The sequence below is a fragment of the Ahaetulla prasina genome, chromosome 8 (assembly GCF_028640845.1).
Source record: "Ahaetulla prasina isolate Xishuangbanna chromosome 8, ASM2864084v1, whole genome shotgun sequence".
In the NCBI taxonomy this organism is placed as follows: Eukaryota; Metazoa; Chordata; class Lepidosauria; order Squamata; family Colubridae; genus Ahaetulla; species Ahaetulla prasina.
The window spans coordinates 69,740,650-70,029,007 of record NC_080546.1 but is presented as its reverse complement, the minus strand read 5'-3'; the positions used below and the strand labels follow the sequence as shown (position 1 = coordinate 70,029,007).

At 37.4% G+C, this 288,358-nt stretch overlaps 2 protein-coding genes across 14 annotated transcripts in view; one reads left to right on the top strand and one right to left on the bottom strand.

The window, feature by feature from the left end:
• The window catches only part of GLRB (glycine receptor beta), a 44,101-nt gene extending 3,997 nt beyond the window's left edge, over positions 1 to 40,104 (bottom strand). The window contains exons 1-10 of one of the 11 annotated variants that reach the window (XR_009156389.1): positions 38,938 to 39,238; positions 37,487 to 37,641; positions 22,059 to 22,165; positions 21,439 to 21,506; positions 13,759 to 13,988; positions 13,161 to 13,243; positions 10,684 to 10,824; positions 6,255 to 6,407; positions 5,999 to 6,105; positions 4,160 to 4,921 (exon numbers count right to left, since the gene is read on the bottom strand). Coding sequence is in view for 7 of the 11 variants with exons in the window: in XM_058193659.1 (XP_058049642.1) it covers positions 4,010 to 4,302; positions 6,255 to 6,407; positions 10,684 to 10,824; positions 13,161 to 13,243; positions 13,759 to 13,988; positions 21,439 to 21,506; positions 22,059 to 22,165; positions 37,487 to 37,641; positions 38,938 to 39,060 (1,353 nt within the window). In the remaining 4 variants the exon portion in view is untranslated. Of the gene's footprint in view, positions 1 to 4,009; positions 4,922 to 5,998; positions 6,408 to 10,683; positions 10,825 to 13,160; positions 13,244 to 13,758; positions 13,989 to 21,438; positions 21,507 to 22,053; positions 22,166 to 37,486; positions 37,642 to 38,937; positions 39,252 to 39,483; positions 39,674 to 39,708; positions 39,871 to 39,891 lie in introns of those variants that run through there. The other 10 variants (XR_009156388.1, XM_058193661.1, XM_058193663.1 and 7 more) reach the window with 10 other exon arrangements.
• A 58,193-nt stretch (positions 40,105 to 98,297) lies between these two features.
• Positions 98,298 to 247,926, top strand: PDGFC (platelet derived growth factor C). Of its 3 annotated transcripts, XM_058192474.1 has the most exons (7): positions 124,842 to 125,133; positions 126,455 to 126,712; positions 194,984 to 195,179; positions 214,584 to 214,764; positions 239,613 to 239,820; positions 244,571 to 244,788; positions 245,750 to 247,926. In XM_058192474.1, exons 2-7 carry the CDS (start codon positions 126,670 to 126,672, stop codon positions 245,864 to 245,866), a joined length of 963 nt encoding a protein of 320 aa, XP_058048457.1. In that variant the 5' UTR covers positions 124,842 to 125,133; positions 126,455 to 126,669; the 3' UTR covers positions 245,867 to 247,926. The 3 variants fall into 3 exon arrangements, with proteins under 3 accessions (XP_058048456.1, XP_058048457.1, XP_058048458.1); XM_058192473.1 differs by lacking the exons at positions 124,842 to 125,133; positions 126,455 to 126,712 and adding an exon at positions 98,298 to 100,333; XM_058192475.1 differs by lacking the exon at positions 124,842 to 125,133 and having other exon boundaries at positions 126,353 to 126,712.
• Positions 247,927 to 288,358: the final 40,432 nt, after the last annotated feature.

Below are 288,358 nucleotides of genomic sequence, written 5' to 3'. Positions count from 1 at the left end.
TATTCTATCCCCCTATCCCTTTTTATCCTCCATTATCTCATTCTGTCTTTTATTTATCGTTTCCAAATCCATCTCCAACATCTAATTTCATAGAAAAAAAAAAATCTAAATTAGAATTTAGTATAGGGGGATAGTATTCCTGATATGTAGTTTATTTATATTATCTCATTTAAATAAATAGAAAAAGCATTATTAGCAATAGCTACTCTGAAAGTAAATCTTGAATTCATGATTAGGAACTCAGTAAAAATGGAAACTCAGTACTTTTTTAAAAAAAAAAGAATTAAAGAGGGAATATTAGATACTGTGCTTATATTGGGAATAGTCTAGCCTCATGATGGTGAATCTATGGCACACATGTCACAGGTGGCACACGGAGCCATATCAGTGGGCATGCAAGCTCAGCTCCGGCGTACATGCGTGGGCTGGCCAGCTGATTTTCAGGCCTTCTAAGCCCACTAGAAGTAGTGAAACAGGCTGTTTCTTGCCTCCAGAGGGCCTGGGGAGTGTGGAAAAGGCCCGTTTTTCTCTCTCACCTGGCTCCAGAGCCTCTCTATGAGTCCGGGGAGGGCAAAAATGGCCCTCTGGAGGCCCTCTGGAGGCCAGAAACTGCCCATTTGCCAACTTCCGGTTGGACAGGAAGTGACGTTTTTTGCTGTCCCCAGCTTCCAGAGACTCTTAGAGAGGCTACTGGGTCATCGTGTGCCAGGAGCATGGACGGGGGGGGGGGTCGCACGCATGTGTGGGGTGCATAGAATTATGGATGTGGGCACATGCACGTGCGACCCACCCCAAGAAACTATTTATTTATTTATAATTTATCTATCTATTTATTTATTTTTTGTATTTCTTAATCTTTCATTTCCCTCTGAGGCCAATATAATTATTAAATAATGACTATAAATTGTTGATAATGATTGTAGCTGACAGAATGAACATAATTTTGCAAGAGTTATTCATAAGGATCAGTGTGGGCTTTTACCTAAAAGTAGTTAAAAGACAATGTTAGAAATATCCTTTAAATGTTAGACATTTTGAAATACAGTATATGAAATACCAACCACATTGATTTTCATAGATATAAAGAACACCTTTGACTGGGCTTTCCTGTTCAAGATTTTGAAAGATCTGAATTATAGAGAGAAATGTTATAAAATAGGCAAGATCAATTTGCATTTCACAGAAAATACAAATAATTGATAATGAAGATCTAGCAAAACTGTGAGATACAAAAATGAAACAAGAAAGGAATGCTGACTGACTCCTCTTTTGTTTATTTTGGCTCTTGAAATACTGAAGAGACATAAGACAAGATGAAAAAAAATGTGGGAAAAGAATTTGGTGCATTAACAGGTTTCAAGATTAGAAAAAAAAACAAAGAAGTTAGCAAAAATATGAAAATAAAAGATCAAACAAAATTGATAAATAAAACAATGTTTAAGATTGAGAAGACTGTAAAATATCTGGGTATCACTATAATAAAAATAAGAATTGTAACCTATTTCAAAATAACTGCTAAGACTGGAATGAAGTTAAAAAGATATGTTAAAATGGGATAAATTGTAACTTCATTGTTACAAAGGAATGTGTTAAAAAGGAATGTCTTGTCTAGATGTTTTTGTTTCAGACAATGAACAACCACAATTGAGCCCAAAATTTATGTTGCTAAGTGAGAAATTTGTTAAGTGAGATTTGCCCCATTTTCTTATCATATTTGTTAAGTGAATCACTGCAGTTGTTAAGTTAGTAACATGGTTGGTAAGTGAGTCTAGCTTCCTCATTGATTTTGCTTGTCAGAAGGTTGCAAAAGGTGATCACATGATTCTGGGACACTGCAACTGTCATAAATACATTCTACTTGCTAAGCATCTGAATTTTAATCATGTGACCATGGGGATGTTGCAATGGTTGTAAATGTAAAAAACGGTCATAAGTCAGTTTTTTCAGAGTTGTTATAACTTCAAATAGTCACTACAATTGTAAACCAAGGACTACCTATACCTGTTGTGACAATTGATATACTATTTAAATGGTGGCAGTAATTTACTACAACCCCTACCAGGCCTTCTAGTCATACTAAGAGAGGCTGATATAAACTGGAATATAAAAAAACTGGAGGCCCCACTCTGAAAAAGACTGCTCCAGAAGATGCTTATAAAAATTAGTGACAAAGCTCTTAAACAAATTCCTGGAGGAGAGGTATTTAAAGTTTAAGTAATAACATAATTGAACTCAAGCTAGAAAGATCTTCCAGGCTGAAGGGCAGTGTATCTTTATGAATCAACATTTGCCAGTATTAAAGAATTATAACCTTCTTGCAGAAGGGACTAGACTTGAACTTATTTGCAAGCAGATTGCTCTTTTGATACTTTCCTTAAAAGTTCCTTGAAAGGTAGTTCTAATAGTTAGCTATAAGAGGGATATCAAGAGAGGCATTAATAACAAAGATCTTACAGAGAACATAATTATATAATGCAGAGTCAGCCAGAAAAATGCTGGCTGAAAGATTCAACTCTGTTCAGACCTTGTTGACAGACAAGAAAAAAATAACTTTGCTATCTGATAAACATAAATTTCTTATCGAATAAGGTGAGAATGGAAACACAGATTCAGTTGACCTGAGAAATGGGAATAATTTCAAGCTTCAGTTTCAAATGATATATTTTATGAAAGGGAAATAACTTGATCACATGGACACTTACAGTACATGCAGAAACCTCATGCTTTTTATACGTTAGGAAAACTCTACTTGAACTACAAAAACCCAGACAATGGAAAAATGTTAACAAAGATAAGTTTCTGTATTTCAGAAATAAAATATATTTATATTTTTAAATTAAAATGCACCATTAAATAATGGATCTATCAGTTCAATTCAGAAAAGCATGTTACACATATATTTTGTAGGAGAAATATTATACATTATGATGCTGATGATCCCATAAAGCATCACTAGAGGGTGTTAGATAATTAATTTTTTCTAGCTAAGCATGGAATAGGTTATTTTCTTAAAAATTCAAATGATATCTAAACTACATATTTTCCTGATTATCAGCCAAAACTAAGCAATTGTAATTTTTGTATCTAAATATTTTCTTAATATTGCATCTAATTTTACATAGTTTTCCTAATAATTAGCAATAGTGTATAATTTAATTTACTAATAGAATGCCAGTTGGATGACTTTGGAGCAGTCTCTCTCAGCCCAACACACCTCACAGTGTTGTTGTTGTAGGATAAATTTGTTGTATATATTCACCCTCTTGGGATGTTTGCAAAAATAATAAACACAGGATAAAAATAGAATAAAATAAAAAGTACATTCACTTAATGAAGGTACATAATTTCCATTTCCATTTCTGAAATACACCATTATTCTGAATATCCTATCCTTCCCATCAGTGGTGAAATCCAATTTTTTTTACTACCAGTTCTGTGGGCATGGCGGGCGTGGCAGGGGAAGGATACTGCAAAATCTCCATTTCCTCCCCACTCCAGGGTGAAGGATGCTGCAAAATCTCCATTCCCACCCCACTCCAGGGGAAGGATATTTCAAAATCTCCATTCCCACCTCACTCTGGGGCCAGCCAGAGGTGGTATTTGCCGGTTCTCTGAACTGCTCAAAATTTCTGCTACTGGTTCTCCAGAACCTGTCAGAACCTGCTGGATTTCACCCCTGCTTCCCATCCTTCAATTAATGGTAAATTTAAAAAGACACATGACCATGTGTCATGTGTTGACCACCATTATAGGGGCTCATAAAATCTGGTTTTATTTCAAAGTAATTTTATTTAGCCAAGGGCCTCCACTTATATACTGGACTAAATTCCATCACCCTCAGCTAGCAGATCCGCTAGTAGATCTTTAGAAAATAAGAGTTATAGCTGATCCCTAAGGGTAGGAATGCTGCTTATATAAAATCTTCAGTCTACCATATATTTGATATCAACCATTACACTGAAAAAGATCAGAACTGAAGTTGGAATATTTAACAACATACCACACTTACCTGTAAAGTACTGATGTGCACTGGAGTGCCTGTGCCATTCACAGTATTCTTTTTAGCTGCATTTCCACCTTTCCCTTCTGCTTGTTCTGCCTTAGCAATTTTTGCTTTTTCAGCTTCAATTCGCTTTGGATTATTCAGCATGACTTGGACCACTGCATACTCAACCAATGAAGCAAATCCAAAAAGAAGGCATGCAATCAGCCACACATCTAAGGCCTTCACATAAGACACTTTGGGGAGTTCAGCAGCAAGGGTAGTACATTCTGATGCCAAGTTGAGCACTGAAAAAATGCCTAAGAGAAATAAAAATCCAACAATATACTATGTAATTGCAATGTTGTTGTACTGCTAACCATTTTCCACTTTGCTAACCTTAAAATGTTTTTGCTGCACTTTCTAAATGATGATATTTCCTCAAAGGAAATAGAAGTTGTTGATGTACCACATGTGTTGTAGAGATGAATATGAATGTATAGGGTGAATTATGGAACTGATTAAATAACTTGATACATAATCATTTTAAGTACATATATAACACTAACAGCTGGAAATGGTTTGTCTTGGTTACTAGCAACTCTATTTATCATGACATATGTTGTTTGGCGGATATTTTTTCTTAACATAAATTTGCAAACTGTCAATCAAATGGAATTCTAGGATATCATAAAATATGGAATAACTTGGCAACTGAGTGTCAGACAGCCTTCCCTGTTCTAGTAGCATCATTTCTTGGGACATACTAGCTCAGGGGTCTCCAACCGTGGCAACTTTAAGCCAGGCGGATATGAACTCCCAGAATTCCAGCTCTGCTGGCTGGGGAATTCTGGGAGTTGAAGTCCACCAGGCTTAAAGTTGCCAAGGCTGGAGACGCCTGTACTAGTTAGCATTTCTGCAAACAGCAGTCCAACATATCTGAAGAACATAAGAATGCAGCTGGTTTCCATTTATCTTCAATTGAGAGTGAAAAATTCAATCTCACAATGATGGAAAGAATCAGATCACATATTTCAAATCAGGTCTAACTTTTGACTTACCATCTATCTATTATCTGTCTGTCTGTCTACCTAATCTCCTAAATAGTTGAAGCACTAGCAGCTTTCCTTTGAAATCAAAGTATAGTAATATCAGAAAAAGCCAAAATATGCTATGATTAAACTGGATTTTATTTTCTTTCTGAAAGAAGAATTAGCTAAATTGAAAATAGCTGACTGCAAAGATGGCCAATGTAAAAATAGTATTAGCTCTGGTTCTCATATATGAAAACTAAATGCACTAAGATTTATTTCTTTGGAATACTGTTCCAAGACTTTACAAACCGATCAAGAAATGTTAAAATCTGTTTTCAGCAGAAGATCCATTGTCTAATTTTTTTTCTTTTGAAGGGTCATTTATCTTACATTGCTATAGGAAGCTGCCATGAGGAACTAAAGTAATTGTAGATGTTCTACTATCTACATTTTATATTAAGTACCATTGCCAGCCCTATTATCAGGTATCTGGCAGTGATTTATAGTCATAACATAATCCATTAAGGTTACTTGCCTTGCATAATTTTGCTCACTATCATGAAATAAAATAATAAAATAATGCGAGTTGAGAATGAGATGGTCAATATTTTCACGTGCTCCTGCATTTTGCCTTCTTTCCCAGTGAGTCAGCAGTGCTATTATTTACCTAGAGCTATTTGATAAGTGGAACTATGTTGTTTGGAAGAACTCAAAAGGCAACTTGCTTTTTTCAAGATCACCTTTAGCTAGGGTTAGATCTGTTTTCTAACACATAATTAGAGAAAATAAAAATGAGGAAAAGTTCTCTGTAAGTCTCATGAAACATTCTATTTGTATATCGTTCTATTCAATAATTTTGAAAGCCCATAATTATATAGAATCATATCTTGTAGAAACAACTATTTTTCTGGTTCTTTGGGTATCAATAATCCATTATTCCACTCCCAGACAAAACTTATATCCCTTTCAGTTTTCTACTCACTGTTGCACTCAAATACGTCCCTGGTGATATAATGAGTAGATACAGGAACAATTTGCTTAAAGGCTAGAGTTCTTGTCTTTTAAAAAGTGGAGGCAACAAATATGGAACTGAAAAAGAGAAGATTGGAATGACAGTGAAGAACATGCTATGAGAACACAGTTGCTTTCAGTATCCATGATATGTCTTGCTACTGAGGCAACTGCAAATGGATATGTGACATTAAGTAGTGCTGACAGTATCAGAAACATATTATTACCCAATGGTACTCTTGCAGCACTTGCATCAGGATTGATCCAGAATGATAGCCATGAAAGCACAACAATTAGCAGTGTAGGAGCATAGACACCCATCATGTAAAAGCCAACTTGTCTTCTCAGAGTGAAGATCACTTCTACACATGTGTAATAGCCTTTGGAGAAAACAACAACACAAAGCTCTAAATGCTTTAGCAAGTTAAATCACTTGGTTTTACTGATGCATGTCACTTTAACTGATTTTGTATTTTAATTTACCTGAAGCTTTAACCGATTCTGATCCTATTCTAATTAAGCTTAGTTTTTGAAAAAGAAGTCCTGGCAGCCCAAACTCCAGCTAACTAGCATTTAACTGAAAGTGTGAATAAAAGTGTGACCTCAGTTATCAGGCTCCATTTTGGGACTACAATGCAAGTAAGAGCAACAGAAAGTCATTCAACTTTTGATATGCCAGTTGATGCTTTGGTTCTAAGGTAAAAGGTTGAGGCCTAATTGGCCAGACATACTTTGACAGAAATGAGTGCACCGCAAATATAATGTTTTGCATTGTGCACAGCAACCAAAGGCTTGCCAGCTAGTAAATTTTCCAGGGAGAAAGAAAGAACACTTATACTACTATAAGAGTAAAATTAAAAAAGGAGAAAGGCTGATGGTAGCAAGGCATGAGTGAGTGAAACATTTTGACTCTCCAACAACAATAAAAAACAAACAGAAGGAATGAAATACAGCAGTGCCATAGTTGAGCCAATATTTCTTAAAATATGTTTTCTGAAAAAAATTGCCAATACAAAATATATAATTAGTTTTTTTCTCAACTCACTACAACTAATTGCAGTAGATGATCCTTATGCAGTAGATGTTTATGTATTGTACATGTGTGTGTCTTCCCATTGTTCACTCCAACAATTGTCTGAAATAAAAATGGTATCTAGTTGTGGAAGACAAAGATATGGTAAGGTATCAGCTCTGTCTTGGCTTGGCTTGGAGTCTCATAGGCATCCTGCCATCAAAAGAAGAAAGGGGGATGGATGAAAAGGGAAAAGAGGGGGGGGGGAAGGATGAAAGGGCAACAAAGCTTTGCGTGTATGTGATAGGAAATAGGGAGGGGAGGATAACAGGTGGTAAGGACCAGGGCAGCCAGATCCTAGCAGATTACCACCCCCACCCCCACCCCGAACATCTCAGACATCCCAAAATCCTTGGTGATCTTAGGTTGGCTGCTAACAGTCACGATGGGAAGGGATGGGCTGGAAACAAACCTACATCTATTTTTGCATCTAGCAAGTGCAGTATATTTCAGAGTTGGCTTAGCTTTAGTGGAACCAACATCCTTAATAAAAGAATCCTTTGCTTTAACCAAATGGAGTTGAAGGCTTTTCTTTCCTAAAGGATTGGATTGGTTCGCCATCACGGGTCTAAAGGATCAGCTCTGCATTTGTGGTCAACCCAAAGAGGAAACTGCTTCTACTGCGGGGACTGTGCAAACAATGTCGGCTCAAGAGAGCAACAGGAAGAAATCAAGGCCTGGGGGGAAGCATCCTTGAAATGTCCTCCTGGAGGGATACATCTATCCGGATGGCTGGGAGAGGATGACCCACCAAGACCCTGATGGTCCCTTGGAGTTGGGAAACAACTCAACAGTTGGCAACAGCCCTGGGAGTAAAGTTCAACAGAGACCCAAGTAATTGGGATTCTTCCTGGCACATTTGGGCATACATGCAAAAATATGGTCCAGAGATAGCCATTGAATAGCTAAGGTGTGGTGCATGACCATGGCATTAGAGAGGGCCGCAGCTGAATGGATGCCTCCACAACGATTATGCCCCGGAACTGAACGATTATGCCCCGGAACTGAAAAACTTTGACTACTTCATGGTTGCACTTTAGAAGTGCTTTGAAGACCCTCTAGACCCCTGATAGCGAACCAATGGCATGTGTGCCACAGGTGGGCACATGAGCATTGCCCTAGGTCAGCTCCAGCACACATGCACGCGCCAGCCAGCTGATTTTCGGGCCTTCCGGGCCAACCAGAAGCCAGGAAATGTACCGTTTCCAGCCTCCGGAGGGCTCTGAGAAGGTGGGGGAGGCCGTTTTCACCGTTCCCAGGCTCCAAGAAAGCCTCTGGAGCCTGGGGAGGGTGAAAAACAGGCCTTCTGGGCCCACTGGAAATCGGGAAATGGGTCATTTCCAGCCTACGGGGGAGTGGGGGAGGGAGAAAATGGCCAACCAGAAGTCGGGAAACATACTGTTTCCAGCCTCCAGAGGACTTCCAGGGGAGGCCGTTTTCGCCATCCCCAAGCTCCAAGAAAGCGTTTGGAGCCTGGGGAGAGTGAAAAACAGGCCTTCTGGGCCCACTGGAAGTTAGGTAATGGGCAATTTCCAGCCTCCGGAGGGCCTCCGGGAGGGGAGGCCATTTTCGCCCTCCCCAGGCCTCCAAGAAATCCTCTTGAGCCTGGGGACGGTGAAAAACGGGCCTTCTGGGCCCACCGGTAACCTTTTGGCTATCACGTGCCAAAAACAGGGGGCACATGGGGTGGTCGCTCCTGATCCAAACACCAGCCGAGCTGTGGATGATGAAGATGCTCCCCTGAAAAGAAAGAGACTCCAAAACTGGTGTCACGTGAGCACAGCCCACCCTGACGATCCGCTGGCTGCTTCAGATGTGGGAAGGAGGGACACAGAACTGTTGACTGCCAAGCTGCCCTCCCCTCTCTTTTTCCTTTTGTAGGACTAACATCTCTGTCAAGAAGGGAAGAATGTTAGCTCTGCCTGGCTAGCTTCGGGGCTCAAAGGCATCCTGCCATCAAAAGAAGAAGGGGGGGCAAGATGAAAGGGGGAAGAAGGGGGCAAGTATGAAAGGGGGAAGGATGAAAGGTCAATAAAGCTTTGTGTGTATGTGATAGGAAATAGGGAGGGGGAGATGAGAGGTGATAAGGACCAGAGCAACCAGATACTTCCAGCATCCCATGGCCAGGCACCCTGAGAAATATGCAGTTTACCCACACACATCTTAGAGTTCCCAAAACATCTTGGCAATCTCTGGTTGGCTGGAAGTGGATTGGTCACGGGAGCAGGGATGGTCTGGAGGCAAACCTACATCTATTTTTGCATCTAGGAACTGGCTTGACTTTATTACAACCAACATCTTTAGTAAAAGAATACTTTGCTTTAACCAAATGGAGTCAAAGTCTTTTCTTTCATAAAGGATCAGGCTGGAGCAGGTCTGACATAAGGAAAAAATAAGGACACTACACTATTGTTACGATGAATTCAATTGCTGAAAAAATTAACTCCTATTTCACATGAAGTTGTTGAGTATCTTCTTGTACTAAATTACTGAGGCTGTAAGGTACAAGTCTAAAGATTCCAGACCTTCTTTCCCAGGAGTGCTGTAAGTCTTCCTACTCTGGTCCTGCTTCCTCCTTCAGGAGGTTCAGTAGTTATAGATGCCACTGTCCTAGTTTTAATTTGTCTAACCGTAACACTTAATAAAATTATTATTAAAAAATGCACTGTTACCAATAAAACTAAATGGACATATCCATTCTATTACCGGGAATTAAATTAGACTCAAATATATTTTATATTTTGTACATTTTAAATTATCAGTGTATGCTCTGCATCTCTGGCTTTGCAACATTAAATTTGCTTTATGCTAAATTATATATAGTAGTTGTTAAACATACAATTAAACAAAGTGAACTGACTTAGCTAAAAGATCTTAACAAACAATAATTTTATACATCCATATGCTATCTACCTTTAAAAAAAAAATAAGATAAATAAAGCATCTATCTTTTATGTTTAAAAATAATTGATTTTACTTTCATTATGTGCTCTTATAAATCTTTACAGCCAAAATATTTTCCCATTAAATATTAACCATTTCTTCATTTTGTTTCTCTGCCCTAGAGCAGGGCTGTCTAACTCACATTGCCATGGCGGTGTCACGTGATGTATTGGGACTTTTTTCCCCTTCGCTAAACTGGGTAGGGTACAGTCAGCACGTGACGCATCTGGCCCGCAGGCCAGGAGTTTGACATCCAGCTCCTAGAGGCTGACGCCATTAACTGAATTATTATGATTAATGAATTGATGAGATATTGTTGTGACTGTGAATCAACACATTTCTCTTACAAACATACAATATCTCTTCATATTGACTAGGATGGTAATTTGTATGTCTCATAAAACTAGAATGGTATTAATTATCAAGACCTATTAGTACAGAACACAAAAAAGCATTATCTATAATTTTTTATTTAAAACAGATATTATAAATCAGATTTCCTGAATCAAGTTTTCCTGCAAAAGCAACATTAGACAAAATCAGTTCATTTACTTAATAACCTCTTCCTTTCATGTTAGGATAAATGAATAAATCATCACTTAATATAATGATTGGAAAAATAAACTGATTAAAATATATACCAGTCCCTTTGTAGTATTTGGTACAGTTGCCATATTCAATATCTTCTTTTTTAATATCAAACTGGGGCAAAGCAATTTTCTCCAGTTGAACAGGATCACCAGATTGCCAGATAAATCGTAAATCATCAGTAGTGTAACCAACTGCATGTTTTGGATAGGAAAAGAAGATGATGATGTTAATGTGGTTAAAAAGTAATAAATGCAATAATTACAAACAAACATGCTTTTCTTTTACCATGTCTAAGAATCTGACAGATTAATTATTACAAAGTGTTTATTATACTGATCATATCTCATTAGTACAGAAGTGCATTTTACAAATTTTCATTGTTTCCATAAACACTTCTAGAAAGTTCTGAGTGATAACTTAAAGAACCTGAAAGTAGATTGTCTGAAGCAGTATAAGTCTCCGGTCCATATGCCAAAGTAATAAATTTCTAATTTTAAAGGTGTTTCTGAACCTTCCTTTAGATATTATTTCTTTATTGGACAGATTTTCTCCACTATGGCATACTACTTTTGAAAGTTTCTATCACAACTTGGACTGGAATTCATGTGGGTTGGTGTGGTGTCACAAATAGATTTTTTTTCTTACATGTTTTCCTGCCAGCAGCATGTCAATCAGATCCCATGCTCATTAAAACATAACTGCATTTGTGTCTTGGATAAACTAGAATTATGGTTGCCCATCCACTCTTCCCAAGTTAAGATTAGTAGATTTTCTATTGATTTCTACTGATATTAAACACTTTGACTGAGGTAAATTCAAGAAATAAAGAAGAAAAAGAAGTGATGACTGAAAACCAGAAGTAGCAAATGACTCTTTAGTTATGGCTTTGATAAACTTGAGTCTGGGACAAATGACTGAGGAATATGTGAAGTTGGCAGGCTCAGATACCTCCCTTAAGGAAATATATAATTATGACAGCCTTTGATACTGAATTTGTATCTTCCTCAAGTTATTCATTAAATATTATTGTTGATTATAAACATTTTATTTAGTATGTTTTAAAATGTTGTTCTAATTATTGACATCTGCATTTTCTTATTATTTAGCTATTTCCAGGCAATTGTTTTATTTAAGTGTATTCAATGTTTCAGTGTTTAAAAGGAAAATGTATATTCCAAGGAAATAATAGCATCTATGAAAAATTCAAGATTTTCAAGATTCAACAAAAAATTGTTAAAATATATGATGTGATGGACATCTGGGCACAGGGGAAGGGACTTTGACTTTTTTTGGGGTGGAGAAAACCCGGAAGCTTTCAGATTCTGGTTTTCCCAGATGTGCCAATATGACATCTCTAATAAAGTGGAACTTTGAGGAACTTCTAGTCTCAGAGTCTTCTTTCATTGGGAGTGTTACTTGGAACCCTGACACTATCATTTGTTCAACCCCACTGTAACTTCAGTCTCTGAACAAATGTAGGTCAAAAATTGCCTGTACATAAATATGGAAAGCAACAGAAGAATCAGTAAAGGCTCTAACCAAATATGGAGAATGTCATAGCAGACAGCATAATGGTAAAGGTTAATCTACTGTACATACTAATACCAAAGAACATATTGTGCAAATTATTGCACAATATTCTTAATTTAACACACTGACAAATAATGCTTATGATCATGCTACATGTTCAAGCTTAGAAAAGGCCAAAGAATGTGAAACATTACTGCTAATACAGTACACATATATAGTATGACATACGAAGAATACCAAAAGGAAGTGAGTATTTTATCATTGATTATAGAAAGGCATTTGATTATGTTGATCATGTCAAGCTTTGGAATGTGCTTAGAAAAAATGGAAATGTCATTGTGCTGTAAATATTGAAGTAAATTAAGGAATATGCCACAAACTAGTATTTGATATAGTAGCCATGAAAGCCTTCAAATACCATGACGTGCCTGTATCTAAGACAGAATTGTACAGGTAATAGTTTCCCTGTGATACATTTTGAAAGTGAAGGTTGAGCTTTAAAGAAGCAGGATAGAAACAGCATTTGATACTTCTGTGTATTCCTGAGAATATATGGCTAGCCAAAGAAACAAAGGTATGATCAAATGAATCAACCCAGAATTCTCCTTCAAGGCATAAGTTATCATATTTCAGACCTATTGCACAAATATTTACTCTAGAGAATTCTATAATCCTGGGAAAGATGGAAGGAAAGCGAAAAGGCACCAAGGCGGAGTCAAGTGAATTACAGGAGTGATGAGTGCACTATTGGAAGATCTGAAGATCTATCGTTGTACTGAACATGCATATTCAAATATTACGCATAAGAGTTAGATGATAGATAGATAGATAGATAGATAGATAGATAGATAGATAGATAGATAGATAGATAGATAGATAGACAGACAGATGATAGATAGATAGATAGATAGATAGATAGATAGATAGATAGATAGATAGATAGATAGATAGATAAATGATGGGTGGATGTAAAATATGTAAAATGTAATTTACATACAGCTCTCCAACTGCATTTTGCAACGCTGTGTATCCATAGGAAATAAAGTTAAATCCAATGGGCATGACAGAGTAACAGATAATCTGGAAATATAAAGTGAAATTTGAAAGCAATTCAAATGTGCTACAAGTTAGAAAGACAAAATTTAAAATTTAAATACATACAGTATACTGTATATAAGCACAAGAAGTTATATTTAATATCCACACTTGCACTCCTTTTCTTATTTGCATTTTTTAAATAATTCTTTGATCTGTTTTATTAAATACATAAACAAATAACAGAAAAATACTTCTCTAGGAATAAGAAGCAGTTACACTATGTACATACATTATATGTACATGTGCTTAAACTAGCAATTATATTGCATTTCATTTTGATTTTGTGGCTTGCAAGAGGCATGATGATTATTCAGCTTTTTGAATAATCACTTTATTTTTAACTAATCACTTTCTGAACTAGCACTCTAACTTGAGTTCCAATAAAGCAATCCAACTGTATAGCACCTTGTTTACTTATGATAACATTATTTAAAACAAAAATTCTAGTTATGGAGTTTCCTTACAACTATTCATAAGCAGTAGAATATATAAAGTACCTCATGCTGACTAGGACATCTCCATCACGGAATATAAATAGGAGAATATTTTCTTGAGTGACATCATGGAAGTTAGCATTCTTTTCATTTGCAAAGAACAGATCAGGCTTCCACAGACATTTAAACATGGTAGGATCCACTGTTAGTGAGTCAGATCCTTTCCAGTCAGTAGGCAATTTAAGCCGAGGATCATTCCATTTCTGTCTTAAGAAGATGTTCACTCTGTAATCCTGTTTGAAATATATTAAGCATATTAACTTTTACATTTATTGAATTAATATCTTAACATCTAAAGCAGATAATCAATATATTCAGTTGACAGAAATGTTAGCAAAACTTGCAAAGCTTAAATCAAGAAACTATTTTCATAATCTATATATGGATTCACTTCATGGTGAGATAGATAGCAAGCAAATTTAAGAAATAATAATAATCAATAGCATATGTCTATTGCATTCATTCATACAGTCATTCAAAAGATTTGTATAAATTTTATGCCGCATCACTCTTTTAGATTCAGCCTCACACTGCCCAAGTGCTTGCAAGATAATGTATTTCTAAAGCCATGCATTTCTAAAGCCCTGTTTGAATTTTAAGCATAGTTTGAAGGGAATCAGTTGGAAACCAAAAAATAAATGGGCAAGGTTAGGATAAAAGATGAATGTCATTTAACACATATAGAGTAAATATAGATTATACTGTTACTGTCCATATACTGCATCATTTAACACATAGAGTAGATAGCCATTATACTGTTCTTATATTGCAACATAATTCAAAACTTAGAAAAGAAGAGAATATAAGCCGAAGGAACTAAGATAGAATATAGAATATAGAATAGAATAGAATAGAATATTTTTATTTATAGACCGCCCTTCTCCCGAAGGACTCAGGGCGGTGTACAGCCAAGAATAAAATACAGGAAAAACAACAATACAAAACTAAGAACAACCCTTAAAAAAACCTATTTGATATGGCTACTTATAGATAAAATATTACCCTCTAAAATTTACAAAAAATTTAAAACCCATAAAATCAATTTGATAATTTAAAATTTAAGCGAGTCCAGCAAGACGAAATAAGTAGGTTTTAAGTTCGCGGCGGAAGGTCCTAAGGTCAGGTATTTGTCGGAGTCCAGGGGGAAGCTCGTTCCATAGGGTAGGAGCCCCCACAGAGAAGGCCCTCCCACTGGGGGCCGCCAGCCGACATTGCTTGGCTGACGGCACCTTGAGGAGCCCCTCTCTGTGAGAGCGCACCGGTCGTTGGGAGATAGACGTTGGCAGTAGACAGTCCCGTAGGTATCCCGGTCCTAAGCCATGAAGCGCTTTAAAGGTAGTAACTAACACCTTGAAGCGCACCCGGAAGACAACAGGCAGCCAATGCAGTCTGCGCAGGATAGGTGTTACATGGGAGCTCCGAACCGCTCCCTCAATAACCCGCGCAGCCGCATTCTGAACTAACTGGAGTCTCCGGGTGCTCTTCAAGGGGAGCCCCATGTAGAGAGCATTGCAATAGTCCAGGCGAGAGGTAACAAGAGCATGAGTGACCGTGCATAGGGCATCCCGGTCCAGGAAGATGTAAAATAAGACAATGTTAAAGGAAATATACTGGGATATTTGGACAGAGAAAATGATGGACTAACAAATCTTCATGTGAGAGGATGTTGGTGAAGCAAAGACTGGAAGCCAAGTGGAATTCTGAGCCACTGGAGCTTCAGACAAGAAATCATGAAATTACACAGGTGTGCTTCAGCAAGCAGAGCCTTGTGAAAAAATCAGCAGGAGGGATCCTGCAGGTGACTTGCAGGTAGAGTGCTGGGAGAAGAAATAATCAAGCTCATAGCCTCTAGTGGAGCCTGCTTAAAAGCCACTGGGTTTGGATAGTGCACTTTCTATTGCATATTGGAACCAAGATTTAAAGTTACAGAGCATATTAAGCCACGCGGTGAGTGAATTTTCAACCCATGGGCAAATTTAAAGTAAAAATTAAAGAAACAATTAAATTGATTTTTAAAAAAGTACAAGCAAAACCTTGTACAAAGGTTTGGACTAATAAAGTTTAAAATGACAGTTAAAATTGGAACATTGTTTATTTTAAAGTACTTATGGGTTAATTAATTAACATACCTCCACTGGAAAGATTATTTAAATTTGCTGTAGAAGGCAATAGGATGACTTTGCTAAATGAAGAATAAGGGAACATGGAAACTACAACAGACTGCGTGACTATAAAAATTATGATACACAATGAACCCTCTTTTACTTTTTATGTCCATTTCTTGGATTATAAAGTAAACAAAGAAAAATGGCCACTACCAGAAAAAAGAGCAAAATTGCAAAAGACAGAAGAGGATCATTTACAGGGAATTAACAGAAAAGGGTATTCTGCCACAGATTTTACGAAGGATGTCTGAACAATTGGGGAAGAATGTCATAGCATCAATAACTGCAGCAGTAACTGAGTCAATTAAAATAGAACTGCAACAGTTGATAACAAAGTATAATAAAGCTACATTTCTCGAGGGATTTATCGAAAAACCTATAGAATCCTCCTATGAAAATTATATTTCTTGGGAGATTAGACTGGAGTAATTTGCCCAGAAAAACACAGAACCTCTACAAAATGAATTAAATTAACCCAAAGGATACTGAAAATATTTTTGAAATGATGGATAAATTTGAATTTCTAGACACATGGAGACAGAAAATGATGTTGTCAAAGAATATATACTTTTTTGAAAGACATAGATCTTTTTCTAAAAATAATTTGCAAACAGAGTTATAAGCTTAAAAGGGTTGGGCGTGCTTTGCTGGGGGGAATAAACGAATATTGTTGAAATGTAAATATCAGCATTCAGTTAGGGGAGATAATATTTGTGTGTGTTTGTGTCTTTTAAAATGACTTTTTAAATGTTGTTTATTTGTTTATTTGTTTTTTTCCTTTTTGAGAAATATTTTTAAATAAAGATTAAAAAGTTGAGTCCAATTTCATGTTTATCTTTTACTTACATAAAAATATTTCATAAAATAAATATGAAATTGACATCAATGGCATACAAGGAAAACCAGATGAAAATGTTTCATAGATGGCATCTTCCACCAGCTAGAATAGCAAAGTTGTTCCCTAGTAACTCACCAAAATGCTGGAAATGTAAGAGTAACTATGGAACATACTACCATCTCTGGTGGACCTGCCCAGTGGCAAAGCAATTTTGGGCCAAAATTTAAAAGTGGTTGGAGGAGATAACATAGAAATCAATAAACGGAGAGCCAGAGCAATTTCTACAAGGGATTCCCACAGAAAACTACACAAAGGAAACACAATATCTAATATTACACATACTAAATGCAGCCCACATAGTCTATGCGCAAAATTGGAAGAAGGGGAACCCACCAACAGAAGAAGACTTAATTAAAAAAATTTTAGAATGCGCAGAAATGAATAAACTAACAAAAGAACTCAAGAAGAAAGATGATACAGAATATTACAAAACATGGTGTAGATGGTATGTTTGGTTGGAAAATAGGAAAAATGAGAAAGAGGAATAAAGGAGAAAGGAAGATCAAGGTAAAATGTAGACAAAATAAAGGAAGATAGATAGTAAAAGTAGATTAAGACAAAGTTAAAATATGTGTGAATAGTAAGAAAGGACCACTTCGAATGTGCTGAAAAAAAAGTGATATGTATATAAATGTTGTATGTTTGTGTCTTGTTTTAATGTGTTTAAAATATTTTTTTTTGCAAAAAATAATAAAAATCTTTCATAAAAATTATATTTCAAAAAAAGAAAAATGTATATTAAATCTAGTTTACACCAACACTGTTATTTACTTATTTAAATAATTTATATGGCTAACATCTCACAAGGCAACATCTCACAATAGAAGAATTAAAACAACAGCTAAAAATGCTGACTTATGATGCCTGAGGTAAACAATAAATCCCAATCAGAAAAACAACATCATGACCAGAGTTTGACAAATCTCCTAGCCCAAATGTGTGGAAAAATAACACACTTTGTGAAAAGCTATCAAGGTGAGGGTCATCTGGATCTCTCGGGTGCCATATATAAGGCTCCAATAAGAGATCATAATTTGATAGAAGGGTCTGGGAATATGCTGTCTCTATTTAAAGTGACAGGCCACACAAAAACAATGGGATGTAAGTGGTCCTGCAAATAGCCTGCTTCTTTGCACCAAGAACTCAGCCTACTTTATCTGGGATGACAGGTTTGAACTCTTACTAGATAACTGGGCCAGACCCTTCCGTAGGCAATACTAAAAGACCTCTATAGCTGAATTTGACCTCCAAATTTGATTAACTTTATCAGACAGTTGACTAGAATAGTTTTCAAGGTGGGCCTGGTATTTTTGCAACCCCTCCTTAGTCAGAAGAGACCATGTTATCCCAAAGAGGGCTAGGAAGCAAGGAAACTGGTTTACAAGCAACTGCCTCTTCTGATCCCTGCAGCCCAACTTCACAAACAAGACTTCACATCTGGCAATCTTCAAAGCAGTTTTGAAAACCATTAGAGTTTGCTAAAGATTAATTACAATTAGCAAAGCATTCTTCTAGGCCTGGGTCAATGGATAATGCCATATGCAAAGCTGTTTGGGCACATTTCCAAGAGAGAAACTGCCCTCCAGATTTTAGTAATAAAAACAAGGGAAACATCTCATCTACTATTATATCATGGATGCGAGTTTTATTATAGGCTGACTATATATAAATCAACAACAATAGAAGCCAGGGTCTCTGGAATCCTGGATACCAGGACTTGGGTTGAGTATACTTTTTCTTACATTTCTCTTCGCAAATCACACTTCAATATCTCAGTTACTTCACTCACTGCTGTTCCCCATGCCGTCTTCCACGCATCATACACCACCATTCTCCTGCTATGCCCTCCCATGCACTACCGCATGTCCACCTCCCCAAAAGCTCCGCACCAACACCGTTCACCTGTCATGCCTCCCATAGCCCCACAGCCCCTGTGATCGTCTATTGGCAATTGCATGCTGCCCCCGCAGCACCATGGCTTCTGCCTGCCACCTGATTGGCTAATGGCTATTTGTTCCATGGAGCGAAATGCCCGAGACAAATGGTGTCTTGGCGAATAGGCCAGGCCAAAGGGCAGAGGGCTGGAGGCCAAATGGCCAGGGAGAATGGCTGGGAGAGGGCCAGTGGAGGAGGAAAGCTGACTGTAAATGGGCTGAAGCGGGAGACTGGAGTCAAAGCAGGGTCAAGGGTGGGAGCCTGAAGATCCCAGACCCTCTCTGTATAGCTATAGATCAATCCATAAAGCTATGATAGCCTTAGGACAAAATTTTTAAAAAATTAAATAAACACTTAGAAAAAAAAATATCCTCTTATACAAATATAGTGAATATAGAGGATTCAAAGGTCATACCCTTCTTGGGACTGCTCTTTCCTTAACATTTTCTCCTGAGTAATGTTGATCCAAACTTTTAAAAATGCTGATAGTCATTTGACTCTAAACCAGGGGTGTCCAAACTACGGCCCGCGGGCCAACTGCGGCCCACGGGTCAGTTTTTATTGGCCCGCAGCAAATTTTTAAAGTATAACTGAATATGGCCCTTTTCGGCCGCCTCCCGGTGCTTGCCCGGTGGTTCGCTGCGAGGCTCGCGGCTCCTCCCCATGGGCGGGGAATAATGAAGGGAGGGGGCGGAGGAGGTGGCGAGCGGGAAAGAGGCTGCTGGCCGTGCCCGACCCCAGCAGTTCTACCCTCGCCTTCCTCGGGCCGCCTGGTGAGGCTCCTCGCGCCTCCCCATGTCGGACACGCATGGCGGCAGTGACAGCCATCGAGAAACAGGTGAGGAGGCGGCGAGCGGGAAAGAGGCTGCTGGCCGTGCCCGACCCCAGCAGTTCTACCCTCGCCTTCCTCGGGCCGCCTGGCGAGGCTCCTCGCGCCTCCACCCCTTGGGCAGGGAATAACGAAGGGAGAGGGCGGAGGAGGCGGCGGCGAGCGAGAAAGAGGCTGCTGGCCGTGCCCGACCCCAGCAGTTCTACCCTCGCCTTCCTCGGGCCGCCTGGCGAGGCTCCTCGCGCCTCCACCCCTTGGGCAGGGAATAACAAAGGGAGGGGGCGGAGGAGGCGGCGGCGAGCGAGAAAGAGGCTGCTGGCCGTGCCCGACCCCAGCAGTTCTACCCTCGCCTTCCTCAGGCCGCCTGGCGAGGCTCCTCGCGCCTCCACCCCTTGGGCAGGGAATAACGAAGGGAGTTTCAAGTTCATACCAAATACAAAAGCCAAGATCAGGGGTGTCCAAACTTGGTCTCTTTAAGACTTGTGGACTTCAATTCCCAGAGTTTTGCTGGCTGAGGGATTCTGGGAGTTGAAGTCCACAAGTCTTAAAGAGACCAAGTTTGGACACCCCTGGCCAAGATGAATGAATATGAAACATTTTCCCCCCTTAAATGAAGATGATATCCACATATTGTAAACTGCACACTTCCCTGCGCTGTCTGAAATCAAGTCTGCTTTTCCAAAGGCAGACCTTTCTGCTAAAAAGGAGAAATATGTTTCTGTAATTACATCTCTTGTGACAGAATTCAACCAGCGTTTTCAAGATTTTTCTGTCATTGAAAAACAAATCAAGCTGTTCTCGATCCCCTTCCTGGTGGATGCAGAAGAAGTGGAGGAGAGTCTGCAGTTAGAACTGATTGAAATGCAATGTGATGATTCTCTGAAGAGTCAACATCAGCTTCTCTCCTCCTGACTTCTATCAGAGTTTGGATCATGCCAAGTTTCCTCTGATGAGACGCCACGCAAAAAGAATGATGAGCCTGTTCGGCTCAACATACATATGTGAACAAACATTTTCTCTGTTAAATCAGAACAAAAGCAGACTGAGATCCAGAATGACTGATAGCCATCTCTGTGAAGTCCTTCGTGTCTCAACCACCAAACTTTCGTATACTTAAGCCTAAACTGTGCATAGGGACTACCCAGACAGCTGAAAAAAGTGATTTCTGACAGGTTCTCACACTTTTGACCAGTCCTCACACTTATGACCGGTCATCATTTATGCCTGTTGCAGCATTTTGTGCATAAGGACTACTCAGAGAGCTGAAAAACTTATTTTTGACCTGTCCTCACACTTTTGACTGGTCCTCACACCTACAACTATCTTTACATTTTGCACCCTATCTTGTAACCGTGGTGAAGAGAAGCAGTTGTGAAATGAGTGATATGGTTGTTAAAAATGCTGCAATGGGCATAAATGTGAGGATGGTCATAAGTGTGAGGACTGGTCAAAAATTACTTTTTTTAGCCCTCTGAGTAGTTTCTATGCCCATAGCCACATCCACTCAGTCACATGAGCAGTTAGCCACGCCCACCAGTCACATGGCCACCAAGCCACACCCCAAAATAAACCACGCCCACAGAACTGGTACGGAAAAAATTAGCCCCCCCCCCCTCCCCCGTTCAATGGTGTGGCCCGGGCCTTTGCTTATTTTTCTGTATTTGGCCCTCACCAAAAAAACTTTGGACACCCCTGCTCTAAACTTTCATCTGTCACACTATTTTGAGTGTTGACTATTTTAACTACATTAATTTTAATTATTTTGGTATTTTTTCTTCTAAAGTTGTTGCCCAGCAAATACTGTTATGTTTAATAAAGAAAACACTGGTTATTCAAATAAATAACTGCAATCTCACCATAGTTGTCTCTTGTATTGATCCAAAACTGTTAATGAAAATATTCACTGCTACATCCACTGGAATTCCTAAAACACATGCATAAGAATTTTTATTCTGTTTTCTCTCTTTTACCTTTCCTTTTATTTTTGTTATCTGACTCTCAAATAAAAGATTTATAAATGCAGAACAAGTAAAAAAGTAATCCTAATTTTCTATTTTTAATGAAAGTACACTCAGTTCTAGTTTATGAAGAAAATTTCAGGAAAAAGGCTGTAAAAATTATGAACAATTTATTAATTACATAGTATGACCAAATATTAGATGGACAGGTGAAAAAAATAATGATGACTAATAATGGTTAGCTCAGCTTACAATTCAGATAGATTTTTGTATATAATGGTATATTAATTTATAGTGATTGATGGCTATTTTAAGTTGTTTAAAGAAAATTCAATTTTCTAAATTATATTTAAAATACATAATCTGACATTTAGTTTATTTTCTGCTTATTGTATTTTGAAATCTAATCAATTCTTACCTACCACTGTCTAGCTAATTTACAGAAATAAATAATTAAAATGCAAATATTTAGAATAGCAAATCAATCAAATTAAAATAATTGTTATACATTACCCAACCTTTGAAATTTGGTCTTATCCTGGGATCATAACTAACCAGAAGTCTATTTAAGATGTTACTTGTAGAATTAGCAGGTACTCTTGCAAGGTCTTCAGCTGATTGCTGTCTGTTAAAAACAAAAAAAGCTTCACTTATTTTTTTATCTACACCCTTTACAGCAATAGCAATAGCACTTAGACTTATATACTATTTCATAATGCTTTACAGCACTCTCTAAGTGGTTTACAGAGTCAGCATATTGTCCCCAACAATCTGGGTCCTCATTTTACTGACCTTGGAAGGATGGAAGGCTGACAACCTTAAGCCACTCAGGATCAAACTCCTGGCAGTGGAGTCCAGAGTTAGCCTGCAATATTGCATTCTAACTACTGGGCCACCATGACTATAAGTAATTATCAATATTTTTCAATTAAGCAAAAGACTCAAAAAGATCTTTTTTTATATAGATGTCCTATCATGTATATGTAGTACATTTATATACTAGTAACTACATGAATCTGAAGTATGATACATAAAAGCATGTACAATAATAAATGAAACATGAAATTATAATGCATGAAGTAGGATACATGAAACAGTATACAATAATACAAAACAAACCTAAATTATTAAGGTTCTACATTACTTTTTGATTCTTTTAAATCTATGCATGAAGGAAGCATCAGAGTCCATAACATTAGTGCTAAGTGTCTTTACTATCCAAATATTGGCAATGTTAATATTCAAAAATTTAAAGTTAAATATCATATTTAAAAAATAATACCACAATTCTGTCACAGCTGAATAATTGTAAGAGGCAGCTCTCACAAAGTCAGAAGTAAAAAAGACTGAGACCACTTCAGTCCAGATTACCCATTACCACAGCAAGAAACAAGTAAAAGTCATTGTTTCTTGACCAGAAAAGAGAGGCTTCAGGCCTGTTAGTCCATGCAAATAGAACAAAAAATTTAACCCGCATTTTAATTAAATAAGCTTTGCATTTGATGCACCACTGCCCTAGAATTTTTAACAACCATTTCATTAGCTTTCGTACAAAAAATGTACTTATTAGAGCTTTAATATAGTTATTAACAGAAAAGCCTGATAACCTTTTACAAACACCAACTTCAGCTGAATACCATGCATTGCAGTTTGTAGACTAGAAAAAGTATGCCAAGATGGCCAGCATATACAACTGCAATTGCAATTTTAGTCTTTGACAAGTACCCAAATATAAAGCTGCATAGTCAAAAGTTCATAGATCAAAGTTACAAACATTTGCAATACTATGGAGTGATTACATACAATACAGTTGTAAGAAAATATGAACAGGGAATGTTGAAACTAGAAATAAATATATTAGTAACATTAAATATTCCTTTGAACCATTTTTCCATATCTTAGCTGATTAATCAATATATTTATGCATAAAAGAACTGAATATAACAATAGCACTTAGACTTATATATCACTTCACAGTGCTTTACAGCCCTCTCTAAGCAGTTTATAGAGTCAACATATTGTCTGGATCCTCATTTTATCGACCTTGGAAGAATGGAAGGCTGAGTCAACCTTGAGCTGGTGAGACTTGAACTGTCAAACTGCAACCAGCCGGCAGTCAGCAGAAGTAGCCTGTAGTACTGCATTCGAAGAATTGCGCCACCACACGGATTATATAACTATTTCATTTATGGCACAAATGACCAAATTTAAATTATTATAGTTTGGACATACTATAGAAGCAATTAGCACTTTTGATTTTGAAACATCGAAGCAAAATAAATAAAAAACAGAATGAAAAACAGTTTTAGCTAAAATTGTGCTGTAACAGGATGGGTATTGCAATTCTCTGCTATCATATCTCCCACAGTATTTATATTATTATAAACACTCAATGGTCATTTCAATTAGAACTAGAAAATGGCCTGTTCCTTTGTAGGAGACACTGTGGTCTCCCTGAATGGTTCTGAAATAAATTCAGCAACGTGCTCCATTGGAGCAATAGTCTACGAAGCAATTGTGAAAAGTGCAAAGGCTGTTCATTTGCAGGTGAGGAATAGGAAAATCATGAAAAATCTGCTAAATTTATAATTCACAATGCAGATTGAATTATATGTTATAATTTAGATTAACTGATCCATTCAGATTAAAATAATATTCTTGGATTCTCTTCTGTTCAGCTAATGTATATGAAGCTATAATGTTAAAGAACTGGTTTTGACAAAGGCTAACAGATCAGGATCACCACATTCCAGTTTCTTCTTTTCATAATCTAATAAAGCTCAGCCATTTATTGTAAGATTTCTAAGATCACCTGTACAAAATGAAATATAGCAAAAGGCCAATTCATATCTGTGACTAAATGGGAATAATAACATATCCTATCTTTCTCTCATACTACACTCAGGAAATTGAATAACATAGAATGATGTTTAGTATGATGAGAAATATTGCATAAGTATTTTATTAGAATTCTGTATGCCTTTGTTCTGGCGTAATCAAAACACTATTGATTTTATATCACTGGGAAGCAGAAAAATGTCTTAGATTCTTATATTCCAGATGAATTCCTTTTGAAGGAAAATTAAATATGTTATATGATTTCGTTTGTTGCTCCCTTGTCTTCAGGCAGTTAAACTTTATCTCCCATTTCCTAAATAAGCTAGCTTGTTTTTATCTATATGACCTTGGCTATAAAGAACAATTAAAAATATAAATCCTATAAAAACTCTGCCTGCTTTTTTACTTGCTCCCCTACTATGTGTTCTTCCTTTTCTCTCTCCTCTCCCTGTTTCTTTTATATTTCACTTTGTTGAATGTCAGTATATTTCAATAGGTTTAGTAAGAACTCTTTCCCCCCCCCCCCAACTGCTTCATGGAATATTAAGTATTGTTGCATTGTTCCTCCTCCTCAGTTTTTAATGTAAGAGGCATTGGTCTGTTCTGCACAATACATCAAGACTGACAAATTGGGAACATAGATTTTTTTTTCTTCTCTCTTATTTACTTTATTAATAATTTTTATCATTCGTTTATTTTGTCAATTACATATTAGATAATATATATAAGTATGAGCATGAATTGAATACATAAAATGTAAACAATTAAAGGGAACATTAGGACAGGGATGGTAGGCACGCTGGTGCTCTTATGGATGCCCCTAACAGACCTCTTAGGAATGGGTTGAGGTCAAAAGTAGACAATCTTAGGTTAAAGTTTTTGGGGTTTCGGCATGAAGCCACAGAGTCTGGTAGTGCATTCCAGGCATTAACAACTCTATTACTGAAGTCTTATTTTCTGTAATCAAATTTGGAGTGGTTCACTTTAACTTTGCATCTATTGTGTGCTTGTGTATTTTTGTGGCTAAAGCTGAAATAGTCATTGACAGGTAGGACATTGTAGCAGATGATTTTATGAGCTATGCTCAGATCATACCGAAGGCGGCGTAGCTCTAAATTTTCTAAACCCAGAATTTCAAGTCTGGTGGCAAGCAAAGTTTGTTGCAAGCAAAGGAGTGGAGGATTCTTCTTGTGAAATATTTCTGAACGTGCTCAATTGTATTGATGTCCGATATGCAGTGTAGGTTCCAGACAGATGAGCTGTATTTGAGAATTGGTCTAGCAAATATTTTGTATGCTCTGGTCAGTAGTGTAATATTGCCGGAGAAGAAGCTACGCAAGATTAGGTTTACAACTCTTAATGCCTTTTTGGCGATGTTGTTACAGTGGGCTTTGGCACTTAGATCATTTGATATGAGTACTCCAAGATCCTTGACAGAGTGAGGGTCATCTACAAGGTTATGTCCACTTAGCTTAGCTTGTATTTTGTGTTCTGATTCTTTTTGCCAATGCGTAAGACAGAGCATTTGTTGGTTGAGATTTGGAGTTGCCAATTTTTTTACCATTCCGACAAAAAGTCAAGGTCTTTTTGAAGGGTAGCAGCATTATTGGTAGTGTTAAATAGTTTAACATCATCGGTGAAGAGAACACAGTTACTTCTACAATTTTCTATATAATAGAAAGCAACCAGTATATATTGAGTTGTTGTTAATTGCGAAGTCGTGTTCGACCCATCCCCCATGGACAATGTTCCTCCAGGCCTTCCTGACCTCTACTATTCTCTGGAGTCCATTTAAGCTCATGCCTACTGCTTCAGTGACTTCATCTAGCCACCTCATTCTCTCTTGTCCCGTTCTTCTTTTTCCCTCAATCTTTCCCAGCATTAGGCTCTTCTCCAGTGAGTCCTTCCTTCTCATTAAGTGGCCAAAGTATTTCAGTTTCATCTTCAGGATCTGACCTTCTAAAGAGCAGTCAGGGTTGATCTCCTCTAGGACTGACTTGTTTGTATGCCTTGCAGTCCTTGCATTGTCAGTCAGCAAAGCAAATACTTTTGTTGTTGTTAGTTGACCCATCCCCCATGGACAATGTTCCTCCAGGCCTTCCTGTCCTCTACCATCCCCTGGAGTCCATTTAAGCTCAAGCCTACTGCTTCAGTGACTCCATCCAGCCACCTCATTCTCTGTCGTCCCGTTCTTCTTTTGCCCGCAATCTTTCCCAGCATTAGGCACTTCTCCAGCACTTCTCATTAGGTGCCCAAAGTATTCTACTTTCATCTTCAGGATCTGGCCTTTTAAAGAGCAGTCAGGGTTGATCTCCTCTAGGACTGACCGGTTAATTAATTAATTAATTAATTAATTATTTATTATTTATTTATTTATTTATTTATTTATTTATTTATTTATTTATTTATTTATTTATTTATTTATTTATTTATTTATTTATTTATTTATTTATTTATTTATTTATTTATTTGATTTTTATACCGCCCTTCTCCCGAAGGACTCAGGGCGGTGTACAGGCATAATAAAACCGACAATACAATATACAAGTTTAAAATACGATTTAAAAAACTTATTTAAATTAGCCCAGTGATTAAAATTTACTATGCTAAGACCCCGTTTAAAATTAATAAATTTAACATTAAAATCCCAATTTAAGCCAGCCCCGCGCGGATAAAAAGATGGGTCTTGAGTTCGCGATGAAATGTCCGAAGGTCAGGTATTTGGCGTAAACCCGGGGGAAGCTCGTTCCAGAGTGTGGGAGCCCCCACAGAGAAGGCCCTTCCCCTGGGGGCCGCCAGCCGACATTGTTTAGCGGACGGCACCCTGAGAAGTCCCTCTCTATGGGAGCGTACGGGTCTGTGGGAGGCGTGTGGTAACAGCAGGCAGTCCCGTAAGTACCCAGGTCCTAAGCCATGGAGCGCTTTAAAGGTCATAACCAACACCTTAAAGTGCACCCGGAAGGCCACAGGCAGCCAGTGCAGGCTGCGCAGGAGCGGTGTTACATGGGAGCTACGCGTAGCTCCCTCTATAACCCGCGCAGCTGCATTCTGGACTAACTGAAGCCTCCGAGGGCACTTCAAGGGGAGCCCCATGTAGAGAGCATTACAGTAATCCAAGCGAGAGGTAATGAGCGCATGAGTGACTGTGCATAAGGCATCCCGATCAAGGAAGGGGCGCAACTGCAGAACCAGGCGAACCTGGTGGAAGGTCCTCCTGGAGACGGCCGTCAAATGATCTTCAAACGACAGCCGATCGTCCAGGAGGACACCCAAGTTGCGCACCCTATCCTTTGGGGCCAGTAACTCGCCTCCAACAGCCAGCCGCGGCTGCAGCTGACTGAATCGGGGTGCCGGCATCCACAGCCACTCCGTCTTGGAGGGATTAAGCTTGAGCCTGTTTCTCCCCATCCAGACCCGTACAGCCTCCAAACACCGGGACAGCACTTCAACAACTTCATTGGGGTGGTCCGGGGTAGAAAAGTACAGCTGGGTGTCGTCAGCGTACTGCTGGTATCTCACCCCGAAACCACTGATGATCTCACCCAACGGCTTCATATAGATGTTGAACAGCAGGGGCGAGAGAATCGACCCCTGCGGGACCCCACACGTGAGGCCCCTCGCAGTCGACCTCTGCCCCCCTGTCAACACCGTCTGCGACCGGTCGGAGAGATAGGAGGAGAACCACCGATATACGGTGCCTCCCACTCCCAATCCCCCCAACCGGCGCAGCAGGATACCATGGTCGATGGTATCGAACGCCGCTGAGAGGTCTAATAGGACCAGGGCAGAGGAACATCCCCTGTCCCTGGCCCTCCAGAGATCATCCACCAATGCGACCAAAGCTGTCTCCGTGCTGTATCCGGGTCGGAAGCCGGACTGGAACGGGTCTAGATAGACATCTTCATCCAGGTGTTGGGGCAGCTGTCGCGCCACGGCACTCTCTACAACCTTCGCAACAAAACGAAGGTTGGAGACTGGACGATAATTACTCAAAATAGCTGGGTCCAAAGAGGGCTTCTTAAGGAGGGGTCTCACCACCGCCTCTTTCAAGGCGGCAGGGAAAACCCCGTCCAACAAGGAAGCGTTGATAATCCTCTGGAGCCAGCCTCGTGTCACCGCCTGAGTGGCCAGTACCAGCCAGGAAGGGCACGGGTCCAGTAAACATGTCGTGCCGTGAAGCCTCCCCAACAACCTGTCCACGTCCTCGGGAGCCACAGGGTCAAACTCATCCCAAATGTGCTCAACAAGACGTGCCTCCTCTCCCTCGCTTGGATCATCCCAAATTTGGTTTGATCAGCTTGCAGTCCAAGGGACTCTCAGGAGTCTTCTCCAGCACCAGAGTTCAAAGGCCTCAATTCTTTGGCGCTCAGCCTTTCTTATGGTTCAACTTTCACAGCCATACATTGCAACCGGGAAAACCATAGCCTTGACTATATGCACTTTTGTTTTCAGGGTGATGTCTCTGCTTAGTACTCTGTCTAGATTTACCATAGCTTTTCTCCCCAGGAGCAAGCGTCTTTTAATTTCTTGGCTGCAGTCCCCATCTGCAGTGATCTTGGAGCCCAGGAAAATAAAATCTGTCACTACCTCCATTTCTTCCCCATCTATCTGCCAGGAATTGTGAGGGCTGGATGCCATGATCTTAGTTTTCTTAATGTTGAGTTTCAAACCAACTTTTGCACTCTCCTTCTTCACCCACAGTTCCTCTTCGCTTTCTGCCATTAGAGTGGTATCATCTGCATATCTGAGATTGTTGATAGTTCTCCCGGCAATCTTAATTCCAATTTTTGATTCATCTAGCCCCGCCTTTCTCATGATGTGCTCTGCATATAAGTTAAATATGCAGGGTGATAATACACAGCTTTGCCGGACTCCTTTCCCAATTTTGAATCAATCAGTGGTTCTGTGTCCAGTTCTCACTGTTGCTTCTTAATCCACATACAGGTTTCTCAAGAGACAAATAAGATGGTCTGGTACTCTCATCTCTTTAAGAACTTGCCACAATTTGTTGTGATCCACACAAACAAAGGCTTTAGAATAGTCAATGAAGCAGAAGTAGATGTTTTTCTGGAACTCCCTAGCTCTCTCCATTATCCAACGTATGTTGGCAATTTGATTTCTAGTTCCTCTGCCTCTTCGAAATCTTGCCTGTACTTCTGGTAGTTCCCGATCCACATACTGCTGGAGCCTGGATTGTAGGATTTTAAACATAACCTTACTAGCATGTGAAATGAGTGCAATGGTGCGATAGTTTGAACATTCTTTGGCATTGTCTTTCTTTGGAATTGGAATGTAAATGACCTTTTTCAATCCTGTGGCCACTACTGAGTTTTCCAAATTTGCTGACAAATTGAGTGTAGCACTTTTACTGCATTGTCTTTTAAGATTTTGAATAGCTCAGCTGGAATACTGTCTCCTCCACTAGCTTTGTTGTTGCTCAGATTTCCTAAGGCCCATTTGACTTCACATTCTAGGATGTCTGGCTCAAGGTCAGTGACCACCCCATCATGGTTATCAGGGACGTTAAGCTTGTTTTTGTATAGTTCTTCTGTATAATTTTGCCACCTCTTCTTAATCTCTTCTGCCTCTGTTAGGTCCCTGCCATTTTGGTCCTTTATCATGCCCATCTTTGCATGAAATGTTCCCTTCATATCTCCAATTTTCTTGAAGAGATCTCTGTTCCTCCCTATTCTATTGTTTTCTTCTATTTCTGTGCACTGTTCATTTAAGAAGGCATTCTTATCTCTTCTAGCTATTCTCTGCAATTCTGCATTCAACTGTATCTTTCTCTTTCTCCATTGCCTTTCACTTCCCTTCTTTTCTCAGCTATTTGCAAAGCTTCCTCAGACAACCATTTTGCTTTTTTGCCTTTCTTTTTCTTTGGGATGGTTTTAGTTGCTGCCTCTTGTACAATGTTGTGAATCTCTGTCCATAGTTCTTCAGGCACTCTGTCTATCAGATCTAATTCCTTAAATATATTTGCCACCTCTACTGTATATTCATCTGGGATACGATTTAGTTCATACCTGAGTGGCCTAGTGTTTTTCCCTACTTTTTTCAATTTAAGCCTAAATTTTGCAACAAGAAGCTCATGATCTGTGCCACAGTCAGCTCCTGGTCTTGTTTTTATTGATTGTATAGCTTCTTCATCTTTGGCTGCAGAGCACATACTCAATTTGATTTCTGGGTTGACTGTCTGGTGATGTCCATGTGTAGAGTCGTCTCTTGGGTTGTTGGAAAAGAGTGTTTGATGACCATCGTATTATCTTAACAGAATTCTATCAGCCTGAATTTTGTACTCCAAGGCTAAACTTGCCTGTTATTCCAGTTATCTTTTGGCTTCCTACTTTAGCATTCCAATCCCCCATGATGATAAGAACATCATTTTTTGGTGTTAATTCTATAAGATGCTGTAGGGCTTCATAGAACCAGTCAATTTCATCCTCTTCAGCACCAGTGATTGGGGCACAGACTTGGACTACTATGATGTTGAATGGTTTGCTGTGGATTTGAAATGAAATCATTCTGTCATTTTGGGGATTGTATCCCAGTATTGCTTTTCTTACTCTTATTGACTATGAATTCAATAACTCCATTTCTTTTGAGAGATTCTTGCTCGCAGTAATATACCTCAAATCAAATCAAGTATAGTTATAAGAATATACAAATGAATAATAATAGGCAATAAGTAACAACCAAGTGCTCCAGGCTAAAACAAGTTTATACCTATTGACATCTAATTGCAATTGGAACAGAACAAAATTAAGCAACCTTCTTAGAAATTTCAGAGAAAAATCTGTTAATAAAAAGTGCTAAGAAGATTCTGTCAGATTCAGGCCAGCTCGTATGTTTGCAAAAAGAAAATATAACTGAACTAATTGCCAGTGCTAAGATAATGGGCAATGCAACAGTATATGAGCAATTATCGGTAATAAAGTGCCTATTGTAGCATCTGCAGTGGCAATCTGCAACGGCAATCTAAATAGAGCATATTATTAAATCACCTTCTACAAGCATAAATGGTATGGCATTGAATCTTAGGAATAGCAAAAGAGTTGAGGCAAAAATAATCCCCAAAATATAATTGGGAGGTGGGTCTCTGAATTTACAAATCAACACTAGAATACATTGCTTTGCCTCTAAAATGCCTGCTCCAAACCAATTACTATTAATGCTTTTTGGATAAACCATTCAGAGAAAAATAAAACTATTTATTAAACTAAATAAAACTATTTATTACTAAAACTATTCTCATGGAAGTGTTGAATTCCTCTATATGAAATACTGATGTTTTTTCAAAAGTTTAATTTTAACCAGTATCTCAAATGGCAAATTCACATGCAAATAGTGATAGACGGAAAATTTGCATACTCAGGAAAGCCTTAAGGATAATTCAGGGGCATGGAGAAAGATTCAATATAGAATAAATTACTTTTAGAATCATAATATGTTTATATTTCATAAAGGATAAATTGAATACCATAAAGCAAAAGCAAGAGCACTGTAGGTCTAAATAGTGTAACTGCCATTCAGATTGCTCCCTTTATGGCTAATGGATCTGTCATCAGATTGGAAAACCTCTATGCATGAGATGAAGCTTTGACAATTTGTTTTTTCCATATGGAAAATGAATGAAAGAGGATACAGTAGGTAATATTTAAGGACTTGATTTGTTCTATGTGAGTAATAAATGATTTATTTTGATAGTTGAAATGTCTTGCAGAAAACTGGACCACCTTAACTTTAAAATAAATATGTTCCACCCCAGTAGCAACTAATTATTGCTTGGAGGCTCTTCCAAGGACTATGACAGTGGTTCAGCTCTCTTTCTTAATAGTTGAGACAAATTAGGATCTTATATTGTTGCATAATACTGAAGAATGTATGTATAGTAATAAATCTGCTCTAATGTCCTTTTCTCCTATCTGCAGATTTAATATTAAAAAATGTTTGTTACCACAGGCATAATTACCAATTAACTTGTCCATTGTTATTGGTATACACTTCAGTCCTTTCTCCACAGTTTACCCCAGGACTAAAAGCAAATATAGATTAGGTATGACATGAGAACAACAGTTTTGCTCCACTCCAAATTCTAATGATGTTACACACAAGAAAACCCATAAAAATTCTTCTAGTATTTTCCACTGTCCTTTACTTTCTGCCTATTTTGCTTTGTGATATTGCAGTAAGGATTTTGTTTCACAAATTAGCAGGAGATAAATTAAAAGATAAGAAGAGAAAGCAGAGATCAGAAGAATTTCTGCTCTAGTCAAATTAATGGGAATGCTACATTCTTATTTCTGATTAATTACTTCATAATTTCAATTCATAATTGAAAAATTAGTCACCTAAAATACGAATTAATCTGTTAAATAGCTTCACATTATCTTCACTTTCAGAACTTGCATTTCAAGGGAAAAAATAGTATTGCAATTTTTCCTTATCCAATTTGATATTCTTTGTGGCTTTGTGGAGCTGTACCATCAGAGGTACAGCTCCAAAACATAAGAAGGTGGGAATTCTGTCATACGTCTAATTTAATTATATCTATAATATTAAGTTGAGGAAGGCCAAATTAAAATATTGGAATAAAATATTGAAATTTGACTCAGCCACATTTATCAAAAGCTGAATACCAACAGCATCTTTTGATGTTTCAGCATTAAGTCAAAACATTAGTTTATTATGAATCTGTCCCAATTTTTATATTAGATAAAAGCAATGTATAATGATGAAGATTTGTAACATCATTTGTAACATTATTTTTACTATAAAGAATACAAGATCACATATTTAATGAATTAGATAATGTTAAAATATCACTTTAAAAATAAAATCTAAACAACAAAAATGACTTTATTATTTAATAATAAATATAGGAATGTACGACTGAGAAACAAGTTAATTAAGATCTAAACAGACATTAAAAAGTTCAATCACTCAATAATTACATAATTAAAACTAAACTACATATATGGTAAGAATGCTCCTATTTTGGAAACAGAAAAGTATTTTAAATAAATATTTCAATATAACATAAACATTTAGACTACGCAGTTTCCAAAAATGCTTTAGCATGCACAGAACAGCACATGTAGTTCCTGCCTGTACATCTTAAAACAGTGACATATTTCTCCCCAAGATCATAGACCTGCCTTAAAAATGTAGCTTCTCTAGGTTGTTGCAAAAGAATTAGGTTTGGGTTACCACATGCTGCAAAGCCTATTTGGAGATCAAGTCCAAAGCACTATATAACTGATAATTATTCATGCAGCATCATATATTGCTTTACACAAATAGTAAGATATTTATTTAAACATTTAGTTCAAATTAGGAATTTGGAAATTATTCTCTTTCATTCAAAACATTTAAAAATTGGAAGAACAATTTCAAATATAAATGTCTTGTCAACACCTACAAGTAGCAAGCTAGTAAATATTGAATTCAGCATTCACATCGTGACACTTCTTTAATGTTGGCAGTGCTGCTATACAACCACTCACTCAAATAACTGGGTTCCTATGAAACCAACACAAAGACATCTGTTATATTCGGGTACTGATAAAAAAATCAGCTGATTTTTCCTACAGATCTAGATTGTGTTTGAAACTGGAAGATTTATTTATATTATATATGTATATTATAACTCTTAATTCTTAGAAATGGTTGGCTATATACATCACATATAAATATATGGTATTTTTCATACAGAAGAAATTAGATAGACAGTATGTGAAGTAAATCTGATTGGAAATCAAACACTTTAAATAAAACACTTCAAAATGCTTCTGATTTCAGTGCCATTGATGGCAGTAGTAGATTTTACTACCTCCACCTCTTTTTTGCAGTCTTTCTAGTGTGAGGAATCCTTGGTGCTCTCTGAGCTTGTTTGTCTGAGCTTCTTGAAGACATTTTATTACCAAACTAGGTCACATCATCAATGCTAGTAGGAAGTGGACTAGGAAGTGAATTTTATATACTAGTACCTTGCCTTAGTATATAAAATAGTCAGTGTTGGTGGGAATGGTCTTCATGGTTCCTTGATTGAGTTGTAGTTTAATGTTAGCCTGTTTGTCAGAGTTGGTAGTTTCCTGGTTACGATATTGTTTGCTTCTTTATTGTTGGTTTATCTCAGTGTTAATTTTGCTCATCTGGGTCTTATATAATTTCTCTATTCTCAAGAAATTGTAGTTTATTGAATGTTGACTAGGAGGAAATTTTTCCTTTCTATTGGACCGTAGGGACTTCTCACTATATATCTTTTCAATAACAAGAGAAGCTATAATCTAGATCAGGGGTGTCAAACTCACGTTGTATCGGAACTTTTTCCTCCTTCGCTAAACCGGGCATGGGCGTGGCCAGCACATGAGGCATCCGGACCACAGGTCAGGACTTTGACAGCCCTGATTTAGATAGTGACCTTGCCAAATTGTGCTACTAAATCTGATTTTTTGAGTTCATTCATTCAGTGCTATCATCACGATACTTATCTATGGTCTTCCTGGAGAGAACAAATGGCTGTAAACAACTTTTGCTTTTATCCACCTCTTTTTTCGTTTTGTCTCAAGAATCTTCCTCCTACAAACAGAATTTTCCAACTTCATAGCTGTTTTCATTGTCTATTCACTTAGCTATTCACTATCTTCTGTATACCTTCCTCTAAATCAGGTGTGCTTAACTTAAGGCAAGTTTATTATAAAGCTTTTTAACTATGCTGAAGGAAAAGTATATGCATGTAAATATTAATTATTAAGTATATAAATTATTTAAATTTAATTTAATTTTAATATAGTTCCTACCCTTTCATTACCACTTTACCAGACATTAAGGCAACTTAATGTAAATAAAATAGTAAATAAAAGTAGAAGTAAGACATTTCTAATTCCCCCTTAACATTTAAGTAAAATAACACTTCTAAAAAAATTCTGAGCAATTTGAAAAAAGCTCTACATAACTTTGAAAACTTCAATTCATAAAAGTCACAATTCATAAAAGTAGAAAATTGTTGTCTACAATCAATTCACATTTGCCTAAGTACTAATTTGTAACAAAACTCATTTCCAATATTGTGTTCATATGGATCAAGTCATTGCAGCTTGTCTAATGATTATCTGGAAGTAAAATTAAAGGACTTCTCACAGCATTCATGTTCTTTCTACGCCAACTCAGAAAGCTCAAAGTGCCCAAGGAGCTGCTGATACAGTTCTACAGAGGAATTATTGAGTCTGTCATCTATAACTGTCTGGTTTGGTTCTGAAACCCAACAAGACAGATACAGAGGATAATTAGAACTGTAGAAAAAACAATTACTACCAACCTGCCTTCTATTGAGGACCTGTATACTGCACGAGTCAAAAAGAGGGCTGTGAAAATATTTGCAGACCCCTCGCATCCAGGACATAAACTGTTTCAACTCCTACCCTCAAAACGACACTATAGAGCACTGCACACCAGAACAACTAGACACAAGAACAGTTTCTTCCTGAACACCATCACTCTGCTAAACAAATAATTCCCTCAACTCTGTCAAACTAGTTACTAAGCCTGCATTACTATTAATCTTCTCATCGTTCCTATCACCCATCTCCTCCCACCTATGACTGTATGACTGTAAACTTGTTGCTGGTATCCTTAAGAGTTATATTGACTGTTTCCCTATGACTATCATTAAGTGTTGTACCTTATGATTCTTGATGAATGTATCTTTTCTTTTATGTACACCGAGAGCGTATGCACCAAGACAAATCCCTTGTGTGTCCAATCACACTTGGCCAATAAAGAATTCTATTCTAAATTCAAACTCATGCATCTTTTTTCTATTATTTTTAAACTTTTCAAAATTTATCCTTGGAAAAACAAAAGAACCCTAACTGCACAAAATAAAATTGTATTGTCCAAACCTCAAAGCAGAATTCATATATTCTTTACTAATATCACATGGACCCTATCAAAATAATGAAAGTTAATTTAACTTTTTAGAATAGCAGGTCTTGTTCACTTAGAGGTCACTGAGTTCAATTATTAAAAAGTCATTGCATAATATGATAGTCCTTGACTTATGACCACAATTGAGCCCAAAAGTTATGTTACTAAATGAGACAGTTATGTGAATTTTACCCCATTTTACAACTTTTCTTGCCACAGTTATTAAGTGAATTTCTGCAGTTAGGTTGTTAAGTGAATCTGGCTTCCCCATTGATGTTGCTTGCCAGAAGTTCGCAAAAGGTGATCATATGACTCTGAGACACTGCAACCGTCATAAATATGAGTCAGTTACCAAGCATTTGAATTTTGATCATGTGACCATGGGGATGCTGCAGCAACCGTTAAAAGTGTGAAAAATGATCATAAGTCATTTTTTTTCAGTGACATTGTAACTTTGAACTGTCATCTAAATGAACTGTTGTAAGTCAAGGACTATCTATATATTTATGCATTAAGAAACAAAAAAACAGAGGAAATAATTTTGTACTACGCAAGCGCAAAATTACTGGTGAGACAATTGCACAGATGCTAGCTGTTAATTTCACTAAAACTAACAATTTATCTGTGACCATGGCATGCTAAGGTTGGTTATGCCTTCCATACCTTCAACTATATGAGTAAGAATTAATTTCTCTAATGTCAATTTGCCTAAAAAGTCACATTCTGGCTTTATGTACTCCTGGTCAACATAATAGAATAATTTCTCTGTTAATGCAAAATCAAGCTACTTGAGACAAGGACTTAAGAGGAATGTTATAGTATAATGATTAATACGCTTTTCAAAACTCACACATTTTAAAAATTGATTTAAGATTCTGATCATAATTTTGGGTCTGATTATCAACAATATGAAGTTGTAATCATAGCTTCATGGCAGTACACATGGTTTTAATTTACAAAGTTCCAGGTTCAAATTCTGCATTGAGAAAGTCTCTTGTCTAAATCCCTAAAAAGTTGTTTCAGGAAATGTCAATCATAATACTGAGTTACATGGATACAATTACAGTACTGCTTATGTGAATTATCTTGCTTCATGGAAAGCCTACATTTAATTATAGGCATTTCATAATATGCAACTATACAGTATTTCAGAAATTGTATAAAAATGTAATAAACATACGAAGGACAGAGATATTGCTTCTTTTTTCCTTTTCCTTTCTTTGAAGATTTCTCTTTGGAACAGACTTCCTCAACATATAAGGAGAAAAAAGCAACCACAACAATTGCCAAGAAAAACTTCATTGTGGGGACTTGAAGCCCAGGATTAAAGTTGACCTGTGTTAGATGAGAAAGAACAGAAATGCAATTTGATGAGGTTCAGTGAAGAACTAGGATATACTTCACACAGGAAGTAAACAGTATTAAACATCATACATATAAATAATTATTCTCCAATGATCACTTATTAGTGATCTTATTAATCTGGATGTTACATGATTTAAGGAAAGCTAAAATAGGCATATATGAGAACTGGTTTGGTATAGATGTTAAAGCATCTGATTAGGAACTGGCAGACTGAGAGTTATAGTCCTGCCTGAGCACAAAGTCATTTAGGTGACTTTGGATCAGTCACTCCCTCTCAGTCCTAGGAAGCAAGCAATTCCAAACCATCTCTAAAACATCTTACCATGAAAACTATGAGGATTAAGCCAGGGAGTTGCCAGGAATCAAAAACTGAATCAAAGGCACCTAACAAATAAATTAAAAACAGATATATATTTTAAAGCTCATTTAAGTTGTTTCAGTTTGGGGTATATATTTTAATTGTCACTATAAACTTTGCAACATACGGTCATCCTTTATTAATAAAACCTTACTATAGAAACCAATCTTCCAAAAGAAGCTATTGGCATGAACATTCACCTGCAGAATTTCCTAAATGGAAATACTGTAATCAGTCATGGAGTTTTTGATACGTATTTTCACATTATGCTACATGTAAGATACAATGAATTAGTTTTGGGCCCTGTTTAGAATTGTATTCTTCTGGTAGTTCAATTAATATTAACAAAACATTTTACTACTATATGTATACAGAATATACGGTATATTCATTCCCACTGGAATGTTCACCTTTTTATTACCATTAATATACTTGCATGAATTATCAATAATCTTCTATTTAACATTCTAATTTCAAATAGAAATAATGGCAGCTATTCATTGAAGCTGTTTTATTATTACATGCTCTTTGCATGGCACTTACTGAATATTCTGTATCAAGATAACTAAACAAGGAGTAGCATAATTGTTTACATTTAATACAAATACTGTTTGCTGCACTGACTGAAAAAAAACCCCTCTGCATTTATGATCTTCAACCAGCCTTAGCTCTCTAGAGAAAGTGACTGAGCATTATTATATGTGCTGCGTAGATTTCTTTCTCCATCCTTCTTTCGCCTTCTTACTCTGAATGCAAAGGTTGGATATTTATATCCCTTCAACATAATTCAACAGAATTTATCTCTCTAAGCTACAGAATTGTTGTCTTTCTTCCAACAGAAGAGGTATCTTCTTCTGGCCACAGCGATGGGGATTGCAGTCAGATTATGAGGCATGGGTTCTCTGTACCTCCCATAAGCACATCCAGGCTTTGACCAAGGACAGGCTCCAGTGCTGCAGCATTGCTAGAAATGGTGATTGTATCCCCTCACGTCTCCAGTGACAAGTTCTCCATAACATCTTCTCCTGCATTCAGTAGTGTGAAATTTTTGTGGCCTTTGCTGAAGTTATCGCATATTACTGAGGTAAACACACACACACACAGTGACACACACAGACTTTATAGGATCTTCACATAGAAGATCTGCAGAACACATTTCAAGGTGCAGAAATAGCACCTTTTGATTGGAGCACACATTTCTAAGAAAACACACACAACACACTTTAGTGATTGACTGTGTGACCTTAGCAACAGATGTCACTATTCCCCCCTTTCATCAAGCAACAATACCGAAGGCTTATCGCTTGTCCTCTCCAGCACCTGGTCGAGCCAGCAAGGCCTCTAAAACACCATTTGTCTCCCTTCCAAATGGGAACCGAGCAGTGGAGCCTGGCTTCTCAGACCCAGACCCTCGCACCTGCGCCCTACAGCTTTTCCTATATTTGGATAGCCACCTGCCTTCCTCCCCCGGATGAAAGTATCTCCCAGCCCGCAGTTTCCTCCCCTTCGCGTCTCGACCACCACAGCAGCGGCGGCGGCGGCGGCGCCCGGGGATTCCGCCGTCCCCAAATTCTTTCCCAACGTCGCTTCTCAGCTAGGGCGGGCGGCCATCCCGCCAGAACCTTTGCCGAGGTACTGAACGGAGGTACCGATGGAGCAGAGAGATGCCGGTCGCCCACCTCTGCAGAGCGGGACGCTGCATCAGCCCGGGACCTGCGGACGGGGAGGGCTCACCATCTGGGCACTTCCCAAGTCCCGCCTGCATGTGTGCCCGAAGCCTTCCCTTCTGACTTAAACGGAGGCGCAGGCACAAACTCCTGGCTGAGCGCTACGGCCCTTCGAGCCACGGGACAAGGACTTACCGCTAGCAGGAAGAGAGACGCCGGGATGGCTCAGCCTCCCCCGCCTCTCCCGGGATTATAGCCAGAGGTGACTGAACAGTCCGCAGCGGCCCATGGCCGAAGCGAAATTCACCAGCCCGTTTGGGAAGAGAAACGGAGCAATCCCCGGAGAGACGCCGCTGAATTATGAAAACGAGCCCCGCATCGAAAAGGCGTCCATGTTGCTACTGAGCATGTGCACACTCCACGAGAGGCTGTGAGGGAGCATGTGCGAGCCTGTTGCGCATGTGCCGTGGCGATGTGGCGTCTGCCCTTGCTCCTTTCTGCCCGCGTCCCTTTTCTGCCTTTTTAAGCCGTTTGCTTCAACGGATCTGCTAGCTCGGCTTTCTTCCCCTCTCTTCTGCGCGCGCCTCGCCTTTTTCGGTAGTTGGGGTTTCTGCCTTGAATTCATAAAAAAAACCAGTACAGAACTTCTACTACAACGATTTAGTCTTACAGTTGTTAACTGGCTGTTAATTTTCGCTAATGTGAAGTCTTCCAAGAAAATTAAGACGTTTGTCTCCATTTACTGCCCACTATTAAGGTGGCAGAGAAGATACAAGTAGTACTCAACTAATGACCACAGTTGAGCCCAAAATTTCTGTTGCTAAATGAGACATTAATTAAATGAACCTTTGCCTCATTTTACAACCTTCCTTGCCACAGTTGTAAAGTGAATCACTGCAGCTGTTAAGTTAGTGACAGTTTTTAAGTGAATCTGGCTTTCCCCTTTGCTTGACAGAAGGTTGCAAAAGGTGATCGCAACCCTGGGACACTGTAACAGTTATAAATACGACTCAGTTGCCAAGTGTCTGAATTTTGATCACCTGATCATTGGGATGCTGCAGCAACAGATGTAAGTGAAAAACAGTCATAAATCACTGTTTTCATTTGTAACTTTGAAAAGTCACTAAATGAACTTTTGTAAATCAAGTACTACCTGTACTTGGATTGGAATCGGCACCTATTTGCCTACTGGGATTCTTTCTCTGTTCTGATTGAAAGATGGATTTAGACTGAGTTCATTCAGTGCATTAAATGTAATGAGATTTCTTGAATTTGATTGGAAGTAAGAAGATGTTGGATCCATATAGGTCCTCATTCTTTTACATGGGATCAGACTCCACAGAATCATCTATACAATACAACCATCTATACAACCACCTGTTGTACACAACCCCCAACCTACCAACATCCAAAACTAGGTATGCACGCCCCTTACCTCTTCAACACCAATTACTACAGATCTCAAATGCAAATTGATAAATGCGAGAAGCATTGTTAACAAATTACCTGAATTTATCCTCTTGTTAAACAGTGGTACATTCGATATCATTTTTGTTTGTGAAACATGGCTGAACTCATCCCTTCCTGACTCAATTATCTCAAACAAAGAATATCAAGTTCATCGATCAGATCGTGAAATCCGAAGAGGTGGTGGAGTGGCTATCTTTTACAAAAAGTCACTGAATCTAAAAAATATTCAAGTTTCACACAAACTTTTTCTCCCTGAAACTATTGTATTTCGACCTTAACACTACTCTTCGATTCTTACTATGCTATAGAGCCCCTGACTATGTCATTATTTATTTATTTATTTATTTTATTAAATTTTTATACCGCCCTTCTCCCGAAGGACTCAGGGCGGTGTACAGCCAAAGTAAAAACAAAGATATATACAGTTTAAAACAACAATTAAAAAGAGCAAATTTTAAAGGCCGATTATTAAAATTTAAATTAAAAAGTTAAAAAATATTAAAACCCCAATTAAAATACATCACTAAATTATGCCAGTCCCGCTTTAATGAATAAATATGTTTTGAGCTCACGACGGAAGGTCCGAAGATCGGGCACTTGACGCAAACCGGGGGGAAGTTCATTCCAGAGCGTCACTGCCCCCACAGAGAAGGCCCTACTCCTGGGGGCCGCCAGCCGACACTGTTTGGCGGACGGCACCCTGAGGAGACCCTCTCTGTGCGAGCGTCTGGTCGGTGGGAGGCAAAAGGTAACAGCAGGCGGTCTCGTAAGTACCGGGTCCTAAGCCATGGAGCGCTTTAAAGATAGTTACCAAAATCTTGAAGCGCACCGAAGACCACAGGAAGCCAGTGCAAGCTACGAGCAGCGATGTCACTTGGGAGCCACGGCTCCGTTACTACTCGCGCAGCCGCATTCTGGACTAACTGCAGCCTCTGGGTGCACCTCAAGGGCAGCCCCATGTAGAGAGCATTGCAATAATCCAGCCTAGACGTAACCAGAGCGTGAGTGACCGTGCATAAGGCATCCCGATCAAGGAAGGGACGCAACTGGCGAACCAGGCGAACCTGGTAAAAGGCCCTCCTGGCGACGGCCGCCAGGTGTTCATCAAAAGACAGCCGTCCGTCCAGGAGGACACCCAAGTTGCGAACCGCCTCCTTTGGGGCCACTAACTCGCCCCCAACAGTCAGCTGCGGATGCAGCTGACTGTACCGGGATGCCGGCATCCACAGCCACTCCGTCTTGGAGGGATTGAGCTTGAGTCTGCATTACCCATGCAGATATGCTAATCTTACTGCTAACATGGGCTACCTCTTGCCCATACCCTCTCATCTTCCTGGGCGACCTAAATCTACCTCTCATTAACTGGATAACTAATGAATGTACAACTGATCCAATCCATACTACATTATACAATGCTGTTACAAACCTAGGTCTTGAACAACTTGTAACTAACAATACAAGACTCAACAACTGCCTTGATCTCATCTTCTGCAACAACTCAAACTCAATTTATGGACTACAAATTAAAGAACCTTTTTCCAACAGTGACCACTGCATGATTGATTTTCGTCTCAATATACGTCCATACTCAAATTGTCATAACAATAGTATCCCCATCTACAACTTCAAAAAAGCCAACTACGACCTTATAAACAATGGTCTTTCATTTATGGACTGGCAAAATCTGTTTGCAAACTGCAAAGCTGCTGAAGACCAGTATAGAGTTTTCCTACTTGAAATCAATAGAATCATTAAACTATATGTACCACAAATGACAACCATGATCAGGAAAAACAAACTACCCATATCAATAAAAAAGCTTCAATCAAAAAAAAATCCCTCTGGAAAAGAAACAAAAAAGGCTTTGTAGCAAATTTCAAAAACCGCTACAGAAATATATGCAACCAAATAAAAACTGAATGCACAAATTACCACACCAAACAAGAAGAGGACCTTCTGCACACAAATTCCAATCGTGCCTTTTATAATTTTGTTAACAATAAACTTAAAGACACAAGATCCATCCCACCACTAAAAGATTCTAACAACAAAGAATGCAATGACGAAACAGTTAAAGCCAACCTCTTCAACATATTCTTTGGCTCAGTTTTTGTTAACAGCGATGACACATATCCGACATTCCACAAACGTACCAGCAATGAACATGATGACTTAACTCATATAGACTTCACAGAAGAAAATGTTGGAAAAGCTCTTCATAACATAAAACCATCGCTATCTATTGGACCCGATGGACTATGTGCCTACTTCTTAAAAAAACTTTCCACTAATATAGCAGAACCCCTAAGCATAATCTTTGATAAAGCTTTCACTACCAGTTCCCTTCCCAAACTTTGGTCACTGGCCACAGTCATCCCTATCTTCAAAAAAGAAGACCCCAGCTTAGTCGAAAATTACAGACCAATCTCTCTATGCTGCGTCACCTGCAAAGTCATGGAATCAATCATCAACCAATCCATTACCTCACACTTAGAAGCAAACAACCTACTCTCCAATAAACAATTTGGTTTCAGGAAAAAATTATCATGCAACTTACAACTTCTCCACTGTAAAAACATATGGACTACAAATCTCGATCAAGGCAAAACAATAGATGCAATCTACATAGACTTCTGCAAAGCTTTTGACTCAGTAGTACACGATAAACTTCTCCTAAAACTAAAATCCTATGGCATTTCAGGACCCCTTCACAAATGGATATCTGCTTTTCTGTCTAACAGACAACAAGTGGTCAAAATTGGCAATGCTCTATCAAATCCTGTTCCTGTCAAGAGTGGCGTTCCTCAAGGCAGCGTCCTTGGACCAACACTCTTCATACTATACATTAATGATCTTTGTGACCATATCTCAAGTAATTGTGTTCTCTTTGCTGACGATGTCAAACTATTTAACACCACTGATAATACATCTATCATTCAAAAAGACCTTGATCATCTAACCGCTTGGTCTAAAACTTGGCAACTCAAATCTCAACCAGCAAATGCTCAGTCTTACATATAGGAAAAACAACCCAAACACTAAGTACATACTTGATGGACATTACCTTACAGATGACCCCCGTTAAAGACCTTGGACTTTTCATGTCAAATGATCTAAGTGCCAAAGCCCACCGCAAATACATAGCAAAAAAGGCTCTAAGAGTTATAAACCTAATCTTGCGTAGCTTCTTTTCCAAAACACTACACTACTAACCAGAGCATATAAAACATTTGCTAGACCAATTCTAGAATACAGCTCACCTGTTTGGAACCCTCACCATATCTCTGACATCAATACAATTGAACGTGTCCAGAAATATTTTACAAGAAGAGTTCTCCATTCCTCTGTAAACAACAAAATACCTTATCCCACTAGACTTGAAATCCTGGGCTTGGAAAACTTGGAACTCCGTCGCCTTCGACAAGACCTAAGTTTAACTCATAGAATCATCTATTGTAATGTCCTTCCTGTCAAAGACTACTTCAGCTTTAATTGCAATAATACAAGAGCAACCAATAGATTTAAACTTAATGTCAACCGCTTTAATCTAGATTGCAGAAAATATGACTTCTGTAACAGAATCATCAGTGCTTGGAACACTTTACCTGACTCTGTGGTCTCTTCTCATAATCCTAAAAGCTTTAACCAAAAACTTTCTACTATTGACCTCACCTCATTCCTAAGAGGACCATAAGGGGCGTGCATAAGCGCACAAATGTGCCTACCGTTCCTGTCCTATTGTTTTTCTTTTCTTCTTCCTATATATATATATATATATATGCTTATACCTTTATATACTATATAACCTTTCTGTATGATAGTTACATATATTGTTGTGACAAAATAAATAAATAAAAAATAAAATAAATAGAATCATACCCATCATCATAGTCATGGAACTGATGTTTTCATGATATCACCACTGTGTTAAAAAAAGAAAGCCAGTGTGATATAAGTTAAGATACGTAACTGTATCTTAGATACAAGACCCAGGATCTTTTTTTTATTATTATTTATTTTGTCACACAGTATATATAAGCATAAGCATGAAATAATTATACAGTATATAAGCATATATATAAGTATGTATGTAATAACTATATTAATTGGATATAACGAAAGGAAACAGGACAGGAACGGTAGGCACGCTTGTGCTCTTATGCACGCCCCTTACAGACCTCTTAAGAATGGGGTGAGGTCAATAGTAGACAGTTTTTGGTTGAAGCTTTTGGGATTTTGGGAAGAGACCACGGAGTCAGGTAGTTTATTCCAGGCATTAACAACTCTTACTGAAGTCATATTTTCTGCAATCAAGATTGGAGCAATTAACATTAAGCTTAAATCTGTTGTGTGCTCGTGTGTTGTTGCAATTGAAGCTGAAGTAGTCTTCAACAGGAAGGACATTGTAATAGATGATTCTATGAGTTAAACTCAGGTAATGTCGCAGGCGGTATAGTTCTAAATTTTCTAAGCCCAGGATTTCAAGTCTGGTGCATAAGGTATTTTGTTGTATTCAGAGGAGTGGAGAACTCTTCTTGTAAAATATTTCTGGACACGTTCAATTGTATTGATGTCAGAAATGTGGTAATCTTGTCCAACCTCAGCCACAGAAAGTGGGTGATATTAGTCCAATCCCCCCCCTAATACCAGATTTAGTCACAAGCTCATTGTAGGGGAAAAAAATAAATGGGTCAGTATGTAAACTCAATGAACTTCTGTACAAAAGATGGGAAATCTATAAATAAATAAAATGTGGATCCAAAGAAGATCCAATCTTCATGGATTTGCTGGATTTTTTTTTATCATATATCTGCCTGAAATCAGTATTACAATACATATTACATCAATTTGCACAAAAGAGACCATAGGAACCACAAATCTGACAATTTTAACTTGAGGCAAAAAAAAAGTATTAAAAAAGGGATCCAAAATATAAACTCTCACAAATTTTTATGTTTTAAGCTGAAACTGCCATTAAAATAAAGCAATATTTCTATCTTCACAGACCATTGATCATGAGTCAATTAACCAATACTGTACTTTCAAATAACTTCATCCAAAATATGAGTATCCATGCCTTGTACTATAATGATTCATGAAATGATCAAATTCATAATTGTTAGACCTTGATAACAAATATTTTCTATGATTAGTTTAGTTTTAGTTTTATTAAATTTTTATACCGCCCTTCTCCCAAGGGACTCAGGGCGGTGTACAGCCAAAAGATAAGAAATATAAAAATATACAATTAAAACAACAATTTAAAACCGAGCAAATTAGAAAAAATGGCCAGTATTAAAAATTTCAAATTTCAAATTTCAAACCCTAAAATGATAAAACCCCAATTAAAATTTAAAAATATTAGGCCAGTCCTGCTGATTAGATGATAGTTTCAGGTGAATTCACGTAAAAATAATGAGAACGTGTACTGGATTCACATTTTTGCACCACGAAATCACCAAAGCATAGTTTACAGTATGTTACGCAGTCAGATATGAGCTGATCTTCTTCAGCAATTCCAAGTAGATACTATGTAAAAATACAATCAATTTATAACTTCCTTGGATTAATGTTTCTGTATTGTATTTTGAATTAAAGTTTCTTAGTTGTGTTGAAAATTTTTGGATCCATGCTTGTAAAGATCCAATAAGGCAATAATCCAAGTATAAGTTGCTTAGACAGTGATTTACGACTTTTAATGAAAGTGATATACACTATAGCCCAAATCGTAGTAGTGACACATTTGAACCAAAAGTAATCTTATGTAATAATTATATTTCATCCTTAGATACTCAAACAGGATTTTCCTTTCAATGATAAAAGAGAAGCTAGAAGTATGGTATTTACTTGTGTTCCATTTTACGATTATTATCAAAATCGTAACAGCTTATTTTAGTGCTAACTTGCTTCTTTCCTCAGAAGTACAGGGAATTACAGAACAATGGAGCAACTTTAGACTTCAGCATCTGGATACTAGCTTTTGTTTATCAATGGATTCATCATAACTGAAAACATAGGAGGAAAGTCATGTTAATTTTTTTTAAAAGAGGTACACCAGTTTTTGACTAACAAATTGTGTTAAAAGTTATAGCTCATGCAGATACACAGAGTGGCTAGACTGAGCTACAAACCATAGCTACATCTATCCATCAGGGGGAAAAAATCTGAAATCTACTGGCAAGAGCCAAAATAATATCTAATTGTTTGTGTTTTCAAAATGAATATGAGCCAACACTTTTTTTTATTTTGAATCTTGGTGATATCTAACACTTGATTACACCTACAATTAACAAATGCATTCAGAGCTGATCCACACAGTTTGTCTCAGCATGACTAAGGGGCACTCAGGCAGGAATATAAAGCATCATACTCTAACCACTCCAGCCTTCCAAGAAAGCAACCTGCAAACAACTGTTTTGTGCTTTACATCAGTAATTCCTGAGTTGTGCCAGTGCAAATGGTGCTGTCCAATTTGTGTGCTGTACTTAATTTTATTGTAGGCAAACACTCTACCCTAGTTTGTTATTGTGCATTATGACAGAAATACTTTCTCCTATCCAGGGACTGGTCACTATTTTCACAATCATAATTTTTACAAGTTTACAAGTGAAATGTAGGAATTTTTTTCAAGTCTATTAGTGGAGACACCTGGATTACATCAACACATTTTCAAATTGCTCTAGTATATGTCCTTAAAAACATGCCCAATAGCAGTGCTAAGGAAGGCAGATTCAACAACAAACAAAAACAAAGATTGATTTAACTTGTTTCAAAAATGGACTTGGGCTGTTGTGTGATCTCTTACAAAAAGAACTGGTACTAAACCCATATGGTTTGTGCTGACTTACCAAATAATTTTTAACCATTGCTTTATCTTGTGGAACAATATTCAGTGTATGTTGGGATGATCCATGGAGTTTATCAGTTTGACCTTGATATGTGTGTGTTTACACACACACACACATATACGTGTGCAAAAACTAAAATATTGTAATATATATTGACTTCCAGTAACTTTCCAAAGAAAACTGATATTTTTTTTTGGCCAATACGTTCTGAACTTATTTGGCTCTTTTGGTATGCCTTTCTGAAATGTGAATTTTTAGCAGCCAAAATTAGCTTTTACAGATTATTTTCACCGAAAATGATCCTGATTTTGGCTTTTCTATTAATCCATTGTTAACAATAAACATCTGGTCTTCTTATTAGTCTATTCCTAGAGTTACATAGGAGGCAATGGAAATAAGAAAATAACAGGAAAGAACAATTCATTTTCTTCTGTTCTTTGTCCTGGCATAAGGATTTCAGTTCACACAGATAAAAAGAGTTTGAATTTCTGAATGTCACACATTTGTTCCTAAAGATTTTTAATGAATTTCAAGTTGAGTAACATAATCATATATGGGATATAAAATATTGTGGAATGAGAACATATTTCAATTTCATATCACTTTTATCTGGTTTCTAAAGAAAAAAAACATATATTTTGGTTCAGAAGCAGATGATTTTCATGATGAAATCTACCACATGAAATGAATTATTTATGGCACATGCTACTTTCAGAAGAAAAACTGTACAACCCTCACTGACTCATAAAGAAATTACAGAGCTATGTATGCTGGTAAGAAAAATGGCCTATGGAGTGGAAGCTGAACGTTTCCACTTGTTTCCACTTACTGACCACAAAGTATGTCTACTCTCTTATTAGAGTACTGATGTTTTTGAGCTTTCTCCTTGTGTCTTTGATTTATATACAAGCAACATAGTCTACAACCTGTTTTACAACAGTTGCCCAAAGTAAACATATGATTGTATTTAAATCACGGGATCCTTGGATTTCTTGCCTAGTGCCCTTGTTGTGTATTAACATTATAGTTTAATATCAATAATAGCCATCTGCCTTAATGTATTGTATAAAACAATAAAATGTGGCTATTCCAGGGGTGAAATGCTCCCCCCTCCCCCCGCCCATGCCCACCCACTTGCCTACTTGCTGCTTCTTTCGGGCTCGCTAAGCCTTGCTTTGGCTGCTACAATCAGTTGCATCAGCTAGCAACTCAATCTGCCTCCCTTCAGTCGAGTAAGTGGGGGGGGGGGAGCTTTAAAAAAATAGTTAATTGGGATTTTTTTTAAGGAGTTTTATTTTATTTTTTTTAGACAGCAATTTAAAGTTAAGGAAGTTTTAAATTTAGCTGCTTTTATCTAAAAATATAAATAAAATAAAATATTTGTGCAGCTTTCTGAGATTTGGTGTGTTTCTGTAGTGTTTCACTCTAACGACACAAACACACAAAATCTCACAAAGCTGTATGTGGCATTTTGTGTGTGTGTGTGTGTGAGAGTCAGTTGGGTTGTGTGTGTGAAGTGTGAAAGTTGGTTTTTGAGCTTTTTATGGCTGTGTGAGGTACCTGCTTGTTGCAGGGGCCATTTTGGGTGAGGTACAGCTGTTTTTACTTTGTGTGTGAGTCAGTTGTGTTATGTTGTGTGTGTGTAAAGTGTGAAAGTTGGTTTTTGGTATCTCTTATTGTTTCATGTACTTTTTTTATTATTTTTATTATTTATTGTTATTGGCCACGCCCACCCAGTCATCTGACCATGAAGCCACACCCACCAATTAAGCCATGCCCACAGAACCAGTAGGGAAAATTTTTAGATTTCACCCCTGGGCTATTCACAGAATTGTTCACAAAATATTTATTGGGTTTTCCAATAAATTATTTCCTATTGCACTTGAAATACTCTCTTCTCCTTTGGTGAAGGTTTACTTGCACGAAAAGATTTTCTTTCTTTCTCCCTTGGAAGCATATCAGTAGAACTTCTTGTATTTAATCTTTCTGAGATCATAATTTATGAGATAATAATTCCACAGTTCATCTTATGCTTCAGTTGCAGCTGTTTCTGGAATAGGAAGCCAGGCTCCTATTCACTTGCCTTATGACCTCCAGATTGGACTATTGCAATGTGCTCTACAGGTCATCTGGCACAGAATGCAGCACTGTGGCAGTTAATGGCACCAGTTACATGGTGCATGAGACACTACAGCTCCATTAATTGCACTGGCTTCCAGTGTGCTCCCGGATGCAATTTAAGGTGCAGGTTGTCACCTTTAAAGCCCTTCATGTCTTGGATCCAGGTTAATTATGGGACCATCTCTCACCAACAGTCCCTGCTCACCCTACCTGATGTCCAGATATTGTTAGCAAAGGTATGTTATTAGGGGGTGCCCAAAAGGAGAGCATTTTTTGCTGCGGCTCCTGCACTTTGGAACATCATATCTTCTTAGATTAGCTAGGCCTGAATCCTTGCATGCCTTCTGAAGGGCCTTGAAAACTTGGCTTTAGTCTCATTTCTGGAACTCGGTGTGTGTGTCAAAATCCATGTTCTGGCTGTGTTGATAATTGTTGGACTGATGTTCTAATGCTACTTGTTTTATTTTTTTACATATTTTATGTATTTTATTGTAAGCCACCTACAATCATACTATATATATAAGTGTCTACCAGGAAGACATTAGATCTGCATGATCTTTGGAGAGAGCACAATGAAAATTGGGTGGGAGGAACACTTTTCTTTGCTATGTCTTGCGTTTTGAACATGGATTTTTCCCAATTCCCAATTACACTTTGTCTGAATAAAATAATGCTGTGATTCACAACTTATAACCAAAATTAGTGAGCTTTATAAAATTCAATCAACCTTTTAGGTAAATAAACACTGAGAGACCATGAGTGATCACAAAAGAATAGTTATGTAATAAGAATTTGTCATTTGTGTTGTGAAATTGGAGGCTTTAATTACCAGATAGATCCTTAAATATAAATTACATTCCTATTTCAGATCCAAAACTTTAACATTTGCACAACAATTAAGTAATTCTCATTCATTGTTATTTTATCATACTTAGCCCAAAACCTTACAAAATTAAGTTAGTTAAATCAGATGAGACCTTCGATAGGCTTTGTTGTTGTTAGTTGCGAAGTCGTGCCCGACCCATCGCAACCCCATGGACAACATTCCTCCAGGCCTTCCTGTCCTCTACCATCCTCTGGAGTCCATTTAAACTCATGCCTACTGCTTCAGGGACTCCATCCAGCCATCTCGTTCTCTGTCGTCCCTTTCTTCTTTTGCCCTCAATCTTTCCCAGCATTAGGCTCTTCTCCAGTGAGTCCTTCTTTCTCATTAGGTGGCCAAAGTATTTCAGTTTCATCTTCAGGATCTGGCCTTCTAAAAAGCAGTCAGGGTTGATCTCCTCTAGAACTGACTTGTTTGTTCGCCTTGCACTCCAGGGGACTCGCAGGTGTCTTCTCCAGCACCATCTGTAGGCTTACATGGTTATTATTATGCATGCCACATTTAAAGATGACATCAAATGTCCCATATAATTTCTTAAAAAATGCTTCATTTTGAGAGGCCTGAATACTGTAGAAAAATCAGCTTTTGTTAAGTGCCTTTCCATTTTAAATTAAGTTAATTTTAACTTACAGAAAAGCAGAATTGATGAAATTCATATAGTACTTTTATAACTCTATCAAGAAGTAATAGGAAAAAGGGTTTAGCCACTAGATATGTTTGATTTACCAAAACCTCAAAATTAGTGCATTGTCTTTGATTGGACAAAGCAACCATCTCTACTCAGAGACTGGCTTTCTCATTCCCATATTCTATAGGAATGAGAATAAGTTTTCAGGGAAAAAAATGGTGAGAAGAAAAGAAATCAAGGAAAATAAAATATCCAATTGTGAGTTTCAAAAGTTCTCTGTAATCATTGTTCCTGCCATGAAACTACTGAAGACTAGATCTTGTTCAAAAAGACTAAGTAACCAATATTGCTAGGCTCCCTATACTGATTTTATTTGGAATTCTGTTTCAAATAAACAGAATATGTATATGTTCAGAACCAATGCTTTTCTTCCTTTTCTTTCTTTCATCGTAAACTCTTTTTTATATCTATAGATTTAGATTTAAGATGCTTCTCATTAAACCTATCCCAAGACTGTCTGCTTAGTCATTAGGCTATCCTTTGTGTTTCAACAATCATAAAATTTTTCTTAAATTCTGTATTTCTAGAGGTTGGACAGGAAGTTCCAAAGCATCTTTCTTTCTTTCCCTTCAGCTAAACTGAAGGGCTAAGAATGTGTTCGTTTTGTTTATAATTTTGCTTTAACAACCTTACAAATTTTGTAGACAGTGTATTGACTTGGTCAATGTATTTTTTATTCAGTGTTTACAGTAATAATACAATTAAATATACATAATACATAAGAGCCATGGTGGCACAGTGGTTAGAGTGCAGTACTGCAGGCTACTTCTGCTGATCACTGGTTGCCAGCAGATCGAATCTCAACAGGCTCAAGATTGACTCAGCTTTCCATCCTTCCAAGGTTGGTAAAATGAGGACCCAGATTGTTGGGGGCAATATGCTGACTCTGTAAACCGCTTAGAGAGGGCTTTAAAGCACTATGAAGTGGTATATAAGTCTAAGTGCTTTGCTATTGCTCTAATCATAGTCTTCCAACTTCTAATCTTGACATACATATTGTAATTCTATTATTTATCTTTATACAATGTATTTGTTGTCCCCTGTTGTGTCACCAGTAGTTCAATATCTTGGAAATTACTCCATATTCCACTATAATTTCAATATCCAAATTATCTCAAAGTGCCAATAGGGCCAATTATTAAAAAGGTTCGGTCAGTCCCGATGTTATATTTCCAAGTCCCCTAAATTCGTAGTCCTTAAACGGTATCAGCTTCAATATATTTTTACACACTGTTATTAATAATAATACAATCAAATATGTCTAATCATAGTCTTCCACCTTCCATCCTTAATATGCTTTGTTGAGGATCTTCTACGCACACATCTTTATCTTTAAACAGTGCCCATATCTCTTTAAACATCAATATCATTTCTTCATGCCTCTTTATTGTCTCCTGCTGAGTCATTTTGTGGTAGTTAAGTATATTAGGAATTACTCAATGTACCACTAAAATTCCAATATCCCAATATCTAAGAGCTCCAAAAGTGCCAATTATTAATAAAGTTTAATTGTTCCCAAAGTTATACATCCAAATCTCCTAAATTTATAGTCCTTAAAACTGTTGTTTGTTATTTTACAATCTTTATGATTTACCAGTTTACACCTTCCCAATTGTCCAAATTTTAAAGTCTTATTTAAATTTTCTTCTTTTTTATTTTCTTCTTTCACCTTTCTTCTTTCTTGAGTGATAGTATTTTAATTATTTGTAATCCAGTTCATAAAAATCTTCAAAATGCTCACAAAGTATTCCCAAACATCCAGATCACTTATTGTAATAAAGTCAGGTGGCCTTCCAGATGTTATTTACTTTCACTCCTATTCTTTATTTGTATTAAACAATTAGACACAGTTCCCACGCTGCAAATCATCTTTTCCCTCCAGTAGATGGCTCCTCTGCTCCAAATGGGGATTTTGCAGTAACCTTCCCCTGTAGTGGGGTGAAAATGGAGATTTTACAGTATCCTTCCCCTGCCACACCCACCAAGCCACACCTACCAAGCCATGTCACACCCACCAAGCCACACCCACAGAACCGGCAGTAAAAAATTTTGAAACCCACCACTGTGGTACTCGGCTACAAAACTGCTCCTAGTCTATTCCAAGCACTTTTTATATCCTTTTTCCTTAAGTCCATTACCATTTATTTGGATGGAAAATTAATTCAAATACTTTTCATACAATAGCTGTATTTCCTATTTCTGCAGTTATTCTGATTTTTCTCTATTTTTTTTTCATTTTTTAAAAATTTTATTTCATGTTCATTTTCTTCCATAAATTTATTTTTCCTTAACAAATAATAGATTGTACCATATTTGGAATTTCTCTTCCCATCATCAGGAGGTGGTTCGCAACCTGGGTGTCCTCCTGGATGGACAGCTGTCCTTTGATGAACATCTGGTGGCCGTCTCCAGGAGGGCTTTCTACCAAGTTTTATAATTTTAAATTTAAACTTTTAATTATCAGCCTTTTGCAATTTGCTAGGTTTTAATTGTTGGTTTTAATTATATATGTATTGTGTTTTACCTTTGGCTGTACACCGCCCTGAGTCCTTCAGGAGAAGGGCGATATAAAATTTTTAATAATAATAATAATAATAATAATAATAATAATAATAATAATAATAATAATAATAATAATAATATGAGATTTTTTATCACTGGTAATATTTTTGTACATGCATGTTACATTGACATCCTTTGCTCTGTTAGTCAAGAAATGTAAGTATGGAAAGAGCTATTGTTGTTAACATTAAACTAAAAATGGGTAAAACTTTTGTTTTTACTCTCAAATGATTTTTATTCTGTTTCTTCATAATCTAAATGCATGCATGAAAATGTTCACATTTTATGTCTAGTTGTAATATATGCACATTTGCAAGCAAATTATGTAAATTTGTATATTAGATACAGTGCTTAAGAAAAAAAAACAAAATAGTAAAAATCATTGATATAGGTTTGGAAAGTGAAAAATATTTGATTTTGGAAGGAAGGAAGGAAGGAAGGAAGGAAGGAAGGAAGGAAGGAAGGAAGGAAGGAAGGAAGGAAGGAAGGAAGGAAGGAAGGATTAATTGAAGTGGAATCATTAATAATGATCTATAAAATATTTAAAATAGCTATATACTGAATTGAATGTATATATGAATAATGTCTAGGCTATTTTCACTTTCCTATACTTAGTAACTAAAATAATGTGGTGGTGGTGGTGTTGCTACTGTCTAGAAACGGAATACTTCAGTTCTTTAGGACAAAGTATTTTTGTGTTTAGAGTTTTAAATAGGTAAACCCAGAAAATCTGTCATTCCTATACCTATGACTGGATTCAAAGCTAACATTTTTAAAAGTGCTGATTGCACAATCAGAAAGTCAAGGTTTTTATTAAAGTAGCACTTCAAAAGCAGTTGTTTTCTTTTCACTTAAAGGTGTCAACTCACTCTAAACTTTTATAATCTCTAGTAAATGTCTTCCTACCTGCCAGAAATAGCTGATTAGTCACATATTTGAAATATAATTGAAATTCCAGTCTTGAATAACTGACAACTTAAAGAAGAAGAAAACAAGCTATTGTTGAGGCTCAAAGTGTCTAAGCCAAGAATAACAAGAGATTCCTCTGGTGCAATTCCTTTCATCAACATTCTTAAGCTCTTTTATTGTATGCCACTGTTCAGGAACTGTATTATGGATTCAAGGGAATGCAGTAACATCAGAAATGTTATTGATGAGCCAACACAAACTTCCAAATGTCAGGCGAGGCTTTCCTCTAACTAGATGAAATGTGAACAAAGAGGATAAACTAAGACATTTTAGACAATTTTATTTTTTTTTAATTTATTGATCAAATTTATATACCGCCCTATCTCCCGAAGGACTCAGGGCGGTGTACAGGCATTTAAAAACACATAAATACAATATAAAGAATATAAAAACAATTAAAAAACTTATTCTAAAAGCCTGTTAATTTAAAATTAAAAATATAGAATAAAAGCCAATTTAAAAGCCAGTAATTTAAAATTTAGCTCAGCCCTGCACAATTAAATAAATATGTTTTAAGCCCGCGGCGGAAGGTCCGGAGGTCCGAAAGCTGACGAAGACCGGGGGGTAGTTCATTCCAGAGGGTGGGGGCCCCCACAGAGAAGGCCCTTCCCCTGGGCGTCGCCAGACGACATTGCCGCGCTGACGGCACCCTGAGGAGACCCTCTCTGTGAGAGCGCACGGGTCGGTGAGAGATATTCGATGGCAGTAGGCGGTCCCGTAAGTAACCCGGCCCGATGCCATGGAGCGCTTTAAAGGTGGTCACCAACACCTTGAAGCGCACCCGGAAAGCCACAGGTAGCCAGTGCAGCCTGCGCAGGATGGGTGTTATACGGGAGCCACGGGGCTCCTCTATCACCCGCGCAGCCGCATTCTGGACTAACTGCAGCCTCCGGATGCCCTTCAAGGGGAGCCCCATGTAGAGAGCATTGCAGTAATCCAGGCGAGACGTCACGAGTGCGTGAGTGACCGTGCATAGGGCATCCCGGTCCAGAAAGGGACGCAACTGGCGTACCAGGCGAACCTGGTAGAACGCTCTCCTGGAGACGGCCGTCAAATGATCTTCTAGAGACAGCCGTTCATCCAGGAGGACGCCTAAGTTGCGGACCCTTTCCATCGGGGCCAATGACTCGCCACCGATGGTCAGCCGCGGATTTAGCTGACTGTACCGGGATGCCGGCATCCACAGCCACTCTGTCTTGGAGGGATTGAGCTTGAGCCTATTTCTCCCCATCCAGACCCATACGGCCTCCAGGCACCGGGACAGCACTTCGAAAGCTTCGTTGGGGTGGTCCAGTGTAGAAAAGTACAGCTGGGTGTCATCCGCATACAGCTGGTACTTCACACCAAAACCACTGATGATCTCACCCAGCGGCTTCATGTAGATGTTAAACAGAAGGGGCGAGAGAATCGACCCCTGCGGCACCCCACAAGTGAGGCGCCTCGGGGCCGACCTCTGCCCCCCCGTCAACACCGACTGCGACCGGTCGGAGAGATAGGAGGAGAACCACCGATAAACGGTGCCTCCCACTCCCAATCCCTCCAACCGGCGCAGCAGGATACCATGGTCGATGGTATCGAAAGCCGCTGAGAGGTCTAATAGGACCAGGGCAGAGGAGCAACCCCTATCCCTGGCCCTCCAGAGATCATCCACCAACGCGACCAAAGCCGTCTCCGTGCTGTAACCGGGCCGAAAACCGGACTGGAACGGGTCTAGATAGACAGTTTCATCCAGGTGCAAGGGAAATTGATATGCCACCATATTCTCTACAACCTTCGCCGCAAGGGGAGGGTTGGAGACCGGACGATAATTACCTAAAACAGCCGGGTCCAGGGACGGCTTCTTAAGGAGGGGCCTCACCACCGCCTCTTTCAAGGCAGGCGGGAAGACACCCTCCACCAAAGAAGCGGTCGTAATCGCCTGGAGCCAGCCTCGTGTCACCTCTCGAGTGGCCAGCACCAGCCAAGAGGGGCACGGGTCCAGTAAACACGTGGTGGCATTCAACCTACCCAACAACCTGTCCATGTCCTCGGGAGCCACAGGGTCAAACTCATCCCAAACAATGTCACCAAGACCGCCCTCGAGCATCTCACCCGCATCACCGCAATCTTGGTCCAAACCATCCCGAAGCTGAACGATTTTATCGTATAGATAACCGTTAAACTCCTCAGCACGTCCCTGCATATCTGTATAATGATTTGGGGTGTAATTAGCAAAGCATTACATGTCTAACAATCTTAAGAAGTTTTTGCCTGTCAGTCTTTATAAAACATAAGATTTAATTTTAAATTTAATTTCATCTTAAGAATCAATTGAAAATGTTGGTCAAAGCCCCATTCTCAAAAAGATATTAAGTTTAGCAATGACCTTACAATACATAAAAAACCATAGGGTTTATGAAAGCTTATGAAAGATATATCCATATATCTTTAAGAAAGAAAAGAAGGTTTTTACATTAGTTATATTTTAAATTATGAACTAGAATTGGTTATTTTTTCCAGCTTCTCAAATATTAGTAGCAATTAAAGAAACCTACCAATAAATACATTATTGAAAAATACATAATCTGAATTTAGAAAGAAATAACTTAATATAACAAGTTAATCAGTCCCACTAAAAAAAATAACAAAGGACTACTGGGAGGAAAATTGAATTGATATAGATATCAAAACTTGTGTAGGAATTTAGCACCCACCCCCCTCCTAGAAGAATGAAATATTTTAGAAAATATTTAAAAAGGCAGAATATATTTCCCTGGATGAGAAATGGAGAAACATGTTTTAAAGACAAAGGAGCTTCCTGACTCCCCCCCCCACCTTTGTCAATGGGCCATTAAAGCCTCAGCTAAGCTCACTCATTCTCCCCACCTTTCTCAATGGGCCATCATCATCTGCAACATAATAGAACCCATCTAGAACAAAAACTCACCACATGGCACCTGGGAAGATTACATCAGCCAGCAAGGCTAGCTAAGACCCCCACCCCCTGGGAGTCTGACAACCAATCAGGATACTCTTCCTGTGCCCCAGAAAGTTCAAAGCTCAGAAAAAGCATAAAGCCAGGGCGTGCACAGCATCTCAGCCCTTTTCTTTTCAGGATCTCAAGCCATGTGATCCTGACCACCATTAAACCATCTTTCCAAGCAGCCTCCAGGTTTCCAGTGTCTTTGTCCCCACTTGGAACTGAACCCAGATGGATATTTCTTCCAACACTTGGAAAAAGGAAATTTGGAAAAGAAAAGTAAAAGAGGACATTCAAAACTTTAGCTCAGTGAGGAAAGAAGGAAGGGAGGGAGGGAGGGAGGGAGGGAGGGAGGGAGGGAGGGAGATTAGATCATGGAGTATAAAATAGTAGAGGTTTATTTTATATTCCTAGAAAGACCCCATTCAGAATCAGAAATAAACAGTGAACTTCAAAAAAGCTAATTGCAGCAGATCTGAGATTATGGAAACTGTTTGAAAATAGCATTGGCCAGTCAAGTATAGCATTAGTAATTCCTGTTAAATTTGGTAAAGCACAGAGTTCTATCATTATCTAGTGGGAGATGGTTATGTAAAAGAGCTCAGAAATATTATCACATGCCTTACTATACCTCATACTTGTTTGCTATTATGGACAGTCTTGTGATAAGGTGACATTATTTGGTATAGCTGGGGCCATTCAGTTCGCTAAAAGGAACTTCGTTAAGAAATCAGAATTTTGCATAGCATATCTAAATTTAAAACAAACATACATTAATGAACAGCTAATCAATTATCATGACAAACATTTTGAACTGATCAATCTAAGGCCAAAATGGAAGTTGACTTTGTATATAGTATACAAATGGATGAAGACTATTGCCTGACATAGTGTAAGCCACCCTGAGTCTTCAGAGAAGAGCGGGATATAAATGCAAATAAAAAAAAATAAAAATCATTAAGCATTAACATGTTTCTGACAACAGAATCCATGGTTATCAAATTAACAATTATCTTGTTTTGGGTAAACAATCCTTTATACTTATACTTGGAATAATTCCAATTTGGAATTATTTTTCCATTGATTAGGAATGATATTTTGTTTTTGCTCTGACCAATCATTGGAGTCAATCCTTTTAGACTTTTATCCTAATACTTCCAATTCTCTTTCAATATGGACAATAATTAGCTAGATTTACCATGCTTACGCCCTATATCCATTATCTTTCTCAAGTAACTCACAAAGTAAATTTGGATTACCGGTAATTGGATTACAAAATACATGTTGTGGTTTTACCAATCACAATTTATATTTTAAGAAGTCAAATAACTCCTGTTTCCGTCACCAAAACCTCACCATCTTGACCCATATTCTTGTCCTATAATTTAGAGAGCTTGTTTTATCTGTTTCGCCTTTAGAATGCTTTTACACTATTTTTCCTCCAAATTAATAGCCAAAAATACTGTAACTGAAATATTATCCAAATGCACATCCCACATCCTGATTTAAAGATCTTTTTAACCATTCATTTGGTTTTCATATATACACATAGTAATTTACAGGGATATGGACTGGAAAACATCGAACAACATGGTACCAATGTTTGTTAAGCTTGGTTATGTTATAATTTCCTTAGAGGCAAAATTCGATCTCTCAAGCCAAGACAACTGCTGTATTGGTATACACAGATTTGTATTCCTCCTTTGTTATTTTATGTTGCTCTTCCAGATCAGGAGAAGACTGTAACTCCCACATTTCCTATTTGACATCATTGCCCTGAGAATCTGTGGTTCTCAGTTTATCACACACCAATAAGCACATGTACACTGCCTATAGTAGCAGTTCTCAATCTGATATTTTGTATTGCACTATAATATACATAATCCCTAATCAGATGGAAATCAAATACTTCTGGAGCACATCAAGCTGGAGAAAGAGAGATTAACGCTTGGCAGAAAGAAAATAGTGTATGATAGGAAAGAAGCTAAAACTTCTGGCACTGAAAATAGGAAGCTGGCCTGGTGAGGACCAGTTCACGGAAGAAAGATTAAATTACAATCATTCAGTATCTCAAATATATAAATAACTATCAACATATTTACTTCCCATAAAGACCCCATCTACCCCCAATTAAAAAAAAAAACACATGGGTATCTTGTCTGCCTCTTTTGGTGGTGAAAAAAGTAACAGAAAGAAAATGATACTTTTAATAAAATTGGTATGGAAAACTACAAACATTTAGACTTGTTTTAATGTTCAGTTCAGCTTGTTTCTGTGTAGTTACTCATACTGCATTTGCTAACCATAACCGGTGGCTGAGAGGAGGGAGCCAGACAGATTGCATTTAAGAGATTCTTGGTTATAGGTTTTTGTTTTGTTTTTTGAAATTATATCCTGCCCTTCTCCGAAGACTCAGGGCGGCTTACATTGTGTAAGGCAATAGTCTCATCCATTTGTATATTATATACAAAGTCAACTTGTATTGCCCCCCCAACAATCTGGGTCCTCATTTTACCTACCTTATAAAGGATGGAAGGCTGAGTCAACCTTGGGCCTGGTCGGACTCGAACCTGCAGTAATTGTAATTGCAGGCAGCTGTGTTAATAACACAGTTAAAATTTCTGCAAATTCAATTATTTCAGTGACCCCTTTTTCCATCTTACTGTGCATTGGATTATACCGTTTACCACTCTTCTTAGTCACTCTGTCAGGTTTTCAGAAGTTGCAGTTATTTTTGTAAGGAAGCCAATTGCTCAATTGTTCTGCAACAATTTCCAGGATGTTTTCATTGTAGAGATAGTGGCAACTACTCAGAATCAGATAAGATCAAACCAGAACAGGCATACAGGAGCTTATTGCCATTTTTCTATTTTAAGAACTTGCAAAATGAAGCAAAGACACAATCCTCTTAGTACTTATGTTTAAATTAATAGAGTTCATTTCCAAGCACCACATACAAAGCATTTCCAAGTACCACATACTTAAGTCATTTTCCTATATCATTAAATTCTAGTAATTAAACACAATGAAATTTGCACGCAAGGGACTTTGTAAAAATGGCATAAGCATCTCTTGACACAAAAGAAATAGGAAATTTGGATGAGATAGCTGCATGGAAAGAAAAGACATCATGCATCGGCCAGAACATTAGCTTCAGGAGTCTAAAATATGATTATGCTTGGAAAGAAACATTGAAATATTGCAGGATTAAAATAATTGAACATTTTATAACATGTTACACTTCTAAATTAACAAATTGTTGGTGCTTTCAAACCACCAATGATGATTTGAAAATGTGTGCCCAGAATAATGTATGTATTTCATATGGATACTAAAAGAAAACATTCCAAATTTCTATGAACCGTAAACATTTAACAATATTAAAAGAGATTAAAAATGCTCAAAACATTTTGAGCCATAACTTGTGTCAAACAGATTATGGAAAATTATATTAGAAATTAAAGTACCATTGGGTATTTTAAAATATCCAATATATTTAATATTTGATTGTAGACAATTGATTAAGAAAAATGGTGTCTTAAATAATGTTACTGTCTTTTCTCTCTCTCTCTCTCTTTAAAAAAGTGTGAAGTGTGACTTTAAAGTGTTTTTTGAGTAGAGGACACTTAACTTATTATTCTGAAAACAATTTCTTTTGAAAAATTAATAATAAGATGTAGATACAAAAGGTGAAAGCCAGGAGAGGGCGCTATGCATGTGCTCCTGGACCTTTACAACATTATTACTGCATAATATTGGAGAAAAGAAGTTATGGAGCATAAACAGTGGCTGAGGCCTAAATACTACTTATAATGCTGTTTAAATTCTATTTATCACATTAAGTCCAATCTAAGAAAAATATAGTTGTTACCTATATTTCAAAAACTATATTTATACTGAAAATGTTAACAATTTAAACTTACATTGGACAATCTGCTGCTAGATTGTCCTGTTATCTATGTTCACAGAGAAAGGTAGTGACAATTGCAAGGCAGTCACAATAATTTTAGAAAGAGATGGGGGCAATCTACTGGACCAGTAGTTATTTAGTAGATCATGTATTAAATTATGCCTATTTCTAATCAGACAAGGTACCAGATATAGATTGGATTTTAAGACAAATATTTGTCTTAAAAGATTTCACTCAAAAGAGTCATCTCTGCAAATGCAGTGATCAAAGTAAAAAAATAATGTTCTGAGATGTGAAGACTTGCTGTCAGAGGATTATTAAGACATAGCCATGTTTATTCTGGAAGATTTAGCAATGAGAATTGCCCATTATATGCTTCTTCTTGGCTCCCTTTCTTGAATGATCAACTAAGAATAAAAACCAAAACCAAAACTAGTATGTCTGGACAGCATGTATCTGAAACACTGAAAAATTGTGCACAATCCCCTAAATTAAATCCATATGGACCTGACCTAACACAGAGAACATCTATCTTATTCTCATTTTTATTAATCCCACATGTTTGAAGTTAATGTTTTCTGCATTCCTTCACAGTGATGTTTCATTTTAGTCAAGTTGTTTTTACCTTTCCAGCTTCTGTTATACACTGTATGATCTGTTTTCTCCAACTAACAAAAATGCATCAATGTCACTTGAATTATCATTTTGGGTCTTCAATGTAAAGATACAACTGGAGCTTTGCATAAATTGCTGAATGATTTAATGTTTCTAATGCAACTTCCTGAAAGTATATCCACCTTTTCCAGCTCTGCTCTAGAAAGGAAACTATTCTAGCCTTGTGAGCTAAACCTCCACAAATATTTAGTGTTGGCAGGGCTTCTTTAACCCAGCAGTAAAAATTATCTGGAGTTTGGAGATGCAAATTCTACTATTACCAATAAAATAAAAGCTATTCATAGCCCAATGTGGTATTTAGGCAGGCAGATCTTGGCAATAAAAAAAAAAAACTCAGATAATTTTAGTTCTTTTATAAGTTCCTTTTCACCAGTTTTTATTAACGGGAAACTCTTTGTTAATGGTATGAGAAAAACATTTTAAAATATGAGAACAGCTACTAAATAATACACATTTTTGGTTATATTTTTTCAAATGGAATAAGGTATCTTCAGTGTGATAAAGGACATAAATATGGGACTTCTCTAGAATGAGATGGGAAAATCCTGCTTAGTTCTTTCATCATACTTATCATACTACTACAGTGTTAAAAAAATAAAACCTGGTGAATCTTACAACTGGAGAACATTCATTCACATTTCTATAAAAACTCAGAAATATCTCCACTGAAAAGCTTTTATAGAGCATATCTTAAGTTTTCCTTTTTGTTTCTCAACACAGTTGAGAAGGAGGTGAACTACACCATTTGTCTGAAAATGTATATGGTTTCTTGCCTTGAGCAGTGGGTTGAACTAATAAGAATCAGAATAGAGCTGGAAGGTGCCTTGAAGGTCTTCTAGTTCAGCCCCTGCTCAGGCTGGAGAGCCTATACCATTTCAGACAATGACTATTAAGTCTCTTCTTAAAAACCTCCAGTGATGAAGCACCCACAAAGTCTGAGGGCAAACTGGTTAATTGTCCTCATTGTTAAGAAGTTTTTCCTTAATTTCCACCCACTGTTTCTTGTACCGCGCCCTCTGGTGCTTTGGAAAATAAATTGACCTCCTCCTCGCCCCCCTCAAATACTGAAATACTGCTATCATGTTCCCCCAGTCCTTTTTTCCTTTAGACTAGCAAAACCCAAATCCTGCAACTGTTCTTCATATGTTTTAGTCTCCAGGACTTTAATCACCTTAGATGTTCTTCTTGCATTTTTCTCAAAGTCTCAACATCTTTTTTGTAATGTGGTGACCAAAATTGGCTGCAGTACTCCAGTTGTGATCTTACTAAAGCTTTATAAATCAGTACTAATACTAAGTCCCGCTCATAGTTACTGTTTTTGAGACAGGTTTCACCTAATTTGTACTCATACCTTTGGTTTTTCCTGCCTAAGTGTAAAATCTTGCTTTTCTCCACATTAAGTTTCATGTTGTTGGATACGGCCCATTGTTCAAGTCTGTCAAGATCTTTTTGGATCCTGAGCTTGTCTTCTGGGGTGTTGGCTATTTCTGCCGGCTTAGTGTCATCTGCAAATTTGATGAGTTCCTCTTCTATTCCCTATTCTAAGTAATTTATGAAGATATTGAAGAGTACTCGGCCTAAGACGTAACCTTGTGGTACCCGCTGCTTACTTCCCTCCATGTGGATATAGTACCATTAAGGACTACTCATTGAGTATGGTTTGTCAGCCAGTTACAAATCCATCTTATGCTGATGCTGTCTATCTCACATTTTTCTAGCTTACCAAAAAATAGGTTGTGGTCTACTTTGTCAAATGCCTTGCTGAAGTTTAAATATACTATGTCCACAGCATTTCGCTGGTCTACTAATTTAGTCACTTTGTCAAAGAATGAAATAAAATTTGTTTGGGACTTCCAGCAGTGACGTCAGCATGAATGGAGCGAGGGAATGAGGCTCCGTTCTTGAAGTCCGAATTTCCCAACTAGGAAGCTTAAAATAGGCACTATCAATCCTGGAGAGATTGATAGAAAAAAGGGGGATTTTCGACGACCTCGGGGGAAAAGGCAATTCCCCTGAAGATTCAGGAGAGACCTCTTGATTCTGGCCGGGAAGAAACCAGCCACTTTGGCTGGCCCAAAGTACTGACAGCCAAGGAGTAGGAAGTGAAGATCGAGAAAACAACATGACTGCAATCAGTAGGAGAGAAAACCCCAAAAAGGAGGTACAACTATATTGTCAAATGGTGTAGCTGAAATATTGAGATTCTAAAACTAGAGGCAGAAATACTTCCAAATAAATGTGGTGACTAGGAGGACAGAGAGGAGCAAAGGAAATAAACTGGCAAGCAGTGACAGCACAAAAAGGAGAAGTAACAGATGAAAAGAGGAAAGAAACTCCGGCTGGATACATCTTTGTGACTGAGTGAATTGGTGACTATAAACACTATACATCTAACTCTTTATTGTTAATAGTATTATGAAACTTATGGAAGTCTTTAAGGATTGAAAAGGTTTGATATAGTTAACTGTGGAATTTGAGTGGCGATTCGGGACGTGGTGGATTTAATGACTGTCTAGAAGGAATAGAAGCAGAAAACAACAGGATTGGTGATTACTAATTAAGACTGTCAAAATCGGATATTTAAAATAAAAACTATATAATGGTGGAGATTTGGAGGGGAGAAAAAGAAAAGAAATATCTTTATAGCTAATATGTTTAATATCTCCAGAACTAACATATTATATGATATTTTGGAAAAAATTACTTGGGATAGGGAAAATGATAAGCATAAGCACAACAACAGTAACCAAAATAAGTAAGAAAACGGCCCCAAACCCCACATCTACTACATCTTCACCAGCACATCAACATTCAATAGAAAGTATGCTTGGAACAGATAAAGCAGGCTCACCATCAAATATACAAAGCATCCAAACCACATTACTGATGATACAAGAGGCGATGACTAAAACACAGGAAGCCATTGTAAACAATCATGAAGAGACAAAAAAGAATCACAAAGACCTTAAATCCTTATGGGAGAAATGAAAGAAGATATTTAAAAAATGGATGATAAAATAGAAAAAAATTCAACAAAACATTTTCAAAAACGAACAAAGGATCCAAACAATAGAGTCAAAAATGGAACAAACAGATAAGAAAATAGAAACATTGGAACAAAAATATATGACGACTAATAGAGACTTAGAAGAATCAATAGTATTTCTGGAGATGGAGAAAGCATCTTTCTACCTCAGATTTCAAAACATTACAGAAAATAAAGAAGATTTAGGGGAGATTGTCAGAAATCTTAGCAGAAGCAGTACAAAGAGACAAACAAGACATTCAGAGAGACATCGACAAAGTGTACAGAGTACACACACATTATACATGCAGGCAGAAGCTGCCGAAAGAAGTACATGTTAGATTCACACACAAAAATGATAAAAGATAAAATATATTAAAAAATGAGGGAAGAATCGATATTATATAAAGGAAAGGAAATAATAATCCTTAAACAAATCCCGAGATGAGTGAGAGACCAAAGAAGAAATTATCAATTCCTGATTCACAACTAAACAAATATAATGTCATGTTCTGATGGTTAATACCAGAAGATATCTTGATCTCTTGGCAGGTGAAAAAATTCAAGATAGATACACTAGATAAGGCTCAAGAATTTTTTGAACATCATTTTGCATTAGAAGAACAAGAGAGTAGAAATGAAGTCGAGAGCAAGAGCTAGGAAGAATACCAAATGAAGGACAATGGCGGAGAACAAGAAGAAAAGAGAAAACAGGAAAAGGAATGAATAGAGAGAGAAGGAGAAAGAGGAAAAATACAAAGAGAAACAAGAAATACAAGAAGATTAAGAACAATAAATAAATAAGAAAGAATATGGAGGAATAAACAAAAATTATCTCAATAAACATAAATGGTCTAAATTCACCAGCTAAGAGAACTCAGACATTCACGAAACTACAAAAATTAGACATGGACATTATAAATTTACAGGAAGTACACATCAAGAAACAGCACAGAAAGTTATTAGAATACCAAAGAATAGCCGATCTTTACACATCATTAACACACACAAAAAAGAGGAATCACAGTATATATCAAAAAACAACTAATATACACAGATGAGGAGGGAAGAATTTTAATGATTGGAACAGAACAAAAAACAATATTATTGATCTCAATATTCCCACCAAATGATAATCAAAAAGAATTTTATAGAAAGATACACAACAAAAATAAGAGAATTAGACTATGAAAACATATGCTCAATTGGAGACTTTAACACAACTATGGATGCTAAAAAAGATTATCAAAACAATAAGAAAAATAAGACAAAGAAAAAGACTTTACTGGATACATTTCACAAAATGACACATGAACTATGCTTACAAGATACATGGAAGGAAATAAACAAGGGAAAAAAACAATATACATTCTATTCAAATCCACATCAATCATGGTCTAAGGCAGATATGGTATGGATGATGCCAGAACTTAGAAAGGAAACAGAAGAAGTGGAAATAATGACAAACATATGGACGGACCATAATCCATTAAGAGTGGTATGGAAAGGCCAGAAGAAAAGAAAAAGATGGATGCTGAACAAAGAAATATTAAAAGAGAAAGAATATATACAAATGATTGAAAAAGAAATGATTATATTTTTTAGGATAAATACAAAAGAGGAAACATCTCTCCAAAATTTATGGGACACTGCAATAAAGTTGCAGTGCACTGCAATATATAAGAGCATATATATATATTGCATATACAGTGAAAAGAAACAGCAACAAAAAAAACAAGAGCAAGATAATTTGCAAGAAGAACTTAAAAAATTGGAGCTAGATTTACAGAGGGAACCGCAAAATAAAAAAAAATTAAAGAAAAAAGAGATTAAATAAGACATAAAATAAACCTGGCCTCACAAGCTGATATGGCACATAAAATTAAACTAGCAAAGCAAAACCACTTCGAAAATGTAAACAAAATGGGACAATGGCTAGCATACAAATTGAAAAAAGAAAAAGAGAAAAATAATAATACATCAGTTACAAGATGAGAAAAGAGAGATACATTATAGAAGAGAAGGAAAAAAATATAGCAAAAACTTTTTTTCCAAAACTTATACTCCCAAGATAATATACCTGAAGAAGATATTAAATAATACTTAGACAAGATGAATATAGCCAAATTAGAGGAGACACAAAGGGAGATACTAAATGGGACAATTAGCATGACGGAATTAATGGAGGTGAGAAAAAAACAGAAAAATAACAAAAACTCAGGCCCAAACGGACTTCCAGCAGAATTATATAAGACATTTCAAGAATCACTAGATGAAACTCTGTTAGAAATTTTTAATGAAGCACTTATGAAGGCCAGAATATCTAACTCTTGGACAGAAGCCATTATTACTCTTATCCCAAAAGAAGACACAGATCAACAACAAATCAAAAACCATTGACACATCTCACTATTAAATGCAGATTATAAACTATTCACACTGATAATTTAGGAAAGATTTAAAAAAGTAATATATGAATATATTCACCCTGACCAGAATGGCTTTTTGCCAAAAAGACAGATAAAAAACAACATGAGAATCATAATAGATCTATTAGAATATTATGAGGCAAACCCAGACAAACAAATGGCATTAATATTTTTGGATGCCCAAAAAGCCTTCGATAATTTAAATTGGAGATTTATTATTTTGCAATTAGAAAATATGAAATTTGGAGAAAAAATTGTAAACATGGTAGAAAAAATATACTCAATTCAAACGGCAAAGATAATAATAAATGGAGACACTACCGAACAATTCAAAATAGCAAAAGGAGTGAGACAAGGATGTCCTCTATCCCCCTTATTATTTATACTAATATTAGAAGTATTGTTAATTAAAATTAGAAGTTAAAATGAAATAAAAGGATTGAAAACAAAAAAAGAGTATAAAGTCCAAGTCTTTGCTGATGATCTGGTTTTCATTTTAGAACAACCAATACAGACAGGACCCAAATTAATAACACTTATAGAAGAATATGGAAAAGTAGCAGGACTTAAAATTAATAAACTCAAAACAAAGGGATTAACGAAAAATCTCACCAAGAATCAGGAGAATTAGAAGATAAAATGGGGATCCAAATGACTAAAAAATTAAAATACTTAGGAATATGGTTAACAAATAAAGGTTCGTCGAGTAAAGAAGATAACTAATTAATAAATTAATGCTACAGATAAATAACTATAATAAATTAATGCTACAAATAAAGAAAGATTTGGAAATTTGGAGAAAATTACAATAATATTTTTATTATTAATTTTAAACGGGGTTTTAGTTTCTATATATTTTAAATTTTTAGGCAAATTATAATAAATTTTTTAATCTTGCATTTTATAGAATATTGTCTTGTCTGTTTTTTATTTGCCTGTACACCGCCCTGAGTCCTTCGGAAGAAGGGCGGTATAAAAATCAAATAAATGAAATGAAAATAAATGAAATTATCCCTCTTAGAAAAAATAGCATCAATCAAAATGAACATTTTACCATGAATATTATTCTTGTTTCAAGTAGCACCTATAAAATTAGGAAAAAATTCTTTAAAGATCTAAATAAATTAATAACTATATTTGGCAGTGGAAAAAATCAAGAATTAAAATACAATCATTACAAGATAGTAGTACAAAACCTCCTCCCCTTAAAGAGGAGGTTTTGGAATTCCAGATTGGGAAATTTACTACAAAGCAACAACACTTATTTGGATCAAAGATTGGATAGAATTAAAAATAAAAGAATCCTAACATTAGAGGGGCACAATTTACAGAGAGGAAGGGATACTTTTTTATGGGAAGGAAAAAATAACAACAGTTACTTTCAGACACACTTAATTAGAGATGCATTACTTCAAACATAGCAAGGGATAAAAAAGAATAATTACAATAAAATTCCATAATTTTGTGGTTAGACACAATGAAGGCGCTAATTTATCCAAATGTACTGGACATTGACAAAATTAAAAGATACAAGGATTTACTAAATAGTCAAGGTGAATTGAAAACAAGGCAAGAATTAAAAGGGTACAGACATTGATTGGTGGCCTTACATGCAAATACAATCTAGATATAAGACAGATTCAATACAATACGGATTCCAAAGAGAAATACACAAATTAGATAAAATTCTTCAAGGCACAGAAGATAAATTGATAAAAAAATTAATAATTATTTATTAAGATATAAAATGGAAGAGGCGGTAGTTAAAGAAAATATGATAATTTGGGCAAAAAATTTCAGGTATAACATTGAATTGGATAAATGGGAGAAATTATGGAATAAAAATTATAAACTGACAATGTCTGTATCCTATAAAGAAAATATGTACAAAATGTTCTATAGGTGGCATTTGCCACCAGCAAGACTGGCTAAGGTGTTTCCCAATAACCTGTCAACGTGCTGGAAATGCAAACAACAAAGGGGAACGTACTACCACATGTGGTGGATGTGCCCCAAGACAAAACAGTATTGGAGTAAAATTAGATTACAATTAGAAGAGATAACCAAGCAACATATAGAGAAGAAGCCAGAAATATTTTTATTAGGAATACTCCCAGGGTCTTTTGAAAAAAACCACAATATTTAATTATTTATATAATCATAGGAAGAAGGATAATATATGCACAGAATTGGAAAAACAATAATATATCAACCAAAGATAATTTGATTAGAAAAGTTTTGGAATGTGCAAAAATGGACAAACTTACAAAGGAGATACAAGAAAAAGAGGAAACAGAATATTATATAGTGTGGCAGAAATGGTATGAATGGTTAGAGGAGGGAGATAAAAGGCAAGGAAATATTAAATAAAGAAGATATAGGAGTAGAAATGTAATAACAAATAAGAGGAAACAGAAAAAATGCAGATTGCAGAAATGAAATTGTGTACACTGTTATTTATATGTATAGATATGATACAATGGATCTCCAAGGTCCCTTCTAACTCTGTTATTCTGTTATTCAGCAACTAGTATTAAATAAGTTTGTACAGTATTCTGCAGATCATAGGAAGAGCCTTGAGATGTATTGGCCACGAAGTCTGAGAAAAAGAGAGAATGGAGGACATGGGTCAGAATAAATTATTCAAGTATAAAGAAACTTATTATCAGCAGTTTAAAATATCAAAGGGAACATAGAAAAGGATCACAAAACATCTGCAACAAACCCTAAAGGGCAAGCAGAAAATGACACAATGTCACACAATCAAAGGAAATATAAAATTGATCCAAAAAAGAACATTTTCACACATGTTAAGTTGTGGAATTCATTAGCATAATAGCATAAGATGGTTAACTGATCACTTTTAAAGATGGTTTCCTAAAAAATCAAGGCTCTCAAAGACTATTAATTAAAGAATCAATGGGTTTCTGGTGGGTGAAAAAAGCATACCTTTAAATGCCAGCTGACAGGGAACATAGCACATGAGAGTTATGTCTCCTGTTCTTGAGACATCTCACTGTCCACTGAGAAACAAAATGCTGCAGGCATTGGTGTCAGGCTTCCCAACTCAATAGTAAATCTTGGTTCTCCAAACATACATTATGTGTTCAGTAAATATTACTCTGGAGAAGAATCCCAAATGTAATTCTGCTACATTGAACTCTTTACTGAAAAGAGATGTTGTGTATAGAAATTAGAGCCTTTATATTATTCAGTGCTGCAGAGTTTGATTTTTCTATTACAGATGATTGGCTGGTCTCTTGAGAGTCTTGGGAAGCAGCTGGAATATATTTTCATCATGATTTTCGATTGGGAACTGCTGTTTGCCATCACAAATTCTGACCTTAGACTGCCTTTTTCTGTTGTTGTTTTTTTAAATCCCTATGAATGTTCAACATTTGTGTCCCTTTCCAATGAATCAGATATTTTGTTCTTAGAGTCCAAAACATATCCCATTTTATTATTTCATTCTCCCCACCGCTTGGCCAAGATGGGTGACGATGACGATAGTGAAGCAGACATGCACAAGAGGTAACAGAGGCATTCCAAGGTCATGAGGAAATGGTGAAAAACATTTTCACCATGGCTGGAAACTGCTGGATGAAGATCTATGTTATTACAATAGTAGTTAAATAGTTAAATGAAATATCCAGCTTCTTAAGATATCTGGTGGGAAGGAAAAACTGGAGGGAAAGTTAGGCATGGTATTTGACAGTAAAGGTGCTATTTTTGGTATGATCCAGTCAATCCTTAAGGAGGTTCTGAGCAGATTGATGTTCCAGAAGAAGATGACGGCTTCTTAACTGGGGAAGACCAGGAGGCATTTGACAGAAAGCAGCATGATAACGGTAGATAGTGTGAAATGGTGACACCTACATTTAGAGGCCAACTCAGACATATATAAAACTTCAAGCCATTTTTTTTAGTGACAGCTATGTTGCAATGAAAATATTATTCTAAGGAGGCACTTGTTCTCTGTATAGATTATGAGCAGATGATGGATAAAGTTTACATCAAAAAGCTGAAACAAAACTTTCCAAACATGAGAAAACATACAACTTGATCTTAATGCAAATCTATTAAGAAGAAGATAGGTAATTTTAAACAATTGACTGATTGGTTGCAAATTGTTTCCTCAATTAAAGTGGTACACTTAATCAATTTTGTGTTGTACTTTTCCTTTCCTCTGGGATGTATCTTCATTTACATTTTTATTTAAAATCTTGTTTTAGGCATGAAAACCAGCTGGGTACTTTGGGCCAGTCACTCTCATTTAGCCCAACTCACCTCAAAGGGTTGTTGTTGTGGGGGAAAAAATAGGAGGAAGGAGTATTAGGCTCGTTCGCCTCCTTGAGTTATTTATAGAAATAATAAAGGTGGAATAACAAAATACAAAACTAGAACTGAACAATTAAGCCACTTTAATTCCAGTCACATCCTGACATACAGCTTCTTCTCTCAATGAAGCTCTCTGGCACAAAATGAGCATATTAGTACAAATCTGCAGTGGTCTAAAGGAGAGTTGTTCATTTTGCATCTTGTCATTAAGATAATTATAAATCCTGCATAGTACTATTAAGAAACACATCTGAAATCAGGAAGTTTGCTTGGATGTTTATCATACTTGTCCAAAAACCCACTATAACAGAGTGTTAGCGGTGCAGTTGTTCCAACAACAACTCCATCAAACTGTGGAGATTTTGACTCGATGATGGTTCATCATCTTGGCTACCTGCTCCATGAAGTCATTTCACCCCACTCTTTTGGAGCATATGTTGCTCATACTATTATGTTGTGGGCTGTGGTAGGCAAGAACAGACAGCATAGATACAACAGCATTTATTGGCTCAACTGGAACTGAACAACAGGCAAATTCCTGTAATTTATACTCTGGGCCTACAGGGCCTCAACCAATCATTATACTTGAAAAAGCCGCCCAAATATGAATGTTCTAAGTTTCCCTCCAAAACAGTTCAAGTTAACAGTTAGCGTCATTTAAAGGTTAATTTCACTTTAGCAGGGCTTAACCCTACTATATATATCCAATACATAACACATACAGCAAAATAGAAAATTGTGCTATTGGAGGTGTAGTCCAGTAGAAAAACTTCAGCTTGGTTGTTAATCATAGACACTAATGTGAGTCAGGACTTGAGCAGCTATTGCCCAAAATCAGCAGAAACCAGTATACTTTCTTCCTTCACTTACTCTCCCCTCATAATACTATTTTTCTGTTTTTTCTACACGGCTTCATGCTGACCTTAATCTTACAGTTGCAGAGAGTTTCTTTGTTCCTTGACTATTATGGAAAAAGAGTGAAAAATTCTCAAATCATATATATTACAAAGTTAGCTAAATATAAGTTTACATCTAAATGATCTGGCTGTCTTTTAATAGCTCCAAAAAAAATTGTATCTTTGGACAAAAAGCGAGTTTGATAATCAAACACACACCAATAACAAACAAAACCTGCTATTTGTAATTCAACAATATCCTTTCAAAATTTAAAGACATTGCAATTACTCTGCTGGGGTCAAAACTCTCAAGTCTAGTAGTTTATATTACAATGTTTCCCCAAAAATAGAACATATTCCAAAATTAAGGCCAAGCCTGATTTTTGGGGTGGGTCTAAATATACGCCCTCCCCCGAAAATAAGCCCCCCCTCACTCACAGATGCACACACAGGTCCCTCACCCCCCCAACCCTCCCGAGGCAGCCACATCTCTGAGAACTCCTGTGCCCTGCCCCTTTTGCCGCCCATGGCACTGACTATAGACCTTGAGCGCCTGCTCCTGCACCATGGTGGTGGCCCGCCCACTCTCACTCAGGCACCGTGTCCTCATAGCCCACACTACCGAGCATCCACCACAGAAGCCCCAGCGCAAGGATCGCTGCCCGGGGCTTCCTTAGCAGGGCAGCCACTGGTGGCAGAGAGGCTTCCATGCGCGGCAGGCAGTTGTGAAGGCCTGGCATTTCCCGCAGCTGAGCACAGGTCTTGGTGGGGATGGCTGAGGCGCTGGGAGAAAGAAAGACTTCTGCTGCTTCTGCTTTTGGCTGCATGCAAGGAAAGCAGCAGAAGCAGCAGAAGTCTTTTTTTCTCTCCCCCAAACTGAGCCTCTGTGGCTTCCAAACCCCAGCTAGGGCAGTGGCCACTCTGGGAGTGTGCTTACCACTCTGGTGATAGCTGGAGCTAGACCCTGCAGGGAGAGCTGGCCCAGGCCATGGCTTCCATGCGGGTGCTGGTGGGGGCACTGGCGATATTGGCTACGAGCTCAAGGACCTGGTACTCACCGGCTTCACCCACATCGATGTGGTGAGGCCTGGGAGGCACACAAGTGGGGGGTGGGTGGGGACAGGCATGGCTTGGTGCTTTCAGGCCGCTCGCGATCTACACACAAACACCCCATGGGAGGGGAGGGCTTGATGGCAGCGTGCAAAGGGAGCCTGTCTCTGCCGGACTCCTGGCTGTGAGTGCACAGGCCTCCCGGGGCCTCCTGCACCCCCAAAATAATAAGATCCCCCCCATAATAAGGCCAAGCCCTTATTTCAGGGTTCAAAAGACCCGGTTTTATTTTTGGGGAAACACAGTAATAACATTGAAGTAAGTTTTATAATGGGAGTCAGTTTGGTATGGTGGTTAAGGAATCAAGCTAGAAACCAGGAGAACACAGCTTCTAGTTCTAACTTGGGCACAAAGCCAGCTGAATGACCTTGGGCCAGTCACTGTGAGCCTTAGGAAGAAGGCAATGGCAAAGTGTTAATGAAAAACTTTGTCAAGAAAACTGCAGGGACTTCTCCAGCAGTCTCTGAGAATCAGACACAATTGAATGGAAGAAAAAGAAAGTTTTATAAACAATTGCAGTTCTTGTTTCAGCCCATTCAAATATTGGTATTCTTTCAAGTTTAATCTTTGCAATGTGTAATACTCAGCTGAGACACTCTGATTTAAAATGTACAAATAGCAAAGGAATTACACTTTTATTGTTTCTGAACCGGAATATTGTCTTTTTTCTCTAATCAGAAACAGTATTTCTATATTCTCCCACTCTCAATTAATTGTTCATTAGAAACAAAGAGTTCTACCCCTATCTCTTTCTTAGCATACAATGTTTGGTGAGTAAAGGCAAATATTTTCACCAACATTAACTTAGCACTTAGAACTTAGCCTTATATACCGCTTCATAGTGCTTTTACAGCCCTCTCTAAGCAGTTTACAGAGTCAGCATATTTTCCCCAACAATCTGGCTCCTCATTTTACCCACCTCGGAAAGATGGAAGGCTGAGTCAACCTTGAGCCCTGTGAGATTTGATCTGCCAAACCGCTGGCAGCTGGTGATCAGTAAAAGTAGCCTGCAGTACTGCATTCTATCCACTGTGCCACTGCAAAAAACTTAATTTTTTCTTCAGAAATTCAACAAAAAGATACTGGTTTAAAAAATTTTAGGCATGAGATTTAGCTGAAACTTAAGTGCAATGGCAAAATAGTGAATTTGAAATAGTTTTTCATTTATCCAGGATTAAGTGGATGAGTTCTTGAATATGTGCTGTAATCAAGATATTTTTGAGAGGTGTTGCAAATAACTGGTCTGTGGCTACTAAAACTGGAAGAAAAAAATTGATGGGGAGAAAAAGGAGCTGAAATTTGGATCCAGCAGCTGACAAGTCAGCCTTTAAGTCACAGGAATCCTAATAACAACATATCTGTTTATCCTAATAATGCTATCTTAAACCAGGTGAAAATACTGGGCAATACGGTTTGCCGAGATTCAGTTCTGCCTATCATTCCTCACTTTTTTCATTGTTACCAAGCTTCTCATCCTTAGCATTTTTTGAAATATGCTGCCTAGCTGACTTATTATAGTGTCTACTTTATTTTATAGAAACCACTGACTAGTAAACCTTCTATAATTCTGTTTCAATCCTGACTGGGTGGCTCAGTGGCTAAGACACTAAGCTTGTCTATCAGAAAGGTTGTCAGTTCAATGATTTGAATCCCTAGCACAGGTCTCCTGCATGAGTAGGGGGTTGAACTAGATGACCTCTAAGGTCCCTTCCAACTCTGTTACTGTTACTGTATTTCAAACTCTTTAAGAATCAACTTCAGCATATTCAGAGAAGAACAATGTATTCTTTTTGAAAAAGCCTTCCCTTTTTAATACTTTCCCCACAGTATATCTGTCTAAACTTCACCAAGGGTATTTTCACAAAATGAATTTGTGGATTGTGAGTAGATTTATAAATTACTATAAATGTCCTCACAGTCTATTAAATTGGGGGCACTAAAAGCAACAACAGTACTTAAAGGTATGAGTCTTGCAAATCTTGGCATTGATTCTATTATAATTAGCACAATCCATCTTTCATAAAGCTCTAATTGATATATATTGGGGATAAGGAATTAAATTTTATAATAATAGTATAAAATTGTCATACAACAATTTTATACTATTATTATAAAATTTAATTCTTTATCCCCAATATATATCAATTTGTGGGTTAGCCATGCTAAACTATTATAAGATCTGGTTTTTTTAAATCTTATTCCAGGTTTGAGAACATAGTATCATCAGACTATAATTCTCCTGGAATCAATCAGGCTATTTCTAAAGCTCCAATTCAGTCATGGAAGCTGACTGGGTGGTCACTACACATGCCTAGTCATTTCCTGCTGATGTCACAAATCATTTCCAATTTATGAACATGTTATTTTAAGCTCCCAAAAGGTATTGTTTCTCTTGTCTTCTTTTCCACATGCTCTCTCCTCTATGCTGGGAATGTAGACTAGAAAAGGGTAAATGAAACTAAGTAATGATGGAATGTTTGTGGTTAACAAAGCAAAAGAGATCATGTCACATGTTACATTTCTCTCTATTCTTAAAAGAAAAAAAAATCAAACATACCCTTATTCCTCCATCCCCAACATATAACATATCTTTAAAAATCCACAGAGGTCTCTGTCTATGGAGATTCTCAGTCATCCAGGTCATGGTTGTTCTAAAGATGCTTTTTTCAAGAGGCAACTGAACTGCCTTGATTTTCTTTGAAGACTTTTCGCTTCTCATCCAAGAAGCTTCTTCAGCTCTGACTGGATGGTGGGGAATGGAAGGATTTATATTCCTTGCAGACAGCTGGTCATTTGCATTCTTTAGAGAGTTGTGGAGGCCCCTTGGAGGTTTATCTGTGTCCTCAAGGTTATCTAAGTAGTGCAAATGGGTGTGGAGCCGTCTTGGAACTGCTGAAAGGACTGTATTGTAGACTAGAGATAGTTGATGTCATATCCCTCCCCCTCTGTTGTGACAGGGCTGACCAATTTTGACATATATGGCCTCTTTGATCCCTCTTTCAAACCAGCGGTTCTGTGTGTCCAAAATGTATAGATCTGCATGTCTCACTACATTTTACTGCATATACCATGTTGCTCAGTTTGTGTCTGGGTGTTTTATCCTTGGGGTAGACAAGCTTCTGCCTTAGTGAAACATATGCAGATCTATACATTGGGGAAACAAAACAATCACTTCATAAACTCATGGCACAACATAGCAGAACAAACCCATCAGGTATAGATTTAGCAGTCCATCTGCATTTAAAAAACAAAGGCCACTCTTTTGAAGACAGCAAACTCCTCATTTTGAAAGACGGGACCACTGGTTTGAAAGAGTGGTCAAAGAGACCATCTATGTCAAAATTGAACAACCCTCTCTCAACAGAGGGGGAGGGATACAACACCATCTATCTCCAGTCTACAACAAATCTACAGTAGTTCCAAAAAGGGTCCACACCCATTTACATTACTCAGGTGACCCTGAGGACACAGACCCTGAGGACACAGATAAACCTCCAAGTGGCCTCAACAACTCTCTAAAAGAATGCAAATGACCAGCTGTCTGTAAGAAATATAAATCCTTCCATTCCCCACCATCCAGTCAGAGCTGAAGAAGCTTCTTGGATGAGAAGCAAAATGTCTTCAAAGAAAAACAAGAAAGTCCAGTTGCTTCTTAAGAAAAGCACCTTTGGGACCACAGAGCTCTCCAATGTATATACATTAAAATTTCTTACTATGAATTTTGCTTTGCATGCAGATCTTTGCAAAGATTTATTACCATGACTTATCCAGCTGAAAAAAGTTTGCTTTCCATAATGTTTATATTAGTGTATGAAACTTAATGAGAAAGTTGGACATTGGAGTTTTATTCCAAAGTAGAGTTTTAAAAATCTTACATCGGTACATTTGCCTATAAATGTTTACAGTATTTATTTTTTGTCATTTAAATTTTTTACTTTAAAACTTGAACATGCAGTGTTCTGTTTATCTATAAACAAGAACTGCCCTCCAAAAAGAGAATGGTAATAAATTAAATACTTTTATTTAAATGATAAAAACTTTACCCACAATATTAAAATTGATCTAAGAAACAGAAATATTATAGGGCCTCTGGTGGCTCAGCAGACTAAGTCTGTCTGTTATTAACACAGCTGCTTGCAATTACTGCAAGTTCAAGTCCCACCAGACCCAAAGTTGACTCAGCCTTCCATCCTTTATAAGGTAGGTAAAATGAGGACCCAGATTGTTGGGGGCAATAAAAGTTGACCTTGTATATAATATACAAATGGATGAAGACTATTGCTTTACACAGTGTAAGCCGCCCTGAGTCTTCGCAGAAGGGCAGGATATAAATTCAAATTTTAAAAAAATGCACATATTATATGTTTTAGATATTGAGATACCCAAAGCTGTATAAGAAATAGAAGTAAGGAGAGAATAAAGAAAAAATATAAATCTAACGAAATTCATTTTACACCAACATTATTCACTGTATCTCTACATGCTCTTCTACTGTATACAGACCATTCTTGTTTTTCCCATTTCCAAACACTTCTATATATTGCCTTTTTTGCCATTTGACTTTTCGGATCTAATTAACTCTATTAATTAGAGTTAATAGAGTTTAACAATGATTTTTTAGATTTCTTTCCTCTTGATGCATACACTCTTTATTCATATATTTGTTTTAGTACTTCAGTCTTTGGTAATTTTTTTACATAATTCTTAGGAATCATTTGTATTTGTATTCAGTACACATTCATTCATAATCCATTAATTCTTCACTGCATCTTTGCTTAGCCCCTATTTCATAAGGTACTTCTTCAGTATCCCATTCTAACTGCATTAATTTTACTGTATGTTAAATGACATGATCCAATTCTTACTTCCATATAACAAGGCTGCAGAAATAAACTCTTTTAACAAAGCCAATTTAATCTGCTTTTTATAAACACACATTTATTTTACCACAAGCCACATACTAACTAAAATCTTTTTATGATTAGTTGCAAGCATTCAAATGTCTCCTATTTTCAATTTTAATAAACTTTTTACCTAAATTCACCTATTTGTACCAGTTTTTAACCATTTATGTATAACTTCTAATAGTGCATTTCACTTTTCTTGATAAACTTTGATGTTAAATTTATTTATTTATTTATTTATTTTATCACATTTATATACCGCCCTATCTCCCTAGGGACTCAGGGCGGTTCACAGGCGAGTAAAAAATACATATAAATACAGACTAAAATACAATTAAAAAACTTATTCTACATAGCCGAATTATTAAAAACAATATAAATATTAAAACCCATTAAAAACCAGTATAAATTTAAAATCTAATCCAGTCCTGCACAGATGAATAAGTGTGTTTTAAGCTCGCGACGGAAGGTTCGGAGGTCCGGAAGTTGACGAAGTCCTGGAGGGAGTTCGTTCCAGAGGGTGGGAGCCCCCACAGAGAAGGCCCTTCCCCTGGGTGTCGCCAGGCGGCATTGCTTAGCTGACGGCACCCTGAGGAGTCCCTCTCTGTGAGAGCGCACGGGTCGGTGAGAGGTATTCGGTAGCAGTAGGCGGTCCCGTAAGTAGCCCGGCCCTATGCCATGGAGCGCTTTAAAGATGGTTACCAACACCTTGAAGCGCACCCGGAAGGCCACAGGTAGCCAGTGCAGTCTGCGCAGGATAGGTGTCACACGGGAGCCACGAGGGGCTCCCTCTATCACCCGCGCAGCCGCATTCTGAACTAACTGTAGCCTCCGGATGCCCCTCAAGGGGAGCCCCATGTAGAGAGCATTGCAGTAATCCAGACGAGACGTCACGAGGGCGTGAGTGACCGTGCATAAGGCATCCCGGTCTAGAAAGGGATATATTAATATATTAATTTGTAAATCAAATTTGGATTTGGAAGGGATTTTATAGGTCATCTAGTCCAACCCTCTGCCCAAGCAAGAGACCCTACACCATTTCTGACAAATGGCAATCCAGTCTCTTCTTGAAAGCCTCCAGTGATGAAGCTCCCACAACGTCCAAAGGCAAGCTGTTCCATTGGTTGATTGTTCTCACTGTCAGAAAATGTCTCCTTATTCCTAGGTTGAATCTCTCCTTGACCAGTTTCCATCCATTATTAGGATTACATTGGCTTTTTTGGCTGTCACCTCACACTGCTGGCTCATATTTAGCTTGTTGTCCACTAAAAATCTCTCACAGTTACTGCTATTAAGCCTGGTTTCATCCAGTCTATATGTATACTTTTGGTTTTTCTTGCCTAAGTGTAAGACTTTAGTTTTCTCTACATTAAATTTCATTTTGTTAGACAGGGCCCAGTGTTCAAGTCTGTCAAGATCCAGATGGATCTTTAGTCTATATTCAAAGACTTAAAAACAGTTCATTTAGTTACTGTTCAAAGTTACAACATTGAAAAATATGATTTGTGACCATTTTTCACAGCTACTGTATGACCTTTGTAGCATCCCCATGATCATTTGATCAAAATTCAGATACTTGGCAACTGGTTCCTATTTATGACCATTGCTGTGTCCCAAAGGCATGTGATCCCCTTTTGTGACCTTCTGACAAGCAAAGTTTATGGGGAAGTCAGATTTATTTAATAACTGGGTTACTAACTTATCAATTGCAGTGATTCATTTAATGTCAATGGCATCAAAAGTCATAAAATGGGGCAAGACTCACTTAACAAATGTCTCACTTAATAATAGAAATGTTGATCTCAATTGTAGCCATAAGGCGAGGACTACCTGTATCTACCCTTGGTATTTATGTAGGTAATTAATATCTTACATGGAGACTAGTACAAAATTATATTAAATGAATTTCATAGGATAGCTACATTCTAAATATGCTGTATTTTGATTATTTCTTCTGAGTTTGATTAGGTACTGCTTTCTCCAGCAAGTTATATCCTGGCATATAAACCTTTAATTTGATTTGTCATCCATCATCAACTCCAGTCAAACCTTAGGTCAACTAGTGACATGTCCCATGATGCTGTCCAGTAGTGGGTTCCAATTTTACCAATTCGCTCGTGCACGCGACGCTTCTGCACATGCACAGAAGCATCCGGGCGCATGGGCGGAACCTCCCGCCCCCGCCGCTACTAGTTCAACTGATCCGAGGTGAATTGCTAGCAACCCACCACTGATGCTGTCCCCTTTCAGCATTTCCAGGCTCTGCCTTCTAGCACTTCAGTTAGACTTTTTCCAATCTTACCTAGTATCCCATTAATCCTAATTAGTGGAAACTGCTTAATCCATCTGAGGTTTACCAGTCATTCATGCCCTAGATAGAAACCAGGACACCAAAAGCCTATTTTCAACAGCCACGAACTGCTTAATCTATTACTCACTTTCTTCTCCTTAAAAAACTCTCTGGTGTGTTATAACTGCAATGTAATGCCAATACGTTCTGGTATGAGCACTCTGGGGAGATGTTAGTTGGATCTCCAGCATGTGATTTGCATCTTACTTGCTCTCGGCTGCCATAGAAACAGGGACGGGGTTTTTGCCATTTGGGATGGTGAAGCAAGCTAGTTTGAAGTGTTCCTATGAGAACTGGAAGGGAGATTTGCACCAATGAACTGTGGTGCTGCTGCATGAAGTTGTTTGGACTTTTCCAAGACCAACTGTCCTAGGACTCTGGAGGCACACAACACCTGCAGATGAGCTTCTCCCATAACATCATATTGGATACTTTCTGAACTGGAGCCTGGCGGGAGGGGTTTGAGGTGACTTTCAATGTGTAACTTTTGTGTGGGTTTTCCACAGATCTTGCCTTGCTTTTGCTGCTATCAGTTCATTCTTAGTAAAAGTACCAGTGGGGCCAAGCACTCTATGTCAACACATGAGAGTGACTGGGAAGAATCCGGAGCCCTGGGAGCAACTCGTCCCAAGACCAAGCCACACTTGAGATGAGGTGGAATGGCTGGAGGAGCTGGACCTTGATGGGAAGCAGTCTGAGTCAAATGGTTGCTAGGCATAGGACAGCTGGTGGTCCCTGAAGAACATCTGCTGGGAGTGACTTTTACCAGAGGCCATCAAGGATCCCGCAGAGCAAAGGGGCACAAAGGAGTTCGTGGTGAGATTTGCCCCTTCCAATTCTGATTATGAGGGCTTCATGAGCCATGTATTGTATCTGCTGTAAGAGGCTATCAAAAATTGGACAGCCAGAGAAACGCTTGCCCAGATGTCTGCCCAGCAACATAGTAGAGATCAACCAGGCAGTGGGTGGAGCGGTCACCTTCACAGTGGCAGCCGCTGCCTCCGTTGCCTTACGGGGGGGGGGGGGGGGTAACATTGGCTGCAGTCACACAGTCACCAGTAGCTGTGGTGGTTCTGACTACCCCAACTGGGGGAGCAACAGGCTCCCAAAGTTTTGCCACTAAGAGTGAAGTTCAGGGGGATCTCAAATCACTGGCATTCTTCCTAACTCAAGGCTGGAATTATATGCAGAAGTACAGGAGCAAATTGGGATCAGAAACAGCCTAATGTATCTGAGATGTGTCATTATGGCCCCGGAAGGGGCTGCGGCAGAGTGGATGGTTTCTCTTCATAATAACAATGCCCCTCAACTATGAAACTATGACCAGTTTATGGCAACCCTCTGTTGGTTTGAGGACCATTTGCAGAATGCAAAGCCAGAACTCAGATGAAGACTATCACCTAGGGGGAGTGGCAGAATACACCCAGGAGCTCCAGGAGCTGGTACGTTGGTTGGCCACATGGCTTGAAGAGATTGAATGTTTCAAAGATCGATTTAATAATCAAGTTTATCACACCTGCATTTGGGGGGGGGGAGATGTCAAGACCTCCAATGCTGGTACGTGCTCGCAGGCAAGGTAGATTTGGCCAGAGATCAACACTGGGGCAGCCAAGCTGAAGCAAGTCCTCACCTTCTGCTTGGAAAGAATCTCCAGATTGGCCAAAGGAGGGCCAGTGCCTAAACAGTAGTCCACAGCATGTTTCAAGTGCAGAAAAGAAGGGCATCGAGCAGCCAACTGCTGTTCCGCCAAACCTACCCCAAATCTGCAACCACTGGGAATAGGAAAGCTGAGAAGCCACCGCCGAGGCTCCACGAAACAGCCCTGAAAGAGATGGAGGTCATCAAGTTCACCCCTCCTGGCCAAGAGGGGTTGAGAACTCCGATCCCAATGGAGGAAAGTGAATCGAATCCGATCCCCTGGTAAGTCAACATATGATCCCTGTGACTATCCCAGTGGAGTTAGTGGGGCCCTCGTCTGTCACCCAGGGAAGATGTTGAGCCTATGGGACTGAGATACCCATAGTTTTTTGTCAATTGGATGGGTTGGTGACAGAGGATGCTTCGATTCACTTTTTTTTCTTTTTCTTTTTCTTTACATTTATATCCCGCCCTTCTCCGAAGACTCAGGGCAGCTTACAGTGTGTAAGGCAATAGTCTCATTCTATTTGTATATTTACAAAGTCAACTTATTGCCCCCCCAACAATCTGGGTCCTCATTTTACCTACCTTATAAAGGATGGAAGGCTGAGTCAACCTTGGACCTGGTGGGACTAGAACCTGCAGTAATTGCAGGCAGTTGTGTTTTAATAACAGGCTTCTTACAGCCTGAGCCACACCGCGGCCCTAATTCCATTTCCATTTCATAATGGAACCTGTGTAAAGGAGGATGGGAGGCCACAAAAAGATTTTGAGTTTTATGGTAGCACCTGGGATGGAGAAACTCTCTTATATGACTCCACAAGTGGAACCCATTTGTGAATTGGAGAAGAGGACTCCTAAAAATCCAATCTCAGCTGGCTGGGAGAAGGGAGGAGAATCCCTCACCAGAAGCCAAAAGACAAAATGACAAGGAATTGGGGATAGGCATGGAAGAGCACACAAAGGAAGTGGAGAAAATTCCGAAGGAATACTGGGACTTAGGGAGGCATTTACTGAGCGGGGCTCCAATGAACTTCCGCCCCATTGCCCCATGGACTGCAGCATAGAAATCTTGCCCAGGGTGAAACTCCCCAAGCCAAAAAATCTATTCAATGACTCGGTGTGAGTTACATGAGCTGTGTGCCTTTATTGACAAGAATTTGAAACCATGATTCATCCAATCAGCCAGACCACAAGTGGTCACTCCAGTGTTCTTTCAGGAAAAAAAAGGACAGCACTTTTTGTCTCTGTGTGGATTACAAGGGGTTATACCAGTGATGAAATTCAAAAATTTTCCCTACTGGTTCTGTGGGTGTGGTTTGGTGATCATGTGACGGGGCGTGGCTTGGTGGTCATGTGACGGGTGTGTGGCTTGGTGGTCATGTGATCGTGCAAGCGTGGCTTGGTGGTCATGTGACTGGGTGGGTGTGGCTGCACATTTGACTCACACACAATGTAAAAACAGCTGGACTTCAAACAAAATGGCCCCTGCAACAAGCAGGAACCTCACAGTCACAGAAAGCTCGAAAACCAACTATCACACTTCACACAAAAATACACAAAAACTACACAACTGACTCACACACAGTGCAAAAGCAGCTGGACTTCACACAAAATGGCTCCTGCCATAAAAAACTTTTCTTTAACTTTTTAAAACATTTTTTACTAACCAGGCGAATAGGAAGTAAAAAATGCTTTAAAAGGGGGGGGGAAGTTCCAACAATCATGCTTTTTTATAATTTATTATAAAATATATAATAATATTATAAAATCTAGAACTACAAAATTTAGTAATAACATACATTTGAAGTTCTGCCTAGGTGCTGTGTATAACAGAGCCACTCTACTTTTTTTTTTGCTTTGTGTTATATTTCTATTAAGCAAATTGGCAATTAAATAAATTGATAAAGTTCTAAAGGGTATATTCCTATTATTGTCATTTAATTTTCAATTCATAATTTATTTTTATTAAGAATTTAAATAATGTTGCTATGCCTAACATTGTCTCCAGGAACAGGAAAGGCCTGTTCCTTCAGGAGCTGGGATTGTCCTGCAACAGCCCAGTTATTTGTCAGTTCCATTATAACTGCTTATTCATTCACTTTCTTCTTTTGGAACAATTCTGTATAGTCACCAAGAAAGTGAAACAGAAGGTAGTTGGATGATTCTTCCAGCTGCAGGTGTTTTTTTGTTCAAAAAGTACATGTCTTCTTCCCATTGTGCTATGGAGACATATCAACTTCTGGCACGGTCTTTTTAAAAACCATTTACTATGGTACCCTTCTGGAATGTCTGTGTGGGTTCAAAGATTGAAGGCACTATTTTATGGGGTCCAATTCCAACCTTGACAAGAGAATTGGTTCCCAGACTGATAAAGAATCAGGAGAGGATTCTATATTCATTTAACTGCAAGCTTCTTCATTATCAAGGGAATTTCCCATGTTTCACAGAAGGCTGTTAGAAATTAAATAAAAAGATTCTTCTGTAGTAAGCATGAGGATACATTAGTTCTAAATGGGAAATATCAATAGTATTTGCAAATTGTAGCTCCCATCTCTTTCTTTTCAGGATATCTTGTTAAGGAGATTTTGTGAAATTTGGGCTTGGAAACTAAAATTTTCAGATTTAGACCACTTCCATTAGGCATGACATTAACTTCAGTTTCAATCATAGACATGAGGAGAAAGAGAAAGAGTTTGCTGATACCAATGTAGATTTGACTGGTCTCAGTCCTGTATCCAATATTATTTACAATAACGTTTATATAAAACTGAAGGTTGGTGGTGAGGTATCATCCATATGTACAACTGATATTAATTATACATTATCATTATCATTCCAGGTTGGGCTGGAAATGTTGAGGAAATATTGATTCAGTGTTGGGACTGTTAATTTGTTAATCTTTTTTTTATTAGTGTATGAGGCAGCCTTTTTTATTTCCATATGTTGAGAACTTGCCTGGTTTTAGGAACTGGATGGTATCTGAAACAAATATTAAGCAAGTAAGTCTGCTTCATACTTTAATCATTAATTCATGGAAAGATACAACTGATGTCTGTTATTAATTAACATAACATTTGGCCCTGCAATTTTGAAGGTTGTTATATTTATTTTTTGGATATGCCATGTCTGACTTGAAAATGGACACTAATATTATGTCTTAATAGATTACACTTAATGATTACAAATCTCTTATAAAACATGTGGCTGAAAATATTACTGCAGTGGACATAAGAACAATGTTTAATAACAAAGTTAATTCATAAAAACATCCTTTATAAATTGAAAATTTTCTATATAATAGAAAACAACCAGCATATATTGAGTTGTTGTTGTTATTAGTTGCAAAGTCATGTCCGACCCATCTTGACCCCATGGACAATGTTCCTCCAGGCCTTCCTGTCCTCTACCATCCTCTGGAGTCCATTTAAGCTCACGCCTACTGCTTCAGTGACTCCATCCAGCCACCTCATTCTCTGTCGTCCCATTCTTCTTTTGCCCTCAATCTTTCCCAGCATTAGGCTGTTCTCCAGCATGTCCTTGTCGTGTCCCACTCCTCCGCTGACGGCCGGGTCAGGGAAATCCGAATCAGGCGTGCCTCTGCAGCTCTGCCAAAGTCCTAGCAAAGTTCTCAAGGCAGGCAGGAGACCAGGAAGTGACTTCAGCAAGATAAGGTAGACTTTGCCTGACTCAGAGAATGCCAGAAAGCAGATCCTTTATATAGGCCATGGGGTGTGGCTCCATGACTCAGCACTTATCCAGGCCTGCCCCTCCCTTCCTTCTGTTGACGCTGCCTATCAATTCTCCTGAAGCGAGGGTCACTCCAGTCTGCAGCTGTTGGCAATTGACCTTCCTCAGGCTCACATGCTGTGGGGGAGGGGGAGGGGTCTAGTTGCTCCGTTTGCCTGGGCATGGAGCCAGGGCTGGGTGCTGGAGGCACTTCTTCTTCTTCGGCCTGTCTGGGCATGGAGCCAGGGTTGGGGCCGGGAGGCATGCTAGGACATTCCTCAGCGTTCGGAAGCAGATAAGACGGGCCCGGCTGCAGGGAAAGCGGACGAGGCACAACAGTCCTTCCTTCTCATTAGGTGGCCCAAGTATTTGAGTTGCATCATCAGGATCTGGCCTTCTAACGAGCAGTCAGGGTTGATCTCTTCTAGGACTGACCGGTTTGATTGCCTTGCAGTCCAAGGGACTTGCAGGAGTTTTCTCCAGCACCAGAGTTCAAAGGCCTCAATTCTTTGGCGCTCAGCCTTTCTTATGGTCCAACTTTCACAGCCATACATTGCAACTGGGAAAACCATAGCCTCAACTATACACACTTTTATTGGCAGGGTGATGTCTCTGCTTTTTAGTAAACTATCTAGATTTGACATAGCTTTCCTCCCCAGGAACAAGCGTCTTTTAATTTCTTGGCTGCAGTCCCCATCTACGGTGAACTTGGAGCCCAGGAAAATAAAATCTGTCACTACCTCTATTTCTTCTCCATCTATTTGCCAGGAATTGAGAGGGCCATATGCCATGATTATTATTATTATTATTATTTAGATCTTAGTTTTCTTAATGTTGAGTTTCAAGCCAACTTTTGCACTCTCCTTCTTTACTCACATCAAAAGGCTCTTTAGTTCCTCTTAACTTTCTGCCATTACAGTGGTATTACCTGCATATCTGAGGTTGTTGATATTTTTCCCGGCAATCTTAATTCCAATTTTTGATTCATCTAGCCCGCCTTTCTCATGATGTGGTCTGCATATAAGTTATGCAGGGAGACAGTATACATCCTTACCAGACTCCTTTCCCAATTTTGAACCAATCAGTGGTTCCATGTCCAGTTCTCACTGTTGCTTCTTGACTCACATATAAGTTGTCTCACATATAGAGACAAATAAGATGGTCTGGTACTCTCATCTCTTTAAGAACTTGCCACAATTTGTTGTGATCCACACAATCAAAGGCTTTAACATAGTCAATGAAGCAGAAATAGATAGTTTTCTGGAACTCCCTAGCTTTCTCCATGATCCAGTGTATGTTGGCAATTTAATCTCTAGTTCCTCTGCCTCTTCGAAATCTTGCCTGTACTTCTGGTATCCTGATAGTAAAGCTGCTTTACTTTCATTTTCGTTTTCAGCATAGCTTGATTAGCACAAGAAAAAAAATCTGCTCCCAGAAATTTACCTCTTTGCAGCAAGCAGCAGAGACCTGCGCAGCAATAGACAATGGCAATCCCTGTTTGAGAGTCGGGAGGCAATGTGCAATCAACTTGTGTTAATTAGGCTGTGCGGAAGTTGAAATGGACTGTTCCTTCTTGCTGCTTGCTGCAAGGAGGTAAATTGCCATAGGATAGGGGCCAGTGGGTGGGCAAGGCTACATTAAGTATGTAAGACACACCCAAATTTTCACCCCCTTTTAGGGCGGGAAAAGGTGCATCTTGTACTCCGAAAAATACGGTACTAGACCCGAGGGTCAAGTTGAATGGCAGAACATTCAACCAATTAAAAAAATCAAACCCTGGTACCAAATCAATTTTAATATGACAATATTTTGGGAAAGGGATTAGGAGCATGTCCACCCTACCTGACTACATCTTACACATAAACTGGATGACATTAATCAAATTTTTTTTATTGGCCAAGTGTGATTGGACACACAAGGAATTTGTCTTGGTGCATATGCTCTCAGTGTACATAAAAGAAAAGATAAAAGAAAAGATAATCTGATTCAATGGTAGAAAAGTGATATAAAACTGTGAGTGGTGTCACAGAATAGCTCCCTTTTTATGACCCTAAATAATACCTACAATTATTACAACCATGGACTTCCAGTGCCCCCATAGAGCTGACTGCTTTTCTAGACTGGGACTGTAGAGCCATCTCTGGGTTTACAGATGAACCGCACAAGAGTGTGTCTTTTTCAAACCTGAAGGGTTACCTATATTTATTTCTGCTTCCAACAGTTTTTGTGAATGGCCCAAGAATGAGATGTATAAATTTATAGTTTCATTTATTGAACAAAACCCAACCTAAATATTTTGCCATCCTATTTTTATTAACATGCTGCTTTATATAATTTATACCATATAATCAAAAACTGACTAGAATAGTGGGTTCGTTTTTTAATTATGTACCTCCTAACTCTGCTTTAACCTAGGCACCAATAAATATCTAGTTGTAATCCTTAAAAGGGACAGTGGCTCAGGAGCTAGGACGTTGAGCTTGTCGATCGAAAGGTTGGCAGCTCAGCGGTTCGAATCCCTAGTGCTGCTGTGTAATGGGGTGAGCTCCCGTTACTTGTCCCAGCTTCTGCCAACCTAGCAGTTTTGAAAGCACGTAAAAATGCAAGTAGAAAAAATAGGGACCACCTTTGGTGGGAAGGTAACGGTGTTCCGTGCACCTTTGGCATTGAGTCATGCCGGCCACATGACCACGGAGACATCTTCAGACAGCGCTGGCTCTTCGGCTTTCAAACGGAGATGAGCACCGCCCCCTAGAGTCGGCAATGACTAGCACGTATATGCGAGGGGAACCTTTACCTTTACCTTTAATCCTTAAAATCCTTGGAATGTTATCCAGATATGTTTTGTTTTCTAAGTACAAACAGCATGAAAAGCAGCCCTTTGGGTCCGAAGACTGTTTAGGGTGCAGTATGCCTGGAGTATTACTGGAGTATGCCTGCTGCACATGTTACAATATGTGCAGCCACAGGTAATTGCTGAATACCAGGTGGGGACCAAAGGTGAAGAAGCAGTCCTGAAATGAACACGGCAGCTTCTTCCACCACACATGCCATTCATCCTTGGGTACCCCATATATGGTACCTCAGGAATAATTTCAAATTAAATTTTAAACATTGAAGAAACAATTTATTTAAAAAATAGTTAAGAACTATAATTATATGAAATACAAAGGACTGGATCCTCTTGTAATATAAGGACACAAGGAATGTAATATGCATTCCTTGTGTCCTTGGGATAGTATAAAAATATGCCAGCATAATTTATGCTATCCCTGATCACCAAATTATACTTTGCTTAAGTAATGGAGCTTATCTTTAGAGTTTTTCTATAGGGCAATTTAAGAGCAGTAATGGTAGATTCTCCTGGCTTTATTTCCCCTCCTACCAAATATCAGCAATCAACAGGAAAAATACTGAAAAATGTTGTGCTTAAAATGTGGCACTACAGCTTTGGACAAGCCTGGGCTGTTTCCTAGGACAAAGGTTTTAACCATCCTCCAAGTTGTTTGAGTGACAAGTAACCAATATGGAAATGCTGTATATCTGTTAACTCTGAATCAGGATATTTGTGAACGCTGTCTTACCAGTCTTACCTTTTAGAAGACTTGGTAGGTCAATCTGACAGGTAGCTTAATGGAATTCTCTATGTCTGGGAAAGAAACGTTTCTAAAATATGACAGATGAGGATCAAATGGATATTCCAGTCTCGTATCTTAAGCAACACATTAGTTTCTCTGTTAAGAAGTTGGTGAAAATGAGGATCAAATGATATACAAATCCACTTTAATCTACTTACTAATAAATGAGACCTAGAATATACTTAACTAGTTTTTAAGTTTTTTTTTCTTTTTCCCTTCCATTAAATCCTATTAATGAGGTTCTCGGCAAATGAGGTTTTGAGGCTTGACAGGTATGTAGGGTAGAGGAAGGTTACAAAGTAAAGCAGCAGGAATCTCACATAGCATCTTGAGAGAGCTCCTTCCACTCATCCTGACCCATCTTCAAACATGTCAGCTGGGATTTTTTTTGGACAGTTTCACCGGTCTTCCAGGAGGCTGCTAGACTGTTAGTTAGATGTACCAACACTGGACTAGAAAATGAAAGTGGGCAGAAGTTTCATAAATCCCAGTGCAGATCCCACATTAATAAGTGCTCAGAAAACATTTAATGCATTTCTGTCCCAGTTTAAATTGTGTGTATAAGTGTACATAAGTGTATACACTTACATACATAAGTGTATATACAGTGCAGTGGTGAAATTCAAATTATTTTACTACCAGTTCTGTGGGCATGGCTTGATGTGGCTTGGTGGACGTGGCAGGGGAAGGATACTGTAAAATTTTCATTTCCACCCCACTCCCGGGGGAAGAATATTGCAAAATCTCCATTCCCACCCCACTCTGGGGCCAGCCAGAGGTGGTATTTGCTGGTTCTCTGAACGACTCAAAATTTCCACTACCGGTTCTCCAGAACCTGCTGGATTTCACCCCTGACACAGTGCATATAAAAATCCTATCTAATTCTTCAAGATTTATTTGGATAGTGGCAAGTAAAGCATTTTAGGCACAGTAAGGCATCACGTTTCTCCTATAGTCCCAGCCAAAATGTTTATGGAGACCCATATCTGTTACAGGTGTTACGTCTACCTTATATGCAGCTCTATCCTTCCTCTCTATTGTAGCTGTTTCCTGTATCACCTTGCTACTCTGGGATTCATCTCTATTGTTCCTGTGATGCGTTTTCCTGTTCCTGTTGTATTTCTCACTCTCTAATAAGATGGCTTCTGCACAGTGATGGCTTGTATTGAATTTTAATTACTCCACATAAGTGGTGGGTTTCAAATTTTTTTACTACCGGTTCTGTGGGTGTGGCTTGGTGGGCGTGGCATGGCTTGGTGGGCAAGGCAGGAGAACGATACTGCAAAATCTCCATTCCCACCTGACTCTGGGGGAAGATTACTGCAAAATCCCCATTTCTTCCCAATCAGCAAGGACTTGGGAGGCAGAAAATAGATGGGGGTGGGGCCGGTCAGAATTTTTACTACCGGTTCTCCGAACTACTCAAAATTTCTGCTACCGGTTCTTCAGAACTGGTCAGAACCTGCTGAAACCCACCTCTGCTCCACATGAAACAGTGTCTAGTGATCAGAGTACAGATAGTCCTCTATTACAATCATTCCTTTAGCAACTGTTTGAAGTTACAAAGACACTGAAAAACGTAATTTACAACTAGTTTTTACACTTACGACCATTGCAGCATCCCCACAGTCATGTGATCAAAATCTGGGCACTTGGTAAGTGGCATGTATTTATTATGATTGCAGAATCCCAGGTTCGTGTTGTCACCGTTTGCAACCTTTGCATCTGGCTTCTGACAAGCAAAATCAATGGGGGAAGCCAGCTTCACTTAAGTGCAATGAGTCACTAAACAACCGTGGCAAAAAAGTCACAAAATCAGGCACAACTCACTTAACAACTATCTTGCTTACTTGATAGTGCCATTATGTAAATCATAAATAAAGTGTTTTCAATCTCTGTTGGAAAATATTACATTAAAACTGAAGACAAAACCTATATGTTGAGGTCATATCACCTAAAAATGGTTACAATAACTGAATCACAGGGGCCAGATGAAACAGCTCTAAAATATAAATCTATCAACATTTAATCTTTAATTTACTCTAAAAATTAACGTATTTTATTAGTAGCATGGTCTGAAGGGTACATAGTGAAGCCCCTCACATGACTGTAGAATCTCTTCCTAGGTAAGTGGGGATTGCAGCCTTAAATCATTAACTCAGGATGAAATGAGCTTGGTAAATTTCCTATTCAACGGTCAGTTTATTAATGGAGGATTATCAATATGTGCTTGGGAAACAGAACTTTGGTCAAAAAGCGGAATGTTCCTTGTAGTTGAATAGTTATATATGGTGGATATAAACAGACGGATCTTAGAGAATTTAGAGGAGGGGTGTCAAACTGGTGGTCCACAGGCCAGATGCATCACACGCAGGCCACGCCCATCCCAGCTCTGCAAAACGTTACGTGACGGCAATGTGATGCCGCAAATTTGATACCTGTGATTTACAGCAAAAGAATGCATGAAAATTAATTAATTCTTCCTTATATAGGCTGAAGGTGAATACCAAACCACTCAAAATGACTACTTAGTTCTCTTAAGAATATTGCACTGTCAATTTATTTAGGAGATACTATTCCTGCATGGAAAAAAAAAAATAGAGCAGACAAGTACAGGCTTGTCCCAGTGGCAACATAAATTTATTGCATGGAGTTGTCAATAAACATCTCGACATACTTTGATACTGTCTGGAATTATAAGAAACAAAATTCTGAAGTTTAAGCAGCCTGAACTATTAGAAACCGAGGTAACTTGGTAAGTGAAGTTTTAAAACAATTAATTTAAATATGATTAATAAAGCATATTCTTGATTGTACATTAATGTACAACACTTATTTTTTAGTAATAGCCAATCTTTTTTTAGGTATAAAAAGGTTTATTTGTAATTTTGGTGGGTTTTTTTAAATAAACAGAAAACCTTCATAAGGATTTGACTTGAAATATATATTAAAAGAAAAAAAAAAGACCTAAGTGATACTAGGTTAATTTTAGAATTTCATGTCCTATGTCAAAAGAGCAGAGCTTACCTATCAGTAATCTTATACATTTTGTGGTTGGTTTTCTTTCAAATATGAAACCAGTGTTAGTTCAAAATTATACATAAACTATACAAATGTATATAAAGGTAAGAAATTTCTAACCTATGCATAGTTTCTAGAAGTTAATCCAGATGGTTCAAATTATCAAATAATGCAAACTGTTACAACCCTTGATAGAACTGTTATATTTACATACACATCTATAGATGAAGAACTACAGTACACATCTGTATTTCCATTCTACATGTCTGGATTACTAATAATGTATTAAAATAATAAATGTCTATAGAGATTCTCAGTCATCCAGGTCATAGTTGTCCCAAAGGTGCTTTTTCAAGAGGCAACTGGACTTCCTTGTTTTTCTTGAAGACGTTTCACTTTTCATCCAAGAAGCTTCTTCAACTCTGACTGGATGGTGGGGAATGGAAGGATTTATATTTCTTACATTTGCATTTAAAAGACAAAGGGCACTCTTTTGAAGACAGCAAAGTCCACATTTTGGACAGACAGGACCACTGGTTTGAAAGATGAGAATCTTCTTGGATGAGAATCGAAATATCTTCAAAGAAAAACAAGGAAGTTCACTCGTCTCTTGAAAAAGCACCTTTAGAACTATTAATATAGTATTGAAGAAGAACCACATCAATTCTAAGCTGTCTCAATGTTTAGTTGTTTTCCTGTAGCAGTTTATTTAGTTAGTTACTTTAAAATAAAACAGGAATAATATATTCCTTTTTTAAAAGTTTTGACAGATTAGTACAATTATAGTAACTAGGAAAGGGGATGTTATATAAATTATTCATTTCATTGAAACAAATTGTGGCTGGAATGCATAATGCAGGACTGTATAGTTAAATACAATTACTTTTACTAAAACGAAATACTGTATATTTGATAAACAGTTCCAAATATTTCAGAACACATTCAATGTATTTATTACAGTTTATCCTAGGAATCAGCAGGTGCTTCAGAGTACACATGGACAAGAATGCCACATTTGTTGATGCCAATTTAAAGAGACTGTTCCACCACTGAAGGCTTTCAAGAAGAGACTGGACAACCATTTGTCTGAAATGATATAGGGCCATGATGGTAAACCTATGGCATGCATGCCACAGGTGGCACGAACAGCCCTCTCTGCAGGCATGCAAGCCGTCGCCCCAGCTCAGCTCTGTTGCGCATGCGTGTGCACCTCCCGCTGGCCAGCTGGTTTTTGGGTTTCTGCTGCGTATACGTAGGGATGGGGCACATGTGGGAGATGTGTGCACATGTGTGTGGGGTGTACATGGGGATCACGTGCGCGTGCATGGGGTTGTGTGTGTGGGGTGGGATGTGCAGAGGTTGTGCACACATGCGTGGGGGGAGGGTGCATGTGGGGGGTCACATGTACATGCGCAGGGGGCCAAGGTGCACACAGGGTTATGTGAACATGCATGGGGCAGGGCATGTGGGGGAGTTGCGTGCGCATTGCATTATGGGTGTGTGCACACATGTTCATGCTTTGGGGACTTGGTGCCAAAAAGGTTAGCGATCACTGATATAGGGTCTCCTGCTCGAGCAGGGGGTTGGACTAGAAGATCTCTGAGGTTCCTTCCAACTCTATTATACTATATTCTATGTTGTCTCTTTTCTTGGGACTCATACAGTAACCAAATGTTCTCAGAAAATACACATTAGGAGGCATAGATGTGCCAAGGTTCTTGGGAGTGAGTGCTGGTGGGTGTTGGTGCTTGTTTAACTAAAAATTACATATTTTACTCGAATAGTGCAGTTATTGTACAGGTCCTGGAAAAGATTGAGGTCCTTTAATGAGGCATCCACATGGGGCCCAGGGCCACTTCTATGCTGTAATATAAAACCAAAGTTCTTGCACATCCTGTAGATGTCCTATTTAAAAATGTAGGATGTGATCCTGACAACAGTGAAATGCAGTTTGTACAGTTTCTTTGATGATTAACCTTTAATTACTTCTAATATTTCTAATATATCTAGAAATAGAAAGCTACATCCATATGTTTTCCTTAGTTACCTTCTTTTCCTAACTAAGGTCTCTTGGGCATAGAAGCAGCTTCATCATAGCCTGCCACCAATGCCTATCATTACAGTTGTTTTTTAATAAAATATTTTCTGCTCTCCAGAAAAAAAAATACAAGTTAGCTCACTCCAAGCTAATATGGTTAAATGAAAATACTGGATGCTGTTATTACTTTTTTCCATTATTGACAAAGCGTTTTGACTGGTGACTATCTTTAACAAGTCAAAGGGAGAGAAAGTAGCAGCGAAATAATAAGTCTAGGGCATCCTGCAGGACCATCTGAGTTCTGTAGCTGGTTTTTCTATTTCTCCTTCTATACCCCATCTGGATAGTTCTCAAGTTTGAAATAATGTGAATAAGTGAAGTCACACTGGCCAAAACAACCCAGAAAGGAGGCAGGCTTCTTTCACAGATTGGAGAATTGACAATGTGTGGTATCTGGAAAACCACTCCTACTTCAAGAGGAAGCGGGGAAAGCAACTGAAACAGAGAAAAATATTAAGTGGTATACAGGTAAATACACATTAAGTAAATAATCCATTAATATAGCTGAACCCCTAAGTATTATCTTTGATAAAGCTTTCACTATCAGTTCTCTTCCCAAACTTTGGTCACTAGCCACAGTCATCCCCATCTTCAAAAAAGGAGACCCCAGCTTAGTCGAAAACTACAGACCGATCTCCCTTTGCTGCGTCACCTGCAAAGTCATGGAATCTATCATCAACCAATCCATTACCTCACACTTAGAAACTAACAACCTACTCTCCAACAAACAATTTGGTTTCAGGAAAAAGTTATCATGTAACTTACAACTTCTCCACTGCAAAAACATATGGACTTCAAATCTAGATCAAGGCAAATCAATAGATGCAATCTACATAGACTTCTGCAAAGCTTTTGACTCAGTAGTACACGATAAACTTCTCCTTAAACTAACATCCTATGGCATCTCAGGACCCCTCCACAAATGGATATCTGCTTTTCTGTCTAACAGACAACAAGTGGTCAAAATTGGCAATGCTTTATCAAATCCTGTTCCTGTCAAGAGTGGCGTTCCTCAAGGCAGCGTCCTTGGACCAACACTCTTTATTCTATACATTAATGATCTTTGTGACCATATCTCAAGTAATTGTGTTCTCTTTGCTGACGATGTCAAACTATTTAACACCACAGACAACACTTCTATCATTCAAAACGACCTTGACCATCTAACCGCTTGGTCTAAAATTGGCAGCTCCAAATTTCAACCAGCAAATGCTCAGTCTTACATATAGGAAAAAGAACTCTAAAACTAAGTACATACTAGATGGACATTACCTTACAGACGACCTTCATCCCGTTAAAGACCTTGGAGTTTTCATGTCAAATGATCTAAGTACCAAAGCCCACTGCAACTACATAGCAAAAAAAGCTCTAAGAGTTGTAAACCTAATTTTGCGTAGCTTCTTTTCCAAAAACACCACACTACTAACCAGAGCATATAAAACATTTGCTAGACCAATTCTAGAATACAGCTCACCTGTTTGGAACCCTCACCACATCTCTGACATCAATACAATTGAACGTGTCCAGAAATATTTTACAAGAAGAGTTCTCCATTCCTCTGAAAACAACAAAATACCTTATCCCACCAGACTTGAAATCCTAGGCTTAGAAAACTTGGAACTCCGTCGCCTTCAACAAGACCTAAGTTTAACTCACAGAATCATCTATTGTAATGTCCTTCCTGTCAAAGACTACTTCAGCTTTAATTGCAATAATACAAGGGCAACCAATAGATTTAAACTTAATGTAAACCGCTTTAATCTAGATTGCAGAAAATATGACTTCTGCAACAGAATCATCAGTGCTTGGAATACTTTACCTGACTCTGTGGTCTCTTCCCATAATCCTAAAAGCTTTAACCAAAAACTTTCTACTATTGACCTCACCCCATTCCTAAGAGGACCATAAGGGGCGTGCATAAGCGCACAAACGTGCCTACCGTTCCTGTCCTATTGTTTTTCTTTTCTTCTTCCTATATATGTTTATATGTTTATATACTATATAATCTTTTTGTATGATGTTGTGACAAAATAAATAAATAAATAAATAAATAAATAAATAAATAAATAAATAAATAAATAAATAAATAAATAAATAAAACATTCACACACACAACACAGATTCCTGCCTTAGGCACAAAGCCAGAGCTGTGCCCTTGGGTCAAGTTATTCTCTTTCAGCCTAAGGAGGAGGAAGTGGTAACTCACTTCTGAAATCTGTTCCCAAGAATCAACAATGACTTGAAGGTGTGCTCGTGCACGCATGCATGCATGCAAACTCATATTCAAAGACCGAAAATAAAATTGTAATAATAAAAATTCTAACAACAAGGAATTGTGGATGCCCTAGGATAGAGTTGGCTAGTGAATCACAGGAAGGGGGCATGACTCCCACAATTCTCCAGCACATCTCTTCTGCCAGCTACAAGAAGTCAAAAGGGCACTTCCAATGCAATGAATAACAAATTATAACAGATTTTACACATCTTGAGGTAGTTTGCCAGAACAAAGTACATCCACTAACGGTGACCAACCTGTTTCACTCAAGGGCAGGATGTGATAAGACCCCTGTCACGGGTATAAATGTCTATGGTCAAGGCATCATTGTGTTCTGGTTAGGTGCAAGCGAAGATAGGGCCTCAGCTATAATGCAATTTATTAGTCTTGCTTAGAACATTATGTGATCTGTGGTTTCTTTCATCACAGTTAAGCAAATTCCATGGGAACCACAATGTCTGAACTAAGCCTCAGTCTGCTGCTGCTCTGACTTAACGTACTTCAGCACAGCCACACCGTGAAAACGCCATGCAAGTTATGCTTGGGCGGAAAACTTTTTCTTTTACAGCGCCATTTATAATGGGGCCGGTTGGCAGGCAAGTACTCAAGAAAAAAAAAGTGCGAACAGGCGTCCAGTAGCTAGCTTGAACTTTGAACGACTTCTCTGTGTCGCCGGCGGTGCCGCCACCGCCTCCTAGGAGGAGCAAACGACATCCAGCACTGCAACCAGGCGCCCCGGACTGGCCATTCCAGGGCTTCCTGCACCGGTTGACTTAGGCGTCGGTGACCTCTTGTTGTCGCCTGAAGGAGGAAAAGGAAAAAAAAGAACGAGAGGGCGGGAGAGACCCCTTCTTTTTCCTCCGACATAGAGACTCAGGGCACAGCAAGAGGAAGGGAGTAATGTCGGACCTTCAACTCTGAATGAAGAATTTTAGGGGGGCGGGGGTAGACTTAGGGCTATCCCCCTAAAATTATTTAGGGAGAAGCGACATAAACTTAGCGTTGTATTAAGACCATAAATGGCTACGTAAGGAGAGTTGAAGGGAGCCGAATTCGGGGTGGAGCAGAAAACGCCGGGGGGGGGGCAGGAAAGGCTTTAGGAAATAAGCGTCGTGGTACAGGGTGGCTTGCAAGGGGCTCCCGGGTGTTCCGCAATTGTTTTTCCTCTCTCTCTCCTCTGCGCGAGCCAAACTTTTGCGGCGTAAAACTGAAACCAGGTGCTCTTGTGAGGTGGCGCAAGAGCTCCTTGGCAGAGGCGAGGACAAGCTTGGCGTTTCCTCTCTCCCAACCCCCTTCCTCTTTTTCCCCCCCTTTCCCCGGCCTGCCTGGGATCTTAGCTTGCGGCTCCTTGGCTTTTCTTTGCCTTTCTTCCGCCCGCCCCGTTCCGTGAGCTGGAGCGCCGAGGAGGTACGACAGAAACACGTGAAAGCGAGAAGCAAAAAAGAAAACAAACGCGGAGTTCCAGCCAGTAGAGGCTTGGCAGCGGAGCTGCCGAGGAACAGGAGGGCGCAAAACCGAGGTGGCAGTTTTCCTCCCGAAGGGGCTCTTTTTCCCCACCCCTTTCCCTGGGTTCGTGGGGGAGTCTCTCGTCTCCGACGCTGACAGGTGCTCCTTCGAACTTTCTCGCCCCCTTCGCTTCTCCCCCCCGCTTTCGTGAGGATTGTGGCGCCCTTGGGAAGCTGATCATGCTTTGAACCCTAGGAGAGGAGGAGGAGGGAGAAAACCCTGGAGACAGAGGAAAGAAAGACTCTAGCCGAGGAAAAAGTTTTGGATGGGATTATGTGGAAACTACCCTGCTCTTCTCCGCTGCCCGAGCAGGCTCGCTGCTGCTGCTGCTGCTGCTGCTGCTGGTCTCTCTCCAGCGGTGCAGTCTTCGCGGGCTGGTGGAGGTGGTGAGAACGACGACGCGGGGTGTACTTGAGCTGTCTGCAACGACTTGGCGCGTGTCTTGTGCGTTAGAGAGTTTCCACCCCAGCCTACCAAATGTTCCTCTTCGGGGTCTTCTCGCTGACACTTGTTCTGGTCAGCCAAAGACCGGGAGTCCACGCCGAATCAAATCTGAGCAGCAAGTTCCAGTTCTCCAGCGCTAAAGAGCAAAACGGTAAGAAGTCTTTCTGCGTGGGTTTGTGTGTTTTGTGCTGTCTCGGAAGGTACACAAAAGAGTCGGAGCAATCCGTGCTGGGGAAGGAGGAGTCGCTGAGACAGGAAGGATTTTCCTTCTCTTCTGCTTTTACAGAGCCTCAGGGGTTGGGCTGTTGGTGGAGCTTCTGGGTGATTTTTAAAGGCTGGGGTTTCAGCCGGAGAAACCCCAGCCTGTGTCAGCCCCGGGCGGGCACTTCTATAAAGATCTCCGTTGAAACGCGCAACCTGGGGGGGATAAAAATCGCTCCCTTCACCAGAGTGAGCCGTAAAGATTGAAGCTAAAATGAATGGAACTTGGCAGGTCCGGCTTCACGGTGTGTTTGGTCACTCCAGGAAACTTGTCAGTCTTGTAAACTGAAACGGGATAGCTAAAAGGGCACCAATTAAGAAGCCAGAAATAGGAAATACATTAGGTCTCTTTCTTTCTCCCATTCCTTCATTCTGAATGTTTGCATTTAGGGGGGGTTATGTTGTGTCTGATCTAATCACCCATTTTGTCGCCTCCATAAGTTTGGCACTGTGTAGTGTAGGTTAATGGAGGATGAGCTCTGTTTTCAACATGCTGGAAACAAGCTGATATGCATAGGAACTGTGAATCACTTCAAAAAAAAAAAAAAGGTTTCAAGTGTACCTGAAATGTTTAGAAACTCTCAAATTAGGCTCCCTTGGGCTGGGCTGGGCAGTCTTGGAGAAAGACTCCTTTCATACAGAGGGCAGTTTCTGGGTGTGTAATTTGCTTAGCCTTCGGATGCCATATGATTTACATTATTTAGATTTTTAAAGACTTTTCTCTTTGATCTTCTATTACAAAGTCATTTAAAGGAACACTTTGCAAACATAAATATTATATGCCACATAAAACCACATCATGAATACAGGCTGCCTAAATTTAGGCTATTAAACACCCTGTTTTCCAGTGGTGGATGCTAATGTAAGGGAAAAATGTTTTAGTAGTTTCCTTCTGAGCTAGAAAGATGTGATTTCATCTCTATACAAACTAGCCAAACAGACATAAATAAGAGGCAAAAATAAATAAATCAATCTTAAAATTGCAGTAGGAAAAAATGAATACAGTACTGACTGGTGGCCTGCTTTGAACACATTAGGACATTAGAGTCCTGTATTTTCTGAAAAAATACATCTTCCTTAATATATATTAAATATTTTCTAGCAGAGAAAGAGAAATAGGCTGCTCCTCTTGATGGAAGTTTCTGCAACTGAGTGCGGCAAAAGAGTTTTCATATTATTAGCAGATGGCACCTGCAGACATCAAGAGACTATTGGTCAAAAACCAGTTCAATCCCTAGCTAGAGTATTGCTGAAGTCTGGGGAAACTGATGACAAGAATCAGGAACTGACATCTATATCTATTGAAAATTGACCATAGTAACATCTGTCCTTAACCAGAGGAAGGTACCTATCTTTCTTCTGTTAAATTTGTGGAAGGGAGCAACAGTAGTTTGGTTTTGGGGAATGAAGATTAGAATTTCATCATATGTCTGTTATAAACAATTACTGGAATACATTTCTGAAGCTCTAATCCTACTAACTGAACTTAATAGTTGGTGCAATTCTTGGATGGAACAGTTATTGTCATCTGTGAGTTTACCCTTGCTGTCACATTTTACACAAAACAGGGACTATTGTTGGTTTAATTTGTAACCTGTAATTCCCTAAGGAATCTACAAATTTTTTTTGCATGTATGTGCTTATGCTGTTGTGTCACATACAAGTGCCTTATCAGGAATGAAGGAATGATAAAACTATTTTAAAGAACTATTGTGGTTTAAATGCATTAACAAATATATTAGGCTATATACAAACATTAAGCCATACTGTGATATTGTTCTGCATGGAACAGCCACTGTGATTTGTAAATCGTGAATAGTGATTTAGTGTTGTGTGAATCTACAGCCAATTGTATGAGTTTTGTGCAGTAATGCTAATTTACAGTTAATTTAACTATAATTTACTAAATATGATTGCACTTCACATTATATAAATGTGTATATTTATATAATGTGTATAAATGTATAATGGTATAAATGAACCTCACTGATTTGCTTTACACAATAGATTAAGCCACAGATCACACAAATACTTTTTAATTCATTCAGTTTTAACAAACTGCCAGTCATTAGAATTGCTCTGGGTACTGATTTTCAGTTGATAAGAAATTTAATTTTGTTCATGTACAAATTCTTTGTATAATTAAATATGGGAATGCAATTATTTTACCAGAGGTTTGGCAGGATTTTCTTAAATTTTAAGGTAAATAATGAAAAAAAACAATATTAGTTCCATTTTATAATTATACTGCTTGTCAGTCAAGTTGTGTACCTGCATTGCATATTTTTTTTATTATGGTTCTTTTTTTCTTCACTAGTGATGTGCTGTGCTACTGTCCAAACAGAAAATACGCTTTGAAGAGGTGTGGACACAGTATATCTATTGTCATCTTCTTAAAAAAAACCTGCATCTTTTCTTGGTCACACATGGTATCAATGGAATCTCAAAAAATATGTGTTGTATAGGATAAGGAGGTGCTGAAAGTGTACCTATGTCCACTCTGAAATGTCTTGCTGCAATTTGCTGGTGCTTCCTTAATCCCAGATATAGTACGGAATATGGGAACACAGTGGCTCAGGGGCTAGGACGTTGAGCTTGTTGATCGAAAGGTCAGCAGCTCAGCGGTTCGAATCCCTAGTGCTGCCGTGTAACTGGATGAGCTCCCATTACTTGTCCCAGCTTCTGCCAACCTAGCAGTTTCGAAAGCACGTAAAAATGCAACTAGAAAAAATAGGGACCACCTTTGGTGGGAAGGTAACAGCGTTCCATGTGCCTTTGGCGTTGAATCATGCCGGCCACATGACCACGGAGATGTCTTCGGACAGCGCTGGCTCTTCGGCTTTGAAACGGAAATGAGAGCACCGCCCCCTAGAGTTGGCAACGAGTAGCACGTATGTGCGAGGGGAACCTTTACCTTTACCTCTATGGGAACACAGGGCTACTATGTGACAGGTGTGGTGTGCATGGCCACATCCGTTCAAAGCCCTTTTTATACTTTGTATCTAAAGTGCTGCATATCCCTATTTATCACATAGGCACATTTTTAAATCTAAAATTCAAAGAAAAAATGTGTATTGAATATGATATACATAAGATATAATGGTGAGATGATTAAGATACTGGATTAAGAGCTGGAAGACCCAGTTTCTAAATCCACTCTGAGCCATGCGAGTTTACAGCCTGTTCAAGTGCTACGTACACTGCCTTAAATTCCTGAATGAAAAGTGGGATATAAAATAAATATGTATGGAATTTCATTCATCCTAGCTGAGCTAGTTTTAACCTGCTATAATTAGAATGATGTTTTCAGTCTGCTGCCTACAGTATTAACCATTTTTATGTGTGAATCAGCAACATGATACACATCATGCAATGGCCAGTAAAAAGGTTTTCTGTGGGGGGCACATTTATGTACCATATATTTTTATACTGTTATGTACCATATATTTTTATACTGTTATACAGTAACAGTAATGTCAGATTTATTTATTTATTTATGGCCTTCTAGTTCAGCTATTTCCTTATTTACTTGGAAGCAGTGGTGGGATTCAAGTAATTTAACAACTGGTTCTCTGCCCTAATGATCTCTTCCAACAACCAGTTTGCCAAACTGCTCAGAAAGTTAACAACTGGTTCTCCCGAAGTGGTGCGAACTGGCTGAATCCCACTACTGCTTGGAAGCCCCCTCTACTGAATTTGTGGCATTTTTTCTGGAGAAAGTATGCGGAGAATGAAAGCTACAGAGTCAGATCTTAACCATAGGACTAAATAGTAGATATCCATGGCACATGGAAAGCTGTCAAATGAAAGTGCTTCACCTTGGCATTGCTGAGAGTGATTGAATTCAGCTGGCCCTTTTCTAAATTATGTGGTTTCTTTGGCTATTGTCCAGTTTTTGTTTTCATCATTGTATTTTATTGTTCTGTATGTTTTTATCAGTGAACTGCCCACAGTTGCTGGGAATAGACTTTGTAAATATTTAATATATAAATTAAGTAAGTAAGATTAATTTAGATACCCAAGCAGAGGCTTTGCATATTGTCTACAATTGCAGCCTTTTAACTGAAGGTGTCTGGATGTGATGTACTGCTTGAGCTGACGTTCCCCCCCCCCAACACCTTTTCTCTCCTACACAATACTGTTCATAACTCTCTGGAATATTTAAAAGTGTTTGCAAGTATTATCTTTACAGAAACACTGTAAAAAAAGATGAATACAATGCTATACCAGGACCATGCAACAATGTTCATTTGAAAAGGAAATGATGATTTGGAAAGTGCATAGGCTTTTTTCTTTTGACTCTACTTGCAGCATGTTACTATTTTATCCTGGTTTTCAAAGTGTGTATGTGTTTAATAAATAAGGCTTAACATTTCTGTGGAATAAAACATGACTGCTCTGTTTTAGTGCCCTGCTATCTCACCCATCTATAAAATATTTTAGAACCATCTTATTTGACAAGTCATAGACTACATGTTAAGAACTTCATGTTAAGAACTTCATGTTAGTGGTCCTATACCTATAAAACTCTCTGCCTAAGAAATGAATATGTTGAAGAAACAATATAAAATATATTAATCTCTCCCTCTTTTATATTAGTTGATCATAATTTTATGAATCAATGTTTAGCTGTATGGTTCAGTTTTAACTAGGTGTAATAAGATTTTCAAAAATTATGTTTGAGTCTTAGGTTTGCCCTGAAGGGATAGTTGGTCTCCAAATAAATCAGTTAATATATATAATATCCAGGTCAGTATCTGAACCGTTTATTCAGAAATAGCCTGACTAGGTGGCTCAGTGGCTAAGATACTGAGCTTCTCGATCAGAAAGGTCGGCAGTTCGATGATTTGAATCCCTAGTACAGGTCTCCTGCATGAGCAGTGGGTTGGACTAGATGACCTCTAAAGTCCCTTCCAACTCTGTTACTGTTACCAAATAGGGTCTTTATATTTTCTATTTCTGATTATTTGAGGGCCACCATACTATCTGGCAGAGTCAGCATGTTCCAGGTCACACTCATTAAAAGTGTCACCTAATGGGTTCCAGAAAGCAGGCCTCCCCTGTTATGGCTCCTGCCCTCTAGAACAGGGGTCACCAACCTTTTGGACTTCAGGGACCACTAAATTCATAATTTTAAATCCGGTGGACCGCTAATATGATCTGCCTAATGACCGGCTGGGTGGGTGTGGCTAGGAGGTCATATGACTGGGTTGGCATGGCCAACTCGATGTCACTCATTTTGAGGGGTGTCTCGCCGGCCTCCACTCGCCCCTCCCCTCCCAGCCCCTCCTCCCCTGCCCGCCTGGGCTCCTTAGGGCCCCAACAGCTAAGCAGCCACCATGAGAAAAGAGTTGGCAAAACAGTTGCTCAGTTCAAATTGGATCTGACCGAGAAAGAGGCTCAGCAGAAGCATCTCACTGAGGACTAGCAGCATAGGCTTTCCAAGCAGAGGGAAGACCTGAGGAAGTGCAAGGCCAGGTACTGGCCCCTGGAGGCTCAGTGAGCTGAGATGGTCAGCCAGTTCCAGGCCATAATGCAGTCCCACTGGAACAAGGCCCTCCGGCTCTTCGCCACCAGTGGCACTTCCCTCTAGCCTTCACCCAAAGCCCAGCACCAGGAGGCTGATGCAGACCCCAAGTTGGAATTTATGCCCCCCTCCGACCTGCACAAAAAGACTCCAAAGGGGGACACTCTCTGCAGCAACACAAATGTTCATTCACAAATATCCAGCCCAGGGGCTGTAATTTGAGGACTCCTGATTTAGTGCAATATAAAAAATGGAAATAATTTTTCTGCAGACCACCAAAATTTTCTCACGGACCACCAGTGGTCCATGGACCACCAGTTGGTGACCACTGCTCTAGAACTTCATTCCTCCCAAGATTTCTGCAACCTTCACCATGGCTTGTTTAAGCAAATCCTTAAAACTTGATTCTATTTACCCCATCTTACAATGGGTACCTTCCTTGGGTAGATTGATTTTGTGATGCTGCTTAAAACAGTATTTCCAACTTGTCCTCTAGAAATCTTGGAATTCTTGGCGTTGTAATTTAAGACATTTTGTAAGCTAGCCAAGTGCACTACAAGCTACTATGTTGGTCAATTGAAATAGAAGTATTGAACTTGAAGTTAAGAATATCAAAAGTATTCTGTCTTTTAAAGATACTGACAGGATAGCTGGCTTGAGAAAGTCTACATTTAAAACTCATGTTGTTTACATCATAATAGATTAATTCCTTGTTTTGCAGAATATTAACATATAAGACTCAGTTTTGCGGGCAATAGTTTGATTAAAATTCATTGACGTTTTAGGGATTTAAGAATCCTAACTGTATAAAAATGTAATGATAACTTAATAATTCTCAAGTGGCAAAAGAATATAAAAACTAAGATTTATTTTGGGATAACATCAATTAGTGAAGTTTAACTAGATTAAATATATTAAAAGTCCTTGGGAAAAAAGACAAAAGCACCATATAGAATTTTATGTAATAACCATATCGCAAGCATGTTTATGAACATTTACTACTAGCAGAGGCTCATCATCTTCTCTTGGAAAAATATAACCCAAGATGATAATGATGAAGATGATGGTGATTATGATTTATCCATTCAGTCGAGTCTGATTCTTGGCCAGGTCTCCCTGTCAGCTTTGGAAGCCATACTAGGCCGAAGGCTTCCACACGCTGCCACTTTCTCCTCTGTGGGAAAGTAGGGGAGGGGGTGGTGGTACAAGGGACTATTAGACATAACAACATTCTTCCTGCGGGTCAAGGTCAGGCTGAGCTCACATCTGGAGAAGGAGTGGCTGGAGTGATGTCTTGAGATGGGACGGTTGAAGATTGGAGCATGTGATTGGCAGAAGGGTCATGAGGGTGGGGATTTTGGAGTTTGTATTACTGAGGGAGGAACCCGGATCCCCAGATTCGGATTTCAACCAACTATGCCAGATTACCTATGCTAGTAAATGAACTTTGAAAGATGTTTGCTTCGGAGTCTTCTCTGCAAGAAGCGTTTTCTGGAATGTTGACACTCCCCACATCTTGCGCTAACTATTTCTTTAAGTTTTTCTCTTCTTTGGCTAGTGTCAGCTTTGATGGTGTCCAGCAACTTTTGACAACCTGATTTCCTTTTACTACTAACTCTTCCAAACATATTGCTTTCTCCAGTGAATTCCTCCACATGATAAGGCCAAAGTTTTGTGATTTTTGCCTTCTAATAATGTGTCTGGTATTATGTGCTACAGTACTGGCTTGTTAGTAGCCTTTGTAGCTATCTTTGCTATCCAAGGAATAATCCAGGTTAAGTATTTGTAACTCTGAAGATAATAGTAGGAGTAGTAATGGAACAACTAACAAAAGGAAGAAGTCTTAATAAGATAACTGTTATTCTAAATCCTGTTTGTGAATTGAAATAGGTAGGCAAGTTTTTTAAAAAGGAAGATACAGTCACCAAATTGATTCTCTTGCAAACAGATTTTATTGGCAAAGTCTGGAAGAAAGTAATCACAGAAATTTTGATACGTTAAGAGAATGTTATTGATTCATTGTTTATAGAACAGCAGTATGACACCAGAAGAGCAAGTCCCAAGACTTTAAATATAAAAATGCTGCTGGTTTGTATACTGTGGCTGTGTCACATATCTTCTCAATCTTTTAATAGCCAATTCAATGAATTGATGCATTGTGACTGGATTATATTAGGATCTGAGGAAGACTGTTTTATGACCAAAGATACCCTATGGCTGTGATGCCGAACCTATGGCATGTGTGCCACAGCTGGCATGTGTAGCTATATCAGTGGGCACATGAGTTCAGCTCTGGTGCACATGTGCATGCTGGCCAACTGATTTTTGGGCCTTCTGGGCCCACCAGAAGTAGGAAAACAAGCTATTTCCTGCCTCCGAAGGGCCTTGGGAGAAGGCCCATTTCTCTCTCTCACCTGGTTCCAGAGCCTCTCTAGGAGTCTGGGGAGGGGGGCAAAAAGAGCCTTCCCTGACCTCCCTGAGGTCTTCCGGAGGCCGAAAACAGGCCATTTGCCAACTTCTGGTCCCACCGGAAGTTGGCAAGCGGACTATTTCTGGCATCTGGAGGACATCCAGGATGGTGGGGAAGGCCATTTTGACCTTCCCCAGACTCCTACAGAGGCCCTGGAGGCTGGGGACAGCAAAAAACAGGCCTTCCGGTCCCACCGGAAATTGGCAAATGGGCTGTTTTTGCCTCCGGAGGACCTCCAGGGAGTGGGAAAGGCCATTTTTGCCCTCCCAGACACCTAAAAAGGCTCTGAAGCCAGGTGAGAAAGAAAAATGGACCAGGAAAAATCACATGCCAGGAGTGCGGGTGGGGCGCATAAAATTATGGGTATGGGCACGCACACGCGCACCCCCCCCCAGTCCTGGCACGTGATGGCAAATAGGTTAGCCATCACTGCCCTATGGTATCTGAATACTACGTGCCTGTGTTAGGACAGATCACTTTCTTGTTCATATTATAATTCAACTTTTGATAGTGATCCTTAAACTAATGCCAGAATTTTGATTTCTGAGACTGAGGATGATGGCTCTACAGCAGCCATTTTCAATAGCTTTAGTGTATTCTGAGTAATAAAAAGTATTGTTTATTTACTGTTATGATTATAGCTTCTGTTCTTGGAATCATTTTCATTTTAGGAATTTCTAAAAGCCTGTATTAAATTTATCACACTGAGTCAAAAGTTGTCTGGCAAACCTTTTTTTTTTTTTTTTTTGCTCAAAGTCTTATATTGCTTGTAAGTTTAGGATTGCATAACAGGAGAAGCTAAACAGGGCACATTTTAGCCCTGTCAGATCATTGTGATTTATAAAAGTTGGCTTTAAGTTTACTATCTTATGTGGGTCCAAGCAATAAGCTCTGGTAAAATAATGGGAGCTGGTTTAGAATGAAGTAGAAGTCTTTAGTCTAAATATGATAACAGATTATCTCCCTCTTCATTTCAGTTCAGTTTACCTTCCCTCATTCAAATGTATTTAGCATTTAAAGATAGAAAGGATACATACATCTAATTATAATTATATCCAATTGCAGCAGTAAAAGTAGCTCTGTCAATATTAAACTAAAAGTATATTACTTCCATTTTCAATAGTCTGCTTCTGTCAGGTACAAAACTTACAAACAGAAAATCAAATGGTCTCTGATACCAAATTGAAAAGGTATGTTGAAGGAATTCAGTTTAAATACATTAATGAATACATCTAGCCAGAATGACTGTTGCTGTATCTTTATAGTTGAATAAGATATATTGCTAGTATAGTCTATGAATATAAATAAAACATAAGTTATTATGCTCCATTTAATGACAACCTTTATTCCTCTAGAGGGAACATGAGATTGGTTGAAGAATGGTAACTGATTCTAGCATAAAAAACGTTAGTGTTAGAGGTCTGAATTTAATTTCAGAGCAGAGAAAGATGAAGTCTATACAAGCATTTTGTAAGTATCATATCAATGCATATTTCAGGAAACGTAATGCACCAAAAATGTTAGGAATGTGGCTGTTGAAAGTTGAATGTCAACTGAGAACATTTTTAAGCACTGTAAATGTATATCTTGCAGCAAATTCAGTGACTCATAGTGGGTGGCAAACTTTTTTGTATTTGTAAAGATAAGTAAATAGTACTTTGAATTATGTCATGTAAAAAAGAAGAATTGATGATACACAACTAAGTTTCTTAATTCTGGGTTTCTTCTCAGAATTTTTTGTTGTTACATCTGTATGAGTTCAGCAAGCCAGCTACTTTCATTTGGCTGAAATTGACTATTATGCTTAGTAATGCAGTGAAAATATAGGTAAAATTATATCAAATTTCTTTGTGCATCAGATTTGTGATTATAAATATTGGTCACATCATAAGGCTTCTTGATAAGTTAACTGAGAAATACATATGTGGATTTCTATATAAATAGTCCTTGGTTAATAATCACATAATGTGTTTTATTACTACATTGTTTAGACATTCCAGTTTAAATTACCACTGTTAAGCATGGACCCCTTGTAATATAGATAGTCATCGCTTACTGACCACTTATTCAATGACCAAAGTTATGGCAGTGCTGAAGAAGGAGATTTGCAGTCGGTTCTCAAAGTTGTATCCATCACAGTATCCCCACAATTACATGATTTTGATAGATGCACTTAGTAACCAGTGCACATTTATGTTGACTGCAGCATCCCATGTCATGTGATTGCCGTTTGTGATCTTCACAGCCTTGCCAGAGAAGCTGACAAGAAGTCTTGCATCACAATGATGTGACATCGCACTTAATGATCACAGTGAATTCACTTAATGACTATAGCAGAACTGATTTTATAAGTCACCATGATCACATGCTGTTAACATTATGATTACATTGCTTAATAATGGAGTTGCTGATCCCAATTGTAGTTGGTAAATGAGAACTTCCTCAATTGCTTTTGCGGAATGCACTCCAATTATGGATAAATATTATCATGCAAAAAATGTATTACACTATATTATACCTTCTAAAGGAAAATGGTACAGGTATTTGCCACAGCAACAATTCAGTTAGTTCAAATGTGTGCAGTGTAAATATAAATGTGTAAATATGTCAATAGTGGTTCAGACAGAAGATTTTATCATCCCTTACTGGGAGATGTGATTTAAATGTGAGATTTTTGAATGTAAAATATTCTGCTGTTGGAAGTATCATAGCTTAACAGTAGATGGAATCATATTTGATGATTTGTTGTATGAATGCCATACAGGTAGTCCTCAACTTATAATCACAATTGGCACCACAACTTTTGTGCCTAAGCAAAGACTGTTGTTAAGTGCATCTTGCCCAATTTTTCTTGATACGTTTTGCATTGATTGTTAATCAAATTGCTGCAGTTGTGAAGTGAATCATGCGGTCATTAAGCGAATCTGGCGTCCTGCATTGACTTTGCTTATCAGATGTTGGCTGAGAAAGTTGTGAATGATGATCTCATGGATTTAGGACAGTGCAGCCATTGTAAATACATGCTGATTGCCAAGCAACCAAATATTGACCACTAGAACATGGGGATGCTGTGATAGTCATAAGTGTCAGGATTGGTTGTAAGTCACTTTTTTCAGTGCTTGTATTAACTTTGAACAGTTGCTAAACAACTGTTTTACAACAAATGGTTGTAAAGATTATCTGTATTGTTAATGTGCATGTTATTTGATTTTATGCACTTCTGTTTGTCACAACTGTGAGGCCCAGGAGGGCAGTACGGCTGCATCTGGTCATTGTCACTCATTTAGTATCACCCAGGAAACGTGTAGCTTAAGGAAAGCTTAAGGATGTGGTGACTGTTGCTCCCAAAGTTACATTCAATTGGTCTTCTCTCTGTCATCTACAAACTTTTAGAAATACTTGTGTTAAACAGAACAGCCCTAGCAATAGAATTTGTAATCCAAGTAGAACAAGCTGGATTTTGCCCCAGACGTAATTGTAACAAACAGGTCCTTGCACTAACGTATTACCTGGAGAATGGATTTCAAAGGAAAATGAAAAATTTCTCTGTTTTTCTCTTTTCTCTTGGCAGCCTATGATACTATCTGGGGAATCTTCTCTTGAAACTAATCAAGGTTATACCTTGTAATACCATTGCTTTGTTTGACAGCATGTTGAGTAACAGGTTATGTCAGATTTTCACAGAATTCAATAGGAACAGATATCATAAATTGAATAATGGACTACCACAAAAATCAATGCTATCCCCTGCTCTTTTTAACTTGTACATCCATGACCTGCCTGAACCTGTTTCTCGGAAATTTAGCTCACCAATCTCACAGTTCAAAGAATCAACTTCAGTGATGTAGAGGACATCCTCTGTCACAAGCTCTAGAAGCTGGATGATTACTTCAAAAAATGGTGCCTCCAACCAAGCTTAACAAAATCAGAAATAGCCACATTCTACCTTAGCAATAGGTACGCAAATTACCAGCCTTCAGTGAAGTTCCAGGACCATATTATACAGTATACTGGGGCTAACACCGGAAAGATCACTAACTTTCCAACAATACCTAAAAAAAAAACAGCTGCAAAATTGAAAAGCCGCAACAATTTATTGAACAGATTAGCTAGAATATCCTGGGGTGCTGATGATAACACCTTACAAAGGTGGCTTTGGTTTATTTCACAGCTGAATACTGTGCCAGCATATGGTTTATAGTGCCCATATCTAAATGGTCGATGTCAAATAATATGTATCATCTCTGGCACATTGCATCCCACTCCTATGCACTGGTTACCAGTACTGAGAAATATCATACTAGCCCACATTAGAAGACAACAAGCTCTCATTTGGCTATGATCAAGGGTGCTGAACAGCAAGGCCCTCCTTGTTCACCAGGTCAGTGCACAGCCTATCACAATCTCATAGGCCAGCAGGGGTGCACTTAGCCCAATTGAACCCTGAGAAAGCCTGGAGAGAAGAATGGTCCAAGGTACCTTCTTGTGTCCTGACCATTAGTGATCCCTCTACCAAACCACATGGTTTTGATTTGCCTGAACAGAATTAGGTGTGATACTGGTAGTGCCTCTGCACTGTATCAGTGGGGATGGAAACAGCCCTCTTTTGATGTGGTGCTCATGTGCAAACTCTTAAATCTATTGTAGAAGAATAGAATTTTATTTTTTTATTGGCCAAGTGTGATTGGACACACAAGGAATTTGTCTTGGTGCATATGCTCTCAGTGTACATAAAAGAAAAGATATGTTCATCAAGGTACAACATTTACAACACAATTGATGGTCAATATATCAATATAAATCATAAGGATTGCCAGCAACAAGTTATAGTCATACAGTCATAAGTGGAAAGAGATTGGTGATGGGAGCTATGAAACGATTAATAGTAGTGCAGATTCAGTAAATAGTCTGACAGTGTTGAGGGAATTATTTGTTTAGCAGAGTGATGGCCTTCGGGAAAAAACTGTTCTTGTGTCTAGTTGTTCTGGTGTGCAGTGCTCTATAGCGTCGTTTTGAGGGTAGGAGTTGAAACAGTTTATGTCCAGGATGCGAGGGATCTGCAAATATTTTCACGGCCCTCTTCTTGATTCGTGCAGTATACAGGTCCTCAATGGAAGGCAAGTTGGTAGCAATTATTTTTCTGCAGTTCTAATTATCCTCTGAAGTCTGTGTTTTTCTTGTTGGGTTGCAGAACCGAACCAGACAGTTATAGAGGTGCAAATGACAGACTCAATAATTCCTCTGTAGAATTGGATCAGCAGCTCCTTGGGCAGTTTGTGCTTACTGAGTTGGCAGAAAGAACATTCTTTGTTGTCCTTTTTAATGATGTTTTGATGTTAGCTGTCCATTTGAGATCTTGCGATATGATAGAACCCAGAAATTTGAAGGTTTCTACTGTTGATACTGTGTTGTCAAGTATTGTGAGAGGTGGAAGTATGGAAGGGTTTTTCCTAAAGTCTACCACCATTTCTACGGTTTTGAGTGTGTTCAGTTCCAGATTGTTTTGGTTGCACCACAAGGCTAGTCGTTCGACCTCTCGTCTATATGCGGATTCGTCATTGTCTCGAATGAGACCAATCACTGTTGTGTCATCTGCGAACTTCAGTAGCTTAACAAATGGATCATTGGAGATGCAGTCATTGGTATACAGAGAGAAGAGAAGTGGGGAGAGCACACAGCCTTGGGGCGCCCCTGTGCTAATTGTACAGGTATTCGATGTGATCTTGCTTAGCTTCACCTGCTGCTTCCTGTTTGTTAGGAAGCTTGTGATCCACTTACAAGTCTGTTCCGGTACCTGTAGCTGGTTTAGCTTAGTTAGAAGAATGTCTGGAATGATGGTATTGAATGCTGAACTAAAGTCTACAAAAAGGTTTAGAAGATTTAGAAGATTATCCATGCTGCCTGTAGTCCTTCGGGAGAAGGGCGGTATAAAAATCAAATAAATAAATAAATAAATAAAATCCACAACATGTGTTCTTTAGAAGATCAGCATGAAGCAATGTCAGAGATGATCGCCTGGATGGGCTGGTGGACATCCAGTTATGAGATCACTGCCATACCCCCATAGATGTTTGGTCTATGGATTGTGTTTTTGTTTACTTGTCTTCTTTCATATTCATATTCATATGGATTGTGTTTTTGTTTACTTGTCTTCTTTCATATTCATACGCTAAATAATAAAGTGCATGTTCAACAGTCATTGCTTCTGTATAGATTTTTACAGAACAAATACATAAAAAACCTCACTCATATTGTACAATAATAATAGTGGTTATTCTGCCCAAGAAATGTTTTATTTCTATGCAACATTTTCTAGAAGAATTTTTTTAGCAAGCTTGAAAACTAGCATGATAACATGCTAATACATTATGAATGCATTATGAAAAGCATTAGTCCACATGTGTACAGATATTATGCACATATACAGTGGGTATAAAAGGTCATGGGGGGACAACAGCTGATGTTTGTTCCAAGGCTGCTTACAGATCCTGAAAACCCTTTTTGTAGCATCTAGAGGTCTCCTCAAATTGTCAACAAATGGTAACTTTTAATATCAGAATATTAAATTTATTAATATCAAAATTACAAAGTATTAATATGAACTTTCTTTTAATTAAATTCAAATGTGTATTAAAAATTGTTTCTTTTCCTGACCATATTTATTTTTTGGAGTAAGGCTCGGCATATTTTTCAAAGTAACCCTCAGATTTGACTCTTAGTATTAAACTATTGCACTTTATGTCCGATTCAGAAGGTAACGTGTAGTTGGATTTGTAATGAAGTGTATGGTACTGTAAAAAAGATTAATTGCCCCAGTGATGAAGCACAAATTTTGATGTGATATTTTTCCATACTGTCGCTTTTTTTTATTTATTTCAAGAATAGTTTCTCAATACTTTAGAATTGGATAGTTATGATGAGCATTACAGAAAAGTTGACTTGGTACTTGGCAGACAAAAATGGGCTAGCATTATCATACAATTTGGTTTTATAAGATTGGTGGCTAACCACCTGCTTCTGAATTTTCTGTTACAAATAGAGTATTGCACATACTTCTTGGAATTTGTAGTCAAGACCACAATTGAGCCCAAAGTTTATGTTGTTAAGAGAGAAATTTATTGAGTTTTGCAGTTTGCCTCATTTTATGACTTTTCTTGCCACATTTGTTAAGTGAATCACTGTAGTTGTTTAACACACTTGTTAAGTGAATCTGGTTTCCCAATTGACTTTGTTTGTCAGAAAGTTGCACATGACCCCGGGACACTGCAACTGTAATAAATGTGAGACAGTTGTCAAGTATTTGAATGTAAATCACATGACCATGGGTCATAAGTGTGCAAAATGGTCATAAGTGTGAAAAATGTGTCAGACCTGGAAGCCATCTTTTACATTTGGGCCTTCAGGCTTGCCACCTTTTCTACTGTGGGAAAATGGGAGGTCGGATTGCATAGAGTATGGGTGATTGTAGTCAAAATAACATTCCTTTCTCAGAGAGTCAAGGACGCTTTGCCCTGGCACCTGGGATCGGATGACTGGGAGGTATCTCCTGTTTGAACAGTGGATGATTGGACCATGTGATTAACATGTCGGTGCTGGGCAGGGACTTGAGTTTTCACTTGCATGGTGAAAACCTGGAAACCTTCAGATTCGGGTTTTCCCAGCTGTGCCAATATGACATCTCTAATAAAATGTAACTTTGAGGAAGTTCAAGCTGCAGAATTTTCTTTTGTGGGGGTGTTATTTGGAACCCTGACAAATGGTCATAAGTCACTTTTTTCAGTGCTGTTGTAACTTCAAATGGTCACTAAGCAAAATGTTGTAAGTTGATGACTACCTGTAATTCCATCCATCATTGTGTGAGATATGAAAACATATAGTCATAATCATAAGATAAGGTCTTAAAACTAATATTTGAGCACAATAGACCAACAGTATGTATGCATGCATTTATTTACAAAATATTTGATTATTGAATTGATGAATTTATATAAGTTATATAAGTTAACATAAGAAATTTCTTTTTTACTCTGTCATAATTAATTTCATGTATCTATCCTTTTCCCCCACTCACATATTTATTAAAATTCTTTACATTAATGTAGCTTGCTCCATTAGCAGCATTCCCTGGTTGACTGACTAGTTGGGGCCCCTGAAATTGGAAAAGGAAGGGCCCTGGAGAAGATTCCTGGGAAATGTAGTCCACAGCAGGGAGAGAAAAATGAGAGGTCTGGGGAGTAGGAAGACAGATTGGAGCAGCTGAGGAAAAAAGGACCTGAGAGAGAATACGAAAAGATGAAGCTGCCATGAGGGGAAAAGGCTGCACTCCTTCGGAAAGAGACAGAGAGATTGCCACCCCAAGGAAGAGAGGACATGGCTGAAATGAAGACTCCTCCATAGGCCTCTGACTGGGCCTGCAGAGGATATGTTTATGAGGCAACAGGATTGGCGAGGGACCATTTGACCTAAAAGGACAGTCTTTGGGACATTTTTAGCTGGAGCAACACTGCTTACTATATAGATGTAATACTTTACATTATTGTGCTGTTTAATTTGATCTTTATGGCCAGTATTTTTACTTGAAGCCAATAACTTCTTCCAAGACATGTTGGTGTACCTGGGCCAGGTTGGGCTGGTCACCTGGGAAAGGATAGAAGAGCTCTATTGTTAGCGGCCCTTTCAGGGGAAGCATTATATTAGCATCTTCTAATAAAACACCTTTTGTGATAAAAAGGTGTTTTATTAGAAGATGGTAATATAATCACCCTGCAATCCCTTAGTTTGGAGTAGAGTTGGGGGCAACTGGATGGAGCTAGCATTTACTGGTGGGATGCCCTTCCTGAGGCCTACATGGAGTTCTCAGCAGATATTTTTTCTTTGCACCCTGAAAGAGAAACATCTGCTGCTACCTAGAATTGAATTCTCAACCTTCTGAGCGGGAGATGAGCATCTTCACTAGTAGGCCGTTATTCCACTCACATTAGTATCTTCAAATATAAGTCTCAAACGATTGTAAAATATGAATTTTGATTGAATGAAATAATTTAATTTTCCATGAAATAAATCGATTACAAATATTAAAACCACAACTTTAAAGTATGAAGATAGTGACCTCTTAATGACTGAAGGCTTTTAGTGGGCTACTTATATTTCTGCCATGTATATTTTAAAATAAGGACCATTGAATTCATTAGTGCACACTTCTGAATGCATAGGTTCACCTTGAATTTTAATGAGTCATAACTCTTTGTAGCCAGATAAAATCAATTTGATTGCTTTCAGGTAAAAATATAGATGCTCTTACAGAGAAGGATTGCCATTTGAAATGCTAACCTTACGTAGGAATCCAGTTAAAGAAAATGAGGTAATAGTCTGTTTCACTTTTTTTCTCCATGCCTTCTTTTTTATCTGTATTGTTTTCATTTTTGATAAAACTAAAGGAATGTAAACTATATTTAAAGTGTTAAAAGATGAAAAAGTAATTTATGGTTTTATGGTTGTTCAGGTTTTTTTAAATCCTTTATCCGTTCATTTTTAAGCCATTTTCATCTATTTGGGCTTCAGTTGAAATTGATTTACCATAACCATTTGCAAAATGAAGATGTGTATATAAATGCAAATGTAAAACTTGCTATTTTAGACCTTAGCCAAGGAATGATAACGAATCATTTCTTGGTGTAGAAAGAGACAACTCTAATGTGATTTACTGATTCCTTTGGCAATTCCTTTCCCAATCTGATTGAAGGTAAAAGATTGGAGTATATAAAGTTAATAAATTTGTATGGACTGCATTCTCAGAGGCTGGAGTGTAGAGAAATCTGGGACGTATGCCTGGCTGGGGGCAGGGTACCAACTTTTTTCTTTCTTGGCAGTCTATTGAGACTAACGGAATGCTGCTCTGGGGGGGGCTCCCTGACCTTTGAGTAGCTTTAATTGGGGCCACTGAATTCCATTAAAGGGAGAAGCTAAAAAGCTTCCTTATCCACATGCTTCTTTGAAACTTTGCCACACTATTTCAGCAGTAAGTAGCATTCACTGTACTCTTTATTACACATCCTTTGCATAACAACAAATATTGCTGTCAGATTGTAAGGTATTTTGGTCTGTTTTGGAATTTCACCAGTGGTGATAAATTAGCACAAGGCCATTTCCATCAAGAAAAAAGGTAGTTCAATTTGTTTGTAGTTATGGATCTCATTCAACTAGTGTAAAATGTAATAAAGGAAATGGATGTAATAACCTCTTTATTGAAAACAATAATTTTCTATAATTACAGGATAGAGAAGCAAATAGGGTCATCTATGTAATAAAATATAGACCAATTTACTTCTGGTTAATTCGTTTAAGTAAGAAAGATAAAACATCACTATGATTCTAAAATCTTGGATTCCTAGTAGACAATCATTTAAATATGAGCCAGCAGTGTGCTGCAGCTGTCAAAAAAGCCAATGCAGTTCTAGGCTGCATTATCGGAGGAATAGAATTAAGATCAAGTGAAGTGTTAATACCATTTTATAATGCCTTGGTAAGACCACACTTGGAATATTGCATCCAGTTTTGATCAGCACAATGTAAAAAAGATGTTGACACTCTAGAAAGAGTACAGAGAAGAGAAACAAAAATGATTAGGGGACTGGACTCTAAAATATATAAAGAATGGTTGCTGGAATTGAGTATGTCTAGTTTAATGAAAAGAAGGACTAGAGGTGATATGATAGCAGTATTCCAATATCTAAGGGGTTGCCACAAATAAGAGGGAGTCAAGCTATTTCCTATCAGAACAGGGGATTGGACTAAGAAGACCTTCAAGGTCCCTTCCAACTCTGTTATTCTGGTGTTGTCCTAAAATTTGGTATTGTGACATTAAATCCTTAAGCCACCACTTAAATCTAAATTACTCACTCTATTAGTTACCTTAATTGAACATTGTTTATGTATAATTTTTAACTATTGCTAAGATTCTCAATTTGGGCTGGATGTACTTTGGGGAGATGGAGTAAGTTAACTGATAGATCCAGCTTTAATTTGTAATATTAATCTTCAAATATATTAGAGACTGAGTAATTTCAAACTCAGATGGATTTCTGTGATCTAAAGAAATGCAGCAAAGCTTGAACCCCCTCCTTTCTAGTTGTGTAAAATTTAAAGGTTTTTATTTATTTATTTTATTCAACTATATAATATTTCATTTTATATAATGTCATAATTTTTATAAGATTCTGTGCAGAGCACTTTGGACAGCAAGTATTTTCCAGGGATTTTGATCATTCAAAGCACTTTCAGCATCGTTTCAAGGGACATTAATAATCTTAAAATCTTCCTTAGGTGTTGGCACCATGCTTTCTGAGACTGGCCTCATTTTTCTCTTTCTCCAGGAAGTATGCAAGTTAATGCAATTTTTGGATGCCAGTCTTTAGGTAAGATATGGCCAATAAGCTGCATGAGAAATTCATTCACAGTTTTCGATAGGTGTTCTAAATCTGATCTTTGTAATACCTCTTCATGAGTGAATATGGTCATGATATGAGATGTGGAGGATTCTTCACAAGCAGCCTTGCTGGAAAATTTTAACTATCTTGGTTACTACAATGCAGGGAGGTTAAACTTGGTTTGCTATGTATTTAAAAATCCTATATCATAAAATTCTGTATAGAATTTATCATTATATGTAGACACATAGGGTGCTGTTATTTCCTATAATGACTGCCCGGCTGATTTGAGCTGAAGAGCATTAGTATAATCTGGGATCCTTCAAATAAGCAATGTCATTTATCAGGATGAAAGAAGCATGCTTCTCTGTTGTAATGTCTACTCTCTAGAGTGAGGTTCTGGGCTAGTATTTGAGAGAGCCATAAAGTTCTGACTGGGTGTCAGAGATGATGGGATATGTTTTGGGTTGTCTCCCAGGTTCTTTGTTCATTTGCTTTTGTTGTATCTTTTCTGTTATCATCTTATTTTATTATATTCTGCATGTTGTGAATCGTCCATCCAGAGTCACCTTGTAGTTGAGCAACACCAAATAGAAATAAATAAATAAATTATAATTTGGATCTGATTTTCTGTAAAGAACTGTGCAGGAGAATTGTGATCTAAAGACACTCAGAAATCTAGTGAGATTTTCCAAGACAATTGCATTTTTGTGAACGCAAAGTGCTTAGTAAAACTATTTTCTTTGCAATTTATTAATATAGTACCAGGGGTGGGTTCTAATTTTTTTTACTACTGGTTCTGTGGGCGTGGCTTATTTTGTGGGTGTGGCTTGATGATCATGTGACAGTGGGTGTGGCTTGATGGTCATGTGACTGGATAGGCGTGGCCAATTCAATGTCTCTCATGTCAAGGGGTACCTTGCCTGGCCACTCCCCTCCCAGCCATTCCTTGTCACACCCAGCCTCAACGTATCTATAGTTCTGCAAAAATGATGTTCACCTTTTTTCAACTTTATTATCTACATACTATAGATCAGGGGTCTCCAAACTTGGCCACTTTAAGACTTATGGACTTCAACTCCCGGAATTCCTCAGCCACCTTTGCTGTCTTAAAGTCTTAAAGTGGCCAAGGTTAGAGACCTCTGCTATAGATGCACTTTCATGGACCACTGAAAGGAGGAAATGGCTCACATGCTTTGCCCAAGAGTGTGATAGGCAACAGTCTTTTAAGGGGCTGCTAGAAAGAAGGGGGGGGAAAGTATTTTCCAAAGCACCAGAAGGCAAAACAAGAAGCAATGGATGGAAACTCAACAAAGAGAGAAGCAACCTAAAACTAAGGACAAACTTCCTGACAGTGTGAACCTATATAGGTTTCAGTCATAATTTCACATATAAAATAGCCATTCATGTAATACAACCTGCATATTGTTCAAAACAATCATTAGTATTATGGCTGATGTTTGACAGCAAGCCTAAAATCCCCATTCCCTCCCCACTCTAGGGGAAGGTTACTTCAAAATCCCCATTTCCTCCCCACCCCACTAATCTGTTCTGGGAAGGAATCAAATTCCCCCCTCTTCATTTCCCAAATAAAATATCCCAGATAATTAAGGAATAATCAAGCTGCTAGCAAGGAACCTGCCTGGAATTTCTGCTAGCTGCGTAAAGGAAACTTTGTAAGCAGAAAACAGCTACCGGTGCTTACAGATAATATAAAGTGGAAGCCGGAAGTTCGGCTCCATTTACAAGTAGCCACATTCAAGACAGGATACTTCACAATGGAAATCGCCCAAACCTTTTTAGAAACACAAAGCCCATGTTGCACAAACCCCAAAACTTCAAAAACATTGAACCATATAAGAATTCCTCCTCAGTTGTTCAGCTGACCCAGAAAAGAGCTTCTAGTCGCTCTGTCAATTTAAAATGACAGCGTTTCCCACCCCCCTTCTTTGCCAAGCGATCTCCTGGCTGAGAAGCAAGCCGATCAGTTGGGAGGCTTTTTGGCTTCTCAATTTAAAGGGACGGTGTCTTGTTTTTTTTCCCTCTCTTCTTTGACAAGTGAGTCTTGATTTTTTCCTTCTAGCCGATCAGCTGGGAGGCAGCGGGGCCAGGCAGAATTTTTACTACCGGTTCTCCAAACTACTCAAAATGTTTACTACCGGTTCTTGCGAACTGGGGAGAACCTGTAGCAACCCACTACTGTATAGTACGTATCCAGATGTTTATTAATATAATACATATCCAAATATTGTTTGATCCTGAAGATATGCATAATTATGTTAGTGGTTTATGATCCTTTCTTGAGTAAGATACTAGTGATTATGGAGTAGGTGCTGAAAGCCTCTTTTCAGTTAGGTAATTGAATACTGTCACAGTTGCCTTATAGGATGTTCTGTGCTGGATGAGGGACAGAATGTACTATGCAACCTTACTGATTCTTCCAGACTTCTCAGTAGCTTTCAGTTCCATCATGTTTGCCATTCTTATAGAAAAAATACATTAGTTAGATTAAACATTACATTTTTTTGATAGTTCATTTAAAATTTTAAGAGGGATTTGTTCTTTTCCCAAGTAATTTTATTAAAAAGTATAAATAAACAATAAAAGTCAATACAATTACAAAAAATAAAAAATAAAATGAAAAATAATAAAAGAAGGGTGTGATACAGAAAAAAGGGGAAACAGAAAGATAAGGAAGTAACATCCCCATTCAACCCAGCAGGTAAAAATAATTTTAATAACTTATCACTGTCTCTAAATAATTTCACTTCTCTACATAGCTCATCTCTTATATAAGGTAAATATCACTCTTGTCCTATAGCTCTATAGACTGGGTCTAAAATGAAGAAATGCCCTCTGCTGATGCCTCCCAGATTCGACCCAGTCTACAGCTCTGTATAGACATGGCAGAGTGAGCTCTGCTAAAAACAGCACTGTGATATGGAAGAAGAGTGCAAGGAAGAAAGAGAGAAGATTACAACATGAAGAGCCCTAGGCTTGAGCCTGCTGTTAATGGAAGTGTTGGTATTGCAGGAAAGTGGAGGCTAGAAAAGGCTCTACTAACTGTGGCAGCCATTTTGGGGGGCCAGTGTGAAGAGCCTGTGGCTCGAGCCCAGTACCCCGCATCGAGGGAGGATTGGAAGGCATTTCTGGAAGGAGAGGTAGAGCTCCTTGTGACTGCCAGTGCCATTTGGAGCATTCTGCAGGCTCTGGAGGCTTTTTTCTGGCTTGGTGCGAAAGGGCGAAGAGACCAGGTGCCATTTTTATTGTGGAGTAGCCTGGGGGCCCTAAGCTAGAACATGCTATTCCAAAAGGCCATTAGTGAGTGTTACCAGCTGGTAGTACTCAGGAGAGGGCTTGCTCGGCTGCCTCTCTAGTAGGAAGTGCAGTCTTGGAGTTATTGCCGGCCCCAGACCACGTGGAGGTTCCTAGGCTGCCTGCCCGATTGGGAGGTGGACTGGCATCTCCAGCGAGGGCTAGAATCAGAACTTCATAGCTCTTTGGTTGCCTGCCCGATAGGGAGGTAGACCGGGACCTACAGCATTGGCTATGCACAGAACATAGGCCAGGGATCCTCAAACTACGGCCCCCGGGATGGATCCGGCCCACCAAAGCAATTAATCTGGCCCACGCAGCACCATGAGGCTGTCCTGTCCACATAGCCCCATCCAGCCACCGGCCCCTGCCCTTTGGCTGAGCGCAGCCTTTAATTGGCAGGCAGCTGCAGTGAGCAGAGTGGTGCAAGCCCAGTGGGCTGCAACTGGAAGGTTAGGCCAATGGTGGGGGAGGGAAATCCACTCCGGGCCCGCTGCACTAGGCTGAATGGCCATTTCGAGGGCGTGCAGGTAGACGCAGCGAGGCTCAGCCACCTTTCGCTACTCTGGGCTGGGCAGCAGCTCAGCTTTCCCAGCTGGCCATGACACCGATTCCCACGTACTCTTCCCTTTCTCCTGTGGCTGGTGGTAGAGAGAAAGGTGAACCATTGCCGCTTGTTCCCCTCCCCCCCCACCAGCCCACATCCCCCCCCTCACCCAGACTCTCCACAGCCTCTGGGCCTCACCTGCGGCTGCCAGCATTCAGGGAGCACGAGGCTGTGCTTCCCACATCGCTCCTCTGCCAGCTGGCTTCCCTGCTGGCCGCACCCTTTGGCTGAGCGCAGGCCTTTTGTGGGCAGCCGCAGTGACCAGAGCTCTGTGAGCCCCATGGGCTGGAACTAGAAATTAAGACCAGCAGTGGGTGAGGGAAATCTGCCTTGGACCTGCCGTGCTAGGCTGAAAGGCAGCCTTTGGGGCTGTGGACACCGAGTCTCAGCTGCCTTTCGGGCCTGCTTCTCAGCTTCCGTGGGGCCTCTGGGCACCTGCTTGCCCTCCCCTCTGCCTCAGGCCCCACATCCAGCCTGCAACTGGGAGATGTGTCACCAGTGCAGCGCTCTTCCCTGAAGACCGCCTGCTCACCCATTCTCCAGCCAGACTGGTCTGGAAGTGGCGTGTCACCTTGTGCCCGTCCTTTTCCTCTTCCCACCCGGCTGCCAGTTCCTTGATGCGAGCAGAGGCTGCTGGTTGGAGCAAGGGGAACAGTGCTGGGCTGCCGCAGCTGCGAGTGCCAAAGCATAGCTAGATTTGGAAGAAAAGGCTGCATGGCTGTGGTGGAAAGAACCAGAGCAACACCCAACAGTTTGGATGAGAAGGCGTGACTGAGGCAGCAGCTGCTCTCACCAGTAACTGAGCCTGCCAATTGGCATGACAGACAGCATTTTCACCAAACAGCAGTGGTGGAACCAGAATTACAGGTGCAGGAAAGATCTTCTCAGCTCTCTAGGGAGTTTCCGAGATATCAGGTTTCCAGTTCTCCGGACTCTTATTCAAGGGAAGATTCTGTATCTGAGGAAGAGGGCCTGATTGATCAGGAGTTATCAGAAGATGAGGTATGGCGCCTGAACAGTTATCAGAAGATGAGGTATGGCGCTTTTAAAGGTTTGTTCTGGCCTCATTTGTTTAAGGCACTACTTTTTAAAGCTAAGAGTTCAACCCAGCTGGAGAGGGACTCGTCAAAACCTGAAGCATATCAGGAGACTTCGGATCCCATGGATTTCCCTTTTTGGAGCCCATGACTGAATCAGAGGCCATTCCAGCACCAAAATTATTTATGGACGTAATTCAGAGGCAGTGGGTTTCTCCTGGGGCTTATCCAAATCCCACGTCCTTTGATAAAAAAATTCTACAATTTCACTCCAGATCTCAACGAGCTTCTACAGATCCCAGAAATAGGTGAGCCGGTGATGGTGTTGGCATCCCCCTCAGCTACTCTCTCTGATGCTGAGGATGTTCTTAAGCCAGACGAGAAGAAGGTAGAGCTTAGGTTTCACAAGTCCCACCAAGCGGCTTTCACTAGAGCGTCATTGATTTGGTTAAAGCAGATGCAGGAAGGAGTTCCGCCCAGTGATCTGTGGACTCACCAGGATTTCAACAAGGTTGTAGCTGCAGCGGAATTTATGGGGGATACCACATTGAATTCTGCGAAATTTGGAGCTAGAGCCATTGCTTTATCTGTCATGGCAAGGCATCTCCTGTGGCTAAAACACTGGCAGGCAGACACTAAGGGGAGGTGGAAGTTGGCTTCAGCACCCTTTAAAGAGGGCAAGCTATTTGGTGCATCTCTGGATCCAGTTTTGGTGGAATCTAGGGACAAAAGGAGAGTTTTGCCATCAATCTCCAGGAGGTTTGATTGCCGACTCTTCCCTCCCTTCCATAAGCCTTATTTTCATCCGTATGCAGGGTCAGGTTTTCAATGATAACAGAGGGGTTATGCACCCAGACATTACACCCAGTCGGGGCAGGGGTTTGTGGATAAAACCAAGATGCAGCCCCAGTACAGTTGACCCTTTGGGGGGGGGGGACAACCGCCCCTTTCGTTGCTCTCGATAATTCCAGGGCCACGGCTCCCATTGGTGGCCAGTTAGGGCTATTTCCTCACCAATAGGAAGAAACAACTTCCTATTCAGATGGTCAGATGGTGGAAGTAGATCAGGAGGGACAAGGTTATTATTCTAGGCTGTTTGTGATTTAGAAAGCCTCGGGGGAGGTTTGAGACCAATTCTCGATCTCAAAGGATTCAACAAATACTTACGGTACTATAGATTCAAGATGCATTCTTTGCAGTTGATATTGGAGGATGTCAGGGATGGAGATTTCTGGACCTCCATCGACTTCACAGAGGTGTATCTTCACGTTCTGATTTCACCTCTAGACAGAAAGTGCCTGAGGTTCTGTTACAACGGTAAACACCTGCAATACAGGGCGTTACCGTTTGGACTGCGATCAGCTCCCAGAGTGTTCACCAAACTCTTGGCAGTGCTAGGAGCCTTTCTCAGAACACTACTAGTCTATATACAATGTTATCTTGATGGCATATTAATACAGTCAGTCTCTCACAGATGAGCAGAGGCAGACCTGCGGGTCACGGTTCAACTTTTGCAGAGCCATGGCTTCTCCATAAATGTGGAAAAGAGCCACCTCAGACCGGCTACTTGCTTATTAAATCTTGGGGCGATAATAGATTCATTAACAGGACAGGTTTTTCTATCACCAGATCGCATGGAGAGCATCAGGGCATTGACTAGACAGATTGGATTGGAAAAGAGAGCCTCCGTTGCCTTACTGTCCCTAGTTCCTTGGGCTAGGTTCCATGCCAGGTACTACGTCTTGAGACATCGCTGTAACATCATTGAAACTGGGAGGTGTCAGCAGAGAGTGTTTCTTCAGTTTAGACCCAGTCTATAGAGCTATAGGACAAGAGTGATATCCATGCCTGGAGTCTCTACGCACCATCTGAAAATGGGTGTATCAGGTAGGACCAACGCCCCTTTTCTTTAACTATGATTGAACACACTGGTATTATAAATCTTACCTGATTTTTTAAAATTATTCCTTAACCCCTTCAAAAAGAGTCTCAGAGATGATTTGCTCTCATCTGTGTTTCAAAGTGAAACTCCTTCAGAACTTTAATAGATTTCTTTTGTTTCAATAAGTAAAATTTATTCTTTTGTTTGTAACTTTTAGAAAAGGTCCTTCCACATCTTAGCAGAGTTCTTTTGTCTAGCCAGAAGGAAAAAAATATATCAGTTTCCTGATTTAATATCTCCCAGCCTGGTAAGATGTGGTTTGATATTTGTTCATCTCCTTTGGGGAATGAGTCATTCATCAGATCCATTTGTATTAAGTTTAAATTCCCCTTCAAATTAATTTCGTAGACACCCATTGCAGCTTGCTCTTGATTTACAACGTTATTAGAAAATGCTCTGTCAATTTTATTAAGCATTTGATCCATTCTGTCCAAAAAATGTGACTAAAAAGTATTCGGTAGACTGAAAGTTTTGCAGTAAGGATTTTCTTTAATCTTCGGCTCTACTGTCCAGCCTTATGGTCCCCTTATCACAACAAACAAACAAGCAAAATATCTCTTTTTCCATGAGAAATTTCTTCTAAATAATTCAAAATCATAATTCTAAATCCCTTTGGTCCTCAATCCATTATTAATTTTCCAAAACCTGCATACTGAGCACCCTTTTGCTTCATAGTACAAAAATCATATATTTACATTATTGTCTTTTAAGGAGGTAGAAACTTACCAGATGAATAAAGTAAAACCTTGCCAGTCCAAAAGATCTTAATCTCTCTATTATGTGAAAAATAAAATTTAAAAAATGATTAAGATATAAGGCTAGATTGAATTTAATGTAGGTAAAGGCTGCTTTGCAAGTGTAAGCTTGATAGAGCCCCAACTCTCAGCTACTACACTCATAAACTGACCATAAAAATGGCAATTTCCATGGTCTACTGTACTCAGGGCTGTCTGGAATCTCATGGATAATGCCAATGATCTCTCCTTTGTCCTGGGGAGATTATGTCTGCTCAGATCCAGCATCCAGGGGCCATTCTCCTCACTGTCTTGCTAGCCAGTGAAATCCAGCAAAATGTCATTTCGCTATGGCAGTTACAGAAATCTCAAAAATTTGAAGAGAAATTTGTACTCAATTGCATCTCAAGTAGAGCCTTTGAGATTCTATAAGATTGCTTTTTAAATTACTTATGTTATCTTTTTCAATGAATGCAGGGTGGTGGTGAAAGCATAAAATTGCATTCCTGTTTTTTATTGAACCCAAGTGAAGAAATGGAAGAGCTTAATCAGTACTTTGCTGACAACTAAAACTCAGAATAGAATAGAATTTTATTGGCCAAGTGTGATTGGACACACAAGGAATTTGTCTTGGTGCATATGCTCTCAGTGTACATAAAAGAAAAGATACGTTCATCAAGGTACAATATTTACAACACAATTGATGGTCAATATATCAATATAAATCATAAGGATTGCCAGCAACAAGTTATAGTCATACAGTCATAAGTGGAAAGAGATTGGTGATGGGAACTATGAGACGATTATAGTAGTGCAGATTCAGTACATAGTTTGATAGTGTTGATGGAATTATTTGTTTAGCAAAGTGATGGCCTTCGGGAAAAAACTGTTCTTGTGTCTAGTTATTCTGGGGTGCAGTGCTCTATAGCGTCGTTTTGAGGGTAGGAGTTGAAACAGTTTATGTCCAGGATGCGAGGGGTCTGTAAATATTTTCACGGCCCTTTTCTTGATTCGTGCAGTATACAGGTCCTCAATGGAAGGCAGGTTGGTAGCAATTATTTTTTCTGCAGTTCTAATTATCCTCTGAAGTCTGTGTTTTTCTTGTTGGGTTGCAGAACCGAACCAGACAGTTATAGAGGTGGAAATGAGAGACTCAATAATTCCTCTGTAGAACTGAATCAGCAGCTCCTTGGGCAGTTTGAGCTTACTGAGTTGTCGCAGAAAGAACATTCTTTGTTGTCCTTTTTTAATGATGTTTTTGATGTTAGCTGTCCATTTTAGATCTTGCGATATGATAGAACCTAGAAATTTGAAGGTTTCTACTGTTGATACTGTGTTGTCTAGTATTGTGAGAGGTGGAAGTATGGAAGGGTTTCTCCTAAAGTCTACCACCATTTCTACGGTTTTGAGTGTGTTCAGTTCCAGATTGTTTTGGTTGCACCACAAGGCTAGTCGTTCGACCTCTCGTCTATATGCGGATTTGTCATTGTCTCGAATGAGACCAATCACTGTTGTGTCATCTGCGAACTTCAGTAGCTTAATAGATGGATCATTGGTATACAGAGAGAAGAGAAGTGGGGAGAGCACACAGCCTTGGGAGGCCCCTGTGCTAATTGTACAGGTATTTGATGTGATCTTGCTTAGCTTCACCTGCTGCTTCCTGTTTGTTAGGAAGCTTGTGATCCACTTACAAGTCTGTTCCGGTACCTGTAGCTGGTTTAGCTTAGTTAGAAGAATGTCTGGAATGATGGTATTGAATGCTGAACTAAAGTCTACAAAAAGGACCCTTGCATAGGTCTTTGGAGACTCAAGATGTTGTAGGATGTAGTGCAGAGCCATATTAACAGCATCATCTGTTGATCTATTTGCTCGGTATGCAAATGCAAGGGGTCTAAGAGCGGATCCGTGATGGTTTTCAAGTAGGAAAGCACTAGCCTTTCAAAGGTTTTCATGACTACAGATGTTAAAGACTGGTCTGTAGTCATTCAGTTCCTTGATGGTGGGCTTCTTCAGCACTGGGATGATGGTAGAGCGTTTGAAGCAAGAAGGAACATAACACATCTCTAGTGATTTATTGAAAATATGGGTGAAGATGGGGGCCAATTGGTCAGCACAGACTTTTAAGCAAGAAGGCGTTATCTTGTCTGGGCCTGGAGCTTTTCCTGGCTTTTGTCTGTGAAATAGGTCCTGCACTTCCTTTTCTGTGATCACTAGAGGTTGTGAACCCAATGAAATGGGATCAGTTGTAGGAGGCTTGGCTGTTGTTGGTGTGTCTGAGATGGGGGTTGTGGACATAGGTGGCTGTAGTTTCCTTTCAAATCTGCAGGGAAAGAGGTTTGCCATAGTATAGGAGCAATAGAGATACTGCTAATAGGCATTAATTCAGCATTTTTTGATGTGCTTCCAAGGAATCAGTTCATGGCTTTAGCTAGCTGGCAAATACAGCTGTGCCAATAGAAATGTGAGTTCCTCTGTAATCTTTGAGATTCCCTTGCTTAGTTCAGTATAGGTGCACCATTCACTATTTTTTTGTTGTTGTTAGTTGCAAAGTCGTGTCCGACCCATTGCGACCCCATGGACAACATTCCTCCAGGCCTTCCTGTCCTCTACCATCCTCTGGAGTCCATTTAAACTCATGCCTACTGCTTCAGTGACTCCATCCAGCCACCTCGTTCTCTGTCGTCCCCTTCTTCTTTTGCCCTCAATCTTTCCCAGCATTAGGCTCTTCTCCAGTGAGTCCTTCCTTCTCATTAGGTGGCCAAAGTATTTCAGTTTCATCTTCAGGATCTGGCCTTCTAAAGAGCAGTCAGGGTTGATCTCCTCTAGAACTGACTTGTTTGTTCGCCTTGCAGTCCAAGGGACTCGCAGGACTATTTAAAAATCACTATTTTACAGAGGCAGAAATAACAAGAGTTAAGAAATGCATGTTATTATAACTTCTCATGGAGATTACTGCAATGCACTGTAGAAATAGATACTATTGGAAAATGGACTAGGTTCAGAAATTTTACCACAATATGATAGGTAGAACACTACTTGAAACTGGATGTTACTGGATGATCTATTATGTATACAGATAATTCTCATTTAACAATCACAATTAGAATCAGCTGCTCAATTAACTGTTAAGAGAAGCAATTGCTGCAACTATTAACAATCTTCAGCTTTCCTTTGCTTTACAAACCTGCAAAGGACAATTTGAGTTCCTGTAGGAAATGACCAGACTAAACATTGTTCCAGTTGGTTAGATTAATATCAAATGCTAGAGAAATCAGGAGATTCGGGCAGTTAAAATAAATATAAAGATTTACTATAAGCTTTATGCTCTCTACAAGAATCTGATCAACTGGTAGTTAAGGGAAATGAGTGGGAGATATGAGAGGCATTTAAGGTGGGCTTGACTTTGTGCAGGGACTCGTGACTTATGACACATTTGACCCCTTCCCGAAGGCCATCACTCTGCTAAACAAATAATTCCATCAACACTGTCAGACTATTTACTGAATCTGCACTACTATTAATCGTCTCATAGTTCCCATCACCAATCTCTTTCCACTTATGACTGTATGACTATAACTTGTTGCTGGCAATCCTTATGATTTATATTGATATATTGACCATCAATTGTGTTGTAAATGTTGTACCTTGATGAAGGTATCTTTTCTTTTATGTACACTAACAGCATATGCACCAAGACAAATTCTTTGTGTGTCCAATCACACTTGGCCAATAAAATTCTATTCTATTCTATTCTCCCTTGGGCTCAGCCTGGTCATCTCCTACATTTTCTTTTTTCCCCCCACTATACTTATTGGTTTCCCTACTACAGGAAATACTATCATGAGAAAGTTTCATTTTATTCCTTTTCTGCTGTCTTTTTGTAGTTAGGCAAGGTATTTAATTTCATGTAATTCTGCTGATTTAGAATAGCACAAGTAATTCTATTTCTGGTATTTTTAATCTGTGCTATTAACATATAGTAGGAATCCACAATTCCTACTATATGTTAATAAACTTTACCAATATTATAAAATAGCATTTTATGACATTTGATCTTGTCCATACTTCTTGTCATTTTCTTGCTTGTTAATCCTTTAATTATTGGGTAACAATGTATCTTTATATTATTATTTTATTGGCATTATTTCATTATATTAAAATTGGAGGCACTAGTACAGGCAGTTGCCAGCAGTCAAAAATTGATTCAAAGGCACAAGAAAGTATATTTGTTTTTATCTTTTATTAACCATGTAGCACAATTGCCCTTCTCTTTGAAATATTATAAAATGAAAGACCATATTTTGATAAATTAGTGAACCAGTTAGGGTGAAGCAATTTATTTATCTAATGAAGTCTGGCTCAGAGATTAAAAATGTCTGAAACCGTGTCTCATTGACATCATCAAGGGTAAACAGGAATATTAGTTGATGGAAAAATAAACTGACCAAAGGCCTCCATGAGAAGCTTTAAGGATTAGTTTTAGAAAGAAGTGGAGATTTATAACTAAAAATGTTCTGAAAGTAGCTGGAAGTGATTAATTGGAAAATCCTGTAGGTATTAGAGTTTTGGGTCTCTTGCTTTTTTAATTAAATAATATTTTAAAGACATTTAAGAATAAGAAGGAAATAGTGAGAAATGTCTATATTTCAGTTTTATGTTTGATATGTGGTAGGAAAAATAAGGAACTTTGATATGTTTTTCAGGTTATTAAAGAGAGAAGTGAGATAATTATTTCAGATATAAATAATTTATAGCTAATAATGGCATCATAGATATGATATTTGTTTATAATACTATGTTTCCTGTCTGTATGGTATGCATTTTTTTCCTGTAAAATAAAAAGCATTATGATGAACAGTTTTTGTTTAGAAGAAAACTGTTGTTAAGTTTCTGACCAAAGGAAGCAATTGTAGATCCTGGGAAAGAATGGATGCAATGAGATTCCAATATCTCAGGGTTCCAATATCTCAATATCAGAGTTATTGATATTGATATTAATTGATATTGATATTAATATCCAATATCAGAGTTCCAATATCTCAGGGGCTGCCACAGAGAAGTGGGAGTTGGGCTGTTCTCCAGAGCACCTGAGGGTAGAACAAGAAGCAATGGGTGGAAACTGATCAAGGAAAGAAGCAACTTAGAACTAAGGAGAAATTTCCTGACAGTTAGAACAATTAATAAGTGGAACGACTTGCCTTCAGAAGTTGTGAATGCTCCAACACTGGAAATTTTTAAGAAAATGTTGGATAACCATCTGACTGAGATGGTGTAGGGTTTCCTGCCTGGGCAGGGGGTTGGACTAGAAGGCCTCCAAGGTCCCTTCCAACTCTGATGTTATGTTATGTTATGTTATGTTAAGATCATATAAATTAGCAGGGAAGAAGGAAATGGACAGAATATGTTGTTGATTCTAGAAAATTTAGTTAAGATAACTCATAATTTTAAATGGTTTGAATACTGAATTAAGTTTCACTGCTTTGCCCCATCAGAAAGCTCCTATATGGTATTTCAATATTACCTGGATGTATTAATATGAATAATTTGCAGGTTGTTGAAAAGGCAAAATACATACGTTGCTTTTTATTAATTGAAATAATTTACTTTGGATGCCAATGATTTAGAAGAAAAAATCCATTAAAACAATAAATAATAATCAATAACAGGCAGCCTGACTTAAATCACATTGATATTATTGATGAATCTGCTTATGCTGCATTGATTCAAATATCATGGGGTTAAAGTTGTACAAAATGGAGTAAAAAGTACAGTGGATCATACCTATATATTATTCATGCTTAGTTTCCTTAATAGAACTCTCCCATTTATCTCAACTAAGAAGCGAAATGTCTTCAAAGAAAAAACAGAAAGTCCAGTTGCCTCTTGAAAAAGCACCTTTGGGACAATCATGACCTGTATGACTGAGAGTTTCCATAGACATAGGGAAGGAGAAGTGTAGGATAAAGAAGAAAAGAAAAAAATAGCATTGACTTATAAACTTTTTCAACGCAGTAGAATACAAAATAAAAGTATACCCTCAACTTTTTACTTTTATATTCTTAATAAATATTAGCCATTTCTTTAACAACAAACTAATTTAACTAGCAAATTCCAAAGTCAAAGTTACCATATTTTTTGGACTATAAGACGCTCTGGACTATAAGACGCACATTAGCTTTAGAGGAAGAAAACAAGGAAAAAAATCTGCCCGTTCGCCACCACCGTGGCCTGTTTGCCGCCGCCCATTCACCACAGCCTGTTGTGTCCTCCTCGCCTCCATCCGAGCGATGGCTTAATTAGCCGGCTCTTATCAGCTCTGGCAGCAAAAGAATCAGCATCTGCCAAGAGCCCTCGATAGCTGCCAAGACGCTGGTGAGTCACAACCTTCAGCTCTAGTCAATCCATGGATTTGCCTGATACAAAGAGACACACCAGCTCTTGCTACCTTTTATATCCTGTGGGGTGTGGCTCCATGACTCAGCACTTCCTAGGCCTGCCCCTCCCCTACTTCTGTTGTTCTCTTCTCTCCTGCCTACTAAACCTGGGATTGAGCCAAGCCTGATTGCTGTCAGCTGGGTCTGCAGGCGTGGCCTGGGGGGGGGAAGAGTCAGGAGAAGGAGGCCTCATTATCCCTTTCGCTTGGCCTGATCCAGGGAGGCCGGTGCTTCCAAGGTACGTCCTGATGGCCCTTCCCCCTCACTGTCGAAATCACTTTCTGGCAGCAGGCCGGGCTCCGAGTCACTTTCTGGCAGCTGGCCCGGCTCCAAGGCACTTTCAGACATGGGGCCAGGTTAGGGAGCCACAACACAGCCTGTTCTCACAGCCAATTCTCCACGGCCCATTTGTCACCACAGCCTGTTCACCACAGTCCATTTGTTGCTGCCTTGGCCCATTTGCCATGGCCCATTCGTGCGGGCCCATTTACCATGGCCCGTTCGCTGCTGTGGCCTATTTGCCACTGCAGCCTGTTCGCTGCTGCTGCCGCAGCCACTTCATAGCTACCACTGTGGCCTGTTCACTGCTGATCGCCATGATCGGCAGCAAATGGGCCGCAGCAGTAATAGGCAGTGGCGGTGATCCCGCCACCTAGAGCAGCTGATCTGCGCCGCATCAACCTCCCTCCCCTCTGCCACAATATTTGCTGTATAAGACGCACAGACATTTCCACCCACTTTTGAGCGGGTGTGTGTGCGTCTTACAAGACAGACTCTTGAGCACAGTCTAAAAACAAACTAGATGTTCTTTTGTCTTATTAAAAATGACAATTTCTTTTTTGCCATTTCTGCTAATTTTTTCTTTTTTAAAACATTTTTAAAGCATTTTTTACTACCTCTTTGCTGGAACCGGTAGTAAAAAAATGCTATAAAAAAGGTAAAAAAAGGTTCCGATGATCGTGCAAAACAGCCATGATCATTGGAACCTTTTTTTAGCTTTTTAAAGCATTTTTTTACTACCTATTCACTGGAACTGGTAGTAAAAACATGCTTTAAAAAAGAAAAAAAAAGGTTCTAATGATCACGTGGCACAGCTGTGCTGTGTGATCATTGGAACCTTTTTTTAAACCTTTTTAAAGTATTTTTTTACTACCAGTTCGCCTGAACTGGTAGTTTTTATCACTACTGGTTCACCCGAAGTGGAATGAACCGGTAGCATTTCTCCCCCCCTGCTTTGTAGTCAGAGAACAATTTTTTCAAGTTCCTTGTCCTCTGGTTTCAATTTATATTCATTTTAAAGCTCTTCTGCATTAAAATACAATATGAATCCGACTCCAGTGTTTCTTGGCTTTATCACAAGTCCACTAAAGATGATAAAAATTCTGTCTTTACAATTATATTTCCAACATACATTTGAGATATCTTTATGTACAGTATTTTTGAAAAATTGTCAGGTGATAATGACACATCATTTTGAAAAAAAAAATCTTTAAAATTAAAGTTCAGTGTAAATTTTAAATCATTTTGTCCACATATTTTTTCATTGCTCAAGCATGATATCATACCAAAAGTTCCTTGCCATGCAATATTTCACATATTCATTCCCCAGATTCAGTTTCAACAACATTTTGTACATCTTGGCAATAACATGTTCTTCATTACCACACAATACAGTTTCAAACTGATTTTTATACAGATTCAATCCCATAACTTTTTTTGGTCTAGATTACATTTTTCTTTCAATTGTAAGTATGTAAGCCAGTGACAGACACATACTTCTGATTCCAATTCTTTTTTGATTTGAGATTAGTGATTATTTATTTATTTATTTATTTATTATTTATTTTATTTGATTTTTATACCGCCCTTCTCCCGAAGGACTCAGGGCGGTGTACAGGCATAATAAAACCGACAATACAATATACAAGTTTAAAATACGATTTAAAAACTTATTTAAATTAGCCCAGTGATTAAAATTTACCATACTAAGACCCCGTTTAAAATTAATAAATTAACATTAAAATCCCAATTTAAGCCAGCCCCGCGCGGATAAAAAGATGGGTCTTGAGTTCGCGACGAAATGTCCGAAGGTCAGGTATTTGGCGTAAACCCGGGGGAAGCTCGTTCCAGAATGTGGGAGCCCCCACAGAGAAGGCCCTTCCCCTGGGGGCCGCCAGCCGACATTGTTTGGCGGATGGCACCCTGAGAAGTCCCTCTCTATGGGAGCGTACGGGTCTGTGGGAGGCGTGTGGTAACAGCAGGCGGTCCCGTAAGTATCCAGGTCCTAAGCCATGGAGCGCTTTAAAGGTCATAACCAACACCTTAAAGTGCACCCGGAAGGCCACAGGCAGCCAGTGCAGGCTGCGCAGGAGCGATGTTACATGGGAGCTACGCGTAGCTCCCTCTATAACCCGCGCAGCTGCATTCTGGACTAACTGAAGCCTCCGAGCGCACTTCAAGGGGAGCCCCATGTAGAGAGCATTACAGTAATCCAAGCGAGAGGTAACGAGCGCATGAGTGACTGTGCATAAGGCATCCCGATCAAGGAAGGGGCGCAACTGCCGAACCAGGCGAACCTGGTGGAAGGCCCTCCTGGAGACGGCCGTCAAATGATCTTCAAACGACAGCCGATCGTCCAGGAGGACACCCAAGTTGCGCACCCTATCCTTTGGGGCCAGTAACTCGCCTCCAACAGCCAGCCTGATTAATCCTGGCTCCTGACTGCATCACCCTCAACACTGCTAATTGAATATGGCAAGATTATGTTGGAGAAGAGGAAAAATAGTTTAAGCTGAAAAATCTAAAATCTAAATTTTAAACTAGTTCTGTGATTGGCTAAGGATGAGACAAGATGACATCATAGATCCGCCCCAAAATGTTAAGGTTATACAAATTTAAATAAATAAATAAAACGTAGAGGCATCTTTGTGCTTTTGCTAGTGGAATATTTTTATGAGCCCATTAGTATATAAGAGCTAAGGAAAAGATACTAGAAACCAGTGAAGTGGAATAAATGTAGAACTAACTGTACTTCCAATCCAAGATCTTTTCTCCTCAAATCTTCCACAGTACTTGAAGTCAGCCATAACTTTGTTGTTTCTGCCAACTATAGAAAATTGAGAGTAGTCAAGGAAGACAGTGAGACAATTACTGTAATATCCATTCAACCATCATTAGGAAAATGTAACAAATATTCAGTCAGTGAGTTGGTTCTTGGAAATCCCAGAGTAAAAAGCATGACTTTACCTCTACTTAATGCAAAAGAAGCTATGAAATCTACTAGATCTCCAAGTTCAAGTGGCAGAAGAAGTGGAGACAAAGTTTTTCCAAATGATGAAATAAATCTGTGGAGATTTAGTTTTAGGTTACTCTCCAGGATATTTGAATTATATCTCCCATCATCCTTGCTCATTGCCCATGCTGGTTAGGTTGATAGGCTGATCAAAATATCTGCCTTTTCTGCTATAAAGTATTGTAAATGTAAAATTTCATTCCAGGCTGAGTGTTGTGACTCTGGCCCCCGAGCCTGTCCTCATGACTCTGAGAGTGATGGGGAGGAGCCGACAAGGCCTCCCTCTCCAGGACCCTCCTCTCTGGCACTGCTTAGGTTCCAGCTGCAGGCCAGGAGGAGGAGCTGACAAGGCCTCCTTCTTCCGGACCCTCCTCCTCCCTGGCAACGCCTCAGGTTCCAGCTGCTGAAGATCAATCCTGGATTGACCCGAGGCAGCAACAAAAAGATAAGCGTGTGCAGTAAAGGAAGAGGTGTGGCAGGCCCAGAGATTGCTGAGTCACTGAGCCACACCACACGGGATAAAAGCAGGTGGAGTTGCCATCTGGCCTTTGTGACGGACAAAAAACTACCAAGTGTGAACTGCAGATCGGTCGTTTGGGAGTTAAAAGGCCTGGACTGCGCAAAGGGTTTTTCTGTGAGCTCTTGGCAACGGATTTTGGACACGTGGGCTTCTGTCTCCATAAGAGATAAGGAACTCGGAACTTGGCAGGCCTTTGCACTGTTGCTGCCAAGTCTGTCATCCACTACACAAAGTCAGATCTGTTGTAAATATAAAGGACTGTGGGACATGCATCTCTGCATCTTCTCTGTGAGGTGGGGAGGGGGACAGAATACTGAGACTCTTCCAAGATATTCCTGAAATTGGCTAACATCATTTCAGTTTGCTAATGGTCCAGTACTTGAAACATGTTTCTCTGGATCAAGAAATGGCATAGTGTCCATATGCATGTGTGAAATTACTTAAAATTTAAAGGGAAAAAAACTGATAGCAACTATATTTGGAAAAATTTTAATTCATTTTTCTTACTTTTAACTCTTTCTGATAACATATCTCTAATTAAAAATTTATTTTGTTTTCAGGCATGACAGATTGGATTTGAATTTCCCAAATGTTCTGATTAATGTGGTGGTAGAAGAGCACTACTATTACTCTTCCACCACCATATTAATTAGATGTTCACCACTATTGCACAGTACTATTTGTTATAGGATAAGATTTGGTTGGAATCATAATAGCTTTTAAGTATTTTCAGATGAGAGAAACTTATTTTCATTTTACTTTTTCTGCAATTAATCTCTCTGTAGTAATATAAGAAAAGGTTTTGAAGAATTTATTTTGTCTTTTTTAAAATAAAGTGGTACAACAGTTCAGTTTCTTCTTTCTAAACATTTTAAACTTTCTAAACATTTAAACTAAAATTTTCTAAACTGTTGAGAAACTTAAAAATCTTCTTGGTTCTATAACATCATCTGGAGAATTGCTCCAATTCTATGATTTATATACAGCTCATTTATTTATTTCTTCATTTTCTAGCTTGCCTTTCCTTAAAAATCTCGTTTGGGAATTACTTGGCAATTGCCCTTCAGTTTATCCTCAGAGTAGTAACCCTCTATAGAATTATCCATATTACCTAATACATGAGGTGCTGTTTTGGAAAACAACTGCTGCCTTTTTGGGCAACCTCAGCCACCGCATCGCAATGCATAATTTGCTAGGGTGGTAGGACTTTCAGTTAAAGTAGAAGTGGATCTGCTTTTTTGTTTTTGGCAACTTATTATACCACCCTATACATTAGGGCATAGGATCATCTTCTCCCCATTTCTTTTGCTGCTTCTTTGAGCCCTGGAAAAAATAGCAAAAATAATGAGGGAATGGTGTGAAAAAAAGTCATTTTCCTCCCTTCTGCTGCTAATATGAAGAGAAATGCTATGTTGGACAGGCAGTTTATAGTAGTTTATGTGGCAAAGCAGCTTTGACTGAATCAGAAGGAAATTCTGATTCAACACACTTTAAGCACTGTATATAGCAATTTTGTCCACCATTGGCAGACATGGGAGGAATTCTATTTCAGTCATGCCATATAAAGAGGCAAAGGCTGTGTTCTGAGGATATGTCCTTAATGAATGCTAGTGAAGTTCTAGCTGCACTGGGGGGTGGGGAAGCATGAATGAGGCATCACTGAAGTAACAAGCAAGTTAATAATAGATTTTTCTCCATTAAAATAAATGGGAATTACATGGAAACAACTTAATCTAAAATCTACCAAACTACATAACAAACCATCTTACTCCAACATACTCCATATTGGATAACCTTTTGAAACATGTCAAGGTTTTTCATTTGATCTCTTTTAGAAAGTCGATCATAGTGCTTCCATGTTCTTCTTGAACTTAATTCCAAATGACAATTTTAATCTTTAAGAAAAGTTATTTGAGGAAATGCTTCACAGTGAGCCTTCCCAGTTAATTCCCACTTCTGAAACAAACCACCTAATACATGAGTCATGACTTCTTGGGCTGAAGTGGTTGCTGTATGCTATTTGAAGCAATAAATTGTGTTTTTAAGAAGGTATTGTATGTGGAAACATTTACTGTCTCTTTTAATTTTGGTTTATTAACAGATAGAATGAGCTGTCTTCTAACATCAAAGTATAATATTTTAATATGGAAATGCAGACATATTTTATAATTTTGCTTTTTTGTGGCCTTAAATAATTTTTAATGGAAACATTTATAATATATGGCTTTATGTCAACAAATTCAAATTATAACTATTACGGCAGTGAACATTTCAGGAAAAAAGTTCACTTGCTTTTGAAAAAAAAGATATGCCTAGAAATTTGTTTGAATGAAACAAAACTTTTTCTGCTATAGTTTCAGGCAATTCTTTATAACCTCTTGTCATTCAGGACATTATAATCTGTTCACAGGCTGTGCATATGATACCCTAAAAGGTTTTAACAACAGGAAGTACAGGCCATTTCAATCAGGGGTGAAATGCTCCTGGTTCGGATCGGGTCGCGCGATCCAGTAGCAATGGCAGCTGCTGGTTCGGAGGACCGGTAGCAAAAATCCCTGGCCCCCCTGCCTCACCATCAGCAGAGGTTTTTTTTTTTACTTTTAAAAGTTTTTCTTCAGCTGAAACATGCCTTTAAAAGTAAAAAAAAAAACCTCTGATGATCACGGGGCTGAGCAGAGATCATCAAAACCCTTTAAAAGTTTTTTTAAAAAAACCCTCTTCAGCCGAATGGGAAAATGGCAGCTGCTGGTTCGGAGGACCGGTAGCAAAAATCCCCGCCCCCCCGCCTCACCATCAGCAGAGGGTTTTTTTTTTACTTTTAAAAGTATTTCTTCAGCTGAAACATGCCTTTAAAAGTAAAAAAAAAAACCTCTGATGATCACGGGGCTGAGCAGAGATCATCAAAACCCTTTAAAAGTTTTTTTAAAAAAACCCTCTTCAGCCGAAGGGGAAAAAAGGCAAGAAAAAAAACGAGGTTTTAAAAGCCTCCTCTGGAGATCCCACAGGAGTTTCCTGATCCTCACAGGCTTTTAAACTCACTTTTTAAAGCCCCCACTTACAAGAGCCCCCACCCATGCCCAACCAATTCCCCCTCCTCACTTACCTATAATTACTGCTGTTTCGGGCTGGCAATGCCATGCTTTCTTCAGCTACTGAAGAAAAAAAAAAAGCTTGCTTTGACTTCCTGCTTGCTGGATGAGGAACTCTGGGATTTGAAGTCCACAATAAAATAAAATAATATAACATAACGTAACGTAACGTAACGTAACGTAACGTAACGTAACGTAACGTAACAACAGAGTTGGAAGACCTTGTAGGCCTTCTAGTCCAGATCCCCCAGGCCACGCCTGCAGACCCAGCTGACAGCAATCAGGCTTGGCTCAATCCCAGGTTTAGTAGGCAGGAGAGAAGAGAAAAACAAAAGCAGGGGAGGGGCAGGCCTAGGAAGTGCTGAGTCATGGAGCCACACCCCACAGGATATAAAAGGCAGCAAGAGCTGGTGTGTCTCTTTGTATCAGGCAAATCCATGGATTGACTAGAGCTGAAGGTTGTGACTCACCAGCGTCTTGGCAGCTATCGAGGGCTCTTGGCAGATGCTGATTCTTTTGCTGCCAGAGCTGATAAGAGCTGGCTAATTAAGCCATCGTTCGGACAGAGGCGAGGAGGACACAACACACGCATCTCCCCCCACACCACCCAGCTATAACAGAGAAGCAGAGCTGGTAGCCGGTGCCCCCCCCCCAACCCAATCCATGATGTGCGAGTGGCATGTGCAGATGATGATACACGGCGCATTACTGTGGAACCGGTGGGCGGTTAGAAAATTTTTCTACTAACAGAGATACAAAAGTGGGCAGTAGGTATAAAAAGGTTGACTACGTCTAAACGATGCAATATTTTCTTTCCTCCAGCAGATATCTCTCTCCAATTCACAAGTTCCTCAGCAAAAAAATGTCACTTGTTAATCCACAAAGTTAATTACTTCCTGTCTCAATCCTTTTATTAGCAAACAATGTTTTCCTTCAGTTTTCTTTTCCTTTTATTATTTTTGGTTTCTTCCAAAGCCAGTTTTAAATTCAAATGGAAAGTTTTCTTTTTGGGGCTTTAATCACAAAAGTTCCGCTTTGCTTTTTGCTTTCTTCGCTTTATATTTCTGCGTGTCAAAATAGCCGCTAATTTCAAGTTGAAAACTCCTTTTAAGCTTTGATAAATTTTGTTCTTACCTGTGAGTGGGCCAATCACTCACCCAGTAACAATACTCCATTCAGTCACCACTGCTGCTCAAGTCTCTGTGTGGCCGCCCCAGGTTTTGACAGCTCTAATGGATGTCTTCCCTTGCCGTTGAGTCGAAGGCTAATGCCAGCGCTCCAGAGAATTTGCAACTTCCCTGTTCACACTGATCTGTGCCTCCCTTCTTTGCTGTCTCTACAAGACAGCTGGCAGTTAAGAAGCAAAAAGAAACTGGGTTTGCCAGGGTTGGAACCCTGACAACAGCTATGGTTCTTTATGGGATATCGGCGTTTCCTCCGGAGCACTGGGGACCGCCATCCCACCATGACGTTGGCCACCCCCCTCCCAAGTAACTACAGTTGTGATGCATGTCAACTGCAGGGAATGCTGATGTTATTGGTAATGCAAAATCTAGTTGCTGGATAGATAGGAAATTGAAACCAATTCAGCACCAAATATGCCTTGCCTTTGGTTGCTTTGTAAAAGTTGAAAAAATTCCCATATGTTTTTTTCACTGTAATTATTATTTAATGTTACATAACATTATGATATGTTACATAACAAAGAATCATTCTGGTGGGCTACAAAAGCTTGCTGGAAAGCTGGAAGTTTAATAAAGCTCTATATAGGAAAAGTAGAATTGTTTCATTCAGCAGTTCTTTTTCTCTGCAACCAGAACTTCCTACAAGTACACAAAATAACAAAGAAAGAAAGGGAAAAAAAGTGAGAATGTATTATGTCATTTTTATCAATTTACCAAGTGTGCCCTTCATGTACAATGAAATTGTTCTTTTCTTATTATGATTCTCTATTAGGAACTGTTCAAGGATGCAGAAAATTATGAATTAAAGGCACTTGGGAAGGGTATTTTTGGAACCAGACTATCTTCTGAAACATTTATTTATATCCTGCTTTAGCAAGTATTCAAGACGGTTAGCAAAATTTTAAAAGTACAGAATGTTAAAAATTCCAAAGCAAAATTAATTGTAGCATAAAATGAAAAATTGCAGTTGAACTTTACAATGCTTTTTACTGTTCAATTTGCTTTAATGATACAAGTTTCCAGACTTTTATCATTATTTATGTGTATTTATTTGCATTTCTGCAATACTTACTTATATAGAAGATTTCTGTTCGCATTTGTAATATTTGGCCTTTATAATTCAAATGTACAGCAGTTTCACTTCACAAATGCTGCTGAGATATCAGGAATGGCTTTTAAACAGCTTATGCTAAGATCATTCATTAGGGAAGGGGAACTTTGTTCATGCTCTCAGATGTTGCTGGGATCCCCTTTTAAATGCTTTATGTAGCTTAGTTGGTCTTAATTACTTTTACAACTGATGATACAACTTTTTTTAAAAAGGGTGTCTCTATAAGAATGAAAATACTGTGTTATACACTGATATTTTATTACTAGCTGATAACCCGGGTATTTATTTATCCCAATCCTGTAGTAGACAGGAAGAGCAACTTCACCCTGAGCCCTGATTTCAGCGAAAATTAAATTAGTTAAAAATGTTTTCCCTGTGCCCTCAGAAACATCAAGTAAAATGATACCACTTTGTTGTTTTGGTAGCTGATCCATGATCATTTGGTATGCTTTTTTCTGATCTTGATTTAGAAGTGGCTTCTTGTCCATGATATATGCACTAAGCTGTCCGATGTTGTAGTTCTTTTCTGGTATGTAATCTATGTGAAGTACGTCGTGTCGGTCTCGTAGTGGTGCAGGCAGGCCAAGTTGCAGTAATGTTTTATTGATCATGGCCATACGTTTGTCCTCAAGAATAATCAAAGCCTTGGTGAAAATGTCCGGACCAAACATAATTTCTAATGTTGGATTTCCCCTCTTACCAGAGGGAGCCCCCGTGGAGTACTGTGAAGCTGTTACCATGGCAACTCCACTGTGCTGTCTAGTAGAAGCCATTTTAAGGCACAACAGGTTGTATCTTAACAGAACACACACCCTGAGGGGTGTTAGGGGTGTCTTACCCCCACAGTATTTCTTTCCAGAGAGTAAGTCATCTGTGTTCCAAGTTTGGTTGAAATTGCTCAAGGCGTTCCAAAGTTATGCTGGAACGTACACACACAAAGCCATTTGTATATATACAGATATGGTAGCATCTACCTAAATTACTTTACAAAGTAGTATTTTGGTATTTGGCTAATCACTGAGTATTTACTAGTCCTAATTAATAATAATAATAATAATAATAATAATAATAATAATAATAATAATAATAATAATAACAACAACAACAACAACAACAACAACAACAACAACAACAACAACAACAGAGTTGGAAGGGACCTTGGAGGCCTTCTAGTCCAACCCCCCGCCCAGGCAGGAAACCTTACACCATCTCAGACAGATGGTTATCCAACATTTTTTTAAAAATTCCAGTGTTGGAGCATTTACAACTTCTGCAGGCAAGTTGTTCCACTTATTAATTGTTTTAACTGTCAGGAAATTTCTCCTTAGTTCTAAGTTGCTTCTTTCCTTGATTTCTTTTCACCCATTGCTTCTTGTTCTACCCTCAGGTGCTTTGGAAAGCAGACTTCCTCTTCTTTGTGGCAACCCCTGAGAAATTGGAACACTGCTATCATGTCTCCCCTAGTCCTTCTTTTCATTAAACTAGACATACCCAGTTCCTGCAACCGTTCTTCATATGTTTTAGCCTCCAGTCCCCTAATCATTTATGTTGTGTATTTCAAAACTATTAAAATAAGAAATCATGTTTTTCAGATAAAGAATCTTTTTGCTAGGAAAAAATGAATCCATATTAGCCTAGAACCTATTATAATTTACTGGAACTGGGGACAGAACAGCCCCATTGAAACTGAATATTTAGTCCTCATAATATTTAAGATATTTATATTTAATTCCAGTCTAGTTCATTTTGTCATTTTTGGAAATCTGGAGAAGTTAGTGTGATTCTTCAAATTACTCTGAAGTTATCACCCAACTGTGCTTCAAAAACCTGATTTTGTACAAGATAAATACTGTAATTCAACTTTTATCTCAATTCTTTAGTGGAGCCTTCTCTAGAATGTTACTGTATGTTTTTTGAAAGAGCTGGTTTTAGATATTACATGTACTGGAATTTGATCATAGGATATTTCTTATTTATTTTTGGTTTTGACTACATTTAATATGCAAAATAAAAAAGATTTTTATTTCATGACTTTCATTTCTTCCTTCCTTGATGCAGTTTACAAATTGATATTTGATCTTTATTATCTTTACCTGATTCAGGTCTGAAATTTCAAAGCTATTAACTCCTTAGAACTATGACCACAATACAGGAAGAACAGAAATTTATACAGGAAACTAATACATATATTCTTGGGCTTGAGGAAATTAATCTGTAAGACAGTACTATTGATTAATTAATGGTTAGTTAGTAATGCATAAAGAATTTACACAGTTGTTTGTTTTTTCTGTATTGGTTTAAAAACTAATATGCAAATATATGGTTGTCCAATATTTTGACTTATTTCTTCCTAAATCTTACTCATTATGCACCAAAAGCTTGTAAGTAGTAAATAAACAAGCTAGAGAGGAAACAAATATCTTGATAATATTCTCAAAGCTAACACCTACCTAATCTTGTATATATCATGAGTGTTGTAATGATTCAATCCAAATTTCTGTCCCAAGTTCCTTGTTTTGTTCTAACAAACAAACAAACAAACAACAAACAAGGTTAAAGTTTGGAAGCTTCTCTGTTGAGGCCCATCTGAGACTGCTGGTTAAAATATTGGCTGATACAAATCTTTAGAGCATGTTGCTAGTCCAGTTTGTATAGATAATCTGGTATATTGTGAAAGAAACAATTAACATTTGTCTAGTCTACCTACCTATCTACCTATCCTGGGCTTGAAGTAAATATCTCATGCTTCTGTTACCATGAATTTATGTATATAGTGTCAGCGTTCCAGAGAAAAACCCAACTCCAAGTAAAAACTCTGAAGCAAGCATTTTTCAAAGTTCTATTTACTAGAGTACGTAAACTGGCATATCTGGGAAAACCCGAATCTGAGAGGTCCCTCAGTAAATCAAAACCCCCAAAACCATCTCTTCACTCCTCAGTTGATCACATGCTCCAATCATCATCCGTCCCATCTCGAGACAGCACTCCGACCACTCCTTTTCCAGATGCAGGATTGGCCTGACCTTGTCCGACAGGAAGAATGCTATTATGTCTAAAGACAACCCCTCTACTAAATCCCCCCTCCTACTTTCCCACACATGAGAAGGTGGCAGCATGGAAGCTTCCAGTCTAATATGGCTTCCAAAGCTGACAGGTGTGTCCCCCCCGTGGAAAACACCCTGAAAAATAAAACAGACAAAACACAAAACAAGGGGTTACCGCCTTGAACATAAAACCTCTTAACACACCCACCCACCCACCCCCATATAGCTCTTGTTGTACCTAAATACTTGTACCTCACATAGCAGGACGCTTAAATTTATATCCTTAGACAAGTTAACCTTGAAGTGGTGACTGGCTGATATGATAATATTATCTATCTATCTAGACTCTAGAGTGATTGTGTATATGTTCAGGCACTGAAATTGAGACAGTTGTTCATATATTTTTGAAACATCCTATAATTCCTGGTGAATTATGTTTATCTGGATGGATCCCAACAAGCAGTTGTGTGCTTCCTTATAAATGATAAAAAAAGTGAAATCTCTTAAGAAGGTCTGGCATTGCAATGGCAATTAGAAACAGTTAGGTCTGAACCTGTTTAACTTCTGTGCTTAAGCATCATCCTGGATATTTTTATTTTAATATTATCTTCTTTTTGATGCATGACTTTAAATTCTCTAATAAATTACAATGAATAAATAAGACAATTTATTTGATAATGTTTCTGAATATTTATTTATTCAGAATAAATTGGTTTACAGAACTCCCTTACATGATTCTGAAATCTTTTTAGTGGATATGATTGGAACATGTCATACCTAATACTCAAAAAAATCATGGGTTTACCTAAATCAGACTGTAGAAGATTAAACATTGTTGTGAATGTGTCTACTTTGATTAAGCTACTTTTTTCTAAACAAGAATGAAACCAAACAAAAGTAAAGCAAGAACATTACATCAAAGCTAAAGTTGAAAAGATCTTAGTAATCTTTGTGATCTTATCTAACATTTTTAAATGGAGAAGTTGGAAACAATAAGAAATGTTTAATTAATTTGTTTTTTACTAACATAGATTTCTGATTCAAGTCAGCAGGTTTAATTCTTTTATAGTACTGATTACTCATGTCAGGATAGATATCTTGTTTTTCAATAAGATAAGGAATGATGAAGTCATTTATGGGTCTGACTTCTAAGATTTTATGTTATCATATATTTCTAAGATTTTACAATATGATCAAATAGATAAAATAGTACTTAAGATAATTTTTATATCCTTATTTTTAAACTACACTCATATACTTTCTACGTTAGATATGTGAAATTGTAGAAAGCTTTAAAAATTCTTTATGTTGCAGTAGATATTGTAATTCTGTATTGATTTTTAAAAATCAAACCTTATGGTTAGTGGTATCTAAACAAGTCTAAATGTAGAAGCAAACATTTACCAGTTAGAATTAGTCAGGAAGTTAACATTGTTGTTTTCTTTTTAACATGGAATTATATTTCAACAGTTAAAAATGTTTTTAAAATGTAGAAAACAGTAGAGTACAAGTACTAATTCAAAATAATGTCTTTCCACTCTGCATTAAATCATTTTACTGGGCACCTTAAGCTATAGTGAGATTCATATTTTTCAGTTTAATTTGGTCTAATGCCCATGCAAAGGTGATTTTAGTAAAAAGTGTCTTAATATGCATACTTTACATTTCTTATGTTTTAGATATTTTTGTTTACTGTACTGGATGATAAGATTTAAAAAATCAGTTTATTAAGAATTGTTTACTTATAGACTATCATGTTTTATTTTATACTAAAAATAATTGTCCTAGGATAGATTATTTTTAAAAATTATGAATAAAAGTAAAGGAAGAAAGTAGTTTTATTATGCGTATTTGAAGGAATGCTATACAAATAGCAGTGGGATATATCAATATTTACAATTTACATTTACAATAAACTGTTTAATGCTGCCAGAGAATAGGCAAGACCAGTTTGCTAAACCAGGAATTTTGTAAGTTATAATTGAATCAACATGATGAAGCAAACTTAAAGAAATAGATTAGATTATGTAAATTCTCTTAAACATCTGTCTGTCTACATTTTAGGACCATTGAAGTTATATTGCATAGGTGAAATTTGTTTATGATATATGTAAAGTTGTATCTGGGTTTTGTCCCTCAGGAGAATGAATTCCTCCCACACTAACAATTTTGAAGTTTGTTCTGGAGATTTAAGAATACTTTGAATTGGGTTTAATGTCCAGAATGGGATATAGGAGGCAGAAAAGCAAGGGCAATTTTATTTACTCAAATGAAATTCATTTAATGTTCTATTAACTTTTTTAGATATATATACTTTTTTTAGGTATATATGGCATATATACTTATTTACAACCTGTGTTTCCCACTTTTTTTATTCCATTACACATCCCAAATCAGGAATGTGTAATATATATACTAAGCAAAAAGCAGCATCACTAAGCCTAAACAACAACAAACATAAACCTTGTCTCATCAGGATTAACCAATAGCATAGTGAAGTGTTTATTTAAAAAGAAAATTCTTCACGTATGAGCAAAGCGCAGATAAGGGGCAAAATGACATAAACTTTTAAGGGACAAGGAGTTCCGCATATGTCACTATCTCAGTGGACTTGGTAGATTATCTTGGGCAAGTTTTAAATGTTTAGTTGGAAGTAAACACACAGGATGACTTGTCAGTTCCCTTTTTGTGGAAAAAAATGGAACATTCCAATTTAACCTTAGTTTCTTATGACTTATTCTGCTAGGTTGCTAGGTTGTGTCACTATAGGCCAGTAACAGCAAAACCTTTGGGTTTGGCATGTCCCCAAAAAATCAGAAAATGCCTAACTTTTGACTCTGGTGGCATGTCATACATGCACACATCCTTCAACAAGAGAAAAATAATTCTTTTTTTTTTCAAAAAGTTTTTATTGGTCAAAAAAGGTTTATACAAATACATATCAGGTATGGTAAATTTTCATTTTTCTTATCTAAAATAAGAATTTTACTCAAATTTTTTAACACATACAACAGCCATATGGCAAGCAGGTGACACGAAGTAGCTAAGTTTACAAATCTTAAATACGTAATAAAGAAGGGTCAAGAATAAACAGAATATCGTACAAAAGAGAATAAGGAAAACCAACACAATCCCAAATATCTTTATCACTTCCTAGTTTTGGATCTCAGAACTCTGGGTTCAGCCTGACCCAACTCCAGGGCCGCAACAGCGGCAGCCGCCTCCGCCCCATGATCTATAACCTCCCCTTCTTCAATTCCTGGGTCATCTGATTCCAGGAGGGCTTTGTGTTCCTCCACATAGGCCGTAGCCTCCGCAATTGTACTAATTTTTTCGTAATGCCCTCCCGGAAAATCATCAATCCCTCTGGCATCAGCCATCTGAAGCCCACTCCTTCTGGTACAATTTGCTTGACAAAAATAATATTTCTTTCTCTTTTCACGTACCTGTCTGGGAATCTGCCTCAGAATGGCTATCTCCTGCCCCTGTAAATCAGTGCCCCACTCCTATGTTTTCTAAGAATTTCATCTCTCGTCTCTCTTCTCACAAATTTGACATGAACCTCTCTGGGAACTGCATGCGTGCGTGCATATTGCGAATTAACTCTATAAACTCGATCCACATCCCAATTCATGAAATCAACACCTCTCCCAAGAAATTCTCCCAACAATTTAGTCACAACATCTCTCAAGTCTTCTTGGTCCACTTCTTCCAAATTTTGAAACCTAAGGAAATAAGACATTTTATCCATCTGTAGTCCAAGCACAGCATTGCCTGTCGTCTCCTCTCTTTTCTGCACTGCCCGCATCTCACCCTCCAAACCTTCCACTTTCTGCTTGTTTTCTGCTGAGACTTGTTGAGTATCCTTTAAATCCTTTTGGATAGTCACAATTTCTACTCTTATTTCCATTTGGCCTCTTTGCAAATCATCCAATTTCTTGTCCATATTAGATAACTTTTCCAAAATTCTCTCCATCTCTCCAGCAGTTGGTCTCTGACCTTTTGCCATTAAGAAAAAAAAAATACAAAATCCTCAGGCAGGCACAGTATCCTTGTAATTTCCTCCGGATCCACCAGGGGGCACTCACAGGAGCAACGAGTCCAGAGTACAGTTAGTCAACCAGGAAGCCGAAGGGAAGTGATGTCATCAAGATTCTCATAGTGAAGGCGGAAGCTGGACGCCACCACTGTTCCCCAGAGGGAGGGGGGGCCTCAAACCCTCCCTCCTAAATTTCTCCATCACCTCTTCTCTCCAGAGCTCCACAAAACCGGTAATCTTCTTATTTTAAGTTCTCCTCTCTCCAGAATGACTCGTGCTCCTTCCAACCGCAGGGAGAAAAACCCCCGCACTCCGGAGCACTCCACTCACGCCACCGATATCCCTTCCTTCTCCATTCCTCAATTCTTCTCCGTTCCCTGTTCACCACCAGGCTGCTGCAGTTATAAATCCAATGCCCCGGTGTCACCGGGCACAGCGGCCCAGGCGACGACCAAAATAATGGCCGCGGCCTGTGGCCTCCAAACCCCGCCGAGCCTAGGACGCGCCAGCATCGGTCCCCACAGTCCTGTATGTCGGCTGGGAGACCCCTGGCGAGCCGTCCGTGCGGCAGGTGTCCTTTTCGGAACACCTGGCCCCTGAGGGCCTCGGCGGCGGCCGGATTCGGGCGCTGGAGGCAGGAGAAGCCTTCCAGACGTCCGTTGCCGCTGGACACCGGAAGTCGTCTGAGAGAAAAATAATTCTTATCTCTAACCAACCCTAGCATCATGGTTCCCAATCAAAAAGGTCCAGCTGCTCCCCAGCATCCTTGGAGTTTTTATATGCCAAAGCCCACTGCAACTACATCGCAAAAAAGGTTTTAAGAGTTGTAAACCTAATCTTACATAGCTTCTTCTCCAGAAACACTACACTGCTAACCAGAGCTTATAAAACATTTGCTAGACCGATTCTTGAATACAGCTCGCCTGTCTGGAACCCATACCACATTTCAGACATCAATACAATTGAACGTATCCAGAAATATTTTACAAGAAGAGTTCTCCACTTTTCTGAATACAACAAAATACCTTATGCCACCAGACTTGAAATCGTGAATTTAGAAAACTTACAACTCCACCGCCTTCAACAGGACCTGTGTTTAACTCATAGAATCATCTATTGCAATGTCCTTCCTGTTGAAGACTACTTCAGTTTCAATCCAAGATTGAACAATACAAGAGCAATACAAGAGCAAACAATAGATTTAAACTCAATGTTAACCGTTTCAATCTTGATTGCAGAAAATATGGCTTCTGTAACAGAGTTATTAGTGCTTGGAACACACTACCAGACTCTGTGGTATCTACTCAAAATCCCCAAAGCTTTAACCAAAAACTCTCTACTATTGACTTCATCCCATTCCTAAGAGGTCTATAAGGGGCGTGCATAAGAGCACAAATGTGCCTACCGTTCCTGTCCTATTGTTTCCTTTCATTATATCCAATTCAGGGGTGAAATGCTCCCAGTTCGGACCGGCTCGCGCGATCCAGTAGTGATGGCGGCTGCTGGTTCAGAGGACCGGTAGCAAAAATCCCTGCCCCCCCCCCGCCTCTGCTGAGCCGCACCATCAGCAGAGGGTTTTGTTTTTTTTTACTTTTAAAAGCCGGTTTTTCTTCAGCTGAAACATGCCTTTAAAAGTAAAAAAAAGCCTTTGAGGATCCCGCCCCTCAGCTGAGATCGGCAGAGACTTTAAACTTTAAAAAAAAAATATTAAAGTCTCCTCTGGCGATCTCACCTGAGTTCCTCATCAGCAGAACCTTACTTATACTCTTACTTGTAGAAAACGTGTTTTCTACAAGTAAGAGTAGAGATTCTAAGGCACTTATCTGATTACTGATGAACGCATGGCTTTTTTTCCAGTCTGAAAGCCCCAGTTTCACTTTCAGCCAGACAATCAATTGCTTAGCTAATCTATTTCCTCAGTGATCAACTAATGCTGGCTGGCTTTGCTGGCTGAGGAACTCTGGGATTTGAAGTCCACAATAAAATAAAATAAAATAAAATAAAATAATAAAATATTTGTGCAGCTTTCTGAGATTTGGTGTGTTTCTGTAGTGTTTCACTCTAACTACAGAAACACACAAAATCTCAGAAAGCTGTATGTGGCATTTTGTGTGTATGTGTGTGTTTGTGTGTCAGGTGTGTGTGTGTAAAGTGTGAAAGTTGGTTTTTGAGCTTTTTGTGGCTGTGTGAAGTGTGAAGTGCAGCTGCTTTTACACTGTGTGTGAGTCAGTTGTGTTGTGTTGTGTGTGTGTAAAGTGTGAAAGTTGGTTTTTGGTACCTCTAATTGTTTTTTATACTTTATTATTTTTTATTGTTATTGGCCACACCCACCCAGTCATCTGACCACCAAGCCACACCCACCAATTAAGCCACGCCCACAGAACCTCTAGGGAAAATTTTTAGATTTCACCCCGATCCAATTAATATAGTTATCACATACTTATGCTCATATATATGCTTATATATTACATAGTTACTTTCATGCTTATGCTTATATATACTGTTGTGACAAATAAAATAAATAAAAAATAAAAAATAAATCTACCACATGCTGCTTACCTTCAGGTGGTGTTTTTTAAACAGTTCCCTGAAGCATTCCTGAGGCTGCTCTGGGCCCTACAAGGCCTTTGTTCTTTGGAGAACAAAGCTTTGGAGAATGGTACTCTATGGTCTCTGCAGCCTCCAAAAATCATGCAAAAGGGTTTAGAGACCTGTGGGAGCATGTCCCTCTTCTGCAATTTCAAGAGGGTCTGAAGGCTATGTGAGAGCATATCCCATTCTTGTGTGGCCTCCATGGTTTCCAAAAATCACACAAGAACGGGGCATACTTTCACTTTTCACTTTTCAGGATTGGTGAACATTGGCCTGTCACCCAAAATGTCATGTCCTGTCACCTTTGACATATATGTCATAGGTTTGCCCTCAACCATCATATTTTTATCAACCATCATATGGGCCATCAACCATTTTTGATGGGAAGACTGGATTCCCACCAACCTATCTACCACAAAAGTTACTTTCACATACATTTTCATGCTGTAGGTAGTCCTCAAAAAGGAGACCATGAATTCAATTCCCCTTAGCCATGAAAACCAGCTGGGCGACCAGTCACTCCCTCTCCGCCCAACCCACCTCAAGGGTTGATGTTGTGGAGAAAATAAAAGGAGGAAGATGTATTTGATACGTTTGCTGCCCTGAGTTATTTGTAAAAATAATGAAGATGGGGTACAAATTTAAATTAAATTAATAAAGAAACAGAGTTTTTCTTGCTGCTTTAGCCTTGGGGTACTGGAGCGAATGTGTCTAATCAATGAGTATCAGGCAGGAGCTGGAACTGTTCTTTAGGATCACAGAGGAATTTAAAATAAACTGGTATGTTTATTTGCTTAGATTTTTCTCTTAGCTTTCCTGCAAGAGATCAAGATGGTTTACATAGAGATCTCCTTTGATTTTAACCCAACAATAGGTAAGTTAGCCTGAGAGAAAATAACTGGCCCAAAGTCACCTACTAAGCTTGTGTGTCACAATATGGTACTGAACCTCAGTTTTTGCAGCTCTGATCCATAACTTTAATCAGTTACACATTAACTTTCCCCAGGCTGTCACAATTTTAATGTAGTCATTTAGGACTTTTTTTTAGAATACATCACAAATATAAATTCAGAGTCTTTGTTATCTTTTATTCATTTGTTGGAAAACAGTTCAGTAGTTCAGAATTGTAGAAGGTTCTGGTTTTATTTTTGATTCATCTCTTCTGCCTGTGAGATATCAACATTTTGTTCTCTTCTCCCCCACACCAGAGACCCACCACAGGCAGTCCAATTTTTGGCCTCCCCTGAGCAAAAATGACTGAATGTTCCTTAAGTGACTTATTTAATCTTTGCAATAAATCAGAAATTCTCTAGATAAACATTTACTGCTGAGTGCAGTTAGTTTTCTAAGTCTATGTAAGGCTTGTATTCTTCGCAGTAATTCGGATAATTTGTCTCTGTGATGCTCCTTTTTCCAACAGTGTTGCTTTATTATAGTTTCTATGGTAATTGGAGCTGGTTATATTCCTTTTTCTTAATATAGGCAAATAGCAAAATACTACATTCTCACTCTGTATCCAAGGTAGAGATACCTGGATACAGCGGGATTCTAAAGAAAACAAAAAGCAACTAATTAATCAACATGTTAAATAATAATTAATTCTTTGCCATTGAATCCTTTCAGTTATATGAAAATATATAACCAAACGAACTTAGAAATAAAACACACATTTCTATGTTGCAAGTATTATCTCTCAATTCTTTAAATCATGGATTGCATGGCCCCTTTGCAGCAAAATTTGTTCTTCTTTTGAGCATCTGGATGAAATTACAAAATCAGTTTCCTTTTTCTTATCCTGCTGGTTCTTCCAGTTTTTCAGTATAAGCTTTTACTATAGAGAAGCAAGTTCTTTATGGTTACTGATGGCAAATGTAAACTTAACCATAATGCATTCTACAGGGCAGGTGCCGCCAAAGAGAAGGCATATCCGTAGCATGTCCTCTTGCTAGATCTGGTGGCCTGAGCAGAGACAGTAGAAGAGATGTGGTCTTACAAATAGCCTGGCCCTATGCTATGTAGGATTTTTACAGGATATAACCATCACCTTGAACTGCACATGGAAGTTTACGGAAGTCAGTGCAGCACCAGGAACGACAGTGTTTTATCCTGCCCAAAACTGCCCTCTGCAGCCTGAGCCAACTGCAGTTTCCTAGTTGGCAGTTTTCAAAGGCAACCCCATGATGTCCCAGTTTGGGGCAGCAAGAAAAATCTATATCTGATGTTATTCCTTGAAAGAAAAAAATATTAAATTTTTTTTTTTTTAAAAAAAGTAGGCTATAATTTTCTTTCACTGCAGACACTCAAAAGACTGAGAGAGGATCAGGGAAGATCACATTAATGAGTTAATTTAGTTGGATATATATTTAAAATATAGCATGAATCACATTTAGATGAAACTTCTTTGTAAAAAGTTGTATCCAGTAAAATGTGTTACTGTATAAGGAAAAAGGACAATGAAAGAGTCAACTTTATGAGTTTTATCTTAATGAGAAGGAGTGTAAGTAATGTCATGGTTTACCAAATAATTTATGAACATTGTGTCTAATTTGAAAGTCTTTGTTTCTTTCTCTTTTTGAAGCCAAGGACATTTAATGAATACAGTGCTTTTATAAGTATGTATTACAGTTTAAATTACTGACCAAAATCTTTTGCTAGAAGTGTAACTATGAGTTATAGCACTAAAAAATGTGCAGGTCAAGAGCTGCTGCTTCTCTTAAGTATGACTCATGTCAGTTGAAATGTAAATAGAGTATGAGAAATATAATCATCTAAAATATAAGGGCAGATGAAATGCACACATTTAAAACTTAGCAATTATGGATATTACTGTGTGCTCGCATATTTCTATTAATTTATTATGTTAGCAACGTATCCTTCATTAAGCTGTTGGAAGCTGAAGATCAGTAGCATCTGGAAAGCTCCAAGTTGTTTTCTCCTAAATATCAAGATCCGTATGTGGACAATAAATACAATATGTATTTATGAAGTGGTTTTAAGACTCTTCATGAAATCAAATCAGCAATTGCATGATTGGGGGAAGCAATATTTTCTTTTATTTCTTACAAGTCTTTCTCAATGTGGGTGTGTAATTGTTTTCATTTAAAAATAATAACTATTTTTAAGAATTACTTTTTCAAAGTTATACTTGGGAAGTTGTTTGCTTTATGCTTAAGGAAGAAGTTAGTAGTTCTGGTAACATTTTAACTAATAAATAAAGTGAGGGGATGTTAGAACGAGTTTAAGTATCTGTAATTTTCCAATATGTATTTAGTAGAATTTATATATTTATTCATTCGAATTTGCTCATTCCAATGTATTCTTGATTAAAGAGAATGATTTTGTTTGAAGCAAAGCATAAATGAATATACTATAGGATTACTTTGAACCAAGATGGAAATGGCTATTGCAGGGTACAGTCCTGTCTGCATTTCTCATCCTTACTGTGAATGTAGTAACATGGTACATAGATTCCAATTGTTTATGGATTGTTGGGCACAATTAGAATGTTGATTACACACTTTGAAGCTGTCATAAAATGGCTGTCGGGGGCTCATAATCATTTACACTGGATCAATTTAACAAAACGTGACTTTCCACAAAATAAGGGTTTTCATTATTCTTTCCTATTCTAGCTTGTTCGGACTTGTGCAGAACAAATATTGTAATACATAGGAAATTAATATCCAGAAAGCTAATTATTAATTTTGAATAATCAAATGCATGGTGGAAAGAGTACGTTTCAGATATACATGTAAGATGATTATAAAACTTTATCATGCGGAAATGCAATCCATTTTGCCAATTCATATTTGATAGCTATATCCTGGGTTTTTCTTTTGCTTTGCTTTGTGGGTGGGGATGGGTGGGAGGGTGTCCACATGTGTACACGTGCTTTTGAGTCAGTCTTGACTCCTGATATCTTCCTGGACAAGTCCCTGCAATTTTCTTGGCAAGATTGCAGAGGTGGTTTGCCAATTTCTGTACAAAGAAATGGTGCAAAATGTGGACTTGACAACTGCAATGAGGAACAAAGAGCTAGTGAGTAGATTGGATCTTTGAGCTTTCTGGACAAAGGAAAAATGGTAGATCACCTTCAAGTGCTCAAGATAATTGTTCCTTGTGACAGTCCTGATAGATGATTGTGCTCAAACCACAGTTGGCTCCTTCAAAAGGACACTGGATTTGCATGCTTCTTTTTATAATCATATATAGAAATTGCTTGTTAACAGCTTTTCCACTATTAGAAATCTTTGATTAACAAGTCTGCAAACATCAGATAAGTCTGAGTTCAATGAATGAAAGAAAAAATTAATTACAAGCTTAAGAATTTTCTAAAAATTGAAATAAACAGTAAAAAGCTAGTTAAAACTCAATTTTAGAATTATATAAATGGATTAAGGGTTCATATATATTTGAAATAAGATTTTGTAATTAATTATAAAAATCCTTCCTTGGGAAAGTTAAATTGTTTTGAATCTTTTAAAAAACATAATAAGTTTGTAAAAATTGAACTAAAGGGAGGTTTTCAGAGAACATTATAAACTTGACTGTTACAGAATGGCACAAAATATTATAAAATTGGAAATATTGCTTTTGAAAAATTGAGTCAGAAGTTAATATTAACAATGTTAATAGCAATATCTGCTTCTATGGATAGTGTGTTTAAAAGATGTCATGGGAAAAGACATAAGTTTTACCTGACAAAAAATAGACTGAGTTGAATGTGGATTTACAAATGACAGGCTACAAATATCTGATGGAAAAACATATAATGCTGGACATACAGAATAAATTGACTGATGTTTAATAATTAAAAACATATAAACAATAAACCAAGAGAATGACCTGTTATTTTGTTATTTATGTTATTTATGCTGTTATTTTCATGATGGTTCAGAAGGCCCCTCCCAAATCGTGTGATTTGGAAAAGGAGCGTTCTGAACCTTTTTGAGAATGGGACCTGAATGCATGAAGGAATGAGGTGACAAAAAGAAATTGGCCCTAGGCATGGTGGGGTGGGGAGAAGGTCCATGCGCTCATAGGCTTAACTGGGTGATTCCTCCTGGCCTACCAGTGGATGCTGGGCCTCCCAGAGTTTTCCCCATTCCCTGAATAGTAGCTTAATGGAAAGAGCTCAGGTTGCAGTCATTGAGTAAGGCAGTCACGTTAGCACCCTGCTGTTCTACCATAATGACTTATGATCAAAATTCCAGGTCCAATGGTAGTCATAAGTTGAGGACTACCTGTAACGGACTTACAAAAGAGATTTCTTAAAACTGAAAAATATCTTGAAAAAGGTTAAAGAAGAAATGAAAAGAAATTAAGTTATACAACATCATTTGAATGGAATATAGATTAAGATCATCAAAAGTAAAAGGAAGGAATATAAAATTTAAATACAAAGTTAATATGAAAAAAGAAGATTTTTTTTGTAATTTATGATGAGATGAAAAGCTAGTTAAATCATTTATGTTTGTGATAAAGGTTGGGAATCACTTCATATATGCACTAACAAGGGAGATAAGAGCAGCAAAAAGAAGCTACTCTGAAAAGCTAAAGAATCAATTTTCAGCAAATGAACCAGCAAACATGTGGAAAACTCTTAAAAATATCACCGGCTATGGCAAACCTCCTTCCCAGACTGAAGGTAATCAACAACTGGCAGATGACCTGAATGAGTTTTACTGCAGGTTTGAAAGGAAACTGCAGCCACCTATCTCCACAACCCCCATCTCAGACACACCAACAACAGCCAAGCCTCCTACAACTGACCCCATTTCATTGGGTTCACAACCCCTAGTGATCACAGAAAAGGAAGTGCAGGACCTATTTCACAGACAAAAGCCAGGAAAAGCTCCAGGCCCAGACAAGATAACTCCTTCTTGCTTAAAAGTCTGTGCTGACCAATTGGCCCCCATCTTCACCCATATTTTCAATAAATCACTAGAGATGTGCTATGTTCCTTCTTGCTTCAAACGCTCTACCATCATCCCAGTGCCGAAGAAGCCCACCATCAAGGAACTGAATGACTACAGACCAGTTGCTCTAACATCTGTAGTCATGAAAACCTTTGAAAGGCTAGTGCTTTCCTACCTGAAAACCATCACGAATCCGCTCTTAGACCCCTTGCAATTTGCATACCGAGCAAATAGATCAACAGATGATGCTGTTAATATGGCTCTGCACTACATCCTACAACATCTTGAGTCTCCAAAGACCTATGCAAGGGTCCTTTTGTAGACTTTAGTTCAGCATTCAATACCATCATTCCAGACATTCTTCTAACTAAGCTAAACCAGCTACAGGTACCGGAACAGACTTGTAAGTGGATCACAAGCTTCCTAACAAACAGGAAGCAGCAGGTGAAGCTAAGCAAGATCACATCAAATACCTGTACAATTAGCACAGGGGCCCCAAGGCTGTGTGCTCTCCCACTTCTCTTCTCTCTGTATACCAATGACTGCATCTCCAAAGATCCATTTGTTAAGCTACTGAAGTTCGCAGATGACACAACAGTGATTGGTCTCATTCGAGACAATGACGAATCCGCATATAGACGAGAGGTCGAGCGACTAGCCTTGTGGTGCAACCAAAACAATCTGGAACTGAACACACTCAAAACCGTAGAAATGGTGGTAGACTTTAGGAAAAACCCTTCCATACTTCCACCTCTCACAATACTTGACAACACAGTATCAACAGTAGAAACCTTCAAATTTCTGGGTTCTATCATATCGCAAGATCTCAAATGGACAGCTAACATCAAAACATCATTAAAAAGGACAACAAAGAATGTTCTTTCTGCGCCAACTCAGTAAGCTCAAACTGCCCAAGGAGCTGCTGATCCAATTCTACAGAGGAATTATTGAGTCTGTCATTTGCACCTCTATAACTGTCTGGTTCGGTTCTGCAACCCAACAAGAAAAACACAGACTTCAGAGGATAATTAGAACTGCAGAAAAAATAATTGCTACCAACTTGCCTTCCATTGAGGACCTGTATACTGCACGAATCAAGAAGAGGGCCGTGAAAATATTTGCAGATCCCTCGCATCCTGGACATAAACTGTTTCAACTCCTACCCTCAAAACGACGCTATAGAGCACTGCACACCAGAACAACTAGACACAAGAACAGTTTTTTCCCAAAGGCCATCACTCTGCTAAACAAATAATCCCCTCAACACTGTCAGACTATTTACTGAATCTGCACTACTTTTAATCGTTTCATAGTTCCCATCACCAATCTCTTTCCACTTATGACTGTATGACTATAACTTGTTGCTGGCAATCCTTATGATTTATATTGATATATTGATCATCAATTGTGTTGTAAATGTTGTACCTTGATGAACGTATCTTTTCTTTTATGTACACTGAGAGCATATGCACCAAGACAAATTCCTTGTGTGTCCAATCACACTTGGCCAATAAAATTCTATTCTATTCTATTCTATTTTTCTTTGTCTTTACTACATTTTATTTACTATTGTCTTTCTCTTTTTTAGTCCTATTCTTTCATCTGGGGTTTCCTTTTCTTTTTTGCACTCTTTTATCTTTCTGTCTTTCTTTTACTTTGTATTAATTTTTTGCTATTGTAATTTTAATTTTTAATAAAATTACTTTAAAAAATTTTAAATTTTTAAATTGTTAGCAAAAATTGCTTGTTTGCTAGAATTGAGAGAGAGTGACTGACCCAAAGTCACCCAACTGGCTTAATGCTTAAGGTGTGGGCTTAATTTCTTCCAGTTTCTACCTTGTGTTTCCCGACACACACACACACGGACATTATTCATTGGTGGCCAATTTCAGCCGAAAATATGATTGTTTGTTTTGCAGTAGTCAATACCACTTTGCACATGTATGTGAATATTGCCATGTTGGAGGAGGGCACCAAGAGCAGTGATCTGTGGTCAGGGGAAGTATGAATTTTGCTTCTTGACATTAATGCACTTTCATATTAGAAGTAACAGTCCACTTAATTTATCTTTTGAATTTTTAGTTAAATACATATAAAGTAGATTTTAAATAAACACATGATTCTGCAAGGTAGAATAACCCAGCCATCTTCCATGGCTGCCATTTCTATTTTACTTAATTCCATGTTAAAGTTTTCCATACTGCCTTGTTCAGCTAGAGAGGTACCAAAAGTACTTTTTGCAAATTCTGAACATATGGATATTTAACTATACCAAAAGACTCAATCCTATTTAAAAGAAGAATATTTGCTAAACTTTAGCATCCATTGATGAAGCATTAACTAATGTTCTTAAATAGTAACCAGTAGTCAGTCTAATAACTGAATGCTTGGCTAGTAACTGTAACAATAACAGTAATAATGAAAGAAAATTGCACAGTCATAGATGGATATAAAAAAAACCAATAGTTTGAATTTTGAAGTTGTTCATCTCCATGTATATAATAATATGTTATACTGACCATTGTGTGTAACCACTAATTGGATTTCAGGAAATAAAATGTAGGTGAAACTGAATAATTCTTACTTTATCACATGTTTAATGGGGCATGGTTACTGACATTAAATGGCTTAGCCATAATGTTTTGTCTAACTTGCATAGTTGTTGGTTCATTATAAAGTAACACAAGACTTTGTAATTTCCTGTAATTCATTTCATTTAGCTTGATCACAATAATTTACTCTTTATATTCCCTGTTACAAAATTTTAGTATATTAGTGAAGGGGAGGGGGGCTTTTTAAAATACTGTGAATCTGCTTTATTGTAGGAGATGTAGAGTGACCAACAATATTTATTATTTCATAGATACAGGCCCTTTTTGTACAGCAGTCCCCTCAAAAAAGTAGAAAAACACTTTGTTGAATGAATCAATGTACACAAAATGTTTCTCATTTGCTATTCAGTGAAGACTAACTTATAAAGTGTTTTTTAAATCCACATATGTGGTTTTTCAGACTAGATTGAAAGGTAATAGTTAAGAATCACTTATTTGAAAGTTCCAATATAAATGAAGAACAAGTAACAAAAATATAAGGAAACATTTTAAACAGGAAAAGTACTTTATTATATGTTGCCAAACTAAAATGATGATAAAATAATGATTGAAAAGTTGACAAAAAGGTACTACCTTCAGAGAAGCTTAAACATTTGCAGATATTTATCATTGTAAAACACCTTCACTAACTTTGCAAGTACGGTAACTCACCATTAGATTGAAATATTTGTACAGCTTGTGCAATGATTGAAACATTTTAAATGAAAATCAGATTCCAGCAGTCAGCATCTGATAAATGTGTTTATCAGTCTAGGGATTGTGCCTTCTTGATGACAACTGCACGCTGCCTTTCTTATCTAAGCTGACAATGTACAACCTGTCTATCATTTTTCTCAGTTGGTATAATTCCACCATATTTTATCCAACCATTGTGAAAGTTAATGTAAAAAGATGGAAGGCAGTAACAAGTTTTTTTTAAAGCAGACAGATCATGGATCACTAAATAAGTACCACCACTGGAACAAAGGTTTTGTTACATCTTGTTCAATTTTGCTGCAACAAGTTGACATTGCTGCTGAGCCTTATCAAGTTGTATGAATTCAACTAATAATAATATAACCCGTATAAGCCCAGTTGTGTATTTTTTTCAGTAATCTATCTGTCAGCAATGTTTTGAACTTTTGAGCATATTCTTACAACATTACTGGGAGAGGACGTAAATAATTCCATCTCTTGCAAGATTGCAATCATGATATTTTGGTGACTTAATCCTGAAAAATCCTGCACTGTGGTTTCAACAGTCTCATAAAAAGTTTTCAGATTTAGGAAAAATTGCAGGATCAGTTGATTTTTAAGATTTTGAAATCATATAAGGTTTCACTAGTATACATGTGTTTATGTGTATATAGACGCAGACAGCAGTTTTAGAGATGTCATTACTTTCTATTCCAATTTTGCTGTTACTTGCAATATTTTGCATGATTTAGCAAAATAGTCATAATTTTATATGGAGAAGATACTTAGAAATGAGTGTGAAAGGAGAGAGAGAGAATTAATATGTTAATTTTAATATGAGATTTAAATACTGAGAAGATACTTTGCCCTAAATTTTTGCAGCATAGTTAATTAGATAGTATTTTTAATATTATTTGAGTTTTTTGAAAGAAACTACTTGTTCTGTGAACAATATTAGGCAAGGGAAAAGTCAAACTGAGTTTAAACTCTCAAAATGAATATCAAAACTTCTTTACTCTGATAGTTGTAGGCCACAAACCAATTTGCAGACCTTATATTACAGTTATGAGTTTTCCTGTAATATAAATACTAAATGTTAGAAAATTGCACAAGTTTTTTCTAATGGTATTTAATTATCACGTTAAAATATTTTATCATATAACATTTTCAACTAGCAGTTCATGATACTGTTGACATAACTAAAAATAATGGAAGGATTTTTATAAAAAAAAACCAAATACAAACTTTTGAAAATGATTGTATGAATACATAGAAACTGTTAAAAGATTAAAAGAATTTTCCTGGAGTCTAGTAGACTCTGGAGAAGAGGGAATACATTTCTTAAGCCTTGAACCAATATTGTTGTAAACTGAAAAGTTATCATGTTGTGAATGGATCAGTAAAACTTTCTGTATACAAGATACAAAAAGTCCCCCCCCCCAATGAGAAGGACATTATTAAATAGGAACAAAGGAAAGGAGTGAAACCTCTGTTCCCCTCTTTTCTTTCAATTCCTTTATCTGCCTTTATTTTCATCGTGTTAGTGTAAGTAAAGTCAGGCTTAGTAGGTTGTTTTTCTTTTTACTGCTTTTCCTTCATTTGAATAACACACACACACACACACACACACACACACACACACACACACACACACACATTAGCATCAGCTATTATATGGACTTCTATCCAAGTACTTCTATGAGTTGGAAATACAGAAATTTTGGATCCTATCCCTCCAACCAATGAATTATAGTTTTCATTATAATCCCTAAACATAATTTAAAAGTATATTGAAGTCCTTTTTAAAGTTTTTTTTTTCAATGTTGAATGTGTGATTTAAGATTTAATTAAAGAAAAGATAATGGTCAAGGTATAAAGGTGAACAAACATCCTTCAACTTGTCAGGAAAATAAGATATTACTGGATCAGATGCAGAAAGTACATGCAAAGGGAGAACAGGAATGATAATCCAAAATTAAAGAAAGCCCGACAAGAAAAAATGGAGATAAAAAGGAACAGACAGAAAACATCCAGATCAGGAGTGTCAAACTCAAGGCCTGCAGGCTGCATCCAGCATGTGGGATGCTTAGATCTGGCCTGCGGGGCCGGCCTGGAAATATCAAAGGTCCAGCCCGTGGTGCCTCTGCTGTCCAAAACGGGCTGTGGGGGCCCCATGTATGTTTCCCCCCCCATGGCCCATTTTTGTCTAGGAGAGTGCTGCAGGAGGCCATAGAGGCCAAAATTGGGCTGTGCGAGGGCCACCCAGGGTCTCAGTGCAGCCAGCTTTTGGCCAGCAGAGTGCTGCAGAAGGACTGTCTTGGACTGGATTGCAATTATGCGGCCTCAAGTAAGTGCCCGACCTGGATAGAAAACAAGCAACACCCCATGTTAATACTACAGTTTAATCCCAGATGTTACATATTGTAGGTCCATTTAATGTACAATCAACAATCTATTCTGTATTCTATATTCTGTATTTTATTCTGTATCTATAATTGACAGCAATTTCTATTTACTTTATCTCTGCTCATATTATTTATGCTATTGTATTTTTATTATTAGTTGAATAATAAAAATGCAATAGTAAAAATAGCTTTTCTGCCTGGAAAAGCAATTTACTATTAAACAATGTGGTATAAATTTAGAAATAATAAGTTTAGTGCAATATGAAGAATAAGTAATAAATGTTTGCCAGTAATATCTGGTAGAAGAGATAGGAAAATTATAGTTATAGTAAAGAACTGTGGAAAGAAAGAAGAGAAGGGAAAAATGCATCTTAAGCCTGTGTCAAATGCCCACCATGGCCATGCCCACCTGGCTACCATGGCCACACCAACTCCGACCCCCCCCCCCAGCCCTCTGAGGTCAAACACATCCCTGATGTGGCCCTCAATGAAATTGTGTGACATCCCTGATCTAGATGTTCTAGAAATATTGATCTTCTTTAAAACTTCAAAATAGATTCTAGATAGCAGAGCCTTCTCATAAACTATGTTTCTGGACCTTGCTTGAAGATAATTCAACAGTCTCATTAAAGGAAAGATTTAAAGGGAAAAAAGAAAAATGTTGGCTTTTATTAGACAATCCATAAAACTGTTCTACATTAACACATGGAAATTCCTTATATTTAGCTAAGTAAGCATTTAGCATCTGAAAGTATTTCCTTTAGTTCAGCTACACTAGACCCTGACCAGGTGGAGTGCAGCTGTAAGTGAATGTACACAATTTTATCTGCAAAAAAGCTTCTTGCAAATGTGTCATAGGAGCTTGCAGGAACGTCTTCCTTCTAACTTTTCCCAACAAGAGAATGATTAACCTTTAACTGAGCTCCTGAATACAAGTTTCAGATTCTATTAAAGCAGAGAAATAAGCACACCGCCACTCAGCATTTCATTTTGCTCCCAAAGATGAGTGCTTAACAATGCAATCACATCCACTCTTCATTTCCCACCATCAGAACTGTCTGTTGATATACTTTGCTTCTCTGCTGGGTTCTGTGTGGAGGTAGAAGCTTTTTAGAGATAATCTCACCCAACTCCCTCAAAAACCAGCTATAGCTCAAAAATCTGTAAAAATTATGTTCTAAAATGTTTGATCATTCAAAATTTTAGCTTTATAATAACAAGTAAAATATTCTGGTTTAAACAATTTTATGTTTGTGGCTTTAATTTGTTTCTTTGAAAGGTTTAAACTTTCGTGAATTTCTATGAAAATGTTGCACATATAAAAAATAGATTCAAACCCTAGTGTTCTGTTTGTTTTTCATTTCTCTTCTATCCTTTCTCCAATTTTCAGTAGTACGAGCTGAGATACAAGCACATCCACATATATAAAATAACCATACAGTCTGGAATAAAGGCAGATGGCCTTATAATAGTTAAACTTTGAAAAGAGATTCCATTTCATTAATGATAACAAAAGAAATAGTTGTTTTCAGTCACGTTATTGTCTTACCTTATTCTCTCGTTTAATAGTTAAGATGCAGTGGCTAAACCAAGAATGACTTTTTAAAAAATGCAATACTTTCTAAAAAGCACTATTAAGTTATTAAATTCACCAGAAGAAGCCTTGGAAAAATCTCTGAAGACAACAGTTTATAAAAATAATAGTATAATGAGAGCCAGTGATCTCAGTCATACTAAATTAAACATGAAGTATTTCAGAAATACATGAAATTTATTTTTAATTGTAGTATTTAACATTTCTATAAATGGAAGTTGTGATTTTTTTTGATAGAATACTAAAAGAATACAGAAAGCTGTAATTAAAAAAAAACCCATGTAGTCAAATATTTTTGCAATCTTCTTGATTCCGCTACTAAAATTTGGCAGCACAAATGGTTTCCAGTTGATAGCAATACCACTTAGACTTATATACTGCTTCAGAGTACTTTACAGCACTCTCTAAGCAGTTTACAGAGTCAGCATATTGTTCCCAACAATCTGGGTCCTCATTTTACCCACCTCAGAAGGATGGAGTCAACCTTTAGTCAGTAAGGATCTATACATAATACATAAAAATGGCAGTGTAAACTTCAATACACTCAACATATTTTTTTAAAACAAAAACCTACTCCTGAAAAAGCATTGCAATTCATCCTGTCCCATGTACATGAAATAAAACAATAACTATTTTTTGCTACTGATCAAAACAATATATGGTGTCTTTAATTACTGTATACCTTAATAATTTTTATAGGTGGATGGTTACTTGGTAGAGTCATATTACCAGCAGGGGATCATCTGATACCTGATTTATTTGAAATTATATCCTCGTTTCAGTCAGGATATTGCAATGCAGCCTGCACATGTAATCAAAACCTGTTGTGCTTGTGTTAGTTATTTTTTTCCTCCTCAAGCTTTTGTCTTGAATTATAGCTTTGAAAGCCCTTGTTTGATTGAATGTGCCCTTGCATGTGCTTTTTAAGAAAGTTCTTCTTTACATTAAGCAGCAAGGAATACATATTCAAGACTATAGGATTAAATATTTACATATAGTCCAAAATAATTATATAGGTATCAGTAGTCTCTGTGAGGCCCAGGATGGTGCAGTGGTTAAGGCCTCAGGCTAGAAACCAGGAAATCATGAGTTCTATCCTGCCTTAGGCACAAAACCAGCTGGATGATCTTGGGCCACTCTTTCAGCCCTAGAAAGGAGACAATGGCAAACCACTTTTGGAAAACCTTGCCAAGGAATTTGCAAGGACTTGTCCAGACAGACTCTGAGAATCAGTCCTAACTGAATGGAAGAAAAATAAAGTTAGTACAATATCTATATAAGATAATCAAGTTCAAAATTTTGAATATGCATTAGAAATCCAATCATTAATATATTTTTCCAGCAGCTGTATTTATGTAAAATACTAGAAATGAATATGAAGAAGTATGTGAAATTTCTAGTTAAATTCATTTCAAGATGAAAAACAGAAAATAAGATTTTAATAATAATAAAGCTTTTTACTGATTTTTAAAATATATATTAAGTAGCTATATTGTTAAAATATATGTTTAGTACCTCTTATGGAAAGTGTTTCCCCTCAGTAGGATTTTGTTGTTTTCTGTACAAGGTAAATGATTTTGTATTAATAATGTTTGACTTTATAGACAATGAGGAGCTCACAGCTGGATGTGCCAAAGGCAGATGGAATGTCCTATCTCTATTTGTGGACATGGGCACTGTGAAGGATGCATAGACACATGTTTATTGCATTTTTCTCTGTTACTCTCCATAAAATTCCTTCATATTTTTTTATTTGGTGGATTCTACAGAGATTTTTAAACAAAAGTATTCTAATAGGCTTCTTTATCCTCATTATTCAACCTGATTTTTTAAAATTAATTACGCATACAAAAAAAATATCTGTACAAGCTACATGATCTTCACATGCACCAGCAGATTTCTAAGAGGCATTGTAACTACCAACAAAGACCAGCATGGTGACTTAAAAGTTGAGCTGTCGCCTCATATTCAGGAGCCTGTGAGTTCGATCCTAAGTAGTGGCAGATATTTCTCTCTCTGGGCACAAAGAAAAGATATCTGCTGTGAGCGGAATGGGACTTTTCAGTTCGAACCCTTCACCTTGCCTGTTTTCACCTCTGCATTATTAGCCACAAACTTTTTTTTTTTTGCTTGGGGCGTTTGCATTGCTCTGGCTTTGATTTGCCTGCCCTTTATGCTTAACAACCTCTTTCCTGAATAAACAAACAGGAGAACTTAAAAGAGCCAGATTCCCTCCTAATTGGTGGGGGAGTTAGGGTCCTTCTGTCCTTTGCCAAAGATCCCTTTCCTGCGAGGGTGTGGAGTGCCTGGTCTTTCCCTGGACTTCAATGGGAAGCCCGGTTGGCATGCTGGAGGGAGGTTCAGAAGGCCACCAAGCATGCCAGCCAGGCTCCCCGCTGAATTCCAGGGAAAGACCCTCTAGCCCTCCCAGCGGTGTTTGGGGAGAGGAACATGAGCAGAGAAAGAGAAAACGATAAGCAATTGGAATTAGTGTTGCTCCTCACTCCTCATCATTTCCATCCTTGCAAGCAGCCTGGCTTTGAGCCTGTCCTCCTCAATGGCCAGCAGAAGTAGCTGACCTCCCTGATGTAGCCTATGAATAAGAGGGGAACACAAGAAGCCCCACAGCCAGATCCCAGAATGGTTGAATGAATGGGTGTCTCTCCTTCAGGGCAGGGGGCAGCAGGCATCCTGTGCTTCTCCAGAGAACCAGCAAACACATCTTCCCCTCTTCCCAAAATCCTTACTCACAATGCTGATCAGGAGCAGTGCCCCCCAGAAGCAGAAGACTGAGGGATACACCCCCATTCTCCTGGAATGGGGCCACGGGGAGAAGGCAGGTCCAGGCACTTCCTGAACAAGGAACAAGCACAGCCTTTCTTGCTGCTCAGCACCCGGGCAGGATTGAAGCCCAGAACACCAAAGATTGCTTGTTGTGTCTTGCCTGCCCTCAGAGCATCCGGGGCCTTCTTACCTGCTCCCGAACACTGAGGAATGTATGCCTCCCGGCCCAAGTCCTGGCTCCATGCCCACACAAACTGCAGAAGAAGGAGCATCTCCCTCCCCCAGCCCTGACTCCATGCCCAGGCAAACGGAGCAGCTAGACCCCTCCCCCTCCTCCACAGCAGGTGAGCCTGAGGAGGGTTTACTCCCAAGAACAGCTGATTGGAGTGACCCTCGCATCAGAAGATTGGAGAGGCGGAGGCAACAGAAGGAAGGGAGGGGCAGGCCTTAATGAGTGCTGAGTCATGGAGCCACACCCCATGGCCTATATAAAGGATCTACTTTCTGGCAGTCTCTGAGTCAGGCAAAAGTCGAACTTATCTTGCTGAAGTCACTTACTGGTCTCCTGCCTGCTCTGAGGACTTTGCTAGGACTTTGGGCAGAGCTGCAGAGGCAAGCCTGATTCGGATTTCCCTGACCCAGCCGTCAGCGGAGGAGTGGGACACGACATTGCTAGAGGAGTGGTGGCACTTAACAATGCCACCCCAGCCTTCAATCTGAGGGGGTGAGGCTTGGCACACCCAGAGGGTAGCATCGATGCTAGCCCTGCCACATGGGAACCCTGGCAAATGGTGGGGAGAGGCGGCTTTGACCAAGGAATCGGGGGGCAAAGGCAGAGGGTCAGTTGCTCCTAACAGGTGTGTGGCATGAGCTAGCCCGTCCAGGGTAAATAACCTCAACAAAGGACACTGGGCAAATATTTGCTGGTAAACCTGTGAGCCCAGCTGGGCACTCCCAGAAACCTGGGAGAAGCAGAGAGGGAACAAAGAGGTGGGGATGGGGGTTAGAGGAGAGCAGGACTCTTGGGACAGGTGGGTTTTCAGAAACCAGGAGAAGGAAAAGCAAAAGATCAGCCAGCCATTCCCACCAACTGGTTGCAAAAGCCCCACCTGATGGATCCCTCGTCCTCTACAGCCCCCCTCCCCCCATCCTTTGTGGCAAAGAGATGCGAACCAGCGCTTGTCTCAGACACTTTGGACAACGGCAGGGGTGTTGTTGGCCCTTCTGAGCCTGCCTCTGAATTGCAACCCCCGCTCTAAACCAACCAACCAACCTCCCTCCCTCCCTCTTTCTTTCTTTCTTTCTTTCTTTCTTTCTTTCTTTCTTTCTTTCTTTCTTTCTTTCTTTCTTTCCTTCCTTCCTTCCTTCCTTCCTTCCTTTCTTTCTTTCTTTCTATCTTTCTTTCTTTTCTGTCCTTTTCTTTCTCCCCCCCCCCCCATTCTTCTCTTCTCGTTTGGTGTCAGGGAGGCAGGATCAGGTATAAGGGAACTTCCACCCGTCCCCTTCCTTCTCCTAACAAGCGCTTGAGGCTGTTTAGCCTTGTCCTGGTAAACTCCTTCCCTTTTTTGAGAATTTTCTTCTCTGTTAGAGGCACCAAAATAACCCAGATGATATAAGGTCTCCTGCTGGAGCAGGGGGTTGGACTAGATGACCTCCAGAGTCCCTTCCAGCCTGAATCTATGTCTAGTGCCAGGATTTGTGGTCCTTCCTTTTTCTCTCCCTCCCTCCCTCTCATTCCCTTTCCCTTTCCCTTTCCCCTTCCTTCCTTCCTTCCTTCCTTCCTTCCTTCCTTCCTTCCCTCCCTCCCTCCCTCCCTCCCTTCCTCCTGTCTTTCTCCCTTCCCTCCCTCTTTCTTTGTTTGTTTCTCCTTTCTTTCTTTCTTTCTTTCTTTCTTTCTTTCTTTCTTTCTTTCTTTCTTTCTTTCTCTTTCTTTCTTTTTATTTTTCTTTCTCCCCTTTCTTTTTTTCTTTCTTTTTCTTTCTCTCCCTGCCTCCCTGGCTCTTCTCTTCCCTTCGAGCCTGAAGCTACCTCTAGTTATAATAAAATCTGGGTTATTATCATCTGGATAACTATGTCTAATTATCCCTCTTCCACAGGGAGAGGCCCTGGGAAACCCACCTGATGGATTCCTCACCCTCTACAGCCCTGTCCCTTTGTCTTTTGTGGCTGTATCCCTTGCCCTCTAAAGCCCCCCTCCCCCACCTCCCCATGCTGCTCTCAGCAGCCTCGGGAGGCTTTGAACTGACAGGCGAGCGGCTCATGGCCAGGGGACAGAGCCCCAAGTGCTACTAACCAGGGCAGCCCTGGTCGGGGATGAAATATCTTTACCCCCTCCCAGCCCCCTCTTCCACAGGGAGATGCCCTGGGAATCCCACCTGATGGATCCCTCGTCCTCTACAGTCCCCTCCCCCCATCCTTTGTGGCAAAGAGATGCGAACCAGCCCTTGTCTCAGGAACTTTGGACCAAGTGGGAGTGTTGTTGGCCCTCCTGAGCCTCCCTCTGAACTGCAGCCCCCACTCTTCCATTCCCAAAGCCCCCGAGTCCCTGCACCAATTGGCTGGCTGCAAAATGTCCTGGGTGGCAAAAAGCCCAACATGAACTGTACTTCGATGAAAAGGGACTTCGAAAAGGGACTTCGCAGCAAAGGACTAGGATGGAGGGGCCGTGGCGAAAGACTGGGGAGGGCCAGCCAAGGAGAATAGTTTGTGGCTACCATGTTTTCCTGAAAATAAGACCCTATCTTACATTTTTTGAGCCCTGAAATAAGTGCTTGGCCTTATTTTCGGGGGAGGTCTTATTATTTTGGGGCGTGTGGAGCAAGACGGTGCTCCTCTTGCCGTTTTACCTTATTTCCACCTCTGTCTTCCTAACCCTAACCTGAGGAAATGGCAGGGACTGGCTGTGCATGCACTTAAATGTTTTCGGGGAGGGCTTATTTTCAGGGAGGGCTTATTTTAGCACATGCGCTCAAAAGCCCGATTGGGCTTATTATCTGGGGAGGTCTTATTTTTAGGGAAACAGGGTAATAACACGGAGGTGAAAACCTTGAGGTGAAACAGACAAGGCGAAGGGTTTGAGCCAAAAAGTTCTAGACCCCTGGGAGCTCTGCATAGGCATCCAGAAATCCGGCCGGTAAATGCTCAGCTCCATTCAGTCATCCCAACTCCACCCTGATGCAAAGGATTACAAGATCTTTAAAAGAAAAAAAAATGTAACTACCAACAAACAGTACCAACAGTACCTGAATCCTGCCTACTGAATTCTATCCTATATTCTACAGAGGAATTATTGAGTCTGTCATTTGCACCTCTATAACTGTCTGGTTCGGTTCTGCAACCCAACAAGAAAAACACAGACTTCAGAGGATAATTAGAACTGCAGAAAAAATAATTGCTACCAACTTGCCTTCTATTGAGGACCTGTATACTGCACGAATCAAGAAGAGGGCCGTGAAAATATTTGCAGATCCCTCGCATCCTGGACATAAACTGTTTCAACTCCTACCCTCAAAACGACGCTATAGAGCACTGCACACCAGAACAACTAGACACAAGAACAGTTTTTTCCCAAAGGCCATCACTCTGCTAAACAAATAATTCCCTCAACACTGTCAGACTATTTACTGAATCTGCACTACTATTAATCGTTTCATAGTTCCCATCACCAATCTCTTTCCACTTATGACTGTATGACTATAACTTGTTGCTGGCAATCCTTATGATTTATATTGATATATTGAACATCAATTGTGTTGTAAATGTTGTACCTTGATGAACGTATCTTTTCTTTTATGTACACTGAGAGCATATGCACCAAGACAAATTCCTTGTGTGTCCAATCACACTTGGCCAATAAAATTCTATTCTATTCTATTCTCAACTTATAAAATTCAATGTATAGCCATACTAATTGTCATTTAATAATTCTGCTACAGTTACAAATTTAAACTAAATAGTTACATTTCTTCCTTCATAAAGCACATTTAGCTGACCCAGAAATGTGATTAAAGTGCATATGCACATTAGTATACTAATGGGACATTTAAACAGAACTTGTATATCATTTTTAATGTGACCGAATTATTAGTTTGATTCCAATTTACCATATATAGAATTAAATTGCCCTCTTGCTGAAGAGTACACTTGAAATTTAGAACAGATATTGGTCTAGAGTTTTTTTTGCAGCTGTGCTTTATATGACATCTGGAATGCATCCAGAGCACCAGCTGTAGTGTAAATGGAATAAAAGAAAAAAATAGCAGATGAGAGAGATTCCAGTAAGTTATATCATCAAACTTCCAGAGCTAGCCTAAACATTCAGGTATTGATGGGAAGGTGGCTTTGAAGGCTAAAACTATTATTTTCTTAATTATTTATTGTTTTAATAACAACTGTAAGACTAGGCTTTTTCTTCCAAGAATTCTGTTTCGTTCAGGTCAATTTATAATTTGAAACACTTGGAACTGTAAGGTCTGGATATTTAATTTGTGATTTTACCATACAATGAAATATTAGCATTTGGATTTATTTGTATCTTTTTCTCCCAGAGGACCCACATCAGAATCATTTTGAATAATCAAAAATAAAAAGGTAATAGAAATAAATGTTCAAGTGAAATCATAAGAAGAATAAGAATCAAAATTCTATTGATTCAAATTAAAAAGTGTAGAAATCATCAATGAAAGCAATTTTTATTTTATAGGAATTCAGTAAACATAAAAGTGTCATATGAGACCCCAATCCAAGGACTTTTTTATCCAAACTTTCATAACAGAGTAATCCTTGTCCTGTATTAAATCTCACACTCAAGTGTAAAATAGATTGGAGACTTCTATGAAGTGTAATATGTGGATAGATTCATAGGGCATATCTTCCTACATGATATGAAATAGAGATTATGTTTCAACAGCTCTGGATATTATGAAGTTTAAGAAGGCTGATTTGTACCATTAATAAAAATGATCCTATGCTGAGGTTTTAAACCATCTGTGACATTTTAAGATATACCAAATATTTTTCTGTACAATACTTAAAGCTGATATTTGTTGTGCCATTAAATCAAGAGTCTTTATCAAATGAAAGAGTAATACTATATTTCATATAATAATTCCAACTAAACCAGTAGTCCTTACAAGAAACCTGTATTTTCTACTGTGGGACTTAAAGGCAGAAATGTTAATTGTATCATTAACTGAAAGTTTTCCAAGTTCAAAGCAAAAGCAAAAATATAGTTAAAGGTAGTTAAAGGTAGAGAAAAGAAGCACAGAAATTAAATAATAGTGGTATCAGAAAGGAAGATATGAATGATTTGTTCCAAAAATAAATTGCAGCAGTGGTGTATAGGAACTTGATGAAAAGGGCCTCAAGGAAACTAGGAATTCCTAAAGGAAAATATACGGAAGTTGCACTTGCAAAACACTGTGGTAAAAAGAAAAGAAATGGAGAACAACAGAGATTCATTGACTACCCAAAAGACTTACTAAAAATATCAAAACAAAAGACAGATGCATGAATAGAAGGAGGACCATGTCACAAATGAAAAGTATAAATTTGCTGGCATACAGAAAGTGAAAGCTTAAAATGAGCAAGGAATAAATGTTAAGAATAGCAAAATCAGTCTTTTTAGATGTATTTAGAATAAAAGGAAAAGAAACAGTATGCCATCTTGTTGGTGAGGAAGATCTTGGTAACAGCTTTCAAAGGAAAAACAATACTACTGAACATCTTATTTAACAACAATCAGTTTCATCAGGAAAATTGGGAATGAACAAACACACTGAAGAGGTATCTCTTTACTTTAAATGGTTTTAAATCTCCAGGCTCAGATTAATTCTATCCTATGTATCAAAAGAACTAATTGATGAACCAACCAAACTTTTATAACTTACGTTTTATAAATCCTAGAAATGCTAAGTAATTGGACAAAACAAATATTGTCCATTTGTCAAAAAGGGGAAATAAAGGCAGCTCAGCAAAATGCAGACAAGTCAGTCTGTTAGATATCTGAGAAGATTATAGAGCAGGCAGTAAAATAATGCATAATGACCAGAAGCCAGCATGACGTTATAGAACAAATCTAACCAAAAAACCTCTCATTTTTTGTTTGGATATTCCTTTACTAGTGGAGAAATGCTGAAAGACAAGATACCTTGTCTTTGGCAAAGCATTTGACAAAACATCTTATGTCATGCTGATTAGCAAAATAGATATAAGAGAAGTGACAATTAAATGGATACATAGCTAATTTGAAAATCATGTTCAAAGAGTGCATCTCAATAATTTATTGTCAAACTGAACAAAATTATTGAGTGGGCTGTCTCACAGTTGTGGGTCCACCATTAGTATGTTTATTAATGAATTGGATGACAGAATGGAAGAAATGTTTATCAAATCTACATAAAATTCCTTAGAAGAAAAATAAAATTCAATAGTAGCAAGATACAACTTAACATACATCTGCAGAATTCTTCTCTTAACAAAAAACAAAAAAAATCAGATGCCCAAGATCTAGTACGATAGATACTTGACTTGGTAATAATATGTGGAGAAGATTAAACTGAATATATACCATCAGAATGGTGTTACTGGAAAAAGGAAAGATGTAGTTTTAGTCCAGAACAACAAAAACATAATTTCCAAATTGCAGAAAATAATTCTGATGACAGTTGTTAAGCTATATCAAAAGTACTAGTCCAGCAGATGCTAGATGTAGAGCAGAGGTGTCAAACTCAAGGCCCGCGGGCCGCATTTGGCCCACAGGCTGTTTAGATCTGGCCTGCGGGGCCAACTTGGAAACAGCGAAGGACTGGCCCATGGTGCCTCTGCCAGCCAAAATGGAGCTCGGGCGGGCCGCATGCCCTCTGATGCGGCCCCTCAGTGAAATCAAGTTTGACACCCCGATTTTAAGAGCCTTTTAAGAGTTTTTGGATAAAGCCCTTTTAAACATCTTTTTAAAGACCTTCAATGTTTGGGAACATACATTTATTCCTCTGGTTGATAGCTCTTAGCTTTGGAAAATTCATTCTAATTTTGATAGCCTGAAAAGTTTCAAACTTTCTACTAATTTTGGCCTGCTAACTCTGTTCTTTCTCCTTGGTGCAAGAGGGAACAAATCCAATCTGTCCTTTACATTATATGGCAACCATTTAGATATCTAAAACCTGCTATCATATCTCCTTCCAGACTTCTTTTCTGCAGCTTAAACTTATCAAATTCATTTAATCATTTGTCATTTCATAGGGTTTAACTTTCTGTCCCCTCATCTTCTTCCAAACTCCAGTTTTCTACTATTTTTGTTAAGTTGCAGCACCAAAAATTAACTACAGAATTCCATGGGAAGTGATGGGAAGAGTTCTGACCAAAACAAAAGACAATAGGACAGTTATCTGCTGTGATCAGGTCTCTATATTGCTGTTAATACATCCAAAGATGATTTAGAAATTTTGCATCATTGTCTCGTGTTCAACTTGTGATATGTTAAAATGCACATCTGATCCCTTTCAGATGTATTACCATATATTCTCCACCATATAGCTTTAATTTTTTCTTCCCAGATATAGCACTTTATATTCCAGTTAATTTTTATCCTGTTGATTTTGGCCCATTGTTTAAGCCTGTTTAACAAAACTCTTTAATCTTCTAGTCACTACTGTTCTCCAATCTAATGTGAAGCTATGCATAAATTATTTTAAGTACTTCCTGAGTACAGTAAATTAACTAGTTATAAACATCTAACTGTAGCTCATATTTTACTATTTATTAATAATGATATAATGAATGACTTTGCGAAATGCTTAGCAGTAGTCAAGGTATACTGTGCCTGCGGCATCCCTGATCTGTTAGAAGAAATATAACAGATTTATAATTTCCCAGATCTGTTTTCCAGATAAAAGTTCTTATGTGAGATAGGAATTTGTTGGGCTTCTGACTTTTGGCAGTTATATTTCTATCTATATTGTCACTGTGATATGCCTGGAAAAGCATAGTCAACCAATATCTGTCTAGGTAGTCTGCAATAAACTCCCAGAACGTTACTACAAGTAGTCCTCAACCTATGACCACAATGGAGCCCAAAATTTGTTGTTTAAGTGAGACATTTTCTTGAGTTTTGCCCTATTTTATGACTTTTCTTGCCACAGTTTTAAAGTGAATCGCGTCGGCTGATAAGGGCCGGTTTAGCTCACGCTGGTAAAGCGGTTTAGCTCACGCTGGTAAAGCCTGTTATTAAGAACACAGTAGCCTGCAATTACTGCAGGTTCGAGCCCGGCCCAAGGTTGACTCAGCCTTCCATCCTTTATAAGGTAGGTAAAATGAGGACCCAGATTGTTGGGGGGGCAATAAGTTGACTTTGTAAAAATATACAAATAGAATGAGACTATTGCCTTATACACTGTAAGCCGCCCTGAGTCTTCGGAGAAGGGCGGGGTATAAATGTAAACAAAAAAAAAAAAAAGTTAGTAACCTGGTCGGTAAGTAAATCTACTTTTCCCATTAACTTTGCTTGTCAGAAGGTCATAAAAGGTGATCACTGAACCTTGGGACACAGCAATGATCATAAATATGAACAGTTACCAAGCATTTGAATTTTGATAACGTGATTATGGGGATGCTGCAAAGGTCATATCTGTGAAAAACAGTTGTAAGTCACTTTTTTCAGTGCTGTTGTAACTTCTTTCAAGCCTGTCTTCCCATATTACTCCAATTTAGTTTAGAAGTTTGTATATTGTGAGCGTATACACGTGTGTCATACTTTTTACAGGTTGCTTTCTTCCTATGCTCCAATTTATGCTGCAGACAGAGTATATTTAAGAAAACACTTCCATATTTCTTTCTGACAGCTATGCTTTGATGTACTTTCCTTAATGTGACATACTGTATTATCATCCTCCTTGAAGCCTCCTGTTTTAAACAGATGCTATGTGTTTTTGAATTCTTTTTTCTCTCCATTACTGTGATATTGTTTCTGTGTGTGCATATTTGTTCAAGTATGTATACAGATTAATAATTGTTTAAGATCTGTTTTTAAATGTTTTGAAATGCTCAGAATTCTTTCATGCTATGCCACCATGGATTATGTAAACAAAAGTAAAATACAAATGTCTTGTACATGCAAGTGTTACTACAGACTGATTCGTTCTTGTTATCTCATCCTGTTGAAATGTATTACATTTTGCAGTTGATGGTTATGGATGGCATTTCACGTATAATTTCCTTATTTGCTTCAATTTCCAGAATGCGACTGCGCGATAATAATAATAGAGTATAGAGATAAGAGTAATAGAGGGAGCACCACGATGCTCCCATATAACACCTCTCCTGCGCAACCTGCACTGGCTGCCGGTAGTCTTCCGGGTTAAATTCAAGGTGTTGGTTATCACCTTTAAAGCGCTCCATGGCACAGGACCGGGTTACTTACGAGACCGCCTACTGCCACCAATAGCCTCCCATCAAACAATGCCGACTGGCGGCCCCCAGGTGGAGGGCCTTCTCTGTGGGGGCTCCTGCCCTTTGGAATGAGCTGCCTCCGGGGTTGCGTCAACTCCTCGACCTCCGGACTTTCAAACGCGAGCTCAAGACCTTTTTATTCCACCGTGCGGGGCTAGCCTAACGAAATTTTAATGGGGTTTTTTATTATGGTTTTATGTTAGTTTTAATTTTATTTGGCCAAATTTTAGAATCAGTTTTTTAATATGTTTTTAATTTTGTTTATGTCTATGTGGTTTTTATTTTGGCTGTAAACCGCCCTGAGTCCTTCGGGAGAAGGGCAGTATAAAAATTGAATAAATAAATAAATTATATAATTGCTCATCTGTGATATTCTGCATTCATACTTTGTGATACATAAAAGAGTTGACAGTCCATGTACTTATTTGTTATGTTCCGATTGGTAGTATTAAGCAGAATGCTGTCTACAGATGATCAGGCAGAGAAATAGAGAAATATACATATTTAAAATATACATAGATAGATGAATCAACAAATATTGATTCAATTTAAGGTTCAAATGTAGCAAAGTTCCATTTGTGGTTTGAAATTTAAATATATTAAAAATTAAGTTTAATAAATTATTTATTTATAGGCCATAACAGAATTATCAAAATGCCCTCAGCTATTGTTTTAATAAATCAAATTAAAATAGGGTAGATGATAGACCTATTAGAGGACATAAACATAAACAAGTATCAATCAAATAGCTGCCAGAATTTCACTGCAAAGTTTTTTTAAAAAAACAGAATGAGTTATAAGAATAAAGAAAGGAAAGAAGACAGTTTTAAAAGCTTTTACCAAAGATATAAGGAGCATTTTGACCCATCTGCCTTTCTAGACTGCCATGCTTATTGACATAGCTCATTGGCAACTTTTTGTCAGTAGCAGAAGCCCCAATATACAACTTTAACCTACAGTACATAGAAGAAAAATGTAACTATTTGCGATAGTGGCAAATATCTGTAGCTCGGGTAGAGGATGAGGGTGGAGGTTCCTTTTCCAAGCTTGTGGGTTGGTTTCAAAATGTTTCGTTACCAGGCTAGATAACAACTTCAGTGGAGTTTAGGGAATGTCAATGTCAGTGTTCTTCTGGTTATAAGGGTTTTGTGTGGTAAGTAGATCTTGTGATGGTAATGTCAGATGAGGGTCACGTCAGGTCAGGATCTTGTTATGGGTCAGGTGTGGGTTGTGTCAAGCAAGGACCTTGGATTGGGTCAGGTGTAGGTCACAAGTGAGGGTCTTGGGATGGGTCTTGTGACACACAGCCTCAATTTCAACCACAAAGACGTCGACCCTGTTGAATTCCTAGCCAATCTCGAATCCATTCTGAAAATGAAACACCTGGATCAAGAAACACAAGAAGGCATCAGGCAAAGAATCATCCCCAACATCCAATGCAACAGACACAACAAAATAGTCAGCCTAGACTAGGAGAAGCCTAGGAGAAGAGAGCACTAAGAAACTGAAACCAGATGAAAACATCGTCATCCTACAGCAGACTGACTGTAGTAATGGACAAAAAAACAACAGTTAAACAACATCAAAACGTTCCAAATAATCCATAATGATCTGACAAAACAGCTAGAGAACAAAATAAAAGATACCCTAAGGAAAATGGTAGAAGATGAAGAAAAACAGCTAATACCACTAGAGAGAAAACACATGCATCCACAAGATTCTGCCACATCCTACAGACTCCCAAGAACGGGATTCCGTCATGCCCAATTATGTCTCTACCTAGATCACTGATGTACAAAAATCCTGCAGAGGGAACTCAAGACACCTGTTCAGTGATTCAACCCATTCAAAAAACTCCCCAAAACAATTTATCCAACTCATTAAGCACACAAAATCAACAAGGAAAAAATCATGGTCTCCTTAGATGTCATTGCACTCTTCACCTAAATTGACATTGACCTGGCTAAACAAACCATACATCACCTACTCACTAAACACATACTAGCAAGTATAAGGTACCCCAATGGTATTACCCATATCAGGCCCAATAGCAGAAACAGTCATGCAACAATGCGAATCCATAGCTCTACTCCCATCCAACCAGAATTTCGGAGATGTTACGTCAATGACACGTTTGTCACCATCAAACACTCACGAATTGAAGGAACACATCACCTACTCAATAGCATATTCCCTGTGATCAAATTCACATATGAAGTGGAAACAACATTGACATAAGATTACACAGCGGAGAACTGGAAACCCATGTCTACTGTAAACCCATTCACGTGGACCAGTCCCTCAGCTTTGCAAGCAACCACCCCTATCACAAAAGAAACTATGTTCAGACTCTCTTCAGAAGGGCTAGGACACTCTCCAGCACCACAGTACTAAGAAAAGCAGAAGAGAAATGACTGCTTGATATCGTTCTCTACAATGGCTATCCTTTGTATTCTGACACACGGTACCCAAACCACAATGCACCCACACAATCAATGAGCACACAAAAATTAACCCCACCGTACACAAAAGGGGTGTCAGAAATGACAGCCAGAATTTTCCAACCTCTAGAAATAGCAGTAGCCCACAAATCCACAGCCACACTCCACCAAGAATTCACATGACCACAGGAATGTCTTTGGACAATGCCTCAGATAAGAAACAGAGATGAGCACCACTCCCTAGAGTCAGGCACAACTAGACAGGGCAAACTTTACCTTTACCTTATTCCCATGTATCTTTGAGGTTTATTATTGCCACCCTCTCTCACACGCACACATATTCTGAAATTCTGTTCAAGAGGCCTGTTGTTTTTTATAGAGAATAAACACTTCCTGGTAAGGAAAAATGTATTCTTACTGTTATATACATTACAAATGTCCCAAATTGACAAGGTCCTCCTTAAGTCGACATCACAATCTCTTTAAAAACCTGATGTATAAAATACATTGATATACTTCATGTATTATATAGATTGGCTCTCTGTTGTTTTATTTAACATTTGATCAGATATGTACACAAACATACAGGTAGTCCTTGATTTACAAATGTACATTTGCCAATTACATTCATCCTTCCCTGATTTACCCAATGCATTCACTAATCAAATGCTCTGGTTGTTAAGTGCACATGAGGTATTTCAGGGCGGGGGGGAGACACCATGGAGGCCGTAATAGCCGTATTACAGGGGCCGTAATAGCTCAGGCTGGTAAGAAGCCTGTTATTAGAACACAGTAGCCTGCAATTACTGCAGGTTCAAGCCCGGCCCGAGGTTGACTCAGCCTTCCATCCTTTATAAGGTAGGTAAAATGAGGACCCAGATTGTTGGGGGGGGCAATAAGTTGACTTTGTAAATATACAAATAGAATGAGACTATTGCCTTATACATTGTAAGCCGCCCTGAGTCTTCGGAGAAGGGCGGGATATAAATGTAAATAAAAAAAAATGGAGGCCCTAGTGCTTCTGACCACTCAATGAGAGAGTTTTTTTCTTTAGACCAGAGGGGGTGTGGTTTTGTGTCCTGCCTGAATCCCATAGATGGGGCTGTTATGTTACAATAAGTAGGTAAATTTAATCTAGAAGACTGTGAATTCTAATCCAGCCATAGGCATGAAAGCCAGCTGGGTGAATGGACGAGTCACTTTCTCTCACCTCACAAAGTTGTTATTTTTGTGGGGAAAATAGGAAGAGGAAGGAGTATTAGGTATCTTCTTTGTCTTAAGTTATTTAGAAAAATAATAAAGATAGATTAATAAATATATCAATTGTTATTAATTTATTTTTTAATTATAAAAAATAAAATATAAAACAATAAAACAAACAAAATGAAACAAAACAAAACCATACATTCAACCCTAACAACAACAAATAAAATAGTGTACAAAAAAGAAGAAAAAAGTAGTGAATTAAATTTCATATTTAACATAAAGGATCCACCTTGGCTGGGTGCTAAAAGAAAAGAAAAAGTAATATATTCTCTTTCCCTTTTACACACACACACACACGCACACACACACACAAAAGAAAGAAGAAAAGCAGGCAATAGGTTGTGTTAAACATTACACTAATCTTCAAATCCCTCTGTTAACTATCTGTTCCTGTATTTAGCATGTAGAAAGTCCACAGTTTCCAGTCTCTTATAAAGCTGTCTAGTCCATTATCTCAAATCAAAGCAATTTCACCATCTCTGCTAATTCAGTCAATTTCAAAATCTATTCTTCAACAGTTGGCATCTCTTTTTCTACCCAGTGTTTGGCAAGTACAATTTTCGCAGCTGTCACCATGTTAAGGAATAGCACCCCAAATTGTTTTTCAATTGACTTGTCCATCATACCTAAAAAAAACCTTCAGGTTTCATTTATGTTTGTATCTTAAATATTTTGCATTGTCATTGTTATGCTTATCCAGTATGTTTCACTTATTTTCAAGACCACTACATATGAACTTGGATTTTGACATTTCCAGCACTTATTAGAAATCCCTTTATACATTTTCACTAGTTTATCTGGGATACATCATTTTATAAAAGTTTTCTTTCAAACTCTAATTTAATGTGAATTTTAGTCCCTTTGTCCATACATTCTCCCATTTATCTAGCGATATATTATATGCAACATTTTTCTATATACTCTTTTAACCTATTAATCTTTTGGATTTAACGTATTCATCTTCTAGATTCATCTTGAGTAGCATTTTTATATACTTTAGAAACCAACTAGCCATCTCCAGAATGTAAATTAACATCCAATTCAGATTTAGTTTCAGTGAAAACAAAACTTTTTTATCAAGTTTAAATCTTTCAAAAATTGTATAATAATTAAACCAATCGAAAGCAAATCCTTCACTTACTAGTTGTTCTCTTGTCTTTATCTCAAATCCCTCTTTTTCAAATATCAATAGGTCTTGATATTTCATCCATTTACCTTCCGAAATCATCTCTGTTCTATATAATGCTTCATGAGGTGAAAGCCAAAGTGGCACTTTATCAGATAATCTTCTTTTGTACTTCCATCATACATGCAATCAATTGCCTAATAGCATGAATCTTAAAACCAGGGTTAACTTTTACTTTGTCATACCACGATAGGCATGCCACCCATATCTCAAATCAAAACAATCGAGATCTTTCAATTTTTTAAAGAAATTAATGATATAGACTAAATTCAGTCCTTAAAGCGCAAGACTTTTTGGAAAAACATGGATCGGAACTGCATTATTTTTCAAAACATAATGATTGGAAAGAAAAAGATAAAAAGAGGTCTGATGCTTATCAAGGAAGGACAAGCTGAGGAGATGGGACTCTCGGCTCGAATCCCTGGAACTTCATAGCTGGATTACAAGAAACTCATATTAAAGAGACTGACAAAAAGTATTTAACAAATAACACCTTGGGTCTGAATTAAATAAATATATCAATAAAATAATGCTGAATAGAATATGCAGTGGAAGTCTTGACTTGGTCCTTGGAGGCTGGATATAATAAAGTAAGTTTAGGATGAATCCCACCAAGATGCAGATTGTGTTTATTCAAAAATTTTCAATTTCAGAACTTTTCCATGTTTATCTCTGGCTGAGAAAGCCATTGGCTCAAAAAAGCTAGTCTGTAATTTGGGTCCTTCTCAACTTGAGGTTTCTGCTAAAGCTATAGGTGGATCCATAGCCAACTGGACTCTTACCTAGCTTTGGTTTTGCTAGATCAGGAAGCTCAGGCACCAGTAACTCATGACCTTATAATATCTGAATTACTGCAATTCACTTAATATGGGGCTGTCCTTAAAGGCAATTTGGAAACTGCAGCTGATCAGAATGCCGTGGTCCATTGGAGTAACACCAATATTGCAGAAACTTCATTACCAATAGGCTTCTGGGCCAATTCCAGGTGTGAGTTCCAAGTAGTCCTTGACTTAGGGCCATAATCGAGGGCCAAAATTTCTGTTGATAAGCAAGACAATTGTTAAGTGAATTTTTCCCCTTTTACATCCTTCCTTGCCATAGTTAAGTGAATCACTGCAGTTACTAAGTTAGTAACAAGCTAAGTGAATCTGGCTTCTCCACTGATTTTGCTTGTCAGAAAATCGCAAAAGTGATCCCAGGATACTGCAATCATCAATAAATACATGCCAGTTGTCAAGTGTCTGAATTTTGATCATGTGACCATGGAGAGCTGCCATGGTCGTAAAGTGTGAAAAATTTATTTATTTATTTATTTATTAATTAGATTTCTAGACCGCCCTTCTCCCGAAGGACTCAGGGCGGTGTACAGCCTTATTAAAACACATAGGTACACAATAAATTTAAAATACATTTAAAATGAAATATTTAACCGGCCAATTTAAAACTAAAAACGGTCAAACGACCGATATAAAACCCTAAACTATAAAATCACCATTAAAAACCCATAACTTAAAAAACTAACCCAGTCCAGCGCAGATAAATAAGTAAGTTTTGAGCTCGCGGCGAAAGGTTCGGAGGTCCGGAAGTTGACGAAGTCCTGGGGGGAGCTCGTTCCAGAGGGCGGGAGCCCCCACAGAGAAGGCCCTTCCCCTGGGTGTCGCCAGACGACACTGTCGCGCCGACGGCACCCTGAGGAGTCCCTCTCTGTGAGAGCGCACGGGTCGGTGAGAGGTATTCGGTAGCAGCAGGCGGTCCCGTAAGTAACCCGGCCCTATGCCATGGAGCGCTTTAAAGACGTTCACCAACACCTTGAAGCGCACCCGGAAGGCCACAGGTAGCCAGTGCAGCCTGCGCAGGATAGGTGTCACTCGGGAGCCACGAGGGGCTCCCTCTATCACCCGCGCAGCTGCATTCTGGACCAACTGCAGCCTCCGGATGCCCTTCAAGGGGAGCCCCATGTAGAGAGCATTGCAGTAGTCCAGACGAGACGTCACAAGGGCGTGAGTGACTGTGCACAAGGCATCCCGGTCTAGAAAGGGGCGCAACTGGCGCACCAGGCGAACCTGGTGGAAAGCTCTCCTGGAGACGGCCGTCAAATGATCTTCAAAAGACAGCCGTGCATCCAGGAGAACGCCCAAATTACGCACCCCTTCCATCGGGGCCAATGACTCGCTCCCGACAGTCAGCCGCGGACTCAGCTGACTGTACCGGGATGCCGGCATCCACAGCCACTCCGTCTTGGAGGGATTGAGCTTGAGCCTGTTTCTCCCCATCCAGACCCGTCGGCTTCCAGACACCGGGACAGCACTTGATAGCTTCATTGGGGTGGCCGGTGTGGAAAAGTACAGCTGGGTGTCATCAGCGTACAGCTGGTACCTCACACGAAGCCACTGATGATCTCACCCAGCGGCTTCATATAGATGTTGAACAGAAGGCGAGAGAATCGACCCTGCGGCACCACAAGTGAGGTGCCGCGGGGTGACCTCTGCCCGTCAACACCGTCTGCGACGGTCGGAGAGATAGGAGGAGAACCACCGATAAACGGTGCCTCCCACTCCCAACCCCTCCAACCGGCGCAGCAGGATACCATGGTCGATGGTATCAAAAGCCGCTGAGAGGTCTAATAGGACCAGGGCAGAGGAATAACCCCTATCCCTGGCCTCCAGAGATCATCCACCAACGCGACCAAAGCCGTCTCAGTGCTGTAACCGCGTCGGAAGCCGGACTGGAGCAGGTCCAGATAGACAGTTTCCTCCAGGTGCAGGGGAAACTGATATGCCACCATACTCTCTACAACCTTCGCCGCGGGTTGGAGACCGACGATAATTACCTAAAACAGCGGGTCAGGAAGGCTTCTTGAGGAGGGCCTCACCACCGCCTCTTTCAAGGCGGCCGGAAAGACTCCTCCAACAAGGAAGCACTCGTAATCCCTGGAGCCAGCCTCGTGTCACCTCCTGAGTGGCCAGCACCAGCCAGGAGGGGCACGGGTCCAGTAAACACGTGGTGGCATTCAATCTACCCAGCAACCTGTCCATGTCCTCGGGAGTCACAGGGTCAAACTCATCCCACACAACATCACCAAGACCGCCCTCAGATACCCCGTCTGAATCGCCACAATTTTGGTCCAGACCGTCCCTAAGCTGAACGATTTTATCGTATAGATAACCGTTAAACTCCTCAGCACGTCCCCGCAACGGGTCATCCCGCTCCCCCTGGTGAAGGAGAGAGCGGGTCACCCGAAACAGGGCAGCTGGGCGGTTATCTGCCGACGCAATGAGGGAGGAGGCGTAGGAACGCCTCGCTTCCCTCAGTGCCACTAGGTAGGTCCTGGTATAGGATCTAACTAGTGTCCGATCAGCCTCTGAACGGCTGGACCTCCAGGAACTCTCTAGGCGTCTTCTCCGGCGTTTCATCCCCCTCAGCTCCTCGGAGAACCAAGGAGCCGGTTGGGATCTGCGCCGGGTCAGAGGCCGCAAAATGATCATAAGTTACTTTTTTCAGTGCTGTTGTAACTTTGAACAGTCACTAAACAAATGGTTGTAAGTTTTTTTTGTGTTTAAAAAAGTTTTATTTTAACATTCTTATCCAATAACATATCCAATAACATATTTAATGTACCATCATATACAATTAATCGGATCTGCCCGGTCACCACCCCCTTCCTTTTACTCTCCTTCTCTACCTTCTTCTACTTTCCACAACCATCCTCCCCCTCTCTTATCTACATCCTCTCCTCCTTCCTCCCTACTCCTTTCTTCTCCCTCTTCTATCCCTCTTCCTTCCTTTCCTCTTCCTCCTCTTCTCTTTCCTACCTCCTTCTCTCTTCTACTTCCTTCTTTCCCATCATTCTGAAGTGGTAGCCAGGCAGATCCGATCTTACATTAATTATACATCTTCAATCATCTTTGTACATTAACTATCAATCCATTTTCTACCCTCATCCCCCCTCCCCCTCCCTTCCCCTTCCTCCCCCCACCCCCCGGGACTTCCGAGAACCGAATACAGGGTATAAAACTAACAACAAAAATTAAAATATAGCACAAATCATAATCTATAATCACTCCTTAAAACTTCCACTCCCCTTCCAGAGACAAAGAAGATACTTTTCTTCCAATCCAGTACATAGTTTTTAATATCCAACCTTCATCAACCTTCATCAATCAATATCAAAGCAACGTTCCATCTTCCAATATTCACCAAGGGTTCTTCTAAAATGTCTTTCTTCCTTAAGCAGTCTCTCAAGAATAGTTCATATTTCCAACTTAATTTCTTTAATTTTTCTGTCCAACCTTCAAGGGTAAACAATAGTCCATCAGACTGTTTTTGAATGATTATGATGTATTATTCTTGATTGTTTTTGGGGGAAGTTAGGAATTGATGATTGTAGGGGTATAATTAAGTTGGGATGAAAATTTTTTAGCATATGTTTGTTTTATTTTTAACTATACCTTGTGCCCGTTCCGGGAAGTCGGGGGGGGGGGAGGGGGGTTGTGAAGGGAGGGGAGAGGAGGCGGGGAAAGGGGGAAAAAAATTTTTGTAAAACTTTTTGAATAAAAAAAAAAATAGTCCATCTTTTCACATCTTTAACATTTATATACAACAAATAATATTACAAATATCCAATATATCAATTGTAATAATTAAAATCTTCACTTTACCTTACTTATATCAAATAACATTATTAAAATTACACCTATAACTTATCCAAAATATATCTATTATAACAATTACATTCTAATTAGCCATATAACAACATTACATCCATCTCTTAAATATAATATTTAATCCAAATTCCTAAATTTTACTATCTATCCTCCAAAGTTAACCAATATTCCATCTTCCTATTCCTTTATACCTCAAATATATCAAATAGTACCCCTAAAATTACACATTTATATCCAAAATAAATCATTTACAGAAATTAACCATAATCATATATAATAGAGTTAAACATTCTCCTCCTTCTTCTGTCTTACACATTTTCCAAAAGAATTCCCAATCTTTAATACATTAGTATAAAAATCTCGTGCTTTACAAATTGTATTGAGAAAATACTTTCTTCCTTTATAATTCGCTGTTAAACCAGCTGGAACCTCCCATCTAAAATATATCTGATGTTTCTTAAATTCATCCACTAAAAAGGCAAATTCTTTTTTCTTTCTTAACATTTTAGGAGGAATTTCCTTCATCATTATTATATCTTGTCCTAATATTTGAAATTTATTTTTATAAAATGCTTGCAAAATTCCATACCTAATCTTCTTATTTGTAAAATAAATAACCACATCTCTCGGTAAACACTTCTGCCTTGCCCACCAAGAATTAACACAATAATTTTTTCAATATTAACTTCAAAATCTTCTGGTTCCACTCCCTCTATCTGAGCAAAGGCCTGAATAAAAATCTCTTTCAAATTTTCTTCCTTACACTCTTTTAATCCTCTCACCCTTATAGCATATTCCATTAATTTATATTGTAATATAACCCTTTCTTCATCTGCCTTATCAACCTTAACCTGAATATCATCTATTTTATTTTCTAAATTCAGATTAATTTGAACTTCATCTATTTTCCTTTGCAAATCTAAATTAATTTGGTTAAATTCATCCAGTCTTTCTTCTGTCTGTGTGCTAGATAACAATAATGGGGTAATTGATTCCTTTAATTTTTTCATCTCCCTCCTCTGCTCTTCCACCAAATCTTTAAAATCCAGTATTTCTTTCTCCATTTCATTAAATTTTTGATCTATTTCTGAAAGATGAGCCTCCATAAGCTCCTGTAAAAAATTCCTTAGACTTTCTTTAATATCCTCTCTCAATTTCCGTACCTGAAGTGAAGAAATTTCCAATATTTAGAAGTGGTTAAATCTCTTTGCTTAAAGGCCATTTTTAAACTAAATAATACCAAGAAGAAGAAAAAAAAAAGGAAAAAAAAGGGGGAAAAAATTCAACAAACTTTTCTTCTTAAACACTGTAAGAAAAAGATAATAAAAAAAAGAAGAGATTTAAAAAAAAAAGAATTCCATTTAAAAAAAAAAATCTTGTTATATTCTTCTTAAAGGTTCCACGCCAGCAATTGTAATCAGCATTTCCTTAACTTTCACTTATCTTAGCTTTCACTTTCAAAACACAAAACGCCATCTTTCATCATCTCCACTCTTGAATACAAATACCTTCTCTGTCAGGGAGTTAAAATCATCTTACAATCAAATGCCAGCCCTCCTGTTTTCGGCTTTTTCCGTGTTGGCAATCTATCAATAATCCTTTTCAGTCACGGAGATGGACGCTGCGTTTTGTTCTGCATTTGCAGAAGCGTTCTGGATTCTGGAGCTTTTTTCGAGCTATAGAAGGAGCGTTCCCAACAAACCACCAGAAATCATTCTGGGGCTTTCCTTGGGGGCTCTACTTCAGCTCAAATGCTCATCTCCCCCTCTTTGCCCGAGGGCAGAGATTTACGAGCTGTTGACAGCAGATTAACGCTGTCTAAACAGCTCTACAGAATCACACAGAACTGGCAGACTGAGATCGCCCGCCATTAACGAAGCGGAGCCACCCGGAAGTCTCACAAATGGTTGTAAGTTGAAGACCACCTGTGTTACCTATAAAATCTTTTCTTGCTTTTTTTGCCTTTGGGACTGCGTGACATTCTTGTCCACTCTGCTTGATTTAGGTAGCAGATTAAGAAGCCCTTCCTTGCAAAAATAAAAAATAAAAAAAAAATGCTGCGTCACCTGTAAAGTTATGGAATCTATCATCAACCAATCCATTATCCTCCACCTAGAAACAAACAATCTACTTTCTAATAAACAATTTGGGTTCAGAAAAAAAATTATCATGTAACTTACAACTTCTTCACTGCAAAAACATATGGACTACAAATCTTGATCAAGGCAAAACAATAGATGCAATTCACATAGACTTCTGTAAAGCTTTTGACTCAGTGGTACATGACAAACTTCTCCTAAAACTAAAATCCTACGGCATCTCCCGACCCCTCCACAATTGGATATCAGCGTTCCTGTCAAACAGACAACAAGTGGTCAAAATAGGCAGTGCCCTATCAAATCCTGTTCCTGTCAATAGCGGCGTTCCCCAAGGCAGTGTTCTTGGATCAACACTCTTCATATTATACATTAATGATCTCTTTGACCATATTAAAAGTAATTGTGTTCTTTTCGCTGATGATGTCAAACTATTTAACACTACCAACAATACAGCTACCCTTCAAAAAGACCTTGACTTTGTATTAGAATGGTCAAAAACTTGGCAACTCCAAATCTCAACCAGCAAATGCTCTGTCTTACACATTTCCTCCTCTTCACTTCTTCCTTCACTTTCCTCCTCTTCCCTTCCCCCTTCCCTTCCCTTCCTTTCCCTTTCCTCTTTCCTCTTTCCTTTTCTTTCTTCTTTCCTTTCCTTTAACTTCCTTCCCTTCTCATCCCTTCCCTTCCACCGACTCACATTTACAACTGCTGCAGTCCAATATAACAATAGAACAACATAGATTTGGGCATCTTTAAGTCGTTGAAGAATTTTTCCTTAGGTAAAAGTGATTTTTCTAATATTTCTATTTGAGCAAATCCTTTCAAAAAAATATAAAACCTAACAAAAAACTGCAGAAATACATTTTAGCACCTTTTAAAGAGTAACTATATTTACATCTATATCTCTATCTATATTCATATCTACCTAGATAGAAATCTTATATTCTCACTCACTTAGAATCTAAACACTAAATACAAATTTGATGGACATTACCTTACAGATGACCCCACCCTGTTAAAGACCTTGGAGTTTTCATATCCAATGATCTAAGTGCCAAAGTCCACTGCAACTACATCGCAAAAAAAGCTTTAAGAGTTGTAAACCTAATCTTACGTAGCTTCTTCCCCAGAAACACTACACTACTAACCAGAACTTAAAAAACATTTGCTAGACCAATTCTTGAATACAGCTCACCTGTCTGGAACCCATACCACATTTCAGACATCAATACAATTGAACGTGTCCAGAAATATTTAACAAGAAGAGTTCTCCACTCCTCTGAATACAACAAAATACCTTTTGCCACCAGACTTGAAATCTTGGGTTTAGAAAACTTAGAACTCCGCCGCCTTCGACAGGACCTGTGTTTAACTCATAGAATCATCTATTGCAATGTTCTTCCTGTTGAAGACTACTTCAGCTTCAATCACAACAATACAAGAGCAAACAATAGATTTAAACTTAATGTTAACCTCTTCAATCTTGATTGCAGAAAATATGACTTCTGTAACAGAGTTATTAATGCTTGGAACATATTACCTGCCTCTGTGGTATCTACTCAAAATCCCCAAAGCTTTAACCAAAAACGGCCCATTCTTAAGAGGCCTGTAAGGGGCGTGCATAAGAGCACCAGCGTGCCTACCATCCCTGTCCAATTGTTTCCTTTCATTATATCCAATTAATATAGTTATTACATACTTTTGCTTATATATATGCTTATATATTATATAGTTATTTTCGTGCTTATGCTTATGTATACTGTTGTGACAAAATAAATAAAAAAAATTAAAAAAAATGGGGGGGGGGGAGGTCAGAAGTCAGGCTTTCCTGTTACAGCTTTGGAATAAAGCAAGGCTAAGATGACTCCCTTTCCTGTTTTGGTTTGGCTTTTTTCAGAAAGCAGTCAATACATTTTTTTTCAGTAGTTGATGTAATAAATCTGGAACAAACCCACCCAGGAAGGAAATATTTTATTTAGTTCAGACACTGCATGTTTTTTATTTTGCTTTCTTTTTAATATTTATTGATGATTGTAGCTCTGATTCGAAGGAGGCAGCATGTAAATCACTATAAATAATGAATAATGCTAATAGAAAAGTTTATTGTTTTATTTTAGTTAGATATTCGTTTATAATGTACTCAGGATCCCAAAAATTCTCAGATCATCTCTGGTTGCTCTGTATGTGTATGTTTGGTATGAATAAATTATCCTGTCTCCTAGCATTTGGAATGTTGCTCAAATAGTATTTATATAAGGCCTGGGCAATTCAGGAATACCTTCTTACATTGCAGTGTTAAAAACAGCCATCAGATGATAAAATACAAATTGGAGAGTCTTCATGCTGTGTAGTAATCAATATATTTAGTACGGAAAGTCAACAGTAGTCCTAATCAATTTAGTTTAATAAAGTTCAAACAAACGATTGCTTTTTCGTTTTTGGCATGTTATACCAACTACAGTCCTTGGAGGAGTTTTCCATTAAGAGGAAAGTCAAGCTTCCTTTGAATCAAGCTCAACTCCTGACGATTACATGTACACATCTGTGTAGTTTTCTTGGCTATAACATAGGATGTTATTGCCATCTTCTGGATTTTTTGTTCCTGACCTTCAAGTCTGTCCCACAATCCTGGGACTTTTTTATCATCTTCTATTCAAATAATAAAGATGTCTGATCCATGCTTTAGCATTTGTTTGAGATCAGCTAAGTTTCTTAATTCATAAATTACAGGTCCTAAATCTGCAGATAGTTTTACAGTCTTAAAATTTAGACTAATTTATTTTAGCACAGAGAAACTACATGCATTCTGAGAATAAGAAGAAAATGACTGCCTTGCTCAACTCTACCTATACCTATATGTAACCTGAATGACTAGCTATATGTTACTAAAATTCTTGTTTCTATAACATGTAACTGGGCAAAACAACATACCATAGGGCAGCAGTTGTTGAATCAAGGTACTTCAAATAGGCTTACAAAATGTATTCAAAATTTGGGACTCTAGATGCCCATGACTCTGGATGGAATGAAATTAGGGGAATTTGTGGTTTCCTCAGTTGCCGGACTGCAGCAGCAGTCACATATCCTCATTTTCAACATTCTGCGACAATTTTCCAGCCATTCTTGCAATCTTTTGTGCTCCGCAGCAACAACCACCACTTGCCTGCTGGAAAGGGAAGGAAGGGGAAGTAGAAGTAGAAGAGACAGAGGTACAGAGAGGAACAGGGAAGAAGGAACCCCTATACATCATTTCTGGTCCATACATGCATGCTCTCCCCAACTTGCACCTTCCTAGATCCATGTGGCACCTCTTGCACACCCATATGCACCATTTTCAACTCTTGTAATCCCTCATATGCTTTCCCTGACTCATGTGGCACCTCTTACACACCCCCATACACCTTTATGGTCTTATGCTGCCTCCCACACACTGTTTCTCACCTGTCTGGTACCTCTCATGCACTTCCATATACCCGCAGGCACCCTTTTCAACTCACACCTTCTCCACATGCCCTTCCCAGCCTGCATGGCATCTCTATTTTTTTGATCACCATACACCCTTGACTCATGCTGCCCCCTTGCACTTTACCCAACCCATGCAGCACCTCTTGCATACCCCCATGCACCCTTCCCACCCACAGCATATACTCTTCCCGACCTGCACAGCACCTCTCATCCATTTCTGCATGCTCTTCCTGACCCATAGCCCTATGCATCCCCTTGCTCTCTTTCCTGCCCAGCAGAGACACTTGCCTGCCTGCTGGCTTTGAATTTACCCACTTCCTGCTGGCTTTCCCACTAACAGAGCTCCCCTGAAAGCTTCTTACAAGCAAAGTAAATGGGAAAGCTTGCAGGAATTCAAGGGGTGGGGGAGGGAAGTAATGATAGTATAACAGGGAGGGAAGGTTTCAGTGTTGCTTGCCAGCTTCCCACAAGGAAATTGAATGGGAAAGGTGTCAGGAATTCAGAAATCACTTCTAATGCCACTGCCGATTTGTCAATTTACCTTTTAGGTATTTCTCTGTTTAGGTAAAGAAATATCTCTTAAACAATGACCCAAAGGACCACGGCTTGTCTAGTGTATAATAAATAAGGAAAGAAAATGACGTTATTCAGTGAAATGACACTTCTATCTCATTATTAGTGCTATTTGAGGATTTAATTTTAATCCCTATTGTTTTTGAGAGGAAGGGGAACACACTGGGTAAAATAAAGGATTATGTTCTAATACTTTATAGAAAATAAGATTGGATCAATTTTTACGAGATGGATACATTTTAGATAGAGCTTATTGTGTAAGCAAATAACTTCTAATCCATCTAAAAATTGCAATACATACATGTAGTTTTCATTTAGGGACCACAATTGGGACCTGCAATTCCATTGTTAAGCAAAGTGGGTGCTAACTGAAACAGCTACTTTGCTTTTGATATTTCTTCAGTTTCCCTTTGCTTTATAGACATGTGAAGGTTATATATGAGAGAATTGGTCGCAAAGTTACTTTTTCATCATTTTTGTAATTGCAGTTAGTCACTGTAAGAGTCAGTCACTAAGCAAGGACCACGTATATATGAGTAATTGTGGGTGTCAGCATACTATCATAGAAAAATAGAAATTTGTACACATCTTTTTCACTTTAGTAATTGACTGCCTACTAATTGCAATTGCACATGATTCTGTTTATCAAATCATGGTGTTTTTGTTATTTTTTTAGTAAACAACACATTGGGGGATTTAGATATGCCAATTCTTTATGTACATTCTCTCAACATTGTTTTTTCCTTTTCTTCCTCTTCTTTTAAAAACTAGAAACCTAGAGGAGATGGCTTATTATGCAATGGTTTGTCATGTCCAAATTAAAATATTTGGGTATGTTTCTTAAGATAATTCCAACAACTCTTTTGAGAGAATTCCTTTTAGGTGAATTTATAGTATGGCATGGCAATCTACCATTCAAAGAAATAAATTAGAATACTATGGTAGATTAGAAGATATCAAAGAACATCTTTATAATTGAATTTTATTGTTCAGTATAACTTGATTGTGCAGTTGATTGATATTCTTTTGTATGTGTATATTTCCTTTATAGGAGTGCAAGAGCCACATCATGAGAAGGTTATTATTGTGTCTGCTAATGGAAGTATTCACAGCCCTAAGTTTCCTTACACTTATCCTCGCAACATAGTACTTGTGTGGCGATTAGTTGCAGTTGAAGAGAATATGTTGATACAACTTACTTTTGATGAAAGGTTTGGGCTTGAGGACCCAGAAGATGATATATGCAAGTAAGTATCAATTTCTAAATGTTTGTAAATGTAATAAAAAAAGACATCATGTCATATACTGTGTAGCTTACATAAACTCTTAACAACTGAAGGCTAAATGTTTTTGGGTTCAAAGAAGCTGCTGTTGTGCAATTCATCTGTGGACCTGAAGGTGGCTGTGCAGTCTCAGTCTAGAAGTGTATTGTCTAGCACAATGGGAACACTGTTATTCTATGATGCTGCTCATGATTTTCTATCACTTTTTGGTGGTGCCTATATTGAAAGCCAGTGGAGGCTTCATAGCACAGGGCTGAACAGCAGGTACTTTCAGCAGTTGCAGCTTCTAGTTCCCTTGGTTGGATATTACAGTGGTGTAGAGTTTCCTTCACTGTGTCTTTGTAGGGCCTGCATGGAACACCTTGAGTTCTCTTCCCAGTCTCCAGCACACCACAGAGCAATCGGCAAGGCATACAATCCTCCATTCCAGGGGTGAAATGCTACCGGTTTGGGCCGGTTCTGCTGCCCAGGTAGGGAAAATTTTGACTGGTTCAGAGAACCAGTAAGGAAAATTTTGATTGGCCCCGCCCACCTGCCCTCCCCCTCCTTTCACCTCTCCTATATTCTGTTGTTTATTAGCTCAGCTGATTCCCGCACAGAGCGATTGCCACCTCAGCTGAGCTAAGAAACAGCAAATGAGTCTTAGTCTCATTTGCCTTCAGCTAGAATAATAAAGGGAAACTTTCTGGGGCTTTTTTACTTCCCACCCACCCCCCATCCCCCAAGCAGGGAAAGGAATACTAGCTTTAATGAGATGTCTGGGCGTTTAGCCAAGAGCAATTATCACCTCCTTACAATGTTGCGAAGCTGCAAACCAGCTTGCCTGAATTGAAAATCTGCCTCAAAAGAAACTGCCTTTTGCTTCCTCCAGAGCAGTGGTAGTCAACCTGGTCCCTACTGCCCACTAGTGGGCATTCCAGCTTTCATGGTGGGCGTAGGGGTTTTGTCTGATATTGAAGCACTTTCCTTTTTTAAAATTTAATTGACTTTAAAAAAAAAATTCATAGCATTATTTAAAAACATTTTCATTAGGTTTTCATAAAATTCCCTGTGACAATTTAAATTTCTGAAAATATACTATTTGTATCACCCGTGCATAAGTTTAGTTCACGTTACATAAGTGAAACTAAATGGCGCTATAGTGTGACCGCAAACAAAAGAGCCTCGTCCCAGAATAGCTCGCGCATCTCCCCCCCCCATACCACCCAGTTGTAACAGACAAACAGAGCTGGTACCTGGCGCGCCCCCCCAAACCCAATCCACAATGTGGGAGAAATACATGGCGCATTACTGTGGACTGGTGGGTGGTTAGAAAATTTTACTACTAACAGAGATTCAAAAGTGGGTGGTAGGTATAAAAAGGTTGACTACCCCTGCTCCAGAGCAAAAGCAGAGAACCTCTTCCAGGGAAGATTTCTCTGTCTTCTATTTTTCTTCCACAGCAGAACAAAAGCCTGTGAAGGCTTTTCCAGGTCTTTATTCTGATTTTCTTCTGGAGCAAAAGAAAGCCCTTTCTAGTGAAGCAGTTCCACTGGTTAATTGTTCTCACTGTCAGGAAGTTTCTTCTTAGTTTTAGGTTGCTTCTCTGTTTCTTCAGTTTCTATCCATTGCTTCTTGTTTTGCCTTCTGGTGCTTTGGAAAATAAAATCCCCCTTCTTTCTGGCAACCCCTTAAAAGCCTGGGGAGGTACCTCTTGACATGAGTGACATTGAGTTGGCCATGCCCACCCGGTCACATGACCATAAAGCCACACCCACAGAACTGGTAGTGAAAATTTTTAGATTTCACCACTGATCCGTTCTGATTATATATCACATCCACTACCTCTAAGTTCTAATAATCTGGGACTCAATGCTGGTGTAGTTTGTGTGATTCACAAATTCTAGATTGGAGACATGGTCTTGCAAACAAATGCCAAGGATGAAGCACAGAGTGCACATGTGAAATTTATCCAGCTGTTTGATGTATCATTGGTACAGAACCAAGGACTCACATTCGTGCACGACAGATTTTTATGATAAAGCATTAAATAAAAGATGTCTGTTGATATTTATGTAAACCCATTTTGATTTTCCAAAGCATTGGTGTAGCTTTCAAAAAACCTGAAAATTTCTGTATTAAAAAAAATGTACTCACTAAGTGAATATAAAGCAAGGCCTGGTAAGAACAAATAATAGAAAAATGTATTTTAATGTTGCAAAAAATGTAAAAATATACTGTATTTTAGGTAGGTCATCAAATATGCATATTCCTATTTTCAAGCTAATTTAACAGTTATTATATTGTTTTATGAAGTCTTATTTACATGTTGCGATTTCAATATAGCACTCTGCATTACATTAAACCAAATTGCTATTGCAGTCACTTTACTGAAATGCTGTACAGGCTGTCCTCCTAGAAGCATTTGTTTCGCAACTGTCAAAAGTATATAAAATAAAAATAAAACTGAGAAAAGTGACTTACAGCTGGTCTTCACACTTATAATTGTTGCAGCATCTAACTGTTGCAGTCACATGATCAAAATTTGGACTCTCTGCAACTGGTTTGTTGCATTTACGATTGTTGCAGGATCCCAGAGTCACCATTTTAGCCTTCCCAGCAGGCTTTCTATAAGCAAATTCAATGGGGGAAGCCATGTTTGCTTGACTGATGATTGACTTAACAATTGCAGTGAGTAGCTTAACAATCATAGCAAAAAAGAGCATAAAATTGGGCTCACTTAATAACTGTCTTGTTTAGTATGGAAATTCTGATCCTAGTTTGGCCATAAATTGAGGACTACTTGCATTGCATAAACATGATCAGTTGAACAGTTGAATTCAATTGGAATATGTTTCAAATATTTATTTTCTTAAGAATTTTAATTCTAGTCATTATATACTATTCAAATTGTATAGTCTACCAAGCAGAAACAATGTTGTAGATACTTTGGTTTAGATATTTATTTTGAATGAAAGCTATTTGACTAAATACTTCACTAGAAGAATAGTTCGTAATAAACTTAAATACAGTCATTATAAATTGGCCTCTGATTTATGGTAGAAAGCTCATCATAACCCTTTGTTAAGCACCAGATAATTCAGCTAATAGATTCAGTGTGACTTAGAAATTAAATCACAAATATATTAGATGATTTGACTTTTGCTACTACTGTTTCTGCTAGTACTGTATCCATTTGTTGTAGCAACTATTTAAATATAGTGGTTTTAATAGAGTCACAATACTGTAATAAAAGCTGAGGTGGTGCGGCAGATAGAATGCAGTATTGCAGGCTAATTCTGCCTGCTGACAGCAGTTCAATTCTGATCAGCTGAAGGTTGACTCAGCCTTCCAGAGTCAGTAAAATTAGGATCTAGATTCTTGGGGACAGTATGCTGTCTCTGTAAACCATTAGAGATATAAAGCACTGTGAAGCGGTATATAAGTCCAAGTGATATTGCTATTGCTACTTCTTGATTACTGCTTCTTCATATTGTTCATTTCTTGATTGATGCATATTCCTATCATCCATTTTATCTGGCCATCCTAGGCACTCACTCATTCATTTGATTAGGATTCCAGTTGCTTCTAGGATAGCTCACAGCATAAAAAAAACAATAAGATGTATAAGATGGTGAATCAATACCATGGTTTTTCTTAACATTTAAGGATTTAATTCTTTATGGTGTTTACTACCGTATATTATATAGCCACATGCAGCTAACTGAGACTAGTCTCAACAGCCACATCTAAGCTTGAACCACATGACTGAGATTGTTTGACATTGTTTATTACATTGATTATAATATCTCCATACAATTTCTTACATTTACTGTTTTTAAAAGCTACGGATGAAGGCTATGAGAGAAATGGAATAGCAATAGCATTGACTTATATACCACTTCATACCACTTCATAGCTCTCTCTAACTGGTTTACAGAATCAGTATATTGCCCCAACAATATGAGTGCTCATATTACCAACCTCAGAAGGATGGAAGGCTGAGTCAACCTTGAGCTGGAGAGAATCGAATTGCTGACAGTCTGACTGCATTATAACCACTGCACCACCATGGCTCTTACAGTAGAATTGCTGTATTCTATATAGCCCGTTTTACTCATCACAGTTACTGTTCGTTTGCAATAAAAGCATAAAAAATTTAGGAAACTTTCCAACTCCTTTGAAAGGAGAAATTAGCCTTGTCTGAGTTTCGGGTTCTATATCTTGATCTGACAGCACGTATACTGATGAAGCTTAAGGGAAGATTTCTTAGTATTATTTCAATCTCCTATAATACATACCAATGATAATTAATTCATGTTCCTTGGAGAATGTGTCAAGGAAGGAATTAAATATGACAGAGTAATTTTACAGCCACAACCCAGTTACTTTAGATAAGATAAAATTTTAGATTAAAAAGCCTTAGTAAGACCACACTTGGAATACTGCATCCAGTTTTGGTTACCACATTACAGAAAAGATGTTGAGACTTTGGAAAATGTGCAAAGAAGAGTAACTAAAATGATTAAAGACCTGGAGACTAAACATATGAAGAATGGTTGCAGGATTTGGATTTGGTAAGTCTAGAGAAAAGAAAGACTGGGGGGGGGGGCATGATAACAGTATATCAATATTTGAGGTGCTGCCACAGAGAAGAGGGGGTCAACTTATTTTCCAAAGCACCGAAGGGCTGGACAAGAAACAATGATGGAAACTAATCGAGGAAATAAGCAACCTGGAATTAAGGAGTAACTTCCTAACAGTGAGGACAATTAGCCAGTGGAACAGCTTGCCTTCAGAAGTTGTGGGTGCTTCATCACTGGAGATTCAAAGAAGAGACTGGATAGCCACTTGTCTGAAATGGTATAGGGTTCCTGCTTGGGCAGGCTAGAAGACCTCCAAGGTCCTTTCTTTTCTTTTTTTTTTTATTACTTTTTTTTACAACAAACAAACAAAAAAAAATACATTATTACACCCTTGTGCTATACATAAAAGGAAGATTTGGGTCTTCGGATATATCCTCATGATTGCCAAAATCCACGTTCTCGAGGTACAGGTACTGAAGCGTCCAATGTTCCAAGCGCAAAGTCCACAAATGGTTTCCAAGTCTTCCAGAAAATATCTTCTTTATACACACCACTTCTAATTTTAATATCACATGTCATTTTATCATTTAAAGCTAATTTCCACATTTCAGAATTCCACTCTTCTATTCTAAAAATCACATCTAGTTTCCAATATCTAGCTATTATAATTCTACCTATTATAATCATAATTCTAATCAATTCTTTTTCATATTTTGTTAATTCTATTTCCTTAATTACCAACAATAATATAGTTTCCACTCTCAATGTTATTACTTTCCCCATCATTTCAAATATCATTTTCTCCAATTGTTGCCAAAACTTTTTAATCTTATCACAATTATACCACATATGTTCATAAGTCCCCAATTCCATCTCACATCTCCAACATTTTTTACTAATTTTTTTATCCATTTGTGACAATCTTACTGGAGTCAAATACCATTTCCAAACAACTTTATAATTGTGCTCTTTAATCCTTATAGATAAATTTGACAGAGAAAGATATTGAAGGATATCAGAAAAAACTGGATAAATTTTGCAACGGTGGCAAAAGACCTAGATTAGTGAAGAAAATGTGGTATCAAAATCAAAAGGAAGGTGGATTAGGAATCCCCAAATTATTTAATTATTACTGTGCGTATGGTATCCGGATAGTGGTAAAAATACTTAAAGGTGAAGATAACTATTGGAGAGACTTAGAGTTAAGGGATATAGAGAAATTTGGATCAAGGTGGTTTTTAGATAAAGCAAATTTAAAATGTGTAAGTAGAAGTTATTGGTTAAAGGGATTAAGTAAAATGTGGAACAAATTTGTTAAAATTTTAATTCCGGATATAATCTTTTTGGGGGAGACAACTGGAATTTGGCCGATTAAAAATAATATAAAACGTAATGAAGTGATTAAAGAGGAAAATATAGAAATTATTAGAGATTGGATAAAAGTTATGGGAAATGAAAGGAGGAATAAAGAAATTATTGAAAAATTAGGGTTAAGTTGGTTTGAAAAAATACAGATAGAAAAATGGACAAAAAAACTCCAAGGTCCTTTCCAGCTTTCTTCTGATTGAAGTGTGCAATTTAAATGATATTACCGGGTGTTTTTTTGCTTTTTTTTTTTTTTTTTACAAAAAATGATTGTCCTATAAAAAATAACTTCCTTGCATCTAGATTTACAGAACAAATACAATCCAGGCACAAATATCCCTTTTGGGAGTTAAGTGTTGAAGAAAATACTATCTGTACAACTATAGAAAGAAATCCTTAATCTTCAACATTCAGCCTGGACTTTGGCCTGGAGACCATGTCTGTTGATGTCGGATCCCTTCTAAAGCATATTTGTGAGTCAGGGAATAGAAGTACTGTTTGCTGTTTTCTCTTTTTTGCAACATAATTTCAGAAAAGAATAATACCTGGTGATTCTGTTTTGGTACCCTCCTTGGGGTGTCACAGTCCCTTTAAGATCCATATAAAGATTTCTTCCACCCCGCCCCCCCATGTGCATATAGTAAGTTGAATGAATAAATTCAGGTTGGGATCCAGACAAAATTTAGGTCTTATGTTTGCCTCTTGAAAATTTTCAGAAAGAAGAAATGTATGCTTTAAACGTGTTCCTAGAATCATTATGAATCACAAGTATACGATCTTAGTAACTAGATGTACATATTTACAGCTTTAGATGGCTTATCATTTATATTTTTTTCCTTCAGGGGGTAGAATAACCACTATTATCCATGCATAGATACATTTTATTTAGATACAGGTAATCCTCGATTTATAACCATTTGTTCAGTAACCATGAAAAATTATGGTGATGTTGAATGAAGTGCCTTATGACCAGTCCCCAAAGTTATAGCTGTTACAGCACCCCATGGTCATGTAAGCAAAATTTGGGTACTTGGCAGCCTACCTCTATTTATGACTTCAGGTGCATGTTAACCCTCCTAGTCATCTATCGCTGGATGCACAAGGCTTTCTTGCCTTGATTGCTCGATGTTTTTTCACAATATCGAGGGAAGATGGCCTTATATGGCCAACAGCTGCCTCGTGAAGGGCCAGGCTAGGCACAAACAAAGGCAGAGAGCAAGGCAGCAGGAGATTATGGACTACAAGTAAAAGAACCCTTTTCCAACAGTGACCACTGCATGATAGACTTTTATCTAAATATACGCCCTCGCATAAATCGTCTCAACAATAGTACTCCAAACTACAATTTTAAAAAAGCCAACTATGACCTTATAAACAATGATCTCTCATTTCTTGACTGGCAAAATCTATTCTCAACCTGTATCACTGCAGAAGACCACTATAAAATATTCCTACTTGAAATCAATAAAATCATCAAACTATACGTACCACAAATCATCACCAAAATCAAAAGGAAAAGCAAATTTCCCATATCAATAAAAAAGCTGCAATCCAAACAAAAAAATCCCTCTGGAAAAAAAACAAAAAGGGTTATGTAGCAAACTTCAAAAACCGCTACAAAAATATTTGCAACCAAATAAAAACAGAATGTAACACTTACCACACTAAACAAGAAGAAGACCTTCTACGCACCAATTCCAGTCGTGCTTTTTATAATTTTGTGAACAATAAACTTAAAGAAACAAGATCCATTCCACCACTAAAAGAACCTAACGGCAAAGAATGTACTGACGAAACAGTTAAAGCAAACCTCTTTAACACATTCTTCGGCTCAGTCTTTGTAAACAGTGATGGCTCATATCCAACATTCCTCAATCGTACCAAAAATAGTTGATGCATATTTTTTTACTTATATATATACTGTATATATTTTCTTCAAGATATGTTGTTTTATTCATGACAATGTTTGTGTATACTGTTGTGACAAATAGTAATAAAAAAAAAGATATAGAGTGACAAGGGTGACTGGGGTGGGGGGTAGGACAAGGCTAGGGTGGCTGTGACTTCATCTAATGAAGGGGTTTGCACTGTACTGCGGCTCTGGGGCTCTTGCAGTCCCAGAGATGCAGTACAGCAACAAGCCTCTTTGCATTGTATTGCTAGGATGGACTGAGGTTCCAGAGATATCTGCAGCTTTATGATGTCCTGCAACTCAGGGGCTTCTTTCATCCCCAGAGCTGCGGTATGGAAATAAGCCTCTGAGCCACAGTGTGGAAAAAAGAGCTAGAGCTGAATGGTTCAAGGACTGCATGCCACACTTGAAGACATTCTGCAGCGCAACCAGAAGGGCAGAGATGTGGGGAGAATGGAAGAGAATAGAATCCATTACCTTATTGAGACTCAGGACTGGGAAGAATCAAGCCTGGAAGGTTTGGGATCGCTTAACAATCTGCAATTCTCAGTTAATTGGGGGAATGACAGGATTGCTGTTGCTCAATAATATGGTCAAGTAACGTTGCACTTTATGACCATATCATTTAGCAATGGATTCCATTCCCAATTGTTGTTGTAAGTCATTACAGCCAATAATGAATTCTATTTGAGATTTCCTTTGTATTTTATCTGGAAAATCCTGTTGTAATGAGTTATATGTATTGGCAGGTTTGCTGACTGGAGTATCTGATCATATACTCATCACACTTGTACTGCAGTAACTGCACTTATTATCAGCTAGTTCCTGGGCCAGATTCTAAGTTTCGAATTGAAACATATGGTTCCAAAAACCTTGCAACCAGGCTATCTATTAAAAACCTGCTAGAAATCTACTTTATCACTAATAAGATCCACAGAGGACCTAATGCACTGACCAGAAATTGTTGATTGTCATCTTGACATCTGTTGACAAGCCTTATAAGTAGCTTTTGATTGTTTTTAACAGTCTTCCCTAATACTCAAGGATACTGATTCACCTTTAAATGTACTATAAAGGAAGAAAGTGTAGAGAGATTTTTATTTTAAATTATATGTTGTCCTTCATTTTGATGAAGATGTTTTATATCAACTCTGCTAACATAGTTTTTTAATTAAACAGATTTTAAAACAGTATAAAATATTTTAGGGGAGCAACACTTTTAATAAATACTTTTTTCCTACACTGATTCACTTCTTTTTTCAATGATTGTTTTATTAACATTGAAATCTGAAGTAAGATAAATATTCATAGTACTTTCTTCCTCTAATTGTTTCACATTCTTCTAAAATTCAGGTTTTCATTAATATATAAGAAAAAATACATTGACAAATGGAATAAACGTATGTAATTGGACATGGATACAGCACAAGAGGATTGCCCAAAATGAGTCCTTTAATGTAGTCTACTGAAAAACATAATGTGAAAAACATATTGCTGGATGATTCCATGTTACAGAATTGTGTGATGGTGCTGTGAAGGATGAGCGTCAGACAGATGAATGACACTTCTTTCTCCCTATTCCAGTTCAGGGAATATACAATATTCTTGTATACAATATACAAGAATTAAGGACCTTATTACAGAATGATTCCAGAATTTTTTTTCTCTTTGATGCTGCTTCAAAGGCTATTTTGTAATAACCATTTTTGTAAAGTTTTGTAACAAGTCAAAGTTGGATGAATGATCTAGTGAATGACATCCTTATCCATGGAAAGAGTTTGTAATCTTTGAGGAATGGAAATTTCTATTTTATTATTTTTTAAACTTAAAATTATAATTAAACATCACTTTAGATTAGTTCAATCAGTTTCCTAAAACAATATATAAAATCAAACATATTGCAGTCATTTAAATAAACACAACTTTTTCTGCAGGCTTGCATATTTGACTTCTGATAATGTTTCTTTTTCCCAAACATGATTTGAATTCAATAATTAGAATTTACATTGTTACCTTTTGGGATATTTTTATAATCTAAATAACGTATCTGAATGTTTGGAGATAAGTTTTACATTTACTGGAAATCTTATTGATATCTAATATATACACTAAATGTTGTGGGTAAACTTCGTTATTTTGGGATTGCTTTTCTATTATGAATATGAAGATACAAGCAACTTTTCAAGTACATTTTTCAACACTCAAGTAGCATTTCCGTTTTATTGCGATTTTGCTATAAATGGTTTTGTAGTATACAAATATAGGAGAATTCTATAGAGTAGATAAAAATACAGATTAACATTGTAATGTTATTGTTGAGCAATATTGCCGGAAACAAAAATCAGGGTACAGGTGAAAACTTGAATCATCAGTATGTATTCTAAAAAAATTCTGTTGCTGAATTTGAGAAATAATGTAGATGAGGATTTACAAGGTTTTTCATTTGTTCTGTACTTGCCAAAGAAATTAAACTCATTAGAAAGTCTTCACTTGACTGATCAATGGAACTGGATACAGAGAAAGCTCCGTCACAATTGCTAGAGTCAGTACTCTAGGAAAGATAGAGAATTACCATATTTTTTGAAGTATAAGACACACCAAAGAGGATGGAAATGTTGGTGCCTCTTATACACTGAATACAGCCATTTTTGGCCTCCAGAAAACCCACCCCCGCGCATCCCATTTTTGCCAAAAACAGGCTCATTTTTTGCAAAAACGGGATGCGCAGAGGGTTTGGGAGGCCTGCAGAGTGCTCCTGAGAGCTGGGGAGGGCAAAAACGCAACACATGGGGGGTTTGGGAGGCCAAAAACGGCCCTATTTTTCACAAAAATGAGGGTGTTTTTGCCCTCCTCAGCCCTCAGGAGCACTCTGCAGGCCACTCAAACCCTCTGCATGCTCCATTTTGCAAAAAAAAGGGCTCATTTATGGCCTTCCAAACCCCTCATGAGTCACGTTTTTGCCCTCCCCAGCCCCCAGGAGCACTCTGCAGGCCTCCCAAACCCTCTGCGCATCCCATTTTTGCGAAAAATGCTGGGGAGGGCAAAAACTTTTTTTCTTGTTTACCTGTTTGAAATTTTCGTATGTCTTTTATTTTGGTGCGTTTTATAATCTGGAAAATATGGTAGATTACTGAGGTATATTTAGGAAGTAAAAAAAAGGAAACTTTCTTTTATCATGTTATGAATACTGGGTTCTGAAGTGCAATGCAATTCATGATTTTTACAATTCTATAACATGTGCTTCATCCCATGTGTCTTAGATCTTTTGGATGGTTGGATACATGACTATTTGGAGCTTGGAAGTGATCAGTGCCTGTTTAGAAGGAGGTGGATTTCTGTCAGGTGTTGCCGAATTTTGTCTATTTATGTCAACTGAAAGGCAATTTGATCTAGTGATTAAATCTCAAGGCTAGAAACCAGGAGACTATGATTTCTTGTACTGCCTTAGCATGAAAGCCAGCTGGGTGACTTTGGGCCAGTCATTCATTTCTCTCAGTCCAATTCATTTCCACGATTGTTGTTATGGGGAAAATAGGAGGAGAAGGAATATTATGTATATTTGCTACTTTGAGTCACTTAAAGTTACAAAGGTGGGATTTTAAAAAATCTTTAAAAAGTCCCTTTAAGGAGATTATATATTCATTTTAAAGATAAATTTTCTTGTCCTGAAAACTATCATCCTGTCTGCAGTCTTCACCCTTTAAAGAAGAATGTTTAGAAGATGGTGGGCTTCCACTATAGAAAATATGGAGCGCTAGCAATCAGGGTTCAGACCCAAGCAAAAGATAGAAACAGCATTGCTCATTCTGATGGATAACCTTACCTGGTACCTGGATAGATGGGTTGTGCTCTTTTTGGTCCTATTTATTCTTTATACAGCATTTAATGACACTGACTATAGTATCTCTTCAGATCATTGTGAGGAACTATTTTATTATGGTGCTGCTCCTTTCTATTTTATACAAAAACAGGAAGAAGAGGTTGGTTCAGTGGTCATGTCCTTGAGCAGAGGTGTCAAACTCAATTTCATTGAGGGCCACATCAGGCTTGCATTTGACCTTGGGGGGCCACGGTGGGTGTGGCCAGGGTGGGCATGGCAGCTCAACTTCACTCATGTTGGGGCTCCTGTGGTGACCCGAGCACTCTGCCAGCTAAAATGGGCTCCCAAGCTCTGTTTTCAACTTTGACGGCTTCCTGCAACCCTCTGCCAGTGAAAACGGAGCTTGGGAGGGCTGCCACCCACAGCCCGCCCGAGCTCCATTTTCACTGGCAGAGGCACCGCAGGCTGGTCCTTTGCTGTTTCCAGGGTAGCCCCATGGACCAGATCTAAGCATCCCATGGGCCAGATCCGGCCCCCGGGCCTTGAGTTTGACACCCTCTCCTTGAGCGTCAGAGATGCTATGGTCTTCTCCCCCTGCATGAGATCATTGAAGAAGTGCATGGAGGACTGTAAAAAATCTTGATGGAAAGAAACAAGCTGAAACAAGACAAAGTTTCTTGAGAAAATCATCTGGCTATATCTGCCCTCAGTCCCCCACCATTATGACTACTGCTAGATTTCTGTGATCATATGTGGGATTTATTTTAGGAAACTGAAGAAAGACCATTGCCTCGACTTCCAACGTTATTCCCATGTACCATCACAATTTATAGCTGAAGGCCATAGTTGTGAGGGGGATTGCGTGACTTCAATTGGTGGATTATTTGTGGACTCTAATTAAAGTAGAACGCTCTGGAAATGATAAGTCATGATCTCATCAGCTCAAAACTAGATAGATTTACATGAAGCTTTGAAAACGACTGAGAACTTGAAGTTTGCTATTGGTACAAAAGGAGAACTTCAATATTGATTCCCAGTAAATTTTGGGATACAGTTAAAAAAATGTTTTTATACTTTAAAGAGCTACTGGATTTGGTTCCTAAGTGCATTTATGAACCTGTCTTGAAGGAAGATCTGATCCAATCTTTGGGCTCATTCTGGATGGGAAAAGTTTGTGGTTCTTGAGGAAAAACAAGGTGGAGTGGGAAGTTTGTTGCCTTTGCCTGTTTATTATGAAGAATCCATTATGGTACCATAGCGTTGCAGCAATCAAATCTAAGATATTTTAAAACAGAATGACATTACAGTTTGTCCTTGACTCGCAAGCGGTCTCTTAGCAATTGTTTAACCCTAACCCCTCAAAAAGGACCAGATTAAAAATGCCAAAGTCTGGGTTGTATATGATCACATAGCCAGCCCATATTTACGACCGTTTGAAGCATCCTGCAGTCACATAAGAGCAATTTACAGAATTTTTGCCAGAACCAAATTTTACTTTACAGAAAATGGTCCATAGTGAACAATAGGTCTAACAACCACAGTGTTTGCTTAATGACTGCTGCAAAAAAGTATGTAAAATCAGAGCCAGTCACATGATCCGCTTAACAACAATCACAATTTACAATTGCAATTGTGGGATCAATTACGGTTGTAAGTTAAGGACTATCTGTATTATCAATATTATAAAATTACATAGAGCACAGTAATATTGAAGAGTATGAAAGAAGAATATTTTTAATATTCTGAATAAACTATATTGTTAAGAACAGTTCAATTTGCTCCCATGTTCTCCAGCACTAAAAAGTTACTTTAGAAATTGTCAGCAGTTCCCTCTTTTTAAATAAATTAAAACTATCAGAAATGTTTCTAAAACTGCTTTTCTGCTTTGAACAAATATTTCAGAAAAAAACCCTATAACAGTAAAAATGTTGCTTTTTCTTTGAAGTACTTATGCTGTGGAAAATTATTTGCTGTTGAATTCATCAAGCAAGTACTATGAAGTGATGAATTATGATAAACATAATAAATAGACTAAACATTTGGATAGCTGAAGGTTCATTTAGCAAAGGATTATAAAAAACATATGAGCTAAGCCTTTCATGTTGAATATATTAGTACATCTAAGCATCTCAACAGAATCTTAAATTAGAAAGCTGTATTTTTCTCTTTACTTGTTAACTGTAGATAGGAGCTACCTATTTATTTATACAGCTTCTCCAGGGTGTGGCATCTTTTACATTCACCAAAACATGACCTTCAGAATCCCCATTACTGCTTTTTTCTTAACATTGTGAACAGCCGCAGCTGAAGGCAATATGCTTTTCAGAAAAAGGATGAGGGAACTAGTATATGTTTGGGGTTTAGTTAAGTATGTGGTGAAGTATTTGTGGCTGCTAAGTAAGTGAGATGGTTTTACCACTCTTCCTCTTACAAAAATAAAAACGAGGTTACACCTAAATATCTTTATGTTATGAAGGCAAGTAGGATATATCATGCTCTCTTTTTACTTTTTAAAAATTTAAAAGACTGTGAACTATAAAGCTTGAATAAAATGTTAAATAAGCGATATTGTTATGAGATAGGAAACATTAATTACTTACCACCATAGCAAATATGTCATTTACATTTTTTTCTGGGAGAAGAGACATAGATGATAAAGAAGAAATAAATTCTAGAGTCTCAAAAACCAACATGTAACTTAAAAGTAAACAATGGAAAATCCTGTTTACTGTATATTCCCTTCTCAAAAAAGAAAGACATTTCTAGATGCAAAGATTTACCTACTTCAACTGAAAAGAACATATATTCTTGCAAAAGTTTCCAGAAATATATCCATTCATTAAATACATTATTCTGATCTGAATGAAAATGAAATAAATCCAAAACACAAGATGTGCTAATTCGAGGGAGTTAATATTAAATACTTCCCATTTAATCACATAATTTATATAGTTTTATGAAACAGTACTTCAACTATTTTAATTGTGTCACAGTTAAACATAAATAGCTGACGTAAAACAATGCATTGATATATTTAAAAGTCTGAAAATTATTTTTTGCAGAAAAATTCAGCAATATATTGATTGTAGTAAGGGAATAGACATAAAAACACCATATTAGTTAATAATACCATATTGTTAATTACAATTTTGTGTTGATGTTTTATGACTGCGAGATTACCCAATTGCACCCAGAGCATAATACATTTAATAATCTTAAATAAAGTCTGGATGGGTAATTTTGGAAAAATCCCTTAATCCAGATAAACCTTCCCATGTAAAATCAAAAAGGCTATCTCAAGCATATAGCATCAAATTAGGAAAGTAAAAATATGCTTCCCAAATACAGTTTCCAAGTAAACTAAAGTTCAAGTAAGAAACTATGGGTAAATATGTGCTAGTCGTTCTGATCTATCCACTATTTGATTTTATATATTTGTAGTAAATTGCCAAAATCACAGTTTGGATGCCTTCTGTAAAAATAATTTATCTACCTAAGATTCATTCTTGATAGTTGGTATTAGGAAATTTTAAGCTAAAATAAAATTTCAGAAAGTTTGTGAACTCTTTTTCAATGTTAATGATATGTTTTCCAAATAATTTTAAATAATATAAAATAATATGATAAATACTTGATTCTCTATTCTAACCGTATAGACATATGTATGTATAAATCTGTGTGTGTGTGTGTGTGCTTGCGCGTGCACGTGTACATTGAATTGTAATGGGCTTACTGTAAAATAGGTTTCCAGTGGGCTTGCAGTCTAAATAAGACATTTACACTTAATAAGACATTTACACTTTGGCCAATTTGAATACTGAACATTGAATAAAATTGAAATATTCTTATAATTTTACTACTAATAAAAATTTATTTCCTAATGTGATCTGCCCCGTAGAAACATTTTTAGAAAAAAAAATAGTCCTTGTAGATTTGCAGAAAATTAAAAATTAATTAGATAAAAAATAATTGTGAGTCTAATTCTAATTTTATATTTTTAATATATTTTCAGAAATGATAATTATATTTAATTATTAGAATTAACACCTACTAGAAACAAATAAAAACCATAAGTTGCTGTCTATTATTCAGACAGTTGTATTCCTGTATTCATGATTTCACCTAAAACATGGAAACATTCGAAATGTTACAGAATCTTAGCTTTTTAGTATCTCTCATTTAAGTTTCAGTCAACATGTGTATAAAAATTGATATTTTGGCTTGCTTCTAATTGAACATAATTCATCAAATAGCTAACATTCTGATTCTACTGAATCTTTGCGTTTCCAATAATAAATATTGTGATGGAACTGTTACTATGGTATGTGCTATTTTTGTATTTGTTCAATACAATTATTTTTCCCCTTTAATTTTTTAAATAGCTAATATCTTCTTAAAAACTCAGGGAACCTTCTAGTAATATGGGAAAAACACCAGTCTGAGATCAGATGTCACATGGCTTAATCAGATTAAAATGGAGATTAAAGAAATCCAGTTCCTCCTTTTCACTCATCAAATAACATGATCTGAGCATTTAGTTTCACTTATAGTTCTCAGTTTGGACTCTGAGATGCCAAGAAAGCATTTAGAACAGCCCAGTACCTGGTGCTTGGGATAGTATACAGTAATTCTATGTCAGGATCTCTCCACTCTCAAGATCCTGTTGTTTTTCATTTATTAGTATATAATGATCATTAAATTTATTTCTGTATTTATTCTCCCATCACTTCTTTCAAACAGGCAGTAATATAGATGTAAAAAAGCTACAGCTCTATAAGGAGTTCCAGAATAAAATCCTTGCCCTGAAGCTTCTGTTATAGCTTCAATTCTAGTCACATTATTCCATGTGACTAGAATTGGAATTAAAAAAAAATGTTAAACTCCATCTAATTGTTGCCATAATCCTTATAACCAAGGCTGTTTACAATTTTCCAAGTCCTGTAACTCCAAGATTTATTTAATGTTTTGTCTAGCGTAGTTTAACTCAGAAAGTATTATACCTACATTGAATTAATAGGGATACTGTGTTTTGGACCCTGAACAACAGTTTTTATGGCTAGATTTTATATGGAGTATGTAGCTAGAACTCAGTGTCTAGGGCACTTGCACTGTGTCCAATTCTGTATGCAATAGCTACCATTGATAAAAGTAAATTTATTACTAAATTCATCTCCTCTTAAAATTAAATGAAACATTTACTTGAAAACATTAAGAGAAAAAAATTCCAGTAATTCTATTAGGCAGTTAACAGTATATTTAGAACTCTTAAGAAAAAAAAAACATTTGGAAAGTTGCCACTGAGACTTCCTTAGGACATGCTTTCATTACTCTTATTTAAAGTAGCTGAGATATCTTACATTCTGGAAGCCAAACTTACTGCAATACACCCACCCTCTATTTTTGAATTTTATTACACCGACAGGCATAATTGTGTCTACAAAAACAGGCTTGTTTTTGGAAAGCATGAAAGAAAATAAGTAATCTTCAAGTCCCCAAGGATGTCTGAGAAGAGATGGGGTCATTATAAACTGCTTTAAGTATCAAGTGTGCTCTGTATCATGTTGCTGAGAGAAACCTACATTTCATTGGACAATAAAAGCAGTCTTAGTAAAGCCCCTTAAATACTGATTTGGACAGGGCAATACAATACCTGTGATTCTATTACAGGGATTATAATGATCACCTAGAGACATGGGATTCTGGTTGTCAGTGATTGTTTCACTTCATGTGTCAAGTCTTATATCATTTTCAAAATTTCAAGAATGTCATTGATGTGTGTGTTTGATCACCACATGTCACTTCAAAAAGAATATGTAGGCAATCAAAACTTTAATTATTGAGTATTTTATTAAGTAAAATATTGCAAACAAAGGATAAAAATAATATGAAAAGGATTTGGACTCAAGAGACAGATTAATCAGCAAGGAGTCAGGTTTATGTATTGCTTGGATTTAAACAAATGACTACATTTGGGGATTCATGCAGATAATCTAAAGAAGCATTAGTAATTTTAAACAAATGATTTAATGTTTAACCATAAGCAGACCCCATTAACTGAGTAAATACATCCCACCTATTTTGTTTGTAGATTGTAATATGCTACACACATCTGGGGGTAGTAAAATTAGAACATTATTATGTGACTTCTCTGATATTCTTCTGGCAGGTACTTGGCCCAGTTTTAGAAATGATTCTGGTATATTTAGTGTGGATTCACAACTGGAAGATATTGAGTCCAGTAGTATTATTGCAATCCTTATGCACGTAACCAATTCATTGTGTGAGAGAATCCAATTTTGAAAATTGCAAATACTTTTTAATTAACTTGTAAATGAGATCATTAATATTTTGGTTTCTTGTCAAATAAGTTCTAAAACATTACTTCAAGAAGAATCTAGATGCTTGAAATTGTGAAAAGGCAATATTTTCAGTTAAAACAAGTTTTGATTTCAATTTTTTCTCCAGATGCACCTCAAGTTGTATCTCAAAGACATGTATTTTTGGCAGATTTTTTTAAAATATACAGGCAAAGATCATTGTTAAAGAAAATATGAAAGAAAGAAAATATTTGTTATTTATAACATTTCTGATTAAAGATTTGATTTATTAATATAATTTGTTAATAAATTTATTAGAATAGAATTTTTAGAATAGAATTTTTATTGGCCAAGTGTGATTGGACACACAAGGAATTTGTCTTGGTGCATATGCTCTCAGTGTACATAAAAAAAAAAAGATACGTTCATCAAGGTACAACATTTACAACACAATTGATGGTCAATATATCAATATAAATCATAAGGATTGCCAGCAACAAGTTATAGTCATACAGTCATAAATGGAAAGAGATTGGTGATGGGAACTATGAGAAGATTAATAGTAGTGCAGATTCAGTAAATAGTTTGACAGTGTTGATGGAATTATTTGTTTAGCAGAGTGATGGCCTTCGGGAAAAAACTGTTCTTGTGTCTAGTTGTTCTGGTGTGCAGTGCTCTATAGCGTCGTTTTGAGGGTAGGAGTTGAAACAGTTTATGTCCTGGATGCGAGGAGTCTGTAAATATTTTCACGGCCCTCTTCTTGATTCGTGCAGTATACAGGTCCTCAATGGAAGGCAGGTTGGTAGCAATTATTTTTTCTGTATTTTTTCTGTATTTTTTCTATATTAAATATTATTATATTTAATATAATAACAAATTCATTATTAAGAACATTAACCATAAGTTATTAAGTATGATACCAAAACTAATTCAACAAAATATTTTCTATTGATATTCTGGAAAATGTTCTTAAAATGTTTAACTTTTATGTCAATCTCATTATGCTGAATAAAATGGATAAGTACATATATAATATGGACTATTGCTATTATTTTATTCAGTAGTCATTGGTTGGTAGAAAGATCAGCAGAACATAAGATATGAATGTGCACTTTAATTGAGTACAAAAACCTTGGAGTTTATCATTTATAAAAGAATTATGGATTTACTGTGCATGGGAAGCAGCAAGAATGAGTACCTTTCAATGTGGATATATATGTTTTTTTTACTTCCTTTTTCTTTTTAACTGTTTTAGTTTTTGTTCATACTTTACTATTTACTGTATGTACTTATATATACATGACTTTGTTTTTACTCTGTTTCATAAATATTCCCGTGTGCATATAACAATGATTAAATGTACATGTATGTACATATATTTTGCTGTAGGTATGACTTCGTAGAAGTGGAAGAGCCTAGTGATGGCACTGTCTTAGGACGGTGGTGTGGTTCTGCTACTGTTCCAGGAAAACAAATCTCTAAAGGAAACCAGATCAGGATAAGATTTGTTTCTGATGAGTATTTTCCTTCTGAACCTGGATTCTATATTCATTATAATCTTCTCACAACAGTAAGTATTTGATTCTCAAAGCATAATCAGGTTATCTGAGGGACCATCTCTTGCCAGTCACATCTACCCGACCTACCATACCGGGGAGGCGGGTCCCATCCCCGAGGCAGATACACCTGGTAGGACCCAGAAGAAGGGCTGTCTTTGTGGTGGCTCCCCCTCTCTGGAGCATCATTCCCCCAGAGATCAGAATGGCCCCCACTCTAATACTCTACTGGGAAGGCGCTGAAGACCTGGTTCTGCCAGTGGGCCTGAGGAATCCAGAGTGGGATGGAGCCCATTAAATGGCTTGTGTGATCTGCTGTTGCTGGGACAGGGGGTGGGAGGTGGGGGGTGATTTTGTTTTATTGTACTATATTAATTTATTTGATTCTTTTTGTTAGTTTTTATTGTTTTAAATGTGTTATATTCTGTAAGCCACCTTGAGTCGCCATGAGCCGATAGGCAGCAATATAGATTCAATAAATAAATAAATAATGATAAAAGATTAAGGATTAAGGCATCATAGATTTGGAAAGCCTTTGGTTCATTACAGGAATCCAACTGAAGTATGCCTGACAAATGTCAGTACAAGTAGTTGTCATGTAGCAACCAATTCAGGCAGCAACTCTATGCAATTACAATAGTTTTGAAACAAGTAACTTTGTGACCAGTTCTTGCATTCATGACCTTTGCAAGTCTGAAAAGCCAAGGAAAAATGAAGAAATATCATAAGCAGGGTCATGGTTTCACTTAGCCACCATTTTGCTTAATGACCGAGTTGTCAGTCCCAATTATGATTGTTAAATGAGGATCTTGAAGTAATCCTTTAAATGAGAACTAAATAGGAGGTGTAATTTGATTGGATGTAAAAGAGACTGATTACATTTTGTTATTGTCCTTCTACATGTACTACTAAAGTATAAATGGATGGCATTGTAGGATACTTCAAACAATAGCTGGAAACTTATTAAGCATTTATTCCATGTTTACTTTTCTTCTATTCCTGATTGATTAATGTAAGATGGATTTTGCTATCTTAATTAACCCATTCTGTTCTATTTCTTAATTAAACAGATATCTTTTTGGAAATAAAATATTTTGTCAGAAGTTGGGATCCAAGTTATGAAAATAGCAAAGTATAAATGTAAAATTTATTCAAAACTGCATTTTGGATTTGTTTGAAGTACAGGTAGTCTTCACTTAACAACCCTAATTAGGAATGCCTACTCCATTGTTAAGCAAAGCAGTCATTAATAGAAAATCACATGATGATCTTGCTTACTGATGGTACTTCCAGCAATGTCTGTTGCTGACATTAAATGAACTCTGCACATCTTTGGGTGGCTATGGAAGTTGAATAAAAAAACAAAGTATGTCATTGTTGAGAATCTGTTCTCTGCGTTGATAGGTAGAACCATCTGGCCAAGTAATATACATATTCTTCTGAGAATAGTATATATACTTTTCTATGACTGTAATGTCACGGAACATAAACGGTTGTTAGATTTTAGTTTGTTATGAACTGAAATGCTTAACTTTTACATACTGAATATAGTGAAAGTTTAAAGTTTTAATTTCAATAAAAAACTTTTTAAATATCACTTCTGCAGAGATTTTTTTTTTCACAATAATCTATACATTTTCATTAGTTGATTTTAAATCATGAAAAATCCTTCTAGGCTAAGATTTTTCAAGAAGAAGAAATTCTGGATGCATCAGCAGAAGCAAAGATCATAAAAACATGAAATAAAACAGTGCAGGATTATATTTATTATTAGCCCCACACGAAGAACTGTCCTAAATGTCTGTCAGGAGTGATTTTTTTTTTAATTCTATAACATAGTTAATTCTTCTAAACAGTCATGATATTTGCTTCAATAAAATACATTACCAAACCTTTGATTATTAAAAGAAATCTGTCCATTTGTAAAATATTATATTTATTTTTACCTATATGCAGGTATAATACATACATTGTTATCTATTTAACACCAAAATGCAGAAGACATATACAGTAATATTTTAAAAATGACAACTCCAGGTATCACGTTATTGTATTTCTTCAGATCCATAGACTTGGATCATTAGAATATATTTTTATAAATTCTACAAATATTTTTGGCTGCCCATGTGTTTTATCGTCAAAAAAAGTTTTCATTCTGGACTTCATGAAGCTATTTTTAATGCTTTTTTTTTTTTTTTGCAAAAAAGGAAGTCACTTGGCAAAAATTAAGTTAAGAAAATCTATCTCAAATCTATCTCAAATAATTATCAGGTTTACCTAGCAACTATATATTATGTAAACAAACGCAATAAAACATTCCATTTTGAGTCTGGGTAATATTTGTTCTAATGACTTGTTTAGTTTAAATTATGTCATTTACAACTTGGCATAGAACACCCAGTGTAGTAAAGTCTATTGTTACTTATGGAGGAGCTGGTGAATGGGATATTTGATGCCTTAGGTGCCATTAAGGAATGCATGACTGATTGCCAAAGGAGTTATTAATTATTCAGGACACTGAGAACAAAGCTACTCCAGTTAAGGCTGAAAGTGGGGGTGACTATATTCCCCTGCCTATCTTGGCACCTGGTAGTATGTCATTTGTCATTCAAGATTATGCCAAAACGTCTTTACAGACATTCTGCTTAGCCTTTTCCATAGAAGTTGAGATGAAACGTGGAAATACAAGAAGCTTCTGAAAGGCCACACTAATTTGAAATGTATTTTGTCAGATAATTTCACCTTTCTGTATGTATTAGACACTCATTCAGTGAGACAATAATTTTGTAATGGGTAATTATTATTGGCTTAACATTTAATTTCTTAACTTGAGGTAATTGCATAAAATTAACCACTTACATTTATGGCAACCAAGTAGTTGCAGAATACCAAAGTTGATTTCCCTTCTTTCAAAACTTTGAAAAATATTAGCACTATAATTCTAAGTAGATCAGCATAAGAACGTTGCTGAACACATAATTAGGCCATAGAATGTCTAATGGATTAAAACATTGTACCTAATAAATCAAATTGTATAATTATACTGGGTTAGAGTTTTAGTTTACGTAATCTATGGGGTTCTCTTTTTTATGGACTATGGTCAATTTAGAGAAATTAGAATGAGTACCGAGTAAGTTTATTGGCTGTTTTATTTTAAACACAGACAGCTTCTATTAAATGCCAAACGAACTATCTTGAATTACACACATCAATGAAAGTTAAGTTCCTAGAGTCAGAATTCTTATTTGGGTTACAATTAATTTTAACTCAGGATTTAAAGTATTGATAATTCAGTGTATATCATTATTATTTTAAGCATGGATTTTATACATTTTCTCTTGGATATGATTGGGATCAGTTCTTATTATTAGAAAGGTTAAATGATATTGTAGAATAGACTTAGCAATTGTGACTATCCTCTGTAAGTCAAATAAGCTAATACTTGTTTAATCTTATATTGTATTAGCAAAATATTTCATTGGCATAATCAGAACATATCTTGATTACTAGTTTTATTTTGCATGAATTTTGCAACTCATCCCTTCCTCAAGTAGGGAAAATATTCTCAAAGAACAAATCTGATAAAACTGCACGTAGAATAGCTTATTGTTCTTTTGTTCATTTTCTACTTGAACTGAATATTTAATAACTTATTCAACTCTTCAGTAAGTGGGAGGATGTCTCTTGAAAAAGAATCATATTTGTCTCAGATATATTTAGCGACATTGTGGCAGTGTTTCAGATTTATTTTCCAAAGGTCATTCATGGCATGTGCCATCTGCAGCTTAAAGACACCTTTGTCTTTTTCCATTATCTGAATATATTCTATTAAAAATTGAAAGGAATACAGAATACACACACAACCATAAATACATTCATTCAGATATATAAACACATTATGTTTATGTGTGTGTATGTACCATATTTTTAAAAGTATAAGACGCTCCAGAGTATAAAATGCACATTAGTTTTTGGGGAGGAAAACAAGAAAAAATATTTCTGCCTCTGCCTACCAGCATCCATTGGTATTCATCTGGCTCGTGTCCTTGCAGCAAATAGCAAATAGCCTGGTCAGCTTCAGCACATTATCACAGCCTGATTCACCATGAACAGATGATTGGCGGAGGGATCGGCCTCCTGGAATACCCCCAGTCAGCTGTTCCAGGCTACAGGGATTGTCACATTGCTGCCTCGGGGCCTTGCGTTTTTGGCCTCTGTGCCTCACGTTTTTGGCCTCAATGCATCACATTTTCAGCCTCTGAACACTCAGTTTTAGACCTGTTCCAGGCAGCAGGGATCACCGCTGCCCCCGCTGCCAATCCCCACCGCCTGAAACTGCCAAAAACACAATGTGCAGAGGCCAAAACCGGGATGTGTGGAGGCCAAAAACATGACTTGCGGAGGCAGTGATCGGTAGTGATGTGCTCTGGTGATCCCCACAGCCTGTAAAAGGTCTAAAACAGTGTGCAGAAGCTGAAAATGTTATGCGTGGAGGCTGAAAACAGCTGGAGGGTGGGGGCCAGCATGGGGGTAGGGCTATATTTGGTGTATAAAATGCACCCAAATTTTCACCCTCTTTTAAGGGGGAAAAGTGTGTCATATGCTCCAAAAAAACAAGTATATGTGTGTAGAAATGTATGTTGTCACCATAAATAATGACTTAAATCAAATATTTGGGTCAGTATGTAAATCTTGTTGCACACTTGTATCTTTTAGTGTTAGTTAAGCTCAAGGAAATAAATTTCTAAAATTGTAATATAGTGTGGATTAATTTTTTAAAAAAACAAGTTAAAATAAGATTTCACTTTCTTGTTGAGAGCTATTTAATTATTTTGACTAGGAGTTGAAAACTATGGTTGATAATGCAGAGAAACAAGTTTTTCTGAATTTATATGAACTTTTTATCTAATTATCTTTGTATTAGGATTGTATTAAATTTAAGATTATGTTCCTTTCAGGAAATACAATATTTGATTTTAGTTTCATCATACTTAACATACAACATATTTCTCACAACACATTTTGAAGACTTATTTGTAATTGCTATATATGTACATTATATTTAGAAGTTTGATACAGTTAGTTCTCAAGTTATGATTGTAATGGAACCTACCTGTTATGGTCAAACTCAGGAGATATTAAATGAATCACTTTACGTGAACGAGTCTCCATCCCATGGTCTCTCCAAAGCATTTGTTAAAGGAATCTGCAGGTCGTTAAGTGGAATATGGATTATTATTATTTCAACTGCTCTGACCTAGAACTAGATTATTATTGGATCCAAATACCCACTAAATAATAGTGCATAACTGTTTTTTTATGAAATCTTCCTATTTATTTGTTTGTATGCTTTTTTTTGGTATGTTAAACTGTTCCCATTGTTTCCACCAATACTCATATGAATGTTTATATAATTTTTATAATATCTGTCTTTAGATATATTAGTTTATTTTTACTACTTACACCTTTTTTGCAGTTTTTTATGAAACATATTTTTGTGTTACTTCTTAAATCATAACTCCAGAAAAGTGTAAGATAGTTGTGCAACAGTACATGCATTAATTTGGAAAGTACAAAATTAGAATGCAAGACTAATACATTTCTTAATCCCCAGCTGATAAAGTAATTAAATTGCCTAGTCAATGATTTTTTTAAAATTTTCTGTTGCACGTCATCTGGTGCAATAACAAATTCTGATTAGAGCTTCTACTCAAAAACATGGGATATAAATATTTTGTGTTGTTCTTAAATATTAAAATTAAAAGAAAAGAAAAAATTAGAATACTTAATGTTAATTTTTATATACATAGTCATCTTCATGCAATGGCAGAATTATCCAAAGCTTGGAGCTTTGAATTTTCTGAAAATACTGAAGATCTGTAAAGTTACAATTTGCAGTAGGAATGTACATATCATGGAAGAAAAATATGTCTTAAAGGCAATAAACCATAATCAGTTCAGTACTATTGTTTACCATAAGCCTAGCAGTGTTTTCTGAAAAATGATTTGTAATAATCTCCTTGCAGCAAATGACTGGCAAAATAAATAATAAACAAACAAATAAATACATTACTAGATAACTTTATTCATCTATTAGAAGGACGTCATACATGTTTATATCTATCATTTCATGCAAATAGTAAATAGTTGGCTACTGTGACAACTATTGGCAAACTTATTCTTTTAGGTAACTAATACAAGAAAAGAAAAAATAAGGATATGTTATACACATATATTATCTAATTATAGATATTAGATATTATCTACTATCTATTAGGAGATCTAAGTCTTTTACTCTGTTCAAGCTAAGGGTCTAAAAAAATGCATGTATCCCTAGGATGGCAATTCTGACAAATCCAGTTGCTGTTGGTAAGTAAAGATGTCACATTGTCACCATTTGCAATTTCCTGCCAGCTTCCCCATTGTCTTTGCTTGTCAGTAACTAGTAAAGAAGGTTGCAAATGGCAACAACATGATTCAAGTCTCTGTAACAACCAAAACCTGGATTAATTGTCAATGTCATTTGGCACATTGCAAGTTGAGCAGTCACTGAAAAAATAGTCATTAAATGAAGAACTCCTGTATTGTGATCTGACAACTCCAGCTTTACTTACTTTTGACCTTAATTAAAAATTTTGGCAGACCTCAGACAGAGGGTTAGCAATTTAGATATCAGACCAGAATAGAATAGAATAGAATTTTTTAATGCCCAAGTGTGATTGGACACACAAGGAATTTGTCTTGGTGCATATGCTCTCAGAAAAGAAAAGATACCTTCATCAAGGTACAACATTTATAACACTTAATGATAGTCATAGGGTACAAATTTAACACTTAATAATACAACACTTAATAATAGTCATAGGCTACAAATAAGCAATCAGGAAACAATATCAATATAAATCGTAAGGATACAAGCTACAAAGTTAAAGTCATAAGTGGAAGGAGATGGGCGATGGGAACGACGAGAAGATTGATAGTAGTGCAGTTTTAGTAAATAGTTTGACAATGTTGAGGGAATTATTTGTTTAGCAGAGTGACGGCATTCGGGAAAAAATTGTTTTTGTGTCTAGTTGTTCTGGTGTGCAGTGCTCTATAGCGTCATTTTGAGGGTAGAAGTTGAAACAGTTTATGTCCAGGGTGTGAGGGATCTGTAAATATTTTCACAGCCCTCTTTTTGTTGTAAAATTCTCCATCTCTAATGGATTGATCTAACTTACTATTTTGTAAGCTCCATAGCTATTTTCTGAGAAATGCTTATCATTTTCCCATAAGAAAATTGTATTTGTATATGTTCAAATGCAGAGGTTGAATCTATGTCCCATATTCTATTAAAATGTTCACTCTACACACAATGATAATTCAAAGTTATAATCCTAATTAGTACAGTTTAATTTCCCTCATTAGGAGGGAAATCATTGTTGTTGTTGTTAGTTGCGAAGTCATGTCCGACCCATCGTGACCCCATGGACAACATTCCTCCAGGCCTTCCTGTCCTCTACCATCCTCTGGAGTCCATTTAAACTCATGTCTACTGCTTCAGTGATTCCATCCAGCCACCTCATTCTCTGTCGTCCCCTTCTTCTTTTGCCCTCAATCTTTCCCAGCATTAGGCTCTTCTCCAGTGAGTCCTTCTTTCTCATTAGGTGGCCAAAGTATTTCAGTTTCATCTTCAGGATCTGGCCTTCTAAAGAGCAGTCAGGGTTGATCTCCTCTAGAACTGACTTGTTTGTTCACATTGCAGTCCAAGGGACTCGCAGGAGTCTTCTCCAGCACCAGAGTTCAAAGGCCTCAATTCTTTGGCGCTCAGCCTTTCTTATGGTCCAACCTTCACAGCCATACATTGCAACTGAGAAAACCATAGCTTTGCCTATATGCACTTTTGTTGGCAGGGTGATGTCTCTGCTTTTCAGTACGCTGTCTAGATTTGCCATAGCTTTCCTCCCCAGGAGCAAGCGTCTTTTAATTTCTTGAAATTAAATTTCAAATCATTGCTTTCTTTTAAATGACCAATTTCTAAAAGCATCAAAAGCAGTGACCACTTTTTTATTTGTATCTTCAGCTAATATGAATTGACTAGTACCTTTTTTCCAGCCTTACCAGGTAGACCGGACAGGAAACATGAGCAGATGAACTCTACTGTTCTACTTTGTTATAACATTAACAAAGTCTTTAAAATCTGAAAGCTTCTGTCATCTGAACCTAGGGTAGTTCTCTTCTGAATCTCTTCTCCACCCACTATCCAGCTGCAATCTATGCCCTGTCTTAACTGACAATTCACTACTGTTTCCAGCATCTTTACCACATAGATCTATCTCACATACAATTAAATTTCCTCACACAGTTTGTTGTTTTGGGTTCTTTTTATTTTATGTATATTAATTTTTTAACTGCTGCATATTTTAATGTTTGGTAGAATGTCTTGGAATGCAAATTAATAAATAATATGAAGCCACAATAGTTTTTTGTTTGATGAATTTTCAGTGATAGTGTAGGAAAGAGCAAAGTGTTCAGTTCTATCTGATTGCATTTGTCTAAATCTTCTCCAATTGTTAAAACAATATTTGGAAACAGGAAACGGATTATTAGTACTGTAGATTGCCTAAGGCAAATGTCTGGCCACAGAAAGGTTAATGCATAAGATAAGGTTGAAAAGAAATACTCTTTTGTTTCTCTAGAGATATTATAGCAATATCTTAATATGCACCTGCTCTGCTTTTATACAGTCAGAACTGCAATAATATATAAAAAAGATTATGATCTGATTTGTCACTTGTTCAGAGTTCTCAAATACTCATTTCACCCAGTACCTGGCTAAAAGAATCTAAATGCTTACTTAATAGCAAATTTCCTCCTTCAGATAGTCTTAAATTGTAGCAACAGTTTCCAATTTCTGTCATTAATCTGAACAAATAAGAAGATTTGGAGTTATTTTTATCATTCTCGTATGCAAAAAAATACAGAACTTGCTGCCAGGTGAAGTTCTAAGAATTGTGGTATTTTCTCTCCAAATTACCTGAATATAAGATAATATTCCATTCTTTGGTATATATTATTAAGAGAAAAATAGTGATCCAATTTTTCAGGTAGTATTTTCATTTTAATGTTAATATTAAAGCATTCTTGCACATATAAACAAGGTAATTTGGTAACGTGTGCTAAATGGATCTAAACAGAATTTCTACTTCAAAAGAATTAGACTGTGTTTGACAGTTCCATTCTGCTGAATTAAACACATTCATTGCACTCCTCCTAGGGGGTAGAAGATGGCAAAACCTTCAGTTTAATTAAATTAAATAGATATTCCAAAACTAATGATAGTATTGATACAATATGTCAGTGAAAGTTGAACAGGGTAGGCTTATAAATGGTTATATATTAGGTACATATATATGATGAGTAAATATGACTTGAATGTGATACAACTGGAAAGCCTTAAAGAGGTGTTATTATATGCCCTCCCATTTAAAGTGTTTTTCTTTTGTCTTTATTGTTTTCTTTTTGGAAATGTACATTAACAAAAATGTATGTGAACTAGAAATAAATGTGGGCTGATATAACATAACATAATAACAGAGTTGGAAGGGACCTTGGAGGTCTTCTAGTCCAACCCCCTGCCCAGGCAGGAAACTCTACACCATTTCAGACAAAATCTATCCAATATTTTCTTAAAAATTTCCAGTGTTGGTGCATTCACAACTTCTGCAGGCAAGTTGTTCCACTTATTGATTGTCTAACTGTCAGGAAATTTCTCCTTAGTTCTAAGTTGCATCTGGGGGCTCTGACACGCCTTCTTCCTGGCCTTCCACCGGCACTTGAGGCATTGCCAGAAAGGAGGGACCTGGAGAGGGAGGCCTTGTCGGCTCCTCTCCCTCACTCTCCGAGTCATCCTCCTCCATGAGGACAGGCTTGGGGGCCGGAGTCACAACAGTGGCGTTGTGTGTTTAATTTTCATGGCTGGGACTCATTTGTTGACTAAGGCCAGTTTCCAAATGTCTGGTAGGCGGGAGGTGTCATCCCGTTTGTTCATGTTGTGGGGGTGTTTCTCTATTTCGATGGCTTCCATAATTATTCTCTTGTTATAGTGTTCAGTTTTGGAGATTAATTTGATTCCTTCAAAATCAATTTCATGTCCTGTGGTTTTAAGGTGCTGGAAAAGAGAGGAGGTTTTTTTCTTCTTTTCTGACTGTGTCCTTGTGTTCTGCTATGCGTGCATTTATTCTCCTATTAATTTGTCCAATGTATGTGGCTGGGCAGATTTTGCATGGTATTTCATAGACTCCTTGGTTTTCTAGATGGATCTTGTCTTTGGGGTTTCTTAAGATGTTGGCTATTTTTTGGTCTGTGCAGAAGGCTGTCTTAATGTTGTGTTTGTGGAGAATTTTGCTGATTTTATCTGTGATGCCTTTGATGTACGGGAGGGGGGCGATGCCATTGTCTTGTTCTGTGTCTTGGTTCATGGGCGGTGTCTCCCTTTGGATTAGGTTGGTAATTGTGTTTCTTTGGAATCCGTTGGTGATTAATACTTTTGTGAGAGTGTGTAATTCAGTTTTCAGGTGGTCTTTGTCGGCTAGGCGTTTGGTTCTGGAGATGAGAGTCTTGGCTATGGAGTTGATCTGTGCAGGGTGGTGATGTGATTGTGCGTTTAAATAGCGGTTGGTGTGTGTTTTTTTCTGTTAGATGGTGTGTCCTAGGGAGCCGTTGAGTTTTTGTAGATTAGGACGTCCAGAAAGGGGAGTTGGCTTCTATTTCCATAGTGAATTGTATTTTGGAGTGTAGGCTGTTGAGATGTGTGAGGAAGTTGTCCAATTTCTCCTTGCCATGTGGCCAAATTACAAAAGTGTCATCTACGTTACTAAACTAGAGTTTGGGTTTGAGTTCAGATTTATCTAAAGCGTTGGTTTCAAAGTATTCCACGTATAGGTTTGCGATGATGGATGAGAGGGGCGATCCCATGGGTGCTCCTTCTATCTGTTTGTATCTTTGTCCATTATGGATGAAGTATGTGTTGGTTAGGCAGTGGTTGGTTAGATCTAGGATGTGTTTGGGGGGGTTGTATTTGTTTTGGATAGCTGTCAAGGCTTCTTTAATAGGCACTTTGGTGAAGAGGGATATGACATTGAAGCTTACGAGTAGGTCACTGGGTTGTAGGTTTTGTTTCTTCATTGTTTCTATGAAGTGGAATGAGTTTTGTACGTGTGAGGTTATGGATTCTGCATAGGGCTGAAGTTGTTTGGCAAGGGATTTGACGAGATTTTGTAGAGGTGAGCCTATGGAGCTGACTATGGGTCTCAGTGGTGCTCCTTCTTTGTGTATCTTGGGGAGGACATAAAGCTTGGGGCATCTGGATGATTTCTTTCTGGGGATGATTCACTGTTCATTGATGGGGGAGGCTTTTATTTTGGATTTGGTGTTTTTTTCCAGGTAGGTGGTGGGGTCTGTGTTTAGAGGTTTGTAAGCGGGGTCTTGGAGTACGTTGGATAATTTGGATTGGTAGTCAGATGTGTTCATCACCACTGTGGCATTGCCTTTGTCTGCTGGGAGAACGATTATGTTATTGTCTTTCCGCAAGTCGGTGAGTGCTTTTTGTTCTTCTTTGTAAGTTGCTTCTGGGTGGGTTGCTGGAACAGAGGACGTTGGTGACTTCAAGTCTGATTTTATTGGCTTCATCTGGGTTGATTTTGGTTAGGCTAGCTTCAATTCCACATATAATGTTTTCAGAGGGGTTGCGTTTGGGGGCGACTGCAAAGTTGAATCCTTTGGAGAGAACATTGGTTTCTGCTATGGTGAGGGTCCTGTCTGATAAGTTGTGTACTGTTTGTTCCATGAGTTGCTGTGGAGGGGGGTTGGGCTTCTGGCGTTTTTCTAGTCTGTGGAGTTTGTTGGTGTGTGTGTCTGTCTTGTGGGAGGTTTCTGTTTCGGCTCTTCAGAGGGCTAGTTGCTTGGATTTGTCCCAGAGTGCTGGGTGAATTTTGTCGCTGAGTTTGAGGTGCAGAGTGAGTAGGTCCTTGTTGGTTTGTTTGTTTGTTTGTTTATTTATTTATTTATTTATTAAATTTTTATACCGCCCTTCTCCCGAAGGACTCAGGGCAGTTCACAGCCAAATAAAACAATAAAAAGTGCACAATAAAACAATAATTAAAAAACTTATTAAATATAGGGCCAAATTAAAATCCGTTTAAAACAATAAAACCCATTAAATAAAATTAGAATCCTAATAATAAAACTATTAAAAATTCTATGCCAGTCCTGCGCGAATAAATAAGTATGTCTTCAACTCACGACGAAAGGTCCGAAGGTCAGGAAGTTGACAGAGTCCTGGGGGAAGTTCATTCCAGAGGGTGGGAGTCCCCACAGAGAAGACCCTTCCCCTGGGGGCCGCCAGCTGACATTGCTTGGCGGACGGCACCCTGAGGAGTCCCTCTCTGTGAGAGCGCACGGGTCGGTGGGAGGCAATCGGTAGCAGTAGGCAGTCCCGTAAGTAACCCAGCCCTAAGCCATGGAGCGCTTTAAAGGTTGTAACCAGCACCTTGAAGTGCACCCGAAAGACCACAGGTAGCCAGTGCAGCTTGCGCAGGAGTGGTGTTACATGGGAGCCATGGGTGGCTCCCTCTATCACCCGCGCAGCTGCATTCTGAACCAACTGGAGCCTCTGGGTGCTCTTCAAGGGGAGCCCCATGTAGAGAGCATTGCAATAATCCAAGCGAGAGGTAACAAGAGCACGAGTGACTGTACATAGGGCATCCCGGTCAAGGAAGGGGCGCAACTGGCGAATCAGGCGAACTTGATAAAAAGCTCTCCTGGAGACGGTCGTCAAGTGATCAGTTTGGTCTAGTAGGAATCTTTTTCTGTGGAGTTCATTTCTGATCAGGGCTAATTCTGTTCTTTTCAGGATTCTTTCGGTGGCTGGGGTTTTGGAATGGAATTTTAGTTGGAAGGATGTGGGGATCATGTTATTGTCTCAGCAGTTGTGTAGGAATGTGAGGTCACATAAGATGGTAGCTCTTTGGACTTCAAGTTTTCCGTACATCCTATATATATATATATATGTTTTATATATATAACAACGGTTGATTTTTTTTTTTAGGGAACAAATAATTCCCTCAACACTGTCAAGCTATTTACTAAATCTGCACTACTAATAATCTTCTCATCATTCCCATCACCCATCTCCTTCCACTTATGACTGTAACTTTGTTGCTTGTATCCTTATGATTTATACTGATATTGTTTCCTGATTGCTTATTTGTACCCTATGACTATCCTTATGTGTTGTAAGTGATGTACCTTGATGAAGGTATCTTTTCTTTTATGTACACTGACAGCAAATGCACCAAGACAAATTCCTTGTGTGTCCAATCACACTTGGCCAATAAAATTCTATTCTTTTACGTAAAATAAACTATCATACGAGGTCTGTTCCTGAAGTCTATCAAAGGTTCTCCTCCCTGAATGGAGGTTGGGAAATGAGGAAACAGACTTCACAATGAGGAAACATACCTCATATTGTCTATCCCCTCTGCTTACAACCTTTCTTGCTGGCTTCTCCATTGATTTCCACAGGAAGCCAGCAGAAAAGTTGGCAAATATTGGTTACATATTTGTGGGGTACCAGTCATAAATGAGAGCCAGTTGCCATGCGACCATGGGAGGAGGGCAGAGTGAATCTTTACAATGAATGGAGATTGCATGGCAGCTTCCCCAGTACCTGGATGAAGCTGTCTATCTAGACCCGTTCCAGTCCGGCTTCCGGCCCGGACATAGTACGGAGACAGCTTTGGTCGCGTTGGTGGATGACCTCTGGAGGGCCAGGGATAGGGGTTGTTCCTCTGCCCTGGTCCTATTAGATCTCTCAGCGGCTTTTGATACCATCGACCATGGTATCTTGCTGCACCGGTTGGAGAGTTTGGGAGTGGGAGGCACCGTTTATCGGTGGTTCTCCTCCTATCTCTCTGACCGGTCGCAGACGGTGTTGACAGGGGGGCAGAGATCGACCGCGAGGCGCCTTGTGGGGTGCCTCAGGGGTCGATTCTCTCGCCCCTTCTGTTCAACATCTATATGAAGTCGCTGGGCGAGGTCATCAGTGGCTTTGGGGTGAGTTACCATCTGTTCACTGATGACACGCAGCTGTACTTTTCCACCCTGGGCCACCCCAACGAAGCTGTCGAAGTGCTGTCCCAATGCTTGGAAGCCGTATGGGTCTGGATGGGGAGAAACAGACTCAAGCTCAATCCCTCCAAGATGGAGTGGCTGTGGATGCCGGCACCCCGGTATAGTCAGCTGCAACCGCAGCTGACTGTTGGGGGCGAGTCATTGGCCCCAATGGAAAGGGTGCGCAATTTGGGTGTTCTCCTGGATGGACGGCTGTCGTTTGAAGATCATTTGGCGGCCGTCTCCAGGAGGGCCTTTTACCAAGTACGCTTGGTCCGCCAGTTGTGCCCCTTCCTTGACCGGGATGCCTTATGCACGGTCACTCACACTCTTGTCACCTCTCGTTTGGATTATTGCAATGCTCTCTACATGGGGCTGCCCTTGAAGTGCACCCGGAGGCTTCAGCTAGTTCAGAATGCAGCTGCGCGGATAATAGAGGGAGCCACACGTTGCTCCCATGTAACACCACTCCTGCACAGTCTGCACTGGCTTCCTGTGGTCTTTCGGGTGCGCTTTAAGATCTTGGTTACCACCTTTAAAGCGCTCCATGGCTTAGGGCCTGGGTACTTACGGGACCGCCTGCTGTTATCTTATGCCTCCCACCGACCGTACGCTCACAAAGAGAGGGTCTTCTCAGGGTGCCGTCCGCCAAGCAATGTCAGCTGGTGGCCCCCAGGGGAAGGGCCTTCTCTGTCGGAGCTCCTACTCTTTGGAACGAACTTCCCCCTGGTTTACGCCAATTGCCTGACCTTCGGACCTTTCGCCGTGAGCTGAAAATGCATTTATTTATTCAAGCGGGACTGGCTTAAAAGTTTACTAAATTTTAATTGGGGCTATTTATGAACTTTAGGGTTTTAAATTGATTGTTTTACATTTCGGCCATCTATGTAATATGCTTGGTTTTAAGTTTCTGTTTTAATTTGTATATTGTGTGGTTTTATAATTTGGCTGAGTCCTTCGGGAGAAGGACGGTATAAAAATCTAATAAAATAAATAAATAAATAAATAAATAAATAATGCTTTACAGAATGTAATGAACCTCATCCGGGGCTGTCATAACTTTGAACTGATATTAAATCAGGCATAAGTCAAGGGCTCTCTGTATATGGATGGAAATTATGATTTCTCTTGTAACTACAAATTAGTCCTGTATTACTGAACTGATTTGTTTCATGTATCATCGTAATATAATATTCCTGTATACTTCAGGCATTCTCAAAATTTTCTTATGTTAGTATTCAATTGGGAGATATAAAAAAATGCTAATTCTATGAATGTGAATCTTTTCCCCTTTTTTCCCTTTTCCTTTCCTCCTATCTCCCAATTGAATACTGACATAATAAAATTTGGGAATGCCACAAAATACTCAGAAGATTATAGGGCAGCTGCTTAGTAACTAAAACTGGAATCACCACATATATTTATTTATCATATTAAAGAAAATTAACTAAATTAACTATAATTCTAAGTTTATTACTGATATAGCTTACTGAGACTTAACTTCTCTTAACTGTATACAATTGTAGGTAGATTAACATTAGATATTAAGCCATTAAGATTTGGGAAATGAAATGGTCTAAGTTTGGTCCATGGAAAACAATTTCTAAGTGTGTTTTTTTTTTCTGATAAGAATTCACAAGAGAAAAGTTGTGTTTTGAAATCACAAAAGAAATCATTTGTTTTGGTAAATCAGAAAACCTGGTTTTTTTAGTCATAGTCCAGTACAGTACTTAAAAAGAAGCAGAGCAGTTCCTAAAGTGCTTGCAAACAGTACAGTACTATAGAGTAACAAAAAAGAATATTTTAAAATACTTAGATAAGCAATTCCAGCATCCCAGTTCTCAAGCACAGTCAGCACAGGCATAAACTTGGTGCTGGGCTGGCTGCAAAATTCACCGAATCTTGTTTAGCCATGTGACCAGGGACAAAAAAAAAATGCCGGCTTTAGGAAATTGCATCCTAACCCAGAATGGCACAGGCAAATCACAGAATTAAAAATGGCAGCTGCTGAAGCAGTGACTGAATCCAAGTCGCATGGCTACAGAGGCCTGTTTTTTATCACAGTTTTGAAATTCTAACGTAAGTACCCTTTCTGAATAAATTCATTCTGCTGAAAATTCACTAAAGGATCTCTTGTATCCAGGGGATTACCTGTAGTTCTTTCCAGTGATATGTCTGGTGGTTTATGTTCCAGTATTTCCTTGTTAGTCACTTTTATTGTCCAAGGAATACAAAGGAGTCTTCTACAGCACCATATCTAAAACAAGTTGATTTATTGCTTTTTTAAGGTCCAGCTTTCACAAGCATACTGTAGTGTCCAAAATTGTTGAAACCTTTTTGGAAAAGTGCATTTTTGAGTTTTCATGGCTAATAACACCATTTTTTTTAGTAGTACCATAAAGTTATAGGAAGGATAATTTAATCAAGAATGTAATGCTTTTCAACCTTTGTTTGAGAGATAAAAGTGGCTTTTTTTGTGGAATTCTAGATTTTAGGCCAAATTCCTGCAGTCTGCCAAACAGTCCTTGCACTCAACTTCACATTGTGCATTGTGCCATTTCATCTTGTATATACCCAGATGATTTTCTTCTGTCACGTAGGCAGTCTCTTAATTCTTCTATCATCATTTGTTGTTGTGCACCTTTTTCTGCCTTTACCATTGTGGTTTTGTAGTGACCGAGTCTCCTTACACCTCTTCAAAAACTTAGAAATACTATCTTTGATTAAGTTTCCACCGATTTTTCTTCTAATTTCTTTATAACTGTAGCCTTGTTCACTTAATAATACTATTTTACATCGTTTTTTCGGAGGCCAGTCAACTCTTTGCGCCATTACTTTAATTTTATTACGTGTTACAAGCTCACTAAATGAAAGAACACAAAAAAACCCAACCATCTTGATAGTATCACATTACACACTGACAAATGTCCTCCTCTGAGCTTCAATACATGACATCAATAACTGAATCCTACTGTGATCTGATTGGCTCATTGCCAAAACAAGATGACTCCTGAATGGCTCTCTAAATACTCATGCTCATTGGCTACAATCAGATGAAGGAAAGCTGTGTGATATCAACCTAAGCAAGTTGTGCTTTCTTTTTCTGGTTAATTGGCTATAACTTTTCATAGAATACAGATAATTGAACAAACTTTATTGCATTACATTCTTAATTAAATTATCTTTCCATTGATATATAATTTTATGGCACTACTTGAAAAAAAAGTGGTGTTATTAGCCATCAAAATACACTTTTCCCAAAAGGTTTCCACAATTTTAGCCACTACTGTAGGTAGCTATGGGAAACACAATACAGCGGACTAACCTACATTTGGTTACCAGGCTGATGTCCTTGCTTTTCCATATTTGGCTTATGTACATCATTGCTGTGTGACCCAGTACAATCTGATTTTTTATTTTTGGGCTGCATTCACTGCTTTGAGTAATCTGTGACCCTAGGAAAGTGATTTTTCTCTGCACATTCTATCTCTTCAGCCATCAATTTCTATTTTGATGTTTCTATTCCTTGCACTGGTCATGAGCTTAGTCTTTATGACGTTCAGATAGATTTTCTTGATCTGAAGTTCTACGCTTTTTTTTGTTTTTGAGAGAGGAGTTGTATCGTCAGCTTATCAAAGATTGTTGATGTTTCTTCCACCTAGCTTTACCCTGATTTTTTATTCTTCAAGATCTAGCTTCCTCATGATTATTTTAGGATACAGGTTGAATAAAAAGGGGGAGAGAATGCAATCATGTTGTACTCCTTTCTCTATCTTAAACCAATCTGTCTCCATATGTATTCACATGAATTTTTGTTAGCCTGCTAGCATAGAAACGAGATGAGTGGGGATAGACTTCATCTGGATTATTAAACTGGTATTCAAGTTAAATAGAAAACAATCTAAGTCATCATTGCTGAGAGAACCTCTGGGAGATTGCTCCAGAGGGAACATGATTTTTAAACTTGTGGTGGAATGGAGAACTGTATGAGTAAATATTATATATTGAGTATACCCTTAACTTTTCTCACAATTTCTGTCTTCAAATTAAATAAAAAATAGATCTAAAATTGATGATGACTGTGAAAAGTGAGCCTCAAGGCCAGGAATAATGTTTTTGTGCCAAGTGGTGGAGAATGAAATAATGCTGGAAATTGTATTAGTCCTTTAGAAGCTTAATCTGTTCTTCAGCAAGGATGTTTTCACTTTTAAACTAATCCAGTATCTTTAAGTAGAAATAGTTAGCAAAGATTTGTTGACTATATTTAACAAGTTGATATTATATAAACTGGAATTGGCAAAGTCCAATCTTCTTCCTATTTCAAATACAGAAATGTGCTGAGCTTTTAATAGTGGGCAACCAAAATTGGAGTTTACTAATCCCTGCTTTCTCTTTAATAATTCTAGGCAAGAAACCTTCTTTTGAGTCGTAGTCCTTTTTTGGGTTTTGAGGTCCTTGATCTCAGACGCAGACACAGGAAGCAAGTTGAGAAGATCATTTCAAGAGTATATCACAATTATGCTGGTCTATGCCCAAAATAAATATTTGACTGATTGGTCACAACTGGTTTATCTATTGATTCCGTTGTAATAATACTCTGGAAATAAATGTCCCAGGATTTTGCAGATATTTGAGAAATAGGACCAAAGCCATGTGCTTAAGGAAACATAATTAAGTGTTAGTTCCAGGACAAATTCTTGGACTTAGCAGCTGTGATTAAACCCCGTCTCCTTAGTTAAAGGTTTTTCTTTCTTTCTTTTTTTCATTTTTAAATTTTAGATGGATTTGTACCTCTTCTTTTGGTCTAATATAACTGAAAATTATTAACATTGAAGGCATCAGTTATCATGAACACTGATACAATCAGTATTGAATCAGAGTTTGGTTCTGCTTTGAGGGATGCTATGTTGGTCTGTGGGTAACATTGATAGAGGAACTGATACAGAAATCAGATACAAGTCTAACTGTATTTACAGCATACTACATATGCCACTAGCATGCAGATAATTGCAGTTTTGTTCAGAAACCTTTTAAGTTTGGATACTACTTTAAGTAATAATGGTAAGGTATCAAAAGACAGATTTTTCTGATAAAGTCAATGATTTCAAGCAATGTATTTAAAAAGTAAACTCTCTTCCAAATTTTATGGTATTAGCAAAAGGAAGAACAAATAAAATAATCCAATTTTTAATTTAAAATACTGACTTTCATTTGTTGAGAAGTTACAAATTCTTTGGAACACTTAAAAATACAATTTTTCATGCCATTAGAAAAGAAAAAATGAATGAAAAAGAAAAAAACTGGGTACAGAACACAAGCCATATGTCAGAAATTCAGAAAAATGTTATCAAACTACTGCACTTGAATGTGTGTGTGTATGTGATTATCTTGTGGATAATATATTGTGTGTATGAGCAGAAATGAGATGAAATGTTAATGGATACTGATTCTAGAGATGTACTAAGTATGAATTTATACATGTACATACAGTATACTTTATAAAGATACATTATTTTATTTACAAGTGTTTTTTTCAAAAACAGTTTTGGTAACAGATAAAACTGCAAAGAAATTTTAGTAAATCATAAGAACTGTGCATTTCTAAAAAGACATTTTTAATTAAATACCACACTTCTAATTAGAAATTTCAGCTTTTATTTCTGATCATAATGTTGCTTCTTCCAGGTAGCAATAGTAATGTCTCAAGTAAAATAATCATGAACTATAAAGGTTCCTAAGTCATTTTTTTCTTCTCATGCATAGGAAAACAAACACAGTGACATTCAAATTAATCCTTTCAGCAAAAGCACTTTGTGTATTTCCTTTCAGCTTTTATAGCGGTTCCCATATCCTTTTAAAAGTTACTGTTTTGTGGGTTTGAAAAATAGCTAAATGGTAGAAAAATCTTGGCCTTCATTCTCACCCACCCCTTTTTTTCCCTCTTCCCATCTTTTGATTTTACATAATGAATGGCTGGTCTGAATTCCTTCACATGCCTTTCTTGTTGTACACCAGTTTCTAAATTCTTGTGTGCTGCCTGTAGTTCCTTGAGTGCCTTTCATTTTTTTTATTTAATCACATTTTTATTTAGACTTTCTCTTGCCCTCTCTCTCCGTTCCTCTCCCACACCATATAAGACATATCCAAACACCTTTCTTATGCAATTAGATCTGTCAGAATGTTTGAAGAATTCTCTGCCCAATTCCAAGAAATATTTGAGTTGTTATGAACAACATCAGCCACAACAAAATACATTTGGCATATGCCAATTCTGTGCAGACCAATCCAGACCAGAAGAAAAAGCATTGAATACACACTGCTGCCACTTTATTTAAAACAGAATCAGATTGCAGAGTTACTGATGATAGAGACATATGAAGCAAAATATTGGTTGATTCTTGCTATTCTTCTGATGTCAGCAAATATATTTTTATGCTTTTTTCTTTATTTTGCCTATACGTATACATACATACATACACACACACACACACACACACACACACACACACAATCTGAATTCAATCTACAAAGTTTTTCAAAATGCTATTTGCTATCACAAAATGATAAATATATAAAATATGAAAGGAAATATGTAGTATTGAATGCCAGCTTTCACACTAATGCTTCAGCATTGAAACCTTGGAACCTGAAAGGGTTATAATAACTATTCTCTTAACTACTGATATAATTCAATAGCAACTGAGTATCACATTGGAAATTGTAATCATATTGTATTATGCTACCTATTATAAAAAAACAAGGAAGATAGCATACTGATTTGTGTCCAGCCAGAAACTAAACAGAGAAATATTTTCAAGACAAAATGCAATTAATTATACAATTCATTGCAAATAAATTTGGAATTTACTCTTTATATGCAGAGAAATGTTTTAAAATAGAATAATTAGACTATGACAATGTAAAATTTTCTTGTTTATTCTCTTGAATTGTTAACTGTGGTTCAAAAATATTTAAGAATTAGCTATATTATAGGCACAGTATCTCTTTTAGATGGATATGTCAAATTAATCTTTCTTCATTTTGTATTTCAATACACATTTTTTTCATCTGGATCACTGCATCCTTCCTGTGATATATGATAATGCCATACCATTAGAATTAGAATTAGAATTAGAATTAGAATTAGAATTAGAATTAGAATAGAATTTATTGGCCAAGTGTGATTGGACACACAAGGAATTTGTCTTGGTGCATATGCTCTCAGTGTACATAAAAGAAAAGATACGTTCAACAAGGTACAACATTTACAACACAATTGATGATCAATATATCAATATAAATCGTAAGGATTGCCAGCAACAAGTTATAGTCATACCATGGTGGGAATGTCCAAAGTACACAGTTCACAAGTAGGCTGCTATAAGAAATCCGAGAAAACAAACTTGTTCTTAAGTTCCAGCATATTGTGGTCAGCCACTTAATTTAACTTTGATAAGGTTTCCCCTATTTTGATTTATATGAGTAATTTTAAAATGTCACCCAGGCATCCTTTAATTATGGCTGATCTCACTACACTGACTTTACTACACTCACTCATGTGTAGACTATGATAAGAAAAGATAAGTTGAACAGTCTGTTCTTAAGTTTCAAAACTTCCATGTCAGATCCTTTAAAAAACATGTGCTTCATGCTTTTTTCTTTCTTTTTGATATTTTATTAAAGTTTATTACAAAACAAAATACAAATAGAAACAAAAATTGGAAACATTAAAGAAGTGCAAAAGGTGTGGGGGGGGGGAAGAAAAGCAAAAAAAAGTAGTGAGTTCTGATTTTTTTTTTCCAGCACAGCAGAATACAAAAATATATATAATTCCAACTTTTTACTTTACATTTCTAAATGTTTCAAGCCATTTCTATGACAACAAAGTCATTCTAGTCTTGTAAACCTAAGATTAAAGTTTCATTACACTTTATCCTCCTTTTAAAAAAAATGATCTTCAGTTAGATGAAGTTGGAACCAAGGGATCATTATCACAATGGAACAACCTATAAAGAAGTACATAAATCTCTTCATCCTTAATGCTATTCTCTGAAATTAAATAAAATGCTTTCTTAAAAAGCAAATGCTCATTTTGCTTCATGAATTTTTCATACAAAAGTCTAATGATTTAATCCAAAAAATAAATCCTGTATTATCTCTCCTCCTTCAAATCCACTGATGTGATAAAAATAGAATTAAAACAATTGATTAATTGTTAAGGGAAATAAATAAATTAAAACTAGTGGAAGTTAGTGAAGATGGAATATGGAAACCAGAAGTGGACATTGGACAAGTTTGTGGTAAAGAAAATACAGAATATTTGTTTTTACCTGTCAGTTGATATATGGAATGAAATAATTAAAAACATTAAAATTATTGCAAAACACACACACAAAATACATATATTTCAAATGTAACTTCAAAAATAATTCATAGGTTTATTTTAGTAACTAGACATTTGAAGATTGATAATTACTGAAGCTTGATTTGCAACTCAAGCAAAAGAATTAAAATATCACATTTTAAAATTTGGCTGCTGTTTTTTATACTTCATTGAAGTCAGGGCAAGCACTTCCATTTATTGTTAGTCAGACACAATCCCAACATAATATGCATGTGCTGCTGCACACTGATTTTAATTAGTAAGTTATTGTCTTCACTCATACCTTTGCACAAAGCAGCTTTGCACATACCAGTAGTTTATACTCACTTTATGAGATTGAAATCAGTTTCTTAATTCTTAATTCATTTAATTTTGATATAAAAGATAGATTTTGGTATTTAATGCTACTGTTAATGTTACTTTCAAGCACAGTGGGAAAATGGTTTATTTTAAAACTTGATATTGATAATATTTTTAAAAAAATCATTTTTAGGATCAAGAATAATTTGAATGCAACAGTCACTTGTTAGGATAGATTTTTAGGTCATAAATTTCTTCTGCTGAAAATTGTGGTGGATTCTTAGTTTATCTTTGCTTTTTGCCAATCTCAATGAATGTACAGTTTCTTTAAAGATACTACACAGGCATAGATATGAATGAACATGCATGCTATTACCTCAAAATTCATTATTTATTTCTAGAGAATATTAATGTATTTTCTCAGTGAATTTAATTTTTTCTGTATCAGTTCTTCCATCTAAAGTTGGAGTGCATAAGGAATTCAATATTTAAAAAATTCTCCCATGACATATTTATGCTCCTCATTTGTGGAAGTACCACAATATCTCCTTAGGTTTTTTGCAGTGTATCTTAGTATATAACATTTTTAAAGCATTGGATGTGAATAGTACCTTAAGCATTAGCTTAGTTTGTAGTTTCAAGACAATGTGATTGTCTTCTATTTGACTGCTGCATAAATGAATTGATAGATAATATCCCAAATTATCTTTTGACTTTTCATTAAGTGCTTCTAATAATATAAAATTTATTGGCTTTGGAGGTTTCCATATATGAAGAATAATGACAATCTTTATTTTAGTATTTGTGTTCCATTTAGGCTTTCGGAATATAGATATTATTGATTTTAATGATAGCACAAAGATCCTGCAGGAAAAAGGTTTGTTGTGCACTGAACCCTGCTATATTTTGATAGCTTCAAATCTGTGCAGGAAAATATTGTATAAATAGCAGAACAGGAAATTCCACTTAATCCAAAACTAATTGTCATTTTTGGCTTTACTGCAAGGAGCTGTTAATTTAGCATATTTACCTATGAGTTAATTCCTATCCTATTCACACATAGTATTATGACTGACATAAATTATTTGGAGCTATCTAATACTTAAATGTGTTTTACATGGTAAATTAAATATATATAGCATTCTAGATTTAAAAAAAATGAGATATTCAAATATTTGAATATTTTTTGATGAATATGTGACATGAGAGGTAAAATAGCAATGGTCTTATTTTAACTGTATCATTCCCTACTTCCGGGTGTTAATATTTATTATTATTTTACTTTCCAACTTTGGGATTCCTGCCACTGTTTTTGCCTCTTTTATCATCATAACAAACTATGGTATTTTTTTCCTTCCAATGAGCCTCCCACTTCAATATTTATTTCCCTGATTTTCACATTTTGATTTGCTCTTTGCAGATTACAGGTGACATTTGGTGGAAAATATGAGTAGGTCAAACCTGTAGTGTTGCTTGGAATTCTGCTATTATGCTAGATAATTGGTATTTGCAAGATAACTGCCACGAAACCTGGCAGTTTCTTTTTTTTTTTTTTTTGTCCACTCATGACTAATACAATGTTCTCTCCAGAGTTCTCTACAATTCTGCTGATTATTTTTCTGAAATAGCTTCAGACATTTCTAAAATTAAAGCTGCAGTATCTGGCCTAACAGGCAGGATTTTCCATTCCTAATTCCCATATAATAAATTTCTGCCCATCATTCAGCTGTTGGATAAGATTGGGTGCATTGTAGATGCATAAGATTTAGCTTTAATCTGGAATAGTTTATCTAACACTAGAATGAGATTTTAATTGCTTTTGGAGGTAAGAGTGTGAAGTCTTTAATTTCTGGATGACGTACAGAACAGCCAGTTTCTAGGGTTTTTTATTACTGGTTGGTAAATAAATGTACAGCAGTTCATCTTTGTGTTTTTTGCTTTTATAATATTTTGAAATTATGTATCTTAATTACATTACATTGTTTGTAACTACAGACACCATACAGAGATTATTTTCTCTCATTGCAGCTCCACATTGAACCAGCCAGTCCAACAGTGTTGCCACCATCAGCTTTACCATTAGAATTGCTAAACAATGCTGTTGCTGCATTTAGTACCATAGAAGAACTTATCAGGTATCTTGAGCCTGACAGGTGGCAGTTAGATTTGGAAGACCTATACAAACCAGCTTGGCACCTTCTCGGGAAAGCCTACATTCATGGCAGAAAATCAAGAGGTAATATTCATAATTTGTTTCTCTTGCTTTTTCTTCTTTCTTTTATTGAACATCCAAAGCCCTTGATAAACCAAATTGTACATGCATGAAACCATTAATTGATGGCACATGTATGTAAAATGATTATTTCTGAAGCTGTTTAGTACTTTCAGAATGTAGACTGAGACTATCTAGAAATGGTCTAAGAAAATGTTAGTGAATTTATTTACCAGCCCAGAGGATAACTAAGCTTGTTTCAGTGTCAGCAGGCTTGGGGATCTCAGGGAAACAAAGAATTGCGGAGATGACTACACTGTATTTCTCAAGATAACTTTTTCTCCTAGTCTTTAAAATTAATATTGATGTTTTATTATATCATTTTAATGTTTGTTTTTGGTCTGTTTTTATTGTAGTCCAGCCATAATAATAGGCATGGGATGGGCAGCTATATAAATGTGATAAATAAATAAATAAAATATGTCTACCCTCATTTCAATTATTGGGGACAGTCACTATATGCTCTGAGTTCTATCTCTACAATTGATAGTGATTGTTATGGTTACCCCTACCTTTTAATGATAGTGCTTTAGCCAGTAGAAAAGAGGACTGAAATAGTTTTTCAGTGCAAAGTCCCTATTTGTTCAAACTGCCAGTTAATAGATTTCTGTCCTGACATTCTTTGTCTAACCTGTTTCGCTGCTGACTTCTTTATGCATTTTAGGATTTCATAAATCCATGGAGCATACGTGTTTTGAACTGCAAACCTGTAGTCCTTACCCAGAAAGTAATCCATCTAAAGCTATAGAGTGTAAGCTAAGTAGAAGCTACTGTGGACTCAGAGATTCTTAGTCCGACCCAGCAGTTATCTCTTTATACTCTTGAACATAATTAAAAAACAAAAAACAAAAGTAGTTCCCTGACTAGTAAAATAATCTTTCTAAATGATGGAACATGAGGCACAGCTGCAGTGACCCTTCAGGGCAGATTTGTTCCACCTGTTTGTCTTCCATTTTTTTCAGCACAGGATTCATGTCATTCAAAACATTAGGCAGTACACTGTTGAATCAGTAGGACAGATTCTTGTTAAAACATGTCCCTTATCTGCGTGCTGCACCAGAAAATAGTTTCCTTTTGGTTGCCTTTAAAATTTCCTTTATATGCTGCAATACTGCTGTATACTTATAAGAAGGCCTGTGAATGACTGTTTAGAAACAGCTCTCATTCTGCTTCAGAGGCTTATTTTTTGGTATGAATTCAAAAACACTGCCTTAATGTAAATAATTAAGTAAGTGATAATTACAGTAAGTGAAACAGGAAACACAAAGTTCTGTGGGGGAAAAATGTATTCAAATGAAATTTTAAATCATAATAAACGTATTACCTGGAATAATAAATAAGCAAATTTGTCTAAACTCACTTGTAGATGTTTGACCAGTCCGAAACAGACTAAATTTATAGCTGTCATCTTTTGCTTGCATCTTGTTTTTTAATTCCGTCAGTGAAGTACTGCTGTTCTTGAACATTTTTATGTTAAAATACATGTGAGATGTCTTTCTGATTAAAATACTGCTTTTAGTTTTATATTTTTGTGTCATTATGTATGTATTTATATGTATTTATACACTTTGCATTCTTGCCAAATAAAGTATGTGCATTCCATTCTAAAAAGGCCAATCTGACGAAATAATGATTTTCCCATCAACATCTTCCAAAAGAAAACAATATTGAAGTAATCTTTAAAAGTATTTGAATAAGACGCTAAAGTAGAATTGCCATTGAATAAACGTATCACAGAATTGTGGCAGACATCTTAAAGGACCACCCTCAAACTGCATTACCAAGTCTGTAATGTAATAGCCTAAAGCAGAAAATGTGCCCCATTGAGATGACATGGTATTCACTGTTGACATGCAGAATTACTGCAGAAATGAAAGGTTTAAAGTTCTTTTTAATTGTGTGCTCCCTTTTAAAAAAATTCTGTTGAAAGGCATAGTTCCTGGGGCTTTAAAATATTGATGATTTCTAAGAAAGTACAACTTTAATGCCAAATTTAACATTGAAAGTTATTTCGTATATAACTTCTTAGCAATTCTTGTTTAAGCAATATGAAACAGATTGAATAGTAGTTTTTGGTAAGAGTGTGTGCTTAACATGGTTGCACATTTGTTGTAAATATTTTACATTTTGATGAATTTATTGCCCTGCATTTCTTGCCTTCCATTCATTCGTGTCAGGTTCTTGGAGACTGCCTCAAACTGCAGTTTTCTTGGCAAGATTTTTTCAGAAGTGATTTGCCAATTCTTCCATCCTAGGGCTGAGAGAAAGTGACTGGCCCAAGGTCACATAGCTAGCTTTGTGCTCAGGGCAGCATTAGAGCTTTCCCTATTCCTAGTCTGATACCTTAACCACTATACCAAACTGGCTCTTGCTGATAATAATATCTGTAAAACTCCAACTTTTCCAGTAACTGTTAAAATTAAAGCTTTCCAGACTTTAAAAAAATAGATATACTAATATTTTTATTCAAAATCAAAAAAAAAAAATCAAAAGCAGCTATTTCATTTTCTATGAAATGTTGTAAATGCACTATATGATACAGAGATAAGTAATACTATACTTTCTGAAATACCAAGTTAATCTTTTGAATGTTTTCAAATTGGGTTGTCTGGAATTTAGTCAGATCTAAACATGTTAAAATTACATGGCCAAATTAAATGTATGTGTCCTTTCTTGAAATTTTTTTTAAAAAAATATGTTTCCTTAATATTTCATAGTTTTATGTTTCCTATTTGTTGGGACTGACATTAGGATTTAATCAGTGTCTATTTTCATCTTTAACTACTGCTTTTAGTATGGGAAGCAGTTATTTCCTTTTATTGTAAGATAGAAATAGCACTTAGAGTTATATACAGCCCTTTCTAAGCGGTTTACAGAGTCACCATATTGCCCCCAACAATCTGGGTCCTCATTTTACCCACCTTGGAAGGATGGAAGGCTGAATCAACCATGAGCTGGTGAGATTTGAACTGCTGTACTGCAGCTAGCAGTAGCCTGCAGTGCTGCACTCTAACCACTGTGCCACCTCAGCTAAAGATGGAAGCTTTATGGTTGAAATGAAAGCAGAATTTATGCTAATATGAATTTCATTGAAAATCAGTTGCCTGCACGTAAGCAGAAAAATTGAGTATCAGTAAAAAACCCCAATTTATTTATATTTTATTTATATGAAAATTTATTGTAGTAGTATCCATGGCATCCAAAGCTGTTGTTTTGTATTGTATTGTATTGTATTGTATTGTATTGTATTGTATTGTATTGTATTGTATTGTACTGTATTTTATTATTTTATTTTATTTTATTTATTTATATTTTATTTTATTATTTATTTATTTAATCTGCTGCTCATCACCTCAATAAGGCAACTCTGATCCCCATATTGAACTCTTGGATAGCAATTTTCATGAATTACTTCCCTTTCTCTCCAATTCTTTCTGAGTTAATTTAAACTTGAAATACTAGTGCAAGTCCAGCAAATTTATCCTCACTCAAGTTGAAGAATTATGTTTGTAGACTTCAAAGTTTGTGAGAAGCATTTTTTTAATCTACCTAGCATGAACACTTCCCTGTTTAGGTTGGAATTAGTTTTCAGGTAATAGTTCTGAATCATAAAGTTACATTGCCATTGCAAACAAGCCTACTTCCCCTTTTTAAGTTATTTGACTAGCATGTCAAATTTGATGAATGAATGAGAGCCAGTTCAAAGGGTTTTTAATTTTTCTCAGAATAATAGAATTTTCAATTGAGTTTCCTGCACAGATCTATTAACTTTTTCTCTGGTTAAGTAAACATTTATAGGAATATAAACATTCACTGATACACAAAGCTAGCATTATGTCCTGCAAATTCTTAAAAGACACATATTAGAAAGATAAGAAGAATAAAGAATTCCCCCCACACACACTTTTTACTTCAGAGACTTGTTTAAACACTTTGTGAAACTGCTGGTCAATATCTCATATGAAGTAAAGTGCTACAAATATATATTGCAGTATAATACATTTTGATAAAGCATAAAATCCAATTGACTAATCCAAATATTTTAATATAGAATCGATATGTAGAGTTAGATTTTGAGGTTTTTGACTTTTAAGAAATTTATATTCCTAAAAAAATCCAATTTAAAATGTAAAATTAAAATAGGCTACAAAATGACCAAAGTTACATAGAATCATGAGGTTAAAACAGAGATCTCCGTTAGCTTGTCCTTTACCAACAGGGGAAAAAAATTACATTCTACTGCTCCAGGGGCAGACTTTTTTTCTGGAACCCATTTTTTAAAATGTATTTTGAAAGATGATATATACTGTAGTTAAAATCTACAAACTTTATGTATTTCCTTCTTATAGGCTTAAGTTATTGAAACCAAAGCCATCCATATTTGGGAAGGCATCAGATTAGGCAGAAAAGGAAAGGGAAAAGAGAAGGAACTTTCATTCTTGACTGGTTATCAGTAATCTTGAAGTTATTTCTTTCCAGTATAAATACTTATCCATATAAACATCAGAAGGTAAATAGATACTTACTGTCAGCCGTAGACATATTGATTTTATTGGGTAGATTCCTAACTCAGAAAAATATTACAACTGTATAAGTTATATTTTGAAATTCACAAGTTCACTAAACTATAGAAAAACCTATTGGCAGGGAATTATCTCAAAAATATTTGCATAGCTCTTGTTTCTACAAATTACAATATTGGTTTGTTGTTTAGTTGTAGATTTGAACCTGCTAAAGGAGGAAGTAAGAATGTATAGCTGTACTCCACGTAACTTTTCAGTGTCAGTACGAGAAGAATTGAAACGAACAGACACCATTTTTTGGCCACTTTGTCTTCTGGTTAAACGCTGCGGTGGAAATTGTGCCTGTTGTCAACATTCTTGCAGTGAATGCCAATGTGTCCCTACCAAAGTCACCAAAAAGTATCATGAGGTATAGTATTAAAAAAATGGGGCCAAGGAAAATTCTAATAATAGATGATGATCAGCAAACTCTATCATGCTTGGATATTGAATATTTGAGATTTCAATGTACAAATCATTTTTTGAGGCAGTTTTCTCTTGTCTTGACAAATTGACACCTTAAGAAGTCCTTTATGTTTCTAACTACTGTTACTTTCAACTGCTTGTCAGTGTTCCAAGTAACATACCCATAGCAAACAAAACTCTGAGGCAAGCAAATTCCTCAAAGAATAGGTTTACTGGATATATCATATCGGCACAGTCTGGTGAAAACCAACTCTGATTATTCCCATGGTTTTCACCTAATTAAAAGTAAAAGTTTTTCACCTTTTCCAAATGATTAGTCACATGGTCCAATCAGGATGCTGTCCAGTTGCTAGGTGACTCCTTGCAAGAGAAAGTATTTTGTTTTGGCTACAACACCACAACTCTTTCAATTCCCCCCTCCCTACCCATCTTCTCCAGTGTGTCAGCGCTGAAGTCTCAAAATAGCCTCAGTCTTGACAGTGCTAGTTTATTAGGGAAATTACAGGTGAATAACAAGTAGAAGGAACTACAGTCTTTATCTATAAGGATTTGATTGATGGCTACCCATTTTGATTTCTGTACCCTGAATTAGGATAAGCTTTGCATGTAGTTTATTTCAATATTAAATACTAATTGGGAACTCCAGTGTATGAGGATCACAATTTTTTAATTATTATATTGATTTATATTTGCAAACGTTGGAACGAAGAAGCCAAAGTCTTCTTTAGTAAACTATTTATGGGCCAAGATATATTGGGTCATGCATAAATCATGAATAGAATTGTAAGATGAATATGTACCTGTCACAGACAAATACTGATTTCTAACACAGGAATATGGTTTTTATTTAATGATTTGCTTATTTTAATGGCATTTAAAATGACAGCTGGATTGTTCCCTTGCAGGTCCTGCAGCTGAAGCCCAGAAGTGGTGTAAGAGGATTGCATAAATCTCTGACAGATGTCCCTTTGGATCATCATGAGGAGTGTAACTGTGTGTGTAAAGGAAATACAGAAGGATAAAAGGAACTTCGTTCTTCTACAGCACATTGAATTAGAGGCTTATTCTGTTCTGGGGCTTGTGCATTAATCTCCTTGTATAATCTCAGTTGTTTCCTTTGAAAATCTTCCATGTTCAAGATTGATGGTTCTGGGGAGATGAAGAGAGAAGAAATGAAACTGGGATTATGTATGCAATGTAACAGCACATGAAAGCCCATTAAAACTATGAGCAGAAGGCATTAATGAGGATTTCTTTTCCTCCACCTTGATATAAATATATAATATCATCTCTTTTGCTCATCCTGAATTTTAAAAGATTTAAGTTTAGAAATGCTCAAAGCCCGAACTCTTCTAATAGCCTTCCTTCTACAGGTCAGTTACTTCTGGCTTATCATTCTAAACATTTGGAATCTTTCTTCACTTATTGCAGTAATTCCTACATGTCCTAAATTAAAGTGTTAATTGCTTAAAACTGTGTTATTCTGAGTTAAACTTATATTTTTCACTTATAGATGTGAAAAAGACTGCACACTTTTCTATGTTTTTCCCTAGTCAGGTTCCTGTCATTTTGCAAAAATGCCTGGTCAGTATATGTGAGCAAGGAGGAAAAAATTGAAACCAATGAAGTGTCTTATTCCTCCCACTAGTGCCTTCAAGGTTTTTTTGTTTGTTTATATTTTTATATTTTTATTGTGTACATTTTTATACTCTTTGATGGCATAACAATTTGCTTTTCTAATCTTGTTAAATACATCTATTTTTTACCAAAGGTATTTAATTTTCTTTGTATTTACAACCTAGAAAAATTGTATTTTAGTCCTGTAAAACCCGGAGTCAGCGTTACAGAAAGAGGATAGAAAGAATTACTGGTTGTATAATTCAAGGGATGTAGTGGTGCATGTGCACATAGAAAAATAAAGCAGATGAAAATATCACTCTGACTTTACAATTTTAGATAAGTAAATTCATGATGCTGGGATAAGAAGGAACATAATAGCTGTTTTAAGCCTTTTTATATTCTAGTGCCTTGATCTAGAGAGAATGTCTGTGAGCATAGAAGCAGGCTTCAGCATGCATAAATAAGAAAATAAATACCATTTGTTGGATGCGAGATTACTGACATAAATCTGATAAGCATCAGAATACTCATCAGAGGATAGCTGTCAACCTGCATTGCACTGGCTTGAATGGGTTACATATCTACCATCTACATCCTGGCAGAATTATTTTTTGAAGAAGTATAGTTTTTATATGTGATCTATGAAGCAGGTATCTTCATGAAAATAATAATAATAATAAATTCCAACACAATGAGGTCTTGTCACCAAATTATATAATGGGTTGATTAAAAATATGCACATATTTATTGCTACAGACATAAGGATTTTAATATTATCATTGACAGTTGCTTCCTCATAAGGCCTATAGTTTCCAGTATTTTAATGATGTATAGTATAATTTTTGAAATGTGGTTTTGCTTACAGTATGTACAGTTTATATATAAACTAGTACATTTATTCTCGTCTTGGACAAGAAGGGAAGAAGTAGTAAAATATTTTGCTTGTAAAATACTTCTAAATTGTCTAGTGTTTTGTTTGAATGCCTGTTTCCTTTTATTGTTTGATTTATGTAATTCACAAAATAATTATTGGGATAAAAAGAACTCACTATATCTACCTATGGAAGGTAGTTACCATTTAATTTAAAAAAGTATTGCTTTTTTTGTGTGGAATATGCTATCTAGCAATCTAGAATAGAATAGAATTTTTTATTGGCCAAGAGTGATTGGACACACAAGGAATTTGTCTTGGTGCATATGCTTTCAGTGTACATAAAAGAAAAGATCTAGCAAACTAATCTCTTCCATTTCAGTTGCTACAGAAAATATATGAATAGCTGCATACAAATATTTAGGAACTTGTGGTTAAATTGTATGTTTTATTGAATGCTTAAATCATGGGTGTTAAACTGGTAGCCTGTAGGCCGGATGCATCATGCCCACCCCAGCTCTGCAAAGGGGGAAAACATTGCAATACTTCACGTTGTGGCAACGTGACACCGCAAGTTTGACACCCGTGGCCTAAATGAACAGAAGTTGACAGAAGCTCAACATGAGGGGGGGAAAAACATGATACCTTCTTGCAAATGTTGATGCATACTTGTTATTTCAATTCAGTTGTGTACAGATTCACAATAAATTAATAATAAATATGACAAAAAGGTTTGGATCATTTCAGTCAGTAGTTTGTAATACCCCCTTTTCAGAAATAATAATATTCTAAGCTTCCTATGGGCCCTCACTCTTTCTTACCAAACATTTCTAGCTTGGATATACTATTAGGTTTTCTTGCATGGAACTATGTGTGAGATTGTCCCACATATTTTCAATAACACTTTAATTGAGCTTTTGAAGACCCTTCCAAAACTTAACTTTCTTAGAATTTTTCTGAGATGTGTTAAGTATTACTTTCTTGCTAAAATATCTAAATTCTTTTAATTTTAATTTCTTTGCTTGTCTTGAACATTAGCTTTGAATATTCATATTCACTTGAATCCATTCTCTCACTTAAACAAAATTTCTGTGCCACTGACTGCCGCATGAACCCAAAGCAGAATAGAGGCACTTTACACTTTTACACAACAACCTTTGCTTGTTTTTCGTCCACTGATCCATATTCCTGCAGGCAATAAAACAAAGGTTTATGTATCCCAAAGCTTCTGCTTCTGATAAAGTTGACCTAGTAATATACAATACGTAGCAGGTTTTTTAGGCTTGTAATATATTACCATTCATATTCAGCACAACATAATCCCTCTAAGCAGACCATTTCTTTCTCTCTCTATCAGGATCCACAGAAGATAGTATCTCCATCTAGCTTTGGTGGGCTTGTCCTACTGGCGTACCCTTAAAAAGTTTAAATGATTTTGGCCACTCTGGAAGCAGGTGCAAAACTGCTTAACCTGAAATGGTTTATGAGCCATCCTTTCTCTTCCCAGCAAATCTTATTTAACTCTTCAGTTTTTGCCAAAACATATCAGCCCATATTAGCTTCCTGTTTCTTCCTTTTCACAACTGCTATAAAAAGCATAAAAGCTTGTTTCTTTTTAGGTTAATATATCATGGTACTAGAGCAGAATATTTATCTGGATGATCATGTTCTAAGATGACAATATTCAGATGCATTATGTCACTGGGGGAGAGAGTTCTCAATAGGGAAAGTGAATTTTCAAATGAATAGGACAGATTGAACCAAATGGAAACAAAAGGAACTTAGCCTTGGAATTGACTCACACCAAAGCTTTTGCATTGTAAGCATTGCAAGTTTTAGCCGAATATTTCCATGACAACCCATGTGCTCCCTCCTTTTACTAAGACATTTGTTCTCCTTGAAAATAGCAATAGAAGGGCAAGAAGCCAGCAGAGATCTATTACTTATGAATATGTATACCTGCATCATTTCCCCTTAATTTCCTAAAAAGTATAAATATCAGTGCGCCTTTTTTGTTTGCAGAGATGTCTCTCAATATCCTTTTGATGGGATGCCATACTGCTTATATAATAAACACAGCAGTATGCCTTATTTTCTTTTTGTCCTACATTTTGAGTCTTATATCATCGTAAGTTATAAAAAGTATTAGAAGCTTTTAGTCTCTGCATATTATCTCAAGCGTCTCTGGACTGGGCATGTCATAAAACGTTAAACAATTACATATTACAGGTCCCAGGCCAAGGCACATAACCAGGTTTACTTGGCCTTCATCCTGTTCTGTGAAGGGTGAATGTCCCAGAGGACAGGGGCCATGGCAGAGTAGGCATGTCTCCTAGTCAGCACCAGCCAATATTCTTTGGTTGATGAGACCTATATTTGTGTATGTACAAACTGATAGACCGAATTGGATGAATAGAAGATGGTCCATTAGGAAACCCAATCCCATGGTGTGAAGAGCTTTAAAAGTGACAACACCTTAAACTGTAACTGGAAACACACTAGTAGCCAATGTAACTCACTTAGCAGTGTTGTAATGTGTTCAATATCCAACACTGTTTACTACCAATGCAGCCATACTCTGCACCAGTTAAAGCTTCCAAATGTTTTTCAAGGGCAGCCATATGTAGAGCACATTGCACTAATCCAGACGAGGTCGCAAAGGCATGAGAGTGGGCAAAGCCTTCTGTCCAAGAAATAGGTGCAATCAGCATACAAACCTAAGATATGCAAAGGTCATTTGCTCTTCTAGCAAAAAACATGAGTCCAAGAATACCTCCAGGTTTTGCACCAGGTCTGTCTGGGCAGTGCCAGCACTCCAGGACCAATGGTGGGAATCATTGTCAGCAAAAGGCCCAAATAACCAAAGCTAGTCATCGTTCCTTGGTTTGAATTAAAACACATTGCATTCTATTCAGACTCATTTGGATCGTAATCAATATTTCCAGGGGCCTGGCATATCTTATCAATATTAAAATGCTTTAAAAATGAATGTGTAGATGATCTATTCACTTATCACCCTTAAGGTTAAGCAACCTTTTAGCATGAAGCAGAGTTGCAAGCTGTATTCTAGTCAAATTTTCTAAAAATATGCTATGTTATTTTGCTTGCTAATAAAACTAATTATTCTTTTACTCATATTACCATATTAATTTCTTGTAGTGACAATAAATAAAATAGACTTGTATATTTTTTAAGGCTATCAAATTCATTATCATTCACAGATTACAGTCCATTGGATGGAAAAATATTTATACCTGCCTGCAACTGTAGTTTATCAGAATTTAGTATTCACTCAGTTAAGAAATATAGATCAAAATACTGAAAATAATAGTTGAGATTGAAAAATGGTTTTAAGGAAAAATAAACAGTGCTTTTGCCAAATAATGTATTCTTTATGAAGATATCCCTTTACATTTTATGTTATAACTGTGGAGGTATCTATATAATATCCTCATTGTTCAGGATTGAAAGAAATAATAATATTACTTGAACTTCATTATACAAAAAAATAATTGTTGACACTTTTGTCAGTTCAGTTTTTCTATAGAAATATAATGAAGATATATATACAGGTAGTCCTCAACTTTTAACCAGAATTGAGCCCAAAATTTCAGTTGTTAAGTGAGATATTTGTTAAGTGAATTTTGTCCCATTTTACAACTTTGCCACAGTTGTTAAGTAAATCACTGCAGTTGATGTTAGTAACCCAGTTGTTAAGTGAATATGGATTCTTCATTGACTTTGCTTGTCAGAAGCAAAAGGTGATCACATGACCTTGGGATACAGCAATGGTCATAAATAGGAAATATGAAACAGTTGCCAAGCATCTGAATTTTGATCACATGATCATGGAGATGCTGCAAAGTTGAAACTGCAAGGATCAATACTATAGTATACTATAATACTATAATAATTACTATAAGAAATCCTTTCAAAAGAGACAAAAGTATTGCTTCAAATTCATTGCTTACAAAATTCATTGAGAGTTAATGTTGGAAACCTGCTTTACATTTTTTTCGTGGAATACATATATTTTTGAATATATAATATAGCTGGATACTAAAAATAGGATTTCATAATTTAAATATTACTGAGGAAAAGTATAATAATAAAAAACTCAGACGCTGTTGTGGAAGACAGATAATCTGTTGACCTCCAGTTATCTTGGGGTACAGTTCATTATTGTTCATGTTGCCTGTAGCTAATGAAAATTGAAGTACAAAGTGTTTGGAGAATACTAGGGTTTGTTCAGATTAAGTGAGCATAATTATGTTAAGTACGTATTCATTTTCAGGTTTGTAATGATTTAATAGTGAAGTTTAAACAGCATAAACCCATCTGTAGTATAATTACTGGTGTAGCTCCTATAACACCTGGTCCCTTATAAGTCTTAAATCAAGGTAACTGAAGCAAATCTATAAATCCAAGAATCACTAACTCTGGTACTGTATTTAGGCATGGGCTTTATCTGTCAGACCTCAGGTATTTAGAAAGCATTACTTGTTTTATAAGATTAAAATGGTTCTAAGATAAGGTTATTTGGTGTACACAATTGATTTTGTGCCTAAGGCAAAACTACCATATAACTCATAGTCTCCTGGTTTCTAGCCTGGTGTCTTAACCCTCTGCACCAAACTGGCTCTTGGAACGATCCAACTTACTATTTTGGCTAGAGCCTTGTCCAAAGAAAATCAAAATGGATTGTGCCCTGAAATGTAATACTTTATTGTTCAAATATTAATAAATAATGTTACTGATAGTGATATACCTACAGCAGATAGGTAGGCAGGCAGGCCTTAGACATGCTGAGTTACATAGTTCTTTGATCATATGATTAAAGTTTGTATCCCTTACTTATATAATCTCTCAGCAACTATCTCATTCCCCTCTTAGATTCTTTTCAATGCTTTAGATAAAAGATTTAAGATACTAAATGACAGTATCTGAAAGAGGCCAGAAGGTTTTTTAATAGTAAAGAGTGGGCCTTCGAGGAAGAGGAAAAGAAAAACAATGAAAGATTGGTGAAAGAAGATAAATGAAAAGGTATACAAAAATAATCTCCCAACAGAATTAATGGCAAATATAGTATGTGTAATGAAAGAGGATGTGGAAGTCAGATGAAACGGTGGAAAAAAATATGTAGAAGCCAAAAAAAATGTAAAGTAATACTAATGAACATATGCAAAAGATGCTTGGTGAAATTATGAAAGAAGGTATGTATGAGAAAAATGCATGCATATATGTATGTAGATATATGAGAGCTACTTTGGTATTGTGGTTGAGCCACTGGGCTAGAAGCCAGGAATATAAGTATAAGGGACAAAAGAAGAAAACAAGCAAAAGCAAATGTTTATAGAGGCTTGGGAAAAGAGATTGTAGATCATCTCAGCAATTAGAAGAGAAAAAAAATTCAAATTGGGAGTGCCACCTCACAAAGAAATCACCTGCCAGAAATTACAAGGTGACACTCAATACTTCAAAAACACAAAGACACCTTCAGATAATCTTAGAATTTAGCAGTCTGAAAGGAAAAGTGACTCATCAGATATCCCGAATTCAAGTCATATAAAGCTAAGGCTTGAGCCTAGCTCCAGGGGCCTTGGCAGCCAGTCCATTTGCTTCAGAAGTAAAACATATATGGCTATGTGCCTGCTGCAACTATAATCTGCCTGGTGCATAGGAATTTAACTCCAAAGAAGTGGCACAGTTGTTTAAAAACAAAAATCAGGCACACGTTTACTTATAGTCAGCTAGTGATTGGGCAATAGTTGTATAGTCCTCTACATCCAGAAATTAACATAATGTTACTATTATAATAATTCAACTATGTCAGAAAATGATGTATTCACCATTTCCTATTATATAATAATCCACAAAACTACATAGTATGAAAAAAATACTATATTTTGATCATTGACTAGCCTTAGCTACAAGAGACATGTTTACATCCTCAGGCTTAACCACTTGAAATTAGACCCTACATTTTGCATTGGATATTCAGTGTCATCTGTTTCAAAAACTACATTCAATATAGTATAAAGATAGGTGGTATTATCTTCAAAAGGCACAGGAAATCTTTTACAGCAGTCTTTACAGTTTTAATATCAGATTTTTCAGGGCACCTAGAAGACTTGCTGGGAGACTACTTGTAAATGCAGCCAGGACAACCTAATAAACATGTTTTTCCTTTTTTTTTGAAACTATCAAGGCACATTGTACAAGAATTAAAAATCGCAACATTAACTGCAGTTAATTTTTTTTTCAGTAGCCATCTCCCACTTAATATATTTTAGTAGTACTATACCATGCGATCTCCAAACCCACATTCCTTCCTTTTATTTCATTATGTAGCTGGATCTTTGAGAGAAAAAATATTTTGCAGGTAATTTTCATAGTCCATAATGCTCATCTCAAGAGTGTGAAGGCACCGTCAACAGCTTTTCTTGCAACTTTATTACAAACTTATAGTATTATAAATGACATTTCTGTTCTAGGATGTTGCTCCTGGGCAAGACTTAACTACTCAAGAAATTGGAATGATTGGAATGTAATGTCTGCTTTTAATGAAAGCTAAATTATTAAGAACAATGCTAGCCTTTTGAAACATATTTTTTGTAATAAATTCAAACACGTTAACCTATAAAATTAGTGACCTCTTCAACAAATCAAGTTAAGCCTTGGAGAAACTGGAATAAATTTAGAAAACCCTTTTGAGAACATATATTGATACTTTTATCTTAAACTTCAGGTAAATGATCTGTTTCTATGTTCAAATGTGTAAATATTAGAAAAGAAAAGCTGAAAGTGATGAAAAATATGTAATTCAGTATAATTCATGTCTTCTAACACTTGATTAATAAATGACAATCATTCAGATCCACACTAGTTCAGATAGGTATTTATAACTCCCTAATTCATTAACTATATTGATTGATTTGAATAATATTTCACGCCAGACCAATATATGGTTGATGGATGTTAAATGTGAGAGAACAAACCCTGCAGCACTCCAAAATTTAAGGCTGAGTCCTGTCCACCTGCCACTGCTTGCACCTGGTACTATCCCATCAGGTAGGAATAAAAGCATTGTAGCATAGACTCCTGACCCCCAATACTTGTATTCGGTCCGAGAAGATATGATATAGAATGATCTGATATAGACCTTGGAAAGGTCTATAAGGACCAGAAGGGGTGTGTTTCCCCCCTCACAAAAGAGATCCTCTACCACAATCAATAGGACTATCATCCCATTATCATATGAATAATATGGATATAAATAATCCACTTCCTCAAGAGATTTAGCTGACAAACATAACTTTTCATGTAAACCACTGAGTTTTATTGGGTGATTTTGATTAATCATTCTCACACATGTTGTTAAGGATAAAAATTGGATGAAAGAATACTATAAAAGCCACTTTTAGCAGCTGGAGGAAAAAATGGATATAAATCAAATAAATAAATACAGGTAGTCCTCGATTTATGATCACAATTGAGCCCCAAATTTCTGTTGCTAAGTGAAACATTTGTTAAGTGACTTTTGTCTCATTTTACAACTTTTCTTGCCACATTGTTAACTGAACCACTGCTGTTGTTAGTTAGTAACAATGTTGTCAGGTGAATCTGGCTTCCCCATGACTTTGCTTGTCAGAAGGTCACAAAAGGGGATCACAGGACCCTGTGATACTGCAACTGTCATAAATATGAGCCAATTGCCAAGCACCTGAATTTTGATCACATGATCATGGGGATGGTCCAATGGTTGTAAGTCTGAAAACCAGTTATAAATCATTTTTTCAGTGCTGCTGTAATTTCAAACAGCCTCTAGATCAGGGGTCTCCAACCTTGGCAACTTGAAGACTTGTGGACTTCAATTCTTTGACATTTGACATTTCTCAGTCTTGAAAGGCACATAGTATTAATAAGTTTGCTATTTTGTCTAAAATGATTTGTAATGTTTTCCTTACAAATGACCACACAATCTATTTATCCTCCTCTTCTTTATTTATGTATTGTACTTATATGCCTGCTGAACTTCAGCAGTGAACAAAATATTAAGTTCAAAAAAAGATAATCCATATCAAATAATACCATATTCGCTTTCTACATATCTTCTTAAATTACATTTGCCACCTACGAGTAAAATAAATTGAGAAATAACTTATCATCTTTATTCATTAACCAAGTCATGCCAAACAACATCTATACTTCTCATCCAGTTTTTAATGAGGCCACTGCCATGTCAAGAATAATGCATGCTACACATGAACTACACATGAAACTTACTGATAATTAATATTCTACCATAATATAAGGGTTCAAAGAAAAGCCTAAATAATGTTGCTACAGTTTCTTTTTTGTTAACCTGGTCCTTCCCAATGCAGTGAAATTCCATAATTCAAATCAACACATACATGAGGCCTCAGATTATTTTTCAAGGCCCTTGATTAGTTTTTATCTGTAAATATGATGTGGGAAGAGTCACAACTTTATTTCTGATTCCAGAGTCTCCCCAGGATCCGCACAACCTTCATACATCAAATATAGAAATGAGATACTAACCCAGTCTGATATGGATATACTTTGTGAACTTGATTATGCTCAATTTACTGCATGCATTCTGAGAAAGGTATCATTCCACAGAAACAAGAAAGACACAAAAATGTAACTGGTTTGCCTTCATTTTTTTCATGTAAGAGACTACTTTATTTTTAAAAAAGAAAGAATAACACCAATGATTATTTTTATGTTACGAAGTAAAACAGAAGGCATATATTTCAGATTAACATGGCTTTTAGCTCAGAAGTGCACTCTTTGTTGTGTAGCCAAAGATGGTAGAACCATTGTATAAACAGTTTTATATCAAAGGAACCATGCTGTATGATATGCCTATGAATAACAAAAGGTATAACTAGAAAGCTGATAATAAATGGGTGTCTGAAATTCATTTTAAAAAATACAAAGTCTAGACTTCAGAACTATGTGTGCACTGAAGCAGGTTATTAAAGGCCACAGAGCTTCAATCAGAATGAATCTTGGCAGTTGCTTCCAAAGCTTTCTAAAAATACTATCCTCAATATTCTCAAGAGCAGAAAAGCTTTGCATCTGCTGAAGAAATATAACTGCATATAACAGTCAACACACTTTACTTTTGTTTAACTCAAAACTAAACTTGGCGAACAAAAAAAGAATTTAATGGAGGTTGCTTTATAAAATATGTATTGTTTTAAACCGTTTCCTAAATGACATCCAAGTAACAAATACTTGGACAGATAAAACATGGTGCCTGACAAATTCTGTGCAGAATATGTATATGTGTTGTACAAGGATGATGAAATACAGTTGAAAATTACAAAATGCAAACCTTTCCAATCTGCAAACTAATTTTTATTTATGATAAAGTTAACAGGACTCAACTTATGCATTGTATAAGTGGTTTCAGTTGTTGGGTGTAATTTTCTGGAATAATTTCATTTTATGAGTTTAATGGGTAAGGATAAAATATGAACAATAGCAACTAAATGAACAAATTATATTTGGTTTTTTAAATGTGCAAAAACAATGTTGCAAGTTGTTTTCAGTGAGCTGTTTCAAGATCATAACAGTTTAGAATCCATTATTTTTGCACCACTTAATATTACTAATTATTGTATTTGTGAATTTTGCCTGACATTATGACAGGTAGTCCTTGACTTACGACCACAACTGAACCCAAAGTTTGTTTTGCTAAGTGAGAAATTTGTTAAGTGAATTTTGCCCCATTTTATCACTTTTCTTGGCACATTTGTTAAGTGAACCACTGCAGTTGCTAAATTAGTATTACAGTTGTTAAGTGAATCTGGTTTCCCCATTGACTTTGCTTGTCAGAAGGTCACAAAAGAGGATCACATGATCACAGGACACTGCAACCATCATAAAAGTGTGTCAGTTGTCAAGTCTCTGAATGTAAATCATGTGACCATGGAGATGCTGAAACGGTTATAAGTGTGAAAAATGGTCATAAGTCACTTTTTTCAGTGCTGTTGTAACTTCGAATGGTCACTAAGTGAACTTGTAAGTCGAGGACTACCTGTATTTACATTTCTGTTTTTATATATTCATGGGTATATATACCTAAACATAAAATAATATTTCATACATTTGTCCAGCTATTCTATTTATGGAAGATGAAATCACTGAATTCTTTTAGAAAACCTTGCTTGTGAAAATCTGGTTTATGACAGAAAGTGTTCGTGCTGAATTATTTATTTTAAAGAAAGAATAATTACAGTTTATGAGTCAGCAGAGATCATTTAGAATAAAATCTTTGACCCTTCTTATTGGAATTAGATTACTGATAGAAGATGAATAGATAAATAAAATAACATTCCCAATTTTCTTCCCCCAATGAGAGATAGTAAATTTCAGGGAGGATATTTGGGGGTAGAGTGAAGTCAAAAAAATGTGATAGGATAGGAAGGCTTATTTTTGGCCGGAGTACTAACTTTCAAATTCCTGGGAGTCCACCTTAGCCAATATCTCACTTGGAAAAATAACACAATTTAGGTGGTCAGGAAGGCTCAACAGAGACTCCGCTTCCGTAGGGTCTTGCAGAAAAATCAGGTGGAACAACGACTAATGACTTCCTTTTATCAGTCTACAATAGAAAGCATCCTCACATATTGTGTTACGGTATGGTATGCTGGCTTGACAGCCGCGGAAAGAAAGGCATTACAGAGGGTGATGAGCACAGCACAAAAAATTATGGGCTGCCCCCTGACCTCACTGGACGAAATCGCCAGGACACGCTGCCTTAGCAAAGTGAGGAAAATCCTCAGGGATGATTCACATCCTGGTCAGCACTTCTTTACTCTCCTACCATCGGGCAGCATAGCCAGTCGAAAGAACAGGCTGAAAAATAGTTTTTATCCGTGGGCTGTCAGACTTCTGAATGCAACATAACACCATAATTAGGTTTAATACGATAGACTTGCAGGGCCAGCACAACATGCAATACCGGTGTAATCTAATATAATGTTATATACATATATGTATATGGGAATGTGTGCTAGTTATTACTTACTTAGGTTTAGGGATTTCCTTTTATTTTGAATTATTGAGATGTATTCTGTGTTTGGGAGGGCTGATCAAGGGAGGCTCATTCAATCTCATTGTACACATGTTGTGCCAGGATAAAGGTTTGATTTGATTTGAGTGACAGTTCTTAATTTTATTAATTTTCAAATGTGTTTCTTTCCTTTTCCTTTGCCATAGCAGTTGTAGAATATTACTCAATAAGTACTAGCTAATTACTAGCAATTTTTAACTCACAATTCCAGTGAAATTTATTGTATCATTGAAAATAAAAAGAGCATAAGAAAAGACTGCTGTTGATGATAATAAATCCCCAATATCAAGGCATTAATGTATCTAAATGATTGTTTTCTTAAGAAAAATTAAAATAAGATTTCTATACATGAAGAAACTACTTCACCAGAAACTTCATACTCAGAAATACAATTTTTATTTATAAGGGGAAAAATTATTGGTGTCAATGACCAAAATTTTACTAGGGTCAATGACATAATAACATCTAATAATGTAAAACAGGCTTCACTTATATAGGTAAGCACAAATCATAAAATCTGTCATATCAATCTGTCAACTTCATATTATGCATAACAAAATTTAGGGATTGTGAGTTGTTTAAATATATAGCAGGACTATGAAGAGTGAAGGAGCTAGTCAGGAATATATCCTTGGCATTTGATGCCCAAAATAATTAGATATGAACATCTTTAACCCACTACCTCAAAGTTGCTATTGCACATTCTATCTCAGTGTAAAGTGTTGAATTAAAGTAAGTTCAGAGAGTTCTAATTTTATGTCTATTGCTTTGGTGCAGGATGAGACAAAATTATTGATAAAAAAATCAAGGAGTCAAACAAAATATATTTTAGTCCAGTATGTCGAAATATGTAACCAAGCATTGTCTCAGTCCTTTTTATGAAGACTTCATAGAGATGAATTATATTTGAGATACAGTCAGAAGCTTGCAATATGTTCCTAAGAAATTTAGCCTGAATTATTTCTAAAGGAATAAAGGAATTGTATTATTACAATATATTTGTAGAGAACCAGACTAGTTAACCCAATAAATTACCAAATTCATTTAATTTCTAAACAAGTAACAGACAAAGCACAAACTTGGTGTAAAATGGCTAGTGAATTAATTAAGATAATAAATTAATTCCCTTTGAATGATTGATAGAAAGCTGTGAATTTTGACTCAAGCAAAATAAGAATCTATATATAAGTGATTTAGTACCAAGTATTTTCCTAAATTAAAAAATATGGATGTGGTTTTTCTTCCTTGCTATATCATTAGAAAGTATTTAAGACCATCCATTTAACAGATGATCTTAAAAGTTACGAAACTTGAAAGCAAGTTATATGGAAAATGTGGTACAGTTTTCTGACTAACAAACTGAAAGGGAAACTCAACACCTCAATAGTATTAACTGTTGTATTTACAGCTGCTGCTGCCCACATGAAGCAATCTTTCCCAAGGGCAATGATCAAAGCAATGGGCACAATGTAACATGGAATGGGACTTGACTTTTAACAATTTTACAGATTGTAAAAGATTGAATAGAAATGTGGGTGATAGAAACTGCAGGTGTTCCTTAGAAGAGGCCCCAGGATCAAAACATTTAAGAAATGCTGGATTGGGTTTCAAATTAGTCACTTCACATGAGAAGCTGTTTCATTTACACCATTTTGCATACCACCTTGGATATCTATAATTCAGATTTTTTCCAGTGATATTAATTGCCTCTATGGAATGTTATGTTCTCTTTGATGTCAGAGATGCAAGTATCATTTCTCATTTGTTTATCTTTTTGAAGCAATTTGAGGAATTGCTTTACTCAAGCTTTAACATCAGCAACAAATTGCTGAATAGATCTTTAAGAACAAATTTGCATGTTAAAATTTTTCATTGAAACTTTGCTGATTCATGTCCCATTTCCTTTTTTTTTTTTTTTTGAAATTACCAATTACTATACTTTAAAGTACGTGCTATGGATACTGTGGATAGTTTCCACATATAATGTGATTTTTTCATTAAAAAGTATTGTGTGCAGTCTTCAATTTTTAAGATTGTACTTACCTAGCAGCAGGCATTTATTCAGATACAAACCAGTGGTGGGTTGCTACTGGTAAGCCCTGGTTCGGGTGAACCGGCAGTGGCGGTGGGAGGCTCTGCCCACCCTCCTGGATGTCTCTGCGCAAATGCAGAAGCGTTGTGTGTGTGCGCAAATGCGCAAGCACCCATAAGTGAACCAGTAGCAGCCAAAATTGAAACCCACTACTGATACAAACATTATAGAATACAACAACTGAAAAGAAATCATGCGTTTGTCACAAATGATCGTGGAAACAACTTGGAATAGGCAGTCTCAAGTCTTCTTCCTGAAGACCTTTGGAAGTAAATATTACAGAACCCAACAGCTAAAATGTTTAGAAAAGATAGGCATTTTAATGCATTCTGCACTAGTCATATCAGCTATTATATGTTTTCATAAGTGAGATTGATATATGGCCTACTATGCTGTACTATATCTTATACTATCTGAAGGAAATCATCAACTGGCAGATGACCTGAATGTGCTTTACTGTAGGTTTGAGAGAAAACTACTGCAACCCATCTCAGACACACCAACATCAGCCAAGCCTCCTATAATCTCCTACCCCATCCCATTGGCCCACTAACTCTGGTGATTACAGAAAATGAGGTGCAAGGTCTATTTCATAGGCAAAAACCAGCAAAAGCACCAGGCCCAGACAAGATAACTCCTTCTTGCTTAAAAGTTTGTGCTGACCAACTAGCCCCCATCTTCACCTGCATCTTTAATAAATCTCTAGAGATATGTTCCTTCTTGTTTCAAATGCTCTACTATCATCCCAGTGCCGAAGAAACCCTCCACCAAGGAACTGAATGATTTCAGACCACTTGCTCTGACATCTGTTGAAGACCTTTGAAAGGCTAGTTCTGGCCCATCTGAAAACCATCACAGATCATCTGTTAGACCCCTTACAATTTGCCTACCGAGCAAATAGATCGACAGATGATGCTCTGTCACTCTGCACTACATCCTACAACATCTTGAACCTCCAAAGACCTATGCAAGGGTCCTCTTTGTAGACTTCAGGTCAGCATTCAATACCATCATTCCAGATATTCTTCTACCTAAACTAAATCAGCTAGCTGCACCTGACCACACTTGTAAATGGATCATAAGCTTCCTAACAGACAGGCAGCAGCAGGTGAAGCTAAGCAAAATCAAATCTGATACCTATACAATTAGCACAGGGGGCCCCCAAGGCTGTGTGCTCTTCCCACTTCTCTTCTCTCTTATACCAATGACTGCACCTCAGAAGATCCCTCCGTTAAAGTACTGAAGTTTGCAATTGATATAACAGTGATTGGTCTCATTCGAGACAACGATGAATCTGCATACATACGGGAGTTTTAACAACTAGCCTTGTGGTGCAACCAGAACAATCTTGAACTAAATACACACAAAACTGTAGAAATGGTGGTAAATTTTAGGAGAAACTCTCCTATACTACCACCTCTTAGAATAGTAGACAACACAGTATCAACAGTAGAGTCTTTCAAGTTTCTAGGTTCTATCATTTCTCAAGACTTAAAATGGACATCTAATCAAAAACATCATTAAAAAATAACACAAAGAATGTTCTTTCCGCACCAGCTCAGAAAGCTCAAACTGCTCAAAGAACTGATGATTCAGTTCTACAGATGAATTATTGAGTCTGTCATCTGCACTTCTATAACTATCTAGTTTGGCTCTGCAACCAAACAAGACAGACACAGACTTCAACGGATAATTAAAACTGCAGAAAAAACAATGGCTACCAACCTGTCTTCCACTGAGGGCCTGAATACTGCGTGAGTCAAAAAGAAGGCTGTGAAAATATCTATAGACACCTCACATCCTGGACATAAATTGTTTCAACTTCTACCAGTGGTGGGATTCAAGTAATTTAACAACCGGTTCCCTGCCCTAATGATTTCTTCCAACAACCAGTTTGCCAAACTGCTCAGACAGTTAACAACCGGTTCTCCCGAAGTGGTGCGAACTGGCTGAATCCCACCACTGACTTAAAACGACGCCATAGGGTTCTGCACACCAGAACAACACCAGAACAACAAGACACAAGGACAGTTTTTCCCTGAATGTCATCACTCTGCTAAACAACTAAATCCCACAACACTGTCAAATTAACTACTAAGACTATATTACTATTCTTCTTCTCATCCTTACTAGTACCTATCTCTTCCCACTTAATGGCTATATCCATGTTGCTTGTATCTTTACAACTTATATTTTTTTATTGTTTCCTAGTATGATTTAATTGCTTATTAGTATCCTATTACTATCACTAACTATTGTATCTTATAATTCTTGATTAATATATTTTATTTTTTCTTTATGTACATGGAGAGCAAATGCACCAAAGGCAAATTCCTTATGTGTCCAATTACACCTGGCCAATAAAGAATTCTATTCTATTCTATTCTACTAGGAAAAGATTCATTTTTAACATTCTTGTATGCAATACAGTGTGTCCAAAAGCATAAATTAGATATTCTTCAAATCAAAAGCCTTATTGAACTAAAATTTCATATATGCATCAGAATGGGAAAAGGGAAATATTTTAAAAATGCTCAGATAGATGGCATAAATGATCAGGCACAGTGTTCTAATTATACCATTAAACTAGTTGTCATGAATAACTGATTAATCACTGTAAGGGAAGCATATGTGTAAATCAGCTTTTATTTATCAATTGCATTTATACCGCACCCTTTAGTCCAAAATCTTATAAAGAAAGAAGACGGATTAATGCTGAGGCTGTGGAAACAAATTTAAATCAGTATTATACTGTGTTATATGTTTTAGAAGTTTAAATCACAGTGTATATAATTCAATAATGGTTAGTAATAATCAATAAGTATAGTTATGTCTTATATTGCAGAAGAGAAAACTGAGACTGGAAGGCTCATTGGTTTACTTAAGACTTACTAATGGGTCCATTAAATGGTTTAATTTGAACCAGACCTCCTGCGTTAATATATTTTTATATCCATATATACCAGAAGTGTTGAACTTATGTCATCATGGTGGTGTCACAGGATGTATCAGGACTTTTTCCCCCTTCACTAAACCGGGCATGGGCGTGGCCACCTCATGATGCATCTGTCCCATGGGCTGCGAGTTTGACAGCCCTGATATATACCATATCTCTTTGTATTTGAGATCATGAATAATATTATGTTAGAAGTGTCAGAATTACTTGAGAAAGCTGTATGACTTGTCTAATTAATTAAGAAAAAGTTAAGAAGATGCCACATAAATTAGTAAAAAGCCAAACTATATTCAAAATTGTATTTTTGTAAGTTCCTGAAATGTTGAAATATAAACACTGTTAATAAATCCAACTGAAATAGATGGGCATCAAATGGAAAAGCAGTAAAGCAGAATTTAATGGACTGAGAAAAATATTTTGATGCCTAATTTAGAAATGTCAAGAACTAAAGCTCCACATATATGCTTAATGTTAATATCTTAAGCATCACAAATGGAGTAAATGCTTCCATGGTACAATTTATGAGTTTCCCAATCTGCAACATTAATGCTGAAAATAAAATGGTCTGCAGAGGAGCTGGTTGTACAGAATATTGCTGTTTCCAGAAGACATCATAGAGCTGGGTGGGATTGTGTTCTCTTTACTTTTAAAGGGAGTAGAATATTCAATGTGCAATGCAGAAACTATCTACTAAACTGCAACTCAAAAAGTTGCATTTACAGAACTCATTCAAAATCTCTGCCTAAAGAAAGAAATCAAATCAATTTTTTTCTCCACTATTTTATGCAACATCTCTACGAACAATATCAAAGAACAATATCTCCATAGTTCTTCAGAAAAAAATAAATCTTCCTTTGTCAATAGCAATGCACCCTTTATTAATGGCAACAACAGTGCAGTTCCTGGAAGGAATTCTGCTGTGGTATCTTCCTTTCCAATATAATTGAAATATGGGAAGCCTGGAAAAAATGTTTGTACAATGAAAGATGTACATTGACATGCATGCTTTGGCCACACTGTAGCTAAGATGTGAATAATACCACATTCTCTATTCTTTTCTACAAATTCTGAAGCCAATTCCCCCCCCCCTCCATCATATTAAAGGTTAAAAACAAAAATACAGTGGAAAATCTCTGCACACTGTTAGATTTCCTCTTTCAAATGTAAGCTCTTATTTTGTTCCTGAAATATTTGTCCTCCAGTTAATAAGAATCATGAGAAAATGTGCCCTCTTTTATATCTGCTGGAACATTGATTAGCCTGGACAATTCCCTTTAGGGACTAGGAGTGGTCTTTGCAGGTGGTGCTTCTTCTATCAGCACAAGTCGTACTTTAGAAATGCATAGAAATATTTTTTTTGTTGTATTTCTCTCTCATCTGAAAGCATAAAAATCCAGTTGGATGCTCTATCAACCACACCCCTTAAACACTCCAGAGGTTTGTCTGTTGTATATATCATTCATCAATGCAGCTATGAAGCCATTTCCTCTAAAAACCACACGTAATGTTTAGCAGCTTTGAAGCTTGCTTAAAATGGCTTTCTGCTGTCTTGATGAGTCCAAACAGTGGCAAGCTATGCTGGCCCATCAGTAATTGGAAATACTGGCCTTGCTAACCTTTCAGAGAGCAAGATATGCGTAAAAAACAAAGAACTAAATCACATAGCCCACTACTTAAGGATTATCTGAAGTCTGGTATAGTTTTGTATAAGGCTTTATATTTGAAAATAAAATACTAATAACTGACAATATTTTATTTGCACTAAATTATTCACAGATCTGAGAACCCAGCTGGTGTAGTGCTTAAGGCATGGGTGTCAAACTTGCCACATCATGTTACCGCCAGAGGATGTTTCATGACATTTTTTCCTTTCATGGAGCTTCATGGGGTGGGGGTGGCCTGCGCATCCTGCCCACGGGCCACCAGTTTGACATCCCTGGTTTAAGGCCTCAGGCTACAAACCAGGAGACCGGGAGTTCTAGTTCCACAAAACACAAAGCCAGATCTTGGGCTCTAGTCTCTTTATCTCAGCCTAGGAAGCAGACAAAGGCAAATCACTGTTGGAAAAACTTGGCAAGAAACCTGCAGGGACTGAGAATCAGACACAATTGAATGGAAGAAAAAAAAAATCACCGATCTAAGAGTGAATTTGTAGCAGCTTTGGAGGTAATATATAACTCATATTACATTGTTGACTTTCATAAAAATGTATGCTATAAGTGAAAATCAATAATAACTGGATGTTTTTGTTTGACCCTCCCAGTACTATTATGGACATTAGTCTATTATGCCCCTATCTATTCAACTGATTATCAGTATTTATTTGGCAATATTTCATAGCAGGCTATATAGCAGGGGTCATAGATCCTTTCCCATATAAGAACTACATTATTTCTAGAAACAAGTCAGAGTTTGATACAAAAAATTGACAAAAAAATTTTTTTTGTACATTATTCAACTATTTAAGCTTGTAGTCTATTTATCCTTTACTTGGTCTTTTCAATGCTAATGCTTCAATAAATTTAATATCATAATCTCAAATGATTTTTCTGTTTCCCCAAACCAGTGATGAGGAATAAAACCAATTATTATTGACTATTTTTTTAAAAAAGTTCATTGGATCCATTTTCCACTGTGGCCATTCATGGGAAGTATGAGAAAGTAGCTGAAGGAGAGTTAATTAAAAGGTGATTATTTAGGGTTTAGGGTTAGGGTTAGCTTAGACACTTTAGAAGTCCAAGATTTCTTAGTAACAGGACTGGATGGAAAAGCAGAATCCAGTGAGTCCTGTCACTAAGCACCTTTCTGGTAACCTTCATTCACAACTGAATTTGCCAAACTCCATTTCATGGGCGACTTCGTTATACTATAACTACGTGTATGTAAGCAAATACAATGAATACAGTCCAATTTATTTATTTAATCAATCTGTAAAGCTGTTCATATCAACAAGCAATTCTTCTGAGTTTGAATTAATGTTTGCATAAAGTTTTATGAACATATATCCCTTTGCTTGCTTACTACTTTTTAATATAATGTTCTAGGAGCTTGTATACATGGATTTTTTTAAACTAAAACTGGATAAACCATTCAATAGTTCACTGCTTCATAGAATTGCATAAATGCTACTTAAAGTGATGTGGCTTCCTTCAGACTTGGAAAGAATATTTTTCCAGGGAATCTTATTATAGGAGTGTTTATCTTGGTGCTTACTCAGTATCTTTTTGGTCCAGCACCAGACATAAACATTGTCTATGGCTAATGAGGCCCAAGAAACCTAGCAAGGAAATTGCCACCTGCCTCTTGAATTACTGCCCTATTATCTTGAACTTGCTTGTGTTCCTTCTATATCTATCTATGCAAGAACTTTGGGGTACCCCAATAATTTGCTGGGTTGCTTTTTTATGTGGGTTTCTTGGAAGCAAATTATATCTAGTTTCAACTTTTGTAGTTGTGTATAATTTTTTTCCCTTTTTATGGGGGAGTTCAGTCCATTTATGTTTATTGACAACAGCTTGATTTTCCCATCCATCTCCTTTATTTATATATAGGTCTTACTCTCCTAGTTGTTCTTATGTGTTTCTGGTCTTTTGCCCTTGCTTCTTCTCATTCTGTTCTCTTTATTTCTTCTTCTTCTTGTTGTGACACCTCTCTTGTCAGGGGTGAAATGCTCCCAGTTCAGACTGGCTCGCCCAATCTGGTAGCGATGGAGCCTGATGGTTTGGAGAACCGGTAGCAAAAATCCCTAGCCCCGCCCTCTGCCTCTGCTGAGCCACACCATCATCAGAGGTGTTTTTTTTTACTTTTAAAAGCAGTTTTTCTTCAGCTTTTAAAAAGTAAAGTATGCCTTTAAAAGTAAAAAAAAAGCCTCTGATGATCCTGAGGCTCAGCTGAGATCGTCAGAACCTTTAAAGTCTTTTTTTCGGCCGAAGAGGTTGTAAAAAAAAAGGCTTTAAAAGGCTGCTCTGGTGATCCCAACTGAGTTCCTCATCACCAGAACCTTAAAAAACATGTTTTCTACATGTTAAAACAATTATTTTAAGAGGTTCTGGGTTGCTATGAGGGAACCTCAGCTGAGATCGTCAGAGGAGCTTTTAAAATCTTTTTTTCCTCTGGCGATCCCAGATGGGTTTCCTGATCATCACAGGCTTTTAAAATCACTTTTCAACAGCCCTCACTTACAAGAGCCCCCACCCATGCCCACCCAATGTCCCCTCCTCACTTATCTATAATTACTGCTCCTTTCAGGCTGCAAAACCATGCTTTACTTCAGCTACTGTAATCAGTTGCATCAACTAGCAACTGACTCTGCCTGCCTAAAATCTATCTCCTCATGAGCAACTGAATCTGCCTGCTTTGCTGGCTGAGGAACTCTGGGAGTTGAAGTCCACAAACCTTAAAGTTACTAAGGTTGGAGACCCCTGATCTAAAAAATATAAATAAAATAAAATAATAAAATAAAATAAAATATTTGTGCAGCTTTCTGAGATTTGGTGTGTTTCTGTAGTGTTTCACTCTACACAAACACACAAAATCTCACAAAGCTGCATGTGGCATTTTGTGTGTGTGTGAGTGAGTCAGTTGTGTTGTGTGTGTGTAAAGTATGAAAGTGTGAGGTTCCTGCTTGTTGCAGGGGCCATTTTGGGTGAAGTGCAGCTGCTTTTACATTGTGTGTGAGTCAGTTGTGTTGTGTAGTGTAGTGTTGTGTTGTGTTGTGCTGTAAGTGTGTAAAGTGTGAAAGTTGGTTTTGAGCTTTTTGTGGCTGTGTGAGGTTCCTGCTTGTTGCAGGGGCCATTTTGGGTGAAGTGCAGCTGCTTTTACATTGTGTGCGAGTCAGTTGTGTTGTGTTGTGTTGTGTTGTGTTGTGTTGTACTGTAAGTGTGTAAAGTGTGAAAGTTGGTTTTGAGCTTTTTGTGACTGTGTGAGGTTCCTGCTTGTTGCAGGGGCCATTTTGGGTGAAGTGCAGCTGCTTTTACATTGTGTGTGAGTCAGTTGTGTTGTGTTGTGTGTATGTAAAGTGTGAAAGTTGGTTTTTGGTACCTCTTATTGTTTTGTATACTTTGTTTATTATTTTTATTATTTATTATTATTGGCCACACCCACCAGTCATCTGACCACCAAGCCACACCCACCAATTAAGCCACGCCCACAGAACCGATAGGGAAAATTTTTAGATTTCACCCCGTCTCTTCTCCTGTTGCTTCCTCTTGCCTTTGATGTTCTAACTCTCTTATTTCTTGTCCCTCATTTGTGACTATATAACTATCATAGAATTCTGTTGTGGCCCACCAGCGGCCAGCAAAGCTGGCAGCAGATTTGGATAGTGAGGAGGTTGGGGGGGAACATGGGCCAGTCCTGGAGTCTGGGGAAGTCTCTGATGAGGGCTCTGCATTGGAGGCAGAAAGGGGGCCAGGGCCGGATGCCAGTTATCAGCTGCTTTCAGAGTCAGATATCAGTGAGGCAGCCAAAAGCTGGAGCCTGTTCCCAGTGTGCGCATGCGCAGAGTTGCCAGACAAAGGGAACAACTAAAGAACAAGAGTCAACTTGGGAATAAGGCCACAGGTGGACGATGCATGGCCCCTCCCAGAGGGAATAAAAGACAGGTGAAAGGGGAGTGGAGTTTTCAGGAGATAATTTAGTTCGCCTAATTGGTTTCTGACTCTCTGAGACTCTGAGGCAAGCGAGCTAGTGAGCAAGGGAGCCAGAGAGCAGCAGCAGCTATGCCGTGGTGAGATAAGGGGTGACTGGGAATGGGGGGGTAGGCAGGGCCAGCCAGTGGTGCGATTAGCCGATTCTCCAATGCACACAAATGTAACAACCAATTTCGCCCGAACTGATCCAAACCAGCTGAATCCCACCTCTGCATCTATCTCCAGTCTACAACACAATCCTTTCAGCTGTTCCAAGAAGCCTCCACACCCATTTGCACTACTCAGGTGATCCTAAGGACACAGATAAACCTCCAGTGGCCTCAACTACTCTCTAAAATTATGCAAATGATCGTCTGCCTGCAAGGATTATAAATCATTTCATTCCCCACCATCCAATCAGAGCTGAAGAAACTTCTTGCATGAGAAGCGAAACATCTTCAAAGAAAAACCAAAAAGTACAGTTGCTCTTGAAAAAAGCACCTTTGGTTGACAATGTGAACAGAAAAGTGGCAAAGAAAGTCATTACATAATCAGTAATATAACATTATTCAAAGAAAGGTTAAGAAAGGAAAACATAGCAATGGTTAGAAAAGCACATTAAAGAAGCAAACAGCAAGTCAAGAACAGTTGGTGTATATACTGTAAATGTAATGAGTTAAAACAAAGAAAATTCAGTCTAATAAATAAAGATGATTATGCAAAGAACAGGGCAATACACAATCAGCTTTTTAAAATGCCTTATATTTTCTTAAGTTTGATTCATTAATTTCTGCTGAAGATACTGTAGTAGGAATCTCTTCTTAGTAAAATAATTGTAACATTTTCCTGATAGGCAGAGTCATATGTTCAAAACCTGAAATTTTTAAATTACATTTTTTCTAATAAACTACCCACTTTGCTGCTTTAAAAAAAAGCAAAACCCAAATCCATCACTTCATTTCAGCATTGTTTTGATACTACCAAATATTCTCAAAGTCTTGGGCTCTTTGGAAACTACAGTAAATGAAAAAGAAACAAAAAAAAGAAAGAATCAATGTTTCACTATTTTTTTTTGTAAACTGATTAAACAACCATAACATTGAAAACTGAAGCTCAGAGAAATAATATCTTATTACAGTCACATACCAGAATGAAAAATATAATGTGAAAGATCATCAATAGGTAGTTAGTCTGCCTAATTTTACAGAAAAATAGCAGAATTTGTCTACGTTCAAGCAAATTGTATCATATTGATCCATTAGTAACATCTGTACGTAAAAGAAATCAGGATTTTCCAGATATTTTATGAGGTGGAGAATTATAAAAATATCAGGTAAATATTATACCCACTGCACTATTGACTGTCTCCCATAATAGTAGATACAGCAGGATCACTGATCCAAACCTATAAAAACACAGGAAGGGGGGGGGTTTCCTCATTGTATGCAAGGCAGCAACCATTGATGTGAGTGAAGGGCTGGTTCTTGCCACCATGTGCAGTGGCCAATCAAAGTTCAAAATATTACCTAGAAGCAAAACATAGCAGGCAAGCCAGATAGTGAGGAGTTCTTTGACCTTGGTTGTTTGGCTGCAGATGTTTCATTTATCTCACTAAGTAACATCATCAGCACTGATGATGTTATCAACATAGGTAATAAAATGACTGTAACCAAACAACCAAGCTCATCATTTTTATTTATTTTTATTTATTTTATTTTGTCACACAGTATATATAACCATAAGCATGAAATAACTATACAATATATAAGCATATGTATGAGTATGTAATAACTATATTAATTGGATATAACGAAAGGAAACAATAGGACAGGAACGGTAGGCACGCTTGTGCTCTTATGCATGCCCCTCACAGACCTCTTAGGAATGGGGTGAGGTCAATAGTAGACAGTTTTTGGTTGAAGCTTTGGGGATTTTGGAAAGAAACCACAGAGTCAGGTAGTTTATTCCAAGCATGGGAGTTCATCTCACTCCATGGCAGCACTTGGGCTTTAAACATGACTTGCTAAGCTCCTGCCCAGCATCCCAACCATATGAACCACCATGCTCCTTTGCCACTCAGATTGCCATCTCATTCTTCTGCTACTGCTCTTCTCATTTTCCAAAGTCTTTTTGTTAACTGGGAAGTTGATATGAAAAGTGCGACTTAAGAGTTGATATTACTAAGACATATTCCTTGTTGCATAAGTTTTCATAATCAGTACACTTATTTATATATTGTACAGTAACATCTATGTATATTTGCAGATCCCTCGCATCCTGGACATAAACTGTTTCAACTCCTACCCTCAAAACGACGCTATAGAGCACTGCACACCAGAACAACTAGACACAAGAACAGTTTTTTCCCGAAGGCCATCACTCTGCTAAACAAATAATTCCCTCAACACTGTCAGACTATTTACTGAATCTGCACTACTATTAATCGTTTCATAGTTCCCATCACCAATCTCTTTCCACTTATGACTGTATGACTATAACTTGTTGCTGGCAATCCTTATGATTTATATTGATATATTGATCATCAATTGTGTTGTAAATGTTGTACCTTGATGAACGTATCTTTTCTTTTATGTACACTGAGAGCATATGCACCAAGACAAATTCCTTATGTGTCCAATCACACTTGGCCAATAAAATTCTATTCTATTCTAAATTCTATTCTATTATCATCATCGTCATCACAATAGAAGAAACACATATTTATCCACCCTTCAAAAGAAACAAAATAAAATAAAATAAAAATAAAAGTGCACTTCACAAAATGAAATGAAACAAAAGCACCAGCAGCCAACATCCAGATAAGCAGGGTTTAACACCAAGTAAGTAATAACTTTTTAAAAACCCTAATTAAGCAGCTATCAAGGAGAAAATCACGTCCACTGGCAGGGCAAGCTACTGTATAGAAACAGGAAGTGAACTGCACATTCACTAGTTCCAATGTTATTACCTAGTCAGGCAATGTCTCAAAGATGCTTTGCCGAAAGGCAACTGGACTTTGTTTTTATTTGAAGACGTTTCCCTTCACTTCATCAAAACTAATGACGCTTCTTGGACGAGAAGGGAAACGTCTTCAAATAAAAACAAGGAAAGTCCAGTTGCCTTTTGAAAAAGCACCTTTGAGACAACCACAGCCATGGCGTAGTTGGCTGAGAATCTTTATAGACATTTTGTCGGGCAATAAAACATTTGAAAGCAAACAATGTAGCTCAGAAAGCACTGAGGTTTCCATAGTACAAATATCACATACTGTAGTATGAATATATGATATCCTTTGAGCTACAGCTGCTTTTGTCAGAAATACATTTTTCTTACATTTTTCTACAGTTACCCGGACCACTCTCTTCTTTTTCTTCAGATTACTTCCAATGCTAATTTGGCAACTACTATCATTACCAAAAGCGAAACTTTAGAGTGTCCTTTATGAAAATATTTCAAGTAAATACAATTGCAGCAGTATAACCAAGATTTTTATTTGAAAATAGAATACACTGGATTTTTATATTTTGGGATTTGTCAGAGATTTCCACTGCTGATGCACAAAGCTGTGAGATGCTTCCAAGATTGGTAAAATGAGGACCCAGATTATTGGGGGCAATATGCTGACTCTGTAAACTGCTTAGAGAGGCCCGTAAAGAACTGTGAAGAGTTATATGAGTCTAAATGCTATCGCTTGCTATTCTTTTTTTTTCATCAGATTTGGAAGTCTGTACCGTGCATATGCAATTGTTTACCTTGATAAATTTCACTACATCAGCAGTTTGGCAACATGGCTGATGACAGATTAGATTTTTCCAGAGTATTGTGGTTTCTAGCTTCCTGATAACCCGAGGGAAGTTTCTGTGGGAGTCCTTCCAGTGGCTGATGCAGTTGGCAATGTCTCTCTGGTATGCCATATAATTTTTCATGCCCATGCTTTGAACCTCACAACATTTCCTGCTGAATGCCAATTCTTTTCCTTTCATGTGGGAAGACAATTTTACTTCTTTGGTGGATCTGATTCTTGGCTTAGAGAAATTGCCCTATGCTTTGTAAACAATTATATCGTTATATCAGCAAATTCTGGAACTTGTCCTCAAATCCCACAACATTCCTGATGTGGAATCTATGGCTTTCTAAAGTAGATTGAATCTTTAGTCACAACTTCAAAGGAATCATTTATCTCATGCCATTCTTACATACACAGTAGATCAGTGTTCCCTGAGTTAGTCACTATACTTGTATGACACTTGCTGCAACATGTTCATAATTAACATTGGCTATACTTATGGGTACAGGTAGTCCTCGACTTACAGTCTCAGTTAAGCCCAAAATTTCACTTGCTAAGAAAGACATTTGTTAAGTGAATTTGTTAAGTGAATTGTTAAGTGAATGACCTGTATATTGCATGCATCAAAAAGAGGGCTATGAAAATATTTACAGAGCCCTCACATCCTGGACATAAATTGCTTCAACTCCTACCCTCAAAACAACACTATAGAGCACTGCCCACTAAAACAACTAGACACAAGAACATTTTTTCCCTGAATGCATTCACTCTGCTAAATAAATAATACTGTCAAACTATTCACTAAATCTGCATTACTATTACTATTAATCTTCTCATTCTATCACCCATCTCCTCCCAATTATGATTGCATGACTAACTTTGTTGCTTGTATCCGTATGATTTATCTTTATATTGATTGTTTTCTAGTAGGATTTCATTGCTTATTTGTACCCTATGACTATCATTAAGTGTTGTACCTTATGATTCTTGACAAATGTATCTTTTTATGTGCACGAAGAGCAAATGCACCAAAGACAAATTCCTTGTGTGTCCAGTCACACTTGGCCAATAAAGAATTCTATTCTATTCTATTCTATTCTATTCTATTCTATTCTATTCTATTCTATTCTATTCTTTTACAAGAACAACTTATCTTGCCACAATTGTTAAGTGAATCACTATAATTGTTAAGTTAGTAACACAGTTGTTAAGTAAATCTGGCTTCTTCGTTGACTTGCTTATCAGAAGGTTGCAAAAGCTGATTACGTGACCCCCAGGATACTGCAACTGTCATAAATATGAACCAGTTGCCAAGTGTCTGAGTTTTGCTCATGTGACTATGAGGATGCTGCAATGGTTGTAAGTGTGAAAAATGGACTTAAGTCACTTTTTTCAGTGCTGTTGTAACTTTGAATGATCACTAAATGAACTGTTGTAAGTTGAGACTACCTGTACTCTTATTTAGATGACAACCCACATTTTGATATGCACACTTCTGCAGGGTTTTGTTCAAGTAGTGCAAGTGAAATAGTTTATGGAAGAAATAGATGTGTCCAATTTGCTTTCTCTGTCTAACAGAGTGGTATTCCAGGTGCGATTCAAGGTTCTGGTTATCACCTTTAAAGCGCTCCATGGCATGGGACCGGGATATTTACGGGACCGCCTACTGCTGTCGGTAATCTCCCATCGACCTGTGCGCTCCCACAGAGAGGGCCTCCTCAGGGTGCTGTTGGCCAGACAATGTCGGCTGGCGACCCCCAGGGGGAGAGCGTTCTCTGTGGGAGCTCCAGCCCTGTGGAATGAACTACCCGTTGGGCTACGATTTCTCCCTGATCTTCGGACCTTTAAGCGCGAGCTCAAAACCTTCTTTTTTCATCAAGCAGGGTTGGCCTGATACAATTTTAAATTGAATGTTTTAATGGGATTTTAAGGGGATTAATTTTATTTATAACTTTTATTTAAAAATTTTAAATTTTCAGCATATTGAATTAGATTTTTAATGGTTATTGTATTTTAAACTGTTTTGATATTTATGTTTCATTTCTGCTGTACACCGCCCTGAGTTTTCGAAGAAGGGCGGTATAAAAATATAATAAATAAATAAATAAATAAATAAATAAATAAATAAATAAATAAATAAATAAATAAATAAATAAATAAATAAATAAATAAATAAATAAATAAATAAATAAATAAATAACAACCTGGAAGTAAATTATATTGCACTTCAGGGGGAAAAATAGTATTTAGGTACAAGTTGCATCTTTGATTTCTGGAGCATAGATGTTTTATTTTTTTAAAAAACCACACAGTTAAGGAAAGGTGGCTTGATCAAGACTTTTCATTTTTTTTAAAAATAAACTTCAGTGCTATAGCTACTGAACCATTTTAAGCTGAATATTAAGAGACAAAAATAACACTGCCAACATGTTCGCTTATTTCTCAATAATATTATGATTACCCAGACTGAGTTCTTTTCTAATCTTGGGACCTGAATTGAATTAATCCAACTTGTATTAATGTGATTGAAACTTATGTGATTGTATTGTGGCTAGTTTACATTTATTTTAGTATGCAAACCACTGAGGCTCAAATTCATATTTGCAAGGTACGAATAAAATAAAAAAGGAAATAAAATAAATCAAGGGAACTGAAGTTTCAGGAACTTTGGGGGAGAATGACAATGTCATATTGTCAGAAGTTGAAACAGACATAAACTGTTTCAACTACTCACCTCAGGATGCTGCTATAGGGCATTGCATGCCAAAACAACTAGACACAAAGCCAGACAGTTTCCCTCCCCCACACACTGTTAAATACCTAATTCCCACAGCACTGTATTATGCCTAAGGATGTCTAACCAATATTACTATGATCCTTCTCATCTTTCTTATTACCTGATTGGTATCTTATGATTATTACTTTGTTGGTTGTGTGTAATAGTTTATGATTGTATCTTATGATTTATTTATTTATTTATTTTATTTATTTATTTTGTCACAACAATATATGTAGGTATCATACAAAAAGATTATATAGTATATAAACACATATATGAGTAAATTTAAGGAGGTATAAGCATATATATATATATATAGAAAGAAGAAAAGAAAGACAATAGGACAGGAACGGTAGGCACGTTTGTGTGCTTATGCACGCCCCTTATGGTCCTCTTAGGAATGGGGTGAGGTCAATAGTAGAAAGTTTTTGGTTAAAGCTTTTAGGATTATGGGAAGAGACCACAGAGTCAGGTAAAGTATTCCAAGCACTGATGATTCTGTTACAGAAGTCATATTTTCTGCACTCTAGATTAAAGCGGTTGACATTAAGTTTAAATCTATTAGTTGCTCTAGTATTATTGCAATTAAAGCTGAAGTAGTCTTTGACAGGAAGGACATTACAATAGATGATTCTGTGAGTTAAACTTAGGTCTTGTCGAAGGCGACGGAGTTCCAAGTTTTCTAAGCCTAGGATTTCAAGTCTGGTGGCGTAAGGTATTTTATTGTTTTCAGAGGAATGGAGAACTCTTCTTGTAAAATATTTCTGGACACGTTCAATTGTGTTGATGTCAGAGATGTGGTGAGGGTTCCAAACAGGTGAGCTGTATTCTAGAATTGGTCTAGCAAATGTTTTATATGCTCTGGTTAGTAGTGTGGTGTTTTTGGAAAAGAAGCTACGCAAGATTAGGTTTACAACTCTTAGAGCTTTTTTTGCTATGTAGTTGCAGTGGGCTTTGGCACTTAGATCATTTGACATGAAAACTCCAAGGTCTTTAACGGGATGGGGGTCGTCTGTAAGGTAATGTCCATCTAGTATGTACTTAGTGTTTGGGTTCTTTTTTCCTATATGTAAGACTGAGCATTTGCTGGTTGAAATTTGGAGCTGCCAATTTTTAGACCAAGCGGTTAGATGATCAAGGTCATTTTGAATGATAGAAGTATTGTCTGTGGTGTTAAATAGTTTGACATCGTCAGCAAAGAGAACACAATTACTTGAGATATGGTCACAAAGATCATTAATGTATAGTATAAAGAGTGTTGGTCCAAGGACGCTGCCTTGAGGAACGCCACTCTTGACAGGAACAGGATTTGATAAAGCATTGCCAATTTTGACCACTTGTTGTCTGTTAGACAGAAAAGCAGATATCCATTTGTGAAGAGGTCCTGAGATGCCATAGGATATTAGTTTAGTTTAAGTTTATCGTGTACTACTGAGTCAAAAGCTTTGCAAAAGTCTATGTAGATTTATGATTTATCACTTTGTTGCTTGTACATATACTGAGAGCGTATGCACTGGAGACAAATTCCTTGTGTGTCAAATCACACTTGGTCAATAAAGATTCTTCTCTTCTCTTCTCTTCGAATTCAATGTAACGCATGCACAAGCAATAGAATAAAATCAAACCAGTGTCTTAGACTTTAAAAGATCTGATTTCATCAAACTTAGAGGGAGTTTGGGAAGGATTCCATAGATGAAAATCATAAACAGGAAACAATTCAAGAAGCTTCAGAAACATAAAACTGTTTGAAAATAACTATGTCCCTCTGTGGAGGGATATTAAACAAAATCTACACAAATGGGATAAATTGCATTTATAACTTCTGGGAAGATTTTCAGTAATTAAGATGAGTATTTTACCAAAGATGCTTTTTTTATTTCAGACATTACCAATACTCACATTTGATAACCCATTTAAACAATGGCAGAAGGATTTAAGTTTATATGACAAGGAAAAAAAGTATTAGATATAAGCTATTGCAAGATGCTTAGGAAAGAGGAGGGGTTGGGTTTACCATATATGAAATTGTTTTTTTATGCAAGCTGTTTACCTGGGCAAAAGAATGGTTGAGTCTCCAAAACAAGAGGTTACTTGAACTAGAGGATCATGAATTACAGTTGGATGGCACTGCTACCTATGGCATACAAAAGTAAAGTTAAGGTTGATTTCAATAACCATTTTGTTAGATGTGCCATACTAAGAGTTTGGAATACATATAAAACAAAGCTCTCTATGAAGTTCCTCCTTTGGGTGTCACCACAGGAAGCCTTTTTTTTTTTTGTTTTGTTTACATTTATACCCCGCCCTTCTCCGAAGACTCAAGGCGGCTTACAGTGTCAAAAGGAAATGGTGGCAAAGCCAGATTGGCTGATGTATGGAAAAATTTCATCTTTCAATTCTGATGACCCAATACTAAAGACAAGGGAAGAACGTGAATCAGAAGGTTACATTTGCCATTGGTTTACTTATCAGCAGTTGAAAGAAGGGTTCAAATCAAATAAAAAGTGCTATGGCTTTGAGTTTGTTAAAAATGAATTGGAAACTTTACTATGGGGTAACAATGAACATATTATGGCTAAGATTTATAAAATGCTACTGAAATTGAATTTGGAAAATGAACATGTGACACATTGTATGATTCAGTGGGCAAGGAACTTTGGATGTAATGTGTTGCTTGAACATTGGGAAAGCATGCGGACAAGAGGTCTAAATTTTACATTAAATTATAATTTAAAAGAGAATTTTTACAAGATGATATATCATTGGTATTTAACAACAGATAACTTATCTAAGAAGTATAAAGGTATGCCAAATATATGTTGGGAGTGTAAAAACAAAGAAGGGACATTTTACCATCTATGGTGGATATGTGATAAAGCAAAAAAAATTGCTACAATTCATATATAATAGAAAAAATCCTGAAAATGGAGATAAATATGAAAGCAGAACTCTTGGGTCTAATGGAAAATGAATTGGAGAAAAAGTTTGGAATTTTGCTACTATATATGTTGATAGCAGCAAGATTATTGTATCTGCAAAAATGGAAGGACACTTCAATTCCTACTATGGAAGAATGGTTGCAGAAGTTGATGGAGTTGGCTGAAATGGCAAAATTGAGTACTCTGCTCAAAGAAAAGTACATAAATATTTTTGTTTCCACATGGAAACTGCTTCTGAACTTTGTGCTTGATGTGGAAAAGAATGAAACTGATTTTGGTTTTCACAGATTGACTGATAGACTTTTGCAGAAATCATTGGTTCAAACTATTATGGTAAAACAAAAAGTTGTGATTTGTTGTTAATGCCTTATTCTATTGTAACAGATAGAGTTGGACATCAAAGTTTTCTTTTTCTTTCCCTACCCTTCCTCACTTTTCTTCCACCTTTTCCCTTCCGCTTCACTTTCCTCTTATTTGCTTTTGTATTTTGCATTTTATAATATTTTATAACCCAATAAAATGTATTTGGTTAGAAGAAGCTTCGGAAACTCTGAAAAATGAAAACAGGGACGCAACTAAGGCAGAATACCAGCATATAGCTTGAATATGCAAAGAAGAAGTCAGGAAAGCTAGGCTCAGAATGAAGCAAGACTTGACAAATATCAAAAATAATAATAAAAAAGTTTCTTTCAAACGTAAAAAGCAAGAAAAAAGTCAAGGAAATAATCAGTCCACTAATAAGATATCAAGGAGTGACAAGCAGCAGAGAGAAACGCAGAGCTGTTTAATTCATTCTTTGCATCTATCTTCATGAAAAAGGAAAAAATAGCACAATTTACCAAAAACAGAACGATAAAAGACAGAACAGAAATACCAATTAAAATAGGCAATTTCCTGGCAATTAAACAGTGAAATGGCTTGCCTTCAGATGTGTACTTCATGGGTGCTTTGTCCCTGAAGGTTTTAAAGAAGAAATTGGACAGCCATTTGTCCAGAATGATATAGGGTCTCCTGCTTGAGCAGGGCTTGGACTGGGGGTGGAGCTCCAAGTCCCTTCCAACCCTGTTATTCTGTTATTCGATTTTGCTAGCACTATTAATAAATTTTCAGAATGTATTAAGAGAAGGGTGACAGAGTTAGTAAACAATAGTAAGATCAAGGGGAACACTGAGGAAAACTGTAACAACTAGAATGGCAAATATTGGAAAATTTATCACACAGAAGTTAGTTGCAATTTGTTCTTTCCTTCTGACTATCAGTGCTTTTTGATAATGAAATACAGTGGCAAGGGGTGGAAGGGAAGCCTAGAAGAGCTAAGTAGAAGGGGAGATGTTAGTTTGTTAATATCTATTGAAGAGAAGGTAAAAAATCATGCCTCCTAATCTTTCCTTTCTTCTGCTCTTTTTTTCTTCAGTTCTATTTTCTTTTTAGATTTGACATTATATGTAAAATTTTTACTAAATATAAGTAAATAAAGACAATGCCATAGGATATGGTGGACCCTCCATTCCTAGCAGATTTTTAAAGCTGAGTTTAGATGGTTGTATCAGCAGTACAGAAGCAATGTTTTTCTAAATCTGTAGCTGATATGCATATACACATTTAAGTAGGTATTTGAAAGAAAAGTTGGAAAAATTACTGGACAGCAACATTATATTAAAGGCTTTTGTATCATTTTTTAATAGCAGTTTGTGATCATATTGATAAGATTAATTCCAGATTAAAATGGATAAAAGAAAATACATATATGATAATACAGAGTAGCATTCAGATAAATATATTATCTTTACATGATATCTCAATCTGTTCAGTATAATGAGTTCTTAACTGAACTACCTTGACTATCAAGTTAGCAATTCTGCTCACAATATATATTCTTTTTTTAAAAGTTTTTATTTTTTTACAACAAACAAATATAAAAATCTCATCAATCCAATTACAATGTGTTGGTGGGATATTTACATATCTTCTTGTGCAATTTCAAAATAAAAATCTCTTTCATTCATCTGTCTTACATTGTCCAAATCTCTTACTCAATCAATTTTTAATTAAACAATGGTGTTTTATCTAATAACATTATTCATTCCATTCTCCTAAATTAGTTTAATTCAAATTACTTCTCTTAACCTCAACCTTTTTTAACTCTTTTCCAACATATCTTTTCTTCTAACCATTGATAAAGTAAATTCCATATTTTATAATATTGCTTATCTTCTTGATCTTTAATTTCAAATGCCAATTTGCTCATTTCTGCACATTCCATCATCTTCCTAATAATTTCGTCTTGCAAAGGTAATTTCTCATTTTTCCAATTTTTAGCAAACACAATCCTAGCTGTTGTAATAATATTCACAATCAAATATTTTAGATCTCTACTATATATTTCAGGTATAATCCCCAACAGAAAAACTTCTGGCTTAAAGTCTATATGTTTTTTAATCATTTTCTCCAACCATGTGTGTATTTTAGTCCAATATCTTTTCGCTTCAACACATGTCCACCACATATGGTAATACGATCCAGGTATCTGGATCCAAAATTAAAAGGGTTATCAGCACATGTAACATAGATGTCTGTGGGTAAGACTATCAGCCCTCCTATCAAGCAAAACCAAGCATTTAATAGTGAGTGCCATACCATGTGCAGTAAACCAACAGGTGGCAAGAAAGTAGGGGCAGTCAGGCACAACACAGGTTATGTAGACAGTAAACACAAGGTCAATCCAAATGGACTCAAATGTCTATACACCAATGCACAGAGTATGAGGAATAAACAGGGTGAATTAGAAATTCAAGTAAATGAGGGCAGATATGATATTGTTGCCATTACAGAAACTTGGTGGGATGAAACTGACAAATGGAACATACAACTAGAGGGATATAAATTATTTAAAAGAAATAGACCAAATAAAAGAGGAGGAGGAGTTGCACTATATATAAGAAATAACTACATCTCTACAGAAATAGAGCACAACAATGATGAAAATCATCTTGAATGTATTTGGGTCAATATAAAAGGGGTGAAAAACAATATTGCCATAGGTCTATACTATAGGCCACCCAACCAAACAGAGGAAGTAGATGAACTTTTTGCTAGTCAACTAACTAAGGTATGTAGGAAACACATCACAGTAGTAATGGGGGATTTTAACTACGCTGACATCAACTGGGAAACAAACTCTGCACCAAGCGGAAGATCCAACAGGTTCCTAAGAAACCTAGCAGACAACTTTGTTTCCCAAAAAATAGAGAAGGTGACAAGGGGATCAGCCATACTGGACTTAATTCTCACTAACAGAGAGGAAATGATAGAAGGTGTAGAAGCTACAGGAACCTTGGGGGCAAGTGATCACGCAATATTGGAATTCAACATTAAGCAAACACAAGTAGTAGAACAAAGTCAAACTAGAGTCTTGGACTTTAAGAGAGCTAATTTCAATAAACTTAGAGAGAGCTTGAGAAGGATTCCATGGATAAGAATCCTCAGGGGGAAAACAACTCAAGAAGCTTGGGAAATTTTGAAAAGTGAGATTATAAAAACCCAGTCTAGCACAATACCAATGAAGAAGAAAAATAAGAGATCTCAAAAGAAACCAGCATGGATGCATAAAGAACTCTCTGACAAATTGAAAGACAAAAAGGACAAATATAAAAAGTGGAAAGAGGGGCAAATAACTAAGGCAGAATATCAGCAAATAGCCCGATCCTGTAAAGATGAAGTGAGGAAAGCTAAGGCTCACAATGAACAAAGGCTAGCAAGAAAAGTAAAAAATAACAAAAAAAGCTTCTTCCAACATGTTAAAAACAAGAAAAAAGTCAAGGAAACAATTGACCCATTGCTGGGAGAAAGTGGCAAGAAGATGACAAGCAACAGGGAGAAAGCAGATCTACTTAACTCATTTTTTGCATCTGTCTTTACGCAAAAGGAAAAAACAATCCAACCTATCAAAAACAGCACCACAAAAAACAGATTAGAAACACAAGTTAAAATAGGGAAGAAAATGGTAAGTGAACACTTGTCTATACTAGACGAGTTCAAATCACCAGGACTGGATGGATTACACCCCAGGGTTCTGAAGGAACTGGCAGACGAAATCTCAGAACCACTGAACTATATCTTTCAAAGATCCTGGAGCACAGGGGAGCTGCCAGAGGACTGGAAAAGAGCTGATGTAGTTCCCATCTTCAAAAAAGGGAAAAAAACAGATCCAGGAAACTACAGACCTATCAGCCTGACCTCAATACCGGGGAAGATTCTGGAAAAGATAATCAAGCAACGAATCACCGAACACCTAGAAGCAAACAAAATAATGACCAAAAGCCAACATGGGTTTGTCAAAAACAGAACATGCCAGACTAATCTTATTGCATTCTTTGACAAAGTGACAAAATTAGTAGACCAGAGGAATGCTGTCGATATAATTTACTTGGACTTCAGTAAAGCATTTGATAAAGTAGATCATAACCTACTACTAGATAAAGTAGAAAAATGTGGGTTAGACAGCACCACCACCAGATGGATCCGTAACTGGCTGACCAACCGCACTCAACGTGTAGTCCTCAACGGAACTACATCCACATGGAGGGAAGTATGCAGTGGAGTACCCCAAGGCTCTGTTTTAGGCCCAGTACTCTTCAACATCTTCATCAATGACTTGGACGAGGGGATAGATGGGGAACTCATCAAATTTGCAGATGACACCAAGCTGGCAGGAATAGCCAACACTCCAGAAGATAGGCTCAAATTACAGAAAGATCTTGACAGACTTGAACATTGGGCGCTATCTAACAAAATGAAATTCAACAGTGAAAAAAGTAAGGTTCTACATTTAGGCAAAAAAACAAAATGCACAGGTACCGTATATGTGGTACCTTGCTCAATAGTAGTACCTGTGAGAGGGATCTTGGAGTCCTAGTGGATAACCATTTAGATATGAGCCAGCAGTGTGCAGCTGCTGCTAAAAAAGCCAACACAGTTCTGGGCTGCATAAACAGAGGGATAGAATCAAGATCACGTGAAGTGTTAGTGCCACTTTATAATGCCTTGGTAAGGCCACACTTGGAATATTGCATTCAGTTTTGGTCGCCACGATGTAAAAAAGATGTTGAGACTCTAGAAAGAGTGCAGAGAAGAGCAACAAAGATGATTAGGGGACTGGAGGCTAAAACATATGAAGAACGATTGCAGGAACTGGGTATGTCTAGTTTAATAAAAAGAAGGACTAGGGGAGACATGATAGCAGTGTTCCAATATCTCAGGGGCTGCCACAAAGAAGAGGGAGTTGGGCTGTTCTCCAAAGCACCTGAGGGTAGAACAAGAAGCAATGGGTGGAAACTGATCAAGGAAAGAAGCAACTTAGAACTAAGGAGAAATTTCCTGACAGTTAGAACAATTAATAAGTGGAACGACTTGCCTGCAGAAGTTGTGAATGCTCCAACACTGGAAATTTTTAAGAAAATGTTGGATAACCATCTGTCTGAGATGATGTAGGGTTTCCTGCCTGGGCAGGGGGTTGGACTAGAAGGCCTCCAAGGTCCCTTCCAACTCTGTTGTTGTTATTATTATTATTATTATCTGATGACACTTCCAACATTTTTCAGATTTATCCTTAAACATTCTGGCAATTCTTGTCGGGGGTAGATGCCACCTGTAAAACATCTTGTACAAATTCTCCTTATATGCTGTAGACATTAACTGAACTGAGCATATAAAGAGAATTTGTACAAGTTGTTTTACAAGTGGCATTATATATATAATTTTATAATTATACATCCATAATTTCTGCCACGCCTCTAAATCTATCCTATAACCAAAATTCTTCCCCCAGGCAATCATTGTATCTTTTACTTGTTCTTTCTCCAATTTGACCTCTAATAAATATCCATACAATTTCCTAATTAAGTTATCATCTGTACCTGTTAAAATCTTATCAAAACTTGTTATGTTATTATAGAAGCCTTCTGTTTTAGAATCTTTATCATATCTGGAGTGTATTTGCAAATAATTCAATTTTATACCTTCTACTTCTAGTTCTAGCTTAGTTTTTAACTCACCCTTTTCATTCAACAATTCATTGTACCTAACAATTTGTTCCTTTCTAAATATTATTGGATATGAGAATGCCTCACAATATATATTCTTAGAGCCCAGAAAGAAATAGGACAATTTGCAATGCAGGCCCCAGTTGGGATATGAAATATCTAAGCCTAAAAGAGACATAGAGATGACAGTCAAACAAAACGTGAGCAACATCTTCAATGGCTGGGAAATGGCCTATACATATTGTGGTATAGAATAGAATAGAATAGATTTTTTTTTTTATTGGCCAAGTGTGATTGGACACACAAGGAATTTGTCTTGGTGCATATGCTCTCAGTGTACATAAAAGAAAAGATACCTTCATCAAGGTACAAGGTACAATATGGCAGATGATGTACCCAAGTTGGCTATGAACTATGAAAACCCAAACCTTACTGTAAAATAAGACTTCCTTAAGAATTATATCAGTCATTGATAGGTATTTTTCAAATTGGAAAATGGTTTTGATCTTAGGTAGCCAATTTAAAGATATATTTTTGCTGCTAACTCCATTTACTCCATTTATCTAGTACTTTCTTTTTAAAGAATTTCCTTAGCTTGGGAGCAGCTGAGAGGAAATTCTGAGTAGAAAACATTCAAAATTTTATTATTTCTGGAAAGAAATCTTACAATGTTGCTTTAAGAAATCAAGTGTATTCTGAAGGCTTTAAAAGCACTTAGAGGGGCCAGTAGCTGTTGGTTAGCTATTTCAATGCATCTTTCTTAGTTTTCTTTTGTGAAAGTAATTTTCTTTGTCAGATTCTGTAGTAACTAATTCAGTTGTTGCTCATTTTTACAACACTGCCTACAATTCAAATTCAGGGTACAAGGAATGGACTATGTCATACTCCAAATGATAGCATCACCTGCTGGGCAGTCTTAGTATTCTATTTTTTTGTCATTAATAAAAATAAACAAAAGCTAAGCAATTTTCAAATAATAAAACATATATGTATTTAAGGGAATCCATTGAAATTAATTATTAAATCTGTCATGACTGTATTAAATCCCATATATTACAATGTTTCTTCGTTGAAAGAAAAAAAATTGAGAGTGAGGATTTTTCCCTCAGTTTGAAATAGTAACTTATTATTTTCTAGAGACAGTGGATTTAATTAGTCTTGACTATCTTGGCATCTCAGAAAGTTACTTGATGACATCATACTGAAGTGAATGTTCAAGAGTGAATATTTAGAACAATAAAGGCATTTAGATGGTTCCCCAGCTTGAAAAATAACTGAGCAATTTTTGCTTCCTTGGGATTGTACTTCTATGGAAAGCAGGATGAAATCAATTATTTCAGCGCTGTAAAGAGAAAGCTTGTGTCCCAAACCAAAATCACAAAGCAGGCACACTTTAATACCCAGAACGACCATCTGGATCATATTGGCTTAAAAAAAAAACCCATGGTAAATGAAACTTAATTCTTGACTGCTGATGTCATGGGGATTCCTTCAGTTGAGAAACAGCTGGACTCCCCCATTTATAATTTTTTAAAATATTACAGAACTTTTATTCATAGATTTGCTCTAACACATATTAAAATTACTGCTCTCCAGACAAAAAAAGATCAATGGAAAGCCTAATAGTTTGGTCCATAACCAAGTTAAGCTAAAACACTAATTTTTGCATCAATTTAGTTCTATTGATCTTTAACATTGGCTGGCATCCAAATTCCTCTTGTTTAATTGTGTTGTGAATACATCACCTTTAGCAGTTGTCTACAAACTACAGTACTGTTTCTCAAGAAAAGTGAAGTAGTATGTTAAAGTGAAATGAAATCCATTCTCATTTGATTTTATTTCACTTCTCATTTTAGATATATAACTGTGGTTGACTCAATAATTTTTAGATTTTAATATTATTCAGCAACTTCAAAAGATCAAGTTATTGACCTTGTGTAGAAATGTACAATCAGAAACTAAAATGCCCATTTTTTGACATTCCTGAATTTCTGAAACGTAAGCAAAAATGAGTCTATATCATAGATAAATACCCTTCTCTCTCTTTTAATCCTTCTGGAGCTTGAAGATGTTGGACAATAAAGATAAAGGACCCAACCTTTGACTAATGTAATATTGACCACTTGTTAATTATATGGTGTTTACTCCTTGTCCAACCAATAAACCAGTTTCCAATCTTTTCTGACTAGAAATTACTGTATACTGTATATACAGAAGTATATGGTTGGAGAATGCATTACATATTCTGTTTAACAAATGTTTTCCAAACTGTAATTCATGCTGCTTTGTTGCTAATTTTATTTTGCTTTATTTCTTTATATTTAAACTGATTTGTACACAACCCAGATTTATTTACAAATAAGTAAATAAAACAAGGCTACCACAGCAGAACTGCCTCAGCAGCATTGAAATGCAAATATGATTTAACTAGACTAATTAGATAGAAATGGAACTTCTTAAAATTCTCTCTATTTATTGCTTTTGCACAATCTCAGAATACAATGACCTGGACTTGTTTAAGTATTTCCTTCTTATTGGAACAGATTCATAATTTGCTGTACATCACTGCCTTATTGTTATCTTCAGTCAATAATGAAAGATGCTTAAATATATACAACTATTTGAAAACAGCATTGTCCTCCCTCATTAACTGTGAGAATGCTATAATTTTGTAAGATTACTTATTTACTCAGCCATACATATATAAACATGAAATGGCTCAGAATATGGTATATTGTGTAAGACATTTTTTGAAGTAATAATTATTACTTCAGTTTGCAATCTACTGTAACTGTTTCTACAAAATTCTTACTTTATGATCTTACTTGCATGCCAAAACAACTAGACACAGTTTCTGCTCCATGCCATCACTCTGCTAAATCATCATCATCATCATCTTCATTCTTCTCATATTTACTATTACCTTCTCCTTATTGGTATTTTAAGATTATTACTTTGTTGTTTGTACACTGAGAGCATGTGAACCTGGGAAAATTTCTTGTGTCCAGTAATACTTGGCCAATAAAGAATTGTTCTGTTCTGTTCTGTTCTGTTCTGTTCTGTTCTGTTCTGTTCCATTCTGTCCCATCCCATCCTATTCTCAATTGTTAGCTCAAACTGGTCCATGGTGTAGAGTTCTTTTTCTTGCATGACTTTTTGAATTGTACAAATGCTACAAAAGCAATCCTTGAGATTCTATAGATGCCAAATCATCAGCCCTTTTCTTTCCTTATATTTTTATAAGTCCTTTGCATTTTGCACTATCACTCTTTTTTTAAAAAAAATCTTACATAACATTATTTAATTTTTATATACAGGTTATCGTATTTATTGGGAATATAAAAGAAATGTGCCAAAGGTTTCAATGAAAGTAATTTACAAGAGTCATGAATAGAGACTCTGCTGTAGCTTGAGCAGAAGACTGAAAAGTAACCACTAACAACCAACTTTCTCTGATTAAAAAATTGCATCTGCAAGTCTTACTGCATATACCTATATTTGTTTGTGAAAGATGCCTTTGTCATCTAAAAGCTGACTAATTATAAAAAGATGCAGAGAAAGAAAGAAACTTTTAATATAATATTTTCATTATGTGAAATGACAACAGAAACAAATTTAGTTTAAAAACTTTTCCAAACATTTTAATTAATCCCTTTAAACATGTATGCTATTTATATATAAACAGTTAGAGG

What these genes read in the sequence shown, in the direction of transcription:
- PDGFC (XM_058192473.1), top strand. Translation starts at nt 100,216, where the DNA reads ATGTTCCTCTTCGGGGTCTTCTCGCTGACACTTGTTCTGGTCAGCCAA. An exon ending in TCATGGCAGAAAATCAAGAG is followed by an intron (nt 239,821 to 244,570) that starts GTAATATTCATA and finishes TTTGTTGTTTAG; the next exon opens with TTGTAGATTTGAACCTGCTA. An exon ending in TCACCAAAAAGTATCATGAG is followed by an intron (nt 244,789 to 245,749) that starts GTATAGTATTAA and finishes GTTCCCTTGCAG; the next exon opens with GTCCTGCAGCTGAAGCCCAG.